Consider the following 288,358-nt stretch of genomic DNA (forward strand, 5'->3'; position numbering starts at 1 on the left):
ATGGTATTTATGTCTGTACTTTGCTTGTCAGTAAATGTGAGTATCCTTTCATTTATTTGAAAGGTTTTCTTAAATGCACTCTCTCTGTCAATCAACACTTGATTTCTTTCCTTCACACTACAATGATTTAACAAAATAAATAGTTCATTCTCATTTATATAATTTGAAGATGACAAATGTATCACAAATTTAAACAAATTCAAGAGAACACTATGAGAATTTAGAGAATGTATTAAAAGGATGTTTGTTCTGCATTTTCCTAAAGGAAGAAACAATTACACTGAGCACCACAGATGTTGAGAAGACAAATTGTTACGCACTACCCTTTTTGGTCTGATGCAAAAATTGTGTCAAACAATCTGAAGCCACATTTTTGAACCTTGTTCCTATTTTCACAAATTGATATAGAACTTGGAAAATAAAGTAAGAACTAAAGACTTGCATTCATATAACGACTTTCATGGCATTAAGATATCAGAAAACATTTCACAATCAATGAGGCATTGTGGATGTAGGTTTGCTTGCTGAGCTGAAAGGTTCATTTCCAGATATTTCGTCACCATACTAGGTAACCTTTTCAGTGGGTCTCCAGGTGAAGCACTGCTGATGATTCCTGCTTTCTATTTATATGTTTGGGTTTCTTTGGATTGGTGATGTCATTTCCTGTAGTGTGTAATTTCCTGTTCTTTTTCTCAGAGGGTGATAGATGGGGTCTACCTCGGTGTGTTTCTTGATAGAGTTCCGGTTGGAATGCCATGCTTCTAGGAATTCTCGTGCATGTCTCTGTTTGGCTTGTCCCAAGGTGGATGTGTTGTCACAGTCGAAGTGATGTCCTTCCTTATTTGCATGTAAGGATATGAGTGAAAGAGGGTCATGTTGTTTTGTGACTAGTTGATGTTCATGTATCCTGGTGGCTAGTTTTCTGCCTGTTTGACCAATGCACTGCTTGTTACAGTACTTGCACGGTATTTTGTAAATGACATTAGTTTTGCTTTTCTGTATAGGGTCTTTCAAGTTCATTAGCTGCTGTTTAGTGTGTTGGTGGGTTTGTGGGCTACCATGATGCCAAGGGGTCTGAGTAGTCTGGCAGTCATTTCCGAGATGTTTTTGATGTAGGGGAGAGTGGCTAGGGTTTCTGCATGTGTTTTGTCTGCTTGTTTGGGTTTGTCACTAAGAAATCGGCAGACTATGTTCATTGGGTACCCATTCTTGTTGAATACTCAGTATAGGTGATTTTCCTCTGCCCCGCGTAGTTCCTCTGTGCTGCAGTGTGTGTTGGCTCATTGAAATAATGTTCTGATGCAGCTTCATTTGTGTGTGTTGGGATGCTTGCTTCTGTAGTTCAATATTTGGTCCGTATGTGTTGTTTTCCTGTCGACACTGGTTTGAAGTTCCCCATTGGCTGTTTGCTCTACTGTGACATCTAGGAATGGCAGTTTGTTGTTGTTTTCTTCCTCTTTAGTGAATTTTATGCCAGTAAGGGGATTATTGATGGTCTTGAAGGTTTCCTTTAATTTTTTTCATTTAGTGATGAAACACTAGCGTTGTGAAGTAGGAAATATTGCAATTCATTTGTGCTCTGATATACCCTTCAAACAGCAGTGATGTAATGGCCTACATAATCTGTTCAGGTTAATTTAGATTCAGTGATATAGTTTGTTCATGAAGTGCATATTGCTTGAAACTTCGAAAATATAAAGAAAGCTGGTGGAAATTTTAAGTGGTGGTATTGAAGAATTATTTAATCAGCAAAACAAGCTCAATTAGAGAAAACACCAATTCACACATAATTCAAACAAGTATTATAATCAGTGCACTTGTTATCATGTGTAAGAAATATTTTGTCCACCAGTTTAGCAGAGATGTTCATCCAATTTTATTATTTATTTATATTTTATTATTTCATGAAATATGGGCATGACTAGTATGGTTAGTGAGGCTGAGCCTACAATTACTGAGACTAGTTTGCAATTCCAGAATTATAGTGGGATTTGAACTCATGATAAAACTAAGAAAATTCACCACCAAGACATTGCATTATATGACCCTTGTTGTTGAAACCCTCATTTATGTCAATATTATTTTAGGGCTTGATTATTCCAACACTCTCCTGGCTGGTCTCCACATTGTAAAGTCTGTAGACTTGAGATCATCCAAAATACGGCTGCCCTTGTCTCAACTCACAGCAAGATCCATTCTCTCCTGCAACCTTCTACTCACTGATTGGTTCACAGTCAAGCAGTAATTTGGTTTTAAAACGATCGTCCTTATTTTCAAATCCCAAAATAGCCCCTCTTAGTCTCTCTAATCTGCTCTAGCCCCATAATCTGCCAAAGACATCGATGGTAATTCTGGCCTCTCACGCCCCTTATTTTCAATTGCTCCACCATTGGAGCATCTCAACTCTGGAATAGTTCCCCAAAAATCTTTGCTGTCCTTGCCTTCTTTAAAATGGTCCCGAAAATATCTCTCCCGCATAGGTTTTGATCAATTTACCTAATATCTCCTCGTATGATTCAACATATTCTGCTTTAGGCGAAGCCTTTGGGAGATAGTATTTATTCTGTTCCAGGCACTACTCAAGGGGCACCTTGTTGTTTGCAAAGTTCTGTGTTCCAGATGGACATGGTGAGACTGAGGCTGAATGATCCTGCAACTACTGCCAATGCATATGTAGATCCTAAACTGGAAGGGGGGTAATTTAGTGGAAGGAGCACCTCCCGATTTGCCCTGCTCCCCTGCAAGTCCTTGCCTGTAGGTAGGGAGGCCAGCTCGGGAACCCGCCCCCTTGCAGAGCAGGCGCACGCGCGCTGGGATGCAGGATGAGTGCTTGCTGCCCGGGTTGGAGGGCACTCGAAGCAATGGCAATGTTCTGAGAGCCAGGCACTAGGAAAAGGAGGGGGGAACGGCGCCGGATCGGAGACACACACACACACACACTCCAGCCCTGCAAAGTCACGTTTTGTGGGGAACAGGTAAAAAATGCAAACAATAAAAAGTAAAGCAGCTGCTCTCGGGCCCCGAGGCGAGGAGCTGGCTGGATGGAGGGGGAGCGAGCTTCGGTGTGCGGCGACCGAAGCGCAATCTCCAGGGGATCCCTGGGCAGGACGCCCGCATCCACAGCCTGGGAAATGTGGGCATTGTTTGTCTTTCACAAGTTTTCCCAGCCTCAGATGAAAACTGATAACGTGTCAGACTTTACTGGTAACCTTAAATGTCGATACTTGCACTCTTGTTTGTAAATTACATATACTCACTTGTATACAATATGGACAGAGCGTAAGGTGGTGTCCTTGGTGCCGAAACAACAGGAACAAGCCTAAAGGTGAAATAGCGGTCATTTGGTTTTGCTGCGCTATGTATGGAGCTTGGATTGGATTTAAATGGCCCGTTTGCAGATCGATAGTTTCCGGCCATCACTTGTTCAGTGGGAATTTCAGCACCTTGGACAGATACATCTGCGTTCGAGTTCGTTTGTTATGCAATCGGCTACTGTTGCATGCACTTCCCTCTTATAGACTTCTCAAATTGCGTGCAAACTATGGAGATAAACAGTGATCGTCTAACTGTAATGGCAAAACAGGAGTAAGGTTTCATGCACTATGGGAGATATGCCAATCATTTCTGCAAACTAACAGTTGAGCCTGAAGTATAGATACTTTGGAAATTCCCTGATGGTTTACACGGGATGATCCAGAGGGGAAGCGGTGCGCCTGTTATCTCCACTTTGAAGAAAATTTTAAACACCTTGGGGAATTATTTATAATTTAGTTTACCCTTCAAAATGTTGGTCAAACTTTAATGTTACAATACAAATAATCTTGGCTACAGTATCCAATTTTTGTTATATAAGCAAGGTGGAGAAATACTGTATTGCTTTAAAAAAATCCAAAGACATGCTGTTACATGTTGCCAGAGTATTTTAAGAAAATCAGAACAATGTATGTATTGGACTGCATTTTTAAGTGTTGCCATATCTCAACTTTCTCATGAGTTATACTGGATTAGTGGTGCTGGAAGAGCACAGCAGTTCAGGCAGCATCCAACGAGCAGCATCCAACGAGCAGATGCTGCCTGAACTGCTGTGCTCTTCCAGCACCACTAATCCAGTATTTGGTTTTCAGCATCTGCAGTCATTGTTTTTACCTTTTCCCATGAGTTAGCTGGGCTCTTCTGAAGAATTTGTTTTTAAGTATTAACAATGGCTTAACCTTTGATGTATTCAATAAGTATTTAATAAGTCTGTGACAATAACATGCAGCTATCACTATAAATTAACGACCTTGTCACAAAGTGCTACACCAGGTGACAATCTGATTATGTTGTTGAAGGGGTTAAGACAAGAGGATGAAGGAAAAACCCAACAGACCAAAATTATTTGTTGGGAAGTGTGAAAATTAGGTGAAGGGGAGATGTCTGAAGCTGAAATGGCAGGGTTGTATGGTGGGGGTGGGGTGGGGGGTGCAAAATAGGCCAATGTCAGAACAGTTAAGGGTCAAAATAGCTGAAGTGTTTCAACAATAGATGGGCATTTCAAATTAAATATGTTGGGGAATGATGAACAAATGCAGAACTAGTAAGAACAAAGATGAAAGAGTGCAAACAATGGACCTTTAGGAGTGTTGCACATTACAGAGGTAAGTAGTGGAGAAAATGGTAATGAAACAGGATGAAGGTGTTAATGAAGATCTCTGTAACTGTAAAACTAAAGGGAGCTCAGAGGAATGGATGACTGCAGAGGTTGGAAGGAGCTGGTCTTTGTGGTAGGGCTTGAAAGTCTAGTTTGTTTCAAATCATTGCCAGGTTCAATCTACAAGAGATAGAAACAATAATTAGTTTGCAGATGTTTTGACAGAAACTAAACAAATTTCAATCTTACTCACATTAAGATAATCACTGGAATTTTTTGCTTATCCATTACATGGTGTCTGCTAAGTACAGAAATAGTTGGGAAGTGAAGGACTGTTGCAGAGAGGTGGAGTTGGTGTCATTATCACAAGTAAATATTGATCTTGCACCCACAAAATTATGTCACTCAATCAGAATAGAGTCATAGAGTCATAGAGATGTACAGCATGGAAATAGACCCGTCGGTCCAACTCATTCATGCCGACCAGATATCCCAACTCAATCCTCAGGAAACTATCAATGGTGTTTGGACAATTCTGTTGTTCATTCATTGAGTTCCCAATAGTAAATGCATTGTGACAGGGAAATGGCAAGAACAAGCAGGCCAGGTGAATTGGCCATGCTAAATTGCCGGTAGTGTTAGGTGAAGAGCTAAATGTAGGTGTATGGGTGGGTTGTGCTTCGGCGGGTTGGTGTGGACGTGTGGACTTGTTGGGCTGAAGGGCCTGTTTCCACACTGTAAGCAATCTAATCTAATCTAATCTAATGTCTTGATATATAATATGAAAAGGTCGAAGGATCAATACCGCAGATCATTGGAGAAAAGGAGGAGGAGAGGGGACCTAATTGAGGTGTACAAGATAATGAGAGCCATAGATAGAGTCAATAGCTAGATACTATTTCCCAATGACTAACACGAGGGGTCATAGTTTTAAGCTGGTTGGAGGAAAGTATAGAGGGGATGTCAGAGGCGGGTTCTTTACACAGAGAGTTGTGAGAGCATGGAATGCGTTGCCAGCAGCAGTTGTGGAGGCAGGGTCATTGGGGACATTTAAGAGACTCCTGGACATGCATATGGTCACAGAAATTTGAGGGTGTATACATGAGGATCAATGGTCGGCACAACATCGTGGGCTGAAAGGCCTGTTCTGTGCTGTACTGTTCTTTGTTCTATGTTCTATCATTTATAATGTACATTCTAGTAATAAGCTACAAAATGGTACTGGTGAAACCCTGGGGGCAATGGTGCAATCTGATTCCCTATTCGTACAGGCTGGGAAAAGGGGATATCAATAGTTGAAATTTGTTGCAACATAATATTTAGCTAACAGTAAAGTCTTATTTATTGATGATATTCTACAATGGCAATAGAAAGGCAATGTGACTCAATTTCCTGGTTTGAAATCTGGTACCGTTTACTCACGTTGTTTTGTGAGCACGCAACTCTCTGTGGAGTTTTTAAAATTACTATTCGCTCATCGAATGTGGCATGGCTGGTTAGGCATTAATTGGCTATCCATAAGAAGGTGGTGGTGAGCTGCCTTCTTGGAACTACTGCAGTCCACTGGGTATAGGTAAACATGTTGTTAACAAGGGAGTTCTAGGATTTTGACCCATTGATGGTGAAGACACAGAGGTATAATTTCAAGGCAAGATGATCTCTTAGAGGCAAACTTGCAGGTGATGGCATTCCCATTTCTCTGTGGCCTTTGTCCTTCGATGTCATATGGGTCACAGGTTTGAAAAACATTGTCTAAGAAGCCTTGATGAGTTATTGCAGTGCACCTTATAGATGGTACACGCTGCTGCCACTGTTCTTAACTGGTGGCTGGATTGAATGCTTAAGTTGTTAAGTGGGATACCAATCAAGCAGGCTGCTTTTTCCTGTGTTGCGTCAAACACCTTGAGTGTTGTGGGAGGTGCACTCATCCAGACAAGAGAGTATTCCATCACAATCCTAACTTGAGCTTTGGAGACAGTGGACATACTTTGAGGAGTCAGGAAGTGAGTTGCTTGCTGTAGAATTCTCAGCCCATTGCTTGCTGTTGTGGCTACAGTAGGTTTATGGCTGGAACAGTTGGAGATGGTCGTTGCCTGGTACTTGTGTGGTACAGTTGTTACTTGCCATTTATTAGCCCAAGTCTGAATGTTGTCCAGGTCTTCCCGCATTTGGATATGGACCGCTTTAGTTGTCTGAGGAGTGATACTGAATATTGATAATTGCACAGTGAACATCCCACATCTGACCTTATGATGAAGGGAAGTTCATTGATAAATCAGCTGCAGAACTCCTGACAATATCAAGTGATGTCCTGTAGCTGGAATAATTCACTTTCAATAACCACAACCATCTTCCTTTGTGCAAAGTATGGCTGCACCTTTGGACAGCCCAATATTTTTTACACAAATGTATGACTTTTAAAGAGGTGTCGCTGTTGTGTAGATAAATATGGTTACCTAATGTGTGCACAACATGGCTGTAAAAATAATAAATTAGTAACTGATCAGCCATCTGTTTTTAGTGGTATTTGTTAGGGCCGAACTGTTAGCAAGAATGCCAAACAGAAACCTATACTCTTCAAATACTACATAGAATTGTTATGTTTACCTGAACAGTCAAAAGCAAACCATATTACAGTACTCCTTCAAAATTGCAATAAAGGTATCAGTCTAAATGAACTCATGACCCAGATGGTGAGTCACTGATATTTTGTTACAATGTCAAATTTAACATAAAACTATTACAACGGCAACACAGTTTAGCAATAATTCCTATAAAGTTCCACTGATTCATTACCTCCTGTTGCAAAGTTGCTTAGCCAGACAAAATGACTTTGCACCTTTTCACCCACAGCGAGTCTAATCTTTCTTTATCAACAGATTTAAAAAGAAACTTGCTTCCTGGACTAGAAAGCGCACATTGCACATCCATTTCATATTGTGTGTGCACAATTTGCAATGTTTGCTGTTTTTGAGACTTTTTTGTAGATAAAGGTAGAAACATAGAAATAGAAGTAGCTTATTCAGCCCGACAAGCCTATTATGTCATTAAGTTCAATCGTGGCTTATTTGCATCTGACCTTCATTTGTCCATCTTGGCTGTCTAATCTCTAAAACCGTTGCTGAATAAAATCTATCAACTTTTGTTCTTAAATGCTTATTTGATCTTATGTAAGTAGGTCTTTAGGGAAGAATTCCAGATTTCTATAACCATCCACATGAAAAGGGAGTTCTTGTCAGAATCACTGAACAACCCTTTCGACCAGACCCTTCCATTAGAGAAAAAATCCATTTCTATCTACTCTGCCTCATTGCCGCCTTTAATCATCATAAATTATTGCAAATGCAAATGCAAAACAGAATTTATTTCCAAGACTGAATAAATTTATGGTGTCTCACTGTCTTGTGAGTTGGCAAATTCTGTATGACTAGGTTGTCGAGAGTGATAACAAATGATTGTTTCACCATTTGTAATGTTTCAGAATGCTGGCTTGAACTGATGAAAAGAAAGTTTACTCACTCTGCTGTCTATAATAACTGATGTTAAAAGCACTTTAAACAGTCTCAGTCCAGTTTTGATGGATTTTGCCCAATTCACTAAAGTAATGATAATTAAGCCAGAATGTGTAACATCACTCAAAAAGTAAAAGGATGGCTGCTGTGGGGAATAGATAAGGATCACACTGGGCATTTGAGCTACAAGGTTAAACCTACAGCATTGAGATAAATCACTTGAAGTTTCACCTTATATTCTGTCCATTGCCTGTGCCAAGAGATGCAAAACTATGGGTTCTCATGTTGAAGAAGTGTAGATACAATGTCATTTGTTAAACAGAAAAAATAACTAGACAGTTAATTTCATTTGGATATTCCATCTCCAAACAGCAATAATTTATATTTAAATGGTTCCTTTAATATAGAAAGGCTCCATACAATTGGTAAAATATAAAGGAAAAATAATTGGAGAGCCAAAGGAAAGGAAGATGAGAAAGATTGGTAAATGATTGAAGTAGATTTTAACAAAGGTCTTAAAATGAAGAGAGGAAAGTAGATAATTAGAAAATTTCTTTCTTTCTTGCTAATTGCTTCAACAGCTGTAACCTTGTACGAGAACAGAGGAAGAAAGGTCTGTGTCTCTGAGAGCACCATATCTTTTATATTATATGTGCTAAATGATCATGTTAATGTTAAAATGTCCAAATTTAATTCCACTTGACCAAGTGATCAAAAATGGACAACTTTGTATTCATCATTCTATCTCAAGAATACACTTAATTCTTGGTCATTCAGACTAGGTATTTCTAAATAGAAAATTATTTCTACCTCCTACGGTGAGGAGTCCAACACTAGAGGATGTAGGTTTAAGATGAGAGGGGAAAGATTTAAGAAGGACCTGAAGAGTAACCTTTTCATGCAAGGGGTGGTGCATAAATGGAACGAGCTGCCAGAGGAAGTGGTGGAGTCTAGTAAAATTACAATATTTAAAGGGTGTCTGGCTGGTTATATACAAATGAGACTAGGTCAGATTGGAATGTCTGGTCTGCATGGACAAGTTGGACCAAAGAGTTTGTTTCTGTGCTATATGACTCTATGACTAGATTAAAGTGCATATTAACTATGCAGTGTGCCTTTTGCTTCAAATTAATAGGCATTGGAATAAAATTATATCTAAGATTCTTACTTTTACAATAACCTTATCTAGTCTTAAATCAAAATAAAACCTTTGTGACATATCCTGAATGGCATTGCAATTACCTTTCATATACTGCTGGAGGTTCTGCTTTTTTATTGCCATAAGTAACAGGAAAATCTTTGTTAAGTAAACCTATATCTTTATGAGAAGCATCTACATGTTACTGGGATAGTTTACTTCCTGTAGGGACAAATTAAATGGTTGACAGACAGAGTTAAACAAAAGATTATTTATTCACAAATCATTAACTCATGATGGTAAATTACCATGAGTCAAAGTATTAAATGCAAAGCACAAGTAATTAACTCTGATCTTCCATCATATAAACATATGGATAGCATTCTATGATTGTCATAGTTACGTGAGCAAAAACTGAGAATTATATTGTTGTGTTTTAAAACAGGTTACTTTGTCAATAATAGTAGCATGTAGCCTATCTTCTAGAGTTGCAATGCGGTTGTAGAATTAGACCTGCTAAATATAACTTCAGATTGTTAAACTTTTCAGAATAGATGTATTGTGTTACCCTTTCCTTTATCAAACTTCAGTCTTTTGTGATTTACAGGCTGGAATGCAGTTGTAAACGATGAGTTTATGTGCAGAGATCTGCCAGTCGGAGAACTCTAACTATAATGCAGATGGGTTACATCAACGTTATGGAGTCCGATCATATCTGCATAAGTTCTATGAAGACTGTACGGCATCTATCTGGGAGCATGAGGATGATTTTCAGATTAAGAGGTCTCCAAGCAGGTGGCATTCTGTTGTCTGGAAGGTATGTCATAAGACAATAAGATAAATCAGTAGAAATAGACCATTGGGCCAATCGAGTCCATAATGCCATTCAATGAGACCATGGCTGATCTGATAATCCTCAATACCTTCTCCCATAATCCTTGATTCCCTCAATGTTTGGAAATCAGTCTATCTCAGGCTTGGATATACTCAATGACCCAACTACTGTAGCCCTCTACAGTAAAGAATTCAACTGGTTTACTATTCATTTAAAAAAAAAATCCTCATCCTTTTTGTATTAAATGAGCAACGCTTACTCTGAGATTATGCCCTTGTATTTCCACAAGCAACATCTCAATACCTACCCTGTCAAACTCCTAAGAATCTTATATGTTTCAATAAGGCCTCTGCTAATTCTTCTAAAATTCAATGAGGACAAGACTGAAATACCAAACCTCTCCTCATAAGAAAATTCTTCCACACCCAAGATCAGCCCTTCCCTGGATTGCTTCCAATGCCAGTATATCTTTCCTTCATCAAGAGGCCAAACATTTTCACAGTATTCCAGCTGTGGTCTAACTTGTATTGTTTTAGCAACTTTTTATATTCCATTCCCTTTGAAATAAAGACCATCATTCCATTTGTCTTCCCTATTACCCACTGAAGCTGAATGCTAGCTTTTTGTGATTCATGCACTAGGACCCCCTAACTTTCTGTGCCATTGTTTCTGCAGTCTTTCTCTATTTAAATAATAATCATCTAAGTGGCACAGTGGCTCAGTAGTGAGTACTACTGCCTCACAGCACCAGAGACCCAGGTTCAATTCCTGCCTCAGGTGACTGTCTGTGCAGAGTTTGCACATTCTCCCTGTGTCTGTGTGTGTTTCCTCCCACAATCCAAAGACGTGCAGGCCAGGTGAATTAGCCATGTTAAATTGTACAAAATATAGGATAGGGATTGGGTCTGGGTGAGTTACTCTTCAGAGGGTTGGTGTAGACTTGTTGGGCTGAAGGGCCTGTTTCCATACTGTAGGGAATCTAATCTCTTCTGTTCTTCCTTCAAAGTGCATAACCTCACACATGCCCACACTGTGTGTAATGTTGTTCTCAATGTTTCTTCAATTTTTAAGTGCAATGGCTCAGAAAATTTTGGAAGTTCATAGGACCTACTAATAGTTATTGATAATAATGTGAAGAAGTACATGTGTTCTGAGCTACTGCATATTATTGGAAAATTTCCATGGTTAATTCTTCCAAAACTGGGAAAGAAATCACCACCTCACTATAGGCTTTCCATTTGTGTCATTAAGTTGCTGAGTGTATGCTGCTAAAATGAATAACAGTTGTTTACAGCTGGTAAGTCATGTCATAAGCATCTTGTCAATTATGTGATTTAGGATCCTGACATATCACACAATCTTGGAGGTCCAGCAAGGGAACAGTGAAAGTATGAAGTCACACTCCTCTAGGTCATAAATTGTTACAGCTGGTTTTTAAAAATTATAGTTTATTTTCTCACTTTTCCTTATGGCCTTTTTCTCTCCAAATCCAATATTGTTGCCGCTCCCTTTATTGGATGATCATTAGGATTCAAATAATATGGAGAAAGTGAGGACTGCAGAAAATAATATGCAAAGATATAGGGAGAAAGCAGGCGATGACTCTCAGTAATGATGTTCCCTAACAAGCTAGCACAGGCATGATGGGCCAAATTGCTACCATTTGTGTCATAACTTCTTAATTCTGTCTTTTTTCTCTTTCTATCTCCAACTTGATTATAACTCACCTCATTTTCATCCCCATTGTTTCCTGCGTCTTTTCCTATCCTTAAATGCAATTCCTTAAAGAGCATTGGATCCAATGATCAGGACATTCCAAGCACCTTTTGGCATCACTGAATCATTATCAATTCAAATTTGCCACAAATTATGGTTTAAAAATTAAACTGATGGGTCAGGTTAAAAAAGAAATCACTATGAGATGTGTTGCTTTGTCAGTCTCTGGGCAAAACAGAATATTTCTGCGTTAAAATGTTAAATGCAAGTGCACTTCCTATTCAGAAGCTTTTAATTCTGATTGTCTCTGTTTTCTCTGAGGTATTGCTTTGTGATTTGTGCTCTTACTGGTATTGTCGGTATGATACCTTCATTTTCCATTTCTAAGCACCATAGTCTTATGTATTTGTTTTCTGCATGACACAGTTACTTGGCTATAATGGTACAACATCAATGCACTGTATAAAATATTGGATTGAATATATGATGTTAATCTGGGAACTTACTTGATCAATTTGCCATTATATAGTTGAACAACTATATTTAGGGCAGAAACCCAATGGTAAATGATCCACATTTCATGTCAGGAATTGTGTAATATTTTCAAGGATCAGAAACATTGCAATGGTTAGTTTCCTTGAACAGGGAAAACAATTCATTTCCAAAGGTGCCAACACATTAAGGCAGCACACACATTTCACTAATATTTGAATATGCCCAATAAAGATGTAAATTAGTATGATCTCATGAATACATGAGAGCCTTTATTGTTTACAATAGGCCAGCTTGCCCTTTTAAGCCACATTCACAACATTAATTGACACTATTATAACGACATAGTAATTTATTTAGCATGCTGTCACTTCGTGCTCAATTCTGGAACTGGCAACATTTTTGGTTGTAACTGCAAACTGTCTTGCTGAATTGGTGAAGCATAAATTTGCTGTACAATGTCTTATTGTGATTTTGCAGATTGGACTTACATCTGGGACTACCATACTTCTTATAGGATTGGCACTGATTGCAGCTGGCTACCTGGTACCACCAAAGATTGAAGCATTTGGAGAGGAGAATGAAGATTTTCTGGTAGTGGATGGTCATGCTGTCCAATTCAATGTGGCATTGGACACATGTAAGTTGGCAGGGGCCATCCTCTTTTGCATTGGTGGGATGATAATAGCTGCTTGCCTTCTAATGTCCACCTTTGCCACGAGTTACTCCAAGGAAGAGAAATACCTTCAGCAGAAGTTCAAAGAGAGAATTGCAGAAACCCAGGCTTCCTTCCAGCCTGTCACTAAGATACCAACTCCAGGTGAACACAAAATCCCCATCACTTTATCTAAAGTACATAACATACAGCCCACCTTGGAGACCTAAAATGCAAATATTAGCCCAGTGTAAAGTATCTATACCAGCTCAAATCTTTTTAAATGTTTTATCATATTTTTATAGAGGTTTCAAAGAGGTAGCGTATGTGCTCAACCCCTAAATTTCAGATTTATGCCTTCATTCAGTAAATCATGCAGGAATCTCATGAGAGATTTCATATCAATTGTACATTCACCAACATCATTCCAACATTCACCAGATTCAGAATACAGATGCAAGCTCCAACTTGCAAAGTAGTTTGTTTATGAGTCTAATGTGAAATGGCTTTTATGTGTATTTGAAATGAATTAAATAAAGTATGACTAATGATGTAACTGAAATTCTATATGTATCTTTGATTCTTCATTTTATGTGTATTATTTTCTAATTATTAATCAGCCCACAGAATTCTAGAGTTGATTAAGAAGTAAAATCACTTCAGTGATCTAAAACTAAAATATATTTATTTTTGCCTTTATTGCAGGGAAGTGGAAGGTTATCAGGATAGGTGGGAATCCAGATTTAAAATTACAGTCAGATCAGTCTTGATCTTTTGAATGGTGGAACATGCTTGCGGGACTGGATGCCCTACTCCTGGTCCTTATTCCTATGTTTGTATGAATGAATTATGACTGGGAGCTGGGGAGAGCTGGTTAGCTCACTGGGTTAAACTTAGGATCTGGATTTTAATATTATTTCTCTACTATTTGTAAAGGAAATCATAATCCTATTCTTGGGATATGGGTGTGAAAGACCAACTTTGGATTTGCTTTAAGTCCAAACAAGATCAGCTAAGTGAAAATATCAATTGATGCAGAGGTGCTTTTCACATGTAATGACTAATCCACACGATTGGAGAGGAGTAGAGGGAGCGGTACACTGAATCTGACTGCATCATGCTTTACTTTCACAAGCTTGATGCTGACACAGTGCCAAAAATGCAAAAGTACTGCACTTAGATTCAGAGTGGCTCAGACTTAGCCATTCTGAGCCTAAAGTGACAACTGGTAATTATGTGGTGTCTTTAATGTATTGAGTGTCTCAAAGTGCTTCACAGGAATGTTATAAAACCAAGGATATCTTAGAGACTATCAGAACAAGGACTATAAAAATAGTCTGCTGCATGAGTGTCCATTGAGGCTGAAGAACAAATGTGTTTATTTAGCTTAGTGGGATTTATTGTGATTTTTTCATGCAATTAATTTGCTCCAAGGAATACAATTTAAGATGCAATTCCAAAGCTTCCTGAGTGTCATATAATGTGCACAGTGAACACAATCCCAAGAAAATACTGTAAAAGAGTGCAGCAATGTACTTTACCCACAGCACTAAGGGCCCTACACGTGCAATGCAGCAGGACACTCTTTGGCCTTTCATGCCTTTGTCAGACCTTTCTGAAAGTAATCAACACTCATTCCTTTGCCTTGTTCTCTCTCCCTATAATCCTGTTCGCAAGCGCTCTGGCAATGGAAGGGCAGTTTTTAATTTTACCAACCCACTGTCCTCAGCAAAAAGAAACAAAAACAGCATTGATTCACTTTATTTTTAATATAGAAATGTAAAGTAAAATATAATACAACATCTCTAAAGTCCTGGCCAACAAAATATTGATAAAGTATTCATATGCAAGGACATATTTTACAATGATAGCAGTTTCTAAGTCTTCACTAGGGTGTTATTTACACAGTTTCAAAGGTAACTCAATGATCCATGTGCTTTCAGTTCAAGGTGTCTGATGTAGACAAATTAATATAAACAGTATGTGCAAATAAATGAATCTGTTTTCCCTCATGTTAAATCAGCTGTCAAATTGACAAAGTGTCTCTAGGCTCTTTTACAGGTCATCAACGGCCACACTCAAGACCTCAACTAAGGGTCTAAACGAAAACAAAAGGTATTGCACCAGTAGAGGTTGTTATTTTCTCTGATGAATAATCCATTGTAACAAAGAGATGCTTATCCACTGGCAAAACACTTGAAATCCATTCTGCCCAAGGTTCACTCTCGCCATGGGGATCAAAGGTCTGGGTTATAAGTAGAACCAGAACGAGTAAGTGACATTTTACATTTTCACCAAATGGGAAAAAAAAATCATCAGTCACAGACAGGTATACACTGTAGTCATAGAAAAAAAAAGAATTGTGATAAAAAGTGTAATAGTTTTGAACATAAACATAAAAATCAGATAGCCATGATTACATGTGTAATGTTTAAGAGTCAAAAGTGAAATGATCCAGTTCAACTCAAAGCTTCTCTGGCTGCGTGCAGGACAAATCCGAACACCAACCCCTCAACTTCTGGAACTGTGCCAAAACCCAGGAAAGTGCATGCACCATTAACTCCAGATCCCAGCATGCACAGCACAATGCTGCCTAAATTGTGGAACTAACTCTCATATGGAAATGACAATATCTACTGTAGGAAGTCACTGGATATTCTCCCCCAATTTTCATTTTTAGATATAATGTTAAAATTGTTGCTGGGTAAAAGAAAGAACACATCTTTACTGTGGTACTGAGACACTCTGACCACAGAATATGTTTGCATATCCCCTATTCCCACCACTCTTGAGGAGGTAAGTTCCTGCTTATGTATTCTGTTGACCTCTGCATGACATGCCGTAAACGTCAATGCAAAAGGCTTCAAAGAACTGAGTGGCTTGACTTCCTATTTCTTGTGTTTTTATGTTAGTTATAGTAACTGTTCACTAATTAATAACCTAAGGTCAATAAACAGGGAATAAATTATCCTATAAATGTCTATGTATCTGGCAAATAGATTATACATTTATTTTGCTATATCTATAGTATTTCATTGTAAGGGTATGCAATACAATCAAGGCTACACTGTGACTAAAAGCATGGAAAAGTTATCTTCCACCTCCTGTTAGCTATTAACAACGTAGTGGGAAGGTTTTGCAATTGTCAGGGAATGTGTAATCACAGCAACTTGAGCAGATATCATAATTTCCATCAGCTCTTTGTGGGTCTTTGCTTAGAAGCATGGGAACTCAGAATACATGGTCAGCAGACTGAGGTTCTGTGTATTGCCAAGGGGTGTGGAAAGACTGAAATCTCTACAGGAGAATGCAGAAAAATGTATTGCTTTTTAAAATTAAATTCTCTCAGACATTTGGATTGAAAACCTGAAGACTAATCTGCTGACCATACCTCAGATCAAGTGGGTGATATCAGTGCACAGCGAGCACATGTGGTTCAAACTGCACCAGAAAGAGACCGTTTTATCTAACATGTATGTGGTGATTCTTTCAAAGAACTTATCAAATAGTCATCACTTCCCTGCCTCATTCCTTTCCAAACAGAACAGTGGGCTCTAAGACTAATGTTTTAAACTGAAATAAGGGAAACTATGTGGACATGTAAACTGAGCTAGCTAAAGTGAACTGGCATGCTTGGCTAAAGGATGGATCAGTACAGAAACAGTGGCAGATAATTACGGGGATATATCAAAATGCTTATAATAAGTTTACTCTTACTATAAGGAAGGAATTACCAGCTGAAGTTAACTAAAGGTGTTAGGGAAAGCATCAAACTTGAGGCAAAAGCAAATAACTGGAAAGATGAATGGCAGGTCAGATGGTTGTTCAGATCATACCATTTGGCAGAAAATCACTGAAAGGTTAGGAGGAAGAGATTAGAGGATGAGTGGAAGTTTGCTAATAATGTAAAATGGGTAACAAGAGCCTTGACATGTATTTAAAAGGAAAAGACAAATAAAGAGAATGCTGGTCTTCTAAAGATTGTGAATTACAAATTATTCTAGTAATAGCTGGAAAGCAGGAGGCAGAAAGGAGAAAAGAATCGACTTAAGTTACAATCACAAATCCTCTGTTCACAGAATAAATAAACTTGATGAATTTTCTCTGAGGAGAAGGCAGGCATGTATCAGATGTTGCTTCATAAACTGATGGAGCTGGACACTGACAAGTCACCAGGTCCACAAGAACTCCAGTGTCAGGCCCTAAAAAAGGTGGCTAATGAGCTATTAGACATGTAATGTTAATTTTCCAAAATACTTTGATTCAGGAAAGGTCCTATCAGGCTGGAAAGTAACATATTTAACCCCATTAGTTAGGAAGGGAGGGAAGCAGAAAACAGGAAACTATAGCCTGGGTTAGCTTGACGTGATTTATGGGAAAGGTGTTAGAATCGATTATTAGATGAAATAGAACTGTGCACTTAGAAAAACTCAAGGTAAATTGGGGAGTCAGCCTTGTTTTATCAAAGGGAAATCATCTTTAAATAATGTATTGGAGTTCTTTCAAATGAATAACATATACTGTCGATGAAGGAGAACCTGTAGATGTACTGTATATGCAGTTCTAGAAGTTAGGTCATAACGCACCGTATTGAAGGTTAGTGTAGAAAACAGAATCTCTTGGCACATGGGACAACATATTAGCAGCCATAGAAGTCCAGCTAGTTGAGACGATAAAAGCATAAATGGGTCTCTGATTAGAAAAAAGTGATAACGACGCACAGTTGTTTGTGCTGGGGTCTCAATTTCCTACAACTTACACAAATGCCTTAAAGGGGAACAAAACCGTGGTAGCTAAATTCACTGACAACATCAAAATAGGTAGAAAAGTATATTGTAAAGAAGAGATAAAGGAATTGCAGACAGATATAGACAGTTTGACTGAATGGGTAAATATCAGGCAGTTGAAGTATAACATGGAAAAATGTGGAGTTGTTCACTTTGACAGGAAAAAAGAAAAATGTAGAGTATTACATAAACAGAGTGAATGCAAAATTCTGATGTGAAGGAGGCTTACGGTGTTCTAGTTCACAGGTCACAAAAAGTTAGTAAGTAGGTACAGCACATAATCAAAAAAGCTAATGGAATGCTATGTGCATACTTAAGGAAGGAAGCAAATGCATTGGAGAAAGTTCAGAGAAGGATTACTTGATAACTTGAAGGAGTAAGTTGTCTTAGGAGGTTAAATTGGACAGACTTGGCTTTGTTTTCACTCGAATTAAGAAGAGTGAGAGGTGATGATTGAAGTACACAAGATCTGAATTGTCTTGACAAGGTGAACGTAGAAAAGAAGTTTCCCCTTGTGGATCAGTGCAGAACTGAAAGGCACAGTGTTAAAATTAGGGTGTCATCGTTTTAGAAAAGGAGAAATTTCATCTCTCAAAGGCATGAACTGTATCTCAGAAGGTGGTAGAGGTAGGATCATTAAATATTTGTACGGCAGAGGTAGATAGATTCTTATTCGGCAAGAGAATCAAGGATTAAGGGGTTGATAGGGATATGGAATTTGGAACACTAACAGATCATCCAATGGTGTTATTGAATAGCGGAGCAAGCCTGAGGGGCTGAATGGACCATGATTTTGCAAGTTGGTGTGCTCATTTTCAGTTAATTTCTCCCTTGATAGTTATTATTCAATCTCCTTCTGACACCATTTTCAGACAGTACATTTCAGATCATAACAAAATGTAACTTTAAAATTCTTCCACCATCCTTGTGGTTGTTCATCCATTATATTAATGGGTGGATAATTAATTGGGGGGGGGGTCTTGAACTGAAACTCACTGTTAGCACAGGGACTCAAAAAGTTTTGTCTTTTAATACTACTTCCTTCCTCTCAGTGCTATCTCTGATACTACAATTCATTTATTCCCTGGCCCTAGCTTTATTGTACTGCACATTGAGATTAGTTCAGATACTACACTCTGTATACGTCTGAATACACCCTGCCTCTTGGGCCCCCAATCCCAATTGTGCTAAATATATAAGGTGAGAGAAATGCAATAAATTAGTGCACAGGTAGCTGCAGGATTCAAAATAATATATGGCTTTATGGGCATGTGTTGGTCTTAAGACCAGTAAATAATCTAACATTTTGTCACAATGATCTAAGATATCAAAGCTGACATAACAGCCAGTCATCTTTATATAGAATCAAAGAATATTATTGAACCAAGGGGGTCTTAATGAAGCTCTCTTTCTTATACAGTATGTTTATCTTAATAATAATCATTCATGTTTTGCCTTTGATATAAAAAGGCTGGATATTTTAAAGTCTCGCACACTGGCACTCAACATTTTGAGACTACCTTTCAGTCCCCAATAATTACAACTGTTGCAGGTGAAACCCCTCTACAAGGCTATAGCAGCTCCACCAGCACTTACCCTTATTTAGTATAATTCTAATAAATGCAGGTGGGCTGTGGGAGCAACTATGGTTTAAATTGTTCAAAACCGTCAGCTAATATTTCAGCTCGGCAATCAATATTGTTATTCTGCATGTTAATCAGAAACTTTTGGTTCCTTTCATTTCCTCTGAGTTTTAACCATGGCCGTCAAGACATTTCATTGGTAATCAAGAGCCTCATGAAACTTTAAAGCTCACTCATATGTTGCTGGGTAAAAGTAATTAAATGTGCACTTGACAAGCTGTAATAATTTTCTAAAAATGGGATATTGCTGCAAAACAAAATCATTCCAATCATACCAAAATCAATTACTTTATATCTAATATCATTTTCCAAAGCCAATGATATCTGTAAGAATTCACAGCAAGTATACCTGTGGCCCAGCTGTTCATGAAGCTAAATGGAAATATCCTAACCAAATGTTCGCTGGGTTAGAGTTCCAGGCTCAAAGTACTTGCTTGTTTCAATTTACAGGCTCTGATTAGCAATAGACTTTTTGTTAGTTTTTGAGTGGACCTCTCACAAGCAGGCTATCTAAACTACATGAAAAAAAGTACACAGAGGCAAACTTTGGCCAAATTTCACCATTACAGATTTCTAAGTCCACGTTTACAATGAAAGCTGTCTATGTAAATGGATCTTGCATCAATTATACCCTTCCCCATTGAAGCCATATTATTAGCACTTTGGGAAGAGAAGATGCAATTATAGAGAGGGTTCCAATAGGAATGTGAATGTTGGAGCTTATTGTGGAAACATATGACTTTAGAAACAGTATTACATTATGGTTAGGTGGCCTGTTCAAATTATTCCCTAGCCTTCACCCATAAAGTATTGTATTTAATCACAAGCAAGCACTTTGACCAATTATAGGACAACCCCAACAGCTAAGGAAACATTTTTGCCCGACAATTGTTCACTATTGAAGCTAGAGGTGGCACCATAACAATAAGATAAAATGAGATGACAAAATAAAAGGATAAGGAATTGTGCTATAGTTGCTAACTTGTAAGGGCACCAAGATTCACTGAGCCAAGACAGCATGTCCAGTCGCTGACTGAATGGTTTCATTTCCATCACCTTCGAGTGGACTTGCTAATATTTCTTCCAGATGGTCAACATCCTGTTTAAAGCAGAAACAAAAGAAAGAGCACAAGAATCAAAAGTTATAGATACATTTTTGTCTGCGGTGATACTGTCAAATGCAGCACAAATGATACAATAGGATATAATGTCGCAATTAATGCATAATTAAGTTATATATAAGCACTGTATGTACTAAGTTACAAGTATACATATACTATACCACATAATTAATCATCTCTGTCCTAATTTAAATGCAAATGTACTTTAGAATAAATTCATGGAGATTGCATGTCTCTCTGGCTCCAATCCGTGCGCTAACATACAGAAATATACATTTTATCTTAAAAATTGCACTTAGAGTAATTTAACAAAAGCACAAAGTGAGCATGTGCCACTGTGTAAATATTGAATTAAGGTTTGAGTGAGAAAATAAAGGGTGAATTTTAATAAAAAGGATAAAGGCCTTGAATCTAAACTGTAAGATAGATGTGAAAAGATGGAATACATTAGCCTGAAATTACTTATTTTACTATTTAAGCCTCTGTTAAGCGAAAGATAGAATTCTAGATTAATGCATTATATAGTTGATTGCCAGTATTCCACAGCACACCTTTAAGGTCACAGATTCCTTCAAACTCATTTCCCTCAACATAATCAAAACCAATTTGTAAAATATCAACAAACATCGAGAATAAATACAATACAGCTGCTGAGAGGTCTTGTCTAGGTAACTGGACGAGAATCATAGAATCCTTACAGTGTGTAAGCAGCCCATTTGGCCCATCAAGTCGACACTGCCCCTCCAAAGAGCAGCCCACCCAGACCCATCCCCCTACCCTGTATTTCCTATCCCTAATCCACTTAGCCTGCACACCCCTGGACACTATGGGCAGCTTAGCATAGCTAATCAATTTAAGCTGCAAAACTTTGGACTGTGGGAGAAAACCAGAGTAAACCCATGCAGATACAAGGAGGACGTGCAAACTCTACACAGACAGTTGCCCAAGGGTGGGATTGAACCTGGGTCCCTGGGACTGTGAGGCAGCAATGCTACTGTGCTGTCCCCAACTAATGTTGATGTCTTGTATACCCTGCCCTTAACAAATCTTTAACTTCCTTATTGGGCTACCTAGTTGCTTGTGGGCAAGTAGTCATGCCAATTCTAAGCTCACATGATAGTTAGGACTGAGTGATTGTACCAGCAACTGATCTAAGCTCTACAGTCCTGCCACAACCAGTTGTGATAGTGGTGGACAATTAAATAACTCACAGGAGGAGGAAGGTCCATCATCAATGATGGGGGAGCCCCATGCATCGACAAAAAATGCATGGCTAAGTCTTTTGTACACATCGTCAGCCCGAAGTGTCAAGTGGATAATCCATCTCAATCTCCTTCAAACGTCCCCAGTATCACAGATACTAATCTTCAGTCAATTTGATTTACTCCATGACCTCTCAAAAAGTGGCTTGAAGCACTGTTTACTGACAATGGGCCCTGACAACTTTCCAGCAATGGTGCAATCTGTGCTCAAGAACGAGCCACGTCCTTTACAGCTTAACTCTATCTGGATTTGTGAAAAACATGCTTAGGTATGACCAGTCCATTAAAAGCAGGGCAAAACCAATCAAGTCTACTCTTAATCGTCAGCGAAATGATACAAGGGCTCATCAACAGTGGCACTTGCTCAACAATCACCCACTCACTGACACTCACTTTGGGTTCTGACAAAGCCACTCAGCTCCTGACCTCATTACAGCCTTGGTCCATTGACCAGGAAGTTGAACTTCGAGGTGAGTGACTGACATCAAGGCAGAAGTTGACTGAGTGTGGCATCAAGGAACCCTCATCTAAATGCAATCAATGAAAATCTGGACAAAACTCTTCAATGGTTGAAGTCATACTCAGCATCAAGAAAGATGGCTGTGACAGTGGAGGTCAGTTCTAGGACATTACTACAGGAATTCCTGAGGGCAACCATCTTCAGCGGTTTCCTCAATTAACATCTCTCCATAACAAAGTCAGAAATGGGGATATTTGCTGATGATTGCAGAATGCTCAGAACCATTCAGAATCTCAGAGGAGTTGGTGTCCATAAGTAGCAAGACCTGGATAACATTCAGGCTTGGGCTGATAAGTGACAAATAACATTTGTCCCATACAAATGCCAGAGAACGACCATGTCCGACAATAGAGAGTCTAACCATATCCCCTTTTCAAGAGCATTAAAATATCTGAATGCCCTACTAGCAATGTCACGATGGTTGCCATTGACCAAAAGCTGAACTGGACTAGCATTTAGTTACTGTGGCTACAAGAACATGTCAGAGGCTTGGAACCCTGCAGCAAGTAATCCAGCTCAATGTCTATCCACAACACACAGATACTCTCCACTTGCCTGGATGAGTAACAACTTCAAAATACTCAAGATGCTTGATACTATCCAGAAGAAAGCAACCCACTTGATTGGCACCACCTTTAACATCTACTCACTTCACTATTGAAGTTCATTGGCAGCATTGCACACTGCAACTCACCCAGGCTCATTTGGCATAACCTGCCCAAACATCTTCATACTCTATCACCTAGGACAAGACTAGGCAATGCCTAATTTTGAAAATGCTATATAAATGCAATCTTTCTTTGACGCCATCAGCCAATTTAACAATGCTGCAAGCATTACCAGCCTCCAAATGTGCCATTTTCACTTTAATCAAAGAACTAAAAGAAAGCAATTAACAGAGTATAGACAAAAATCGAGTATAAAGTGAGGTAGAATTACATGTACATAAAGGAGATTAAAACCAGCTTCAAACAAAACAAAACAACACTAAAGCTTTAAACAGCAAAAATAACACCACAGTAAGATGCAGGGCACGATATCTAATCTCAGGGAGCAGAGAAACATTAAAAACTGGAACACAGAAATCAATGAAACAGCTCAGTTGATTGATTGGATTTCTTACTTAAATGCACAAAATCCTTCAGTTCTTTCACAGTTCAGCAACCTCTTTCCTTTAAAGTAAAATTGAGCTGCTTAATATAATTAAGTAAGAGGAAAGTACTCACTAATTAAAAAATAATTGAAATACTATATTTAGATTACTTTTATGATATCCTTCTGCCTCACTGTCATTTCCTTTATGTTTATTGCATTACTAAGGAGCTTATAATTTGTAAAAGACTGGTGATTAGACAACTAAATGGAAGTGATGCGAATGAAGATATTGATTTAACGACTACTATTGTTGATCTCAACCAGTTTGTTGGGGATAAGGCTTTTTATTCATTGTGGATTATTCTGTTAGATGCTGTTGAGTTCAAGGTCAGAAACTGCTCTCACCAAGGCAGGTAATCTTTTGAATTTGAGTTCAGCTTTTTCTCTGTACTTTTTCTGATTAACTAAAGTCGGTCTAGCATATTAATCATGGATGAAGGTTTATATGTGGTCCTAACATTTAACAATTAATCAGAATTAATCAGAAAGGTCATGACAGGAATCAACTTAGAGCAGTATCAATTCTAACTAAAGGTGCACTGTCATAAGTCACTCTCTAGGGAACTAATGTATTAATTAGTTTTATTCTGAATCTACTGGAGACCATGCATTGTGACATGTCCGACTGGTTAATGGTTGCCTTTTCCAATGTATACCTCATAACTTAGTTTAAATTTAAAGTGACCAGATTTTCAAAAGTCATAGCTGGGACACATTGAGACCGCTTCAGAAGGCCAGCTTCTGTGACATACAGAACAACCAATAGCAGGAATCTAGGAGTGCACAATAGTCCCCAGAATACTTCCAAACAATGTCAGTAAACTTATTAGAAAAAATGGTTGAATATGCCCCTTGATTTGGATCTTATTATTTAGCTGTTTGTCATGACAGGTGTTTCTGATGTGGCTTTGAGATTGGTCCTTACAGGTGTCAATCACTTTCACATCCCCACTTCTGACCATATGATGGAGGGGAGGTCATTGATGAAACAGCTGAAGATGATTGGGCCTAAGACGCTATCCTGAGGAACTCCTGCAGAGATGTCCTGGACCTGAGATGACTGACCTCCAACAACCACAACTATCTGCTTTTGTGCCAGGTTGTGACTCCAATCAGTGGACAGCATGCTCTCTGACATCCATTGATTCCAGTTTTGCTCATGCTCCTTAATACCATGGCCTGAACGTCAATGGCTGTCAGTCTCACCTCACCTCTGGAATTCAGCTCCTTTGTCCATGTTTGAACCAAGGCTGTACTGATGTCAGGATCTGAGTGGTCCTGGTGGAACCAAAATTGAGCAGGTTATTGCTGAGCACGTGCTGCTTGATTGCACTGTTGTGGACACCTTCCATCACTTTCCTGATGGGGTGGTAATTGGTTAGACTGGATTTGTCCTGCTTTTTGTGTATAGGACATACCTGGGCAATCTTTCAAATTATCTGGTAGCTGCCACTGTTATAATTGTATTGAAGAGCTTGGCTAGGGGAGTGTCAGGTTATAGAGCACAAGTCATCAGTACTATGGCTGGAATGTTGCCAGGACCCATTGCCTTTGTACTATCCGGAGTCTCAACCCATTTCTTGATATCACGTGGAGTGAATCGTATTGGCTGAAGACTGGCACTTGTGATGCAAAGGACCACTGGAGGAGGCTGAACTGAATCATCATCTTGGCACTGCTGGCTGAAGATAGCTGTGAATACTTCAGCCTTATCTCTTGCACTGATGTCGTGGGCTCTTCCATCCTTATCCACCACCATTTACAACTGGATGTGACAGGAATGCAGAGTTTAGGTCTGATCCATTGGCTGTGAATTTGCTTAGCTCTGTCTATCCCTTGCTACATATGTTGTTTGGCATGCACCTTATCCTGTTTGGTAGCTTCACCAGGTTGACATCACATTTTTAGGTATGCCTGGTGCTACTCCTGGCATGCCTTCCTGCACTCTCCATTGAACCAAGGTTGATCCTCTGGCTTGATGGTAATGACTGATTGGATGATATGCCAGGCTATAAGGTTTCAAATTGCGCTGGAGTATAATTCACCTGCTTTTAATGGTCCACAGTGCCACAGGAATGCCCGGATTTGAGTCGCTAGATCTACTCGAAGTCTGTTCCATTTAGCACAGTGATAGTGTTATGCATGGAGGTTATTCTCAATGTGAAGGTGGGACTTTGTCTCTATAAGGACTGTGCAGTGGTCACACTTATCAATCCTGTTATAGACAGATGCATCATCAGCTGCCAGATTGATAAGGTTGAGGTCAAGCATGTTTTCCCTCTCATTTCCACCATCACCTACTGCGGACTCCATCTAACAGCTATGTCTTTTAGAACCCAACCAGCTCGATTTGACTCTGATTTCTCTCCACAGTCGCTGCCAGACCTGCTGAGCTTTTCCAGCAATTTTTGTTTTTGTGTGTGAGGTATTTTGAGGAGTTTGCCAGTTAAAAATGAGGCACAAGGTTAAGGGGAATGGAGAACAAGTGAGAGACCCTGATGCTCTACAAAAAGGCAAGGAGCTGACAGAAATCTATGAAAGAGGGAAAAGCTGCAAACCAAGACATTTGTACTGGTCAGTTGCCCAGCCACTGTTGGTGGTGGACCTTGAAATTCCTCACTCTTCCTCCAAGCGCTTCCTCAGAGTGTTATTCAACATGGAGGATTCCTGATTCATTAGCCAAGGGAGGTTGGTATGTGGTAATCAGCAGGAGATTTCCTTGCCCATGTTTAACCTGATATCATGACACTTCATGGAATTCAGAGTCAATGTTGAGGATCCCAGGGTAGATCCCTTTCAACTGTATACCACTGTGCCTCTACCTTTGTTGGGACTGTCCTGCCAGTGAGACGGGACATCTCCAGGGATATGATGTTAGTGTCTGAGACGTAACCATTAGTATGAATTCATACTTTGCAGACAATGTCAGGCCGTTGCTTGGTCCTTGAGACAGCTCTCCCAATTTTGGCACTACATTAGTAAGAGGGACTTTGCAGAGTCAACAGAGCTGTTTCTGCTGCTGTCTTACCTGATGCCGAGGTCGATAGAAGGTGGTCCATCCAATTTCATTTCTTGTTGAAACTTTATACTGATTAATACAAGAGAATGGCTTGTTAGGCCATTTCAGAACGACAGTTGAGAGTTATCCACATTACTGTGGGTCTAAAGTCACAAGTAGGCGAGACCAGGTGAGGACAACAGATTTCCTTCCCTGAAGGACATTAGTGAATCAGGAGGCTCTTTATGACAATCTACAATGGTCATCAGATTCTTAATTCCAGCTTTTTTTAAATCTTCCATGGTGGGAGTCAAACCAAAAGATTTGCTGAGTTTCTGGATTAATAGTTGCATGATAATACTGCTAGGCCACCACTATCCCTAACGTGCATTCTGACTCCCAGCTGTACTGTAGCACAAGGTAATTTTGAGGAGAGGCCTGTTCTGAGGAAGGGTCACTCGGCCTGAAACGTTGACTCTGATTTCTCTCTACAGTCACTGCCAGACCTGCTCAGCTTTTCCAGCAATTTTTGTTTTTGTGTGTGAGGTATTTTGAGGGGTTTGCCAGTTAAAAATGAGTCACAAGGTTAAGGGGAGTGGAGAACAAGTGAGAGACCCTGATGCTCTACAAAAAGGCAAGTAGTTGACAGAAATCTATGACATGCTTCATGAAAGAGGGAAAAGCTGCAAACCAAGACATTTGTACTACTTTGAACAAATTGTTAGAGAAATAGCATATTTAATGAAAAGTCAGGACCGTCTTTCAAACATTCAAATTAGGAGGTGGAGTCAGCAATTTGGTGCCTTGAGTCTGTTCCACAAATTGATAAGACCATGACTGATGGGACAGTGGTCCCTGTTTCCCAGTCTTTGCCCTGTATATTTTGACTTTCTTGTTAAGTTTGCATTGAAAATATATCAGCCTGTCTCCATTACTCTCTGGGGAAAAAAGCACAACTGATAACTAAACAAAAATTCTCTTTAGCTTCAGAAAACCCATTCTTGTATCTCAGGTAACAGCAAACATCCTTTCAGTGTCTACTCAGTCAAGTTACCTTAGGATATTAAATGTTTCAGTATGATCATCTCTTTTTCTTCTAAGCTCCAATGGTTTAGAGGCCCAAGCTGCTCAATCTTTCTTTCTAAGGCAACTTCTTTATCCCTAGAGTCAACCAAGTGAACCTTCTCTGCATGCCTCTAATGCAATTATATCCTTTCTTTGATAAGGAGACTAAAACTACACAGGGCTCTAGATGTGGCCTCACTAACTCTATACAACTGGACCAAGGCATCCCTGTCTTTATATTTCAATCCCTTGCAATGATTGACATGGTCCATTTGCCTTCCTATCACCTGCTCTTTCTGCGTACCAACCTTTTGTGATTCAAGTGAACAAAGACAGCTGGATCATTCTATACCTGAAGCGGACACAATACATCTCCATTGAAATTATAAGCCACTTTTCTGTTCTTCCTACAGGAAGAAGAGTTCAAAAAGATTGACAAAAATGGCTCCAGGGATGAGAAATGTCAGTTATGAGGATAGACTGCAGAGGTTGGCATTGTTTCCCTTGAAGAAAAGACTAATAGGAGATCACATAGATGTTTTCACAATCTTGCGAGGTCTGGACAAAATAGAGAGAAACTGTTCTTACTCGTAAAAGTATCAGGACTGAGACAGCACAAACTTAAAGGAATTTTGCAAACATAGCAAATGCAGCATGAGAAAAAAATGGCATTTGGAATGCACTACCTGGAGGTGTGGCAGAAACAGGGTCAACTAAGGCATTCAAGTTGGCACTGGCTGATTATTTAAATAGAAACAAGGTACAAGGTAGAGGGAAAAGGGCAGGTGAACGGCACTACGTCTTATTGCTTACTGGACAGCTAGTGCAGGCATGATGGACTGAATGGCCTCCTTGTGCTCTGTAACAATTCTGTGAATTCAATTTGAAAATGGTGGGATTAAGTTCCATATCCATGCGACATTGCGAGAATAGCTGACACAATAGAAGAACACTCACTTGTACCACCTGGTGAGTTACCAAATTTTTGATAATCCCCAAATTTTCGACCATCATCATTAGTTTTCATCATAAATTCCATGGTGGACAAGCTGGCCCTGGAACCTACTGTCCCACTCTCTCACTCTTAAAACCCTGCAATATGTTTCCTGTTCAAATATTTATCCAATTTCAGTATAAATGCTGCAACGAACATGCTTCCTGGTCTTTTACAAACGTATCCTGGCATAATATGCAACCTAGAAAGCAATTCTGTCTCAGGTGTCAGGCAACTTTTACTTTTATTACAGGGAAACAAAACAGGGGATGGTAAGTTAATGGCCTATTTTGCAGTTTATCGCATTTCCTTTCTGAGAAAAAAAGACATTGCAAAGTGTAAGCTGGGCTGCTGATTCATTTTGCCCACATTTGCCCTTCAACATCCTGGGCAATAATATTGACCAGAGATTGTGCAGGACCAGCCAAGGAAATACCAAAACTACAAGAGGATGTCAGAAGCGGGGAATTCTGGGGCAAGTAACTCATGAACTCCCCAAAGCCTATTCAGCATCGATAAAGTACAAGCCTAGATAAAATACAGCTCCAACAACACTCAAGAGGCTTGACACCAGCCAGGCCAAAGCAGCCAATTTGAGCAACATGTCATGCATCAACTTAAACATTCACTTCCTTTACCACAAGATTCAGTGGAACACCCTATCAAACTTCCTTCGATAGCACCTTCCAAACCTCTGTCACCTGGAAAAACAAGGACAGAGGACCTATTGGGAAATTATGACTACAAGTTCCCATTCTAGTCACTCTCCAACCTGAGTGGAAGTATATAATTCACCATTGGTAGATAATATCCTGGAACTGCCTCTCCAACAAGACCATTGGTATATTTACATCACATGGAATGCAATGGTTCAAGGTGGCAATTCACCATCATCTTCTCAAGGTCAACTGGGGTTTCCTGAATAAGTACAGCCTTTGGTAGTGATGGATACAAATTAAAAAAAACATAATCCCTGTTATGTAAATATGGAGGATGGAAATTCATATAATTCTAATTTGTTGACTTCATCAAATTGTGGAAATCAACTGATTTTTATTTTGTAAACTGTACAATGCCCATACTGAAGAAAATTTCCAGTAATATAGCATAGCAAAGGAGATGATTACTTTCCACAAGATGGGCAAGATTTCAGTGCACAAAGAAGTAATTTATATTTATATGGAACCTTTAACCATCTTCAATGTCATAGAATCCCGACAGTGTGGAAACAGGTCCTTTGGCCCAACAAGTCCACACTGACCCTCTGAAGAGTAAACCACTCAGATATATTCCCCTGCCTATTATCCTATACTTGCCCCTAACTAATGCACCTAACCTACACATCCCTGAACACTATGGACAATTTAGCATGGCCAATTCACCTAACCTGCACATTTTTGGACTATGGGAGGAAACCGGAGCACCCGGAGGAAACCCATGCAGATACGGGGAGAATGTGCAAACTCCACACAGATGGTCGCCCGAGACTGGAATTGAACCCGGGTCTCTGGCGCTGTAAGGCAGCAGTGCTAACCACTGAGCCACCGTGCGACCCCTGAAGTAATGTCCTAAAGCATTTCACAGCTAGTGAATTATTGTTGAAGTTTTATCACAGCTGTATAAGTTAAACTTCCATATAGTTCTGAAACACAAATAGCAGGTGTTACATTTCTAGTTTATCTACTATGCTGGTATTAGTTGAGGGCTGAATGTTGCCCAGATCACTGAGAAAAATCTCTCCCTCTCTCTTGAATAGTGCCCCGGGATGTTTCACCTCTGAGGGTTATAGCACAAAACAGAAATATCAAAAGCTCATTACCTTGCTAAGTTCTTCTGTGGTCATCACTTCATTCTCTTTGTCAACCTCTTCCAGTGGGGTTTCTCCATCTGCAAAATGGTCTTCCAATTCCTGATCTAAGCCATTTTGTTGAAATTTGTCTTGCTTATGATGAAAATATTTATCTTCTTGCACCTCTTCCATTTGATCAACATCTTGCTCCTCTTCTTCCACAGGGTCAGAAATGTCCTCTGTTACATGATGATCAATTTCACTTTCTTCACCCATTATCTTTTCTTTATAAGGAAAATCACTCTGACAAAAAGATTTATCTTCTTCATTCTCTTCCACTTGATCAATATCTTCTACCTCTTCTTCTGCAAGGTCAGCAATTTCTTCTTCTTCCTGATGATCAATTTTAATTTCATCACCTGTTGTCTGTTCGTCATGAGGAAGATCATTCTGATTAAGAGATTCATATTCTTCATTCACCTCTGTTTGATCTTCCACCTCTTCTTCTGCAAGATCAGTCATTTCTTCTTCTATTTGATGATCAAATTCACCTTCTTCACTCATTACCTGTTCTTTATAAGGAAGATTATTCTCCTCTGTTTGATCTTCCACCTCTTCTTCTGCAAGGTCAGTAATTTCTTCTTCTTCCTGATGATCAATTTCATTTTCATTACATGTTGTCTGTAAATTATGAGGAAGATTATTCGGATTTGCCTCTGTTTGATCTTCTACCTCTTCTTCTGCAAGGTCAGTAATTTCATCTATCTGCTGATCAACTTCACTTTTTTTACTCTGTGAAATCTTAAGGATTTCATCCTCATTAAATGAATCATTGCAAGTTCCTTGCTCCATATTTTGAGAATTTTCATGTCCTTCATGACTACTTTGTTCATTACAAGGCTCTGATAGATCTTCCTCCTCATCAACAGTCTCTGCGGGTCTCTGAGCAAAATAAGAGAGAAATCAGAGAAAATATACATGACAAGCCAAAATATTTCACCAGCATTTCTGGGCAGCAATGCAAGAGGAAAAATAATTTTCTAATCAAATCAAAGTACAATTGCAGATAGCGTTACACCAGAAATCAGGGGTGCAAAAGGAAGTTAACCAAAGACATGGCCTCAGCTTTCAAAACCTCAGGACTGATTCATGGGCTGAGAGTAATGCCTTCAGAGGAGGTCTTCAGCACAATGGTATGTACACTGTAGATATTAGAACATTGATGGATGATCTCAATGAAATATATACAATTATTTGAGGGTTTGACAAAGTAAGATGCTAAGTTACAATTTTCCCAACCTGCATCTAGGATGTTATTTCTTGGGGCAAGTGCACTGGGTCAACCCAGCACCCTCATCTTAGCCTCACGGCCATATCCCTCTGTGCTGCTGGCTCTCTGAGGAATTACCTGCTGTATTCAGCCTGCAGTGACAGGCTCCACCATGGCTATTGTCTGCCTTAGTCACCTTAGATCAAACAGAGGAGAATGAAGAAAAATATTTCAATCAGAACTACCTTCCTCATAAAGATCAGATGAGGAGTAAAGAAAGTGAAATTGATCAGCGGGTGGATGAAATTGCTGACCTTGCAGAGTTAAAAATCACACAACACCAGGTTATAGTCCAACAGGTTTATTCAGAAGCACTAGCTTTTGGGGCGCTTTTCCTTCATCTGGTGGCTATGGAGCAGGACCATAAGACACAGTCTTTATAGCAAAATAATCTTTACTCTCAGAAGTACTCACTCACCAACCCTACCTAGATGCTCACAGCATCCCTGCTTTGCATTACCTTTTCACATTTGCCCTTCAGAAACAATATGAGGCTCATATTATTTCTGCCTTGTTTTTTCCGTTTAGTACAAACACAAAGGAAGAAAGCTTATCATGTTGTCAGCAGGCCTCAGTAAAGTCAGTGGGGGATAGTCTTCAGTCAAATGGTCCCGACACAGTAAGTCAAGGGCAGCCTGGGCATCAATCTAGAGGCTGGGACATGGTCAGTCAGCCACTCAGGGCAGTCAGACGTTCTCCACAGAACAGGGTGAGGAACTGTATGTTGGGCAGCCCACTATCCATCCAAACAAAACAGAAAGTGTTGGAAAAGCTCAGCAGGTCTGACAGCACCTGTGGAGGGAAATCAGAGTCAACATTTTGTATCCAGTCACCCTTCCTCAGAACTGTATCCGTCCATGTCTGGATGCCACGTTGAGAGTTGTTTTCCTCCTGTAATGAGGAAGATGCAGGTATTATGGGAGATGAACAAAGGTGGGACAGCTGTTACCTTTGGTAGATATGAGGCAGTGTCCCTGGCAAGCAAGTGGGAACTTCGCAGAGGACATCTGAGGTTGGGGTGAGGGACAGCAAGTGAAGATGTTGCAGGTATTGGTGAGAGCGGTTGATCATGAGCCTTGGTGGGAGTTGGGTGCAGTAGCAGAGATAGAGTGAGTGTGAGGAATCAGAGAGAAGATAGCAGCACAAATGCTGGAAGAGTGGAGAAGGTCACTGATATTCTTCCTGTAGACAGCCGATACTGCTTTGACATGGGTGCCAACCTTGGGCCAGTCTGGTGTCCTGGCATCCAATTCCGTGGCAAGAGAAGTCCCACTTCTGCACAGCCCCTCAGCAGAACTTCCAGGTCCCTGCCCACACTGCAGGCTCCAAATTTACTTTGTCCACCACATCTCGGGAAAGCGTCAGGAACCAGACATAGCAATGCTGGACTGACATGCTTGTCCAGGCTTTTAAAGATAGTGCATGTGCAAATAATATAGAATGCCTGTGGATTCAGGATGTCTGCTAAGCAGCATTTACTTCTCAGAATATGGGCAGGAATCAGATGTGAGGGAAACCGTGGAGTGGGGTAGATTTTTAATGACAAGAAAACTCATCAGGCCACATGGCGGACATTCTCCAAAAAACTCGACACAAATCAAACTGAGTAAAAAAAAATTGAAGATTCAGCCCTGCGTGTTGAAGTCATGGATTAAGAGGTTCTTCTGTTGTAATCCAGATAGTATTGTTCAAAGCAGCACAAAAAGTCAGAAATTGCATCATCCCCAAAGTTACAAATGTTTGTGTTTTCTCTGAATCAATTTTAAATTAACTACAATCAGTCCCTGTCCACAAAACAGAATGCACTCCCCAGATAAATCAGCATTGTTAGTTCCTTCCATCTGCACTGGTTCAAGAAGGGTCTTCACGTTACACTTGTTTTCTTAGGCCCAGAGGCAGAAAGCAGGCAATTTTCAACAATTGCACAAAAAATATGTAATTTAATAAAAAGCTAAACTATAGGACAACTGTGAAACTGTTCAACAACTCTGCATATTTCTTCAAAGTAATTTTCAGTGATTTTTAGTTCAGGTTGCTCACAGTTGGACGTTAATCCTTATTTCTGGTGTTAAATCTATTTTCAACTGTATTCATAAAACTGCGGGTTACATCCTTAAATACACCAGGGAATAATTGTTCATAGAAAGACAAAGAAAGACGTTCTTGTTCACTTCCCAGTTGAGTTGGTTTGCTAAGAGTTTACATTTGTGACTGTAAAATAATTTTAGCATAAATTTGAGGCATAGTCTCTCCAGATTGTGGAACTTGTCCACAGTTCCTCAATTTCACTTAAACGTGAAACTCAATCCCACATTTTTCCTTCTTCTCCCTGATGCTAAAGATCAGTCTTCCCTGTTTTCTAGGCTCAACATCATTTTTGTTACATGGATGTGAAACACTATGGGATTTTCTTTTCTTTATAAAAACACTATTAAATTATCATCAGGCATTGAACATCACAATTTTGTCTCAGTTACAGAAGCTGCACATAGTATTAATGGTCATTTATTTGTTATTTTTATACATATTCATAAAGGACATGTCGAGATGCAATTCTTTTCTCACAAATAGTCGTGGCTTATCATCCAACTCAACAGCCTAATCCTGCTTTCTCCCCATAACCTTTGATCCCATTTTCCTCCAAGTGCTTTATCTAGCCGCCTCTTGAATACATTCAATGTTTTGTCATCAACTGCTTCCTGTGGTAATGAATTCCACAGGCTCATCACTCTTTGGGTGAAAAAATGTCTCCTCATCTCAGTCCTAAATGGTCCATCTTGAATTCTCAGACTGTGACCCCTGGTTCTGGATGCACTTACCATTGGGATCATCCTTCCTGCATCTACCCTGTCTAGTCATACAGTCATAGAGATATACAGCATGGAAACAGACCCTTCAGTCCAACCTGTCCACGCAGACCAGATATCCCAACCCAATCTAGTCCCACCTGCCAGCACCCGGCCCACATCCCTCCAAACCCTTCTTATTCATATACCCATCCAAATGCCTCTTAAATGTTGCAATTGTACCAGCCTCCACCACATCCTCTGGCAGCTCATTCCATACACGTACCACCCTCTGCGTGAAAAAGTTGTACCTTAGGTCTCTTTTATATCTTTCCCCTCTCACCGGTCCAATCTGAATTTTAAAAGCCTCTGTTAGATCCCTCCTCACTCGTTTGAACTCCAGAGAAAACAATCCTATCCTAGTCAATCTCTCCTCATAACATCAGTCCCCCATCCCCAGCATTAGCCTGGTAAACCTTTGCTGCACTCCCTCGAGAGCAAGAGCATCCTTCCTCAGAAAAGGAAACAAAAACTGCCCACAATATTCCAGGCGAGGCCTCACCAAGGCTCTGTATAACTGCAACAACACATCCCTGCTCCTTACTCAAAACCTCTCAAAGTGAAGGCCAATATACTATTTGCCTTGTTTACTGCCTGCTGCACCTGCATACCTACCTTCAGTGACTGGTGCACTAGGGCACCCAGGTCCTGCTGCATACACTCTTCTCTCAATTTACAGCCATTCAAGTCATAGCCTGCCTTCTTGCTTTTGTTTTCAAAATGAATAACCTTGCATTTATCGAAATTATACTGCATCTGCCATTGATTTGCCCACTCACCCAACCTGTCCAGATCATGCTGGAGGATCTCTGCAGCCTCATCACAGGTCACCCTCCCACCCAACTTGGTATCATCTGCAAACTTTGAGAGCTGTTACATTTTGTTCCCTCATTCAAATAATTAAAATTTAATATATTGTTTCACATTCATTGCATGAAGCATTGCCAGTTAAATTGCTTGGAGGAATTTTATTGTTGGTTTGACTGGGAAAGTGCAGGCGTCTGCAAGAAAAAGATCAATGATAATAGAGTTCTCAGAGGGAAGGGAATCCATAGCACTATTTGAACGCCAGTACTGACATTACACGAGATTACTAGTTCAGTCCGCTTTCATACAAGTATCGAAACTATCACTTTTACAACACCGTAGCTGTACAAAACACAATCTGAATAATTTGCACTGTCACACCAATCATACCACTTTCTTTCTTAAATTTTGCATTCTTCGTGCTGCAATTTTCCATTTGTTACACAGCAGCTTTTCAATTTTGGATTGGAGAGAAGAGTGTGGTGTAATATCTCTAAGTTTATGCAATCTGCAACATTTTCATCTGAGCAATATTTTTCAGATTTAATGCATGTAGCATTACATTGATTACTTAAATTACTCAATTACTTTCCCTTTGAACATTTCATCAAGGGAATATTCAAAGCATAAACTTGCCCACACTGCACAACAGTAAACTAATTAGCACTTCATAGTCAACTGAAATCAACCCACAAAGAAACAGAATGTAGCATAAATCTATATACTTTACTTCTTTACCAAATTAAGACTGCACATCTGAACAGCAGATTAGTTTTTAAAAAGACAGCAAGATTGAGAAACATTATGGCAACTAATATGAATCAATTTCCATTCCACTGGCTATAAATAAAACCAAGTAGAGAGTGGAATCTTACAGAGGTCTGACTGATATTGGCTCTGGTGAAATTTGTGGCAGATTCAAGCGAGATGTCCAGTGAGACCTGTCTCAATGTCTGGAGGAATTCACTGCATCGTTTATGCATTTGCCAAGTGGTGAGGTGAATTTCTCATTATGCAGCGATGAGTTGCTCATTAAGGTGCACTTTTTTCTTAAGTGCTTTATTAGTGCCACAACTCACCTTATTAATATTCAGCTTTCTACCTCACGAAACCTGCCAAACAAGTCAGCTGTTGAGAATTTTTGACATGGAAGTCAGAGTTAGTACCTGGCAACTTCAACTAACCCCTTGTAGCAAAGTGCCTCAATGTTGCACAGCAACAAACATCTCAGGGCATAATCCAAGCAGCACCAACTGCAACTACCCCTCATCCATGGACAGTGACATTCAGAACTTGCACATGTCTATGTCCATTTTGATGTCTCTCCAATTTACTTGGAGGCCATCTCAGAAGTATAGATTGGCATCGCAGCATACAAAGGCAACTAGCATTGGAAAATTTACACACAGGGACAGACATCCAGCTCATGGATTGGACCATTTGGGGGCTGCTTGCTTGCTCTCCTGGAGCTTGCTCACTGAGTGCCTAACTACATAATCACAGCATTCATACATTCCTGACAATGCCTGTTAGCACACTAGTGCTTCAGCCAAAGCCAAAGTCATATTGACGTGCTCTTTTGTGCAGACACATACACAGGCTGCTTGCCAGTACGGATCTGTCTGTCCTGTGTGTTGGCGGTTGGGACATCTTGCTTTACATCACACAAACACATCAATCAAACAACTTTAGCATGTGCCAGCTGCCTGCGTGGCAAGCACACTGCACATTTATTCAACCAAATCGCCATGTTGAAAAGTAGTGTGGCTAGTCCTCAGTTCAGTCAAGCCTCTGTTGGTCAGTCCACACACAATCCAGGGACTTTACTGTAGTTAATCATCCACTTGGGATACTCACGATCAGGAGATTGGTTCAATTGCAGTCAGAGGAATTCACTACAGTCAGTCCTGTAGGGCCAACACCAGCAGTCAGGATGATCACCTATCACCAGTCCAGGTGCAGGTACAAAGACAAAGGGGTTTGGTCAGTTATGTCTATGGTCTGCCTGTTAAAGTCAGACAGAGATCTGGGGTGCATGCAATGCTGGATGTCTGAGTGTTGATCATTAAGGAAGGGGCAAGGGGATCCTGTAGGGGCAGTGAGGGGATGGCTGCTGAAAGGGCTGGGGAGGTTGGGTTGGTCAGGGTGGAGAAGCCAAAGTATTCGTAGAGTTGGGAAATGAGTATTGACTGGGCAAACTGAAGGTAAATGTGGGCATGGTTATTTGGAAAAGCTTGAGAGGGCATGGTACGCTTTCGGAGGGGTCACTGGCAGTGATCATCATCGTGATCTGCGCACAGAGAGCATAGAGGAACAAAGAGGGCATCGTTAAGATGTCAGGCAGCACCGTGGCTCAGTGGTTAGCTCTGCTGCCTCACAGTGCCAGGGACCTGGGTTCAATTCCCGTCTCGCTTGACTGTCTGTGTGTAGTTTGCACATTCTCCCCGTGTCTGTGTGGGTTTCCGCCGGGTGCTCCAGTTTCCACCCACAATCCAAAAGATGTGCAGGTTAGGTGAATTGGCCGTGCTAAATTGCCCATAGTGTAAGGTGCATGAGTCAGGGGTAAATACAGGGTAGGGGAATGGGTCTGGGTAAGTTACTCTTTGGAGGGTCAGTGTGGACTTGTTGAGCAAAATGGCCTGTTTCCATACTGTAGAGAATCTAATCTAATCTAATGCCAGCATTTGGGGCAGTTTAAGGCAAAGTTCAATGTGTCAGGTCTCCACATGGTGGAGAATAAGTGGAAATGGATTGTTGAGGCCGTGCAAGGTAAAGGGTACATGGCAGTTCTGGGTGGGGTTACTTGGTGACTAGATGGAACTTGGTGCTAAGAGTCTCCTCCATAAGATACAATCCTTGTTATCACTTGCTGTTCTCAAGATGGGAAATGCAGATGGAAAACAGCTGGGACAAGCCCAAGGTGGACAGAATCAGTGTCAGTTTGATGGGTGAAAGCACAAGCTCCACATCTGCTTGGACATTGAAGGGGCAAACACATGAAGCAGGCATTTGCAAACTCCAGCAACATTTCACTTGTAATGATTTCATTGCCCATTTGCAGTTCACACAGAGTAAACATGCTTAGGTTCTGAACACTGGTCAAAAGATGCTTTTCAACATGTATTAGTACTCACAAATTGAACAGTAGCACCTCAATGATGCTGAAGATAATATCAATGATGTAAAAAAATGCCAGTAGGGCCAAAGGCAACCCATTACTTGTGCAACTTTCAATGGTGCTGTGGAAGGCGAAGACCATTCACTCATCGTTGGTTCTATCAGTTTAACAATAGTTAACAATAGCTCATGACGCAGAGTGTTGGATTGTCCTTGGAGAAGGACATCCTCCTTGACTTGAGTGAGGCCTACTGACAATTTCCCTCCTTTGTGTCTGTGCCAAATAGTGAGGGAGGACAGAAGTTGCATGAACCTCATATCTCTCTGAGATGTAGCACTGTTGTGTAGAATTTCCTGTAAGTGGATTGGAGATGTGCCATGAGAACACATAGAGGCTGGCACGTATCAGAAATCAACGTATGTGGAGGTGGGAAGTGTGTCACCTGAGATGTTGGTTCCCTGGGTCCAACACAGGTTGCTTGGAGCAGGTGCAAGCTCCATCTGCCAAGCGCTCGCTCTGCTTTCCACATCAAATTTCCTCAAATTCCAGCTTATCTGGTAACTTCGAGAAAGCTGAATGTTATGAGGTGAATTTCACCATCAATAAGGCATTCAACAAATAATAATCTCCCTTAACAGGTACCTTGCTGCTGTCTGGTGAGAAACTTGCTCACTGAAGTTGAAAAGCATAAAACATGCCACAAGGTGCTCTGATGCCATGATAGGTCTCAGCTGACTTCTCATTCACTTCTGCTAAAATTCCACCATAGCCCACATCATCATCCAGACCCCTGTAACATTCTACCCTTTCTTCCACAAATGGAAATAAAGTATAGATGAATAAGTCACTCACTCCTAACTATTTCATTTGCTACTGGAAAACACAAACTGCTGTCATTGTGCCCAACTGTGTATTCAAATAATTTGTAAGCATTTGCTTCCACTATCCTGAACAGAAGATCATTTGGATATTAATCATAATCTCTACTTTGTCTCTCCTTGCATCAAGCCTCAGCTTGTTTTAACCAGCTTATGCCTACTTGCCATTGCCCTGCCACCATTGTTTCATCCAATCAGAATTAATCCTTTCTGGTTAATATATCATCAATCACAGTCTTTTAAAGGCAAAGACTGTAAACCTTTCGAAGTTGCCCTCACATCTCTATGATGAGCTTCATTATCTTTAGCAGCACCATAGAGTCATAGAGATGTATAGCGTTGAATCAGACACTTTGGTGATAATTTGTTCAGTGGTATTCTTGTTTTGCTAATTCCTTCACAAATGATTGATCCTGTTGACCCTCTTTAACTTTGAGATTTCTTTTAGCTTAGAAAGTTTGGTAAAACCCTGGGGAGAGCACAAAGGAGATCCAATACAGCAATACCAGGAATGAGAGATTTTAGATACAGGGTAAGATTAGAGAAATTAAGCTTATTTTCCATGGAGCAGAGAAGATTATGAGGTAACCTTATTGAGGTGTTCAAAGTTATGAACAACTTTGACAGGGTAAAGAAGGAAATTCTGGTTCTACTAGTTGGTATGTCAGTAACGAAGGATCACAATTTCAAGATTGTCCAGCAGAGAGCTAGGAGCGAAATGAGGAGAAACTTTATCACTCAAAGAGTGATAGGATTTGGAATGCACTATTTGGGAGATTGACAGAGGTGGATTCCAAGTGAGATTTCCAAAGAGATCATATATTTGAAAGTGATGATTTCGAGGACTACAGAGAAAGGGCTGAAGAACAGGGCTAGCTGGTTAGCTCTTTCAGGGGTCAGTACAGACCAGTGGATCGAATGGCCCCCTCTGTACTGTGATATTCTATGATTCTATGATTCATTATCAATAAATTTCACAAATTTGCTTTGTAATTGTGAAACAATAAGATCACATCGATCAAAAATAGAAAAAGACTCATACCATTCCTTGGCGCTTCACTCACGTCTGAGGGGAAATTGCGGTCTTTGAAGAAGGAGGCCATCTGGGTTGCTCTCCACCGCATCTCCTCCACTTTCCACTCCTCCACCCCTGAACCCCGCCTCTCCAATTGCCACCAGGATAGAACCCCACTGGTCCTCACCTACCACCCCACCAACCTCCAGATACATCGTATCATCCTTCGTCATTTCTGCCACCTCCAAACAGACCCCACCACCAAGGGACCGCAATTTCCCCTCAGACGTGGTTGACGATGCTCTCCACCGCATCTCCTCCACTTCCCGCGCCTCTGCCCTTGAATCCCGCCCCTCCAATCGCCACCAGGACCATCGTATCATCCTTCGTCATTTCCGACACCTCCAAACAGACCCACCACCAAGGATATATTTCCCTCCCCTCACCTATCAGCGTTCCAGAAAGACCATTCCTTCCGGGACTCCCTCGTCAGGTCCACACCCCCCACCAACCCAACCTCCACTCCCAGCATTTTCCCCTGCAACTGCAAGAAATGCAAAACTTGCACCCACACCTCCCCCCTTACTTCCCTCCAAGGCCTCAAGGGATCCTTCCATATCCATCACAAATTCACTTGCACCTCCACACACATCATTTGCTGCATCCGCTGCACCCGATGTGGCCTCCTCTACATTGGGGAGACAGGCCGCCTACTTGCGGAACGTTTCAGACAACACCTCTGGGACACCCGGACCAACCAACCCAACCGCCCCGTGGCTGAACACTTTAACTCCCCCTCCCACTCCACCAAGGACATGCAGGTCCTTGGCCTACTCCATCACCAGACGATGGCAACACGATGCCTGGAGAAAGAGCGACTCATCTTCCACCTAGGAACCCTCCAACCACAAGGGATGAATGCAGATTTCTCCAGCTTCCTCATTTCCCCTCCCCCCACCTTATCTCAGTCCCAACCCTCAGACTCAGCACTGCCTTCTTGACCTGCAATCTTCTTCCCGACGTCCCCGCCCCCACCCCCTCTCCAGCCTATCACCCTCACCTTAACCTCCTTCCAGGTAAAAGCAATGACTGCAGATGCTGAAAACCAAATACTGGATTAGTGGTGCTGGAAGAGCACAGCAGTTCAGGCAGCATCCAACGAGCAGCGAAATCGACGTTTCGGGCAAAAGCCCTTCATCAGGAATAAAGGCAGTGAGCCTGAAGCGTGGAGAGATAAGCTAGAGGAGGGTGGGGGTGGGGAGAAAGTAACATAGAGTACAATGGGTGAGTGGGGGAGGAGATGAAGGTGATAGGTCAAGGAGGAGAGGGTGGAGTGGATAGGTGGAAAAGAAGATAGGCAGGTCGGACAAGTCCGGACAAGTCAAGGAGACAGTTACTGAGCTGGAAGTTTGAAACTAGGATGAGGTGGGGGAAGGGGAAATGAGGAAGCTGTTGAAGTCCACATTGATGCCCTAGGGTTGAAGTGTTCCGAGGCGGAAGATGAGGCGTTCTTCCTCCAGGCGTCTGGTGGTGAGGGAGCAGCGGTGAAGGAGGCCCAGGACCTCCATGTCCTCGGCAGAGTGGGAGGGGGAGTTGAAATGTTGGGCCACGGGGCGGTTTGGTTGATTGGTGCGGGTGTCTCGGAGATGTTCCCTAAAGTGCTCTGCTAGGAGGTGCCCAGTCTCCCCAATGTAGAGGAGACCACATCGGGAGCAACGGATACAATAAATGATATTAGTGGATGTGCAGGTGAAACTTTGATGGATGTGGAAGGCTCCTTTAGGGCCTTGAATAGAGGTGAGGGAGGAGGTGTGGGCACAGGTTTTACAGTTCCTGCGGTGGCAGGGCAAAGTGCCAGAATGGGAGGGTGGGTTGTAGGGGGGTGTGGACCTGACCAGGTAGCCACGGAGGGAACGGTCTTTACGGAAGGCGGAAAGGGGTGGGGAGGGAAATATATCCCTGGTGGTGGGGTCTTTTTGGAGGTGGCGGAAATGTCGGCGGATGATTTGGTTTATGCGAAGGTTTGTAGAGTGGAAGGTGAGCACCAGGGGCGTTCTGTCCTTGTTACGGTTGGTGGGGTCTGAGGGCGGAGGTGCGGGATAGAACACACCAGATGGCCTCCTTCTTTAGAGACCGCAATTTCCCTTCCCACGTGGTTAAAGATGCCCTCCAACGCATCTCGTCCACATCCCGCACCTCCGCCCTCAGACCCCACCCCTCCAACCGTAACAAGGACAGAACGCCCCTGGTGCTCACCTTCCACCCTACCAACCTTCGCATCAACCAAATCATCCGCTGACATTTCCGCCACCTCCAAAAAGACCCCACCACCAGGGATATATTTCCCTCCCCACCCCTTTCCGCCTTCCACAAAAACCGTTCCCTCTGTGACTACCTGGTCAGGTCCACACCCCCATACGACCCACCCTCCCATTCTGGCACTTTCCCCTGCCACCGCAGGAACTGTAAAACCTGTGCCCACATCTCCTCCCTCACCTCTATCCAAGGCCCTAAAGGAGCCTTCCACATCCATCAAAGTTTCACCTGCACATCCACTAATATCATTTATTGTATCCGTTGCTCCCGATGTGGTCTCCTCTACATTGGGGAGACTGGGCGCCTCCTAGCAGAACGCTTTAGGGAACACCTCCGAGACACCCGCACCAATCAACCAAACCGCCCCGTGGCTCAACATTTCAACTCCCCCTCCCACTCTGCTGAGGAAATGGAGGTCCTGGGCCTCCTTCACCGCCGCTCCCTCACCACCAGACGCCTGGAGGAAGAACGCCTCATCTTCCGCCTTGGAACACTTCAACCCCAGGGCATCAATGTGGACTTCAACAGCTTCCTCATTTCCCCTTCCCCCACCTCATCCTAGTTTCAAACTTCCAGCTCAGTAACTATCTCCTTGACTTGTCCGGACTTGTCCGACCTGCCTATCTTCTTTTCCACCTATCCACTCCACCCTCTCCTCCTTGGCCTATCACCTTCATCTCCTCCCCCACTCACCCATTGTACTCTATGTTACTTTCTCCCCACCCCCACCCTCCTCTGGCTTATCTCTCCACGCTTCAGGCTCACTGCCTTTATTCCTGATGAAGGGCTTTTGCCCGAAACATCGATTTCGTTGCTCGTTGGATGCTGCCTGAACTGCTGTGCTTTTCCAGCACCACTAATCCAGTATTAACCTCCTTCCACCTATCGCATTCCCAACGCCCCTCCCCCAAGTCCTTCCTCCCTACCTTTTATCTTAGCCTGCTTGGCACACCTTCCTCATTCCTGAAGACGGGCTTATGCCCAAAACGCCGATTCTCCTCCTCCTTGGATGCTGCCTGACCTGCTGCGCTTTTCCAGCAACACATTTTCAGCTCTGATCTCCAGCATCTGCAGTCCTCACTTTCTCCTAATCACTCAAGGTACTCTCTCTCGCATGTTGGATTAAAATAATTCATAGCTCTAGAAATGCTCTCACATTTATTACTAATCCCCCTCAAATGCACAGGTCAAACTCACATGCGACTAGTTCAAAGTCCAAACTCTAATATAAATGAAATGACTAAAACTCACAAGCTTTACGTCACAGTATAAAAACAGCCTTTCCTTTCTTTCATTGACTATATGGCTTAGAAAGAGTAAGACAGAAGACTTGGATGTATGGATGCTGTAAAAGTAATGAAAATTCTGTTACACATATAGATTTTACACTAATTAGGGATCCTCTATACTTTCAAAATTAAGCTGTCCCACTGATGTACAAGTTTTTAAAAGTTTTATTAATATTAAAAATATATCTGAGAAAATATAAAAAAGGTTATTTGCAATGTAGAATTACATGGAAAACAGGCAAATATTCTTACAACGGAATATGTAGAACAGAACACAATTATCAAAAAAAGTTAATTATCCATGAAGTTAAGACTTTTTATCCTGCTATGCCTTCTGTTTCAAATAATCCAATTTATCTCACATTCCTTGTTCCTTATCTGGAGATCAGAGTCTTCGGACAAGGAGCAAATTAATCCAGAGCATGTACAACAAACTGTTTAATTATATGTACTTTTCTTAAGTAGAAGAGCCAGGAGGGGACATAAGAAGTCATTGGCAGATAAGATGAGGCTTTCTATAGATATACCGGGAATAAGAGAATGACGAGAGTAAGATTAGGGCCAATCAAGCATAGTAGTGGGAAGTTGTGCATAGAGTCAGAAGAGATAGGGAAAGTGCGAAATGAATACTTTTCATCAGTATTCACACTAGAAAAAGACAATGTGGTTGGGGGGTATACTGAGGCACAGGCTACTAAACTAGATGAGATTGAGATGCATAAGAAGAAGGTATTAGCAATTCTAGAAAGTGTAAAAACAGATAAGTCCACTGAGCTGGATGGGATTTATTCTAGGATTCTCTGGGAAGCCAGGGAGAAGATTGCCAAGACTTTGGCTTTGACCTTTATGTCATCGTTGCCTGCAGGAGTAGTGCCAGATGACTGGAGCAGAGCAAATGTTGTTCCCTTGTTCAAGAAGGGGAGTAGTGACAACCCTGGAAATAAAAGACCTGTGAGCCTTACTTTGGTTGTGGGCAAAGTATTGGAAAGTATTATAAGAGATAGGATTTATAATCATCTAGAAAGGAATAAGTTGATTAGCATTAGTTTTTTGAAAGATAGGTCATGCCTCACAAACCTTATTGAGTTCTTTGAGAAGGTGACCAAACAGGTGGATGAGGGTAAAGCTGTTGATGTGGTGTATATGGATTTCATAAGGCGTTTGATAAGGTTCCCCACGGTAGGCTACTGCACAAAATATGAAGGTACGGGATTGAGGGTGACTTAGGTGTTCGGATCAGAAATTGGTTAGCTGGAAGAAGACAGAAGGTAGTGGTTTATGGGAAATATTCATCCTGGAGTTAACATAGAACATAGAACAATACAGCGCAGTACAGGCCCTTTGGCCCTCGATGTTGCGCCGATCAAAGCCCACCTAACCTACACTAGACCACTATCCTCCATATGCCTATCCAATGCCTGTTTAAATGCCCATAAAGAGGGAGAGTCCACCACTGCTACTGGCAGGGCATTCCATGAACTCACGACTCGCTGAGTAAAGAATCTACCCCTAACATCTGTCCTATACCTACCACACCTTAATTTAAAGCTATGCCCCCTCGTAATAGCTGACTCCATACGTGGAAAAAGGTTCTCATGGTCAACCCTATCTAAACCCCTAATCATCTTGTACACCTCTATCAAGTCACCCCTAAACCTTCTTTTCTCCAATGAAAACAGCCCCAAGTGCCTCAGCCTTTCCTCATATGATCTTCCTACCATACCAGGCAACATCCTGGTAAACCTCCTCTGCACCCGTTCCAGTGCCTCCACATCCTTCCTATAGTATGGCGACCAAAACTGCACACAATACTCCAGATGCCGCCGCACCAGAGTCTTGTACAACTGCAACATGACCTCAGGACTCCGGAACTCAATTCCTCTACCAATAAAAGCCAGTACGCCATATGCCTTCTTCACCGCACTATTTACCTGATTGGCAACTTTGAGAGATCTGTGTACATGGATACCAAGATCCGTCTGCTCATCCACACTACCAAGTATCCAACCATTAGCCCATACCCCATTTTTTTGTTACTCATACCAAAGTGAATCACCTCACACTTACCCACATTGAACTCCATTTGCCACCTTTCTGCCCAGCTCTGCAGCTTATCTATATCCCACTGTAACCTGACACATCCTTCCTCACTGTCAACAACTCCACCGACTTTCGTATCATCCGTAAACTTGCGCACCCAACCTGCTAGCCCCTCCTCCAGGTCATTTATAAAAATGACAAACAGCAATGGTCCCAAAACAGATCCTTGTGGAACTCCAATAGTAACTGCATTCCAAGATGAACCTTTACCATCAACTACTACCCTCTGTCTTCTTCCATCCAGCCAATTCCTAATCCAAACCTCCAACTCACCGTCAATGCCATACCTCCATATTTTTTGCAGTAGCCTACCATGGGGAACCTTATCAAATGGCTTACTAAAATCCATATACACCACACCTACCACTTTACCCTTAGTCATCTTCTCAAAGAATTCAATAAGGTTTGTGAGGCACGACCTGCCCTTCACAAAACAATGCTGACTATCCTTGATCACATTATTCCTATCCAGATGTTCATAAATCCTATCCCTTACAATTCTCTCTAAGACTTTGCCCACAACAGAAGTGAGACACACCGGCCTATAGTTAGTAGGGTTATCCCTACTCCCCTAGGGAGTTGAGTTACTAGGACCTGTTTTGGGTCCACTGGTGTTTGTCATTTTTATAAAAGACCTGGATGAGGGCATAAAAGGATGGCTTAGTAAATTTGCAGATGACACTAAGGTTGGTAGAGTTGTTGATAGTGATGAAGGATGTTGTAGATTACAGAGGGACATAGATAAGTTGCAGAGCTGGGCTGAGAGGGTTCAGAGGGTATTTACGAGGATGTTGCCTGGTATGGAGGGAAGGTCTTACGAGGAAAGGCTGAGGGACTTGAGGTCGTTCTCATGAGAGGCAAGAAGGTTGAGAGGTGACTTAATTGAGGCATACAAGGTAATCAGAGGATAAGATATGTTGGACAGTGAGAGCCTTTTTCCTCAGATGGCGATGGCTAGCACGAGGGGAAATAGCTTTCAATTGAGGGGTGATAGATATTGGAAGATGTCAGAGGTAGTTTCTTTACTCAGAGAATAGCAGGGGCGTGGAATGCACTGCCTGCTACTGCACCAACCAACCCCACTGCCCCATGGCCGAACACTTCAACTCCCCTCCCACTCTGCCAAGGACATGCAGGTCCTGGGCCTCCACCATTGCCACTCCCTAACCACCTGCGTCTGGAGGAAGAACGCATCATCTTCTGCCTCGGGACCACCTAACCCCATGGCATCAATGTGGATTTCACCAGTTTCCTCATTTCCCCTCCCCCCACCTTATCCCAGGTCCAACCCTACAACGGCACTGCCCTCATGACCTGTCCTACCTGTCCATCTTCCTTCCCACCTATCTGCTCCACTCTCCCCTCTGACCTTTCACCATTAACCCCACCTCTAGCACTCTCAGCTACCTTCCACCAGACCCTCCCCCCTCCCATTTACCTCTCCACCCCTGAGGCTCATAGCCTCATTCCTGATGAAGGGCTTTGCCTGAAAGATCGATTCTCCAGCTCCTCGGATGCTGCCTGACCTGCTGTGCTTTTCTAGCACCACGTTCTCTACTCCAATCTCCAGCATCTGCAGTCCTCAATTCTGCCTACAACAGTAGTAGACTAGCCAACTTTACAGGCATTTAAATGGTCATTGGATAGGCATATGGACAAGAATGTAATACTGTAGGATAGATGAGCTTCAGAGTGGTTCCACAGGTCGGCGCAACATTGAGGGCCGAAGGGCCTGCATTGCGCTGTAATGTTCTATGTTCTGTAAGTGCTTCCTCCAAGATCATGTTTTGCAACCTACTGTCTATCAGCTATTAGGTGTTATTGCTCTAAGGTGTTTGATTCACCTTCATAGCTTAACTATAATAGTCTACACTGTCAGTTTATCATTGAATACTTCGATTACACTGTCAGTGTTCTTTCAAACCAATGCATTCACTTTACCCTTATTGTACAAACCGATATTATATTTGTAATTGTGGTTGCTTGCATCTTTGTTGGGATTGCAATCATGTTTTATTTTAAATCTTGCAGTAATTTAATTTACATAGCTCCTCTATGGTGATATGGTCGTCATTTTAAAATGTGCAGCAAAATAAATAACAAGTGATTTAAGACAGTGACATTAATACGTGTTAAGGCTTTGTGCCAACACTTCCTTCCTGAAATGAAAGCCCTTAAAAGTTGTAGTATTCCTGACTCCTTCAAAGTGGCTATAGAATGAATTTCTTCAGTGGTCATTAGTTGGTCAGTCAAAGGCCTCAGTTGATACTGGACAGGAAAGTTCAGCCATTTCATCCCTGGACCTAACTTTGGTGAACCCAGGAAAAGGCAGGGTGTTCATATATCATTCCATACTCCTCTCAACCGGAATAAATGTACCTCCTCCCCCATCCTCCAAATATACTGTGAAAGGCGGCAATAAACTCTCCCCTATATTTCTCTTTTCATTCATTGACCACATAGTTCACCTTGCTGGAAAGCAAATAAATCAGCCATATTAAACAAAATGCTTAGCTGGAATAACATCCTTCTGACTTTAAATGAAGTAAATGGATGAGGTGCATATAGTGGGGGATTTCTGAAAATCAAGTGAATCTAATTAGGAGGTAAAGAAGCAACATTTTTGAATCTTCTTTTGCACTTCAGCTGGATGAAATATCTTGCTAGTTCTCCCTTTGCCTTATTTTATGAATATCACTGTACAAACTCCACATCATGTGTTTGCAAGATTTGAATCTCTATGAATTTGGCGTTCCAAATGGACTCTCTGACCTTGGAGCCTAGATTACAGGAAACACAATGCCGATGTGAGTGCTCAATATTAGCTTGCCTATTCACCAGACAGATGTTTGACAGAGTGACCAGATGCCCTGGACCCATCTGTTTCCCAGGTAAGTGGCCCCTTCTTGAAAGTGTGGTGTGGAGAGTGAAGGAGATCATATCCATCATGAATTGCCAGAGGGAGAATTCTCCTGAGCTTGAGTTAATCAGAAATGAATTATCGTAGTGAAGGACAGTTTCACTGTACATCAAGAGTAGAAGTCAATACAGAAAGAAAACTTCTTCTCATGTAAACCTTCCACCAACAGCGAGGTTATGGAGTACAAAATTAAAATGTCATTGCCAATTCTTAGCAGGTTAACATTTTAAACTTTCATTTATTTCCTCCTCAACCTAACAGTACTGACCTCTTGTCGAGCCGTGATTCCTCTGGTCCCTCTCAATGTTAATGTTCTGGCTTTCATCCAGACAGTGAAACTTTCTGTTTGAATTGCACTAAAGTTATTTCCATCTGTTTCACTGCACCAAAGTGGTCCTAACTAAAGTGTCAAACATTGTGTGGCTGTGATCAGGGTGCAGTCTCCACCTTGCCTTCCTTAACCCCATGCAGATTTCAATGTGACCCTTTGCAACATTTTTCGCCAGTGGAACTGCCCAGTTTTGTTACAGTCATAGAGATGTACGGCATGGAAACAGACCCTTCAGTCCAACTCATCCATGCCTTCCAGATATCCTAACCTAACCAAGTCCCATTTGCCAGCATTTGGCCCAAATCCGTCTAAACCCTTCCTATTGATATACCCACCCAGATGCCTTTTAAATACCATAATAGTACCTGCCTCCACCACTTCCTCTGGCAGGTCATTGCATACATGCACCCTTGGTGTGAAAATGTTGTCCCTGAGATACCTTTTAAATCTTGCCCCTCTCACCTTAAACCTATGCGGTTTGGTTTTGGACTTCCCCTCCACAGGAAAAGAACTATCCATGCCCCTCATAATTTTATAAACTTCTATAAGGTCACCCCTCAGCCTCTAATGCTCCAGGGATAAAAGTCCCAGTCTATTCAACCTCCCCCTATAGTTCAAACTTTCCAATCCTGGCAACATCCTTGTAAATCTTTTCTGAACCCTTTCAAGTTTCACAACAGCTTTCCTATAACAGGGAGACCAGAACTGCACACACAGTATTCCAATAGTGGCCTAACCAATGTCCAATATCAATACAGCTATAACATGACCTCCCTACTCCTATACTCAATACTCTGACCAATAAAGGAAAGCATACCAAATGCTTTCTTCACTATCCTATCCACCTGTGACTCCACTTTCAAGAAACCATGAGTCTGCACTCCAAGGTGTCTTTGTTTAGAAACATTCCCTAGGACTTTACCATTAAGTCCTGCCCTGACTTGCCTTTCCAAACTCAGCACCTCCCAAATATCCAAATTAAACTCCATCTAATCAAGATCCTGTTGTACTCTGAAGTAACCTTCTTCGCTGTCCACTACACCTCCAATTTTGATGTCATTTGCAAACTTACTAATCATACCTCATATGTTCACATCCAAATCATTTATATAAATGACAAAAAACAGTGGACCCAGAACCAATCCTTGTGGCACACCACTGGTCACAGGCCTCCAATCTGAAAAGCAACCCTCCACGACCACCCTCTGTCTTCTACCTTTGAGCCCGTTCCGTATCCAAATAGCTAGTTCTCCTTCTATTCCATGTGACCTAAACTTGCGAACCAATCGACCATGAAAAACCTTGTCATATGCCTTACTGAAGTCCATATAGATCACATCCACCACTCTGCCCTCATCAATCCTCTTTGTTACTTCTTCAGAAAACTCAATCAAATTCCGGAGCCACAATTTCCCATGCACAAAGCCATGTTGACTATCCCGAATCAGTCCTTGCCTTTCCAAATACATGTACATCCTGTCCCTCAGGATTCCCTCCAACAACTTGCCCACGACTGACATCAAGCTTACTGGTCTATAGTTCCCTGGCTTTTCCTTACCACATTTCTTAAATAGTGGCACCACGTTAGACAACCTCCAGTCTCACCTGTGGCTATCGATGATACAAATATCTCAGCAAGGGGTCCAGAAATCACTTCCTTAGTTTCTCACGGAGTTCTAGAATACACCTGATCAAGTCTCATGGATTTATCCACTTTTATGCATTTTAAGACATCTAGCACTCCTCCTCTGGACGTATTTCAAGATGTCGCTATTAATTTTTGAACTGACTTCACTTGAATCCACTCTTAGCTGCCCAAACATTGCCAAAGCACCTACAACAATTAGCACCTCTTCTCATTCCCAGTGACCTCAAGTTGATTCCCAGTGATCTATCCTTGGCTTCTCCTCTTACTCACTTATATGCCATTTCATGACATTATCTGTAGGCACAAGGTCAGCATTCACCCACTTTTACAATGCACTTTCTCTTTCAAGCATCACTATCCTTTTGGTGTTAAGATTGCTGATAACATCCAAACTTGGAATAAACAAAATCATCCAATAAAGGACTAAATACATTGTCTTCACCTCCTGTCAGAAACACATGTACCATCACAGTGAACCCACCTCCCTCAACTAGCACTGACTCAAATTGAATCCCAGGGTTCAAACTTACTGGAAGTCAAGTTTTATGGAAAGTTTCCCTCTACAAGTCACGGTAAGTTTTCTCATGCTGCTATTCCAAACTCTTCTCATTAACTCAGTACCATACTCTTGCGACATACCATTTCTCTGATGCTAGCCCGATTCTCCCACTCACCAGAGAAGGAAGTCCACGCCACAACCACAATATCTCAGGATCCCTGAGCTCAGCACCATATTTAAAAGACTGCTGTGCTCCTGGTTAAGTGTTGGCAGTCTGGAGATGCCCTGCACAGCTTGAGATATTTGACCCAGACACAGCAGACAAAGGGAAATTGTCCCTCCCACGTTGCAGGAGAAAGTGAGGACTGCAGATGCTGGAGATCAGAGCTTAAACATGTGTTGCTGGAAAAGCGCAGCAGGTCAGGCAGCATCAAAGGATCAGAAGAATCGACGTTTCGGGCATAAGCCCTTCTTCAGGAATGAGGAGGGTGTGCCAAGCAGGCTAAGGTAAAAGGTAGGGAGGAGGGACATGGGGGAGGGACGTTGGGAATACGATAGGTTGAAGGAGGTCAAGGTGAGGGTGATAGGCTGGAGAGGGGGTGGGCGTGGAGAGGTCGGGAAGAAGATTGCAGGTCAAGAAGGCGATGCTGAGTCTGAGGGTTGGGACTGAGAAAAGGTGGGGGGAGGGGAAATGAGAAAGCTGGAGAAACCTGCATTCATCCCTTGTGGTTGGAGAGTTCCTAGGCGGAAGATGAAGTGCTCTTCCTCCAGGCATCGTGTTGCCATGGCCTGGCGATGGAGGAGGCCAAGGACCTGCATGTCCTTGGTGGAGTGGGAGGGGGAGTTGAAGTGTTCAGCCACGGGGCGGTTGGGTTGGTTGGTCCGGGTGTCCCTGAGGTGTTCTCTGAAATGTTCCGCAAGTAGGCGGCCTGTCTCCCCAATGTAGAGGAGGCCACATCGGGTGCAGTGGATGCAGTAAGTGATGTGTGTGGAGGTGCAGGTGAATTTCTGACGGATATGGAAGGATCCCTTGGGGCCTTGGAGGGAAGTGAGGGGGGAGGTGTGGGCACAAGTTTTGCATTTCTTGCGGTTGCAGGGGAAGGTGCCGGGAATAGAGGTTGGGTTGGTGGGGGGTGTGGATCTGACGAGGGAGTCGCGGAGTGAGTGGTCTTTCCGGAACGTTGATAGGGGTGGGGAGGGAAATATATCCTTGGTGGTGGGCTCCACCAAGGATATATTTCCCTCCCCACGTCGATTCTTCTGATCCTTTGATGCTGCCTGACCTGCTGCGCTTTTCCAGCAACACATTTTTAACCTTCCACATTGCAGACAGGCAACTGGTAGAGAAGACAGCCATCCTCTTCTACAGTACTGGGACAGGAGGTCATGACACCTCATCCTGCCAGCCCACTCTATGGTGGCCCCCTGGGTCAGTGTGGTCTCCAGATTAAGATAAATATGCAGCAATGCGCTAAGAAGGTCCATGACATACCTCACTCTTCCAGGGTAGGTGCTGTCATCTTCTCTCTGTCCATTCTCAGTCTCTATCAGCTGCGAGGCTGCCTCCCACAAAGACTCATGCTCTACCACTCTGAAAATTAGATGCAATCTCTTCCCTCACTCACATGCAACTTGACCTTACCACACTACTAACTCTGCATGGCCTCTGCGCTGCTTACTAATTCACTTGGAACACTGCACCACCTTTCTCCCACCTGCACCAGCACTACCACCCACACTCATCTCACTCCATCCCTCCCTTTCTCACATTCCAGGATAAAAATGACCCATAATAGGGCCAAAAGAGTCACAATGTTCGATATGTGACAACTCGCTTCCTATTGGGAAAAGGATGTCGGCCCTCAGCCACCAAGAACCAGGACCAGGATCAGTCCTTTGGAGACAGAGGAAAATTGATTCCATCTATACTTCGTACTGCTTCAGGAAAGCAACCAACATGATCAACGACCCTTCCCAGCCCACTCTCTTCCACGCTCTTCTGTTAGGCTTAAGATAAAAACGTTTGAATACACATGAACAGATTCAAAAACAGCTTCTTCCCTGCTATTATCAGATTTTTGAACAAACCCCTCAAAAGTTAATGTTGACCTCGATCTCTGCAACTTCTCTGCTGCTGTAATACTGCTTTCTACACACTGTTCTGCTACCTGATCCACTTTGTCTGGTACAATCTGCCTGTAGAGCACGCAAAACAACACTTTTGACTGTATTTCAGTATATCTGGCAACAATAAATCCAATCAAACAAAGTAAGAAGTATTGTCAATTGCTGTGCTACTCTCCCATTACTCCTACCATGAATGCATTCTTAAAATGCCACAATTTCTACCCCTGGTCTACAAGGCACTCTCCTTCTGTGACTACCTGGTCAGGTCCACGCCCCCCCTACAACCCACCCTCCCATCCTGGCACCTTCCCCTGCCACCGCAGGAATTGCAAAACCTGCGCCCACACCTCCTCCCTCACCTCCATCCAAGGCCCTAAAGGAGCCTTCCACATCCATCAAAGTTTTACTTGCACATCGACTAATATCAGTTATTGTATCCATTGCTCCCGAAGTGGTCTCCTCTACACTGGGGAGACTGGACGCCTCCTAGCAGAGCGCTTTAGGGAACATCTCCGAGACACCCGCACCAATCAACCACACCGCCCTGTGGCCCAACATTTCAACTCCCCCTCCCACTCTGCCGAGGACATGGAGGTCCTGGGCCTCCTTCACAGCCGCTTCCTCACCACCCGACGCCTGGAGGAGGAACGCCTCATCTTCCGCCTCAGAACACTTCAACCCCAGGACATCAATGTGGGTTTCAACGGTTTCCTCATTTCCCCTTCCCCCACCTCACCCCAGTTCCAAACTTCCAGCTCAGCAGTGTCCCCGTGACTTGTCCTACCTGCCTATCTTCTTTTCCACCTATCCACTCCACTCTCCCATCTTTATCCCCTCCCCTACTCACCTATTGTACTCTATGCTACTTTCTCCCCACCCCCAACGTCCTCTCATTTATCTCTCCACCCTTCAGGCTCTCTGCCTTTATTCCTGATGAAGGGCTTTTGCCCAAAACGTCGATTTTACTGCTCCTCAGATGCTGCCTGAACTGCTGTGCTTTTCCATCACCTCTCTAATCTAGACTCATTTTTTTGTCTCCTACAAGTACACCTCTGTGGTCAAGGCAGTGGCTCCAAACAACATTCACTCATCCAAATCTGACGACAGGAGCACTAATGCCTCGGTGGATGGACAGGCATGGCTGACACAGACACACTGACACAAACACACACGCACACACTCAGATACCAACACCTCAGTAGGAACATTAGCCAGGTGAGAGCGAGGATCACCACAGCATGTCTGGGTCTTCTAGCACAATGTCCTCAGGCTCTCCCAACCAAAACTCCACAGCCAACAGGCTCTGCTGCACAGTAGACTCCCTTTGCCCCTGCTGCAGTGCCCGGGACTGCCAAAATGTAGTAAAAAAGAAGGTAGAAGGGCACATGTGACACAGGAGCAATACATCATCAATACATTTGTAAATATATATTCACTTTGTTCATCAGCTGTGTGAGCAAATGTCATTCTAGTTGCAACTATAACACTGAAGGTATGCAGCCTATCTTTATGCTACACAATATCTTATGGGTGAAGTGAATAGCTCCTGTGTCATGTGCAGGTTACGGGGAGTGTGGAAGGTGATTACTACTTTGTCAACCACAATCAATTTTTCCAAACATCAAAATGTTGATTGTGCATCACAGCCATGAGTGGATTGATTCCTGATGCTGCTTCATGTGCTCAAAAGTGATTCGGGGCAAGCATTTGGACTGCACATAGGAGGTTAATGCCTAAGGTTCACAAAGCATGTAATGCTCTCAGGTGTGTTTCACCTTCAGTATGTGGGTGTCTATGTCATGCTGTTCCCTTTCGAAGAGCCTCACAGCACTCGAATTTGAAACCCGCTCCCTCACTGAATGAAGCACTTACCCTACCCACTTCAGTGTGGTCAATGGCATTGTCAACTCCATTATGCATTTGTTATTTACTGCAAATTGGAAGAAAACAGCAGTCACTCCTCTGATTAGTCTCAGAGTAGGAATCTTACCCTTGATGAACCCCCAAACACATACATTCCCACGTTCTCTTCTTGGTAAGTCTCCTAGTCAACCCAATCAGCTTTGAACTTCCCAAAGTCAACCCAATCAGCTTTGAACTTCCCAAATCAGCCTGCCTATCTAGATCTTCAATTTCCTACTTTAACCCCCTCTTCCCACAAGTCCCCCAGCCCCAGGAATGTCATGTAAACATGCCAAACTTAGCACTGTCCCTCCATGGAAGCCCAGGCTGCTGAGTGTCAATGATAACACCTCCCATTACTCCTTTTGCTTCAACACTCTATATTCTTCCCCCTTTATATACTGAGCTACCTGCCTTTATGAATGAATTCCTCTCTGTATCCACCATGCTACCTCCAGTGCCCACATTTAAGTTTCCCAGCTTCTCTCCCACAGCAAAGGCCCCAATAAAGCTCTATATAATCTTTAGCGGACAATGCCTAGGACTGATTACACCCCACTTAGCAAATGGCTTCGATGGGCAGGCCTGATTGATATGTCCAGACCTCAAATTGATAATCTATACAGCTTTCTGATTGTCTTACTATGATTTCCCACAGTGATGGCACTGGATCCAAAGGTCTGAACATGACCCCTTCCCTAGGCTGAGGAAGTATGAACCCACCAACACCAATGACCTTAAGCAGCCGACCTACCATGGCCAGGATCCTGGACTGTCCTTGACTCACTGTGCCAGGAGTCGTTGCCTGAAGGATGTCTCCTTAGACCTGACTGAAGGCTACTCCCCTTAAAGATGTCACACTCAATTGATGCAAAAGCATTGTGTTTAGCATGCACAGAGTCCGCACATGGTGCAGGTGTGAGATTGATGCTGCATGTATTGTAGCTACATGTCCACTCCAGTGACTGGTAACTGCTGACAACCATGATTAGCTGCCAGGCTTTGTGTTTGCATAAAATAGCGAGATGAGACAGAGGTATGGGGACAAAGCGCAAACATGCAAGGCAAGGAAGGGTTGCTATAAACATCAAATTAGGCACAAAGCAAGTGAGCAAGCAAATGAGGAGCCCTGAGATGCAACCATGAACTTGGTGCCCCTGTCCCTGTTGTGGAAAGTGTCCTTGCAGCAGCAGTCCAATAAAAGATGCCGGTGAGCTCCAAAGTGCAGCTTTGAAGTGCAGAACTGTACTGAAAGTGGATCAGTGACATGTCATGATAATGCAATGAGGCTGGTTTGTGTTTAATGCCAATGTCCATGGATATGGGATGAATGCAGGTGCTTCCCATGTCTCAAGATATCAGTGCCAGTGTCCAAGGTGGAGATCTGGAGGACTAAATGGTGGGGTCACCAGGTAACCACTCTGACTTACATGTCGGGAATTCACTGTGTCTAGTTTCTATCTACTAGGTGGATGAATAGAAAACTGTATATGAATGCAACAAGATTTTGTAGTAATGTAGGTGATAAGATGAGAGCAATGACGCTTGGAATTGGGCCTCTCACTGCTCATGAGTAAGAATCTTGTTGCCCAACACTTGGTTGGAAAATGGGAATTTCTTTTTTTTGTTCTCAACATTGAGAAGGTCTTGCTGAACATCACACATGATTTTCCCAAACGTTTTTGCCACGGCACACATCATTTGGGGGCTAAGGAAGATTTCACACACAATGATTGCTTCCCTAGAATCCAGGTTGACCCTGAAGTGAGTTTCCAATCCTACACTCTCAGCTGTAAACACTGCCTGCCTCCAGCTGTGGGGCATCATGCATCTTGGCAAACATTAGCCCATTTCACATTAAATACCTCCTTGGTGCTTTTGTCATCTCAGGACTCAATTAGCTGGAATTTTGACATTGAGATGGGTATTGGGAGTCAGGAATTTTCCCAACCATCTTCCAAACTGAAAGAATCCAATAACTCTTTTTTTTTCCTGGGGTGATAAATAGGTCAGAGGCAGCAATGGGGTGACTGGTGAGATTGGCAGCTTGGGAGGCCCACCTCCATGTACTGGCACATCAACCCAGTTGTATGCATGCTTTGTATGCACCTACAGCTGTCACTCCATGCCCCTTGATATCTCCCATGCCACTTCAATTCCACTACCACTCACTGAGTATATATTAGGTACACAAACACAACTATACAAAGGCATTTTCATCAACTTCACGCCACTTAGTCTTGTACAAATACACATACAAGCAGTGGAAAACTATTTCAAAGGGAGATTAGGTGATCCCAAAGTAATAAAGGTGTCAATCAAAATACCATTCCCCTTTGAGCAAGCAGGTACCTGCCAGCTGAGTTTATTAGTCACTTTTGAACATGAGACAAGCATTCATAACAAGATCATCTGGCAACTGTATCAACCAAAGCAGGCTGAAGGGAGCTGGAGAACCTGTTGGAACATGACAAAGGACAGACCAAGGAAAACAACTGGGTAATTTGAAGATAAGGAACACATAAACAAGACATTTATCTGACAAGGACAAGATTTTCACGCAGAGGGTGGTACGTATATGGAATGAGCTGCCAGAGGATGTGATGGAGGCTGGTACAATTGGAACATTTAAGAGGCATTTGGATGGGTATATAAATAGGAAGGGTTTGGAGGGATATGGGCAGGGTGCTGGCAGGTGGGACTAGATTGGGTTGGGATATCTGGTCGGCATGGACAGGTTGGACCAAAGGGTCTGTTTCCATGTTGTACATCTCTATGACTCTATATCGAGGGTAGGCATAGATAAAACAAAGGCTTAATTTTAATACCTACAAAATGGCAAGTCTTAGATCAGGTTGAGTGTTAAAAACTCAAATCCAAATTTGGCCTACCACATCCAGGTTTAATAGAGGTAACACTGGAGGACAGACAGCCAACATGCTCAGAAGGATGTAGGTTGAACACTTAAATATTATAAGCAGACTGGAAGCCATATCTTTAACACGTTTATCAGGCTTAAATCAAGTAGACTAGGAAAAGAACCTAAACTATCACTCCACTATGAGCTGTTCAGTAAAGGTAGAAATGCTTCTCACCAGCACAACAAGGTATCTTATCCCTTGCAACTTCCAGCTCTATCAACCCAGATGTATGCATGCTTTATATGCAGCTTAAGCTATTACCCCATGCCCTTCCCAGGTCAGCAATCAAATGCCCACTCTACCCCACCCAGGGTAAGGGATCAGAACCTTTCAGAATTCTTCCCCTTCCTCTCCCTTAGGGTCAGTGATCAGATTTGCACATTCCCACCAACACAACAGGAGGTTCCTTGTCTGCTCCTGCACCTTCATAGAGTCCATAGAGTTTATACAGCACAGAAAAAGATCCTTCAGCTCATCATGCCTGCGCCAGTTATCAAGCATCAATCTGTTCTAATCCCATTTTCCAGCTTTGGGCCCATAACCTTGTATGCTATGGAGTTACTCATGGTTATCCAGAATGATCCCTACCTGACAGAGACCAAAGACTTCAATCTGGCTGTTTTCCAAGCAAGGGAGGGAAGGAAAGAACAAAAACTGACACACACATGATTCCACAGAATTTGGGAAACCCAAAATACTAAATTTCCCAACTCAGACTCCTTCCCCCCACTCCCCCTACCCAGTCTACCTACTTAGGAGGTCCTTTCCTATGAATATTAAGACCAAAGCCAATTAATTTATTGCAATGAATTTGTTATTAATGATCAGTGCTCTGTGTATACATTATAATGTATTACAGTTTATATTGTAATTTTTCAGATTACATTGTATTCTAGTATCTAATATGATTTTATTGGAGCAGTTATTCGTGACTATGTTTTCTTTCTTCATTGTCATTTTCACATCATGACTTGATCGGCTTTACAAAACTGGCTAGTGAATATCTGATCTGCCACCCAGATACCATATTCTTGTAAATCTAGCACTGATTGCTTTCAGCTACAAATATTAGCTACTGATCTTGACTTTCATTAGTTGCACCAGATTCCTATTCTGCCTGTGAGTTCAAGGTGCACTGTTCACATTTGAACTACACAGTGACCAACACCTCTTATGTCTTATTTTATCATTTTGACATTGCTAATAATCCACTGAAAGCATTGCAGTAGAGCTTTAAAAGGTTTTTCTAACAGATTTAGAATCAGCTTAATGATTGTAGAAACTAAAGAATCCCATTCATAATTTTAAAAAACGAAGTGATTTTCCTTCTCAATTTTCCCCTCCTTTTATAGGGAGAGGGGAAGATGAAGTGGAGGATTGGAAGGAAATAACAAACAGTGTGGTTCTACAGACCACTAACAGCCCTCCAAGTAGTCCACATACATGAGCTCAGCAATGGAAGTTAACAGCTATAATCAAGCTCAATCCCATCAAGTGCAGCTTAATGTTCAACAATAGTACAGCAATACTGAACAGGAACTACAGCTAATTCTTCTTTATCCTAATCCAAGGTTAACTTTAGCACTTCAATTATTATCCTGTTCAAGAGCAGTAACACAATACTGGACAGGGATCAAATTTAGAAATATGGTCTGCATGGCTCAACAACATTCTGTACACCTGCTTTCCTGATTAACCATTTGTAAGATCATCACTTCTTGCAAATGTGAAATTTCACTTACATGGCTGCAAGTAGGTATCAGAATCACTGTGGACTGCTGATTTGTAAGTTTTTTTCTGCTTGTGACTGTGAAAATTATTCCTTTTGCTCCCCTAATTTTCTTTAATTGTTGATGAGGACATTGCATGCATTTGTTGTGCATCCCTCATTGGCCTTGAGAAGGTGGAAATGAGTGTATTCCATTTCAGTCTCATGTTGGGTGTTCATGGATAAATAGGAGTTTTGTTCTTTTGTTACTGCATTATCTTACTTCGAAGGTCAAAAGTCATGTTAATATATAACTTGCCTCTATAAGAAGCAGTTAAAGGTGGTTATACAGGACCAGACAATCGGAAACAATGGTTCCTCCAAGACCATTAATCCTGTGTGGACAAGCCACTGCAGAGCGCGGCAATTCAACAGACTGACCAGCCATCTATTGGTATTCGATGCTGCTCTATTAGTCACGATATGAACAAATCCTTGGCACACTCCATTAAGGCCACAGTGGGTCATCGCACTAAGTCAAGCAAATGCTTTATATTATTACAAAGTTTGATCAAAAATGTTGCTTTAAGTTTTGTGTGACCAACAAACATAGAATTACAGCATTGCCATAGTCTCTGACATTCTTGAGACAGCCATAGCTCGTGTCAGTAGGGATTTAATTAATGCCTTTTAGGTAGTTAGTTTTTCTTTGTTTCTTTTTCCATCCAACTGTGATTGTGAAGGCAGTTTTGTGATGTGAAGTCATGCCCACTGGGAAGCAGAATTAGACTGCCAGAACTTATTTCACTTAGTACCTTAACAGCCATTGGAGAACAGGAGATTTTAAGCCCATCTGTCTTGGCTTGATTTAAAGCCAGTTCCCAGGGGTAAACGAATAGCACTCTAACAGCGTGTTACCCACTGCCCTGGAGACTTGCTTTTGTTTAATGCCATCATGATATAACTACTCACTTTGAGATACCTACTTGCAGCCATGTAAGTGAAAAAACAAGAAGGACGTTGTTCTGGAAATATGTTTCAATAAAGCGCTTTGACTTTGTTTCAATTTTACCTGTGCAAGCTATAAAACAATTGCCAGTTCATTGATGCTGCTATTGTTGCACATTTCCCTGAAAAACATTGAATTAATATTTAGATTTCCCAGTGTTGTGTTTAGCTTTGCAAGACTTAAGAGTGTTAATCCTATGCAGCTCAATGTATCACATTGAATTGCAAGCACTCGCCAATCAAAAAACTGCTCAAACACTAGAATGCTGATCATATATTGTATCTACAAACCACCTGAAAACACTAAAATAACATCACTCCCTTTCAATTGTTCTGGTTTAAGTTTCATGTTTTTCATATTCTTCAAATGCTACATTGTCTGAATTTTACAAGAAAGGGTGATGAAAAGATTTAATAGTTCTATACAAAGACTAGTGAGTGGACAGAATAGCTCACCCCTCCCTCTGCCAACCCTGCAATACAGAGAATAGGGGCTATTTCAGCAAATCCAAGAGAAAGCCAGGTAAGTATCTAGAACAAAATCTGATATGAGTGCCCTGAGAGCTATTGTGGAAGATGGTGTTCTTGAAACTAGACAGGTAAAGGTCACAATGCATTTATTGCTCTAATATATCATAGCAGGATACAAACAATGCAGTATCTCAAACAGAGAGATGTATTACCTGGCCATTTCTTTTTAAATGACCAGTTACAGCTATTAACTCAAAGTTTTTTTTTGCTCAATTCTAGTCAATTTCTATTCATATATTTGAACAGTTTTGTATATTCGTTAAATGTAATCATCTATTTGTTGTTCCTGAAGTCAGGGATAAAGTGATCAGTTAGGTCATGCAGATGTATTTACTCACCATTTAAACAAAGGTTACAGAGCATAATAACAATGAATTAGATTAAGAGAATCAACAAAGCAGCTATACAGAATGAAACTTTTCGCTGCTCCATCTAACTCCCTCAATTTTATGCTTTCAGCACAGAACTGGAGGTATAGTTTATTCATGCTTTGGTGCCCATCCTGTAGAACCAGCCCAAACTGAAACTGGGACTGGCACTGCAGTTTCATCTCTAAGCCAAATGCCATCCTGACTTGGAACTATTTTGCCATTGCTTCAGTTTGCCTTAGTTGGGTCAAAATCCTGGAAGTCCTTTTCTAACAGCTCTGGGGGTATACCTACTCTTTATGGACCTGCAGCAGTCCAAGAAGCTCATCAACACCTTCCCTAGGGATAGGCAAGAAACCACTGGCACCTACAGCACACAAATGAATGAGAAAAGACAATCTCTGTTTGAGGTTAACAATGATGGTTGGTGCAGAAACTGGAAGAAATTCAAATCAATACAATGGGAGTTTGTATTCAAGTATAGTGTTAGCACAGGACAGAGAAGAATACGGAACCTTGAAGTTTAATCTTGATATTAGAGAGCAGAGTGAAAATAAAGCCACCAATACCTTGTTTTAAAAGGAACACTTTAAACAGTTGTACTGGTTTATTGTTGTATCTTTATTAAAAAATTATCCCCCAAAATTAATGAGAGAAGTAATCATTTCTGGATCATGTTCACCTTGGATCAAGATTTATAGAACACTAAGACATGAACAGCGCAGTTAAAAGTAGTTTGATTCATCCCACATCACAGACAACATAGACTGAAAGTCAATGAGGAATAATTCAATTTCAGAACTTTGGTTCTATTTATACCCAAACATTTACTTCATATTGAGTACTCATAAAGCAACTACTCCCTGGAGGTATCGGTCACTTTGTACTGAAGAATCTTCCGTAAATTTTATCATTAATTACAGATTACAGATTACAGATTACTTACAGTGTGGAAACAGGCCCTTCGGCCCAACAAGTCCACACTGACCCGCCGAAGCGCAACCCACCCAGACCCATTCCCCTACATTTACCCCTTCACCTAACACTACAGGAAATTTAGCATGGCCAGTTCACCTAACAATTAATGTTAATCAGCTTTTCTTTCTGTGAACAAGTTAAGCCAATGAATTGAATTCTGTGACCCTGTCTTCGTCAAGAACCTTCTCTTATAATTTTAAAGCACGTTGTAGGCAAAAAGGAAGACTATGCAATAATTTGGAAGTGAGTAGCTATGAGCAACTCATGGATGCATTGGTGTTGACCCTATTACGTGTGTTCACACTTCCATTCAATTTGAAAACCAATGTTACTTTGAATTGAGAGAAGTTGCTCACTATTTGTATTGGCTACACGACATGCCAGCAGAGCTCAGTGGGAACATTCTCAGCTCTGTGGCAGAAGATTGTGCATTCAGGCCCTATCCAAGGGACTAGGCACATGGGGGACACTGATTCCCAGTGGAGTACTGTTCTGCCAACTTGTGCAGGCAACAGAGATCCCAGTCACTGGCTGGAGGGTTGATGAGAGCTGCGTGCCATCAAGAAGTGCCAGTCAGGCACTTGACAGGTCAATCAGGTGCCCAGGGAATATGCCCTGCCAACTACAAGTTGCCAGTCAATCGGAGTCTATTGATTCAACGGAACAATTGCTTCTACAACAGAAACAGTAGCTTTTTCTAATATGAGGTGCCCACCTGAGGCTTTGGATTGAAATGACATGAAGGCACAGATGATTGTTGTTGGCGATGGGGTGGAGAGACTTGACAACAAGGGTAGAGGATGGTAACTCTCACATTTTCTGAAATCAGGATTCTTCAATCAGGCACCGAGTGCCTTGAACAAGAGAGTTTCCCTTCTCAAATGTCTCCTCACACATCCCAGGAACATACTAACCATCCCACATGGGTTTGTCTGCTGTACTTTTTGCACAACGAGTCTCTGTGCAACACTGGATGAATAGCAGCAGTGGTGGGTTGAAGGTCTTAAGTCATTGCCACTTACAGGGGCTTAATTGGCAATGGGGCAGGAAGGCTGTCCACAGGTTTAATCAGCATCCAAGTAGCTTCGAAATCTACTTGGATGCTGCCTGAACTGCCGTGTTCTTCCAGCACCACTAATCCAGAATCTGGTTTCCAGCATCTGCAGTCATTGTTTTTACACAGGTTTAATCAGGCTGTAGGCAGGTGGACAGAGGGGTCCCCACGACTGCCAATGGTCTGCTGGATTGAATGCCCTCTCTGTCAACAAAGTCACTCTTGTGGAGGGCACAAGATTCCATCTGCTGTCTCTTAGGTGAGCTGTTATACTGGAACCCTGCTTGCCCTCCCAAAGGGCATTAAAAAAACCCTCATATCCCTTGTGACTACATTAAAGAAAATTAGTGGGACTTCCAGGAATGTCATGGTATTTTGACAACTGACATTCTTAAAATAGACTACTATAGTGGGAGGCATTATCATACTGCTGTTTATAGGAGCTTGCTGTACACAAATTCTGTTGCACCTTGGATGTTACAACAGAGATTTTATATTTCTTAAATGGCTGTAATGTGCATAGAGTCATAGAATCATACAAGACGGAAACAAATCTTTTAATCCAACACGTCCATGCTGACCAAGTTTCCCAATTTAAACTAGTCCTACTTGCCCGTGTATGGCCCATATCCCTCTCAAACCTTTCCTATTCATGTACCTATCCAAATGTCTTTTAAATGTTGTAACTGTACAGGCATCTTCCACTTCCCTTACAGTTCATTCCATGTATGAACCACCGTGTGTGTGAAAAAGTTGTCCCTCTGTACCTTTTTAAATCTTTCTTCTCTCATCTTAAAAATATGCCCTCTAGTTTTTAACTCCCCTACCCTCGGGAAAAGGCCTTTGCTATTCACCTTATCTATGCCCACCATGTTTAATAATATAAATCTTTTCTGAACCCTCTCCAGTTTAATAATATCCTTCCTACAGTAGGGTGACCAAAACAGACACAGCACCCCAAAAGTAGCCTAACCAATATCTTGTACAATCACAACAGGATGTCCCAACTCCTATATTCAATGAAGCAATGAAGGCGAGCGTGCTAAACTCCTTCGTCACAAAATAGTGAAAAGTGCTAATAAATGTAAATTTTATTTCCTAATCCATATTATTAAGTCACCCACAAATAAGTTTTGAAGGTTTATTTCATGCTAACCTGATCAATGGGCAGCTCCACCTGTGTTTGATTATCTTCTTGAACTTCTGTTGCACCCATGGTCTCGGTCCTTTCCTCATAAGCTTTAAACACACAGCCTTCAGGGTAAAAGAAAGTGAAAATAGCTGAAATTAAACTGGAGCCAGAGAATGGACAATGATGCAACAGTGGCTACCTGTGGTGTAAGGCAAGAACTGCACCTCAATTCCAGTAACAGATGAAAAACACTTCACAGGAATACATGATCACCAGTTTCATCATGTTGAATGAACTTGAGTAAAAAGAAGATTTTTTTTAAGATGTCGTAATTGAGACAAATGTGTACATTTCCAACTCAGATGCTCACTTTCCAAACAGAACACAGTTGTTATTTATTATTTGAAAATTTATGGGTCAGCGAGTATGGAAAAATACAGTATAAAACTGATCCAACCAATAATGATCACAACACCAGGCTATCATTACTTGGATACACACTGAACATAAATAGTGAAAATGGGCAATACACAGCATTGACAGTCAAAATTGGAAACTCTTTCACTTTTGCTGCAACTGCATCTTTGCGTTGGGGCCACTCTCCATATTTGCTTGCCTTTACTTGTTTCCCACTGTGGCTTTCTTTACTTCTCTCACTTTTAATCATTGTTGTCACTATGATCACAAAGTTTGATTGTACAGTGCTGTATTTTGGTGGCACAGGTGCCATTTCATTCTAAAACACACACACACACACACACACACACACACACACACACACACACACACACACACACACACACACACACACACACACACACACACACACACACACCCTCTTGTCTAGCCCTGCTGGATACCATTACAGCAAGGACATTAAGCACAAGTAAAGGAAGAGTTTTGTTTAACTTGTTCTCACATGTGGTACACTGACAGAATGCAGTTAATCGTCAATCACATTGCTGTAGATCTGGAATCACAAGTCGGCCAGACCAAGTAAGGATGGCAGTTTCCTTCCCTAAAGAACATTAGTGAACCTTTATTATTTGAAGGGGTTTTTCAATCGACAACAGTTTCATGGTCATCATTAGACTCTTAATTCCAGACATTTTGCCATGGTGAGATCAAATCCAGGTCTCCAGAACATTACCTGTAACTCTGGATTAGCAGTCTAGCAATAATACTATCACCTCCCCAGTGCACTAGATGTACACAGCATAGAAAGATCACGGTGTGTAATGGTAAGTTGATGTCATTGCTGAACAATCCAGCTAAGGTCCTCTCCTAATTTCACAAGGCTTAACATGGAGTCAGCAGCAGAAAAGATTTACCTGCACTGCCAGTTATATGGATTATTAACTATTTTCAGATTAATCACTGATTTCAGTAAGAGTCATAGAGTCTTATGGCACAGAAACATAACCTGCCAAGCAGGTTTTCCAAACTAAACTAGTCCCATTTGCCTGTATTTGGCCAATATCCTTCTTACACCTTTCCTATTCATGTATCTGTCCAAATATCTTTCAAATATTGTAACTATACCCTCCCCTACCACTTCCTCTGGCAGTTCACTCTATATCCAGAGGAACCTTGATTATCCAGCATTCAATTTTGGAATTTGAAATTTTGGATTATCCAAACAAGATCGCAAGGTTCTGATGCATGGCTAACTATGTTATCCGACATCAATTATCTGGCATTCAATTAACCTAACAAAATTCTCCCCGCCCGTGACCTTCAGATAATCGAGGTTCCTCTGCATGCACTACCCTCTGTGTGGAAAACATTGCCCCTCCTATCCTTTTTAAATCTTTCCCCCTCTCACCTAAAACCTACGCCCTCTAGTTTTGAACTCCCCTACCTTCGGGAAAAGACCTTTGCTATTCACCTTATACATGCCTCTCATGATTTTATAAACTTCTATAAGGTCACCCCTCAATCTCCTAAGCTCCAGAGAAAAATGTACCAGCCTATCCAGCCTCTGCCTATAACTCAAATCCTCCTCTCCAATAACATACTTTTCTGCACCTTTTGCAATTTAATAACATCCTTCCTGTAGCAGGGTAACCAGAACTGTACGCAGTACTCCAACAGTGGCCTCACCAATGTTCTGTACAGCCATAATATGACATCCCAATTTTTAAACTCAGTGCTCTGATCTATGAAGGCACCTGTAACAGACACCTTTTTCAACATCCTGTATAACTGTGATCTAACTTAACTAACCAGTCTACCATGCAGAACCTTCTCAAAGATTGACATAGACAACATCTACCTCTCTGTCCTCATCTATCCTCTTGGTCACATCCTCAAAAAACTCAATCAAGTTTGTGAGACAGGATTTCCCATGCACAAAGCTTTGCTGACTATCCTTAATCAGTCTTGCCTCTCCAAATGCACATAGTCCTTGTCTCTCAGAATCCCCACCACTGACATCAGACTCACACATCTGTAGTTCCCAGACTTCTCCTTACAGCTTTCTTAAATAAACGTACAACATCAGCCACTCTCCAGTTCTCCGGCACCTCACCTGCCATACAGTCATACAGATGTATGCACAGAAACAGACCCTTCAGTCCAACTCATCTATGCTGACCACATATTTCCCAACCTAATTTAGTCTCACTTGCCAGCACCCTGACCATATCCCTTTAAACTCTTCCTATACATATACCCATCCAGATGCCTTTTAAATGTTGCAATTGTACCAGCCTCCACCACTTCCGCTGGCAGCTCATTCCACACATGATGATAAAAATATCTCTCCTAGGGGCCTCACAATTTCTTCCCTAGCTTCCCATTATGTCCTGCAATACAATTGATCAGGTGCCAGGGATTTATCTATCTTTATGTATTGTAAGATGTCCAACACCTCTTCTTCTGTAATGTGAACTGTTTTCAAGACATCACTGTTCATGTGTCCAAGTTCCGTAGCTTCCATGCCTTTCTCCACAGAAAATAGTGATGCACAATATATTTATTATCTGACCCTTCTCCTGTGGTTCCACACATTGACAGCTTTGTTGATCCTTCTCTCCCTAGTTGCTCTTTTACCTTTAATGTACTTGTGGAATTTCATTGGATTCTCCTTAACCTCATCAGCCAAATCTAACTCATGTCCCCTTTATGCCTTCCTGATTTCCCTCTTAAGTCTCCTTGGGTGATGTGAGGGGTCTTTATTCCAATATGATATTTATTGTGGCTCAGCATAAAATTTAAATCATATCCTTTCATTCATCATTCGTTCTTTGTTTCTGTTTAGTATTATATCTCAATGAAGAATAGACATAATTGTTCCAATTACCTAAAAATCTATTTTGTGCTTTTTAATGCATCATAGCCTTGCTTTTATAGATGACAAAATATTTGCCAGTTTGCAATCCTAGCCACCTCAATTCATGCAAATCAATTCTATCAAAATATTACTTGATGACAATGATAAACTAGAAATTGATTACCTTTACTTCCTCAGGGATTTCCCCACAAGATCAACAAGACCGACAGGCAAATATGAAAAAAGACCTACCAAAACCTTGTGAATTGTTTTCTATTTCTATTTAAAAACTCCCATTGAATGATATCCTCATAGAATTAGGAATTGTTGACCCTAGTTGTCCAACTGTAATAACAGCTATAAGCATAGTTAAACTTGGGAACTGAAGAAGTTGCTAATTCTAAATCACTGACTCCCTAATTTTTCTACATGCTGTGTTGTTGAGTTCCTCACAGGTAGCAATCTTTCAAAGTGAATGAATTGTCTAAAACTTTCCATTCTATGTTCTGGTATCACTTTTAGAAGTACCAGTAAAAGTCAAGCATTCTTGCTGAAACATAAATGATTTTTTATGGTAAAATCATACCCACACTGACCAACCTCTCCAGACCTGGAAAATTAAATTTTATCTTTGTATAATGCCAAATAATGTGATAAGCCTCTATAATTTTGAATAAATGTTTTAAAAGAATTCATTACATTTGATTATATAATAAGTTAAGCACCAATCTTTATTTCTCCTCTCCTGATTTGCTGTCTCTGAACGTCCTTCATTGAGACTGGCTACCTACCCACCTGGATGGTATCACTGCTGCTTGACATCTGAAGATCCCTTTGACTTAGTGCCTAGTCCAAACTATCATTAGGAAATGGAAAATCCATGCAATAATGATTGCTAGATCTCTGTAGGCAATTTTCTTCATAGTCAGCAGTGAGCACTATGGCTTTTTGTAGCAACCTCAAAATCTGGGTCAATATACTGGGTAAGAATGATGTAATAGAATATACTGGGTAAACACCAGGATGATTTTTCTTCCATTGGCAGTTTAGAACCAAATGAACTAGATACAGAATTTTGGGCAAGTTAACCACAAAAAAAGCTCCCCGAATATTTTCCCATGTTCTAAGCAACATCTAATCACAAAAGCTGAGAGCACTACCCAATTAAAAGTTCTAAGAATAACTTAACATTTTTGTGCTTACTCTCTTGAGAGTTTCTGTAAGCTTTTCATATATATTTATGGGTTGTAGCTACCACTGGCCAGACCAGCATCTATTGCTCATCCCTAATTGCCCAGAGGGCACTCACAAGCCAAGCACATTGCTGTGGGTCTGGAGTTACATGTAGGCCAGACCTGGTAAGGATGGCAGCTTCCTCCCCTAAAGGACATTAATGATCTAGATGGGTTTTTCCTGATAATTGAAAACAGTTTCATGATCACCATTAACTTGTTAATTCCAGATTTTTTTATTGAATGATTCAATCCCGTAGTGCAATTTGAACCTGGCTCCCCTGAACGTTATCTGAGTCACCAGATTAATAATCTAATGACCATATCACTAGGCCAATGCCTCCCCCTCAGATTTGAAGAGTTTTACTGTTTATACTGCTCTAGTGATGTGGGACATTTCAAAGTCTTGATTCTCAATTCAAGGGTTCTGCTCAGATCCTTTACTCCCAGATACTGGTGTGGTGGTTTATATCCAAGCTGACTCATAGCATTACAATGCAAATAGGCAGAGAAAGCCACAAGTGGAATAAGCTGCTCAAAGAAGGGAAAGGGTAAAAGAGCTTTTAGCATGAGCTCCGATCTGCCCAGGTCTTCAAGGAACAATTCTCCAATAGTAACCTCAGAGAGGAACAATGCAACAGATGTCTCCATTTTCCCATGGAGGAACTCAATGAAACCTATCATCTGTTGCAGTCAGAATGGCACCTCAGAGCAGAGCATTGCCAGTGGTTGTGAAGGTGACTAGGGTCATGATCATTTACACAGCTGTCTCTTCCCAGGCTTGAGTAGATGATATTTGCAATTATCCAGTTTGTTATCCAGCTCAGCATAAGGAAGGAGATCGCAGAAGCTCTATACTGCAAAACAGATAATTACAATTATTCCTTTCTCAGCAGAAAGAAGTAGACAACTTCTTTCACTTTGATTGCAGAGACTGCAAGCATTTTCAACATGATTGCAAAGCAAGCAAACATCTTCATATTGATTGCACAGTGATGAAACATCTTTACCTCAATTACAAAAAGACAAGCATCTTCACTTTGATTACAGAGTGAGCAAGGATCTGCACTTCAATTGCAGAATGAATAAACATCTTCACTTCATCTGCAGAGCAAGGAAACACCCTTAGCACAATTACAGGGTGAGCAAGAATCTTCACCTCAATTACAGAAGGCATCAGCATCTTTAGGGCAGCATGGTGGCTGAGTGGTTAGCACTGCTGCCTCACAGTGCCAGGGTCCCAGGTTCAATTCTACCCTCGGGTGTCTGTGTGAGTTTCCTCCAGGCACTCCGGTTTCCTCAAACAGTCCAAAGATGTGCAGCTGAGGCGAATTAGCCATGGAAAATACAGGGTTACCAGGGAGACTATGGATTGGATCTGGGTGGGATGGTCTTCAAAGGATTGGTGTGGGCTTGATGGGCCAAATGGCCTGCTTCCATATTGTAGGAATTCTATCACAATTGCAAAGCAAGTAGGCTTCCCTGTGGTGCAAGGTATATTGACTACATACAAGTCACTTTGCAGATAGTGGATTTAAATTCTAAGGTCCCCTAAAACCAGAAAAGATTCCACTCCTTCAATCATACATGATCATACTCAATACATCATGCAGATCAATGCCTGGAGTCACATTAGCAGTCATGATCGCTTCATTCCACAGTTCCACCTCTATTTGGACAAACAAGAGGGTATTCATTGGGTGCTGACCACCTGGCCATGATTCAGGCTTCAGAGTGGTCCTTTACATGCTGCAAAAGATTGTCACCATGAGGACTATATCAATGCATATGGCAAGCAGCTGAAGATGAACAGCAAGACAAAGCAAACACAACAGGAGGAATAAGATGAAGGTGGTGTGAGGAAGGGAGGAGGAGAAAGTGGGAAAGCAACAAATCCCCTTTCTGGCTGGCCTCTCTGTAGCAGTGCCAGTGAATGCAATTTCAATTTCCTGTCCAACAACCAACCTACACTTTAACTCCTTGTTGTCACTGACCATTACAGCATCTCCTGGCCAGAATGTTAAAGTAAAGCCACCAAATCCCAATGTGATCTAATCACCCTTGTGCATTTCCTCAGTGCCAACTTTCCATGTACGTTGTGTGACTTGGTGCTCCTTTTCAATGCAACCCCAGTGGCTGCAACATGGTCCAACACAACTGACATCCAGCAGAACGTAATAGCAGATGGCCTTGCAGGATGCCTTCAAGTAGTGGTGGCAGCCTGGACTGGCTGGTTGAGAGGGCACAGCAAAGGCATTCGTGCAGTAGTGATGGTGGGTGGGTGTTTATTATCATCTTGAGGGAGAACAGCAGGTCAGCACAGTGCTTCAGCAATCCCAGCCAAGTTCTGGAAGATGGGTTACTGGACCATTGTGAGAGCCTACCAGCCCCTTTGAATGCTGGTATCTACAGCTACTTTGGCAATAGTTTGAGATAACAATGCAGCAGGCTAAACTTGGGTCATACCTGTCCGAGCTTCCACTGCAGTACCCAGATATGACCTGGTTTCTGCCTTTAAGTAGTCTAGCTTAGCTTTTAAGTGATGTTAACCTTGCAGACCTTGAACCTCAGACCAGAGGATGCAGCCACTCAACGGTGCATTTAGTGTTGGCTGCAGGCAGCTATCATGTTAATTAGCAGGCAGTATGATGTTTGCGCATCAGAAGGAACAGACTTCACAATCTCTCCACCATCGCTGGGTCTATTGAATTTGTTCACTAAATTTCTAGAATTGCTTGTAAATTCTATTCCTCTGATAAGGAATTATGTAGAAAGAATAGCTAATCTAATATTAGGAGAAAGTGAGGACTGCAGATGCTGGAGATCAGAGCTTAAAAATGTGTCGCTGGAAAAGCGCAGCAGGTCAGGCAGCGTCAAAGGAGAAGGAGAATCGACGTTTCGGGCATAGGCCAGGAGGGCTTATGCCCAAAACGTCGATTCTCCTTCTCCTTTGATGCTGCCTGACCTGCTGTGCTTTTCCAGCGACACATTTTTAAGCTAATCTAATATTGCCTGGTTTACACTATCGCTCAAAATCAAAACTGTCCCATGCTGTTTGAATTGAAGATTATGAACAATTCGATGCTTAGTGAATGAAGTGTTATTGAAGGTAACAAAGTCGCAGATACAAAGTCAAAAATGCCCCTGTTGTCTCTATATGTGAGCTACTTTAGGCTGAGGTGGTGTTGTAGTGGCAATGTCACTGAACTAGTAATTCAAAGCTCCAGGCTAACATTCTGGGAACATAGTTTCAAGTCCCACTATGGCAGTTGTAACATTTTAATTTAAGAAATCTGGAGTTAAAAGCTTGTCTAATGTGTTTTATATAGCCATTGATGGTTTTGTAAAGAACCATCTGGTTCACAAATGTTGTTTTAGCGAAGGAAAATGGCCAGCATTCCCTGATCTGGCCCAAATGTGACTCCATGCCCACAGCTACGTGGTCAACCCTTAACTACCCTCCAAAATGGTCTAGAAAGCCATTTATGGCTCAGGATGGACAATCAATGTTAGTCTTGGCAGTTCTATCCACATCTCATGCAGGAAAAGAAAGTAAGAGAAGAATGCAAGAGGTAATTCTGCAATCTTGCACACTGAGCAAATTGCCCTGAGCAAATGAAGGGCAGGTCATAGCATAAGGGATAAAGAATAAAAAAGAAAGCGATCCAAGCTTTTACAACCATAAAGGTATGTGAAGAGTACTCACAATGTGTTCATGCTCAGAAGGAAAAGAGCAAGGCAGCACTCAAAGCAGAGAAAAATTGCAAGTAAATTGTACTCGCGTTGAGATCTTGTTGACCCTGTGGGTGTACAAAATTGCATTTACTTCATTGTCCATGGCTCAAAATGTTTTACAGATTAGTAACTCTGTGTTCTGACCCTTTCCTATTGTTGGTCATGTCTATCCAAAGAGCCAGTGCATTAACATCGTAGCAACATGGGATACAAAAGATATAATTAAAATTTAATTTCAACAGCCACACCAAATTTGGCACAACTCCCACTCTACCATCACGTACCTGCACAGAAGCAATCAGTAGCATTTAATTATTCTTGCCCCCAAAAGTAACCTTAGTCTGATTGGTCAGGAGTTTTCCAAATGGCCCTGACTTCAACCATTTTAATTTTCGTACACCAGCTGCTTTATTTTCTTTTCTCTAAAGAATTTCAAAATACAATTAAAGTGGGAAACCATTGTTGATGTAACCTCTGCACTCTGGAACTAAGTTGTCCCAAATATCAACCCTCAGTTTCACTTTCCCGGTCTTTCACTTCCAGAAATCCTTGCTCCAGATGCAGTCAATGAGAAGTGGACTTCACTGTCGCCTGATAAGAACCACCCTCATTCTCAAAACATTCTGATTGTGGGTACCAGTGTTTAAAAGCAAGGGCAGTATCTTTATATTTTTCCATTATTTTTAACTCTATATATTTGCGGCCTGAACTTGGCAAAGTACTATTTCAGAAAGCAAAGACTGCTGGAGGATTGCTGCATGCTGTTGAAAGTAAATAACCTAACTCTCATTGCAGGCGCTGTTGACAAGCTGTTGGTTCAAACAGGAGTATGAGAAGGTGCAGACAGGATGGAGCCAAGGGTGTGTACAAGTGGAGACTTAACTGGCAATAAATAGCTGATTCATCTAAGAACTATTGACCAGTTGTCAATGACAAAGGCCTTCTGCCTACCCACAACTACATGACTGGTTCTCAGGTAACTGAACAGCTTGGAGCTAGGAACAAGATAGGGAGAAGCCATCAGATCTCCACTAATTCAGGAGCTGTGTCTGGTTTCTGCAGCAAAACTGACTCTAAACCTGAAATAAAAGGTTTATTCTTCCTTCAGCAGTTGCTACATGATGTACTTATAATGAGTAAGTCAGAGAGCTTTTATAAGTGTGGATCAGCCATCATGTGCCTCTTACAAACTAGTGAAAGCATCCACAAAAGGAAGACCAAAAAGCAGTACTCTGATTAGGACAAGAATCATCTTAGCAGAACCTGTGATCAAAGGACACTGACCCACTTTCCTACTTTTCCCTCCGTCCATAGCACCCATGCATTTTTTCCTGTCTGTGCCTGCCAATTAGAGTGATGCACACACGTGTAAGGGGGCGTTTATAATGGAGTTTGACTTTTAACTAGCAGTTTATAACTGTTTACCTGCAGCTAGATTCTAATTACTTGTAATAAACAGCAATTCTTAATCTATACAGAAATCTGGCCAATGCTTTCTGTCAAGTTGGGTCTGAAAATCAGGTAAATTGGGGAGTTCTGCATTTTCTTTCAGATCTTTAACTTTTGTGACAATTCCAGTGTTAGTGGGGCCTGATTGTCAACATGATACCTGAGGGAGGGGGAGGCACCGCAGAATTTACAAGGGCTTTAACTGTGATGCCAATAAAGTGATATAAAGTGAAACCATGGTGAACCCAGAGTCTGAGGTGTCACAGTGCCCTCATCTTGCTCCTACAAAGCATCCCTCGCAATTGCCTCAGAGGAGGTGGCTGCAGGCTGCTGAACTCTCCAGATACTCAAACTGCATTTCTCCTCTGCATTTCTGTAGGGAGCGCTATTGTAGACAAGGGCTCTAGCTTAGGGCCTGGGGTGCTGGAAGAAAAGGCTACTTTCAGAATCTTCACCTTCCTCACTAATTGCCACATCTCCAGATTGGCCTTCAGGTGGGTTAGCTGAGACTGGCTGTGGCAATGGAGCATTTGGACCATCAATGCAAATGTTCTATCAAGGGAAAGCAACTCCTGCTGCATGCCATGGATGTCAGTGCTCCTACTCTGAGCAGACTGCTCTCAGGTATTGAGTGAGCCCTTCAAGTTTTGCAGGAGGTTGCACTGCTCTTGTATCCACTCCCGTGTCTCTCCATGAGGTTAACTATTCTCTCATGTCTGGAGCTCATTTCGTTGAGCTTGCAAGATAAGGTTCAATACCACCATGGACTCCTCCATTCACAATGTAAGAATTCACAAGGCCTCATTTGTTCATATATCTGCTGATGCTCCAATTACTGTGCTGCATTAGGTGGTCCCTGAGGCCCCACCTCCTTGTCTACTAGAGATTCAACATGACCTTTGTCCTTCCTTCAGGAAAGACTGTGGACAATATGTGTAAAGACCATGTTCTTTTTTAAAATTTCTGTGCTTTTAAAAACTGTGGAGTGAAATGAGAAAGAAATATTAATGAGTAGTGTTTTATAATTGCTTCCATATACCTAGGGTGTAAGTACTTGTAATAAATAGTGATTCCTGTTCAGTCCAGTAACCTGGTCCATGTTTTCTATTAATCTGGGTTCAAAAGGCAAGTAAACTAGGAATCTTTGTGTTCCGTATAAATGTTAGCAAGTTTTAAGAAGATTTGTAGCTCAGGTCGATGATAAGTCTGCAAGTTAGCTCACTGAGCTTGAAGGTTTGTTTTCAGACATTCCGTAACCATACTAGGCTCTCCGTTAACTGTACGTTCAACTGTCATGTTGAGGAATGGGAGTCTGTTGTCATTCTCCTCCTCTTTTGTGAATTTTATGCCTGTCAGGATATTAATGATGGTGTATCTTTCCTCTAATTTGTTCTGTTTTGTGATGACGAAGGTGTCATCTATGTAACGGACCCAAAGTTTGGGTTGGATAGATAAGAGGGCAGCTTGTTCAAGTGTTTATGGTAGAAGAGGAGGAGAATGACAACAGACTCTCATCCCTAGACATGACAGATGAATGTACAGTTAACAGAGAGCTTCAAACTAGCGCCTACAGAAAAACAATACACACGGACCAAATACTTAACTTCAGAAGCAATCACCCTAACACCCACAAACGGAGCTGCATTAAAACATTATTTCAATGAGCTACATCACACTGCAGCAGCCAAGAACTACAAAAAAGCAGAAGAAAAATATCTATACAACGATTTTAAGAAAAACGGGTACCCGACAAACATAATCTGTTGATTCCTCAGAAACAATCCCAAACAAGCAGACACAACGCAACCAAAAACTATAGTCACATTACCTTACATCAAAGACATATCAGAAATGACGTCCAGACTACCCAGACCAATTGGCATCATGTTAGCTCAGAAACCTACCAACTTCCTTAAAGAGCGACTAATGAGCCTAAAGAATTCATTAGATACCACCAGCAAAACTAATGTCATTTACAAGATACCATGCAAGAACTGTGGGACACTACATCGGATAAACTAGCAGGAAACTTGCCACCAGAATACATGAACACTAACTGTCCACCAAAAGACACAACTCATTCTCACTAGTTTCCATACATATAGGCAAAGAAGGACACCATTTTGACTGGGACAACATACCCATCCCAGGACAGGTGAAACAAGACACACACGAGAATTCTTACAGGCATGGCATTCTAACCAGAACTCCATCAATAAACACATCGACTTAGATCCTATCTACCTTCACTTGGGAAAAAAGAACCGGAAATGACATCAGTCACCTTAAGAAACCAAGACCTATAAATAGAGAGGCGGGACATACCACCAACACTTCACCAGAGACTCTCACTGATGATGTTACCTAGTATGGTGACAAAATATCTGAAAACAAACCTTCAAGCTTAGCGAGGTAACTTACAGACTTTATAAATGTTTTAGTGACAACACTGGGAATAGTGGGACTCGCTTTAGGGCGTACATTACAATTCACTGGGGCAGTATGTCTCTACTCCTGCCCTCCAGTGCAGTACCATACTCTGTCACCGACTACACATGCACACTACATTCTTCCAATGTGCCAACACTGAGGTGGTAGAGTGTGAACTAGTCAGATGTGACACTGCCACCTCAGGTATTCCTCCTTCTTCATGATGCCCGAGAAAAAGAGAGAGGCATCAAGATCTGCATGCACTACAAAATGAAATGCAGGCTTTTATGTTGATGAAGCTATGTTCGAGGTCACTCCAGACTGCATGGAAGGACAGTTGAGACTGCAATCATGCACAGAATAGGGTCAGACCTTCCCCCTGCTGCACCACAAAACTGCCCTTCAATCTGACCATTTGTTTTGAGATGCAAGTGCAAAATTAAGTATAAAGGTGTGCAAAAACTGCATAAACTAGTAAAAACCATGAAGTACACTTGAACTGTCAACAACATACGTAAAATGTATGAAGAAAAATTGCCAAAATAAATACCCGTCAAACGTGTCATGCAAAACTGTCATAAGCTATTTTCAAAGGGAGATATCTTTACATTTTTAAATGCAATGTCTAGAAGGTTAAAAAAAAACTGTTTGCTATTTCACTCTGTCTGATTATATACACCAGAGAGGTTCTATCACTGGATTAGTGCTGCCTGACTGATTTTACAACTATACATTATGACAGGTACAAGAGTGTAGTGCTGGAAAAGCACAGCAGATCAGGCAGCATCCGAGGAGCAGAGGAATCGGCATTTCAGGCAGAAGCCCTTCTTCAGGAATGAGGCTTGTGGGTTTGGGCTGAGAGATAAATAAGAGGGGGTGGAGTTTGGGGAAAGGTAGCTGAGAAAGCAATAGGTGGGTGAAGGTGAGGGAGAAGGTGATAGGTCAGAGGGGGGAGTGATGGACAGGTCCGGAGGACAGTGTCGAGTTGGAGGCTTGGGCCTGGGAATAATGTGGAGAAGGGGAGATGAGGAAGTTGTTGAAATACACCATATTTATCCCATGTGGTTGCAGGATCTCAAGGCAGCATATGAGGCCACAGGTGGTAACAGTTTGGCAGTGGAGGAGGCCCAGAACCTGCATGTCCTTGACAGAGTGGGAGGGGAGTTGAAGTGTTCAGTCATGGGGCAATGGGGTTGGTTGGTGCGGTTGTCCCAGAGACTTTTTCTCAAATGATCCGCAAGAAGGCCTCCTGTCTCCCCGATGTAGAGGAGACTAACCGAGTGCAACAGATGCAGAAGATGACAGGTAAATTTCTGACGGATGTGGAGGGATTGGTTGGGGCTGTGGAAGGAAGTGAGGGGAGTGGAATGGGCACAGATTTTGCGCTTCCTGCAGTGGCAGGGAAAGGTGCCAGGAGGGGGGTGTGGGCTGGTGGGGGGTGTGGATCTGATGAGGGAGTCATGGAGGGAATGGTCTTTGCGGAACTGTGATAGCGGTGGAGAGGGAAATTTTTCTCTGGTGGTCGAGTCCGTTTGGAGGTGGTGGAAGTGGCAGAGGATGATGTGTTGTATGCGGAGGTTGGTGGGGTGAAAGGTGAGAAACAGGGAGGGTTCTGTCCATTATGACAGTAGGATGCCTGTCTTTCACAATTTGATTGCCAGATATAAGTGGTTATAAACTCTTTGAAGTTAGATTATGATTTACCCAAACACTGAATTCCAATGCTTCTTGTTCTATGAGATTAAGCATTCAAATGAAATGTTTGTTACTTGAAGGCATTATGTAGTTGAATGAATGCAAATACAGTAATTGGATTTTTATGAATGTGTTTTTTTTCTCCAAATGTAGCGCTTTGCAGCATAAACTGAAACTTTATTTTATTTTGTTTCCGCCTGTGTCCTGAACTCTATCCACGGTGGATATTGGGTGAGTTGGCTTGAAAGGTGCAAAGGCAAAGGGTAAGAGGTAGGGGGAATGGGTTGGCATGTGAGGCTATGGATACAGAGTGTAAGCTGGAATGTGTTGGCATGAGGGTTAGGTTAGGTGATTATTGGGATGAGGGCTGTTTTATCTTCTTGAATAGATTTCAACAGAGTGCTGATGTACGGAGAGAAGGCTTTTACTAAGCCTGCCTTCACATCCAGCATCCTCCACTTGTGTTTCTGGGTCACCCGGCCTGACTTCCAGGGAAATAGGTCACTCCAAATTGAAAACCCAAGCTTCTGGGGCACCTCGTCCCAGGTTCAGTTTGAGGAGCCAGGAAATGGCTGACTCCTGATTTGGGAATGAAATTCAAGCTTCATTTCTCTCAAAAGCTGTTGAACTTTGGCATGCATCACTGGCCTTGCCAGATTCTCAAAATTGTTCTCTGATAAACTTTTAATGACTTCAAGTATTAAACACTGAATGGATGCCTTATGAATTTTGAGTTTAGAGCAGTCTACAGCTTTTAAATCATGCACAGTGAAGAATTACTCCGTGTGTAGCAATTCTGTTCTAAACCAAACTTCAATTACAGAGACTTATTGTAGCACACATGCTAATATATGGATGCTTGACACTTCAACTTTTTTTTAAAACAAATTTTGCATATGAAGAAAAATTATTCCAATAATACTCCTCTGAATATTTTATCTAAACCATTCATCTTTATTAGCTTGCATCAAAAGCACTGAAGCATATTTTGCAAAGATAATGTAACTACAAACATTTTCAAAGTAGTTTAACAGAATGATCCAGCATAAAGTACTAAAATCAAAATACATTTTAAAATAAATCCTTCAGCACATTAAATGTCACATATGTCTGTAAGGAGAGTACTTATAGAAGTTACATTCTGCTGAATCAATCTCTTAATTTGCACATCCTAATTCCATTCAAGAAAGCCTTGTCTTTGAATTGCAGCAATCTGACAGATGAACGTGCTCTCACAATGCCCTTGGGCCAGGGTTTGTGCCAGTGACAACAAAGGAGCAATGATATACATATCCAAGTAAGAATGGTGCCTGATTTGGAGGCTGATCCACCATAAGCTGAACTCCTTACGAAGAGCCTGCCCAATACCAATCCTCAGCCTGTGTGCACGTATTCCTACATTAACACCAGCTTCACTGTTTTCTTCCAAACCATCATAATTGATTTGCCAGAAGGTGAATGACAATAAGCATAGAATTTTTAAAGAACGTTTAAATCACTCATCGATCATAAAGACCATTGTATGAATTTAGCATTTGCTAAAAATAAGGAAATCGGAAACGTTGGAAAATCATTGTTCAGTTTCGGGCTGAAAGAGGGAAGACACAGTCACAGGAAGGATTTCAAAATAACGTTTTACCAAACATAATCAAAGACAGCTGAGTAAGCAGGTTGATGGAAAGGTAAACAGCATATCCCCTATCCAGTACTCTTGAGTTATAAATAAATAAAGTTACACTCCTTGTGTCACAGTTATGTAATTTAAATTAAATAAATCTACATGTTTCATATGAGCAAACTGGTTTACATTTTTCATTATGAAGGCAGGTGCTTAGCTCTCCAAATTTCAAGTTATAATCTGGACCTTTTTCCTTAACCTTTCCTCATATATGTATCCTTGATGGATGCACAGGAGTTAGCTAGATGTGGTCATTGGAAGACATCTTAAATTCTTGTTAACAATTTTCCTTCAAGAAAAGAGAGTCAGATGAGATTCATAATGTTCAGCCAACCTGCTATCATCCATTTTGCACTGCAAACCAATCACCCCTTGTCCTCAGCTATTGCAATGATATTTATTCAGACAGGAATATAGTTTCACCAAAGCCACACATATCCAACGGTTACCAGTTCACAGGGAAAAAGTCACATTGTACATAAAATCACAGAATATTTACAGCACAGGAAGAGGCCATTTTGCCCATCATGTATGCACCAGCTGTATGAGTATTTTGCATCGTGCACACTGTTGCCCTCCAAATAGTCAGCAAATGCCCTCATGAATGCCTCAATTGCCTCAACCACACTTCACAGCTCTGCATTCTAGACCCACGCAACTCAGTATGTAAAATATTTGTTCCCCACATCACATTTGCTACATTTACAAAACTATAAATCTGTGTCCACTCATTCTTGTCCTTTTACAAGTGGGAACAGTATCTCTATATCTAATCTATCCAGATATCTCATGATTTTGAAAAGTTCTATCAGACCTCCTTGTCTATATGCTAATTAAGTTCTACACTGTCCTCCTTACATTTTACAATGTTTCTAAATTTCATACCAACTGCAAACAATGAAATTGTCCCTGAAGACCAAGATCTAGATCATTAACATATAAGGAAAAGAGTCCAAACTGAAAAATATTATTGCCCGTATATTGCTCAAGGTTTCCTATTATTCCCTGTTTCCTGCTATTCAGCCAATTTCAAAAGCACATTGCTATTATCCCTTATATTCAATTATCTATAATTTTCCTCACAATTCTCTTAGGTGGCACTGTCTTGAACCGATTTGGAAGTCCATGTGCATTAAATCGGCAGACTTGTCTTTATCAGCTCTCTCTGTTACCTCTTGAAAAATCTCCACCACACTAGTGAGATAGGAATTTCTCATGCTGACTCTTCCAAATCAACACAAACCTTTCCATGTGATTATTAATTCACTCCCGAATAACTTGTTCTGGAAGCTTGCCACCAATGAAGTTAAACTGACTGGTCCATAATTGCTGGGCTTATCCTCACAACCTTTTTTGAACAAGCTCATAATGCCTGGAATTCTCCAGAGTTCTGGTACATCCACTGAGTCGAGGGAAGATTGAAAGCTTATATCCTGCAATTTCAACTCTGACTTCCTTCAATGTCTTGGATCCATCTCATCTGGTCCCAGTGCTTTATCAATTTTAAGTATTAATGACTTATCCAACGCTTCCTCCATATCAATCCTGAACCCTTCTAGTGACTGTCACTGTATACCATCTACCTTGTCAGTAAAGATAGAAGCAAAGTATTCATTTAATATATCTGTCATACCGTTTGCCTCCATGTATAAATCCTCTTTTTGATCCCTATTTGCCCTTTTCCTTCTTTTTAATTCAAGATTTTATTACCGATAAGTTTACAGAAGAATTTGGGATTCACCTTTATGTTGACTGCCAGATTTTGCTCACAATCCCTCTTGACTTCTCTAACATGCTTTCTCACTCATTGCTAGACCTTCTACATTCCTCTTGGTTTTCAAATTATTTTCTGCCTAACACCTGTCAAAGGCATACTTTATTTTCTTTACTTTATAACTACTCTTTTTCCCCAAGGTGCTCTAGAATTGTTTATCCTTCTTTTCTCTTTCAACGAATGCCTTCCTTCTACCTTTCCTTCTCTGATGTTTATAGGGTTTGAGAGGAATTAGAATCTAATTGTTAATTATGGACCTTTGCTACATAAACAACCCCTAATTGATGAGAGTTGCTCGCTCAAACCTGGCAACAAGCACCAGTTTGAAACAAAGTACTTTTCAAAATTCCTGGATAATGCGGTCCATTAATATTTCAGCACAATGTATAATTTATGTAATCCAACATAGATCTAGTTCTCTGCCTGTTTAATATCACCCATAGCAGTGCCAAATGGTGCTTCGAGGACTGGGCTGGCAAATGCACAGCAGTGATCATCCCAATAGCTTGTCAATCAGAGACAGGATAAACACCAATTTCCCATTCCCCCTGCAGTGATTGTAACGAGGTTAGCCAGATACACCTCACAGAATATTGTGATAGTTAATCTGGTTAATCACAGAGGAGAAAGTAGGGGCTGCAGATGTTGGAGATCTGAGTCAAGAGTGTGGTGCTAGAAAAGCACAGCAGGTCAGGCAGTATCCGACGAGCAGGAGAATCGATGTCTTCGGTATAAGATCACAAAGGCAGAGGTGCCAAAATGTCTGGAAATGTCTTTTGTAACAATGGCAGGAGAGTTCGTTTTTTTCTAACTTGTTTTCGTTGTAGCAGGCACAGAAGCTGCTGCAGTGCAAAAAAGGTTCCATGTGTCAGCAGATGACCCCTGGCTGACCCTTCTCTCTGAAATCTCTCCTGCCTTTAAGAATCTGTTTGAATTTATCTTTTGCCGAGGGGTGTGTTTATGGGATGTTATGGGAATAGGAACAGCTCCATAGTTAAATTGCTGTATCGAGTTGGTTAAGTTTTCCAATAGTTAAATTATTCTAAATTCTGTTTTCTTTTGTTCATGTTTCAACTGTAGTATTTAAACAAATTCTGTTTTGCTTAAAGCCAAGTGGTTTGATCTGCTGCATCACACCTGGAATATCCACTTCACAGCTGCCTTTAAAATAAAAAGTAGTTAGTGTCTAGACTACCTTCTTAAAACTTTTTGAGCGGGGTCTGTCGATTTAAACAAGGAGTTCCCACTGATACATGCTGTCCAGCTGAATGCTAAGACAGCAAAACTTTTTTCCCTAACCCCATGTCGGGAGAAGGAAACAAAAGAAAGGGGTCTGGGGCTATTCGAGCCTAGAAAATTGGGCAGCATGGTGGCTCAGCTGCCTCACAGTGCCAGGGATCCTGGTTCGATTCCCACCTCAGACAACTATCTGTGTAAAGTTTGGACACTCTCCCCATGTCTGCGTGGGTTTCCTCCAGGTGGTCTGGTTTCCTCCCACAATCCAGAGGATGTGCAGGTTATGTGAATTTGCCATGATAAATTACCCATAGTATTAGAGGCATTAGTCAGGAGTAAATATAGGGGGTAAGGAAATGTAGGTTGCTCTTTGGAGGGTGGGTGTGCAACATGTTTGACCAAAGGGCCTGTTTCCATACTGTAAAGTATCTAATCTAATCTAAAAGGTTGATGGAAAAAGGGAATGGGGAGAGGGAGAAACTTAGAGGAAAGGGAGAGAGAGAAGGATGGGAAGAAGTGAAATCAGGGAAGAGGAAAAGAGAAAGAGAGAATAGCAGGGAAATGGAGGGAGAGATGGGGAGAGAGAGTAAAGAAGGGGGTAAGGGAAGAGAGGAAGAAGGGGATGGTGAAGAGACATAAATGTGGAGATGTAGAGAGGCAGGAAAAGCACAATGTGGAAATGAAAAGGGAAGACAAGGAAGAGGGCCATCAATATGCACAAGCAAAACCTCATAACTGTTTCATGTGTGGCATGTGCTAAATGCATTTTAATGCTTACATCCTGAAGTCACTTTGGTAACAGGTCTTTTGCACTCAGTAAAAACATGGGACACAGGTAGTTGATGGCCTTGTGGGATACCATATTTTCTTTGACATCTAAAAAGCCTGAAAAGTTAAATGTTTTCTTGCACAAATTAAACTCATATTTTTACATGTGCTTACAGCTGAAGAAAAGGTCTTTTTTTTCCAAATGCATAGTAGTGAATGACTTCAAATACTGTAGTAGTTTTAATGTTGTCATTGAAATCTTTAATCACGACTGACTGCATGACGCTTTTTTAATGATCAGGCTACTTTAAAAAAAAACCCTGGAATTAATGAAAGATAACTTGTGTCTGTAACATAAGCAAAGTTCATCTAACAACAAGAATAGACTTACAGACTCAGATTATGACTGTTCAGTTGATAAATGGAACTAAATAAAGACTGCAATGAAGTCTTCAATGGTTCAATGAAGAGAGCATGCCTGTTGCAACACCAGACATACCCAAAAATGTGGCTGAAGGCACTGGATACTACAAAGGCTGTGTGCCTTGACAACATTTTGTCATTAATACTGAAGACATATATTCAGGAAATTGCTGCACTACTTGCCCAGCTGTTCCACTGCACCGACGATGTGGAAAAGTTGTCCAGATATGTCCTTTACACAATAAGCAAGACAAATCCAACCCAATCAATTGCTGTCCCATCAATCTACCCTCAATCATAATAAGACCATAAGTCATTGAAACAAAAATCGTCCATATAGATCACATCGACTGCTCTGCCCTGATTTTTTTATAACGTGAGTTTGCACAAGAATGTAACCATGGAGTCATAGCGGAACTGACTGTATATCTCTACTTAGATAACAGGGCCAAAATTGCTCACATTATTCCAGCGCTGGTCTGTCGCAAGCCAACATTCTACTTGCCTTCCCTGTTTCCCATTAAATTGCCCATTGACCTTTATTACCATGCAATGAGATCAGGGCTGATAATCCTCAATTTTACTTTGTCACATAACCCCCAATTCCCTTACTGATTAAAAATCTGTCTATTTCAGCCTTGAATATACTTAACAACCTTACCTCCACAGCCCTCTGCAATAAGGAATGTCCACAGATTTCCTATAATCCGAGACAAGTAATTCCTCGTAATTTCATGACCCCCCACTCTAAGATTGTGCCCTCTGATCCTAGTCTCTCCCACTGAAGGAAACAACCTTTAAGCCTCGACTCCATCAAGCAGCCTAAGAATCCTGAATATTTCAATAAAGTCATGTGGCATTCTTCTATTTTCAAACATGTACAGCCCAATCTACTCAACCTCTCCTCATAAGATAGCCCCTCCAAACTTGGTATCAGCGTAGTGAATCTTCTCTGGACTGCCTCCACTGACAGTAGGCAGGTCATTCTGTTATAGCGTGTGTTTCGTTAATGTGAATTTGCTATATTGGGGACACCGTTTCTACAGCGCGAACATTTAAAACATGTGTTGGCTGTAACGCGATTACAACACCAAAGCTTTAAGCACTGTTTCTAGAGTCATAGAGATGTACAGCACGGAAACAGACCCTTCGGTCCAACCCGTCCACGCTAACCAGATATCCCAATCCAATCTAGTCCCACCTGCCAGCACCCGGCCCATATCCCTCCAAACCCTTCCTATTCATATACCCATCCAAATGCCTCTTAAATGTTGCAATTATACCAGCCTCCACCACATCCTCTGGCAGCTCATTCCATACAGGTACCACCTTCTGTGTGAAAAAGTTGCACCTTAGGTCTCTTTTATATCTTTCCCCTCTCACCCCAATCCTATGCCCTCTAGTTCTGGACTCCCCGATCCCAGGGAAAAGACTTTGCCTATTTACCCTATCCATGTCCCTCATAATTTTGTAAACTTCTATAAGGTCACCCCTCAGCCTCCGACGCTCCAGAGAAAAACAGCCCCAGCCTGTTCAGCCTCTCCCTGTAGTTCAGATCCTCCAACCCTGGCAACATCTTTGTAAATCTTTTCTGAACCCTTTCAAGTTTCACAACATCTTTCCGATAGGAAGGAGACCAGAATTGCACGCAATATTCCAACAGTGGCCTAACCAATGTCCTGTACAGCCGCAACATGACCTCCCAACTCCTGTATTCAATACTCTGAACAATAAAGGAAACCATACCAAGCGCCTTCTTCACTATCCTATCTCCCTGCGACTCCACTTTCAATGAGCTATGAACCTGCACTCCAAGGTCTCTTTGTTCAGCAACACTCTCTAGGACCTTTCCATTAAGTGTATAAGTCCTGCTAAGATTTGCTTTCCCAAAATGCAGCACCTCGCATTTATCTGAATTAAACTCCATTTGCCACTTCTCAGCCCATTGGCCCATCTGGTCCAGATTCTGTTATAATCTGAGGTAACCCTCTTCGCTGTCCACTACACCTCCAATTTTGGTGTCATCTGCAAACTTACTAACTGTACCTCTTATGCTCACATCCAAATCATTTATGTAAATGACAAAAAGTAGAGGGCCCAGCACCGATCCTTGTGGCACTCCACTGGTCACAGGCCTCCAGTCTGAAAAACAACCCTCCACCACCACCCTCTGTCTTCTACCTTTGAGCCAGTTCTGTATCCAAATGGCTAGTTTTCCCTGTATTCCATGAGATCTAACCTTGCTAATCAGTCTCCCATGGGGAACCTTGTCGAACACCTTACTGAAGTCCATATAGATCACATCTATTGCTCGGCCCTGATTTTTTTATAACGTGGGTTTGCACAAGAATGCAACCATGGAGTCATAGCGGAACTGACTGTATATCTCTCTTTAGATAACAGGGTCAAAATTGCTCACATTATTCCAGCGCTAGTCTGTCGCAAGCCAACATTCTACTTGCCTTCCCTGTTTCCCATTAAATTGCCCATTGACCTTTACTACCGTCATGGAGAGTGATAGGAGCAGATGGTATGGGCAAGCATTTAATTGGGGGAGGGGGAATTACAATGCTATTTTTCAGAGCAAAAATTGAGAACAGATGTTCTCAAGGAAATGCACGACAGAAATGTGGAGGCTGTTTAGGGAGCACTTAATGTGGGTGCTGGATAGGTTCACCCCATTGAGGCAAGGAAGGGATGGTAGGGTGAAGGGACCTGGGATGACATGAGACTTGGAACATCTAGTCAGCAGGAAGAAGGAAGCTTATTAAGAGTGAGGAAGCAAGGATTGGACAGGGCTCTAGAGGTTACAAGGTAGCCAGGAAGGAACTGAAGAATGGACTTAGGAGAGCTACAAGGTCGCATGAAAAACCCTTGGCAGGTAGGATTAAGGAAAACCCTAAAGTGTTCTCCACTTAGGTAAGGAACAAGAGGATGGCCAGAGAGAGGGCAGAGTTAAGGGATCAGGGATAATGGAGGAAACTTGTGCCTGGAGTTGGAGGAAGTAGAGAAGGTCCTTAATGAATATTCTGCTTCTGATTCACTACTGAGAGGAATCCAGTAATGCTATTGAAGCTTAACTACCTGGGCTGCTGCGCTAACATCATTGCAAATTGAAATGAACCTGTTTGATCTTACATATATAGCATCAGTCACTGTCCTGATGTATTTGTGAGTGCATGACTGAGCGATCTCATACAGGTCACTCATCACTCCATGTAAATGCAACATGGAGCCTGAGCAAAGCCTGGTTTAATGAGGATCATAGGAAAACCTTTGGCTGGCTGGTGTCATTTGTGGTACAAAGATAGTTAGTTGTTATTGCTGGAGGTCAGATATCTCAGCTCCAGGATATCTCTGCAGGAGTTCCTCAGGGGACTGTCCTTGGTCCAAATTTTTTCAGCTCCTTCATCAATGACCTTCCCTCCATCGTAATGGCAGAAAAGTGATGTTTGTTTATGATTGGGAAATGTTCAGCACCATTTGTAACTCTGCAAATACTGAAGCAGTCCATGTTTAGATGCAGCAAGACCTGGAAAATATCCAAGCTTGGACTGAAAAGTGACAAATGACATTCACACCAAACAAATGCCAGGCAATGGTCATCCACGATGAGAGAAAACCTCACCATCATCCCTTGCTATTCAATTGAGTTATCGTTAGTGAATCCCTGAGCAATTGACCAGAAACTGAATTGGACTTGCAATATAAATACTGTAGAGACAAGAGCATGTTAGAGGCTAGGAATCTTGTAGCATGTAACCTATCTCCTTACTCCCAAAGCCTGCCCACTATCTACAGGGCACACGTCAGGTGTTTGGAATACTCCCCACTTGCCTGGATGAATGCAATTCCAACAACACTCAAGAAGCTTAACAACATTCACTCAATTGGCACTGCATCCACAAACATTTACTCCCTCCACCACCATGCAGTAACATTCGTGTGTACCATCTACAAGATGCATTGCAGAAATTCACAAAGAATCCTTCAACAGGACCTTCCAAACCCATGACTCTAACGTCTAGAAGATCAAGGGCAGTGGGTATATGGGAACACCACCACCTGAAAACCCCCTCCAAGCCACTCACCATTCTGCCTTAGAAATGTTTTGCCATTCCTTTAATGTCACTGATTCAATATCCTAGAACTCACTCTGTAATGGTAGTGTGCGTCTATGACCTGCAGTGGTTCAAAAAGGCAGCTCACCACCACCATTCCCAAAGGAAACTAGAGATTTGCGATAAGTGCTGGCCCGGTCAGTGTCACATCTCATGAATGAATAAAACAAAACATGGCAACTTTCATTTCATTCCCTGTGAATCTGTTTTTGATGTGACTTAAAGCAAAGCAAACACTATCAAAATTCCCTCAGAGTTATAGAGCCACTTCTATTAAAATACTACTTGATTTTAACTTGGGGAGAAAAATGACTATGACTTGATTTGAGGGAAAAAATGAGTTGCTTACAACTCTACAAATACAGCAATTCTTGGCTCACTCCGAAGCCACAGAAAAGCGAATGTAGAAAATGCAGTGGCTAAAACTTTTATCACATTTGTACAGCAGTGGATGCATCTCTCAAGTTAGGATTGAGGCCAAATCAAGGAGGTTTTCTGTCTTTGACCTCAGGGTGAACACACAGTTCAGTGCTTATTACTAACACTTATTGCTGTTCAAATCAATACAATTTATAGCCATCATAAGAAATGTAATTGTATTTTATAGGGGATAATTTTATGGAAAGATTGGATGGAAGCAAAGGGGGACATAAATATATACAGCACTTTTTGTACTCTCAAGATGTCCTAAAATGCTTTTCTGAAGTGGACTTTTGAACGATTGTCAGTGCTGCAATGTATGAAATACAGCAGCCAATTTTGAGAACAATAAGGTGCCAAAAATAGCAATGTGCCATCAATGATATCTCAAACTGAATTTAATAATGTGCCCCAGTGCACATCACAGGATCCTTAGCTTAATATCTACTGCAAAAGAGGAGTTCAGGCTGTTTCAATTTTTAGAATAGCTCATGACTTTCATTCAATCATGAAAAAGTAGTTTCATGCCTTAAAAAAAACAAAATCAAAGAAACAGTTTCTTGGGCAAACATGAAGATGATGTTAGGGTCTGATAGTTTGAGAGGAACAGATCACCTTTGCCAGCAATTATATTACAACAAGTAGTTCAAGGAGATAACCATGGTTACACCTGTCCATCAGACACCACAGTTCACAATTTATATTCTCCCAATATCCTAAGCAACAATTCACTTGACACATAAGCAATGCAATTAAATTCACAAACTCCCCTAAAGTACATTAACATGAAAGTTTATTTGTGCCATGATTATTGTGTTTATAGCATTAGTGTTTGGCCAAAACAAGGCAATTCTGTTGAAACTCATTTTTGATTAACTCCTACGCAACCACAGGAACAGAAAATGAGGAGAATTCTCCACAATGCCACTGAGTTGTGCTACAAAGTTAGTATATCAAGTGCAGAGTAAACCCTGGGTCAATCTGTGGCCATATACCAAGTTGTTAAAAAGTAAGAGATATTGTCAACACCTTATTCAGGCACGTTATGATACCTCTCTGGAACAAGTGGGATTTTAACCGAGGTCTTTGGCCCAAAATTGGCAATATAACCTTACTTGCATCTGTCTTACATTACTGCATTCACCTTATATTAACATGCTTTATTAGCATGCCTTCCTCATTTCCGGGAAAAACACATGAAATCTTAAGTAAAAATGTCCATAAGATTATTCTGAAATCAGTTTTGGAGATTTTAAAATTTGCAAAGTGCTGCATTTGTAAAATGAAGTAATTCTGTAATGGTGGAAAATCATAGTGAGGCATGATTTTATAAGAAAACAGGTACACTCAGTGCAGTGAATTGCAAACCAGATACTGATAGGGAACAAAGAAATAACATTACAGCATATTCGAGAAAAGACAATAATGATATTAGCCATTTAACAAATATGATGAGAACAATTCTACAGTAGGGTCAGAAAGGCAATAATTCAATAACCTACAGGAAATACAGCATGATGATACTCTTTGGGAACCAATCCAAGCTACAATGATCCACAAGCTTTTTAAAGAAATCAGAAACATAATTAAACATTTATGTGGTGTGCATTGGTCTCTAGTATCCCATTCAAAGGCAAAGAAGCAGAAATATACGTGCAGTGAACTGAAAGATCCAAGCTTCCCTAATGATTGTAGTTGATCTTGGTCTAGACTGTAACTTTAGGAACTAGGTATTTTTATCTACTGGCTAACCAATCACTGTATGGAAATAATTAATATTGCTGAGCCCAGATTTTGAGTCTTATTTTGCCCTTGATATTTGTTTATTAAAATGAATAGGTTAACACTAGTTATAAATATAAAGTAAATGGAAAACAAGGACTACAACGCTTACTTCAGAATTGCTGTAAACTATGCCCGCTCTTGAAGAAAGAACGAGGCATTGAAACCTATCACCCCTCCATTTTGTAACTGGTTTGCTGCATTATTCCTGTATACTCTGTTTCTGTTTCAATTTCTAACATCTTGGTTAGACATCTTAACATATGGCAATCTGATATTACCTGTTAAGTGCAGCAGTCGATAATGATGAGTGACTGATTCATGGGATGGAATTTTCCTATATTCAGTTAATGGATTTTGTTGAGTGAGCTTCATTGTGCCTGGCCGGCCATGGCTTGTAGCATCTTTTCCCGTTCAATCATTCACTCTTCACCTCATCAATTATGCTCCTGGGCTCTTGAGCATCTTTCTTTCGCACAGCTCAAGGAGTGGATGAGCCTGCTTCTGCAGAACACTTCCAGCAGTCACCCCTCTGAAAGTACCACTTCAGATGCTGCAAGGCAGAAATGACCCCTCAATGATTGTTATCATTGAAACCAGAGGACAGCTCTGGGAAGTCTTCCCATTTTGTGGTCAGGGATCTGGCAGTGCTGGTGTGGAGATGAGGGCAGTCTTTTTGCCTGCACACTGACACTGGAGGCCATATTGCCTGAATAGGCCAGCCTTGACCCAACTTGCAGCCGGGGCAGTTCTGTGCCTGGGTGAAGCAGAATACCCAGCAGTATATGAAGGACAATGATCTTCTGTGCTCTGCAAGAGTAAGTGCCACCATCAACTCTCACATTCACCAGGCCATCACTCACTAAAACTCTGTGAATGCACTCATGTCTCCCCAAGAACGATGGACTGCTGCCACACAGACATGCCCACCCTCTTGATTGTTCAGTGCTCACCATCATAACAAGCAGCCTGCCTCTGCTTTAAGATAAAACAATGCAAGCCTCACAGGTTGACAGCTGTTAATTGAACACAGAAGACTAAGAAACCAATGGGAGCCATACTGAGGCTGGTAGCCTATTAGTCAGTGCTGAAGTCAGTGAGTGTGCACTAAGGAAGCAATGTGAAGTTGGCAGACTCTGTCAGTTTCCATGTAAGCATAAAGTGTATGAACATTAAGAAAGCAAGCAAAGAGCCAAAATATGCATCCTGTTTAGATGCATAAGAGGTGTGTGTGCCCCTGCATGGAAAGCCACCTGGCATGAGCATGCAAGACATAAGTGTCCCTGAGATCCAATATAAAGTGTGGAAGAGCTGCTATGGGATGCGAGTTGGCCCAAGAGCAGGCATGGTGCTGTTGTGAGGCTGATGGTTTGCTGACACTGACTTGAGCGGGTGAAGGGTCAGTCATAATGTTGGCTATAGAGAATGCAGTGATATTGTGAAGGAGGAATGGACGATGGCTCAGACCGGATTTGGCAAGGCATAGCTACCAGGTATCTGCTCTGATTTACAAGCCGGGAATTTGTGCCATCTCGTTTCTCAGGGCAAGAGAGGAGGATTAAAAGTGGTGTACAAATGAAGCAAGTTAGAGGGCTTTAATGAGATGCAAATGAATAGAAATAAGATAGTCATTGCTGAATGGCAAGACTCTGAAGTTGCCATTTAAGGCTTAATGAGAAAAATTGGAAAGGAAATGGATGAGATTTAGACCTTTTTATTCCCACCTTTCTTGCCAGTGCTCACATCAGATCAGGGAAAGAAAAATTCCAAACCTAGAGTCATCCAAAACTTTATTAATACAGAGAGGTTGGAGCTACAGGAGGCTTCACACTTAGAAACAGTGTGGTGGGCTAAAGGAGATAAAGGTAGGGTGGTCAGGTGTCAGGGAAATAAGTAAAAAGGATATGAAGGCTTTTCCTCATTTTCGTTAAATCAGAAATGGGTTATGGAAGGCCCAAATATTCTGGTCTCTGGATACAACAGACGAAGTTTCCAACTGAAGGTGAGGTAGGACCATGCAGAACCACACAATGAGATCCAAGATGGCAGCAGAATAGGATATTCCCTCCAGACCTTGTCCACTCCATCCATTTCTTTTCTTTCTTTCCCTTTCTCATTTTTTTTTCTCTCATCTCTTTCTCCTTCTGCCAGTGGCCCATAGCAGAGTGGTAACGGCCAGGGAACAGGAATGGGAGCCAACCAGCCTGCAGTGAAGTGGGGATGGCCAGTGGCCCAGAATGAAATGGGGACAGCGGTTAGCAGGCCAGCAAAGATGGCAACTGGTTGGGAACTGGTGGAGCCCAGGGTTTAGATCAGAGTGGTGCTGGAAAAGCACAGCAGGTCAGGCAACATCCGAGGTGCAGGAAAATCGACGTTTCAGGCAAAAGCCCTTCATCAGGAATAGAGGCAGGAAGCCTCCAGGGTGGAGAGATAAATGGGGGGTGGGGGGGGGGGGGGGGGTGTTGTTGATGCAACTTTCTTACAGGAGACACATCTACTTGATAAAGAACACTTAAAGCTACAACAGGGTGAATTTGATCAGACCTTTTTCTCATCTTTCAGTTCAAAAAGTAGTGGAGTAGCCATTGTCATTTGGAAGAACCTTCCTTTCCAAATGTTAAGCCAGATAAAAGATGAGTCTGGATGGTATATACTGACCAAAGCCCTAATACACGGAGAGGAATATGGAATTTTGAATCTTTATTTCTCCCTGGTGCACCCCTTTAAATTTGTAACTGAAGCGTTCTCTAAGTTGATGGCTTTTGGGGCCACCATACAATTATAGGAGGAGATTTTAACTGTATTATGGACCCAGAGACAGATAGGATACCTAAGAGCACTACGGGTATATCTCTGAGATCTAGACAACTGGTGGATCTGAATAAGGAGCTAGGGATAGTAGACATATGGAGGTGCCTTTACCCCCAGGGTAGAGACTTTAATTTCTACTCTAACCCACACAAGTGCCATACCAGAATTGATAATGTTTTTTGTCCCCTCGACCTTTTTGAATTCCATACTCTCTTATAAAATAGGCAATATAGCTATTTCTGATCATGCCGCAGTAGATATGGAAGTGAAGACTAGGGATGATGGGGTAGGCCTCCGACTTTGGCGAAAGGATCCCTTCTTATTGAAGGATAGCAAATTTATAAAGTATTTTTCGCAAAACCTTCTGGGAAATTAATTCAGGTACGGCCACAAACCCGTCGATGATGTGGGAGACCACTAAGGCATATGCGCAAGGTTTGGTCATCTCATATTCTGCGACCTGGAAAAGACAAAAGGGAGAACAACACTGCCTGCTTGAAGCTCACTTGAAGGCAGCTGAGATAGCGTATGTTGATAGGCCCTCTATTACTAAGCTGCAAAGGATCACAGAGCTTAGGGCAGCCTTGAATACCACACTTACCCAAACAGCAAAGAGGGAAATATTATTCGCAAAGCAGAGATTATTTGGTGACAAGCCTGGCAGATATCTAGCGTACCTTGCTGGGAAAAAACAGGCTCCTCAAGCCATTACGTCCATTAGAGAAAGTGCTGGTAACTTGACTTGTGATCGTAAAAAGATCAATATAGCCTTTAGAAAGTTCTATTTTGAACTGTATAAATTGCAGGACTGATAGAACTAAAAAGGTAGAGCGAAAGAGTGATAGAGATGTACAGCATGGAAACAGACCCTTCGGTCCAACCTGTCCATGCGGACCAGATATCCCAACCCAATCTAGTCCCACCTGCCAGCGCCCAGCCCAAATCTCTCCAAACTCTTCCTATTCATATACCCATCCAAGTGCCTTTTTAATGTTGCAATTGTACCAGCCTCCACCACATCCTCTGGCAGCTCATTCCATACACATACCACCTTCTGCGTGAAAAAGTTGCCCCTTAGGTCTCTTTTATATCTTTCCCTTCTCACCCTAAACCTATGTCCTCTAGTTCTGGACGCCCCGATCCCAGGCAAAAGACTTTGCCAATTTACTCTATCCATGCCCCTCATAATTTTGTAAACTTCTATAAGGTCACCCCTCAGCCTCCGACGCTTCAAGGAAAACAGCCCCAGCCTGTTCAGCCTCTTCCTGTAGCTCAGATCCTCCAACCCTGGCAACATCCTTGTAAATCTTTTCTGAACCCTTTCAAGTTTCACAACAACTTTCCTATAGGTTATTATTTTCGGTTATTATTTACTTCTTTTTTATTTATTTAGTTTTATATTGGTGTTTATACTTGTTTGCATTACTTCTGTAATTTTGTAAAAAAACTTTAAAATTTTCTTTTTTCAATAAAAATACCTAAATAAAAAAAGTAAAGGAATTAGATCAGCTGTAATTTTGTAAATGCGTTTCAAATAATTACTTTCGTATTGACACTTCCTTCAAAACGTTCTCTCTACACTCCTGAACTGAGAGACTTGACCCAGTCACATTATGAATACATAATGGAACATGTCCTCTCGTGTCATTTCATTGTCAAATCAGTCCATATTGTGGTAAAGAGGTGTTGATTGATTATACATTTTCCAAGCACCCTTGTGAATCGGGCGCAACTGAAAGATATTTATCAGACCGGCAACATTGTAATAATTTATGAGATAATTGCCAATACTCAGCTAGATACCTCTGATCAGGTAACCCTGAGACTTACAGAGTCGGTGCCTATCATGCAGGATGGAAAATTATGTTGACTTTACGTAAACACCAGATCAACTTCTTGTGAAAGGAAGCATTAAAATATGTTGTTGAATTGACAAATGGCTGGTGCGAAGAGTCATTCGACCTCTGTAATTGCAAAAAGGGACAAATGAGACCTGATCAGAGGAACAGTAGAAGTAGATGTCTCGTATTTACATGATCCTTGGAATCTCAGAGTCAGGAGGATTCTGATCAATGGATATGTCACTGAACATTCTAGAAGATTGGAAGAAAACATTTTGAAAAGGGAAATCAGAGACATCAAGAGTGACAACTAAAACCCACTATTGGAAAGAGGAGGCCCTGAGATCAGAACTCAGGAAAGGCTGCAACTTGGAGCAAATCTGGCCAATTCATCAAACATGGATACTATTAAACATGATGCTTAATGGTGCAGCACGCAGCAACCTAGAGTAGTAAGTTGAATACAAAGTTGTTAAGATATTAATGAGATGTTATAAGTGATTGAAATACTAATAAAGATTAAGTTGTTCTAGTCTCTAGCTTGAGTGTCCTTTTGTCCAGCACATTAATTGCTGCCTTCGTCCAAGGTTCAACAGATTTGACTCCACTGTTAATTATCCAATAGTAGCAAGAGTATCTTCAGTAATGGCTTCCTTTCCCACCCATACACCATTGCCCAAGGGCATCTCCAACGGGGTCCATTCTTAACCCAGTATTTTCCTCATTTTCTCTTACTTCTTTAAACAGATGATGAAGTCATTTCAACATACACATCAATGACATCTAGCGCTCCACCAGTTTTCAGGCTATTCGTATGATATTCAGCTTTGAATGAGTTAAAACATTCACCACATAAACAACAGTCAGACTAAATCCATAACTTTCAGTTCCTACCACAAACTCCACACTTTTGCCACTGAATCAGATCTGACACTTTGTGCTTAAAATGGGTTTTTTGAAAACTTGAGCATCTGTTCGATCTCAAAATAAGATGCAAACTCATAACTGATTCATCACAAATGTCGTTAACTTTCAATTTTTTATTATCCCACCTGCACACTATTTCAGTCTATCACCAAAACCTTCATTCATGTTTTTTTTTCAGTTTCCAATTGATTTTCGTCTGACTACTATCCCATCTCCAACCTCCATAAACTTCAGCTCATCCAAGAATTTCGTACTTGTATCCTATTCACAATATCCCCTTCCTCACTGAATCACATAGTCCTCAGTCTTTCAATACCTCAAAACTGATATCTAGTCATTCTTCAAAGCTTGACCTTCACAGTATTCACCTAATCCTCCTCTCTCCCTAAACTTTCCAGCCTCATGGCTTCCTCACTGTTCTTTCTCCACCATTGGTAGCCTTGTCTTCAGCCATATGTGATCCCTGTCTTGTTAAATCCTCCCAATCTTTCTTCTCCTGCAGGACTCTCTGAAAAATCTTGTTTTTGACCAAGCTTTTGGTCAGCCCATAAGACCATAAGACATAGGAGTGGAACTAAGGACATTCGGCCCATCGAGTCCACTCCGCCATTCAATCATGGCTGCTGGGCACTTCAACTCCACTTACCCGCATTCTCCCCGTAGCCCTTAATTCCCCGAGACAACAAGAATCTATCAATCTCTGCCTTGAAGACATTTAGCGTCCCGGCCTCCACTGCACTCTGCGGCAAAGAATTCCACAGGCCCACCACTCTCTGGCTGAAGAAATGTCTCCGCATTTCTGTTCTGAAATGACCCCCTCTAATTCTAAGGCTGTGTCCACGGGTCCTAGTCTCCTCACCTAACGGAAACAATTTCCTAGCATCCAGCCTTTCCAAGCCATGTATTATCTTGTACGTCTCTATTAAGTCTCCCATTAATCTTCTAAACTCCAATAAATACAATCCCAGGATCCTCAGCTGTTCCTCATATGTTAGACCTACCATTCCAGGGATCATCCGTGTGAATCTCCGCTGGACACGTTCCAGTGCCAGTATGTCCTTCCTGAGGTGTGGGGACCAAAACTGGACACAGTACTCCAAATAGGGCCTTACCAGAGCTTTATAAATTCTCAGTAGCACTACGGTGTTTTTATATTCCAACCCTCTTGAGATAAGTGACAACATTGCATTCGCTTTCTTAATCACAGACTCAACCTGCATGTTGACCTTTAGAGAATCCTCGACTAGCACTCCCAGATCCCTTTGTACTTTGGCTTTACAAATTTTCTCACCGTTTAGAAAGTAGTCTGTGCTTTTATTCTTTTTGCCAAAGTGCAAGACCTCGCATTTGTTCACGTTGAATTCCATCAGCCATTTCCTGGACCACTCTCCCAAACTGTCTAGATCCTTCTGCAGCCTCCCCACTTCCTCAGTACTACCTGCCTGTCCACCTAACTTCGTATCATCGGCAAACTTCACTAGAATGCCCCCAGTCCCTTCATCCAGATCATTAATATATAATGCGAACAGCTGTGGCCACAACACTGAACCCTGCGGGACACCGCTCATCACCGGCTGCCATTCTGAAAAAGAACCTTTTATCCCAACTCTGCCTTCTGTCAGACAGCCAATCCTCAATCCATCCCAGTAGCTCACCTCGAACACCATGGGTCCTCACCTTACTCAGCAGCCTCCCGTGTGGCACCTTATCAAAGGCCTTTTGGAAGTCTAGTAGACCACATCCACTGGGTTTCCCTGGTCTAACCTACTTGTCACCTCTTCAAAGAATACCAACAGGTTTGTCAGGCATGGCCTCCCCTTAGTAAATCCATGTTGACTTGTTCTAATCAGACTCTGCTCTTCTAAGAATTTAGAAATCTCATCCTTAATGATGGATTCTAGAATTTTACCAACAACAGAGGTTAGGCTAATTGGCCTACATTGGCCCCTATTTGGCTAATTGGCCCCTATTGCTTTGGCTAACATGGACCTTTCTTCAAGGCTCAGGATTTTAAAAATAATATATTGCACTATTTAGTCAATATATAAACAGAAGCTCTCTCTCTTTTTATATAAAATCAAGTTGTTATATTAGAAGCTAAAAGAAGTAAACCACAACATCTTCTTCACCCGTTAACCAGCTGGACAGCATAATTTGTCCATCTTCTTTCATAGTCCCCATGTTTTGACTCTGTTCTACACAATGAGATCTTATTCAAATGCATTCACATTTTACTTTACCCTCATGCTTCCCACTCAATTCCCACACAGGTAATCATTCTATGCTCTTCCACCATTTTTCCACTTGAAAGAAAGAGCAGAACCGACCCCTTGGGCCATGGCAAGTCAGTTGGGAAGATGTGGTGAGATTGGCACAATTGAGATTCTCGACGTTAAGAAAAAGTAGTCAGATTCTGCAATCAAGTTTTGAATGCAAAATGAGAATCTCAATGTTGAGTAGCAAGAGGCCTATTTGCATGCATTAGCATCCATTAATATTTAACCTTGCCTCATTAGCATTCAATTTCCCATTCTCCAATGGGTCAGAGAAGAAGTAGGTGGGGACACACCCTGGCATGAAAGCCACAGTGACCAACCACACAACTATGCCAGCTACTGCAGCAGGATTGATTACCTGAAGGGGTGGATGGCCATCCTTTCCTAGTGGCTGTCAAGATGATAGTTACACTAAACGTATATGCCAGTGGCTGCGTTGAAGGATCCATTGGGGACCTAAGTGGGATCTCACAATCCTCACCTACAGTGTTCTAAGGCTATTTCCAATGTAATTTGTGCTAGATCAAGCTATTTTATTTCATTTCCCCTTGGTAAGATTAGTGTTGTTGCAATGGCAGTTGACTGCCAATAGCTGGCTTTCCCAGTTGCAGAGTGCACCAAATCACCTGCCTTAAACTAAGTGAGGAAACAATGCAGCCCATTCTTCCACTGTGGCCCATTATGGAGCGGACAACAGGCCTGATAATGGATGAGGTTCTGATGCTTGGATAGGTCTGGGGACACCTTGCAATATTTCCCAGACAGAACACATAACCCTAGCATTCTGCATTCTGTACTCTAGAGCAGGCAAAGAAGGGATGTGATGGACACTGAAGAGCTGACAGAGTGGCAGCAGGTTTCTGAGGATGAACATAGATCAGTACAGCACGGTACAGGCCCTTCAACCCTTGATGTTGTGCCAACCTTGTATCCTACTCTATTATCAGTCTAACCTACATACCCTTCATTGTATTATCTTCCATGTACCTATCCAAGAATCACTTAAATGTCCCTAATGTATCTAACTCTACTACAACTGTTGGCATTGCATTCCACCCACCCACACTCTCTGTGTAAAGAGCATATGTCTGACCACTCCCTTAAACCTTTCTCCAATTATCTTAAAATTATGATCCCTTGTGATAGACATTCCTGCCATGGGAAGAAGTCTCTGGCTATCCACTGGATATATGCCTCTCAACATCTTGTATACCTCTATCAAGTTATCTTTTGCTCCAATGAGAAAAGCCTCAGCTCCCTCACTCTTTCTTCATTAGACATGCCCTCCATCCAGACAGCATCCTGGTAAATCTCCTCTGCACCCTCTCTAAAGCTTCCACATCGTTCCTATAATGAGGCGACCAGAACTGAACACAATATTCCAAGTGTGGTCTAAGCAGGACTCTGTAGAGCTGCCTTCTAGCTTCCAACCTAACTCCCTATATTCTCTTTTCAGATCCTAATCCCTTTCTCTACCTATGTCATTGGCACTGATGTGTCCCGTGACTTCCAGCTGCTCTCCCTCCCCCTTAAGAATCTTGTAAATTCCATGAGGATAATGAGCATGCTGGTGTGCTGCAGTGTTAGATGTAACAAGCCAGACAGGGCTGAATTCACATCTCGTCCCAGTGGCTGTGAGCTAGATGCAGGGATCATCCATTCACTGTATATTTATTGTTGCCCAAAAGTCAAGCAAGCTCTGTCTGTTCCCAAATGCAAATGAAGTTTTTCTTTGTCTTTGTTTTTGCTGTCATTGCATGTCTTCAACTGTTTACAGGCTTTCTATTATTTGACAGCACCATATTGAACAAGATGATGTTATACTACACTAGGAATTAAGGAATGAGTACTGATCCCTTTGATGGGATTCTTGGGTGGGACAATTATAAAGGATGGATAAGCTGTGCAGCTTGATCCTTATAGCTGCAGTTACAATGATTGTTGATCGGATACGCAATGATATAAAATAACATACATTTCTGAATGTAAGCTTGCATTTGCAATGATGCGTTCACCATCCTCACTTATTTGCCCTCAGAAACTGTTCCTTTTTTCTTCCCCTCCCACTATGCGCACTGTGAAAGACAGCTCCTGGTTAGCAGCCCTTGACCTGGTGCTTGACTGGGATTTAAATATAGTGCCAGGAATCTCAGGTGGTGTGTCATTGGTGAATAGTTATGCCATTGCTGAGCAAGTGGGATAGCACACAAATGTGGTGCATAGCTGAAATAACTGCCCAGAGGTCAGTATCCTGTCACCAAGTCACCCTTTATTTAAATGTACAGAGTACATATGCACTGACCAGCCAGCTCACAGGTAGTCCATAGAACAAGGAGACTCTCTGAATCCCCTGTCAGTCAGCCAGGACTCCCTGATTGGGCCAGACCCAATCAGAGATTGCATAGTCAACAAGATCCACCTGGCGCTTGTTCCAATCACAATAGCTAATGAAGCAAGCTGCACAGAATAGCGTGAAACCCTCCCAAAGCTACCCAAAATTGATACTTAGCTGATTTCTGATAAAATTCAGTTTCCTGAGACAGCTGTGGCACAGGGCGAAACGTCATGTGACAATATGCAAACATAGGAGATGTCAAACCATTGTTAGTTGGCTGTTATCAATATTGACCGGTGGGGAGCAGTTCGTGTTGCACATCCCTATTTTGTCAGGCAGAGTTGCGCTTTTTGTACATCTCAGTTTTCATCACTGTTGATGGCTATTCCACCATTTGTCTAGATCTTGAAAACAGGAATTCCTCCCTTAAATCTCTCTGCCTCTCTACCACTCACACCTCCTGTAAGATGTTCCTTAAAATCTACCTCCCAACTCTCCTACATAGTGTCTTCAGATATTCTATACAATTAAGGCACTACTTAAAATGTTGTGAGTAAGATTGTTGCTGCAAAACAAGTCAAAAATCAATTGTGTAACCTTGTGCTACAAACAACAAATCAGTCACTGAAAATGTAGATTCAGGAACAATCTTTTAATGCTTTTTTGCTTAGAGCAAAAATTTCAAATGCCATGGTTTGTACGACATAATAAAATAGGAATTAAAACGTACAGCCCGGCAGTTTAAGACGAACCAGCACAAGATTTTTTTAAAATCATAATCTTTATTTCCCTCCTTTTGTAAGAAGCAGTTACTGCACATGCAATTATGGAAAACACAGCTTATGCTTCCAAACTTCCACAAAACCTAACCCACATTATGGCAACAAGCTCTTAATCCAGGGTTTCATTGGTATCGTTGCACACCAGGTTTATGTTAATGAAGTGGACACAAAAGAAGTGCTCCATTTGCGGAGCTGTGACAAATAAGAAACATCTGTGCGCACAAAACGATCATTGTGGCATAAGGTCAAATTATATAGCATGGTGCATAATTATGACACATACACGCAGTAGTTGCAGAAGCTTCAGACAGTATGAAAAGTGTAATTTATTACCTCTGACAGATATTAATTGCACTGCATTGAATCTTTTGAGGGTGGGGGTGGGGAGGTGTATTCCTGATAAAATAACAGAATGGCAATGCCTTTAACGCTTTCACATGAAGGATCCATTTCTGACAATAAGGTTGTGCAGCAGAAAGCAATTTCTTAAGGCAAGCATCCATTTTTAAATTCCTAAATTGCTACCATGACACAACAGGGGAGCAAATCAGAACTTGCCTCCTGAGAGCTGAAGCCTGACTGGCCTCTGCAGCCATTGACTAATTAAGAATGCTACAGTTATATTCCTGTGGGGCCCAACTCGGGTTAAGGCCGCACTGACTGCTACTCTGTGGTCCTCTGAGATTTGAGTTATAGACTGAATAGGGCAGGCTCTCTTTCTCTAGCCAATGCCAATCTGTGACAAATGGGTTGTCACTGTTCTGGCACAAGTTGTGCATTCACTGTCAGCTTCCAGAAAAGGACAGCCGCCCGGTTATTTTGCTAATCGATGAAGCTTCCTGACCTCTTCCTGTTTTCTATTAAAGTGTCAACAATCCTGCAATTTTATTGGAGTTCATTGTGTTTACATTTTTCTCTGCTTAGACACGAGTGAAATTAGCAAAGCAAATTTTCCAAGTTGAAATACTGCAGAAAATATAGCTGAAACTCCTATTAAAACTGTACGCCTTTTCAAAAGAGAGCTATTTCAATACCATTAAAGAATTACCAAAACATAGCCAGTAGGAATAATTACACATAAAGTACTGTGAAAAATTCATCAACACCAATTTCTATGGCGTGCATCAGCAACACAGTTTAAATCTCCTATGGCCATTATCTCAACAAGACAGAGCAGCAACTCTGCAGCGGTTTTATTGAGTTGTCTTTTAGAGCACACATGAGATTAGGTTCCTGATCTAGCCATGCAGAACACGTGCAGTGCCCTAATTCTTTTTTTTTGTGAAAGATCTGACACACTTGGTTAAAATTTTACAACTGAAATCCCCATGTGAATAATAACAAATGCTGTTCAAGTTTGCAGATGTTCAACCCAAACCTGAGAAAAGAAAATCTTCTGCTTAATTTCTCCTGAGGGCCAATGAGATATCTTCTCTGCCTGTCATTTATGAACAGATTCTTTTCTTGGTGTTCCTGCCATTTCGTCTTTCTGCCCTCCCCCATATGGAGGTCTGATAAGCAGACGTGACTGCAGCACATTTCTGTAGTTAATAATCCTCACTGCTATCAGCCTGACTTCAGTTTAAATACATTTGCTTGGGTTTCTTTATGGAGACTGAAGCCATTATCGCCTGCTTTGCTCAGCAGATATAGGTTCACTCTGATTGTGGCTCATTCTGAGACATTTAAACACAAATGGAACCACAATCAGTGCTGCCACAGCTAAACTAGAGACAATATAAGGGATTTCACGGAGTTAAAACATGAATCCTTTAATTAAGGGACATAACAGTGGCTCAGTGGTCACAACTGCTACCTTAGAGAGTCAGGGAATAGGGTTCAATCCCACCCTTGGGTGACTGTCTATGTGGAGTTTGTGAGCGCTTCCTCTGAGTGCTCCAGTTTCCTTGCACAGTCCAAAGATGTATAGGTTAGGTGGATTGCCCCTGATAAATTGCCCACAGTGTCCAGAGGTGTATAGGTTAGGCGGATTAGTCAGGGGAAATGCAGGGTTACAGGGACAGAGTGGATGGAAGTGCGATGCTGTGTGGAGGGATGGTGTGGACTCGACAGGCTGAATGGCCTGCTTCCCCACTGTTGGGATTCCAAGATATAAATTTCACTCACCTTTCGGGACATAGTAGACTTTCTGGTGCAAAGCCAATGAATCGAACTGATCTCCTTTAACGTAGCTGGTGGCAGCATGATTGAAGAAATACATATTTCTCCACGGCTTTTACTAACAATTCTTGAATCAATCATCTCCAGTTTCACTTGAGCTGGTGTTCATTATACTTTGATAGCATACAAGCAAAGTGCTATTTTGCTACAGTATGGGAGCAAACCAATTACGTGGAAGATTGCATAGGTACATCCTGTGCACAAAGATCAAGACAAATCCAAAGTGACAAATTACCAGCCCATCCATATATTGTCAATCAACAGTGAAATGATGGAAGCAATGCTGTTGTTGGCAAAGTTCTCAAGCGGCACATGCAAAGGAATAACTTGCTCACTAACATTTAGGTTGGAATACATCAAAGTCCCATTTGGCTGCTGATCTCATTACAGTCCTAGTTCAAACATGGGTATGAATTGAGTCAATGCAAATCCAGGATGAGGGGGTGGGGGAATTCTCTGTGGTTGGGGTCATACTTAACATAAAGAAAAGTGCTTGTGGGGTTTGGAGGTCATCTTATCTCACCTCTAGGATATCACTGCAGAAGATCCACAAGCTAGTTCCTGGCCCAATCTTCTCCATTTACTTCATCAATGGCCTTCCCTTCATCAGAAGGTCAGAAGTGGACATGTTCACTGATAATTACATAACAGTCAAGACCATTTGCTACTCTACAGATACTGTGGCAGTTCATGTCCAGATACAGCAAGACCCGGACAATATATGGGCTTGGACCCTGAAGTAATATTCACTCTACAGGAATGTCATGCAATGATCATCTCCATCAAAGGAGAATCCAACCAACACCCCTTGATATTTAACAGTATAACCATCACTGAATCCTCCAGTGTAAACCTCTTGGCAATGGATTACTATTGAACAGAAGCTGAACTGGACCAGTCATATAAATATGGTGCCTTACAAAAGAGAGTCAGAAGTTAGGAATTCTACAGGGACTAACTTTTCACCTGTTTCCCCAATGGCTGTTCACTATCTACAAGGCACAAGAGAAGAGTGTGATTGAATAGTCCCCAGTTGCCTGGATAAATGCAGCTCAAGAAGCTTGCCACCATCAATGATAAAGAAGGCTGTTTGACTAGAACCCTATCCGCCACCTTCAATATTCACCAGCACACAATATATTCAGGGTGTACTTTTTTAAGCTGTCCTGCAGTAACTCACCAAATCTCCTCCAATGGCACGTTCAAATCCATAACTTCTACCATCTTGAAGGGCAAGGAGAGGAAATGCACGGGAACACTATTGCTGTTCATATTTCTCAGTGATAGAAATCGAATAGTAGGGAACTGCTGTCAAAATATTCACGGCAAGGTGCTGGAGTGCATTTATACACCAGACATATTGAGGCAGTTGGGGAGGGACTGTAAATGGAACAGACTGTCAAGCAACCTATTTAGACCCTGCATGTTATTTGCCATATCATGGCATGATTTAAATTCTGCAGATGGTGGAGTGTCTATCAGATGTCAGGAATGTGGATCCCATTTCAGAGTGCCAAGTCTCTGCTTCCAGTAGCCATTGTATTTATTTGGTTGATTCAGTTCAGATTCTAGTCAATGATGACTTCCAAGGTATTGTTGGTATAGAACCCATGGGACCTGGGGAAGATCCTCAATGGTCATTACCTGATACTTTTGAGTCAATACCATTAACTGCTCATGCTTAAATATTATGCAAGTCTTCTGTAGGTTGGCATGAGTCATATCATCATTGGAAGAATTGTGAATGAAGCTAAACACAGTGCAATCATCAGTGCAAAGAACATTTCCTGCCTAATGACAGATGAAGGTTCATTGATGAAGCCAGTTAAACAATTTTGACTTTGCTCCATCATAATGTTTTTACTTAAGTTTCATTGCTTTGCATTTTTCTTCTTTTCTGCATTCACATAACAGTTGCCCTTTCATTCCCCTATCTTTCTCTCTCCAACACACACTTCAAATCCCCATTTTTCGCATGCCACCCCAGACCTTTTACCATACATAAAATCTTCCACTTACACACAAATAAAGTGTTATTCATAGATTAAAAAACATGATGTAAGGCAAAAGCACACCACTTGCAGCATTTAAGCAGTGAGAGATGAAAAGAAGCTGGAGGATGAAAAGAAGCTGGAATTCTCAGAGGCAGAGTTGGCGAGTTACGTAGGGAATGAGTTGATTGGGTGGTATTCTTTTTCAGTGAGAGATGATGGAAATGCTGCCACAGAACCATAATGAAGTTCAGGTAAGATCACCTGCTGCACTTTTTTTGATGGCTATAGAAAGGATGAAGTGTCTTTTCTGTTTGTTATTAGGGGTAAAGTGTTCTCTTTATTATTTTTTGTTGCAGAGCCTGGGCAAGATTTGGAAACAGAACCTTGTACAGTACCATCAACCCTCTGTCAGGCTGACAGATTGAATTGGGTGGGGGGCAGGATCCCCTAAATCTGCTGCACACTCAGTTGCAAGAGTTATGAAGGTAAAAACAATGACTGCAGATGCTGAAAACCAAATACTGGATTAGTGGTGCTGGAAGAGCACAGCAGTTCAGGCAGCACTCTTCCAGCACCACTAATCCTGCAAGAGTTATGAGTCCTGCTTTCATGCAATGGGACTGCACTCCAATGTCTTTACATCTCCTGAGGCAGATCCACAACCAAAGTGCCATAGAAAATGGCACTTTCACAATGTAATGTCAATCTATTTTCATTACTTTGCTTTCTGTTATATGGAGGTTTCCAAAGACACAGGTCAAAATTCCATAGCTGTACAAACGTTGTTGTTAGGTGTGCGCTCAGATAAAAACACCCCTAACATTACACAATAATGGTTGAGAATGCACAGCTGATCCCACTCAATATGAATTGCGCCTTATCAGCAGCTATTGCCAATCAATGTATCACTACAGTTCACATCAGAATAACTCACCAATTTTCTCAAACTAGAGGGGTTCAAGTTGAAATGCAATAATCTACTCTGTTTGTGAAATAGTTGGGAAACTAAGGCAGCAGGGTGATTAGCGCTCATGAGACTTCATTACTAGGATCAATCAGTCCACCTTATAATCCCTAGTGCAATACATGCAGACATCAATACAGTTGTAGAATTAATACTTAAATGAATTAGACTATTAATGCTTCAAATTTTTCAATATGCAAGCAATGTGTAGCAAATATAAATCTTTGCACATTTAGTACACACATGGTTCAAATATTTTTTGATCACGCTAAAAAACTGAAATAGAAAAACGTCCAACATCAAAAGATAATAGAGGTTTTAAATCCTTTTCCCTCCCTGCAGAGAAAGTTCACCACATAGCTGACATCAGTTCCAAAGGAAGTAATGTATGTTAGTTTAATTTCTAGTCTTAGATGCTGATCAGCCAGCATCCAGGATAGGAAGTACAGCAGCAGTTGGGTACACAGCATGGAGGCAACCTATAATGATTTCTTGGCTTACACACCTCCTGATCAGCATGTAAGATCAGAAACGCTTCAGTTCCACGTTATTCCCTATGGAGTCATTCACATATGGTCCTTGCATGGGGGTATTGAGAGCATTCCTGGTTCCTCATGATAAAACAATCCAGAATCCAAATGCTAAGCTCACAATTTAGGAAAGCAGAACAAGATTAAAACAGCACTGTTCACAGCTACCAGCAGTACATTCTTTATGGATTATATTGTCTCCGTGAGCTTTCTAACTGAGAAGCAACTGGCTTGAGGTGATCCATGTCACTTTGCCCTGTGCTTGATCTATCTCTGCGACATTCGCATACACAGACTTCCCAACTCCTACCTAGGATTCCAAATTTGTCCATTGTTTGCATTAATGGATCCCAGATAATAAAGTCAGAGGAGTCGGGGAATCAAAAATTATTACACTATGCCTTCCTGAACAATACAAGAGAAATGCTTATACATATTGGCAACAAAACCTCTGTTCTCCATTAATAATTAAGGTACATTGCTTTTTACAGCTTTAAGCTTATTTGCTCTTACCTCAGGAAGTTCAGATTGTCTATTATGCATCATTTAGTTCATGTAGATTTATAACAGTATAATGCAAATCTAGGCATTACAAATCCCTATCCTCCTACCAAAGTAGTATTCCCAATACATAAATATTTGCACCAGTGAAATCTCTTTCATGCCAAATTTATAGAATCAATTGAAATTCTTTCAGCATTGGTCTTACCTTTAGTACAGCAGATGGATAACATTGCTGTTTTAATTTGCTGATGAACTTAAATAAATTAAAATTAAAGCAACTACACAACCATTTCCCATATTTCTAAAACAAATCAACTTAAAAATTGCATTATGACGCCTCAAGATCTCAAAACAAAATCATTTATTTTTGAAAAGCAAATTAAGTAATTATAGTGTAACTTTAAAATATCCAACAATTCTCAGGCTGAATGTGGCTTCATATTATGTGTTCTTTTTCTGTCACCATTGGCCAACTCGTAAGAAGGTCTTGTGGCAATGTGCTGCTCTCTCTATCTGGGTTGAAAGTTCACCTTTCCTGAAAACTGTCATAACATTTCCAAACAGGTTGATTAAATTCATTTTTATTTTGGACAACTTGTAACAATGTTCAGGATTAATGGTTCCTGATCCATTTAGCAGCTAAACATACCATAACGATCTCACTGATTGACCTCCTAACAGGCTTCAAGAACATTAGGCTTTTTTTGATCACCTAACACAAGGGGTCAGCATCACTGCACAGCTCTTTGCTATGCTGTTTCCAGGTCTTGAATATTTCCTTTGATTCAATGATCAGAATTAACCATAAAAATCAAGGTGCACCCTGACCACAATGGAATGCCTTCACACTCAGACTGTCTCTTCTTGAGCTAAATCAATCCAGTTTATGACATAAATGCACACCCCATCATCTTTCTGATATGGAAAAGCTTTCCATTTACAGCTATATTAAGTTGAATCTGCTCTAGTTCTGCACTTGCGAAGGTGGTTTCAATTCTTCAATAATTTCTCCACTGCTTTATCAAACTCTACTGACCTCCTCAGTCCAGTATCATTTATAAATCTGAATAATTAACTCACATATCTGAATCCAGCTGATTTACATAGTTCAGAACAAGAGGAGGGACAATAACACTCTTCTCTGAGCTGGTAGCTGCCAATTTTGCTCCCTTTCAACGATGACGCTATTTTACCATTTACTCTGAAAACCTGATAGGACTGTGGTTACTCAAGTTTTGTTTCATTGGCTTACTTTAAAATTCAGGCCTTCACTATTAAGGTAGAAGGTTTCAAATCCAGGAGAGAGGCTATCAGTTGATGAAAGGGGCACAAAAGACTCAGAGAGACTCCTATTGCACTAATATATATTCTTAGCTTTCTCATCTGCGACAAGAATATTGAGGGTCAGCAATTATTAAAATTTCAACACTGGTTAGCTACTATTGTGTGGAGTAAAGAACCAAGGAAACATTGCTGTTTAATGTAGAGATAATGTGGAGATGCTGGTGTTGGACTGGGTGGACAAAGTCAGAAGTATTAGAAAAGAGAAAAGAAACAAGTTCACACCGACCCACAACCCACCCATACCCCTAACCTAACACTACGAGCAAATTAGTATGGCCAATTCACCTAACCTGCACATCTTTGGACTGTGGGAGGAATCCAGAGCTCCTGGAGGAAACCCACACAGACAACGTGCAAACTCCACACAGTCAGTTGCCTGAGGCGGGAATTGAACCCAGGTCTCTGGCGCTGTGGGGCAGCAGTGCTAACCACTGTGCTACCATGCCACCCATAACATGAGGTCACACAACACTAGGTTATGGTCCAACAGGTTTACTTGAAATCACAAGCTTTCAGAGCGCTGCTTCTTCAACAGATGAAGTCACTTCACCTGACGAAGGAGCAGCGCTCCGATAGCTTGTGATTTCAAATAAACCTTTTGGATGAAAACCTAGTGTCATGTGACTTCTGACCTAAGGTAGAGATGAATGCAACTAAAAGCTAAATTAAGAACTTTGAAACTTTGAAAATAAACTTCAACAATTTTGAAATAAAACAAGCAACAGCTTTCATGTGAATGTGAATAGAATTAGGAATTATGGGCATACAGTCACTAAAAACATATAAACCATTAAGGGTTGAAATCTTTCAATCACCTTGTTTCCCTGAGCTATACTCCCAACGTGCAGTGGTTACCATGGATGTGACCATATGTTTGATATAGACATATGAGCAAACTCATATGGGCCATTATAACATGCAAATTCTCAGTCAAGTAGCTCTGAAGATTCAATCAGCTTACTCAGGAAATACCAAAGTACATCTTTTAAATTAATAATGAAAATGTTATAGATATAAAAATTGGTTATGTGGTATATGACAAGTTATGATTTCTGAACAAGAGAGTGCTTGGACAAAGATATAAACAGCCCCATATCAAGGCCAGTCATTTTGGCTTCGCAGTTTTAGCAAAAAGCTAGTCACGAGTAAAAATGATCCAAAAGAGCTTGAAATATATTCCAGGATACTATTCACAATGCCAGAAAGGGGCCACTGAACAGAATTTTCCCAGGGATGGATTGGCAAGAAAGTTCAGAAAATCATATCAGGTGGGCAGTGAGGACTGTCTCGATTCAGAAACTAAGAAGTTCACTTTTCAACTAAGCGTTGAACGCCGAGATCAGATTTGCACCATTGAAACCTATTTGCATGAATTTGCATGTATTTGCTTCTCATTATCATTAACCACTCCTCACTTATAAGTGTATTTCTATTCTCTGTCCTGTCAGATAGAAATTAGATGGCAATTATGTTGACATGAAAGTCAGAGCAACTTGCCTGGCAATTCCAGCTTGCTCTTGCAGAACTTCATCCTGTATACAAGGCACAATCATCTCAAGGCATGCTCTACAGGCAACGGCTGTCCACACAAACCTGGCATCAGACACTTACCAGTATTTACAAATGTGAGATTGCATTTACAATGAAGCATTATCATGTGCTATCAGAAAGGTTTTTACAATAATTTCCCTCTCACAATGAGACTCTCTACCTGCCTGTCGGCCCTGGAGTTTTTTCAAACAACCCAAGGGCATTTGCATCTACAGAAGCCAGACATACGGAGGGATCTACCCAGAGGCAGGTGCACCCTCCTTGGTGTGAACTCCTGCAGGGTCAAGAGTGGCAAACAGGGTGGAGGTAGCTGACCCAGCCAACTCTGGAGTGTCCTGGGAGGAGATAGCTGGGGTTTGGGGGGGGGAGGGGGGGAGGTGAGGGGGCTGGGGGGGCTGTTGGGCAGCCTACATATGGTGCATCCTCCAGTGGTGTTTCGCCCAACCTGTCTCCTTCTGAGCAAGGGACACCCAGACCCTCATCTCCCTGCCATTTCCCATTGGAGAGCTGTACAGTAGATCCAGCGGCCATTGACAGCATTGAACCTAGCACATCAACACTTCCATGAAGGCAGGCAGACATTCAGATGCCAGAGGCAACATGGTACAAAAGGCACTGAGGCAGTCCTGTAACCTTTCTGTCAGTTTTCCCACTGTCTGTCTCTGACAAACCTGCTTGCTGCCCCTGTGTCTGCTTGGGCATTTTGATGAAGTTGTTGTGGTTCTGTTTGCCGAGCTGGGAATTTGTGTTGCAGATGTTTCGTCCCCTGTCTAGGTGACATCCTCAGTGCTTGGGAGCCTCCTATGAAGCGCTTCTGTGATCTTTCCTCCAGCATTTGTAGTGGTTTGAATCTGCCGCTTCCGGTTGTCAGTTCCAGCTGTCCGTTGCAGTGGTCGGTATATTGGGTCCAGGTCGATGTGCTTATTGATTGAATCTGTGGATGAGTGCCATGCCTCTAGGAATTCACTGGCTGTTCTCTGTTTGGCTTGTCCTATAATAGTAGTGTTGTCCCAGTCGAACTCGTGTTGCTTGTCAGTTGCATGTGTCACAGCCTGGAGGCAGCCTTGATGGTCCATCCTCTGAGGGTTCTGTGATTTCTTCTCAGAGGTGGAGGAAGAGGTGTCCTGTGCTGCTGGCATATTGGACTTTGAGACTGTGTTGATGCTACTAGTGCCTGCAGGAGACGGGGGAGAGAAAGTATTGCCAACAAGGGGCAGAAGGTGAAGTGAGGTGAATTGGATTGAATTTATTGTCACGTGTACCGAGGCAAAGTGAAAAGTTTTGTCTTGTGAGTAATACAGGCAGATCACATAGTTAAGTAGCATAAATAAGTAAATAATAGGTAAACTGTGGCAAAAAAAAAGGTACAGGTGAATGTTAAGAGGTTGTGAGTCCATTCAGTATTCTAACAACAGTAGGATAGAAATTCTTACGAAACCGGCTGGTGTATGTGTTGATCCACATTGATCCACAGTGGCAGTAATGGGAGAACAGCACAGCAACAGCAAATGCTTCTTACTTGTTGGTGGGACACAGACGTTTTTGTGTGGGTAGTTTCCATCCTCACTGGCCAACACCTCTCCTTGTAAGGAATGAGAAGCAAAATATCAGGTGTCCACTACGCATCTTGCCAGCCTATTATGAATTATTTTCTCCTCCTGGAGGGAAGAGACTGTGTAAAAAGTGGGTGACACAACTGTTAACATTGGTGGAGGTGGGAGAAAGGTGATGAAATGTCCTGTCTGAGTGGGAAAACAGTGCAGACTCCATGCAGGTATACTGGTCTAAGGGCATGAGGTAGATGAGAGCAAGTTGGGGAAGATATTGCAGGCAAGGGTGAGATGGGTAAACCGTGAGCATTGGAAGCAGAGGGAAGATGGTGGCACTTAACTAGGCACAGCAGGGAAGATCATTGACTGCTGAGCCTTTATCCAAACCATAGAGCCCACGCCAAGCTCAAACCAGCATGGCAGTGTTTGGTGTTGTGGTCCCCTCTGCTGGTCCTTGAGGAACAGGTCAACCTTCTTCTGCATTACTCCATCTACCAGGACCAGTGGGTCCCTGCCTACTAAGTGGGATGCCAATTTTCCCTGCCTATCATGTCAGAGGCAAATAAAACACAATGTGCTGTAGCTGTGGAGTGCCAGAAATGAACCAGGTGCAGAACTGCCTTTATACATGGCGCCTGCACCAGGTATTCCAGATGACCCAGCAGTGGGCAGTGGGAAACATGACAAGTGGGATGTCATAAGAGCATGGTGTTCAGACAATGAGACAAGTTTGGGAAAATAGTACAAGAAAATACACTCATCCTTAAAGACAGAAACCCTCCAAGAATCTCACCAAAAAAAAGGTAAATTTAGTTATTCCTTTTCAAACCTAGTGCTAGCCAGTTTAAACAAACAAAAGATTCCAAAATACCAAGGCCTCTAGCAGTTCATAAATCCAATTTGTTGGCTGAAAGATTGGAGAAAAAGAGGAGAACACAACAACAGATCTTGTAACAACATAGTTCACTTGTAGTGCCTGACTATTGAAATGAAACCTTACATTCAGACATACTTTATGAAAGTTTTCTGCTCTATTCCAGGTAAAACAATCGTTTTGGTATTTATACCAATTAAATGTGGCACAGTGGTTAGCACTGCTGCCTCACAGCGTCAGAGACCGGGGTTCAATTCCCGCCTCAGGCGACTGACTGTGTGGAGTTTGCACATTCTCCCCATGCCTGCATAGGTTTCCTCCCACAGTCCAAAAATGTGCAGGTTAGGTGAATTGGCCAAGCTAAATTGCCCGTAGTATTAGGTGTAGGGGAATGGGTTTGGGTGGGTGCGCTTCAGCAGATCGGTGTGGACTTGTTGGGCTGAAGGGCCTGTTTCCACACTGTAAGTAATCTAATCTAAATGACTCCCGAGCTGATGAAGAATGTCGATTGACTAATATTACAGGTGATTTAGAGGTGTTCAAATTTGGTAGGGAGTTGACAAAGTAAGTAAGGAGAAATTTACTGGATGGATGGCCAGAAATCAGAGGACACTGTTTGCAGGTAATTAGGAAAAGAACCAGGGGTGAAACAAGAAGACTTTGTTTAAACTATCTTGTGTTGTTCTGATCTAGAATGCATTGTTTCAAAGGGTTGTCAAAGGGGATGTAACAGGAACGCTCAAGAGGAAATTGGCTGCATACTTGAAAAGGTAACATTTGGAGGGCTACAAGAAAGAGGGGAGTGGGATTAAGTTGGTCACTGCTTTCAATTTGGCAGGTTCAGCCTTTTGGTCTGCTTCGGCATCATAAAATTCTACCTTTCTATGAAGAAGCGACGATATTGAATTTTATTCAATGTTTGGAAAATAGTATGAATGAACAAGAAACAATCACTATAAGTAACACTTCGGTGATTCTGTGAAACTTTCATATAATCCTATTAGAGCACACAGATTTAAAGTGAATTGCAAATATAGCAAATGTGTTGTGAGAGTTTTTTTCACACAATGAGTGGTTCAGCTCTGGAATGCACTGCCTGTGGTGTGGTGGAGGGTACGGGAAAAAGCCAGGTTAATGGCAGAAAGTCAGAATGCCAGCTTTAGAGTCAGTGCAGATAAAATGGGCCAAATTGTCCCCTTCAGTTCTCTAGCAATAATGCGATTCTGTGAAATATCTACTGTATCAATGCTTCACAAATGAATACATGACCATACTCCAGGCCAAGCTAAAATTGGCTGGGAAATCTTTAACACAAGAAAGAAGTCAAAATAAAAAATGACTCAAGGTACTAAACGATTGAGTGTATTAAGAGTCTACGATCAAGTATTCAGGCATGGTGAGTCCAAAACATACTGAGGGTTCTGCAGGATTCCTGCCCCATAAAAAGTCCTGAATAGAAAATTCTGCAGGATAAGTAACCTTCACATCAGATTCCAGGAATGTGCTTGCTGGGCATGGAACTTTGCGAAGTGAGCTTAAACATATGAAAACTAACTTCAATTATTTGAAGGTGCACCTGAACCTGAACCAAGATCAATATATTCCGAATCTTAAGTAATTGGGTAATGAAATTTATATAACCAAACAGGAGCAGCAGAGTGGATTAAAACAGTGTGTCTAGATTTGCACACTTCAGACCAGTGTTGCAGCTATGTTGGAATGGTCCCTTATGGCTGCAGTCTAAAGAATGTAGTTCTGATGCTCTCACACGTAATGAGACATGAATCAGAAAAATCACAGGTCAGTTCACAAACATTTCAAGGGAAGAAAAGGCTTAAAAGTGTTCTGTAGGATAATACCAATGCTTATTTAAGGAATGTTAAATCCATGTCTGATAGTACATTTTTAAAGCAAGAGATCTTGCCTCACAAATCTTCATGGAATTCTTTCAGAACAGTAAGCAAGGATTATATAATCCACTTTCCTTAAAACATTTCATAACACTGATTTAATCAGAAAAGCTAAAAAGGTAGTAGAATTGGCTGGAAATTAAACCAGCTGGATTTAATCTCGACTTAACACAAGAAAGCAGAAGTGATGATAAACCATAACGAGATGCAAAAAAAATGAGGAATGGACCATTTAATGTGAATTGAAATAGACTGTCGAACATTGGTTAGGGCTAATGTCACAACTTATTATGAGGCAACTGCAGGTCTGCAATGATCTTGTCCAAGACAATTTAATAATGGGTGGAAGAACGGTATCATTTTAATTCAATGACATTCTTAATAAACCAATTTATGATATTGTACATGAGACACTCAGAGGCCTTCCTACGGTCTGTAAAGGAGATGTAGTTGCATCCTAAAATTAGAAAGTAATTCTGAAAACTTGAGAATATAGTTTCCATTGCTCACTATATTTAGCATAACTAGATATGAGCACTAAACAGCCTCACATCTATGTATTCAACTTCATTTTAGAATTATAAAGTAATTACAGCACAGAATGAGGCAATTTGACATTTAGTGCCTTTGCCCGTCCCTGCAAAGGCAAAGTCCCACTCACCAGCACCTTCCCCCCTTTTCTTCTTCCCAAACCTTAGAAGGTATTGAACACATACTTGGCATGGAAACTTTGAAGACTGTGAGGAAAGAGCAAGACTAGCTTGTCGTTGTTTTCGACTTATGCAAGCATGATGGGCTGAATGTCCTCCTTCTGTCTGATATGATTCTGTGAAAATATAAGCCCGGATTTCTCCACAGCACAGAAGTTCATGTTTCAAAATGCTTACCAGAGGACTCCGTTTCTGATTAAACTAAGAATTTAACAAAAAGCGCAGGGCAGCATTCTCCTTTTCAAAATTTATAATACAATAAGTGCAGTTAAATATATTAGTTATGACATGTAACATTTTAATAAAATGAAAGGAGTACAATTGCCTTCCATGAAGAAAGTTAAAATGCTTTTGGCAGATGGAAGATGAGAGTGGGTTTCCCATTGCATTCTCCCCACAAAATTGAATAATCAATATAAATAAATGTCACTATTACCAGTGGCAGGTATTACCTGACCTGTTTGCCTACATGTACACCTCTTCTCTCCCACAGTGACAAAACTCGTTGCCTTTCACATAGCATCCGACTAAACATACTAGCAACCCTGAGGCACACATCCAGATCACAAAAGTTGGCAGCCAGACTTTCACTGCACAAATTAGCAGGCTTCCTTGTCCATTCCTGTTTTAAAAGTATTCTTCCCAACCCTTTCCACTGCCCTCCAAGATTTTTATAAGGTGTTTATATAGATTTATCAAATGAGACTGACAACTGCGGACCGTTCAATCTGCCTCACTGACACCTTATCATATCCACATTCCATCAGAGGTCTCTTTCACCCCCATCCAGCAGCTGAAGAGAAGCACACAAACTGATTATGGGTTATTCACACAACAGAGGGAATTAAATATTAAAGCTTTGCAGTAGCACAGTGGTCTCCCAAACAAACCATCCCAGCTGTTTTCACTTCAGTACTCTGTCAGACACAGCCTCAGCCATTGATTGAAAACACATTTTCAGGCAACAGCAATAGACTGTGCGCCCAGGGTGCCTGCCATCTGTCTTGGTCAATTCTGCAACTCGGCTGCAAGGTCAGGAGTGCGAGGTGATGCAAGGATAGGCTGACCTTGGCTGTACCATGGTCACCTCAAATACAATAATCACTAGAGCAAATGATGTTGGAAGCAGATTTTAAAAGAAATGATAAAAATGCTAAACATTCAGACAAGGAAAGAAAGGTGAATGTTCTAGTCAATCATAAATGTTAACTCCTAGTTGGTCATTTTCAGAATATTATTTATAGTTGCTTGCAGATGTACAATCCCAGTTGTCTCCAATATATATAACAGTTCTTTACTGCCATCTTCAGAAAAGTCTTGATACTACAATTTTAAAGGAACCCATTAGAATTTTAAAGCACAAAAGATGGCCATTTGGTCCAAAACATCTGTGCTAGTTGTTACTGCTTACTCAATATTCTTTTCAATTTTTTTCTTAAATATTTACTATTTATCATTACATACATCCTGCTTCGACCATTGTTTCTGATAGGACATTCAAAATTTAAAAATAAAATTCTCCTAAAACCTTCCTTCACTAAACAGAATTTAATGAGAAAAAGTGCTTGAGTTGGATAAGCAATTGGTTTTGTTTTCATCGGTGAAATGTGATTATTAACAGTAATGGTTTGTGTTGAGACTAGTTAATATTGAAATTCTGCCAGTACCTCTGGTGTTCATACCATGACAAAGATGATAGAGGAAATTATCCATAAGTTTGTAAATTATACAATGACTTAGAACAATGGTCTAACCTTGAAAAGATTACTCTAACCAGGTTGAGATGCAATGGGGAAATCAATCTGCATACACCCTGTTCACATTATTTTGAAAGACTCCGTTTTCCAAAGTCACATTAAGTCATGGCCTCCTCTACCCTCTCAAATGGACATTAATGATCTAGTAATTTCCTCCTATTTCAACCCGTAAGGAAGTATTTCTGGTGTCCTGACCAACAGCTACCCCCAAACAAGATTAAAGCCAGAAAATCTGCGTTTGTGGGATCTTGCTGTACATAGATCGGCAATTGCATTTCCTATATTACTTGTCCTCTATATGCCTGAGATGTCCTGAAGCCATGAATGGCACAACATAACTGTAAGTTCCAAGAGATATTTCATTTCATCAAATGTTATATTTCATTTCAGCACAAGTCGTTTAATGCCAGCCATCTTTACAACAAACGTATCCTCATCTTTCCTGAAAATTGTCACAATTGCAGCAATAAACTAAAGTTCAAGATATGGACAATCAGCTAACTTGTGTATATTCAAGTCTGCATTACATGGTAGAGAAACAGAGTAAATGAGGGAGTTAGAGATATAGGAAAGGCAAACAAACCAACAACTTGCAAATAGCAGTTTGAACTGAAAATGTATGAAGAGTACTGCACAAAAGAGAACCAAAATGACCACTGAGACTTTGCTAGAGCAAGAGTGAGAGAGATAAGAAGATTGTGTTGTGTTAAATGAAGAATTGTTTTTAAAGGCAGGAAATTCTTTACAGCCAACTAAGTGCATGTAAAGAATAATTCCTGATGTAACGTAAAAAAACAAGGTGTCACCTTGTGCACAGTGAGCTCTCTCAAACAATAATATGATGATCCATCTGTTTTTACTATTTTGATTGAGGGAAAAATATTGGTCAGATACCTGAGGTAATCATCGTGCTCTTCTGTGAATTAGGGCCCAGAATCTTTTAACATCTACATAAAAGGCAAACGAGCTCTTGGTTTAACGTTTCATCAAAAGGACAACAACTTCAGCAGTTCAACACTCCCTCACTCCTGCACTGGAATATTAGTCTTGATTATTTGTATTCAAGTCCTGAATTTCAAAGGGTGGGGTTAAGGTGAGGTGAGGTTCTTCCACAGTAGTAGAACAGAAGGAAACAAGTGAATATGAAATGAGGAGAAACAGAAGACCTGCAACTGAAGCTTGGATATCAATTTTATTCTTCGTGTTGATTAGATTTCAAACTAAAGACTTATGGGAGGAAGACTATCCAGAAAGTAAAAAAAAACACTCAAAGATAAAATATAAAGAAACTACAAAAACCGAGAATGGTTTGGACTTTGCAATAATTGTATTCTTGTCACATTAAGTGTTCACTGTAACTACTCCTCAGAAACTAAAAGCAACTTCTGGAGTCCACACAGCCACAGTTAAACGTGTAAATCCAGATGTTGCTGTGCATTATTCAACACTGCTCCAGAAGTATACCATTGAAGACTTCCCAGAATGTTCCATCGGGTCAGACCAACCAGAAGCACTGCAACAGTGGTTTAGAGTCAACAAGGTGTGGCCCCAGAAACACTCAACATTGAGTTTGAATCCTGTGGTGCCTGATAGGACCAGTTCAAACATGAGCAAAGAAGCCTCCTGATTTCTGACTACTGCTCACCCTCAGCTGATGATTCAGTATCCACACTGAACAACACTTAGAGGAGGCACTGAGGATGCCAAGTAAACAGAGTGTACTCTGGATGGGAATCTTCAATGTCCATTATCAAGAGTAGCTAGTTAGCATCAGTACTAATTTGCGTGGCTGAACTCTGAAAGTTGTTTCTGCCAGATTGTGTCTACAGCAGATGATGAAAGTACCACATGATGGGAAAAACCTACTCAACATCATCCACATCAATCTAGCAGTCACAGATGAATCTAATTACCAGAGTATCCGTAGGAGTAATCATGATCATTGGGAAGACAAAGTTCAGTTTTCAGAGAAAGAGAGAAGACTCTCTACCTTGTGCAGTAATACCATTTTACAAAAGAGTAGACCCATCAGCTCTGAACTGATCGTGCATGAGGTGCTATTGGCCAGCAACTGCATAAAAAGACTTGTTCCAACACACAGAGTGTAATCTCACTCCGAACTATCATTAACATCGAACTATGGGACCAGCACTGGTTCAATGTGGAGTGCAGCAGAGATGTCTAGAGCAGTATCAGGCATTCTAAAAATGAGATGTCAATCTAATGAGGTCACACACAGGATGACATGTATGTAAAACAGTAGAAGCAGCATACAATGACTGAGTTAAGTGATCCCATAACCAACAGATTTGATCAAATTTCTGCAGTCCGATAACATCCAGTTGAGAATTAAAGTAGATTGTTAAACCACTAACAACAAGAGGGAGTGGTCTCTGTGGAATGCTGATAGGAGTGGGGAGGGAAGTATATCTCTGGTGGTAGGGTTTGATTGTAGGTGGGTGGAAACGGTGGAGGATATTATTAAGTGGGGTGGAAGATGAGGATCTGCGGGTTCTATGCTTGTTGCAGTTGGAGGGGTAGAGTTCATGGAGGAAAGTGCGAGTATTGGAGGAGATGTGCTGGAGGGCATTTTGATCATGTGGGAAGGGAAATTACAGTCCTTGAAATAGGAGGCCGTCTGGGATGTCCTGGGGAGGAATTGGTTCTCCTGGGAGCAGATGTGGCGGAGTTGGAGGAATTGGGAGTAAGGGATTGCGTTTTTACAGGGGGTGGGGGTGGGAGGATGTGTTGTCCAGGTAGCTGTGGCTTACAGTGGGTTTGAAGTAGGTGTCTATGTTGAGTTGGTCACTGGAGATGGCGGGGTCCAGTCAGGGGAGGGAGGTTTTTGAAATGGTCCAGTCGAACTTGAGGTCAGGGTGGAAGGTGTTTGTGAAGTTGCAGTCCTCCTCATGGGAGCATGAGGTGGCGCTGATACAGTCATCGATGTAGCGGGGGAAAAGATGGGGGATGGTGCCAGTGTAACTGCAGAAGATGGACTCTTCCACATACCCGGAGACGCAGGCATAGCTGCGCCAATGCGGGTGCCCATGAGTACCCCTTTGGTCTGAAGGAAGTGGGAGGATTTGAAAGAGAAGTTGTTGAGGATGAGGACCAGTTCCGCCAATCAAATGAATGTATTGGTGGAGGGGGATTGGTTGGGTCAGTGGGAGAGGAAGATACGGAGGACTTGGAGGCCTTTGTCATGGCAGATGGACATGTAGAGGGACTGGATGTCCATGGTGCAGATGAGGTGTTCAGGGGCGGGGAAACAACAGTCATGGAGGATGTGGAGGGCGGGGTTGGTGTCCCAAATGTATATGTGGGGAGTTCCTGGACCATGGGGGACAGGACAGTGTCAAGATATGAGGAGATAGGTTTGGTGGGGCAGGAACAGGCCGAGACGATGGGTCAACCAGGGCAGTCGGGTTTGTGAATTTTAAGTACAAGAATCAACTGAGTGCGGTGGCCAGCAGCCTCATGTATTGGAGAAGACGTCTTCCAGAACTAGTCACATCCCAAGCCAAGCTGTTCCAGTACAGTCACAATTCTGGCATCTACCCAAATAATGAAGAAAATTGTGCACAAAAGGCATGATAAATCCAACCCAACCAATTACCATGCCAGCAGACTACTCTGAATCATCAATAAAGTGTTGGAATGGGGCAACTGGCAATATTATCAAGCAGCATTTACATAGCAATAACCTGCTTACTGATGCTTAGTTTGGGTTGTTCCAAACCATTTATCTCCAGATCTCAGCACAGTCCTGGACAATACAATCCTCCAGACATGAGAGACTGATTAACCTTTAAGTTAATGTAACATTTGATTGAGTGTGACATTGAGGAGCCCTACTGAAGCTGAAGTGAATGGAAATGAAGAGAAAAAAAAAATTCCTCTGGTTGGAGTCATACTTGATATAACGGAAGATTACGGGACACCCATTTCAACCCCAGGCAGTGTCCTATGCCAAACCATAAATCCTCCCACTTCCTTTAGCTGCTTCATCAATGAACTTCCCAACAACCTAAACTCGGAAGTGAGGACATTCACTGATGACAGAGTGCTCAATGCAATTCATAACTCCACAGAAACTGTATATGCAGCTAGACCTGGACAACATTCAAGTTCAGCTAAGAAAGAGCAAATAACATGCCCAGCACACAATGATATGGGTTTCCCTTTTCCTATTGCACTGTGTTGAATGAGGGGTAGCTGAATGTTTTAATAATGAACTGAGTTCATAGTAACTGTGAAACCGGCTGACTGGCCCTGAACGAGTGATGTACGCTTGTTGAATATCAAATTTCACCACTATTGTAAGAAATGCCAATGTAAACATTTTATACAAGCTAGAAATGATAGTTTAGTTCTACCTTAATCCCATGTGCATGCAACAAAAATTTATTTCACTCTCTGTAAAAGTTAAGGCAAATTGAAGGCAAAGGAATTCAATGGTTTTCAATTTCTGAGTTTGATGACTGTATGAAATATTGCAATGTGATTGGCTGTTTACTCTGCTTGATGACAGCAAGCCTGGAGATTAGTTAGATTGCGGGGGAGCATCACATTCAAACTGCCAATAGGAAAAAGTAAGTCCACACTACTAGGTTGCTAGGTCTGTATGGACAGCTTTCTTTGAAGTTAGCAGCAACATTCATCGCTTCACCTCTGATTATGAAGTACAGCCCAATGAATTGGATGTAAGGTAGTCTTGTGATGCAGTTGGTAGTGTCCCTGCCTCTGATCCAGAGGTTCTGGGTTTAAGTCCCCCTCTAGGTCATGGAGGGTTTGTTCATGATGTGGACAGACAGATTGAGCATCAACTTGCACATTTTCCCAACATACACCAGTGGCAGGTGGTAAGAGAGGGTGCTGCTCCTGGTCAACAATATGATGTTAAAGATTTGGAGCCTATACCATCACAATTCACAGCTACAGCTTGAAACATGCATATAGAAGTGCATGTTGTTAAAGCAACTCAAATCCTTTGGCATGGGAAGGGCAGGAGGAGGCTGTTATTTCAGTTGATTGAATGACTGGGTGTGCATCACATTAATGCCAACAATACTGGATTCAATCCCAATTCTGGAGCTGCCACCTTGCAGGTGGTAGGAGATCATGCTGCTGTAGGGTTGGACCTGCCTTTAGCAGGAAGGTGACAACCGAGATATATCACAGATGGAGATGATTCTTGTTTGGCAGATGGGATTCATTGTCTGCCCCAACACAATTTACCTCCATCATGTACATTACTGCTTCAGTGACTGTGACTTAATTTGATTGACAAAAGTGGCTGTGGTAAACAGATATTAATCGGTAGAGGCACTGATAAATTTCTGAGACCCTCTTCAAATGTTGTGACAAAATTCTGTAGACAACATAATGTAAAAGAAAAGAATAACTTACCATTCTCCTGAGTAAGTTTTGGGTTTCCAATATCCTCCTTAACGTTCCTCACTTTGATGGGTTTTGCATGGAACACTGATTCTTCTCCAGTTGTAATTTGTTCCTTCTTTCCTTTCCTTTTTGCTGGCTGTGGTGAATTCATTGGATATGCTTCACTTGTGGTCCCTGTTGAACGAACTTGGCGATCTCCCTGTTAATTTAGCAAACCCCAGTGAGATCAATAGTCATTTGTGGATCTGCACTAGTTTTTCAATAAAAAAATTCTCTACAAGCGTGCAAATTATTAAAGGCTTTCTTCTGTATGGGCTGAGGGAAATTTATTGCCAGGAAACACCAGGTAATAGGCATTTTTAAGCAGACCCAAGCAACTCACAGACTTGCTACTCAGCTGTTGGGTATTGCCTGAAATCAAGAAAATGTAAGCTCAGTAAAAATAATGATAATGGAATATAATTCCAGGGCCCAAATATTGGAGTATAAGACCTCCTTATAACGATTAAAGGTAATTCTGTTAAAGGTAAATCTGTTCAGTGACTGTTTAAAGTGACATATATTTTTTATTTGAGATAGCCTTCACCTGCTAATTCATGTTTGAATCCCTTAATTCTAAATTATTTTAAACAGTAAAAGTTTGGAAAAGTTTATCTTGTACAGCTGTTCTCTTTCCATTGGTGTTGTGAGAATTCCTTTGTTATTGAAGAACATTACTGGAGTTTACAAGAATTGTAAGAATATTTTAAAATGAGGATCAATTCAATTTATTAAGCTATTGATAAATTTGGAACCACAATGCAAGGTGAAATGCCAAAGATTTTTAGGTATTAAATAACATGCTTGGAAATATATCTACCTAGCTACCTTCATAGAGTTCAGCCTGTGTTCTATAGCCTGTAACATTGTCCAATGAATGGAGTCATCTTTCTACTTGAAGTCTAGCTACACAAAAAAAACACTTTAATGAAGACACGTTGCCTTTTATTGCTCTTCACAAAGTACATTTTATATACAGGACAGAAACAAACCATTCTCTCCAACTGGCTCAGACTTCAAAAAACTCTCTGTTCCTCTGAGTGCAGCTTTATGTAACCCCTCTCCCTTTGCTTCACCATAGGTGGCAGTAATAGATACAATAAAGTAACTTGGCACGCCACAAGAGAGGCTGGTTAAGAGCCAACCACACTGGACTGGCACAGAAGTCACATATGTACCAGACCAGACCATGTTTCTTTCTCTGAAGGGCATATGTGAACCAGTTGGGATTAAATGATAAAATGATTAAACAGCGTGGAGGTCGTGTCCCAGTGTGAAGTGTCCAGGTATTCCAGTGGCCCACCAGGCAATCTCATTCAGGAGTGATGCTCTCGGCCTGGCATGGCAGTCTTCATTGGTGGAAGCTTCAGGCCCAGTATTCCAGCGGCCCAGCTTGGTGGTCTCACCTCAGCTGTGTCTTCAGGATATTCCATGATTCCTTAATTGGCTTTTCCTGAGCCCAGGAGCCATTAACTAAACTGTGATGAACTTTGGTGCCTTCTGTCATTGATGTAGGTGCTTTGGTGGGACGACTTATAAAACTTTTCACTGCATTTTTCATGTAAAAGCATACATGACAATAAAGTTCTATTCTATTCTATTCTAAACTGATGTACCTAGGCTTACTTCTATTAGTGTCAGCTTTGTATAATAAGTTTATACAACAAGATCACATTAAACTAAGATTGTCAAATTGCTGTGATGGAATTTGAGCGCGTGATCTCTGGATGTTAGTTTGTCTATGACTCATTCACACCAGAAATAGGAGTGACTCAGGCATTGATTTTTTTTTTCAAGGGCTGAGTATTTCCGAATGTTAATTTGCTTCAATCACATGAAGCCTCTTCATTGAAGATGACATATATCCAGCCTTTTAGCAGCTTTTCTGTGCAACTCACATTGCAAATCAAAATCTTAACTGATTTGTTAAACAACCACTTTTCCTGATCTATACAGAAGGTTGGTTTTCTGCTTTGAATCTTACCTGAATATGACCAAAAAACAAAGGCAAGCTGGCTTTATTTTCACACCTGCTACTTTACATGTGAAGAAATAAATCCCCATTTTCAATTACATTCCCATTTTAAACATATAGTGATTGCTTCAGGGAGGTTATGAGATTATTGCTAAAATGTGAAGGTGCTGGTTTTGGACTTGGGTGGACAAAGTCAGAAATCACACAACACCAGACTATAGTCCAACAGGTGTATTTGAAATCACAAGCTTTCAGAGCACCCCTGGTTTCACCTGACGAAGGAGCAGCATTCTGAAAGCTTGTGATTTCAAATAAACCTGTTGGACTATAATCTGGTGTTGTGTGACTTCTGAAATTATTGATAAAATAGACTTCCCAACAAACCAGCACTGGTCAGGCTAGTTTTTCATCATCGTTAGTCAATTTGAATTCCCACAGTGACAAATACAGTGAAAAGTTTTATAAGTCATCCCACTATAGCACCTACATCAATGACAGAAATCACACGTAATTTTAATTTCTTTATTATTCAGACAAAGTTCATCACAGTTTAGTTAATGGCTCCTGGGCTCAGAGAAAGCCAATTAAGGAATGATGGAATATCCTGTAGTCACATGGAAATGTAGAACTGGCTACAAATTTACAAATAATGAAATCAGCTTAGAATAATTTCCCAGTTACAAATTCCATTCAGCATAACTTAATCAAACAGAGATTGTGGCATAAAAATAAACTACAAAACCCTGAAAGTCATGACTTAATTGTTCAGGATCCTGCACTGAAAACATTACATTTTTGACTGAAATACATCCTCTCGCTAGTTCCCAGTTGGAGGTTGGTTAGCTAGGTTGGATGAACAGTTGGTTTGTGATGCAGAGTAATAGAAACAGTGAGGGCTCAATTTCCATGCCAACTGAGGTTACCATTAGGCTCTCTCCTTCTCAATCTCTCCCCTTGTCTGAAGTCATAGAGTCACAGAGATGTACAGCACAGAAACAAACTCTTCAGTCCAACTCCTCCATGTTGACCATATATCCGAACCTAATCTAGTCCCATTTGCCAGCCCTTGGCCCATATCTCTCTAAACCCTTCCTATTTGTATACCCATCCAGATGCCTTTTAAATGTTGTAATTGTACCAGCCTCCGACACTTCCTGTAGCAGCTCGTCCATATATGCACTACCCTCTGCGTGAAAAAGTTGCCCTTTAGGTCCCTTCTACATTTTTCCTCTCTCTCTCTAAACCTATGCTCTCTAGTTCTGGACTCTCTCTCACTCCAGGGAAAGGACCTTGTCTATTTACCCTATCCATGCCCTTCATTATTTTATAAACCTCTATAAGATTACCCCTCAGCCTCCAATGCTGTGGGAAAACAGCCCCAGCCTATTCAGCTGCTCCCAATAGCTCAAATCCTCCAGCCCTGGCAACATCCTTGCAAATCTTCTCTGAACCCTTTCAAGTTTCACAACATCTTTCCAATAGGAAGGAGACTAGAATTGTACACAATATTCCAAAAGTGGCCTGACCAATGTCCTTTTTGTGACCCTTAGGTTAAACCACCACTTAGTTATCTCTTCCTAATAAGAGAGCAGCTGGACGATCCATTAGGACGACAGCAACTAGTTTCTAGTGCTCACAAAAGATTAAGGTCGGATTTTTGAACTGCTAGAGTAATCATACAATAAATCAAGATCCTTTTTTCCATGTAGTATAAGCATGCTCATTTTACATGTGTATGCGTGCATAACTAATATAACAGAATATTTTTATATTGCCATCATAGTATTTTATAGCTTTGCAAACTGATAATAAGCCAATCAACCCTTATAAATTACTCCCTTATAAGCCACTCCTTCCACACACCTATGCAATCCCCTTAATGCCACCACCTAAATTGTTTTATAACCCATGCTCACAAATGGGGAAGTTTGATTAGCCCCAGATAATGAGCCTTAGGTCACATCACAACTAAGACACTGCCACAGGATGAGACAACATTGGGAAGCTGGGATAGATTTGGACCAATGCAAGTGGACTGGGTCATTAGGAATCTGGTTGTCATAGGCAGGGCAAAAAGGGCAGGTGTGCAGAGATTGGGAATTCTGTGTGAACTGCTTATCTCTTTCTTATTTATTCTTGTTGCTGCTGCCTAGGGCAGCAAGCACTAGCAAACCAAAGCTGCAGCAGGGATCTCAACCAGGTGTCTGATCATTTGTACAAAAGTTATCGAATGACTGCTTTACCTCTGGGGAAAGAGCAACGCTCATTTCTATGAAAGATGGTGCCTTACAGCCTTACTTCAAACACGGACAAAACAGCTGAACCCAGAGCTGAGGTGCGAGTGATTGCTCTTGTTATCAAGGCTCCAACAAGTCCACACCGACCCACCGAAGCGTAATCCACCCAGTGCCACTCCCCTACATTTACCCCTTCACGAAACACTACGGGCAATTTAGCACGGCCAATTCACCTAACCTGCACATTTTTGGACTGTGGGGCAGCACGGTGGTTAGCACTGCTGCCTCACAGCGCCAGAGACCAGGGTTCAATTCCTGCCTCAGGCGACTGTCTGTGTGGAGTTTGCACGTTCTCCCCATGTCTGCGTGGGTTTTCTCCAGGTGCTCCGGTTTCCTCCCACAGTCCAAAAGTGTGCGGGTTAGGTAAATTGGCCATGCTAAATTGCCCGTAGTGTTAGGTGAAGGGTTAAATGTAGGGGGAATGGGTCTGGGTGGATTGCGCTTCGGTGAGTCGGTGTGGACTTGTTGGGCCGAAGGGTCTGTTTCCATACTGTAAGTAATCTAATCTAATCTAATATTCATTCGAAGCGCTAGCAAAATTGGAGTCAATGGAGTCAGTGGGATAACTCACCAATAGTTGGAGTCAGACCTAGTGCAAGGTAAGATGGTTGTGGTTTTTGGAGGTCAGTCATCTCAGCTTCAGGATAGCACTGCAGGAGCTGCTCAGGGTAGGGGTTTTAGCCCAAATATCTGCAGCTGCTTCAACAATTACCTTCCCTCCGTCATAAGGTCAGAAATGGGTTGTTCATTGTTAATTAGACAATGTCCAACACCATTCATAACTCCTCAGAAATTGAAGAGGTCCATGTCAAATGCAGCAAGTCTTAGACAAATCCTAGCTTGGGCTGACAAGTGGCAAGTGATAATTGTGCCACACAAATGTCAGTCAATGACCATCTCCAACAAAAGAGAATCTAATTATCACCCCTTGACCTTTAATGGCATCAACATCACTGAATCCTCCACTATCAACATCCTGAGGCTACCACTAATCTGGACTAGTCATATCAGTACTGTGCCTACAAGAGCAGGTCAGAGGCAAGGAATCTGTGGCAAGTTACTCACCTCCTGACTCTCCAAAGCCTGTCCACTCTCTATAAGGCACAACTCAGGAATTAGATTGAATACTCCCTATTTCCCTTTACGGGTACAGCTCCAGCAACACTCGAGAAGCTTGACATCATTTAGGACAAAGCAACCCATTTGATTGGCACTACATCTACAGATATCCAGTCCCTCCACCACTGACACTCAGTAGCAGCAGAGTGTACCCGACTAGATGCACTGCAGAAATTCACCAAGCATCCTTCAATAGCATCTCCTAAAGCTATGATCACTTCCATTAGAGGGATAAGGATAGCAGACACATGGGAACACCACCACCCGTGAGTATTCCTCCAAGCTTCTGATCACACAGACTGGGAAATATACACAGTCGCTCCTTCCCCATGGCTTGGTGAAAATCCTGGAACTCACTCCCTAATGGCATTGTGGATACACCCATACCACATGTACAGCTGCAATTCAAGAAGGCAGCTGAACAGCTCACCAGCACCTTCCCAATGGTGACTAGGAATAAGCAATAAATGTTGGACCTGACGTGCTGTGCTTTTCCAGCTCCACTCTAATCTAAACTCTGGTTTCCAGCATCTGCAGTCACTTTTGCCAAATAAATAATGGACCAGCCAGCAGTGCCAATGGGTCTGGGTGGATATCCCAATAAAAGTACAATTGCTTTAGAGCCCATCTTGAGGTCAAAGAGGAAGTACTCTTATTGTTAAAGCTAACTCCTTTTCTGAGATTAATCATTCCATAGGTCATCCACCCCCAACCCTGTGTTCTCTGTACAAGTGCCCATCTGTGCCCTACACTGGAATGCTCCCCAGCTGACTGGAGGTTAAGCCTATCAATTGGGCTAATTTCTGGACCCTCTTCCTGCCAATAAACAAAAGTCACAAAATGTGGAATAAAATCTCTCCTATCAAAAAATTATGTTAACACAAACCTGAAGTTTAAACTGTGGCAATAAAAATGCAGTAAAATGTGGGACATCTGTATTTCCTGTCTGAAACCTAAACCCCAGTGTGAAAATGGTTTTAGGTTTGATGTTAACATTAGAGAAAAATTGTTATGCTGAAACATTTGTACCATTGATCTCGAAATAACTCCTAAAAACAAATCAGGATGAATTTCTTGAATGCCATGAAAGAATGTACATAGTCGTAATAAACCATTCATATGGAAGGACTTTTATTATGTTTGGAATGTAATCAAAGTGCTTAATACACAAATTAAGTATGTGGCAATCCTTTAGATATAAGCTAGACTGCACTTCAGAAGAACCTCATTGGCTGTGAAGCACTTCTGCGAGATCCCAAAGCACTAAAAAATACTAAATGAGTACAAGTTCTTCATCTCAATCAAAGAAAGATTAATAATGACAGGGAAAGGAGTAGAAAGGACATCTTTTATTAAGCTTGCCATTTTGAATTTGAAGACAGCAGATTCTGTTTGGTTGTATTTGGGCTGGATCTTTACACTTGTGCATTGCAGGCTGGGAATGTTGACTGGAAAATAGTCTATTAAGAACAGAAAATCTCGGTCAGAAAGGCAGAGGTTTGCATTGTGTGCTCCATGCTATGAATGCAGAAGTGGAAAATCTCACTTTAACTTGAAAATTTTAAAAGAAGTTTAGGTTTGAAAATTCTGACAGAGTTCCTTTTAGTATGCAATCGAATTTCAAGTCATTTTATTTTCAAATTCCTACATTTAGCTGGTGGCACTGATTTTTAGGTTTCTGCACTAAAAGGAGGTTCTGTTTTGAACTTGTTTAAAAGACTCTTACAATGAGCATTTGGTTACTTTTGCCAAAATGTATTTCAGATCAAAAGATCTAAATGCCTATAAATCTGTTCAGCCCAGAAATTCAGCAGAAAATAGTGATGGATTGCTTGACTGGGTGCCTGCTGAGTTGGCTTAAGTCAATAAATGCAGCCAGTTAAGTAACACATACTGTGATTGCTGAAGTGCACCATGTAACAGGAAACATTCTTTCTTGCATCAGTTCTTGTGGAGCCTGTATGTAATGTTTTTTTTTAAATAATGAAACGCTTTATTTGAATGTGCTCTTTATCCAGAGAACACAGTGTCCCCATGAAAACTTGAATATTCACAGGTCTCCTCATTAATGTAAATAAAAGGTTTTATTTCATTACAAACATTAGAAATCATTCCATCCTTTAAAATTCTGTTTGTCTTATCCAGAGATTACTAGTCTCTGGGTGAGGCGCAGAGTGTATGATTCATAAGGAATCACAACTGCCTGGGACAGGCTTGGTGGAACATTAGCTCTTTTCCCTTTTATCATTTTCACATGTTTAACTATGCAGTAAATCTTTCGTGCTAAAGCCTGGTCAGAAAATCCAACTCTACATATAACTTTTTTTTTGTCCTGTGCAGTTTTATTGACCCACACTTCAAGGCTTCATGCATGCCAACCCTAGAAAAACAATAAATATGACCAACTATTTTGGGAAATCTGACTCTGCTCTCAAAACTTCTAAATTCAAAGGATATGGTCTTACAGTTAAAAGCAGACCTTCATGTTGAAAATAGATTAAGGATTGGGTTCAGTTGAGAATTGTGATAAATTAGCGACATGTTCCCTCATACATCACAGTGAAATCATGGCAGATTGTGCTTACACTTTTGAAAGTCTTCTCAAATCTGATGAATGGAGTCAATGATTGTCACAGTGATGCCTTGACACACCTGTCACAGACTCAGTCTAGTAGCTATGCCATCTAGGACTCAACCAGTATATTCCTGACCATCCCTTTTACCTGGAGAAGTTTGTTCACCATACTAAGGCTGACATATTATCCTCAGCTGCAACTACCATCTGGCTCCTATAATTTAAAAATGCTATTTTGTTTTTCTCTTGTAATTATTAGCATTCAATTCCACCTGCCAGCCCAATCCTTTCATGTCTGGGGTCAGATTACCATTCTCATCTTTATTTCTTTGTGGCTTTTTCCCCTGCGTCCCAAGACCAACCCCAAATCAATTTGCAGTGATGCTGTTCCACATGCTGCTACAGGACGTGACCAAACTCCCTCACTTGGGGGAAAGGGTTTGCTGATGGTTGTGTGGTGGTGGGGATTTGCACTAATGCAAGCTGTGGATAGAAATTGCTGATGTCTAAAATGGAGCAGTTTTAGACTGGTGTGGACTGGCAGACCGACAAGTGAAGTGGGATCATTACAGAGTCAGTGTTGTCCATTGGTTCATGTCAACAAAACATAGGAAATTGGATTCTTCAAACATGGGTATCTTGATGCTGGATCTGGAGGAATAGACAAGTGTGTTAAGAGTTAATCAGAGCTATAGCAGAAATCCTGTGGATATTTTGATTAATGAGTGAATTTTTTACTTTGATATTTCTGGATTTCTTTCATAAGTCAGTTCCAGCTCTGTCTTTCAATACTAACTCTGTACCTAGGCTTTGTTTCAGAAAGCTCAAACATGACAAGTGAGCCTGAATCCCTAATTAAATGTGTTCATTTAACTAAATCAGCATTTAATTAGAATTTGACAGTCAAATGTAAAGAAGGGGTTCATACAAATGGTTTTTGACTGAGTGCACTAAGAAGGAAGTGTATTATTGTTAGAAGATAAGAATTTTGAGACCTGGCAAACAACTTGGAGGATGTCTTTGCAATTAAATAAAGCAAAAACCTTATATAGTGTTCTTCAAAACCTCAGGACATGCCAAAGTCCTTTGCAGCCAATTAATTACATTTCTAATGTAGCAAATGCAGTAGACAATTTGCTTGCAAAATTCCATGACCAAAAATGAGATAAATAACAGAATTTTTAATGATGGTTGTTGATCGGTAATTATTGGCTAGGACACCATTGATATCTCAGCTTCTCAACTTTAGAATGGAATGAACAGATCGTAACTGTGTTCGCAAGAATAATGACCAAACTTTGGTTTAAAATCTCATCTGAAGGATGGCAGAGGTAGGAACCACCTACCACTGCTGACTATGGTAAATTTGCTTGCATGCCTTGATGTCACAATCGATCAAATGTTGCCTTGTTATCAAGGCCAGTGCCTCACTTCACTTCTGCAATTCCAAGTTAACCTAGCGAATTACTATTCCAGTTTACTCTCAGTCATCAGCAAATTATTGCAAATGACATCAATAGTGTATAAAATACTACTCGACAATAACATGGTCACCATTGCTTAATTTTCTTTTATTATTCATTTGTAGGATGTGGGCACCCCTAGTTGCCCTTGAGAAGGTGGTGGTGAGCTGTTTTCTTGAACTGCTGCAATCCACTTGCTGTGGGTTGTCCCACAATGCCATAAGGAAGGGAAATTCAGGACTTTGCCCCAGTGACAGTAAAGGAACAGCAATATACTTTGGAGTATGATGAGTGGATTGGAGGCGAACATAAAGGTGGTGGTGTTCCCATCTATTGAGAGGGACAAGGGCAATAAATATAAGTGGTCATGGCTTTGGTAGGTCCTGTCTAATTTCTGTGAATTTCTGCAGTGTGTCTTGTAGATCATGCACACTGCTGCTACTACTGAGCATCAGTAGTGGAGACAGTGGATGTTGTGCCAATCAAACAGACTGTTTTTTTCCTGATGGCATCAAGCTTCTTGAGTACTGTTGGAGTTGTACATATCCAGGCAAGTGGGGAGTATTCCATCACATTCCTGATTTGTGCCCTGTAGATGGTGAACAGGCTTTGGGGAGTCAGGAGGTGAGTTACTCCCCACAGTATTCCGAGCCTCTGATTTTTTCTTGTAGCCACAGTGTTTATGTGGAGAGTCTAGTTGAGTTTCTGGTCAATGGTAACCCCCACTATGTTGATAGTGGAAGATTCAGTGATCATAACAACATTTAATGTTGAGGGGTGGTGGTTAAATTGTCTCTTACTAGTGATGGTCATAGCCTGACATTTGTGTGGCACGAATGTTACTCGCCAGCTCAAGCCTGGATATTGTCCAGATTCTGTCACATTTGAATATGGACCATTTCAGTATCTGAGGAGTTGCGAATGATGTCGAACAATGTGCAATCATCAGTGAACGTCTCCACTTCTGACCTTATGAAGGAGGGGATGTCATTGATGAAATAGCTGAAGATGGTTGGACCTAGGATACTACCCTGAGGAACTCTTGCAGAGATGTCCTGAAGCTGAGATAACTGACCTCCAACAACCACAACCAACTTCCGATATGCCAGCTTTGACTCCAACTAGCAGACCGTTCACTTCCTGATGCCCATTGACTCCATTTTTGCTAAGGCTCCTTGATACCACACTCAGTTGACATCAAGGATGCATTCAAGTACTGTAAGTCTCACCTCACCTCTGGAATTCAGCTTGTTTGTCCATGTTTGAAATAAATCTGTGATGAGTTCAGCAATTCAGTGACCCTGGTGGAACCCAAACGGGGCAACACTGGGCAGGTTATTGCTGAGCAGCTCTGCTTAATTGCACTGTTGATGACACTGCCCATCACTTTGCTAATGATCACGAGTAGACTGGCGGGATGGTAAGTGGCTGGGTTGGATTTTTTCTGCTTTGTGTAATTTTCCTGGGCAAATTCCACATTGTCAGGTAGATGCCGGTGTTGTAAATGGACTGGAAGAGCTTGACTAGGGGAGTGGCAAGTTCTGGAGCACACGTCTTCACTACTGCTACTGGAATATTGCCAGGACCCATTGCCTTTGCAGTATCCGGTCTCCAGTTGTTTCTTGACATCTCATGGAGTGAATCAAATTGGCTGAAGACTGGCACCAGTGATGCTGGAGACAAGTCGAGGAGGTCGAGATGGCTTATCTACTTGGCACTGGTGGCTAAAGATTGCTGTGAATACTTTGGCACCTTTTCTTTTGCACTGAAACCTTGGGCTCTTCCATTATTGTGAATGGGGATATTTGTGGAGCCTCCTTCTCCAGTGAGTTATTTGATTATTCAGCACCATTCATGACTGAATGTGGAAGCACTGAAGAGCTTAGATCCAATCCATTGATTGTGGAATCACTTAGCTCTGTCTATCACTTGCTGCTTATGCTGTTTAGCATGTAAGTAGTCCTGTTTTGGTAGCTTCACCAGGCTGACACCTCAGTTTCAGGTAAGCCTGGTGTTGCACTTGGCAAGCCCTCCTGCACTGTCCATTGAACCCTCATTGATCCCCCTGGCTTGGTGGTAATGGTTGAGTGGACAATATGCCGGACTACATTGTTACAGATTGTGGAGTAACATTCTGCTGCTATTGATGGCCCATATCATCTCATGGATGCCCAGTCTTGAGTTGCTGGATGTGTTCATAGTCTGAGTCATTTAGTTTGGTGATTGTGCCACACAATACAATACAGTAGAGTATTCTCAATGTGAAGGTGGGAATTGTCTCCACAAGGACTATGCAGTGGTCACTTTTATTGACACTGTAATGGATGACGAGTCTGCAGCCAGCAGATTGATAAGAACAAATTACTGAAGATGCTGGAATCTGTACTGAAAACAAAATGCTGGAAATCACAGTGAATCAGGCAGCATCCATGGAGAGAGAGAGAGCAAGCTAATTGTGAATAATATCACTAGGTTATTGCCACCCTCCTTTTTTCAATTAGAACATTTGTCTGCTGACCACAATAACAGCATTGATTCAAACATGTTCAAAAGAAGCAAATTCCAGACAAACGTGTGTCCAAGTGGCACCCAAGGAAAGCTCTCCACTTCTCTAGCTTGGAGCACAAAGGAAGATGGTAGTGCCTACTGAATGCTGATAATCTAAGCTCCAAATCATTGTTGCAGGAGGTCCTCAGGAGAGTGACATCGGCTCAACCATCACCAGCAGCTTCATTATTCATCTTCCTTCCTAAATCAAGTCAAAAAATGGGGATTTGTTCCAATCACAACTCCTCCTAATGTAAAAGTTCATGTCCACATGCTGCTTCAACTGGACAACGTTCAAGTTGGGCTGAAAAGTGGTGAGTCGTTTTTTTAGGTAGAGAAGTTGCTAGAAGCGATTAATAAACATGTTAACTCACAGCACTTAAAAAAGGTAATCAAGGTAATCAAGTAGAGTCAACATAAGAGCATAAGGTCTAGAAGCAGGAGTAGGCAATTCAACCTCACAAGCTTGCTCTGCCAGTCAATACAATTATGCCTGATCGCATCTCGGTCTTAATTACACTTGCCTGCCCACTCCCCATAACCCTCGAACCATCTGTCTCCTCCTTAAATTTACTTAATGTTCCAGCACATTCAAACCTTTGACAGAAGTAACTTCTCCTCAACTCGGTTTAAATTTGATACCCTTATCCTAAATCTATGACCTTTCAGTGTAGACTTTCCCAGAAGAGGAAACATTCAGTGTACATCTTTGTCAATCCCCTTAAGCATCTTATATACTTCAATTAGATGTATCATACTTCTAAATTTCAAAGAATATAAAACTAAATTGCTCAAACTCCCTTCATAAGAAAAACCCCTCATCTATCAAATCAATTTAGTGAACTTCCTCTGAACTACCTCCAATACAACAATATCCCTCCTCAAGTAAGGTGACCAAAACACTACACAATATTCAAGGTGCCTTCTCAGTAATGCCTTATACAGTTGCAACTTCACCCACTTTAATATCCTTTAGCATTAAGTAATGAAATTCCATTCACCTTCCCTGTTTCCTGCTATACCTGCTTACTGATTGTTATTTGTGTACAGAGACATCTAGATCCCAGTGAATTGAAGTAGTCTGAAGTTTCTCTCCATTTAGATAATAATAACTGCCTTTCTATTCTTACCACCAAAATGGATAACCTCACATTAATCCATGTTAAACCCCATCTGCCAAATTTTGCCCCCTTCACCTAAGCTGTCCACATCTATTTCTAAATTTCTTATTTCCTTATTGCAACTTACTTTCCTATCGATTTTAGAGTCACCTGTAAACTTTGCTATATTACGTGCCATCCCTGCATCCGAGTCATTCATATCGATTGGAAATAGTTGGGTCTGGAGGTCCAAATGTTATGGCACTCCACTTGTTGCACCTTGCCAACCAGAAAAACACCAATTTAACCAGACTCTGTTGGTCTATCCAACCTAACAAACTATCCCTAACCCCATGGGATCTTAATTTGTATATCAACACTTTGCATGGCACTTTATCAAATACCTTCTGCAAATCCAGATAGACTAATTTTACAGGACACTCATTATTTACTTTGCTTGTTACATCTTGGAAGAACTGTAGCAAAATTAATCAAACACAATCTACCCTTCATAAAACCATGCTGACTGATGGATTGTGGTTTGTCTTGCCAAATGTCCCATTATTACTTCCATAATAATGGATTCTAAATTTCCCAACAGCAAATTTGCTTCCTAGTTCCTTTTTTGAATAAGGGCATTATATTAGCACTTTTCCAATCCTGTCCATCCCTAAACCATGTTTCTGTAATAGCTATGATATCCCAGTCCCATATTCCCTACTATGTCCTAAGTTCATCTGCATTACCTGTCAGGCCTAGGTCTCTTGCGTTGAAGTAAATGCAGTTTAAAATATCAGTCTTACTTGGTTCTCTGCCAAACTCTTGACTGCCTTAATTATTTGACTTGCTACTCATTATCTACTTTAGCGGTCACAGTCTTTTCTCACAAATGCTTCGGTTCCCAACAGCAGCTCCCCCTTATTTGTTTAAAGCCTCCCAAGTAGCACTAGCAAACCTGCAAAACTTGTAAAAGAAAAACAGCAATCACTGTCCCAAGGAAGTGAATAATCCAGCAGAGCGCTTAAAAAAACCTCAAAACCGAGAGGAGTTCTCACAACCACGATCCTCACCCATCCACCAGAGTCAGAGTTTGTGTAACAGACATGGTTGGATGAGGTAGCTCTTATGCCCAGCAGCCACCCTTGTATTTGACCCCTGGAATGAAGCAGGAACAGGAGAGCTGACAAAGGTAGGCACCATCACAGCTTGAGGGTACCTCACGCAACTAAGATGACTCGCAATGATCACAACTGATTTTGACTCCTCTTGGAAAGTCAAGACATTTCCCACATAGCAAATAGTGGACACCAGAGGGCAACAGCATCATGTAACACAAACACTGATGTCTTGTAACTGAGGATTCACACTGCTGGAGCCATGAGATCAGCTTGTTAGTTTGTCACAAGGACTCCAGCTTTCAGCCACAATTAAATAATAATTCCTTTCTGCAGTTTCTGGGCTCCTTGAGAAGTTCAATACTCAAATGGGATCCATCAGAAGCTTAGCTATGTCCAAAAGATTACACTATTGTTAATTAAGTTCACTAAAAAAAAGGAAATTATGTCAGATTAACAGATCTGCAGAATAAAAAGGTGCCAATAAATTCTAATGGCAAAATGCTGATAACTTTAATGTAATTAATAAATGCCACAGAGATTACACCAACCAAGTTATTTTGCATTTCCAAATACAGTTGATCAAAAGGTCTGTGTACACTACCCAGAGACAAAGAGGTCCATGTCGTCCTCGATATTGGCCTTCATACCCTCATCATAATAAAGTCAGAGTGGGACAACAGTTTGTCAGTGAGGATCAGAGAGGAGTGGTGAGAAATCAGGCTATCTACAGAATTGCAGTGGCCACTAATGTAGGTCCAGAACTTACATCAGGGACAGAGTGGCCTAGATGGCCTATACTCACAGGACATTGAGGGATGTGGACAGAAGCAGGGAGCTGAGAACTAGAACAAACAATGTAATGCACAAAACACCAGTGTGTTTCAGTACTCTCAAAAACAGCCAGAATGCTGAATGGAAACAGACCAGCATCGAGTATTGGCACAAAGAGTAGGAGATGTAAGCCATTTGGCCCACTGAGCCTGTGCTGCCATTCAACATGACCTTGGCTGACCCTCTATCTCAACACAATAGTCACAGTCTCTCCCCATACACCTTGACACATTTAGACTCTGAAAGTCTATTTGTTTATTAAACCATATTCAGTGACGTTGTCTGCATAGAACACTGTGATAGAGAATTCCACAGGTTCACCACCCTTAGTCAATTAAATTCTACTCATCTCAATTCAGAAGAGCCTACTGCATATACTGAGACCATGACTCCAGGCAGTGAAAGAAACCACCCCTGTATTCCATCTGTCCAGCCCTGCCAGAATTGTAAAGGTTTCAATGAGATTCTCTTGGCCCAGTAGTCTCATCCCCTCCACATATGACAAACTTGCAATTGCAGAAATCAGTCTGGTGAACCTTCACTGCACTTCCTTGCTATATCTTTTCTTTGAAAATTGCGCACAACACTCTCCAGGTGTGGTCTCACAAAGGCTTTGTACAGTTGCAGCAAGACTTCCCTCCTCCTATGCTCAAAACCCGTTTGTAATGAAGGCTGACATACCATTTGGCTTCCTAACTGCTTGTTGGATCTGCACGCTTGCTTTCGATGACCAATGTACAAGGACCCCAGGCTCTTTTGTAGATCAAGCCATTCACTTAAATAATACTCTGCCATTAAGCTAAACTTATGCAGTTGACAAGAGAATCCCCAAAGTGAACATATGGCTCCCAGTACTGACAGTCATATGGCAATTCAACAGGCCTTCTAGAACATGTGCAAAACATTAGATTGGTCACGTCAGCAAGTTAAGATCCCAGTCACAATACAAATTTCCCAATGTTCCCAAATTAATCATGATCACAATGAATGGTAGGCACTGGCTCACGGAGCTAATTAATCTGCTCCACGTTTTAACTCAATGCTGACTGCAATAGTCTATACAACATATAAAAGCATCTCCAGCAATTTAGTCCATAATAGGCCATGTCCAACATAACCAGTATTAGACAACAGCAGGGTCCACTGCCTGCAGCACAAGTTGTTGGTGCAGTTTGCCCACCACAAAACTTCCCAGGATTTCTGGACTAGTTCCCATGATTTTGGGCATCCTCACAACACTAATCTAAGACTTTCCCATGGATATACTGAGTAAAAAAAAAGTTCTAGAAAATATATAATTTTTCAATCTTGGCCCATTATGTTCCATGCATTATTATAGCAAGAATATGCAATTATTCCAATTTGGAATTTTAGGAACTTGAATTTCAAAATGGCACAAAATCATGCTGCATGATCCAACCAGACCATGCCAACCATAATCCCAAACTAAACTAGTCCCACCAACCTGCTCTTGGCCTATATCTCTCCAAATCTTTCCTATTCATGTATTCATCCAAATATCAACATTGTAATTGTACCCGCATCTACCACTCCCTCGTGAAGTTCATTTCAAACACGCATCACCCTCTGTATAAAAAAATTTGTCTCCCATGTCTTTTTTAAAATCTCTCTCCTCTTACCTTAAAAATGTGCCCCATAGCCTTGAAATCCCCACCCGAGGGAAAAAACAACTGCAATTCACCTTATCTATAAAATCATAAAACAACTTCAACCTCCTATGCTCCAGTGATAAAAGTTGCAGCCTATCCAGCCTCTCCTTATAACTCAAACCCTCCATTTCCAGCAACATGCTAATAAATCTGTTCTGTACCCTCTCCAGCTTAAAATGCTTCAATTCAGAAAGATTTTCAGAATTGAGCGTCCTTTTCTGATACAACAATTTTAAAGGAGACATGGTTCGGACTTTTGAACAAGAATTTTATTAATGGAAATAGTTTATTTCATGGGCAGCAGTAGAAAACAACTCCAACATTTGCTGAGGCTCCAGAAAGACTGAAGAACAAACAAAAAACATGATAATTTGAGTTCATATTGCCTGGAAGAAACACTATTTCTCCTTTTCAATTTAATCCTCGCCCAAATACTGATGTAGATCCTGTTTTGAAAGAACTGAATTGGAGCTGTAAAAGGTTGCTTCTGCGAGGACATACCCACTCTATCACAAGGGTACATTTGAACTAGGAGCTGGTTTCAGGCAGATGAAAAGTCAAGCTCTCCTTGGTAGCATTAATTTGAGGCCTAGTCTATTTTTTGCTTTGGGTCTCAATTACACCCTGTTATTCATGTATCTACCTGAAACAAATATAAAGAGTGAAGAATATGACCTTCCAGAAATGTAAGATCATAAAATCTGGTCACACCAACTCCATGGACAGGACTTCAAACTGTGGAATATGAATAGCTAGACCTCATTATAACATGAAAAAATTAAGATATACAGGCATGAAGGGGTAAAGTGTAACCTCGCAGATGGGTGACACCACTGAACTTTAACTCATTAAGAGATATCACTAAAAAATGGTAAAGAAGGAATATTCACACATACATTAATGGGGATTGCACAGTTTTCTGTTATGGAACAACATTATGTCCATTCAGTCCTGTCTCGATGAAATATGCTAGTATAAAGGGGTGCTTTTTGAACACGATGACAACAGGAAATGTATTTGTGTTAACAATCACCATTAAAGGATGACAACATTGAATCATGGTCACTGCAGTTGGGAGAAGAATGGAAACTGGACATCCCTAGATCCAGGCCCACACAACCAACACCAGCAATCACATGTTGCTTATGTAATTGTATGTTTCAGTCAGATTGTAGAGCAGTTTGCACTGAGGTCATTTTTAAGCTGCAGTCAAATTATGGTGGCAATTCATGTGGGTTTTAGTCAACCTTGTCTTTATTTTGAGTTGTGGAATTTCTGCAAAATTCCAGACAAGTCACAGGAGGATGAGTACTAGAGAGGGATTTTTGAACAAATCAATAAACAAACGAATCGGAGTTTGAAGCAACTGCCTGTCATTGCACCTTATTCTCGTAATTGGTGAATTCTAAGTAGTGCACATGCATAAGCAGGAGTGGAAACCCTTACAAGAGGCAGTCAGCCAGCTACGCCTGGGCTGTTCAGCATCTACCAGCTTGCAGTGGCAGAGTGGTTTTAGGAGGGTCTCACAGGTTAAAAAGAGGAAGAGCCTAAAGCAGCAAAGATTCAAGTTTCCTTGTGTCCCCCGATGAGCACTTTCCTTGCATATTCTTGAGGTTTTGCATTTTCTTGTGCTGCTCATTAACATAAGTTTCCTCTGCTAAATATTTCAAAACTCTGGAAAATGCCTAGTAGGGAACCTCTTATCACATAACGGAAGTACAATTCTGGGAATCTTTCTTAGTAACATACAATTTGAAGATTTTAAAATATTATGTCATTGTAAAACTAGGAATCCTAAAATTGTACATCATATTCAAGCTCTGGCCATATCAATCGTTTGTTTCAAGTTGAAACAACATCAGAAACAAAAACAGAGATTGCTGGAAAACCTCAGCTGGTCTGGCAGCATCTATGGAGAGAAATCAGAGTTAACTTTTCAGGTTCAGTGACCTCCCTCAGATTTTGTCAGAGAGAGAAGCAAAACTTCTTCAAGGTCAGCATACTTGAAGAGATATAGTGGTCAGGTAAATACTGAATAAGAAGCAAAAGAACTGTGGATGCTGGTCTGAGGAAGGGTTGCTGAACCCGAAACGTTAACTCTGATTTCACTTCACAGACACTGCCAGACCTGCTGAGCCTTTCCAAAAACATTCTGTTATTTGTTTCTGATTTCCAGCATCCACAGTTGTTTTAGCTTGTAACAATTTCCTTTTAACTGTAATCAACTGTACATCCAATGAATGTCACTAGATTAGATTACTTACAGTGTGGAAACAGGCCCTTCGGCCCAACAAGTCCACACCGACCCACCGAAGCGCAACCCACCCATTCCCTAAATTTACCCCTTTTACCTAACACTACAGGCAATTTAGCATGGCCAATTCGCCTGACCTGCACATCTTTGGACTGTGGGAGGAAACCCACACAGACACGGGGAGAACGTGCAAACTCCACACAGTCAGTCGCCTGAGTCAGGAATTGAACCCAGGTCTCTGGCGCTGTGAGGCAGCAGTGCTAGCCACTGTGCCACCGTGCGATTAATCCATTATGTTCACATATAGATCAAGGCCTTATGACAAGATTCTCTGTCGAGACTCAAGTGACATCAATTAGAGGTCTTGTTCATAACAATCATTGAACTTAAACTTAAACGTAAAGAGAGAAGACAAACTATGATTAAGTTTCTCGACTCTAGAGAGAACAAGGATAAATTTAATTGAGGTGCTTAAATAGGAAATAGGTTTTGATGAAGTAAATATAGAAAAATATTTCCATCCATAAAGAAGCTCAGTAAACAGGGGAATGATTTATGCTCAGAATTAATCAATCAAAAGATGACATGAGATGAGGTGTTTCCTGTGCAATGAGATTTTATAATCAAGAGTGCACTGCCCGAAAAGGTGGAGAAAGTACATTGAATAAAGGAGTAGGACATATTAAATAAAATCATGTAGAATATACAACACAAAAACAGGCCAGTAAGTCCAATTAGTCGTAAGAGTAAATAATTATGTTGATGGGTTAGATGAAGAAGCGTAGGTAAGGTTTGTGTGGAGTTTTTTTCTAAAGTTATTCATTTTTGTGGGATGTGGGCATCACTGGCTGACCAGCATTTATTGCCCATTCCTGCTTGACCTTCAAGGGTGGGGAGAAAAGGAAAGTCCTGTATTTCATATTTTTCCAATAAATATATCCTCAGTTAGTTTATTTCCATCTTCTCTAGTTCCTCTATATTGTTTTTATAAAATGTCAAAACTGGAACCAGCACTTTGCAATTCTTTCACATATTTGTCCACATTCCTTGATACTGTTCAGTACTAGCATATTTTTTACTAAAGTATTTCCATTCTTATTAACTATAATCCAAATAGCTCATGGTAATTTCCTGTACCGTTGCTTTATTCAAGTGTTACTGTTCAATTGTTGATTAAATCTGCCTCCCTCTTACAAATTTGACTACTCGAGTCCTGCTACATATTTTTAATCAGGATTGTTCAATTCTCAATCCTGTGTTAGCTTTAAGCTGCATCTGTTCATTAAATTTAAACCAAATATTTTTCTTACACTTAAACTGTGTTTCCTTGGGTATGATGCAAGTAGACCACTTACTGAGATGTAAAATTCCTTAATACGAAACAACCTGTCTTCAAAGTAAGTATTGCTTTTAGGGGATTAACTAAATCATAAAGAAGCAACCAGGAACTGTTTCATCCATGTAAAGTTCAGGTTTGCTTTTAGAAATATACAGTACAACTCTTTGGCCCAGCGACTCTACACTGACAAAAAGCTACTCTAAATCTCCACCGGTACCATTTTCCAGCTCTTGGCCAATAGCCTTGAATGTTACAACATTCTAATTACTCTTTAAAAGGTTGAGGGGCATTCAGATTCCCACCATCCTCTGGATGAAAAAAAAACTTTCTCCAGTCAACCTCCTACTTTTTGCCTTAAAATTATGGTCCCTTTTTAATGACACTGAAATTTGTTTAGGTAATTTCAGCTCAATCAGAATGAATTTATAAATTTATCTTTGATTTGAATGTCACTTTTAATGAAGGCTACAGTAACTCCAATCTTTGGAAGTGACACATTTTAAAGAGACAACAGTAACACCAATACCCAGCATGCAACAAGGATTCATGAAATGTTATTATCTAAAAATGTCGACTCTAAAGCAGAACAATGTACAATTGTAAGTCTGATTGGTATTCTAATATCATGGTTTAAGGAGAGGGAAGATATAGCTTTAATTTGCTTTTGGAGCTCAGAGTGGTGCCTGCAAATGTGTTTGTTTATATTCATTTAATTGAGGTTTTAAAACATTGAAGTGAATAGTTCAATACATTGGAGAAAAAGAGAGCATAGAGACAAACAAAAACTGCTGTTTCCTAGCAATAGGAGTCCAATATTATAGAAAGACAGGACTATCCAGAAGATGAAACAATTTTGCAGGTTTCAGTCAGATACAAGGAGGTCCTTAGCAGCAGAAATGCTTTTGCTTTGGAGACTACAATTAATCAGGGTTGAGGTTAAAAAAAAGTCTTGATTTGCTTTAACATATAATACCAGAAGCAGAAAGTTTTAGAAAACGCAAGTTTGAGGACCTATGTTAAATAATATTTAGTGAATATAGAATTTTGCCAAAAAACAAAATACTGATTACAGCCATGTCAATTAAAATGGAATTTTAATATTTAATTTCAGAAGACCATTGAAATTGCACCAAGGTTTGAGTGTCTGTACGGTTGTTGAGAGTAAAAGGGTTACCAAGTATTTTTGATAGTTGTAATAAGACCATTTGGAATAGTTTGTGTACTGTGTAATATAGTTTACATCATATGAAAGAAAAACCAATGCTCCTTTGTTAAAAGTATAGTGAAAGCCACTTGCAAAAACGGTCATTGACTGTCCATCATGGTAAACACACATTAAAAGTAAAAAGACTTACGGTCTATCAAGCCGTTCTTTAGTTTTGGATCTGACTTGTCAAAAATTACTATCACAAGGACCATAACAAAATCGTCTAGGGCAATAATGGGAACATTACCCAGAAACAAATATTTTAGAATGACTCCAACAGCAAAGTTATTTCAAGGTTGTAATTTCATCTTCAGCTATCTAAACTTTAAGATAAGAAAATAAGAACTAAGAATTGGAGTGAGGCATTGGGCTCTTTGAGCCTGGTCTACCATTCAATACAGCCTAAATAAATTGTTGACCTCACTCTGCCCTCTTGCATCATACCCTAAATCACTGAATTCTTTCAATATCAGTCTTCTGTTTTAGGTCCTGACCATTAAATGCTAGTGTAAATCTCTTAATTCAACTTAATTAAAATGTCACAAGTTGGTGAAACCTCAGATGATGACTGCACTCCAGTCTTCTGCTCAGCAAATGGTTGAGGCAATGTAACAACGCAAGTTTGCTTTTATCCCACAGAGCTCACTATGAAACATAGCTCACTACCATCATTCCCATGTATTGCTAATATCTAGTTTCAGAACTGCATTGAGGTTAACCACTCGACCTTTCAGTCACAGTCACCCTGTGCCTTCGGAAATCCAACTAAAGAGACAGAAATAATAAATTGGAAAACAACCATGCAGTTACTCCCAGTGCATGATTACAATTCCCATTTAATATCTTTCAGTAAAATGACAAAGTAGTACATTTATAGCATCATTAACACAGCAACTCACGTGTTCCTTACTCTTCTTAGATCCAGGAATTGGAGGAAGTGAAGCAGCCTTTGATCTAAGACAGAAACCAGAGATTAATGTTTAGACCTTTGCATCACTTTATTACATAGAAATTACAGCTGAGATCATTCTGCCCACCATGTTCATGTGTTCATGCAATATTAACATGAGCCCTAATAGCTCAGGCAGTAGAGCATCAGATTTTTAGTCAGACGGTCCAGGGTTCAACTCCCTGTTCAGGTTCAGGTTTAAAAACTCACGTAAATTATACAAACCCTAAGCAAGCAATTCGGGCTGTAATTAAAATGACTAAGATAGATAGGTTCTTGATTAGTAAGGGGATCAAGTGTTGTGGGAGAATGGGGCTGAGAAACACGTCAGCTATGATTAAATTTTGTTCCTATATCTTATGGTTTTCTGGAATGAAGTTTCCAATTGTAAGGTCATTATCCTGCTCTTTCCTTGTATGTTATCATTGGTTCTTTACAAATAATTAACAAATGTCCTCTAAAATAGTTAGAATCTTCAGGCTCCATATTTGGCAATGCCCCATTCCGACTGCCAGAGGGTACATTCCCTAAGACCTGAGCAGAGGACTGAGGTGGTTCATATTTCAACAGAACTTGAGGTAATTGAAGCTTTGCTCATATTGGGTTCAGAACCTCAAAGTTTCCCATGTGCCACTTCACAGTGACAGCAATCTCTAGCAATGCATGCTTAGACTTAAGTGGTGGTCTCCGACAGTGACTTCACTCTGCTGTCTTCTCTCCTCATTCTCAGCCCCTGAAATGACACTGAGGTCAATAAAGTGCAGGGCAGCCTTGCCTCATTCATTGTCCTCCTGCTCTCTTCCATCATAATACTTCTCCTGGAATGAGTTCAAAGCTTTTGAATAAAGTTCAATGTTTTTCAAGGCAACCACAGTCATTGCTGTGGTTGTGTGTCTAACTGAATCTCTCACTTTATCTGATCTGTCTATTTTCAACCTTAGTTTCTAATTGGGCAGGAATCTTTACTCTATACCAGTTTAGAGCATTTTGCTCATTGCCATATTTCACACTCATTCTGAGCTTCATCGGGATGCATACAGTCTCCTGCCCTACATTACCTTTCCTTTATGCTGTTGCCTCACCCCCTCAGCCAAAGATAGCAGGGTCATATTGTGCAGACTTGACTTGCCATTCAGTGCAGACACAAAGCTAGGAAGCTTGTTACAGTTACAATTGTCAACAGACTTCAGTCAAATCAAGGGGGATAGCTTTCAGTCAAGGGCAGCCTCCAATACCAGTCCAAGGCCTGCTTGGAGTAGTCAGAGTCGCAATCCTCTCTACATAAGGTGTTAGGAGCCAAGGCTAGAGCAGCCCGAATCTTTCTGCCTAGATTTCTTCCTAGAATGAAGGAGGTCAGTATTATAGGAAATGGAAGTGGGTGGCACATGGGTGCAGATGGGGAGACAGCCCAACCAAATTATTGACTTTCACCCGCCATTGCTGTGCATTTGTTCAGATGTCTGAAACTGGACCAACCTGAGTGATAGCCTTAGACCAGATTGGCAGGGTCTGGTACCATGGTGTCCTCTGTTAGTCCTAGGGAAAGGCAAGTCCTGTTTCTCCATCACCCATCCAACAGCATTTCCAAATCACTTCCTACAATGTAGGATGCAAATTTCCCCCTGTCTGCCAAATCCTGGGCAAACAGCAAGAAATGTGCAGTGTAGCTCCAGGCTGACAGTACTTGTACTGGTGCAGGACTGACTTTTCATGATAGCATGAGCACAAAGGATGCTGGTCTTTTGGCAGGTATCCACTGACTGGAGAGTTGCTCTGGGAATGAGGATAGAGTCAGAAGCCAGTGACGCCATAGGGGCAGGGTAGGCAGTTAATGAAGCACATTTGGTAAGATACAGTGAGAAATCCCATTGGGTCTTACAGCAAAAGTTGCTCAAAAACAAAATCAACATAACTCGCATTTAGCCAACACACTTACTCTTCAGCCCTTCGAGTTTATGGACACATCAGCGCAAATAAAACAACTATGTTGGAGTATACAGAACGCAAGCCATTTTGCAGACCAAATCTATTTTAAAGAAAAGTTGAGACAAAAACACCTCTTCCAACCAGCAAGTTATAGTGGACAGCAAGCATAAACTTCTTGCAATATTATGTATTCAAAATATCAAATTTATTTTGGTGCAATTGAAGAATCCTGAATGGATTACATTAAATAGCAAATATTCATAAAAGATTGTAAATTCATTCTCAATTGCCCAAGAATCAACAAAAACAAACAATATTTTAGAATTCTTAAGACTGAAGCTTGCATGGTAGTATTGGTTAATTTGGACAAATGGAACTTGTTATATTATACCTCTAGATATATTTAATCCTGAAATAATTTTGTTAGACTGAAAACTCCTTAGGGATGTAGAATTTGGAGGCATTTCATTGCAGGACCCAGTCAATAGCTAGCTATGCTGCCAGAAATCCTTTAATGATCCGAAGTCTCTCTTACTTGAGCTTTCAGGCTAACAATAAGCTTCACTGGATAGGTCCACCTTGCCAGAGGCAAAGACAATGGAACCGTTGCCAGAACATTATCAAACATATGGTGAGCAGATCAGCCTGCTTCTATCTCAAAGAATTAAATTAACTCTTATAGAATAAAATAATGCAGAACAGAAGGAGGCTATTTAACCTGTTATGTTCCCACTAGCCCAGTCTCTCTTGCTTCCCATTTGGACATTAATATTCTCATATTTTCCTTTTTATAGGACATTCTCTCACCCACTGGTGCCTTCCAGCGTTCAAAGTATCTGATGCTATATTTAAAGGCCAATCACGTGCTCCTTTGAACTGTATGACGTGCGGCTCAAAAGTCAGCCTCTTGAGAACACTGTCCATGGTAGTGAAGATTTGGAGATGCCGGTCTATCACCTGATGAAGGAGCATCGCTCCAAAAGCTAGTGTGCTTCCAATTAAACCTGTTGGACTATAACCTGGTGTTGTATGATTTTTAACATGAAAGCATGCCAGCTCACCTGCAGTACACAATAGGCAGCGTTCATTCAGGGAGGTTAAAACAGTACTCTCCTAAAGTGGTCTTGGCATGATAGCACGGAGTGATTGTTCTGTCCCCCCCATCACAACTTCCTCCTTTAATGGCAGCAGACCAGCCAGGATGGTGGATTGCGCAGTGGGTGGCTTGCACAAGCTTCTGCAACCCTTTTCTGTCCATTGCTGAATTGCTTACTTCATACCTGAGAGATCATGAGGTAGCAGTATAATGCTAGGTGTTAAAAATGATAGTGCCAAGCCAGATCATTAAGGGTTAATTGGCATGACAACAAACAATTGAGGAAATTGAAAAAATTACATGGAAAGCAGGTCTGGTACAATAAACCACCTGTCTCGGCTGGAAGGTAATTGCACTGACCTTGGCAGGGTGCTGAGAAACAGACTGTTGTGCAGTTATCACAGACACCTGGAGTTATTTTTTCACAATGGAACACCTGAACAAGTACCAAAAGTACTAAAAAAAAGGTGATGCAGCACGTAATATTAAATTCAGATTATTATTAATAACGGGGACTTTGTCCCACTCATTGGACTATTCCCCTTTGGATTGGGGTTGGCAAGACCAGGGACATGGATCTTCTCCATTGAGTTGGGGTTTGTGAAGCCAATGCCATGGAATCTAAAATAGAGATCCAAGTGTCACTATCACCAAAGTCCCCAACAGTTAGAAGATAATGTGCATCCACATGTGTGCGTGTAGTTTATGCGAATAGATTCACTCATATATTCAGTTTACATATGTCTGTATTATATATAAAATAGATTAAGCTAATAAGTTGGCTTCATATTAAAGTGCACATGGCTTTTTGTACAAATTTTGATCAGATCCACTAGGTACGTTTAGCCTCACCATATCAGCAATCAGCAGTCAAGCAAAAACAGTTTGGGATTCAGGAGCTCAAGATATCTCACTTTTGAGTACTGTTCATGATTAAAAACATTATTGTCATCAACTAGTTATGTCACATGTCTGGGATGGGAACTCCATCTAACATTTCTCTGCTCAGTTCAAAAGTATCTCCAAATCAGCAGTTAATAGAACTTTTTTTTTAATGTCACAGTCTCAAATTCTTGTTCCCACAATCAATTTCTGAATTATTTGTCCATCATAAAATCTTTGGAAATGTTGGAAAAAAGAACTTTGAAAAATAGTTAGCAAAAAACTGCAAATATGGAACTTATATGGCCAAATGGTTTTGATTGTAGCTCTTTAACAGATGAAGAAGCACAGGATTTCCAATCCTCACTGCCCACCCCTAGCCTAGTACCTTTTCACGTTGTGATCCTCTTTCTGAAAATTAACCCAAATCCAGAGTACTTGAATGTGAAACTGTCCAGCCCACAACCTATTAAGGTTAGCCCTGCACAATTTTGCCCAAAAATTTGCCTGTGGTTTTATGCCATTGTCAGGGTGGCACAGTGGCTCAGTGGTTAACACTGTTACCTCACAGAGACCTGGGTTCAATTCCAGCCTCGGGTGATTGTGCAAACTCCCTACACATTCTCCCAGTGTCTGCGTGGCATTCCTTCAGATGCTGTGGTTTCCTCCCACAGTCCAAAGATGTACAGGTTAGGTGGATTAGCCATGCTAAATTGCCCATAGTGTCGAGGGATGTGCAGACTATATGGATTAGCCATGCAAAATGCAGGATTATTGGGTCAGGGTGGGATTCTCTTTGAAGGGTCTGTGTGGACTTGATGGGCTGAATGGCCTGCTTCCATACTGCAGGGATTCGATGGTTATGAATATAAGTACTGGACAAAACCAATTTTCTTTCAGGACAAAATATATGTTATTTCCTGATAATTCTGCCTTTGTTAATACAATGCGTCATGGGCCTCTTAAAACCAGGATTTATTATTCCATCTGATAGATGAAAAATCATTTATGCTAAATTGCTATGAGTGGAAACAAAGAATAAAGAAAATCATAGCACAGTAACAGACCCTTCAGCCCTCCAAGCCTGCACTGATCCAGATCCTCTATCTAAATCCGTCACCTATTTTCTAAGCTAATTCCTTTGCTTCTTGCCCAATCATGTATCTATCTAGATACATCTTAAATGACGCTATCATGCTCACTTCTACCACCTCCACTGGCAACGCTTTCCAGGTATCCACCATTCTCTGCATGAAGAACTTTCCACATATATATCCCCTAAACTGTCCCCCTCTCACTTTGATCTCGTGAACCCTAGTAATGGAGTCCTCCCTCTGGGAAAAAGCTTCTTGCTATCCACCCTGTTGATACCACTCAAGATTTTGTAGACCTCAATCCTGTTCCCCCTCACCTTCCATCTTTCTAAGAAATATAATCCTAATCTATTCAACCTCTCTTTATAGCTAGAGCCCTCCATACCAGGCAACATCCTGGTGAACCTCCTCTGCACCCTTTCCAAAGCATGCACACCTTTCTGGTAATGTGGCAACCAGAACTGTACACAGTATTCCAAACATGGCCGAACTAAAGTCCTATAACAATGATAACCTGACCAGCCAACTCTTGTACTCAGTACCTGGTCTGGTGAAGCTTGCCGTATGCCTTCTTGACCAGACCTGATTTGCCACCTTCAGGAAACAATGGACCTGAACACCCAGATCTCTGTATACATCAATTTTCTCCAGGACTTTTCAATTTACTGTATAGTTCGCTCTTGAATTGGATCATCCAAAATGCATCACCTCACATTTGCCTGGATTGAACTCCATCTAACATTTCTCTGCCCAACTCTCCAATCTATCTATATTCTGCTGTATTCTCTGATAGTCATCTTGACTATCTGCTACTCCACTAATCTCAGTGTCATCTGCAAACTTGCTAATCAGACCACCTATACCTTCATCCAAATCATTTATGTATATCACAAACAACAGTCGTCCCAGCACAGATCCCTGTGGAACATCACTGGTCACAGGTCTCCATTTTGAGAAACTGCCTTCCACTACTACTGTCTCCTGTTGCCCAGCCAGCTCTCTATCCATCTAGCTAGAACACTCTGGACCCCATGCGACTTCACTTCCTCCATCAGCCTACCATGGGGAACATTATCAAACTCCTTACTGAAGCCCATGAATATGACATCTACAGCCCTTCCCTAATCAATCAACTTTGTCACTTCTTCAAACAATTCTATTAAGTTAGTAAGACATGACGTTCCCTGCACAAAACCATGTTGCCTATCATTAATAAGCCCATTTTCTTCCAAATGGAAATGAATCTTATCCCTCAGTATCTTCTCCAGCAGTTTGGCTACCACTGACGTTAGGCTTACCAGTCTATAATTACCTGGATTATCCCTGCCACCCTTCTTAAACAGGGGACAACTTTAGCAATTCTCCAGTCCTCAGGGACCTCACCCATGTTCAAGGATGCTGTAAAGATATCTGTTAAGATCCCAGCTATTTCCCCTCTTGCTTCCCTCAGTAACTGGGACAGATCCCATCCAGACTTGAGGACTTGTCCACTTTCACGGCTTTTAGAATACCCAACACTTCTTCCCTCCTTATGCATTGACCTAGGGTAATTAAACATCTATCCCTAACCTCAACATCCATCATGTCTCTCTCCTCGGTAAATACCGATGCAAAGTACTCATTAAGAATCTCACCCATTTTCTCTGACGCCACGCATAACTTTTCTCCTTTGTCCTTGAGTGGGCCAACCCTTTCTCCAGTTACATTCTTGCTCCTTATATTATGAATAAAAGGCTTTGGGATTTTTCCTTAACCATGTTTGCTAAAGAAATCTCATGACCCCGTTTAGTCCTCTTAATTCCTCATTTCAGATTGGTTCTACATTCCCAATATTCTTCCAAAGCTTTGTCTGTCTTCAGTAGCCTAGAAAGTGTGTATGCTTCCTTTTTCTTCTGAGCTGGTCTCACAATTTCACCTGTCATCCATGTTTCCCTAATCTTACCATTTCTATCTCTCATTTTCACAGGAACAGATCTCTGCTGAACTCTCTTTAAAAGCCGCCCACATATCAAATATGAGCTGCTCCCAATCTATATTCCCCCGCTCCTGCCGAATTTTGCTATCATTGGCCTTCCCCCCAAATTTAGCACTCATCCTTTAGGACCACTCTCATCTTTGTCCATGAGTATTCTAAAACTTACGGAGTTGTGATCACTATTCCCAAAGTAATCCCCTACTGAAACTTCAACCACCTGGCCGGGCTCATTCCCCAACCCCAGGTCCAGTATGGCCCCTTCCCGAGTTGGACTATTTACACACTGCTCTATAAAACCCTCCTGGATATTCCTTACAAATTCTGCTCCATCTAAACCTGCAACACTAAGTGAATCTCAGTCAATGTTGGGAAAATTAAAATCTTCCATCACCACCACCCTGTTGCTCCTACATCTTTCCATAACCTGTCTATATATTTGTACCTCTATCTCACGTTCGATGTTGGGAGGCCTGTAGTACAGCCCCAACATTGTTACCACATCTATCTATTTCTGAGCTCTGCCCATATTGCCTCACTGCTCAAGTCCTCCCTCGTGCCCTCCTTCAACACAGTTGTGATATCCTCTTTGTTCAGAAATGCAACTCCTCCGCCCCTTTACCTCCCCTGCTATCCCATCTGAAGCATCAACATCCTGAGATATTTAGTTGCCAGTCACGCCCTTCCCTCAACCAAGTCTCAGTAATAGTAATAACATCATACTCCCAGGTACTAATCCAAGCCTCAAGTTCATCTGCCTTACCTGCTGCACCTCTTGCATTAAAATAAATGTGCCTCAGACCACCTGTCCCTTTGCATTTATCATCTGCTCCCTGCCTACTCTTCCCCTTAGTCACGCTGACTTCATTATCTAGTTCCCTACAGGCTTTAGTTACTACCTTCTTACTGTCCACTAACCTCCCCATTTGGTTCCCATCCTCCTGCCACATTAGTTTAAACCCTCCCCAACAGCGTTAGCAAAAGCACCCCCAAGGACATTGGTTCCAGTCCAGCCCAGGTGTAAACCGTCCAATTTATAATAGTCCCACCTCCCCAAGAACTGGTTGCAATGTCCCAAAAATCTAAAGTCCTCCCTCCTGCATCATCTCTTAAACCACTCATTCATGCTGCCTCTTCTTTCATTTCTACTCTGACGAGCACATGTCACTGGGAGCAATCCTGAGATTACTACCTCTGAGGTCCTACTTTTTAAACTTTCCTCCTAACTTCCTTAATTCTGCTTGTAGGACCTCATCCCATTTTTTACCTACATCACTGGCGCCTATGTGTACCATGACGGCTGTTTGTTCACCTCCACCTTGAGAATGTCCTGTAGCCAATCTCAGACATCCCTGGCCCATGGACTTGGGAGGCAGCATACTATTTAGGAGTCCTGTTTTTGACAAGAGAACTGCCAACTACTCCCCTTACAATTGAATCTACTATGACTATAGCCCTTCCACTCTATTTCCCGCCCTTCTGTACAGCAGAGCCAGCCATGGCACCATGAATCTGGTTACTGCTGCCTTCCCTGGTGAGCCATCTCCCCCAACAGTAACCAAAATGGTATACCGTATCACCGCAGGGGACACCTGCACTGCCTTCCATGACAGAGGAACCCCCTTCCTTGTTACTTTCCTATTTAGGTGCAAAAGCGATTCTATCTCAATTGCCCTGGTCTTTCTGACTTGGATCCAGTGCCTAATATTTTGTCACATTATTTTAAGATATTTATGATGACCCCAACAACTGCACCATAAGAACTAGCTTACAATTAAATTCGGTTAATAACACTTACGTGGATAGAAATTCAGGTAATTTCATAACAGGATGGAAAGCTTAAAAATGTAGTCAAACAGGGCTAACCTTACCCATTAGATCTTCCTCGGCATGGTTTACTGAAAATCAGTTCACCATAGGGTAATTTCTTAAATTTATCTCTGCCCACTGCAACGTAATATCCACCGTTCTCAAGCTCTGTGCCATCATTGATGCACCTTCCATCTAATGTATGAAGCCTAGAAGAAACACAAAATCATCATAGTAAAATAAAGTATGACTAAGACTCTGATTTTGCATAACAGTCAACCCGTTCGAAACTTGGCAATCACTGATAATTAAATAAATATAATAATCATTATGTTTTAATGAGCATTTGGGATTACAGATGCAACACACAGAATGCGTAATATCAGCTTCATTATTCAGCTGCTTTATGTTCAGTTAGCTTGCTATGTTAGCATTAAAAAAAAATCAGCAGTGACAGAATTCTGAAGAAGATTGATTAAAATGCACTCACAACCCATAAATTAACTTTACTGTCAGCTATTAAAAGCTTGTTCAAAAATGTGACAATTTTCAGAAATCTGGTGCACATAGACTTAGCATTCTGTAGGGTCTTTATGTTTTCTTAATACTTATTCATGAATAGGAGAACAACTAGAACATTTACCAGACACACAACAGTCACAGACTAGGAGAGCAACCCACATACCTTACCAATTATTGCCTGCATATAATCTTAAATCATGAGATAAGACACACACTGTGCACAATCCTCATATATTTCACGTTATAAAAGATGGTAGCATCCAAGTGCTCAGGTCAATGAGTAACATAAAACACATTCGCGTTGCAGTATTCTAGTCCCAAAGTGAAATTGTTAAGATAATAAAGTTATGGAGTTATGAACGGAACAGTAAAACCTTAGAATCCCAGCGGGAATCAATATAACCATCAACTTTGTGTCAGCATTTCTGTAATATTGCACAAATAGAATGTTTTGTTTACAAAATACTTGTGATTTTTACAACAGACAAATAGATCGGTCTCGATGGCCCTGTTCCTTAAACTGAAACCAGGTTTATGGATGCATCGTGTCAGATTATGAGGAGTACAATAGCTCCAAATCACTAAAATACTGTGGATTCTGGAAATCTGAAATAAAAAGAGAAAACTGCTTTCGAACCTTAGCAGGTCTGGCAGTATGTGTGGAAAAAGAAAAGAAAGAGTTAACATTGAGACTACAGTACCACACCAAAGAAGAGTGACACTGGAGTCAAAACATTATCTCTTTCCATAGATGCTGCCGAACCTGCTGTGTTTCTCCAGCTCTTTGTGCTTAGCGACATCAGTTAGTTTTCATTGTAAGAAATGAAAACTAATGGCTGAAGCAAAAAAAAGCTTTCCATTTGCATGTAAACTCTGAGCCACATTAAATTTCAGTTGGCTCATGGTTAACCAGTGTTAACTGCTTCAGTAATGGAGTTTGAAGTGTGCAAGAGCTCTCCCCATGGGCTAGTTTTCCACCTCCAACTGTGGATTCCTCTTCAGAGTTGGAGGCAGAGCTAGGGTGGAGGTGGGTAGCCAGCCCTGGTCTCTTTGGGATGGGGGTTCACTGGGTATCGCTGATGATTGCATAAGAGAAGAGAAGCAATTAAGTGTCCAAGATTAAAGCTAACAGAGGTTAATCATGACTTAGCATTGGTGGTAATGGGACAGCAGCGCAGCACAGCACAGCAAATGGAACAGAACGGCAGTGGGACAATACCACCTGGCCCATACACCCTCAGGCAAAAGTAAGGACTGCAGATACTGGAAACCAGAGTTTAGATCAGAGTGGTGCTGGAAAAGCACAGCAGGTCAGGCAGCATCTGAGGAGCAGGAAAATTGGTATTTCAGGCAAAAGCCCTTCATCAGGAATACTGACCTGCTGTGCTTTTCCAGCACCACTCTGATCTAAACCCATACACCCTCAGTCACTGCCACAAACATTAGCTCGGCCTTCTTCAGGGTGAACCCACAGAAAGCAATTGGCCCAGATACATTCCCTGACCATGCACTCGGATCCAACTTGTGTGAGTATTTGCAGACATCTTCAACTTCTCCTTACCGCAATCTGAAGTCCACACTTGCTTTGAGAAGACCACTATGATCCCAATGCCAAATTAAAATCATACAGCGTGTCTCAATGACTACTGCCCAGTGACTCTGACATCCATAATTACAAACTGCTTCGAGACATTGGTCACAGTTCACATCAATTCCAGCCTATCATCTTGTCTAGATCCTTTGCCGTTCAACTCCCAACACATTAGGTCCATGGCATACGGTATCTACCTGGCCCTACATTCATCCTTGGAACAGCTGGACAACAAGGATACCAATGTCGGGCTCCTACTTACTAACTACAGTTCTGTTCTCAAATGCCAAATTCCAAACAAATTCCTCATCTTCAAACTCTGTTCCTCGACCCCTGCAACTGGATTGTCACTTTCCTGACCAACAGACTGCAGTGAGTAAGGGTAGGCAACCACACCTTCTTCACAATAATCAAAGACACTGGTGCCCTGCAAGGCTGCGTACTCATCCTGTTACTAACTCCTAATATACACACATTTGTGTGGCCAAATTCCACACTAACTCCATTTACAAGTTTGCTGACAACACCACCATTGTATGTCAGATGCTAAACAGGAAGGAGACTGAGTGCTTAATGGCACAGCGTAAAGACAATCATCTCTTTATCAATGTCAGAAAAATGAAGGAGCTGATCATTAGTTACAGGAAATAGATTGGAGGGTACACCCCTGTCTGTATCAATGGTGCTGAGGTGGAGATGGCCGAGGTGAGAGCATGAAGTTCCTAGGAGTGATGATCATCCAATAGTCTGTCCAGAGACTTTTTCTTCCAGCAAAGAGAACCATGTGCATTGTATACGATGGAACTGTTCAGGAGAGGTGTCAGTAATGATGCAGAAGCAGGCTAAGTTGTGAGGTTACCCCAGGTGAGTGAGTCAAAAGCACAGAGGTCAGGGGTTCGCAGTTTGGGAGGATGAGGTGGGTAATAGCTATTGAATGAACACGATGCATACAATAGTGAGAGTTGTACACCATCAACCGCGGTGCAAGGCTTATGTGTTTGCAGAGTTAGAGTGATTGGTCACCCTGTAAACGTGAGGCAGCAGACGGATGATACTGGCACTTACTCCTACCACATTGGCATGCCTTGTATTTCACCTGGGACGTTGAATGGTCATTGTGGCCCAGTCTGGCTGAGCCAGGTGGCAGCACCTTCTTTGCCAGTTCACTGCCCTCTTTTTCACCACCCCATCCACCAGTACCTCCAGACCCTTGTCAATGAAGTGAGGAGCTATTTCACTCTCTAAATAACAGTGCAGGACATCAGTGTGAAGGGCGGTTCCTGGCTGAGAGTGTCCGAAGTGCTGCACAGCCGAGCTTGAAATACTGTGCCAGTGGAGTGAAACTTGTAAAGTCCTAACAGCAATGAGCAATCCTACTTCTGCAGAACAATTCCACGAGGTGTGTACCAAAGAACTGTTTGCATAATTGATACAATGTTGAGCAAAGAATACATGAAAAAAGTCATCATAGGTAAGAGTTGACCAGGTGCCATAAATCCCACTCAAAAAAAAATTGCCAAAAGTTAGCTATCTTCAGCCCATTGATTTTGTTCCCAAATGAAGTGGCAACAATTGAGGCTAAAAAAAGTCTGACTCATCAGACAAACAAAACAGCATGATTCCACATCACTAACTGAACCCCCCAAATATGCTCCATTTACCAAAGCCCCTAGCGTCAGTATATTCAATGATTATTACAGATGGAACTTACTTTCTTACAGCTCCAGTTCGAAGGCTCACTTTCTCAGTGATGCTGGAAAGGACCTGTTCCCACTCGCCCAGTATTCTCTTCGGAATCAGCAACCGAGTAGCAGGACTTAAGAAGTCTCCATTTGAGAACACACTATGATTAAAAAACAGCAATGTATAAGAATGAAAACAGATACTCGGAACATTTAAACAAAAGGAGAAAATGTCAGTATTACGTCTTTACACAACAAAATTTAGGCCTAACTTTCACAGCTCAGTAACCCAAAATTCACTATTTTGTTTTCTCTGAAGACTGCCTGTTGTCTGCTCAGGGTACATGGCTCAGGTGATAAGTAAATCAGATTGTGGTAGCAATGGATTAGGGAGATCACAGGCATGGAGTTTTACTGGAAAACTTGTGGTGCCTGGAGGAAACACTTTCATTCCTCTTAGCCCACAAGCTGTGCTATAAAGGCATTTACCTTCTGGATTCCACCCTTCTGTCTCTCTTAAAGTGCCAGGTTTCCTGAGGCTTGGGAGACCTGGCCAATTCTGATCAACAATAATTGCTGTTTAAAATGAAGGCACACAGCCTTATTAAAACATGCAAATGACCAGCTCATCACTTCCCAATTTGCCTCCATGAAAATCAGAAGGGGGCTCCTCCTTCAAAGTTTAACCTTTTAAACTTCAAAAGTGAAAACATTAACTAGAGACGATAAGAAATAGGAACAGGAGTAGGCCATTTGGCCACTTTCTGGATTAGTGGTGCTGGAAGAGCACAGCAGTTCAGGCAGCATCCAAGTAGCTTCGAAATCGACGTTTTGAGCAAAAGCCCTTCATCAGGAATAAAGGCAGTGAGCCTGAAGCATGGAGCGATAAGCTAGAGGAGGGTGGGGTGGGGAGAAAGTAGCATAGAGTACAATGGGTGAGTGGGGGAGGGGATGAAGGTGATAGGTCAAGGAGGAGAGGGTGGAGTGGATGGGCGGCACGGTGGCACAGTGGTTAGCACTGCTGCCTCACAGCGCCAGAGACCCGGGTTCAATTCCTGCCTCAGGCGACTGACTGTGTGGAGTTTGCACGTTCTCCCCGTGTCTGCGTGGGTTTCCTCCAGGTACTCCGGTTTCCTCCCACAGTCCAAAGATGTGCAGGTCAGGTGAATTGGCCATGCTAAATTGCCCATAGTGTTAGGTAAGGGGTAGATGTAGATGTAGATGTGGGGGTATGGGTGGGTTACGCTTCGGCGGGGCGGTGTGCACTTGTTGGGCCGAAGGGCCTGTTTCCACACTGTAAGTAATCTAATCTAATCTGTAAAATAGGTAGGATTTGGCCACTTGAGCCTGCTCCACCATTCAATAGGATCATGGTTGATCCAATAGTCCTGCCTTTCCCTATAACGCTTGATTCTCTGACTGATTAAGAATCTACCTTAAACTTAAATATACACCAGGACTCTGCCTCCACAGCTCTCTGTGGCAAGGAGTTCCAAAAACTCTCAACCCTCAGGTGCAATTCCTCCTCATCTCAGTCTTAAATTGGCAACTCCTTATTGTGAGCCTGTGCTTTCAGGCCTTGATGTGGATGTCTGCACCCATGTGTGTCACATGTATGTGGTAATAAAATGCCCATTTACTGAATGCAGAAAGAAATAATCCCATTTCATAAATGTGCTGTTTACTTGCCCAGTGGCATGTAGGCTCTTAACTGCATATAGATGCAGCAGTGGGAATTTTCTGTGGGAGCGGTGAATGCACACAAGTGAATGTGGTCAACAGGTTGGAAAAAAAAGTCCTATTGTAAAGAGGCGGTGACCTGGTAACAGCGTGGAACTTAGCTGATCACAGATCACTGGGTTTCATGTGACCCAAAACAAATCCTGCATGCTTATGTAACATAGATTTCCATTAGATTAATGGGACATCACATCAGAAGCTTTCAGCTGGTGAAGTCAATACAAAATGCAGAATGAACATGGAGTTTTGAAGAGGCTTTGCACTGCAGTAGCAGTGGTAACCTAACAAAGTCATTGGAGTATTCACAAAAAACGTAGAAGAGGATAAAAGCAAAAATAAAGTTTTAAAGGGCTGGATAAATTTCAACTTCGAGTGAAATTAATTGAACCAATCAGATTTCACAAAGTCACAGAGAACCCTGGAGCAGCTAAAGGGATAAGGAGTTTAAAAATGGTGGGTTTGTGCAATGCACATGATAACGTTTCACAAGAAGGACAACATATGAGTATTTTCCATGGAGGTAGATAATGAAGTGAGAGGTAATTCTGAACCAAAATCTCTCTCTGTGACATTTCCTCCACTGAGGGTCCATTATTAACCACAGGTAGATACTTCCCACTCAATTTTTCCCAAATCCAGCATGATTTATATTACCCCAAGTGTAACAGGGGGCATTGCAGTCAATGGGACATAGAACATAGAACATAGAACAATACAGCACAGAACAGGCCCTTCGGCCCACGATGTTGTGCCGAACTTCTATCCTAGATTAAGCACCCATCCATGTACCTATCCAAATGCCGCTTAAAGGTCGCCAATGAATCTGACTCTACCACTCCCACAGGCAGCGCATTCCATGCCCCCACCCCTATACCTTCCACCCTTCACCTTAAATTTATGTCCCCTTGTAACACTCTGTTGTACCCGGGGAAAAAGTTTCTGACTGTCTACTCTATCTATTCCTCTGATCATCTTATAAACCTCTATCAAGTCACCCCTCATCCTTCGCCATTCCAACGAGAAAAGGCCGAGAACTATCAACCTATCCTCGTACGACCTACTCTCCATTCCAGGCAACATCCTGGTAAATCTTCTCTGCACCCTCTCCAAAGCTTCCACATCTTTCCTAAAGTGAGGCGACCAGAACTGCACACAGTACTCCAAATGTGGCCTAACCAAAGTCCTGTACAGCTGCAACATCACTTCACGACTCTTGAATTCAATCCCTCTGCTAATGAACGATAATACTCCATAGGCCTTCTTACAAACTCTATCCACCTGAGTGGCAACCTTCAAAGATCTATGTACATAGACCCCAAGATCCCTCTGTTCCTCCACCTGACCAAGAACCCTACCATTAACCCTGTATTCCGCATTCTTATTTGTTCTTCCAAAATGGACAACCTCACACTTGGCAGGGTTGAACTCCATCTGCCACTCCTCAGCCCAGCTCTGCATCATATCTAAGTCCCTCTGCAGCCGACAACAGCCCTCCTCACTGTCCACGACTCCACCTATCTTTGTATCATCTGCAAATTTACTGACCCACCCTTCGACTCCCTCATCTAAGTCATTAATAAAAATTACAAACAGCAGAGGACCCAGAACTGATCCCTGCGGAACTCCACTTGTAACTGGACTCCATGCTGAATATTTACCATCTACCACCACTCTCTGACTTCGACCGGTTAGCCAGTTTTCTATCCAATTGGCCAAATTTCCCTCTATCCCATGCCTCCTGACTTTCCGCATGTCACACCTCACTAGGATTAGTGTGCTGAGAAATCAAACATTCCTGAAGTCATCACAACAGTCTAAGATTTTATCAAAGTATGCAAAAATCTCCAATTTACAAGTTTGTTTACGCCCAGGTGAACAGAAAGCACAGATTCCACCGATAGGTAAGCAAATACGAATTGTTGACATATAACTCTCTTATTTAAACTGTAGTCTTCTTACAAATCCCCTACCCCCAATACATAGGCACACACACACAGAGGCAAAAGAGTTAGAGTGGAGTGGTGAGAAGAAACTGGAAAGGCACTTTGAAGGCTCCTGTCCACAAAATTTGCTGAGATGATCTTTTTGTTTGCCAAGACTTGCTTTATTTAGTCCCTCTTCTCCAGGTACTTTTCACTTTCTTGTAAGATGTACAAAAGGAGTCGTTCACAGATCATAGATTCTCTGACTCATTAGTTAAAAGCAATAACTTGCAGCGACTGGCAAGAAAAAATAAACTGGCTTTTTACAAGCTTCAGGTATTTTTTATTGCAGAGCGACACTTCACCTTTACCTTCAGGAGTTCCGAGGGCTTTTCACAATATCATTTAGAACATAGAACATTACAGTGCAGTACAGGCCCTTCAGCCCTCGATGTTGCACCGCCTTGAGAAACTAATCTGAAGCTTATCTGACCTACACTATTCCATTCTTGTCCATATGCCTACCCAATGACCATTTAAATGCCAATAAAGTTGGCGAGTCGACAACTGTTGCAGGCAGTGCGTTCCACGCTCCTGCTATTCTCTGAGTAAACAAACTACCTCTGACATCTGTCCTATATCTATGACCCCTCAATTTGAAGCTATGCCCCCTCGTGCTATCCATCGCCATCTCAGGAAAAAGACTCCCTGTCCACCCAATCTAACCCTCTGATTGTCTTCTATGTCTCAATTAAGTCACCTGTCAACCTCCTTCTCTCCAACAAAAACAGCCTCAAGTCCCTCAACCTTTCCTCGTAAGACCTTCCCTCCATACCAGACAACATCCTAGTAAATCTCCTCTGAACCCTTTCCAAAGCTTCCAGGTCCTTCCTAGAATGCAGTGACTAGAACTGCACGTAATACTCCAATTGCGGCTGCACCAGAGTTTTGTTCAGCTGCAGCACAACCTCATGGTACCAAAACTCAATCCCTCTACAAATAAAGCTAACACACCGTATGCCTTCTTAACAGCCCTATCAACCTGGATGGCAACTTTGAGGGATCTATATACATGGTCACCGAGATTTTGCTGCTCATCTACACTACCAAGAATCTTACCATTCTCCCAGTAATCTGCATTCCTGTTACTCCTTCCAAAATGAATCACCTCACACTTTTCCACATTGGTGGGTGGCACGGTGGCACAGTGGTTAGCACTGCTGCCTCACAGCGCCAGAGACCCGGGTTCAATTCCCGCCTCAGGCGACTGACTGTGTGGAGTTTGCACGTTCTCTCCGTGTCTGCGTGGGTTTCCTCCAGGTACTCCGGTTTCCTCCCACAGTCCAAAGATGTGCTGGTCAGGTGAATTGGCCATGCTAAATTGCCCGTAGTGTTAGGTAAGGGGCAGATGTAGATGTAGATGTAGGGGTATGGGTGGGTTACGCTTCGGCGGGGCGGTGTGGACTTGTTGGGCCGAAGGGCCTGTTTCCACACTGTAAGTAATCTAATCTAAACTCCATTTTCCACCTCTCAGCCCAGCTCTGCAGCTGTTGTATATCCCTCTGTAACCTACAACATTCTTTGGCACTATCCACAAGTCTACCAACTTCAGTGTGCAGTTTACATCACCCAGGAAGTAAACACATAGTTGGTGGAAGGTCACCACTCCATAACCCAAATTAGCTATTTTTTGCTGAACAAATCTCATTTTTTTATACAACTGCATGTGCCAGCCTACCCACAATTCTTCATTGGTTGAACAAAGTGTCAGTGTAAATGCCGCATACAATATGTTTCAGTAACTGGCTTTTAAGTAGTACAACAATTCCTTCCACAATCCTTGGTCTTAAACCAATCCATTCCTCATTTCAGTCCACTATCAAAAGTGGAGAAAAATAAAAAAGATACAAACTGAAGACTAGGCACCGCATACAACTGCAATGAGCTCATATTAGCCATTTTGCACCATTGCTCAAGATGAATTTATACCCATATATACCCAAGTAAACTCTCAATTCAGTCATTTGGTGCAAATCATCTGTTCAAATTTAAATTTTAATCACTAAAAAAATCTTCCTTGCTCATGTTATCTAATTCAATTGATTGGATAACTCCAGCCTTAAACAGAATAACCAAAATGTCTGTAGCTGATAAAAATATGTAGAAGGTTAACACCTTTCTCTTTTCAATTGAGTTTTTCAAATGAGTAGGGTGGAATGGTGACTCAGCGGTTAGCACTGCTGCCTCACAATGCCAAGGTCCCAGGTTTGATTCTAGCCTCGGGCGACTGTCTGTCTGGAGTTTGCACATTCTCCCCCTGTGTGCGTGGGTTTCCTCCGGGTGCTCCAGTTTCCTCCCACAGTCCAAAAATGTGCAGGTCAGGTGAATTGGCCATGCTAAAATGCCCCATAGTGTTAGGTACATTAGTCCGAGGGAAGTGGATCTGGGTGTGTTACTCTTCGGAGGGTCAGCGTGAACTGGTTGGGTCGAAGGGCCTGTTTCCACACTGTAGGAAATCTAAAAAAATATTGTTTGGGAGGAGGTAAAAAGGATTATTCATTAAATGGTAGAATGAGCAGGTGTCATCATCTATCTTTGACTTAAAGTAGTGACAGTAATTTCACTGCCGTTATCATGTTTACTTCCATTGTTAAACAAAAAAACAGGAAGTGGCCAATTCAGTAGCCTAGCATCTGTTATATGATTCAATTAAATCATGATTGATCTGCACCTCAATCTATCATGTGTTTTCATACTTCGATAAGAAAATTCCTCTATTTGATTTGACTTATTGTCACACATACCCGAGTACAGTGAAAAGCTTTGTTTGTGAGCAATACTGGCAGATCATTGTAAGCAAGGATATATAGAGTAAAGGGTGCTAAGAGGGAGGCATGCAGGTTACACTGCACAGAAGCTGTGCAAAACAAAATCAACATTAACAAGATCAACATTATTTGAAGTTAGAGAACCCATTCATCTGTCTAACAATGACAGGGAAGCTGTTCTTGAACCTGTTCACACATATTCAAGCTTCTGTATCTTCTGCCTGATGGAAGAGGTTGTAGGTGAAGTTGGAGGGAGGGGTCTTTGAGGAAGTTGGCAGCCTTTCCGCAGCAATGAGTAATGTAAATAGAGTCCATGGATGGGAGTTGGCTTCTGTGATGGTTTGGGCTGTGCACACAACCTTCTGTAGGTTCTTACAGTCCTGGGCAGAGCATTACCACACCAGGCCATTATACACTCACCTTTCAATCGGTGCATCCGTAAAAGTTGGCAAGGGTTGTTCATGGCATGCCAAATTTCCTGAGCTGCCTGAGGAAGCAGAGGCATTGTCCTGCCTTCTTGACAATCATCTCTACATGGGAAGTTCAGGACAGATTGTTGGTTCTCATCACGCCTGGGGACTTGACTCTGTCAACCTCTGCTCTGTTGATGTAGATGGGGGGGGGGGGGTGTTCTCCTCTTCTCTGTCTGAAATCAATGATCAGTTCCTTTGTTTTGCCAAGATTGAGAAAGAGGTTGTTTTCATTGCACCATGTCACCAAACTTTCTACCTCCTTTCTGTATTTTGACTTATCATTGCTTGATATCCATTCTACTAGGTTGGTGTCGTCAGCAACCTTGGCGATGGTGCTCATTCAGAATTTGGCAACACAGTCATGGGTGTGCAGGGGAACAACAGCAGGGAGCTGAGAACACATTGTTGGGGGGAGGTGGTTCCAGTGTTGAGGGTTGCTGTGGTGAAGGAGCAATTATCTACCTTCGCTAATAGCAGTCTGTGGATCAGGAAGCTGAGGATCCAGTTGCTGAAAATGGAGCAGAGACGCAGGGCTCAGACATTTGAGATTATTCTGAGGGGATAATAGTGTTGAAGGCGAAGCTGTAGTCAGTCAGAAGTCTAACATAGGTGTCCTTGTTGTCCAGATGTTCCAGGGATGAGTGCAGGGCCAGGGAAATGGCATCCACTGTGGACCTGTTATGTCAGTTGGCAAATCGTAGGGGGAATTGCAGCAGGTTGGCATCACTCTTCCAAAATTCTCAGCTGAGCTAATTTTGTGTGCAAGGAGTTTCCAGATTTCTACTATTCTTTACACGAAGAACAACCCTGAATTTCACCAATCCAATCTTAAAATAGTGCTCCATTTTTCTGGACTCCTGCATCAGAGAAAATAACTTTTCTCCAACTAACCAATGAAAGCCTTTAAAACCATTTTAAGCATTTCTAACTTGATCTCTATTTCACTTCTCTATGCAAAAGAATACAAGCAATCTAATACAACCTGACTTTTTGTTCAACCCTTAGAGCTCAGCTTTTGATGCAGTGCTCTCCCAGAGCAATGAACTAAATTTATATAATCAGAATTGAGGAGAGGAGAGGATACTTCTAATATAAATCAGTGACTCATTCTGCACTGGAGGAACACGAGACTGAAGTCACTGTAAAACTCCAATTGTCCCCAGAGTTAATATTGGGATTGAATATTTGGATAATTGCAGGTTTAGGAATATCAAAAATGTAGCCCAACCATGATCTAAGTTTTTGATACGAGGTTACAGAATCCCTACAGTATGGAAGCAGGCCATTCAACTCATCTAGTCCACACCAACCCTCTGAAGAGCATACCACCCAGACCCACCTCCCTACCCTATACCAGTAACATTGCATTTCCCATGGCTCATCCACATAGCCTGCACATCCCTAGATACAATGGGCAATTTAGCATGGCCAATCCACCTAACCTGTACATCTTTGGACTGTGGGAGGAAACCGGAGCACCCAGAGGGAACTCATGCAGACACAGGCAAAATGTGCAAACTCCACACAGACAGACAGTCACCCAAAGGTGGAATCGAACCCACGTGCTTGGCACTCTAGGTAACAGTGCTAACCATTGAGTCACCATGCCTTCCCTTAGATACATATATCTCTGAAGCAACACAAACACAAAACAGTAATGTCTTGCAAAGCACTTTCCAAATCATAACTAGCTCAAAATTGCTCAGCAATTTAGGTAAACAAATACAATAAATTGTGGCAATTTGGAACTGGATGTCACATCCAGTGCTCATACTAAGCTAATGCGACAAATGACAGTATAGTGAAAACATCAGATGTGTTTGGCACTGTCGATCCATCTGTACATGGTTAGTCCGCAGAGCATGATAATTGTATGCAGCATTATTCCTACTGAATTGATTACTCTAAACCAGTCTTGGTTCTGTACTCACCAAATAATGCACGGCTCTTGAGTCAGCTTTCGAAATCGCGCTGATGCTATTATCCGGCTGTGAGCAACTGGCTTGATCTGAACAAAGAAAATGTGGATTTCATCTGTCACATTGGTTCTTGATTCAGGACTTTCAGCTAAACGCTGAGACATTTACAATTCTTAAAATTTGACTATAAATTGGTGTAAAATGTGTTGAAATGTGTTTTAATCCTTGGAACCTGTACAGAATCTTATATTCTTAATATACAACCTACTTGCAGCTGAGACCTATATGCCCTGTTCTCCATTAATATTCCAAAAATCTCCCTAGAATAAATGCAGCAATCATTGGGGTGGGGAAGAGCACTTTGACACCAGAGCAGATGGAATGTGAATTACACAAGTAAAAAATAACCAGGAAACAGTTGTATGAGCATGGATACCAGCCTGAAAAACTGGGTAAAAGAATTAGTTTGTGTAATATATATATGAACAGAACAGGTTTACAATTCTATTACAATGAACTGATACACAAGGTTTCTTTCTCTCAATATATATGCACAATCATGTGGCCTTAGAAATTTAGGTGGTAAAGGGGTGTGTGAGTGTGCATGCGTGTGTGAATTTTTGTGAGGCTCAAGGCACCCCTAATATAGAATCTCAACTTCATCATCATGAAATTGGCTAGTTACAAAGAGAGGTCAGCTCACATGCAGACTGCTTGGAGATTACAGTCAACAGCTCCAAAAAGAGAACAATATAGAAGGAAGGATAACAGAAAACAAGTAATAGGCATGTGGAAGACTGGTCTTGAGATGATTATAGAAAAGAACAGCCTTGCAGTAAGAATTTCAAGCAGGTGTTAGATACTTTGCATATGTAAATATGTGGCCCCAAAACCTGTTTCAGGCCGAGGTACAGCACCCCGACGTTTTGGCTTGAGCCTTAATGGCAGGAAATAGACTTCCAGTATAGAGCTTCAGCTTCCTGCTGAAGAACATTTAACAGCCAAATTTCTAGGTTACAATCTCTAAGGGAGGATAAACAAAATCATACCACTTAGTTCTGCAATCAAATGATTGAAAATGCAATCACTGTCAAAAATATTACATAATTGACATTAATTTACTGCCATCACAATTATGACTTTATAATACCTAAGCCACTCGAGATTGGGATGTTGAATTGCTCACATATACAATTGTTTTGAAACCTGAAGGCACTCTAATCATTTTTTTTACTTACAAGACTCCATTTAATTAGCCAATAATAGTAGGGGTGGGCACATTGTCATAAAATCAGCCAAAGGACACATTCAGTATTGAATCAGCATTCTATTAGCAACAAGTGAAAACAACCCTTTTCCAGAATGATGACAGCAATCACTTTCTGCCAGGTTAGATTATGTTAAATATTGTATGTTGTATTTATGTATTTAGGATCTGTGAATAATAGTCTTGGTTCATTCACCTACAGTGCCCCCACCTCCAAAGTAATACATACACAATTCACCCTTTATTATCTATTAGAGTGGATGTTTTCATGCTTCAGTTAGTTAGTCACAAATACACAGTTTAAAAGCGTTTTACTTTAAATGTGGTGTTTTACTTCAACTGGTTTCCCAAAACAGAAGAACGACCTTAATTTGTAAATGAGTAATGGTTGAAGACATTGGAATTTGAAAATGACTGATCAATATAGCAACCAACAATCAGCCATGAGCAACAAGCAGCCATTGGCAAGGTTTTAAGAAGTTCAGAAATTCTCCTTACAACTGCAAAGTTTGTGAGGTTTGTAGCTCAGGTTGAGGTTTAGGGTGTAGGTTTGTTCGTTGAGCTGTAGGTTTTGGATATCAAACCTAAAGCTCAGCGAGCAAACCTACACTCTAAATCTCCTTTCAACTCTTTATCTGTGGGAAATGGATCCATAAACAACAGCTACTGTCAATTACGGCAATTCATTGGGTCATTTTGGATCAATGACCCAAATTAATAATGTCCTTATTCGAGAAACTTGGTTAATTCATAGACCAAAGGAACTGGGCGATAGGTCCAGGCTTTGGCATTCCTCTGCAAAATAAACTTTTGTTCTGAAAAGGGCCTGATAATGAAAGGCTGAGGATGTCATCATAACAAATGTTCAAATTGCCCAAATCAAACCCTCCATCATCTGAGAAAGGTGTTTTTCTCCATTATTCTTTTATGGGATGGAAGTGTCACTACAAGACCAGCAGTTATTCTAACCCTGATTACCCTCTAGGTGGTGGTGGTGAGCTGTCCTTTTGAAACACTGCATTCTTGTGGGAAAATCTTCTTGAAACTTCAGCAGTCCGGGACATTTGGCCTCGGACCTTCAGGTGACCATTCTCCAAGGCAGATTTTGGGACAGGCAACAATGCAAAGTGGCCAAGCAGAGGTTGATAGCCAAGTTCAGTACCCATGAGGATGGCCTCAACTAGGACCTTGGATTCATGTCACATTACAGGTGACTCCACTATACTATACACTCTCACACACATGCACACGCACATTCCTACGGACCCACACACTCACGCAGAGCCTCTGTCAAACACAAGCTCTCTCTCATATGCTCACACATACACTCCCCATATTCACACCCACACATGCACCCTCTCACAGACTTATATTCCATTACACTCACACATAGACACTCAAACCCCAACACACACCACCTATATGCATATACTCAAATCAGTCTCCCCTGCACACACACACACATTATATATATACGTTTGTGGGGTGAATTTGTACTTGCAGAATTACATTTTATTTAGCTCAAAAGCTGCATAAATCCATGTAAGATTCTGTAAATGCCACTTTACAAATTGAATCAGTCTGACCTAACATTTGGACACAGACAAACTTTAACCTCACACCTTCAATGCATTATCTGAGCTGAGATGACACCTATTGTTAAAGCTAACTTGAAAATGCAACTTTAAAAAAAAGTTCTGGGATTTACATATGAAGGAACCAAAACTAACATGGTCATTGTAAAAAATGAAAGACTTAAGCTAAATTTGTTTAATATTACATTCCATGACACTGCAATCCTATTGCTATAAATTTTGTGTGTTATGATTCTGCTCCACAACCACCTGATGAAGGAGCGGTGCTCCAAAAGCTAGTGCTTCCAAATAAACCTGTTGAACTTTAACCTGATGATGTGTGATTTTTAACTTTGTGGGAAAAGGTACCCTTACAGAACCAAATTGGGATAGTCTGTGTGACTATTATTGGCAGCAATTAGGCCCAAAAACACAGCAGACTCTCTTTGCTAAACATCAACAGAGAAAAAAAAATATGTATATTGAGTTAAAATGCAAGGAGTCTAGTTTAACCTATTCAGTGTAGTTGTACTTAACCTTTGCAAAGTTATTTGGACCAGAAATCTCGCTGAACATTGCAAGATTTATTTGAACTTTGTTGCCAGAGATTGGTTGGCACACACAGCCCAACCCAGCCCACATCTGACAGTGTTCCTCTCCCTTTCCGCACCCAGGAGTACACCTAGAAGCCATCGCCACCCCAGAATCTATCTGGAGACAGTGGAGGCACCTCTTGCAGCTCACTAGTGAGCTCAGCAGCACCCCAGACCCTACTGCCACCTCCAGCTGGCAGGATGCCAACCATGTGCAAACTCAGCAGCACCCTGTTCCTCCACTAAGGCTGCTAGCAAGGCTGGTGGGGGTATTCCGACATGGACTTTCTGCTGCCCAGACCCAGCAGAAAGAAGGAAATAATTTGCAGGTACGAGCACTTTTCAGCCAGGCTGTACACAAACCTCCAGAAAACAAGATACATAACAACATCAAGACAATTTCTTGTATGATCAGTATTAACTGTAAAATAGCATTTCGTGTTTCTTACGTCTGTTCCAATAGTTTCTATTGGTGCCATATGTCTATGCCAGAACCCTTGAGCTAGGATTCAAATTAAAATACAGATTCCTAGACCAAGTCACTAAAGTTAAAGAGCTTCAAGGATAAAGACCATAGCTCCAGGTGTGCAAGATTTTTAAGTAGGCTGATGAGCAGCAACATGGATGGTCAGTCGTGCAGTAAATTATGATCTGCTGCTTTCAGATCTCATAACCAATAAATGAAAAGAACAAGAATTCTTCATAAACTATTTCTAGCATGACTGTACAAATCTTTTTCTTTGAACACTAAACATGAAAATAAAGCTTGAAGAACATCCCGAAATGGTCCCCAACTCCAAACCATCTTTGTAAGTTGTGAATAATTGCGGTACCAACACAGATCCCTGAGGCACACCATCGTCACTGATTGCCAACCAGAATAGCATTCATTCATCCCCACTCTTTGCTTCCTGTTGGTTAACCAATCCTCTATCCACGCTAATACATCACATGCATCTTTATCTCATGCAGCGGCTTTTTTTGCAGCACCGAGATTCATAGAATCATAGAGGTGTTTAGCATCAGAAACAGACCCTTCGGTCCAACCTGTCCATGCCGACCAGATATCCCAATGCAATCTAGTCCCACCTGCCAGCACCCAGCCCGTATCCCTCAAACCCTTCCTATTCATATATCCAACCAGATGCCTTTTAAATGCAGCAGTTGTACCAGCCTCCACCACTTCCTCTGGCAGTTCATTCCATACACACACAACCCTCTGTGTGAAAAGGTTGCCCCTTAGGTCCCTTTTATATCTTTCCTCTCTCACCCTAAACCTATGCCCTCTAGTTCTGGACTGCCCAACCTAGGAAAAAGACTTTGTCTATTTACCCTATCCATGCCCCTCATAATTTTATAAACTTCTACAAGGCCACCCCTTAGCCTCAAATGCTCCAGGGAAAACAGCCCCAGCCTATTCAACTTCTCCCTACAGCTCAAATCCTCCAACCCTGGCAACATACTTGTAGACCTTTTCTGAACCCTTTCAAATTTCACAACATCTTTCCGAGAGGAAGGAGACCAGAATTGCATGCATTATTCCAACAGCGACCTAACCAATGTCCTGTACAGCCGCAACATGGCCTCCCAACTCCTGTACTCAGTACTCTGACCAATAAAAGAAAACATACCAAACACCTTCTTCACTATCCTATCTACCTGCGACTCCACTTTCAAGGAGCTATGAACCTGCACTCCAAGGTCTCTTTGTTCAGCAACACTCCCTAGAACCTTACCATTAAGTGTATAAGACCTGCTAAGATTTGATTTCCCAAAATGCAGCACCTCACATTTATCTGAAATAAACTCCATCTGCCACTTCTCAGCCCATTGGCCCATCTGGTCCAGATCCTGTTGTATTCTGAGGTAACCTTCTTCATTGTCCACTACATCTCCAATTTTGGTGTCATCTGCAAACTTACTAAGTATACCTCTTATGCTCGCATCCAAATCATTTATATAAATGATGAAAAGTAGTATAGCCAGCATCAATCCTTGTGGCACTCCACTGGTCACAGGCTTCCAGCCTGAAAAACAACCCTCCACCATCACCCTCTGTCTTCTACCTTTGAGCCAGTTCTGTATCCAAATGGCTACTTGTCCCTGTATTCCCCGAGATCTAACCTTGCTAACCTTGCTAACTAGTTTCCCATGGGGAACCTTATCGAACACCTTACTGAAGTCCATTTAGATCACATCTACCACTCTGCCCTCATCAATCCTCTTTGTTACCTTGTCAAATGTCTTTTGGAAATCTAGATACACCAAATCTACTGGGTCCCCAATGTCCATTGTGTTCATAATGTCTTCATGGAATTCCAGTAGATTAGTTAAGCATGACCTGCCCCTTGTGAACCCATGCTGCATCTGCCCAAAGGGACAATTTCTATCTAGATGCCTTGCTCTTACTTCCTTGATAATAGACTCAAGCATTTTCCCCACTACAGAAGTTAAGCTGATCAATCTATAACTCCCCATCTTTTGTCTACCTCCCTTTTTAAACAGCAGCGTCACATTTGCTGTTTTCCAATCTGCTGGAACTGCCCCAGAGTCCAGTGAATTTTGGAAGATTACCACAAGTACATTTGCTATTTTTCCCGCCAACTCTTTCAGTACCCTGGGATGCATTCCATCAGGGCCAGGAGACATGTCTACCCTTTGCTCCATTAGTTTGCCCAGTACTAACTACCTCTTTTGTGATAATGATTGTTTCCAGGCCCTCACCTACCTTTGTCTCTTTGTCAATTACTGGCATGTAAGTCATGCCTTCTTTTGTGAAGACTGACACAAAATACCTAATGAATGCCTCAGCCATTCCTTCATATCCCATAATTAAATCCCCCTTCTCATCCTCTAAAGGACCAATGTTTACTTTAGCCACTCTTTTTTATTTTATATATTAATAGGAACTTTTGCTACCTGTCTTTACATTGTGCTGGTTTTTTTCTCATGTTCTATCTTACTTTTCTTTACAGGTCTTTTTGTGGCTTTCTGTTGACCTTTAAAATTTTCCCAATCTTCTAGTTTCATGCTAATCTTGGCCACTTTGTCTGCCTTCTCTTTCAATTCAATAGCTTCCTTTATTTCCTTAGACTGCCATGGCAGATTTCCCCTTTTCCTACAATCCTTCCTTTTCACCGGAATATACTTTTGCTAAGCACTTTGAAAAATTGCTTTGAAAGTCCTCCACTGCCCATCAACTGTCTGACCATAAAGTCTTTGCTTCCAGTCTACCTTAGCCAACACCTCTCCTATTGTAGTCTCCCTCAGATTGACAGGGTTGTTAAAAAGGCATACAGTGTTTTGGCCTTTATTAATAGAGGGATTGAGTTCCGGAACCAGGAGGTTACACTGCAGCTGTACAAAGCTCTGGTACGGTCACACTTGGAGTATTGTGTACAGTTCTGGTCACCGCATTATAAGAAGGATGTGGAAGCTTTGGAAAGAGTGCAGAGGAGATTTACTAGGATGTTGCCTGGTATGGAAGGAATGTCTTACGAGGAAAGGCTGAGGGCCTTGAGGCTGTTCTCATTAGAGAGAAGAAGGTTGAGAGGTGACTTAATAGAGACATACAAAATAATCAGAGGGTTAGATAGGGTGGACAGGGATGGCAAACACGAAGAGACACAACTTTAAAGTGAGGGGAGATAGGTATAAGACAGATGTCAGAGGTAGTTTCTTTACTCAGAGAGTAATAAAGTTATGGAATGCTTTGCCTGCAACGGTAGTAGATTCGCCAAGTTTAAATGCATTTAAGTCGTCATTGGGCAGGCATATGGACGTACATGGAATAGTGTAGGTGGGATGGGCTTCAGATTAGTATGACAGGGCGGCGCAACATCGAGGGCCGAAGGGCCTGTACTGCGCTGTAATGTTCTATGTTCTATGTTCTATTTAAAGACAGGATCCTGGTACCTGATTTTATCTTTGCACTTTCCATCTGTATTCTAAATTTAATCATACTGTGATCGCTCCTTCCAAGAGGATCCCTAACCAAGAGGTCATTAATTATTACTGTATCATTACACAGGACCAAATCTATGACAGCTTGCTTCCTTGTCAGTTCCGTTACATACTGTTCAAGAAAACTCGCAGATGTACTCAACAAACCCCCTCCTCAAGGCTACCCTGACCGAGCTGGTTTGACCAATCCATGTGTAGGTTAAAGTCCCCCATGATATTAGCTATACCATTTTTACAGGCATTTGCCCTCCCCAGTGTGATGATATTATATGGTGGCCTATAGACTGCGCCTATCAGTTACTTTTTCTTCTTGGAATTTCTAATTTCCACCCAAATGGATACAACCATTTTCTCCATAGAATCCATATCATTTCTCACCATCTCCCTGTCTGTCCTTCCGAATACTCTGATACCGTTGGATATTTAACCCCCAGTAGTGGCCATCCTGTAACCATGTCTCTGTAATGGATACTAAATCATTTTCATTCAAGATGATTTGTCCCGTTAATTCATCTACCTTGTTACAAATGCTAGGACCATTCAGGTAAAGTGCCCTCATGCTAATTTTTGTACTCTTTTTATGAATACCAACATTTCCATTGATAATATCTCCTGAGTTATCCTTTTTTTTAATAGTCTGCCTTGTAATCAAACCCTCCTGCACACATGCTAACTTGCTGCTTATCTTTTTAATTACCACCATACTTCTGTAGTTTTCTCCTTCTCTTCCACCTGATTCATTAGTTTAAAGTCCTTGTGACCACCCTATTTATCCTTTTCACTAGAACACTGGTTCCAGATCGGTTCAGGTAGAGACTGTCCCACCAGGGCAGATCCCTCCTGTTCCAAAATTGATGCCAATGCCCCATGAAATGGAACCCCTCTTTCCCACACCACCCGCTTAGCCGTGTGTTTACTTCCCTAATTTTTGTAGCCCTAAGCCAATTTGCGTGTGGTTTGGCCAGTAATCCAATTTGCACGTGGCTGGGCTAGTAATCTGGAGATTTTTACCCTTGAGAACCTGTTCATTAATATCATTCCTAGTGCTTGGTAATCCCCAAACAGATCCTCCTTCCTCATCTTGCCTATGTTGTTTGGACCACAACAATTGGATCCTCGCCCTCCTGCTCTAAATTCTTTTAAACCGTTCAGAGATGTCTTGCACCTCGGCCTCAGGCAGGCAACACACTGTATGGGGCTCATGATCCTGCTTAAAAGAATATTATCTATCCCCTAAACTACCACTTGTCTTTTTGCTTCCCCATCTTGAATGGCCTCTGCACCATGGTGCTGTGGTCAGCTGGCTCACCCTCCCTGCAGCCCTTTTCCTCATCCACACTGGGAGCAAGTACATCACACCTGTTGGACAAGGTCAAGAGCTGGGGCTCCCCCAATCCTGAACACAGGGTCCCCCTATCTGCCTCACTTGCAGTCACACCCTGCTGTTCCTGATCACTGAGCAAATTCGAAGTATTTAATCTACCAGATGTAATCTCCCCCTGAAACAAAGCATCCATGTAACTAATGTTTGGGAATAACTTGTTCCATTTTATAAACTATGTTCTGTTTGTCGAAGCAAGATTCTAACTAGTGAATGGGAAGTTGCCATTAAAGAGGGATTATTACTTGCAATGGTTTTATTAACTGTAGATCTCACCTCATTAGTATTAAGCTTTCTACAAAACCATTATCTGTGAGCAATGCTAGATGCTGAGAATTCTGGACATGAAAGTCAGATCTGTAACTGATCGCTTCAGCTCAGCATTTTCTTTGAAGGGCCTCTGATTTGGGCACTATATACCACTATCTCAGGGCATGTTCTGTCACACACACACACACACACACACACACACACACACACACCTCAGTTGATTAGAGTTCCTGTCAAAAAGAAGGCTAAGGATTGACAAGTTAAACTAAGAGCTAAGTCAAAAAGAAAAAGGATGCATACATAAGGTGTAGGAAACCAAAGACAAACAGGGCCTTCCAAAAAAAAACAAAAAAGCAGGGAAGAACCTACACTAGGAGTTAGGAGGGCTATAATAGGCAGGGTGCTGGATGTTGTCTACATGTACTTTAGCAGTATTGTGACAAGGTCCCTCATGGCAGGCTGATACACAAGGTGAAGTCACATGGGATCCAAAGTGAACTATTAAAATGCATACTGAACTGGCTTGGTCATAGAAGGTAGTGGGGAAAGGATACTTTCTTGACTGGAGATCGTGACCAGTGGTATTCTACAGAAGAGAATGTAGTGGTCTGACTGGCTTGTAGGTTTGCAGATGACACAAAGATTGGTGGAGCTATGGATAGTGGGGAAGAATGCCAGAGGATACAACAGGATATAAATAGGCTGGAAACAGGGCAAAAAAATGGCAGATGGAATTTAATCCAGATAAAGGTGAGGCAATATATTTTGGAAGGTCCAATGCAGTAGGGAAATATATAGTAAATGACAGAACCTTTAAAATCATTAACATACAAAGGGATCTAAAAGCACAGGCCCACAGTTCTCTAAAAGTGGCAACATAAATGGATAAGGTGGTCAAAAACATTGATGCTGTGGACCTTTTCTGTTGATAAACTCTGCAGGTCAGTGATAAGACACTCTCAAAACAACAAGGATGCAGTTTGTAGTTCTACAGCTAGTGGACACCAGCAATGCAGGAGAATCCCAACACCCAGAGATGCTTGCTTCTCCTAGTCACGGGAAAGGACATGAAGAGTTGTTCTCTGACGAAAATGGCATCAGTTACATCCTACATGCTTTTGTGGATAGAACGTTAGGAGATGCTACACAAGTCCCCAGTGCTTCCTGGAGCATGATTAACTCTCAGATGTGTAAGCCAATAATTTGTGGGGAATGTTGGAAATAGAACAACAGTAACATTACTCTAAAGTTTTCACTGCAATCAGAATGAAGCATCAAGTTATGCCTGACAGGGTATGCTTTGGAGGTTTCATAAAGAGGCCAATATCACACCTCCATAAGGAGCTCTGTGCTATATAATCTTATCCAGATGTTGGTTACAGAACAGAAGTACTAATGCTACATTGAAGGAGTGAAGTTCAGGCACTTACCCAACATTATAACACCCTTCCCAAAAAAGCCACCTTGAACATCACAGAACATGTCCTCTCAGACTTGCAGTTAGGTACATTTATGTGGCAACTCTGAATTATTGTCTTCTAAAGTCAAGTATAAGAAGTGATAAAAAGAATGGAAAATCCAGTTTCAACTTGTAAATTAGTTATCTGACATGGCGGGGGCCCTCTGATACCAGGTATGCAACAGACATATTTGGTGGAGGTCATAAAACATTCACTATTATATAAAAGAATGAACAGACAATTAAATTTAATTTGCTTCCAGATGGGTGACATTACTGAATCAGTGGATCTGTGATTAATGTAACTGCCCCTAGCAGAGTCTCACACTGAAAGAATTATATTTCATCCCAAAGAGAAAAACAGTATTTATTCTGCCGACTCCGCACGCGGTAGCAGCCAATTTCTTCCATATTGCAATTGTAATTTGGTTTGAAGGTGGTGTGGTTTCGACTGCGTCCTTGTGAGTGATACTACTCTGATGAGACTAACCCCATCCCTCATTATCCCTTTTGTGTTACTGCCAGTGTCCTGAAGATGTTTCAGATACCCTCGTGTCCATTCGTTCCCTCTATGTAACTGCTAATGTCCCCAGTTTATCCCCCGAGCTCATGGCCTTTGGATTACCAAGTCCTTGTTGGTCCTCATGATGAGGTCAGAGGGATTTTAGCTTGTGGGAATCTCCACTCCTGCAGTTTCCCATCCTCCCTCCGTGGTCTCCGAGAGCCCAACCTTCTATCTTGAATATCCTCTTTGGTCATCCATGACCCAATCTCAGACTTCAGCTTCTTACTTCTCCCAGGACTCCATGGAGTGCCCCTGTTAAGACCCATGACTGTTAAAACACCTAGCACTGACTGTGGCCCACTTCTTGCCTGAATCAGGGAGGACAGCCCTGACACCCCAGACAGCTCCCTGACTGATGTAACTAATCTCTGGACTGGTCGCACTTGACCTGCAGGACTGACCATAGCCCAATCCCTGGTCTACGAGAACAATGATCTGGTCAGACAAAGTGCCACATAGGATCTGTCAGGGATCAAAAGAGACCTTTGTTATCGGAATCCCCTTTCACTTGAAATGCTGGTGCTCTTTGACTTTCAACCCAGCCATTTGGATGAAACATATACAGTGTGCTTGCTGCATAAATTGCAGGGACATGGTTCAGGTGTGTACATTGACGTAGCATTAAAATGCACAGCAACATGTCCACCCCCTTTACTGATCAAGTTGTCTGCTTCGCCTTCTGGATTAATAGCAGTGTAAACCACAGAGAGGAGCAGTCTGTAAGTCAGGACTGAACAACCTGTGCATTATAAAAGAATGCTTGGTGTAAATGGAATGAGTATGAAGAAAGTATGCTAAGAACTAGAAGGTGCTCCCTGTGTATCCCCACTCAGAAAGTAACCTGGCAGAATCATGCAAGTAATTAGTGTCCCTGAGGTACAAGGTGAAGTCCTGAAGTGGTGGATTGGTCTGCAGGAGCGATGGTCTAAAAGCAGCCATGATGGCATGGTAAGGCTGGTGGCTTGATGATGCTCACTTGCATGGACCAAAAGGTGGAAGAAGACAGTGTCCATGAAACATGCAGTGAAATGATGGTGAAGATGGAGTTGAATGAAAGCCTGGAAGTAGCAAACTTCTGCCATAGGTAACCACTCTGATTCTCATGTTCGGAATTGATGCTGTTTAGCTTCTCAAGAAAGGAGGGGAGCTGCATAGATAGGAGACAAAATTGACTAATAGAGTAATGCAAATGCTTAGAAATAAGGTAGTTACTGGTATATTTAGCGACATTCATCCATCCATTTAAACCCTTAAGGGAAAGTTGAAATTTTTTCTTCAATCTTATTTGTTTTTAAATTTCTCACTAGATTTTCCCAGCTTTCTAACCACTGTCCACACTACTCAAAGTATTAGATAATTCCACCCATTGTTACAACCCAGACAGGCTACCAAACACACTGCACAAATGGATACTGAAAAGTGGATTTTAGCACAAGCCCCACTCAAGAGGCTTCAGTGAAAGATTTAAGACAGAAAATACCAACACAGTAACACAGTAGATTTGGGCACGCCACAACCTGAGCCAGGCACGAGTTGGCAAAAGAGATGGGCAGATAGCAAGAACAACAGACTACAAGGCTTGCATATGTCAACAGGAACAAGGGACCAGCTGTTCTTTTGACAGTTCTGTTTTCAGACTACCACCTCCCTCATGTTCCCATGTCTCCTCCTTTCTCTAATACGCCCCCCCGCTCCCACCATCCCACTTGCATCTGCCATATTCATTCTCCTAGTATCTGTTATGTACAAATTCAAGGAGCCATTAGCAAGTCCAACAAGACTTTGAAATGATTCGGACTAACAACACCAGCTCTAAACAATTTCCTTCGGAAAAGGAAACTAACCTTAATTAACTACATGCATTCATAATTTCACTTTCCAAAGTTGATATCTACTTTATATGTCTTGAACTTGTATAAGTAAATACACAGGCATTAAAAAGCTAAAAATCCAAGTAACAAGATAATAGATACTAATTAAACAATATTTGCCCCTCCCCTTCAAGCTGTGTAAGCACCTTCTACTAAGCTAAGTAGAGTAGTCACTGGAGCTCAACCAAGTAATTACAAGATCACCTGGAAAAACAGATGTCTGTTTCGGATATCTATTGCAAAAATCAAGGGAGATTTTAATGGTCACATAGGTGGAAGGAATCAAACTAGTGAAACAGTCTGGAGGATGAGTTAATAGAGTGCATTCCTTAGAACAATGTCTTTTAAAACCAGTCAAGGAACAGCAACTTTGGGAGCTGGAGAAGTGTAACAAATTTCGAGTAATTAATGACCTCAGTAAAAATTCTCTAGGTAAGAATTAGCATGATAAATTGACCACTTAGTTACAGCATGAGAAATTTGTTTGAAATGAGTGCTTTAAACTTAAGTAAAGGCAATTACGAATCCATTAAGACGATGACTAAATCAGAATTAGGAAATTGGTGCAATGGTAAGATGGTAAAGAAACAGTGGCAGATACTTAGTAAATACAGAAGATCCTCAATTATCTGGCATTCAATTATGCGAATATTGGATTATCTGGTAAGATTGCAAGGTCCCGATGCTTGGCTAAACTATGTTATCAAGCATTCGATTAACCAATCGAAATACTCCCCACCTGGGCCCTTCGAGGTTCTGTTGTATCTCACAAGTCAAACAGATATTCCATTGTGTAAAAGTGCTACAAGAAAGATGCAAACAATCTATGCTGAAGGATAGTATTAAATTGAAAGAAAAGATGCATGTTCATGTAAAGATTAGTTGTAGTTTGGAAGATTATGAAGATTTAAAGAAGGTGGGCATTTGGAGTATGAGACAAAACTAGCAAATTAGAACAGATGGTAAAATCTTCTATAAGTATATAAAAAAGACAAAAATTAAGTTTAGGTCATTTAAAGGATAATACTGAGAATTAATCAGGTTGATTCGGGAGAAGAGTGAAAGTGAAAGTGCGAGGATGATTCAGGAGAAGAGTGAAAGTAATAGGGTGGTTGTTATGGGGGACTTTAACTTTCCTGATATTGACTGGGAAAGCTATAGCTCAAGTTCGTTAGATGGGTCGGTGTTTGTCCAATGTATGCAGGAGGGTTTCCTGACACAATACGTAGACAGGCCAACAAGAGGTGAGGCCATACTGGATTTGGCTCTGGGTAACAAACCACGCCAGGTGTTAGAATTGGAGGTAGGTGAGCACTTTGGGGACAGTGACCACAATTCGGTGACTTTTACTCTAGTGATGGAGAGGGATAAGTGTGCACTGCAGGGCAAGAGTTATAACTGGGGGCAGGGAAATTATGATGCCATGAGGCACGACTTAGGATGTGTGGCTTGGAAAAGTAGGCTTCAAGGCAAGGGCGCAATTGATATGTGGACCTTGTTCAAGGAGCAACTATTGAGTGTCCTTGATAAGTATGTACCTGTCAGGCAGGGAGGAAAAGGTCGTGTGAGGGAGCCGTGGTTTAATAAGGAATTGGAATCCCTTGTTAAAGGGAAGAGGGTGGCCTATGTAAAGATGAGGCATGAAGGTTCAATTGGGGCGATTGAGAGTTATAAGGTAGCCAGGAAGGATCTGAAGAGAGAGCTAAGAGCAGCAAGGAGGGGACATGAAAAGTCCTTAGTTGGTAGGATTAGGGAAACCCAAAGGCTTTCTATAGGTATGTCAGGAATAAAAGAATGACTAGGGTAGGAATAGGTCCAGTCAAGGATAGTAGTGGGAAGTTGCGTCTGGAGGCTGAAGAGATTGGGGAGACACTGAATGAATACTTTTCATCAGTATTCACTCAGGAACAGGACATTGTTGCCAATGTGAATACGGAGTCACAATTAATTATAATGGACGGCTTTGAGGTATGTAGGGAAGAGGTGTTGGAAATTCTGGAAAGGGTGAAAATAGATAAGTCCCCTGGGCCTGATGGCATTTACCCTAGGATTCTCTGGGAAGCAAGGGAGGAGATTGCAGAGCCATTGGCCTTGATTTTTATGTCCTCGTTGTCTACAGGAATAGTGCCAGAAGACTGGAGGATAGCAAATGTGGTGCCCTTGTTCAAGAAGGGGAGTAGGGATAACCCTAGTAACTATAGGCCAGTGAGCCTCACTTGTGTTGTGGGCAAAGTCTTAGAGAGAATTGTAAGGGATAGGATTTATGAACATCTGGATAGGAATAATGTGATCAAGGATAGTCGGCATGGTTTTGTGAAGGGCAGATCGTGCCTCACAAACCTTATTGAATTCTTTGAGAAGGTGACTAAGGAGGTGGATAAGGGTAAAGTGGTAGATGTAGTGTATATGGATTTTAGTAAGGCGTTTGATAAGGTTCCCCATGGTAGGCTACTGCAAAAAATACGGAGGTATGGCATTGAGGGTAAGTTGGAGGTTTGGATTAGGAATTGGCTGGCTGGAAGAAGACAGAGGGTAGTAGTTGATGGTAAAGATTCATCTTGGAGTGCAGTTACTAGCGGTGTTCCGCAAGGATCTGTTTTGGGACCATTGCTGTTTGTCATTTTTATAAATGACCTGGAGGAGGGGCTAGAAGATTGGGTGAGCAAGTTTGCGGATGATACAAAAGTCGGTGGAGTTGTTGACAGTGAGGAAGGATGTGTCAGGTTACAGCGGGATATAGAAAAGCTGCAGAGCTGGGCAGAAAGGTGGCAAATGGAGTTCAATGTGGGTAAGTGTGAGGCGATTCACTTTGGTGTGAGTAACAAAAAGATGGGGTACTGGGCTAATGGTCGGATACTTGGTAGTGTGGATGAGCAGAGGGATCTTGGTGTCCATGTTCACAGATCTCTGAAAGTTGTCACCCAGGTAAATAGTGCGGTGAAGAAGGCATATGGGGTACTGGCTTTTATTGGTAGAGGAATTGAGTTCCGGAGTTCTGAGGTCATGTTGCAGTTGTACAAGACTCTGGTGCGGCGGCATCTGGAGTATTGTGTGCAGTTTTGGTCGCCATACTATAGGAAGGATGTGGAGGTATTGGAACGGGTGCAGAAGAGGTTTACCAGGATGTTGCCTGGTATGGGAGGAAGATCATATGAGGAAAGGCTGAGGCACTTGGGGTTGTTTTCATTGGAGAAAAGAAGATTTAGGGGTGACTTGATAGAGGTGTACAAGATGATTAGGGGTTTAGATAAGGTTGACCATGAGAACCTTTTTCCACGTATGGAGTCATCTATTATGAAGGGGCATAGCTTTAAATTAAGGGGTGGTAGGTATAGGACAGATGTTAGGGGTAGATTCTTTACTCAGCGAGTCGTGAATTCATGGAATGCCCTGCCAGTGGCAGTGGTGGACTCTCCCTCTTTATGGGCATTTAAACGGGCATTGGATAGGCATATGGAGGATAGTGGACTAGTGTAGGTTAGGTGGGCTTGGATTGACGCAACATCAAGGGCCAAAGGGCCTGTACTGTACTGTATTTTTCTATGTAATCATGGAAAGCAAGGAAATCACTGGTGAAAAAGTACAAGAAAAACCAACAGGTAATTGGGTCCAACGGCTGGCAAGTCCCTTGAACCAACAGCCAGCAACAGAAGATCATAAAGGAAGTAGCTCCAGAGATAATAGATTAATTGATTGCAATCTTCGAAAATTCCCTTGATTCCGGGAAAGTCTCATTGGGTTGAAGACTACAAAAATACTACAATATAGGACAGCGACTAAAAATAGGACATTATAAGCTAGTTATTCTAACACCTATAATTGGGAAAAATACTGGAATTCATTATGGAGGAGAAAGTACCAGGACATTTTAAAAAATTATAATGCAATCAAACAAACTCTATTTTGTTTTGGGAAAGCAACATGGTGTTTGAGGATGTGGATAAAAGGGAACTTTAGATTTGGTGTATAGGATTGCCAAAAAGCATTCAATATGGTGCAACATAAAAGGTTATCACAAGCTAAGAGTTCATGGTGTTCAGGGTGATATATTAGTATGCATTTAAAAAAAGGCTAGTTAGAAGACAGAATAAATAGATAATTTTCAGGTTGGCAAACTGTAACTCATAGAATGCTGCAGGAATCAGTGCTGAGGATTCAGTTATTTAAAAATTGTGGAAAACTGTACAGCAGTCAAGTTTGCTGATGCTATAAAATTAGCAGGAAAGCAGGTTACATGGGGAATATTAAGAGTTTGCAAAAGGGATATAAAGAAGTTACGTGACTAGGCAAACATCTGGTCGAGGACATACAAGATGGGAAAATGTAAAACTATCCACTTCAGCATGAAGATTAGAAAAGCAAATTAGTTAAATGGAGAGATGCTGCAGTACACTGTTATCTCGGTGTGCTTGAACATGCAATCATAAAATGTTAGCATGCAGATACAGCATCTAATTAGAAAAAACACATGGAATTTTGGCCTTATTTGTAAGGGGAATGGAATATTAGATGTCCTGCTGCAGCTACACAGAGCATTAATGACACCACACCTGGTGTAAGACTACATGCAGGTTTAATCTCTTAACTTAAGGATGAATATTTTTGCATTACAGACAGTTCAGAAAAAGTTAAGACACAAAAAAGTAGGCTACTCGGCCCCTTGAGTCTGTTTTGCCATTCTATATGATCATGGCTGATTTGATATTCCTTGTATCCACTTCCCTATAACCCTTGACTCCCTTCCTGATCAAGAATCAAACTTAACCTGAAATATACACAAGAACTCTGCTCAACAGCTCTCAATGGCAAGGACTTCCAAAGACTCTCAACCCTCAGAGAAGATATTCCTCATTTCAGTCTTAAATTGGTACCTATGCCCTCTGAAACTATGCCCTCTGGTCCTCGACTCTCCCATGAAGGGAAACATCCTCTCAGCATTTATCTTGTCAACATCCATAGGAACCCTCCATGTTTCGATGAGATCACCTTTCAGTCTTCTAAATTTCAATGAGTAGAGTCCATACCTGCTGAGCTTTGGCTCATAAGACAATCCCTTTATACTAGAAATCACCCTAGTGAACCTTCTTTGTACCACCTCCAATGAAATAATAATCTTCCTTAATTAAGGGGACCAAATCTGCTCACACTACTCTGGATGTGGTCTCACCAGTACTTTGTGTAGTTGCAGTCAAGACTTCACCACTCTATATTCCAACCTCATTAAAATAAGGGCCAATATTCCATTAGCCTTCCTGATTACCTATTGCATGCTAGCTTTCTGTGGTTCATGTACAAGTACTCAGAAGGCCCTTAGTATCGCAGCTTTCTGCAACTTTTCTCCATTTAAAGGTTCACAGTGAGTTGCTGCAATGCAACTTCAGTACTAAGTCTCCTTCAACAACACTTTCCAAACATGTGAATTCTACCACCTAGGAGGGGGAGGAGGGCAGACACAAACACCACCATCTGCAAGATACGCCCAAGCCACATACCACCCTCACATGGGAACCACATTGCTATCCCTTCACCATGACAGGGTCAAAATCCTGAAATTCCCATCTAACAGCTTTGTGCGTACATTTACATCCCCATGGATTGTAGTAAGTCAAGGTGGCAGATCACCACAATGTTTTCAAGGGCAATTCAGAAGAGGCAATACATGCTAGTGTAGCCAGCAATATCCACATGCCATAGGCTAATATTTAAGACAGTTTACTATACTGATTCCTGAAATGAGAATATGATCTTTTGAGGAAACATTAAGCAAGTTGGGCCTATACTGGTGTTTAAATGACCTTATTGAAATTTAAGATTCTGAGGGACCTTGACATTTTGGGAAAATATTTCCTCTCAGAAGAATCTGGAACTAGGGAGATCAGTTTAAAAATAATGGGTCTCCCATTTAAGATGCATATGAGGAGGAATCTTCTCTCAGACTTGTTAAGTTTAGGATTCTCTTCCTGGGAGCAGTGGAGGTTGATTATTTTATATATTCAAGGCGGAGTTAGGGTTTTTTTTTATACCAGCAATTGAGTTGGAGAATATGGGGAAAACAGGAAGAAAAAGAAACTGTAAAGGCCACAACAGATCAACGATGGATTTTAATCCACTACAGAACCAGTTTCAATGGCTAAATGGCCTATTGCCTGCTTCGATCTGTTGTTTTGTCTTTATGTTATTTCCATGTATTCTGTTGAAGAAGTTGTCAGATGGCCATCTTATGAATAATTGGCTGAACCCCAAGAATGACCCTCCACTAAGTTCAATAGGCAATGCTTGTAAAGCATGAAGGCGAGTGCAAGATTTATTTGATTGCTATATCTCTGATAGGTTACTTGATGCTTACATGCTTATTTGGAGAAGAAAAGAGTTTTATGAAATTGATGAATGGTTGCAATTGCGAAAAACAAAAGACAATACATTTCAATGGAAACGCTGAAAGATGCCTCTGAGCTAGGGTTCTGAACTGTTCACAATTCCTCTAATAGTAGCAAGGTTCTGAAACACATTACTATTCAAAAGCCCCAACTCCATCAAAATTGCAAGGTTGTTTGAAATGCTACACTCACATCTGAATCAGCAAGAGGAAGAATGCTAGGAACAGGCTAACCAATCTGCAGCCTTATTCTTTACCAATAAAATCTGCCCAAAGAAAAGAGAACAGGGTGGAAATTTCAGATGAGGCCCACCACCATTTTCAAAGCCTCCAAACTCAGCAAATACCAAACCAAAGTCTGCATTGAAACATTATAGAAAAGGAGAAAATTTTGATAACACTGAGCACATTTGCAGAAATTTTGATAACAAAGGAAGGATGCAAATTGATTTTAAGCCTATGTTTTAAAATTTCTTGGCCTTTACCACTGTAGAACAGATGGGAAATCAAGATAATGGTACTTCTCCACATTTTCCCAGAGAATACAATGCCAATTCATGCAGTGAATGCTTATTCATTGAATTCATTCAAGCAAAAACTGGACCAGAGAACAGATTGTACCAAGGGAAACATACTCATCAAATAGCATTAAAATCAGAGGTCATAGAGGTCTTTTGGACTAATTTTGATTATTAAGGGAATCAGAGAGGAGTTTAAGATTTAGCCGAGGTTTTTAAAGTCAGGTCTTTACCTCTGTGCAATTTAATCTCTAAAGTTAGTAGGGAAGTGTACATTTCACGTATTTTGCATTGCAATAAATCACAATTATACGGTTCAAGACCTGGCCAGTAGGTCCTTTCCTGCCAACTCTTCTCAAATTACCTCTCCCTTATTTCTAGCCCCACCCTCCACATAACATTTTAGCTCATGTGATCAATATCAAAGGGTGGCAGATAAATGATAATTATGCAGAACAGAAAACAAAATGTAAACAAAATACAGTATATTTAATATATGACAAATTAATGTTTTATACCCATGTTCACTGAGACTTGCACTTTCTAACATTGTAATTCTACCACCACACTGGGAGACATAATTGAGTGTAATTCTGTAATGAAAAGGACATGATTGAGAGTTTTTTTAAAATTAACGTTTAATCCACTGTTTCAGCAGAGGGATGCTAGCTAGGTTTTTTTCAACAGATCAGGAATCTTTGAAATATTATAATTTGTCAGAACGATTGCAATCCTTTAAAAAAAACTTTACATAGCTTTACAGCAAATATGGTCTTAAAATGTAGTAACAGCTCTCAATAGGACACAAGGCATTAATCCACAGAGTGATTTTTTGGTTTTAAGATGAAAGATAGAGAGTCCAGAAACCACATAAATATTTATTTGGTTGGACAGAACTAGAGTATTGCTAAAAAGCGATATATTTTGTTGTAACTTTTCATCTTATACTCATCAGGACAATTCACAAGAGCACCAATCCAAGAGAAACCCAGTATTCTTTTATCAGCCATATGAAAATACATGGTGGGTAGCATTTATTAAATCTTGTTAAACATTTAAATGACTGAAAATCATATTAATATCAAAACTCCAATAGTCAGATGTTGAAAGGTGGAACGCTGAGGCCAATTATTACTTACTAGCTCGGAATTGAAAATATTATACAATGTATACTTTGCACACTTTTCAGTTTATTCTTACATATATGATCAGTTAGTTCTAAATTAAAATTCTTCATCCAAATACAATTAACAGCCAAGCAATATATTATTGTCAACTAAAACTGTATCTATTTTCTAATAAATCAGACATTGACTATTGGTTCAATTTCCAAGCAGTCAGCAGTATAATGGATAAAATTATGATCCTTACAAAAACAACTATATGGTCGAAATTTGTCAAGAGTTAACTTTGAGGGAATAGTCATAACTTTTGTATTTAACCAGAAAGTGTTCAACTCTGACAACCCAATTTCATGCTAATGTGTTAAAATATCTAATTTGGGAGTCAACCTCTGATGCTTGAAGGTCTGATGCAGTATATGTCACAACACTGAATTAGACTGGTCAAAGTCCTCTGAGGTCCAGACTCCAGACAATGTCGAATTAGCCAACCTCAGCAAGAGATAGTAAGCAGCAGGATGCTGCAATTGCAATTAGCAATTAGACTCAGGTGGAGATCTTGTAAATTAATTTAGGGCAGATGCTCTAGAAAAAGAGCATGGATCTGTATTGTTATCAGTCTGTAAGCTATAAGTCCCCTGAAGAAGGATCACTGGGCCAGAAATGTTAACTCTGATTTCTCTCCATTGACCTGTTGAGTTTGTCCAACAATTATTTTAGCCCATTCTGGGGAATATATTAGAAGTTACCTTGAACAAGGGGACCATGAAATATTCAAATTGAGTACATCATACCAAGAGGGAGTCAGCATAAAATTGAGGGAGGGAGATCTTAATTAGCAAATGTATTGGAATTTGTAACCAGAACTTCTAAACATAGCATCCCACAGTTATTCATCCAGACTTTTATTGTTGTGCTGCACAAGGTAAGAATGCATTGAGTCTTTGAGGTGGACTGCAAACCACTCAGTTACAGAAGGCAGAACATCATATAAATCAGTGCTTATGATACTACAATTTACAATATTTAAAAATTATTTGCAGCCTTAAAGTAATAGCAAAACTAGCTACATTCACAAAATACTTCAATTTGAAGTGGTTTCAATCAATGAGTGAGAGGTAACACAAATGCTAGGGAATCTGAGTAAGTTTGAAAGAAAGGGCAATGAGTGGAAAATGGTATTGCTTTTGGGAAAATTATAAAATAATGAAACTAGGAAAAGAAAAATAAACAGTTCAACTAGTAATGTGGTGCCTAACGTAGGATGGGGATCTGTCAACATTGATGAATGGGACCCTGCGTAGTGTGAGCCTTAATTTGAATACACCCTGGCAAGGGCAAGTCATTGTGGATTTATGGGAGATTTTTGATGAGCAAATATACTGGCATTCTTCAGGGAAGCGACAACTTGAAATTCTGTAGGTGTGCTAGATTTAGATTTTTATTTTAACCAAAGCTTTTTGTGCTGTGCTGCAGAAGGTAAGAAATCGTAGGAGTGAGGAAAAATAATGATATACAGGCATTAACTTTGCATGGTCAAAAAGAGTATAAATTCTGTAAGGTGATTAGTCTCTACAAAACACTGATGTGAACTTGAAAATTATCCACATATAGAGTCATAGAGATGTACAGCATGGAAACAGACCCTTTGGTCCAACCTGTCCATGCCGACCAGATATCCCAAACCCAATGTGGTCCCACCTGCCAGCACCCAGCTCATATCCCTCCAAACCCTTCCTATTCATATACCCATCCAAATACCTCTTAAATGTTGCAATTGTACCAGCCTCCACCACATTCTCTGGCAGATCATTCCATACACGTAACACCCTCTTCATGAAAAAGTTGCCCTTTAGGTCTCTTTTATATCTTTCCCCTCTCACCCTAAACCTATGCCCTCTAGTTCTGGACTCCCTGAACCCAAGGAAAAGACTTTGTCTACTTATCCTATCCATGCCCCTCAATTTTGTAAACCTCTATAAGGTCACCCCTCAGCCTCCGACGCTCCAGGGAAAACAGCCCCAGCCTGTTAAGCCTCTCCCTATAGCTCAGATCCTCCAACCCTGGCAACATCCTTGTAATGATTATTTCTAGAAATCAAGGGACATGAAGGAGTTATCACTGAGTAAGACAACAGGACCATCAACAACGGGTGACTGTGACATGAGTTTAAATATAATTGCAATTGTATTATCACTTGATACCACCCTGATTCTGAAGTGAACAGTTGAGAGCAAAGAGTCATGATGTGGGTCAGGGCATAGTTGACAACAGCACACAATAGGGGATCACAGCAGAAAAGGTAAATGAGGAAAAACAGGTTCACCAATCACCTACATTTGAATAGAGCCTTTAAAGAAGTAAAACATGCCATAAGGAAGAATTAGGGAAGATAATATAAAGATAGGGGGGAAAAAGCAGATTAAAAGGAGGAAAGAGAGGTTGAGAAGCAGACACTTGGATGGAAATTGCAAATATTAGGGCCTTAGCAACAGAAGGCTCAGTCAGTAATGGTGAGACAATTTAAAATAAAACTGAGATGTGCTAGGAGGCCAGAATGGAGTGAATGCAGGCATCTGAAGGGGTGTAGGCATTCTGTTGTCTTTTTATTCATTTGTAAGATGTGGTAGTTGCTGTCTGGCCAGCATTGATTGCCTATCCCTAGCTGCCCTTGAGAAGGTAGTGGTAAGCTGCTGCCCATTTGCTGTGGCCTTCGAGAGGGAGTTCCAGGATCTTGACTGAGCGACGGTGGAGGAATGACTATATATTTCCAAATCAGGATGTTGAACTTGCTTGGAGGGGAATTGACAGGTGATGGTGTTTCCATGCATCTGCTGCCCTTATCCGCCTACATTCACATGGTTGTGTGTTTGGAAGTTACCTTCTTAGGTGAATTTCTGCAATGCATCTTGTAGGTACTAGCAGCACTGAGTATTGGTCAAGGAGGAAGTGGATGCTTGCGAATGTGGGGCCAGTGAAGCAGGATGCTTTGTCCTGGATGGTTGGATATTGTTGGAGCTGCATCCATCCAGGCAAGTGGGAAGTATCCCATCACATTCCTAACTTGTGCTTTATCGATGATGGATAGGGTCTGGAGAGTCAGGAGGCGAGTTACTCACCATAGCATTCCTAGCCCATGACTTGCTCTAGTAGTCACTGTATTAATACGGTGAATTCAGTGGAGTTATAGTCAATGGTCACCCCTAAGATATTGATAATGGAGGAATTCAGTGATGGTAACACCATTGAATGTCAAGGAATCAAGGTTTGTGTAAAGATTTGTAGCCCAGTGCGGATTGCAGTTGTTGTGGGTATGTTCGCTGAGCTGGGAATTTGGATTGTAGACATTCTGCAGATGCCTAGCAGACAGACAACACAACAAGGAAATTCCACGTCCCAACACACTGACGACTCTACCTTAAATAAAAAAACTCCTTGCAACTGACAGCTAGACTTCTCCAACCACTCAGATTCATGATAGCCCATAAACCAACAGCCACGCTCAACCAAAAACTCACCAGAACAAATGACCCAATATCCATGATGTGCAAGACAAACATGATGTACAAGATTCCATGCAGGGACTGCAGGAAACATTATATAGAATAAACAGGCAGACAACTAGCGATCCGTATTTATGAACATCAACCAGCCACTAAACACCACGATCAGCCGTCCCTAGTATATCACCTTAAAAATGTTTCCCCTAGTCTTGGAACTCCCCCATCCTAGGGAAAAGACAACAACCATTAAGTCTATCTATACCCTCACTATTTTATCTCCAAGGCTGAAGATCTTCTATATCTACCAGTGTAAGTGCTCTCCCAAGTATTTGAAATAATTTTACTCACGTGGCTATGGCAGAGACCTTTTCTTCTGGCATCAGTAGAAAAGATTTAGTAGAAAAGTTTTTCACCTTCGTGAATACAGCCCTGCTTTAAGAATCTCTCCCTTTGTATGTAGGTTTACTACATTGTAGAATGACAGGCTGCTTGAAAATGATCTATTTTGCCAGGGCAGTGGCACTGTCCGCCAACTGCTAGACATGCCTCAGATTCATGCGGGCTTGTTCCGGCCAGACCAGAGATCTTTTTAAAGTTGACAGGTGGCACGCTTCTCCCCCTTTTGGCTGGCTGGGGTTTTCCAGTGGTTCTCTTTTGTAACCTACAAACTCAATTAGCTATTTGTGTTCTTTTATGAGTCTTCACTTGTTTTTTCAGTGACTATCCAGCTATTTCCCAAGTTCTGTAGAAGCAAACTGCAGATGCTGGAATCTGTACTGAAAACAAAAAAATGCTGGAGTACACAGCAGATCACCAGATGACTCACCTCAACTCAAAACTTTAGCTTGCTTTCTGTCCATGGTCGCTGGCTGACCCACTGTGATCTCCAGCATTTTTTGTTTTCAGTACACTTTCCCAAGTTCTATTTGAATGGAATAGGATTCATTCTATATGATTAAAATCACTTTCTCCAAGGCTAAATTTTGCCTAGCCTGCAAAACATCCAAAAGTGACTCATGTGCAACTCCCAACTACAATCCAGTAGCAAATCAACTCTGCCTTCAAACCTTCAAAAGCAGACTTCTCTAACAACCCATTTATGCCTGACCTGATCTTTGCTTATGTCCTACTAAACTCCATTAATCCAATAATTAAATTTCAATGAAAGCTGAAATATATAGGTCAAAATATTCATTGTATCTCTTCATATATAACTGTCGCCTCAACGTCATCTTGGTAATAGATCCTCAACAATGGTTAGGGCCACAGCATAAAGCAATATACTGACCTGGTCCTTCCTTGTTCAAGCCTGAAGCTGAAAGCCATCTGAGTGAGTGTTTAATTCCAATTGTCTCCTTTCCTGAGCCTACACTGGACCTTTCATTGCTTCTGAATGTTGCCAAGAGTAGTAGATTGGATTCTATGCTTCCGATTCCTGGAACTGTTTCTACAACTGCTACTGTGCCTGCCCCATTGTACGTAGCTCTAGATATTTGTTCACTGCTGTCAAGTCCCCGGATCTATTTGTTTCTTTAGTCCATTTATTTGTTTTGCTGCTGCTGTCACTCCCGTGATAGTCGCACATTTCTGAATCTTTGACATCCTTCAGTTCTTCATCACCTTTAAGTTCTCTTTGCTTCAGGCTTCAACTAATTCTTTTTGTTTATTCCATCACGTTTTGCTGCAGTGACCGTGGTTTAGGACGGTTCAGTCTCCCAAAAGTATGCTACTCATGTCCATGATCTGTTCATGTGCAGATAGATCTTTAGTTCCTTCCATTTCTTCCTCTCTGCTCACACGGCTCTGACTTAATTGCTACGTCAGTGTGTATACCTCTGAAGTTTGCCTCATCACTCAACAGTAGGGATGGAAGAGATTACAAAGAGGGGGTGGGAAAAGGGAAAAGGGATTTTTAGGCAAGGATAAGGCTTTTAAAAAGAAATTAAGGCACTGCCAGTGAGCACAGAGGTGATTAGTGAATGCTCAGGGGTTAGGATAGAGGCAGCAGTTTTGAAATGAGCTCAAGTTTATGTCGTCCAGGAGATAGGAGGCTGGATAGGAGAGTATTGAAATGGTCAAGTCCAGAGGTTACAAAGGCATGAAAGAAAATTTCCGCATCAGATGAGCTAAGGCAAAAGCAGAAATAGGCAAAAGTATGATGGTGTAAGAAGGCAGTCTTAGTAATAGTACATGTAGATGGTCAAAAGCTTGCATCCAGAAACCAAGTTTAAAAACAAACAGACAGAGTTTCAGATAGCAAGGGACTGTAATGGCATTAATGGTTAGGAATGCAGCTTGTGGTGGGTCCAAAGACAATGGTTTCAACTTCCCCATTAAATAATTGGGGGCATTTCTGCTCATCATATTTATGATGAGCATGACAATTAAGAAATATTGGAGGGATGGAAAGAATTGCTGGTACAGTAAGCGTCACAGTACAGAATATTTGCCAATGATGTTGTTAAGGGGAAACATGCAAATGACAAGTAGGATGGGACCAAGGAAAGATCCTTGGGAAACACTGGAATTATTCAACCAGATACAGTAAGAGATGGCTCAGCAGGTATTCATTAGCTACAACTGGATAAATAAGATCTTCTGTGGATGAGGGATGGATTTTTATAGTATTTGTGCATAGATGGCTCAGAGTTTAAGAGATTGGCCGGTTGTGGAATTTTTGTGGAAGCGCATAAATTTTTGTATGGAGGAGCTGGATTTCAGATTGTTTTAAAATGCTTTCAAGGGTTGAAAGTTTAATTAGCAAGGCCAGAATTTGTTTCCCATCACACACTGGTCTGAAGAAGATGTCAGCTAGCTGCAATACTCTGTGTGGTGTAGGTATAACCTGTCGTTAGGAAAGGAATTCCAGAAACGTCATGTCTGTTGCACATTAAAAATGCAATTTATTTTTCAGAGGGCAGAAAGCAATTCTGTATGTATTCATAGTGATTCTGTCAAACCTGAAAGGATTTCTTTTGCATGTGGCTATGGCAGAAACTGCTTTTATATCTGATTTCAGCTCTCCATAAATTCAGATACAGTATGTAAGTAGTTTTTATTTTGGAAGAGCCAACTTACAGATCTTTCTACTGTGTTTATTTTGACATAATTACAAATTTCACCCCTCAGCATAACAATCTTTGTTTAAAGTTTATCTCCAATTTCCTCAAAATACAATTTTACCTTCATAAATATGCACATGTACTGTTTCTACATACTTTCTGTGAATAAAAACAAATGAGAGTCTGAGCAAATTATTTCCATTTAGTATCCTAGAAATGCTCAGGACAAGGATGATCTCAACTTTCTGCAGGGTCCTAGAGCAGCTGGCTCTTGCTGACCCAAAGGAAACCCCCAATTTTTAAAAAAATGCCATATCGGACCCTTCCTCGTCATTTCTGTTGTTCCTGACAGCTTTTGTCTGTCACAATTCCTCCATTCAGGACTTAAGTTAACACAGCAAATAGGGCCCTCATGCTCCTATCCTGATCACAGCTTAATCTGGATATTTAAAGACGACATTGTGGCTTGCAGCTGACTATTCTTGGCATTTGTAGATTTAAAAATTACAGCCAGCCAGATCAGTGTTAAAAAAAAGTGTTAAAAACAACTTGGAGGTATCAAGAGTACAAACCATTTTAAACAAATCTAAATATTTCAGAATAGGGTGAATTCTGGAATCAATTTGGAATCGGCTGATTGGTCCGTGTTCAAACAGTCCACAGGTACCTTGGACGAGTACGCCACCACCATCACAGACTTTATCAGCAAGTGTGTGGAGGTCTGCACACAGAGGAAGTCAATCCAGGTGTTCCCCAACAGGAAACCGTGGATGAATCAGGACATGCAGAACTTGCTAAAAACCAGGCATGAGGCCTTCAGATCAGGAGATCCACTCAAATATAAATAATCCAAGTATGACCTTCACAGAGCCATTAAGACAAACTAGAGACCCAGAGACACTCGGTGACTATGGCAAGGACGAAATGACACCACAGGTTCTAAAAACAGACAGTGCAAGATAGCAGATGATGACATATCCCTCCTAGATCATCTCAATACTTTCTATCAGACAGGAGTTGGCAAGTACAGACTGAAAGCAAGTGTTCACTTTCAGCAGAATTTCAGCAGAGAGGTAACACCTGTTCCAAATAATCCTGACAAACCTATCCCAACACTCACTGAAGAGGTCAGATCAGTTTTCCTTTGTGTGAATCCAACGAAAGTGATGGGACCAGACGGAGTACCAGACTGTGCACTCAGAGGTCTTCTCAGATATCTCCAACCTCTCCCTGAAGCAGGCCACTGTCCCTGTCTGTTTCAAGAGGACCAACATCATCCCTGTGCCTAAGAAGGCTCATGCAGCATGTCTCAATGACTACCACCCAGTGGCCCTAACTTCAGTGGTTATGAAGTGCTTTGAAAGGCTGGTCATGGCATTAATCAACTCCAGCCTCCCCACTACTCTAGACCCACTCCAAGTTGCCTGTCGGACCAACAGATCCATGTCAGATGCCATATCACTTGCCCTTCATTCCTCCCTAGATCTTGACGCCAAGAACAGCTACATAAGAATCCTACTCATTGATTACAGTTCAGCCTTCAACACTACTATCCCTTCGAGACTGATTACTAAACTTAGTGATCTCGGACTCAGCCCCACTCTCTGCAACCGGATCCTCATTTCCTGACCCGCAGGCCACAATCAGCAAAGTCTGGGGACAATATATCATCGTCATTAACACTCAACACTGGAACCCCCACCCCAGGGGTGCAGACACAGCCCCTTACTGTACTCACTGTTGTAATGGAAAATTAACAAAATTAACATTTACTGTGAAATCTGAAAGAGAATACAACTTTGGTGATGACACCACTGTTGCACTCCACTCCACTTCCTGAAGTCAATGACCAGTTCCTTTGTTTTGCTGGCATTGGAGAGATTGTTGTCTTTACACCATGTTGCTAAGTGCTTAAACCTTTCCTGTACTCTGTCTCATCATTGTTTGAAAACTGGCCTACAACAGTCGTGTCATCAGCAAACTTGTAAATGGAGATGGAGTGGAATTTGGCCACACAGTAGTTCCTCCAGATTGTGAACACTGGACTGACCCACATGGATGCTATAGTCCAGGCTGACAGTGTTTGGCATAAGGGGTTTAAATATGATGATAAATGCCAGAAGGTTTCTGCACCTTTGAGCAGTATACCACTGCTGGGTGCAAAATAGAGCAATTGCAGCACCACAATTACTAAGGTAAGCAGCATAAAATTGAGAGAGAAAACTCATTTGGACTAATGGAGGGAAACTCTCCATTACCTTCTCCAAAACTGATGGGGCTGTTCTTTTTTCCTAAAAGCTGCAATGTCTTAATGTCTGAAGCTTTACATATTAAAAAACTACCCATTCTCTGGAACATCCTAATAAACTAACACTGCAAAATTCAGTGTTTTACTGTCTTCCCAAACATGGTGACCAAAATTGTACATTATTCTTCAACTGTGAGTGCAGAACAAATTCAACACCATTATCCTACCTACAGATCCAAAATCATTGATTATTTTGCCTTTTGGATGGTCTCACCTTTTGGCATTATCATCTTTTTAATGGTTAGCATATTTGCACACCAAGATTTCCTCTGCTGCATTGACAATCCTGGCATTGAAAGAGCTACTTCTTTTACTTAACATTCCCAAGATGTAATGCAAACATTTCAATATTGCCATTCCTAATGTCCTTGCAGTTGTTTGCAATTTGTGAAACACAACCAAATTCGATTTTGAGTCAGATTTTGCTGTGGAATTAACAGAAACAACTATATTCACTGTTAAGTGTAAATTGAACAGCAACTTCCACTAAGCTTGTGCACAGTTCATCATAGATTAATCAGGAAGTTTCGGTCTAAAGATTTTTCTGATCCTCCAGCAGCTGTGTGACTTTTGAAAAGATTCCGCATGGAAATACATGGAATAGCGTGAAGTTGTTGCACTTGTGTAATACGTATCCATCCAACTCACTACAAGATTTAAGAAATCAGATACCTTGGAAGTTTCAATGTTAATGAAAAAGTGTATAAGGTATGAGCAGGTCGAGAAAGAGTTATGTTTAGGGTTGCATGACAAAGGCTCAGCTAGCATGACTTTGACCAGATAAGAACTTGCAGTAAACAATGAGGTGCTGGAGGCAAGGGTAGTGGTTTAACAAGATGAAGAACATCTATTGTGCAATGCCAGTTAATGGGATGAAGGACATCTATTGTGTAATGCCAGATGGCTTAATCTTTACTGTTAATGCTTGCTGATTGTAATGGTCATCCAATCAATAGAGATGTTGACTTATTTGGATGCTGCTCCCTGTAAGTGACTATATAATTCCTTAAGAATCTGCTGTTTGAGAGAAGACTGAGAGCTCACATCCTTGTGTACATGGGCAATTGCTCTCTCTCCAGGGCTCGGAATGAAGATGAAGAAGGTAGAGCCATACTGTGTCTCTGAGTGTTTGCTTCGACTGATATGGAAATAGGGCGACACTAAGGCATATACTTAAAATTCCACATGCAAACCATACAATATATGAAGAGGTGCTCCCAAGAAATTACAAAAACTCTAAAGGGAACTAGTAGTACTTTGGCATTTGATCAGAGCTGAAAAGCTGCAAGGGTCTCTTCTACAGATAAAGATGAATGGCAGCAGAAGCAGAGGTCAACCTAAGCAAAGAGAGATAATGTGCATCACAGCAGTGGTTGCAGATGAGCTGCAGTGTGGGATGGTGCAAGGGAGATGAGAGTTAGCAGATCTCCTAGCATGAGTTGACACCAGCAGGACAAAACAAGGATAAATTTCAAATTATGTTTCGCAATCCTTTACTAAAATGTTAAAATTAAGTATGGAGTATCATTTCTTCAGATACTAAAAGTTATTATTAGAGATTTAAAACAAATAACTTTAAACTTTTTCTTTCTGCGTTCTATATCTCTCTTTTGATCTTTTTCCCTGTCTTTACTTTTGATTTCTATATCTTGCTTTGACATTGAATTAACATTCCTAACTGAACACCAGAATGGCTCCTAATTCAATACATTCCAATGCAAAATTCCGTGAACAAATAAAGTGTGTATGCGTGAACGTAAAGAATAGCTATGCCAAATAAAATACAGAGCCTTCCAATTGTGCTAAAACCAGATATACACTAAATAACATTCTCTTTATTCTGGGCAACAAGAATTGATCAGGTGGGGTGTTATGGGTAACCCTTGATATCTGGCAGACAATTGTTTAAAATGTCTTGCCTTCGACTGGATTGTTCCTTACCTAAAATTGGTGACTGTCCGATTTCCTTAAATCCTGCTGCTTCATCTGCTGCTGTTGCAAGCAGATGATGACCCTAGCCTTCCACATGAATTCCCCATGTGATTAAACATGAAAACATTTTTAAATCAAGAAAGCAAGCAACAAGCATAGTTTTGTTGGGATGTGAAGGCCTTAGAAACACTGATGTACCAACCTTTCAATACCTCCAATTATTTTTCATGTTCACTTCATGGAAGCATATTGAGGTTTTTATTGACACTACAATAGATAGCCAAATCTCAAAGTTACCACATATTTTTAGTGAACCCACTTTTACCATAAAGAGACAGAAGACAATTCCACCTGTTTAAATTTGCTTACTTTGCCCACAAAAGTAAGGATTGGTTAACTCTGTGCAAGTTCATCTGGAGCCAGACTCCATTCTAGGAGAATTAGAATTAGCTTTGTTGTCATATGTACTCACAATCATAGTGACATGTTTACAAGTCGCTATTTACGGCACCATCTTAGGTACAAAACTCCTGGCTACAGATTCTTAAATACAAATTCTTAGGAAGAAAATCAAAAAGGAGAAATGAAATAAAAAACTACAATTTTTAAACCCAACTGCAACCAAGAAATCAGCTACTGAAATTGGAGCTTGCTGTCCATCCAAAAGGGAATAATGTGAAATGGGAGTACCTTAATTGCTCATCTTAATTGACTTTATGGCAGCCATATGAGTCACTCAAAGAGATTATTCGGTCTATTGAGTCCACGTGATCATCAAGCACCTATCTATCCTGGTCTCATTTCCTAGTACTTGGCCTTTAACCTTGTACTTTAAGTGTTCATTTAAATAGTTCTTAAACATTGTGATGCTTCCTGCTGCTACCAGCTTTTCAGACTGGTAATCCCAGAAACCCTCTGTGGTGATTGTAACAAGGCCAGTCAGGCACGGTGGCACAGTGGTTAGCACTGCTGCCTCACAGCGCCAGAGACCCGGGTTCAATTCCCGCCACAAGCGACTCTCAGTGTGGAGTTTGTACATTCCCCCCGTCTCTGGTGAGATCACACTTGGAATATTGTGTCCAGTTCTGGTTGCCCTACTATAGGAAAGGTACAGAGGCTTTGGAGAGGAGTTTTACCAGGACACTGCCTCGACTGGGTTTGCGTGGGTTTCCTCCGGGTGCTCCGGTTTCCTCCCACAATCCAAAAATGTGCAGGTTGGGTGAATTGGCCATGCTAAATTGCCAGTAGTGTTAGGTGAAGGGGTAAATGTAGGGGAATGGGTCTGGGGCAGGCCGGTGTGGACTTGTTGGGCCGAAGGGCCTGTTTCCACACTGTAAGTAATCTAATCTAATCATAGAATATGAATTCCCTGATTGGGGCTATTAACCTGGTCCGATCAGGGAGCTGGCTGTCAGATATAAACAGGCGTGCCAAAGGTTCTGCTGACTGAGAGCTGACTCTGAGGAAACTGGACCAGAGTCGAGCCCATTTACTATGCCCATGTAAATAAAGAGTGACTCTGTGGAGTTATTTGACCGCATAGAGTTATCTGCACATCGAGTCAATGTCGAAAAAGAATTCAGTCAAATTTAATAGACTGGGTCTCCCCTTTACAAAGCCATTATGGCTATTAATAATTGCCTCTCCAAATGGGGATAAATTCTATCCTTCAAAATTATTTCAAACGGTTTCGCTACCACTAATATTAGTCTGAGTGGCCCATTGTTCTTTGGTTATCCCTACCATCCGTTGTGAGTAATGGTACCACGTGAGTGGTGTTCTGGTCCCCTGGCATCTCTCCTATGCTCAGAGTGGATTTGAAAATTAATGTCAGCCTATTCAGTGTCTGCCTCTAACTCAAACCCTCCATTCTCAGCAACATCCTTCTAAATCTTTTCTACATCTTGTCAAGTTTAACAACATCTTTCCTATAGAAGGGCAACCTGAATTGTACACAGTATTCAAAAGAGACCTCCCCAATGTCCTGTCCAGCCATGATATGATGACCCAGCTCCTATGCAGAATGTCCTGACCAATGAAGACAAGTGTGCCAAATGCCTTCTTCACCACTCTGTCTACCTGTGTCTCCACTTTCAAGGAACTATGCACCTGCACCCAGCAGTCTCTTTGTTTGGAAACACTTCCCAGGGCTCCACCATTAACTGTATAAGCTCTGCACTGATTTACCTGACCAAAACATAACACCTCACATTTATCTAAATCTAATTCCATCTGCCACATATATTAACAAATGCAGTAACGTGTTGTAATGTGCTATCTATGCCGCATATGTGCCCTCAACAGGTTGTCTTCTTTCTTTCCCTCTTAGAACATAGAAACGTACAGCACAGAACAGGCCCTTTGGCCCACAATGTTGTGCTGAGGGTTAATCATAATGTGAAATATAGTAACTTAACCTATGCACCCCTCAACTCACTGCTATCCATGCGCATGTCCAGCAGTTGTTTAAATGTCCCCAATGACTCTGCTTCCACCACCACTGCTGGCAACGTATGCATTCACAACTCTCTGCGTAAAGAACCTACCTCTGACATCTCCTTTATACCTTGCTCCTAATATCTTCAAACGATGACTCCTCGTACCAGTCAATCCTGCCCTGGGGAAAGGTCTCTGGCTATTGACTCTATCTATTCCACTCATTATCTTGTATACCTCAATCAGCTCTCCTCTCTTTCTCCTTCTCTCCAGAGAGAAAAGTCCAAGCTTAGTCAACTTTTCTTCATAAGGCAAGCTCTCCAGTCTAGGCAGTGTCCTGGTAAAACTTCTCTCCTAAGCCTCTGTATCTTTCCTATAGTAGGGCGACCAGAACTGGACACAATATTCCAAGTGTGGTCTCATCAGAGACTTGTAAAGTTGTAGCTCTTAAACTCAATCCCCCTGTTAATGAACGCCAAAACACTATATGCTTTCTTAACAACCCTATTCACTTGGGTGGCAACTTTGCGGGATCTATATACTTGCACTCCCAGATCCCTCTGTTCCTACACACTGCTAAGAATCCTGTCTTTAATCCTATATTCAGCATTTGAGTCTGACCTTATAAAATGCATCGCTTCGCATTTATCCAGGTTGAACTCAATCTGCCATTTCTCAGCCCAGCTGTGAATCCTGTCTATGTCGCATTGCAGCCTGCAATAGCCCTTGATACTATCAACGGCACATCCAATCTTTGTGTCATCTGCAAATTTACTAACCGCACCCCTCAATCAAGTCATTTATAAAAACTATAAAGAGCAGAGGCCCAAGAACAGAGCCCTGCGGGACCCTACTCAACACTGACCTCCAGGCAGAACACTTTCCATCTACAACCACTCTCTGCATTCTGTCAGCCAGCCAATTCTGAATCCAGATCGCCAATTCTCCCTGTATCCCATACTTCCTGACTTTATGAATAAGCCTACCATGGGGAACCTTATCAAATGTCTTGCTGAAGTCCACATACACCACATCCACTGCTCGACCTTCATCAACCTGTCTTGTCACTTCCTCAAAGAACTCAATAAGAATTGTGAGGTATGACCTGCCCCTCACAAAGCCATGCTGACTGCCTTTAATCAGGCTATGCTTTGCCAAATAGTCATAAATCCTGTCCCTCAGAATTCTTTCCAAAACTTTGCTGACCACAGACGTAAGACTGACTGGTCTGTAATTGCCAGGGATTTCCCTATGACCCTTCTTGAAAAGAGGAACAACATTCGCCTCCTTCCATTCCTCCGGTACGACCCCTGTGGAGAGTGAGGAGGCAAATATCCTCGCCAGTGGCTTAGCAACCTCCTTTCTCACTTCCCGGAGCAGCCGAGGATAAATCTGATCTGGCCCTGGGGACTTATCAATCTTAATGTTTTCCAAAATTTCCAGCACATCAACTTCATCAATCTTGATCTGGTCAAGCCTGTATCCCAGTTCCTGAAAATTTTCATTCACAACAAGGTCCCTTTCCTTGGTGAAAACCGAAGTAAAAAACTCATTTAGGGCTTCCCTTTTCTGCTCAGACTCCACGCAAAAGTTCCCTACGCTATCCCTGATCAGCTCTATCTTCTCCCTGATCATTCTCTTGTTCCTCACGTATGAGTAAAATGCCTTTGGGTTCTCCCTAATCCTTCCTGCCAAGCCTTTTTCGTGCTCCCCCCCAGCTCTCCTCAGTCCATTTCTGAGCTCCTTTCTGGCAAGCCTGTAATCGTCTAAAGCTGTGCTAGATCCTTGCTACCTCCACCTTATGTAAGCTGCCTTCTTCCTTTTGATGAGAAGCTCCTCTGTTCTCGTCATCCAAGGTTCCTAAATCTTACCCCTTCTTACCTGTCTCAGAGGAACAAATTTGTGCATCACTCGCAACAACTGCTCCTTAAATAGTCTCCACATGTCTGCTGTGCCCTTTCTGTGGAACAATTGCTTCCAGTCTGTACTTCCCAACTCCTATCTAATAGCGTCATAATTTCCTTTTCCCCAATGAAATACCTTCCATCGGGAACTGCTCCTTGCCCTCTCCAAGGCTATGGTAAATGTGAGGCAGTCACCAAAGTGTTCTCCCACCACGAGATCTGACACCTGTCCTGGCTCGTTGCCGAGCACCAAATCCAAAATGGCCCTCCCCTCGTCGGTCTGTCTTCATACTGAGTAAGGAAACCCTCCTGAACACCTGACAAAAACAGCTCCATCCAAACCATCTGCACTTAGGAGGTTCCAGTCGATATTGGTATTAGATCTCACCCACTTAAAAACTTGCCAGCAGTCCTTCGCTCCTCCCTTGCACCCCTCAGCCTTATTAGATCTCAGTACAGTCCCAGGTTGTGTAGCTGGGTAAGAGAGGCTGCCATATGGTGGGGTCCATTGGCATTGCAATTTCAGTTGAATAGCATTTGTATTGCTCCCTATCCAAAGGGAATCACTATATTACACAAAGTCCCATTCATGAAAGCCAACACAATACATTCAAATCCTCTGAAGTTCCTAATCTCTCCCAAAAACAAAAATTTGTACTCATAGCCCACATTGAAAATGGCTAATCCTTTCATAATGTCTTGGAGCTGCCAATAAAATTGTAACTTATAAATGAGAATGCAACCAACTATTAATTACGTCACAATGAATATACTTAGCAAACAGCTTTTAAAATTCCTAGAATAGTTCCTTTTCATCTCAAACACAGGCATACTTCCAAATAAGGTAAAAGTGAGGACTGCAGATGCTGGAAATCAGAGTCTAGATTAGAGTGATGTTGGAAAAGCACAGGAAAATCTACATTTCGGGCAAAAGCCCTTCATCAGGACTTACAAATAGTACAATAATCATACAATAATCATACTTCCAAATAAACCTGTTGGACTATAATCCGATGTTGTGTGATTTTTAAATTTGTCCACCCCAATCCTACACTGGCACCTCCACTTCATACTTTTTTTTGTAATTGGTAAATTAACGTCTATTTAAGTAACATGACAGTTTGATAGATTGTATCCAAATTTCAAGAACTTTTCCAAATCTCTCTAAAGTGTTGTTCCTCCTACACTGCAGGATGAGGTGGGAAGTCACTTTTTTTTATGAAACCTTAAGTTATCTCGAGAATGTGACTTAATAGAAGTTCTGGGATTTACATATTAATGAACGAAAATCCACAACCCATTCTAAAAGATAAAGACTTAACAGCAATCTAGGTTTGTTCAATATATAATTTCAGGTGCATGACACTGTGGTCTGTTGCTATAAATTCTGTGTCTTAGAATCCTGTTCCACAGCTATCTGATGAAGGAGCAGTGCTTTGAAAGCTAGTGCTTCTAAATAAACCTGTTGAACTGTTGTGAGATTTTTAACTTTGCCCACCCCAGTCCAACACAGGCACCTCCATATCATACGTTTTTTGGTAATTGGCAAATGAACATCTGTTTAACTAATATGACAGTTTGACAAATCGTATCCAAATTTCAAGAACTTTTCCAAACCCCTCTAAAGATTTGTTCCTCCTACACTGCAGGGTTACGTCTTTGTTCCAGTGAAAATAAAGAGCTAAACTGTATTTTCAGTAACGATATGGTGGGGTCCGTGTCTTGCCAACGCAAAACTCTGTGGACTTACGTTGCTGTCAATGAAGTGTGTTCCAAAGTGTTAGCCAGTGCTGGAAAAGGAGGGCAGAGAAAAATGCAGATAATTGTGTACATGCTCAGATTTGTGTGTTGGGAATTGCCACTGTCTAGGTTCCAACATTCTCTGGGAGAAGAGCAAACTACATGTAAATGAATAGAGATTAAGTAAAAATGTAAAATTGATGTATGCAAATGGACCCCTCACCTCTCACCAGCAAGATTGTTATCTAGCCATTAAGACGATTGAGTGGAAAAATCAGCTATTTGTCTTGATGTCAATAATCTGATTTTTGTTCTTGCCATATTTTCCCAACCAACTCGCTATGGTTCGTGCTATTCAAGGCCTTAGAAAACTTAGTCCATGGCTTCTTTTACTTATCGGCACAGCAGTGCACCCATCTACTTTGTGCTATCCACATCAGTGTCTTTTACACGTTTGAAAGACTAGGTTTTGCATACACATGGACAAGGCTGAAAAGTGCTGAAGAAATGCAAGTCCTTCTTATTTTAAAAAAGCAATTCTCAGACGTTGTAATATTTTATACTAGCAATCCACAATTTGTCTTATTTCTTCAAAGGACGAGGACTAGATATGGTGATAGCACTTGTTTATATGTCTACACAAATAATGTGGCAGTAAATATACTGAAGAATGCAAAACAACAGGTCTTAAATTGTAAAAAGAAAAATCATGAGCTTAATCCTCTCCTCAGCACTTTAAATGTTCTAAAACTGACATCCTTTGGGAGACAGGAAGTGCCAAAATACATTTCTTACAATGGAAGATTTAACTTTGCCAAATAAAATGGACCCAAAAGCTTCCAATAGTCAGGAAAAGTTTTGGGTTATGGTCAGGTCATTACACTGCATGCACATCATCTGACATTTGTATTCACTATTGATGGTTCTAAAGGAAATGTAGCCTTCCTGTCCCCAGCTTTTTTGAGTGGTTGGATGGGTTTTGGAAGAAGTATGAAAACCACCAGGAAAAGTTGGAGATAGCCTGCTTAGGAGTCAGGAGTATCTGCTATGCACGTTGTAAATGTTTTCACAGCTTCATCAGATGCAACAAGTCATAGTTCTTAGTGCAATGATTGACCTGCAAAGAAAAATTAGCTGTTAAATTGTGCAAGTGTTGAGGTACATTCAAGTATTTTTCTCATTGGAAAAAGTGCTGTGATGCATTCAAAACTGAAGAAAAAGAAACAATGTGTGTGAAATGTGGAATGAAGTGATTTAAAGTTTCAAGATTAGAGAACTGGAAAAAAAAAGAGTCTCTCCGGCTTTAACTTAGAATGAAAAAAAACAACTTGGACTGCTTTAATTGAGAAGCTATCTGGTGTTGTTTGCAAAATCTTGCTATCTTCATTCCAGATTCAATAATTTCAATTGTTTTCAGTTGCAAGGATCTTCCTGACAGCTCAGGCCATCGTGAATGTTTGGCTGAGTGTCAAACGCTACAGAAACACATATAGAGTCATAGAGATGTACAGCATGGAAACAGACCCTCCAGTCCAACCTGTCCATGCTGACCAGATATCCGAACCCAATCTAGTCCACCTGCCAGCACCCGGCCCATATCCCTCCAAACCCTTCCTATTCATATAACCATCCAAATGTCTCTTAAATATTGCAATTGTACCAGCCTCCACCACATCCTCTGGCAGCTCATTCCATACACGTACCAGCCTTTGCGTGAAAAAGTTGCCCCTTAGGTCTCTTTTATATCTTTCCCCTCTCACCCTAAACCTATGCCCTCTAGTTCTGGACTCCCCCAACTCAGGGAAAAGACTTTGTCTATTTATCCTATCCATGCCCCTCATAATTTTTTAAACCTCCATAAGGTCACCCCTCAGCCTCCAATGCTCCAGGGAAAACAGCCCCAGCCTCTTCAACCTCTCCTTATAGCTCAAATCCTTCAACCCTGGCAACATCCTTGTAAATCTTTTTTGAACCCTTTCAAGTTTCATAACATCTTTCCGATAGGAAGGAGACCATTATTCCAACAGTGGCCTAACCAATATCCTGTACAGCTGCAATATGACCTCCCAACTTCTGTACTCAATACTCTGACCAATAAAGGAAAGCATACCAAACGCCTTCTTCACTATCCTATCTACCTGCAACTCCACTTTCAAGGAGCTATGAACCTGCACTCCAAGGTCTCTTTGTTCAGCAACACTCCCTAGGACCTTACCATTAAGTTTATAAGTCCTGCTAAGATTTGCTTTCCCAAAATGCAGCACCTCACATTTATCTGAATTAAACTCCATCTGCCACTTCTCAGCCCATTGGCCCATCTGGTCAAGATCCTGTTGTAATCTGAGGTAGCCTTCTTTGCTGTCCACTACACCTCCAATTTTGGTGTCATCTGCAAACCTACTAACTGTACCTCTTATGGTCGCATCCAAATCATTTATGTAAATGACAAAAAGTAGAGGGCCCAGCACTCCTTGTAGCACTCCACTGGTCACAGGCCTCCAGTCTGAAAAACAGCCCTCCACCACCACCCTCTGTCTTATACCTTTGAGCCAGTTCTGTATCCAAATGGCTAGTTCTCCCTGTATTCCATGAGATCTAACCTTGTTAATCAGTCTCCCATGGGGAATCTTGTCGAACGCCTTACTGAAGTCCATATAAATCACATCTACTGCTCTGCCCTCAATCTTCTTTGTTACTTCTTCAAAAAACTCAATCAAGTTTGTGAGACATGATTTCCCACGCACAAAGCTATGTTGACTATCCCTAATCGGTCCTTGCCTTTCCAAATACATGTACATCCTGTCCCTCAGGATTCCCTCCAACAACTTGCCCACCACTGAGGTCAGGCTCACCGGTCTATAGCTCCCTGGCTTGTCTTTACTGCCCTTCTTAAACAGTGGCACCACATTTGCCAACCTCCAGTCTTCCAGCACCTCACCTGTGACTATCGATGATACAAAAGGCAAGCAATTACTTCTCTAGCTTTCCACAGAGTTCTCGGGTACACCTGATCAGGTCCGAGGGATTTATCCACCTTTAACCGTTTCAAGACATCCAGCACTTCCTCCTCTGTAATCTGTCAAAAGGGGCTTATTGTCAGATTAATTGGCTATTTTAAATGAAGGTATTAAATGATTAGCTGTCACTTGACATGAATACCGAATAGATATTTTATTTTTATAACTGAGTGACCATCTCAGGGATTCAAATATGTTTCAATGGCTCTAGTGATAGTTTGCTCTTCCACCCCACCCACCCCCACCACCCCCATCCAGTTTGACTGGTTGAGCTTTTTATTCAGAGCACTATCAGATTGTGAGAATTTTTGTTTTTAAATCATACCTATTTCAAACATTTTCAGTTGTTACTATTTCACTCCTTAGGCCTCTATACAGTGAATATTGGGTGAGTGGTCATGGAAAATAGACTAGGAGAAAGTAAGGACTACAGATGTTGGAGATCAGAGTCAAGAGTGTGGTGATGGAAAAGCACAGCAAGTCAGGCAGCATCTGAGGTGCCCTTCCTGATGAAGGGCTTATGCCTGAAACGTCGATTCTCCTGCTCCTTGGATGTTGCCTGACCTGCTGTGCTTTTCCAGCATCACATTCTCGACATGAAAAATACATTGCAAATATGAGAGGGCGTGGCATCTTAACCTGAGTGCCTCAGCACCTGCATTCCTCGAAATGCTGCCTGAAGAGCCAGTGAACCCATCCACATCCCCACATGCAAAAGTACGGTGAGTATAGTGGAGGGGAAATGGCCCAATTTATTCTTCCTGTTGCCATCATAAAATTTGTATTTTGAACCTGTTGTTTAATCATCAAATACCAGATTTATTCACAGAATTTCTTTTTCACTAACAAGAGGAAATGGATGACTGACTGCTTAAAAATGCAAGTTTCAGGCAAAGTTATACTTTTTTTTCAAAAACACATGGTTATTAAATGGAGGTATCATTTCAAAATAGTGCCTTGAAATACTTTAGATATTCTCCATGAAGCATTTCATTACCTGCATTTATTCCCTGCATTGCAAAACATACTGGAAAACCAGGCAACAAGCAAACTCCTGCAGTAAAAATCCATTAGTATGCACAGCAACCCAAGCCTTTTGTTATGTCACTCTGTTTAATCGTTAATCATTCAATTCTAATTACCACCCAGATTTCAAATGCACACTTGAATGAATACAGAGTCTTTAAGTTAAGGAAAGTCTTTTGTGCATAAAAAGCAACAGTAAACAAAATGGACAAATGGAGGGCGCAATTTGAAGAGACATTGAAAACCTTAGAACTAAGTTGGCTAAAATCCTAGTAAAAAAATGGTTCAGCAGAGAATGGATGGTGTACACAGAATTTAAGATACAGAAGTTGGGAACAGATTAGTTGCAGACAATTGTATAGCAAGAGGTTCAGGAAAAAGTTTACGAAGTTTTTTTTGTTAAAATGTCATGTACTCCGTCCTATTGAGGCTAGGTCAATTGAGAAAAATTAAACCAGAGATCTCAAAGATTTGTAAGGCAATGATGATAAGTGTGATAGAACCAAACGGATACATGATGTTTAAGATATAGATCAACCTAATTAAATTATAAAATGGACAGTAAGGAGCTAAATGGGTCATTCTTGTTTGGTGTGATTCCAATAACAGAGAGGAACTTGCCTTTAGATTTAGGAAGCTTTAACAGCAGAAGCTTGAAAGAGAAATTAATCTGAAAGTTGGGGTGTCAAAGTAATTTCAAATTATGGATTTTCAATATTTTGTCAAGGCACTCCAAAGAAATACAATAGAATATATACATGGTGTTAGTTTAAAGTTAGAGCAGGAAGAATAACAATCAATCAGTCTGAATTTAAAAACTGTAAGCAATTTCTTACAAATATTTATAACAATTATCAGACTCAGAGTGAGGAATTACAGAGAAGTATGTAGCTCCAATAAAGAGTTAAATACTTCCATACTATGTATTTATTATGCTATGGTGAGCTTTGGCCTGGGTATTTATTTTCAGGCTATTCACTGAGAAAACCAGTAATTATAATTATATTGAATTGGCAGTTTAGGTGTCAACATATTACATATAGCATGCAATCTGCAGACGAAGTCATTTATGTTTGTCATTTGCAAATTAGTACACAAGATTAAGGATGTTACATTGTACACTAATCAGGTGTAGTAGGCTTGGATAAAAAGTAAAGTTTCTTCATCTCTACAAGTGCACTTCATACTACAGCCATGCCTGAATTAGGACTCTTCCCATGTTGAGAACTCCAAATCATTATGGAAGTATCAAAACTCTGGGAGGGGTGAGGGGTGACCTTAGAGTTTTATAAAATCATGAGGGCATGGATAGGTTGAATAGCCAAGGTCTTTTTCCTAGGTGGGTTGGGGGGGGGGGGGGGGGGGGTTAAAACTAGAGGCCATAGGTTTAATGCAAGAGGGGGAAGATTTAAATGATCTGAGCGGTAACTTTCTCATGCAGAGGATAGAGCATGTATGAAACAAGCTGTCAGATGTGGTGGTGGAGGCAGTCTCATTTATGGTTTTTAAAAGGCATTTGGATGGGTACATGAATAGAAAGGATTTAAAGCGATATGGGCCAAATGCTGGCAAATGGGATTATGTCAGTCTGGGATGTCTCATCGACACAGACAAGTTGGACCAAACAATCTGTTTCCATGCTGTTTGACTCTATGACTCATTTAGGTAATAAAGGGATGGCTTTAGTACACCAAACGGAGCTGCATTTTTACCCAGATCCTAGGCATAGAAAGGAGTGTTTAACCTTTGTATCTCCCAGTCCACTAATCACATTTTTATCTCCACATTGTTTCAATATGTCTACCTTTTTTTAAAATTAGTCGATTGTGGCAGTAAGTCCAGTATTGTAATTACAAGATGCTAATAATTCTCAGACTAGTAACTTAGATGCTAACTATTTTGCATCCTAGAAAGACATTCTATGGCACGAAGTAAAATATTTTAAATGTTGCTAAAGGTGCTGTGAGGACTTTAGGATGACATCAGCACAAACAATGAGCATTAAGTTTTATTTTACAAAGGAATTCCTCCTCGAGAGTTTCAATTCAAAGGCATTACATACAAACTTAATATCTCCTGGTTATTGTTATTCAAAGATTGTTTTGAAGTAATTTCATGCCAATCCTTTCCTTTCAATAACAATGCTGAATCATTGATGTCACAAGCTTCGATTTAATAAGCTCAAGGTAAATCGTCTTGCTGCCTGCTAAACCCTCTCAATTACTGGTTTCCTCACGCGAGCAACATGATTTCCCAAACTATTTCTTCTGTCTCATCTAAACATTTAACAGTACATTATCTGAGATTTCTGTTCAAGATCAAACTTGAATCAAGTCTCCATGGATTTGACTACAAGCCTGAGTGTTCCTTTCAAATGCAACTCCTGACGAAACCTGCTCCTCCTGTTTCTGAAAGAACAAGGGCCCGCATTTTCCACTGGCCAGACAGTCATTATGTCAGCACAGTTATGCACAGGGATGGTGTGGCATCTCTATTATAGCACACCTCTAAATAATTGCTGGGAATTCCACTATGTCTGAAACCTCCAAAAGTCTCTACTTAAGTCGAAGGCTTCGGATGGTTCCAATGAAAATAAGTAAGCTGACCCCAGGCTTCCCTTAACTAAGCCAGATCATCCAACAACCGACCCAATCCAGCAACCCTAACCACCCAACACTGTGGCTAAACACAGCCTGATCTGATCAGAACCCCACAAATCCTTGCCAGACCCGACCCAACGCAAGCAATCCCAACCAACACTGGATCCTGTTACTGACCCTGTCCACAACTGCTACCACATCCAGCTCAACTCATAGCCTCTTCCTACCCAGTCAAATCTAAGACAACCTGACAATACCACCCACTGAACAAATCCCATTTCCCACCAAGATCACCCAATTTGTCCCTGAGCTTGTCCCAACTTTTCCCACCCACCTTTCCTACCCCAAACGTTGCATCACTTCTCCTGCTACCTACATTCTCTGCACTTCACACCTTACACATCTAGCATCCTACCATTGGCATCCTTGCCTCTTACTCAGCTGTGACCCAATAGCCACCCCCAGCATCACTCTTATGTTCTTACTGTTTGACAGCATCTGACAGACTGGTTGTTTAGGACCTTTACATTTCAGCATACAGCAGCTGACTGCTATGAAAAGGGGACATGGGATGCTTTCCTCTCATTTCTACATCATGAAAGAACTACTAGAAATGGTGTATGCCTCTGCATTTCTGATACCGACCTGAGTGGAATCTCCTCTCAGTAATGCAGAGCTCCCTTCCTTTAAAAGGAGGCTGGGCTGGGGAGTGGCAATCTTCACAAGACTGCCACTCCTCGGAACATCCAGCCCAAGGCTTTTTAATGTGGTTCAAAAATTTAAGCACTCTAATAAAGTTCCCTCACCACCATTGCCATCCAGCTTGTGTTTTCATTTAAAATTGACAATGTCTAGGAAAATACATTTTGAACACAAAACATTTTGGTTGTCACATTTCTGTGAGCGGGACTCATGGTTATAACATGTTTATGTTTATTAGAAGATTCAGCAGATATTTCAATGAAAAGGCATATTCCTATAGACAGATGGTATCTCATTTTGCAAAAGTAAAAAAAGGGTAAGTTTTTGTTTTTTCTTAAACATCTCTGGAGTGTCGGAGGCTGAGAAGTGACCTTATAGAGGTTTATAAAATCATGAGGGGCATGGATAGGCTAAATAGACAAGGTCTTTTCCTGAGGGTGGGACAGTCCAAAACTAGAGGGCATAGGTTTAGGAGAAAGTTATAATGGGACCTAAGTGGCAAACTTCTTCACATAGAGGGTGGTGCGCATATGGAATGAGCTGCCAAAGTGGTGGAGGCTAGTACAATTGCAACATTTAAGAGGCATTTGGATGGTTATATGAATAGGAAGGGTTTGGAGGGATATGGGCCGGGTGCTGGCAAATGGGACTAGATTGTGTTAGGATATCTGGTCAGCATGGACAAGTTGGACCAAAGGGTCTGTTTCCATGTTGTACATCTCTATGACTCTCCACTTGTATGATGCAGGGATATGTAAATGTCTTACATTTGATTATTTATGTACATGAATAATGAGCCAATAATGAATTCCAGTTAGGAGTGTACCTACCAAGTAGAAATGTTCCAATAAAAGTAGGAATGATGGTGAACGATAGATCAAAAACAATTGTGCAAGACAGGTTTTGAAAATACTTTCAACCAATCGAGTTCTCACAAAGATGAGCAGTTACAATTGGAAATAAAGAAGGTTTGGATTGCTTCAGGCAACTGACTGTGTGGAGTTTGCACATTCTCCCCGTGTCTGCGTGGGTTTCCTCCGGGTGCTCCGGTTTCCTCCCACAGTCCAAAGATGTGCAGGTTAGGTGAATTGGCCATGCTAAATTGCCCGTAGTGTTAGGTAAGGGGTAGATGTAGGGGTATGGGTGGGTTGCGCTTCGGCGGGGCGGTGTGGACTTGTTGGGCCGAAGGGCCTGTTTCCACACTGTAAGTAATCTAATCTAATCTAATCTAAAGTTTAAATTGGAAAGAGCTCAACATTGAAAAATATAGGGAAATATTTAAATTTACTTGCAACCATGATAAAACTTTGGGTGTGTTCCTGTCATAAAGATTACACACCAGAAGTATCAATCCATCCATCATCCCGGTCTGTGCTTGTTGACCTACATTAGCTGCTGGTCACAATGTCTCAATTTTAAAATTCGCCACCTGGTTTACAACTCTTTCCACAGTCTTGCCCCTCCTGATCTCCACAACTTTTTCCGCACAATCCTCTGAAATATCTGCACTCCTAAGTCTGTTCTCTTTTTTACAATAATACATTGACGCAATGTAGGCTTTACTGTCAAGGCCAATTTTTATTGCCCAACACTATGGTGATGGTCAGCTGCCTTGAGACACAGTCTACATGATGTAGAGACACCCACAATGCATTAGGGGAGGAAGTTCCAAGATTTTGACCCAGTGACAGTGAAGGATCAGCAGTATAGTTCTAGAGTCAGGATGGTATATGTTTGAAGCAGAACTTGCAAGTAGTGATGATGTTCTCATGCATCTGCTGCCCTTATCCTTCTAGGTGGTAAAGGGGTTGAGTTTAGAACACATGGTGGCACAATTCTGTATGAAAGACAGTCATCATTCCTGTTAGCATGAGACTCCATGCTAAATCTGTAAAAACTGCATTTTCCAATGTTCTTTTTTTTTGTAAAATAAATATACAAATCCCACAAATTTGCCCAAGGAGTTTCCAACTCACCATCAACCCGTTTACTTCAATATAAAATGCTAAGCCACCTTCTCAAGTTGCGATTAGATGCAGATTCTGCAGTGTTTTTTTTAAAAAAGATTGATTCAAAGTAATTTTGAACTACTTGAGATCTTCACCTAACACAAAGCAAACCTCCATGTAGATTAGGAGGTGTGACATGATTCTGTGCAAAATTGATGATCTTCAGAAAGCTGAATCTGGGTATCAGGTCTGTAGACACACAAGGTTGATTATAGGATCCCTTCCTCTGTAATAATTACACCATGGTTATGAATGTTGAACGGCCTTTTGAGTAATCTTCTCCACAGCCATGTTTTAGAGCAACAAAACAGAACCATTTATTGAAGCTTTCTTCTTTTCCTCAGGTAAACAGAGAACCTGAAACAGCAGTTTTAAACTCTGCACCTTATAGGCTTTACTCACATTTCATAAATAAACCTGCCTCTTATAATAGAAAATTCCTGTTAGCTGAGGGTTTGGGACCTAGCCAGCAATTCTCTGCTATTGCATATCAAGATTCCAGACATTGTTTTTTAGTACTGGTATATTATTTCATGTTTACTGTGACTAGCAGTGATATATAGTTATATTGAATGCTCTGCAGTATTTAATATTTATTGTGAGAAGCCTTTTCCAGTCTATTATGGAGCATTTCAGAAACAGGAACAATAACAGAGGAAAGTAGTATCAGAATCTGTACTGATCTGAAGGAGCAGCCTGTCCTCTAGAGATGGTGCACAATTCAACTTCAGTGAGCAATGGCTTTAAACGGTTTGAAAGGATGGCTGGTATACAACACTAAGCAACTAATTCCTTCTTTATATGCAAGTGATTGTCTTATCTACAAGAACACAGCAGATGATTCACAACATTCAAATCGGCATGGGACTTATAATGCACTACTCCACTTGCACCAGCTCTTACAATGGCTCATGGACATAGAAACCCTACAGCACGGAAAGAGACCATTTCGTCCGTCAAGTCTGCACTGACTCTTCGAAGAGCATCCCACCAATAGCCAGCCTCCCACCCTATCACTATAACCCGACTTTATCGATGGCCAATCCATCTAACCAGCACATCTTTGGACTGTGGGATGAAACCAGAACATGGTGAGAAACTGGAGCACCTGGAGGAAACCCATGCCTACCTGGGGAGAACATGCAAATTCCACAGACAGTCACCCAAAGCTGGATGCAAACTTGGTGTTGTGACCCAGCAGTGCTAACCATACACCACTGTGCCATCTAAGTCAAAACCAATGTTTTTCAAATCTCTCCATGACCTTGTCCTTCCTGCTCCAAACTCTGAGCTATTGATGCTCCTTCTACTCTGGCCTCTTTTATATTGCCATTATAATGATTTCCCAGTAGTAGCTGGCCATCAATTAATTAGGCTCTTAGCTCTTGAAATCCCTCCCTATATTACTTCATCCCACCTATCTCTTTTAAGATCTTCATTAAAAGTCACCTGTTTGACCAGGTTTCTAGCCAATACCTCCTGTGTGGCTCAGTGTGGCTTTGATACATTTGCCCAGATTTTCAGGTCTCCAGATTGTTGGATTAACCATTTGAAATGATAGTAAATGAACACTTAACACTGTTGCAAACACATCAAATTTCATGAACCAACACCTTCCAAACCCACAATCACTACCATGTAGAAGGATAAGAGCAGCAAATGAAGGAGAATACACCGCCTGCAAGTTCTCTTCCAAGCCTCTCATGATCCTGATTTGGAAATATATTGCTGCTCCTTCAGTGTCACTGAATAAAAATTCTGGAATGCCTTCCCTAAATCCTCTCAATCACTCTTAATGTTTCAATTGGATCAACACTTAATCATGCCAATGAACTAAACTAGATATCATTCTGATGAATTTGAGCTACACCATCTTCATGGCCCTTCAGGAGATGGGTCTGAATACCTAAAGTATAGTTTCTCCCAGTACTCAAAATTGAAAATTGCATTATGTATGTTTACTGAATTATTTTGCATTCCCATAGTTCTAAGCCTCTTGCGATTAAGAGAATATTCAAATTTGTTTTTTCTTGGATTTAAACGTAACAGGTAAGGCAGATGAACTCAGGGAGTGGTTAGGAACATGGGACTGGGATATCATTGCAATTACAGAAACATTGCTCAAGGAGAGACAGGACTGGCAGCTTAATGTTCCAGGGCATAGATGCTATAGGAAGGATTGAAAAGGGAGGGGGGTGAATTTGGCAAGACAGAAGGGGATAACATTAAATTGTACTTAGAGAGGATACTCCTGGGAATACTTCTGGTTACCTGTAAGAATAATAATAGAATGGTTATGGTAGGGGATTTTAACCTACCAAACACACTGGGACTGTTATCGTGTCAAGGGCTTGGATGGACAGAAATTTGTTAAGTGTGTACAAGAAAATTCTGATTCAGTATGTGGATGTACCTACTAGAGAAGGTACAAAAGCTTACCTACTCTTGGAAAATAAGGTAGGGCAGGTGACTGAGGTGTCCGTGGGGGAGCACTTTGGGGCCAGTGACCATAATCCTGTTAGTTTTAAAATAGTGATGGAAAAGGATGGACCCAATCTAAAAGTTAAAATGCTAAATTGGAGGAAGGCTAATCTTAATGGTATTAGGCAAGAACTTTCAAAGGTTGAATGGGGGCGGATGTCCACAAGTACAGGGACAGCTGGAAAATAGGAAGCCTTCAAAAATGAGATAATGACAGTCCAGAGACAGCATGTTTCTGATAGGGTGAAGGGCAAAGCCGGTACATGTAGGGAATGCTGGGTGACTAGCGAAATTGAGGTTTTGGTCAAGAATAAGAAGGAAACAAATGTCAGGTAGAGACAGCAGAAATTGAGTGACTTCCATGAAGAGGATAAAAGCAGTAGGAGTATACTTAAGAGGGAAATCAGGAAGGCAAAAATGGGATAGGAGATAGCTTTGGCAAATTGGGTTAAGGAGAATCTAAAGGGATTCCACCAATACATTCGGGAAAAAAGGGTAACTAGGGAGAGAATAGGGCGCCCTAAAGATCAGCAAGGCCCACCTATGTGTGGAGATGCAAGAAATAGGGGAGATATTAAAAAAGTATTTTGCATCAGTGTTTACTGTGGCGAAGGATATGGAAGATAGAGAAAGTGGGGAAATAAACAGCAACATCTAGAAAAATGTCCATATCACAGAGGTGGTGGTGCTGGAGTCTTAAAATGCATAAAGGTGTATGATTCCCCAGGATGTAATCAGGTATACCCCAGAACTCTGTGGGAAGCTAGGGAAGTGATGGCTGAGCCCCTTACAGAGATATTTGCATTATTGGAAGCCACAGGTGAGGTGCCAGAAGACTGGAGGTTAGCTAATGTGGTGCCAGTAATTAAGAAAGGTGGTAAAGAAAAGCCAGGGAAATATAGTCCAGTGAGCCTGACATGGGTGGTGGGCAAATTGTTAGGAGGAATTCTGAGGGACAGGATTTACATGTCTTTGGAAAGGCAAGGACTGATTAGGAATGGTAAACATGGTTTTGTGCATGGGAAATTATGTCTCATGAATTTGAATGAGCTTTTTAAAGTAGTAACAAAGATGATTGATGAGGGCAAGGTGGTGGATGTGATCTATCTGGACTTCAATAAGGTGTTTGACAAGGTTCCTCATGGTAGATTGGTTAGCAAGGTTAGGCCACATGGAATACAGGAGAACTAGCTATTTGGATACAGAAACTTGCTCGAAGGTAGAAGACAGAGGGTGGTGGTGGAAGATTGTTCAGACTGGCGGCCTGTGACCAGTGGTGTGCCACGAAGATCGGTGTTGGGTCCACTGCTTTTTGTTATTTATATAAATGATTTGGAAGTGAACATAGGAGGTATAGTTAGTAAGTTCGCAGGTTACACCAAAATTGGAGGTGTAGTAGCCAGCAAAGGTTACTTCAGAGTACAAGAGGATCTTGATCAAATGCACCAATGGAGTTTGCTATTCTTGATATCTCACATAAAGAGACTTTGGAATGCAGGTTCATGCTTCCTTAAAAGCTATGTCACAGTACATCAGATAGTGAAGAAGGCATTTGGTGTGCTTGCTTTTATTGGTCAGCACATTGAGTAGAGGAGTTGGAACACAATGTAGCTACTATACAAGACATTGGTTAGGCCACTATTGGAATTATGTGAAATCCTGGTCTCCCTGCTATCAGAAGGATGTTGTGAAACTTGAAAGGGTTCAGACAAGATTTACAAGGTTGGAGGGTTTGAGCTATACGGATAGGCTGAATAGACTGGGTCTGTTTTCCCTGGAGTGTCGGAGGCTGAGGGGTGAACTTATAGAGGTTTATAAAATCATGAGGGGCATGGATAGGTTAAATAGACGAGGTCTATTCCCCAGGATGGGGGAGTCCAAAACCAGAGGGCTTAGATTTACGATGAGAAGGGAAAGATACAAAACGTACCTAAGGGGCAACTTTTTCACGCAGAGGGTCGTGCATGTATAAAATGAGCTGCTAGAGGAAGACTAGTACAATTATAACATTTAAAAAGCATCTGGATGGGTATATGAATAGGAAAGGTTCAGAGGGATATGGACCAAATGCTGGCAAATGGCACCAGATGTTACCGTGCTGCATATCGCCACAACTCCATGACTAATTGGATAACTTTCCTCGATTGAATTCGCTGCCAGTTTTCCACACCTAAGATGAATTAGTTTTTTCTGACTTTATTCAATGTTAAATAAAACTCAATGTTTCTTAAGGTTACATCTTTGGCCAGGGGAGATAAAACTAGACTACATTGTAAATAGGCTTTTGTGCCAAGTAGATAAACTTTATCATGTTCTTATTAAGTTTCAGATCTCAAAAAGTCATTACTTCATGTATTCACTCGTCTTTTTCCTTAGTTGCTGACAAATTGCTGTCGATTTTTTGCTTTTGCCTAAATGTTTCTTGTGTTCAATAGTTTTATTTTGCATATATAACTCCAGGTAATTACAGTCATTCCACAAGAGAGATTTTACAGCAGATTTTGCAAGAGTCCCAATTTGCTGTCACACTCTGTCAAACCTCCAGCCTATGACCTACAGTGTATAGCCACTACAACACACAACCTGCAATTTTATAATTGCTATTCAATAGCATGATTTGAAGCTGCTGGTGTTGGACTGGGATGTACAAAGTTAAAAATCACAACACCAGGTTATAGTCCAACAGGTTTAATTGGAAGCACACTAGCTTTCGGAGCGCCGCTCCTTCATCAGGTGATAGTGGAGGGCTCAATCCTAACACACAGAATTTATAGCAAAGATTTACAGTGTGATGTAACTGAAATTATACATTGAAAAATACCTTGATTGTCTGTTGAGTCTTTCATCTGTTCAAATACCATGATAGTTTCACTTCTTTCATGTGTAAATCACAAAACCAATTTTTTTAAAAGTTGCATTCTCAGCTTAGCTGTAACAATGGCTGATAGCTAGACAATATGTTGAAGGTGTTAGCCCCCTGTGTTCTCTGTCTATGCCATGATGTTTAGTTTGATTCTAATTTAAAAAGTGAGATAACAGAGTTTTACAGGAATTCATGCAGTTTTTGAGCAAAGTACAATGTAACTCTGAAAGTACAAATTCACCCCACAAAATATATGTGTGTGAATGTAGGTCTTTGTCTGTCTCTGTGTATGTGTCTGTCTGGGTTGGGGATTGTGAGTGTGAGAGAGAGTGTATGTGTGTGCGTGTGTAGTGAGTGTAAAAGTGTCTTAAGTCTGTGAAGGGGTGCATGTGTGAGTGTGGGAGTGTGTGTGCGTGTCTGGGGTGGGAGGGTTGTGAGTGTTTGTGAGAGAGAATGTATATGTGTGTGCATGAGTGTAGAGTGGTCTAAGTCTCTGAGAGGATGCCTGTGTGAGTGTGGGAGTGTATGTGTCTGTAATGGTGTTCCGACGTGCCACAGCAAGGAACTGTAATGACTTCTTCAGAGGATAGGCACGCGCAGCAACCAACCAGGTACCCTTCGTTGTTAAGTACTTCCCAGGAGCTGAAAAACTACGCCATGTTCTTTGTGACCTGCAACACATTATCAATGAGAATGAGCACCTCACCAAGACCTTCCCCACACCTCCACTACTTGCCTTTAAACAACCGCCAAACCTCAAACAGATCATTGTTCGTAGCAAGCTGCCGGCTCTCAGGACAACTCCATACAACCCTGTCACGGTAGGCGCTGCAAGACGTGTCAGAGTGTGGACATATTAACCACCATTACATGTGGGGACACCTCTCACCTTGTACATGGCAGGCAATCATGTGACTCCGCCAACGTTGTCTATCTTATACATTGCAGGTAAGGATGCCCTGAGGCATGGTACATTGGAGAAACCGAGCAAAGGCTACAACAACGGATGAATTGGCACCGCACAACAATCAATAGACAGGAGGGTTCCCTCCCAGTTGGGGAACACTTCAGTGGTCCAGGACATTCTACCTCGGATCTTCGGGTGACCATCCTCCAAGGCAGACTTCGGGACAGGCAGCAGTGAAAAGTGGCCGAGCAGAGACCGATAGCTGAGTTTGGTACCCATAGGGAGGGCCTCAACCAGGACCTTGGGTTCATGTCACATTACAGGTGACCACCATTGCACTACACACACACACACAGACACTCCTACACACACACATACACACGGACACACATATACACAGACACACACACAGACACTCACACACACTCTTACAGACACACACACTCCAAAACTCACACAGGCACACTCTCAGAGACTTAGACCACTCTACACTCATGCACACACATATACATTCTCTCTCACAGACACTCAACTCCCACCCCAGACACGCACACACTCCCACATTTACACATGCACCCCCGCACAGACTTAAGACACACACACACACACACACACACACACACACACACACATATATTTTGTACGGTGAATTTGTACTTGTAGAGTTACATTGTATTTTGCTCAAAAACTGCATGAATCACATTTTAGATTAGAATCAAACTAAACATCATGGCATCGACAGAGAACACGGGGGCTAACACCTTCAACATATTGTCTAGCTAACAGCCATTGTTACAGCTAACCTGAGAATGCAACTTTTAAAAAAAGGTTTTGTGATTTACACATGAAAGAAGTGAAACTATCATGTTAAAAATCACAACACCAGGTTATAGTCCAACAGATTTAATTGGAGCAAATCATGAAACTATCATGGTATTTGAACAGATGAAAGACTCAACAGACAATCAAGGTATTTTTCAATGTATAATTTCAGTTACATCACACTGTAAATTTTTGCTATAAATTCTGTGTGTTAGGATTGTGTCCTCCACTATCACCTGATGAAGGAGCGGTGCTCTGAAAGCTAGTGTGCTTCCAATTAAACCTGTTGGACTATAACCTGGTGTTGTGTAATTTTTAACTTTATTCAATAGCAGTTTACAACCACACCACAGATTGCAGACATTGTCATCTGTAGCAAGATAGACTGATGTCCCTGAAACAACAGTTCATTAGCGTTTGTAATGTAGATAATTGTTTTGATCCCAATTCTTTGTTGTGATTCTGTTCGCCAAGCTGGGAATTTGTCTTGCAAATGTTTCATCCCCTGTCTACGTGACATCCTCAGTGCTTGGGAGCCTCCTGTGAAGCGCTTCTGTGCTGTTTCTTCCGGCATTTATAGTGGCCTGTCTCTGCCGCTTCCGGTTGACAGTTCGAGCTGTCCGCTGTAGTGGCCGGTATATTGGGTCCAGGTCAATGTGTTTGTTGATAGAGTCTGTGGATGAGTGCCATGCCTCTGGGAATTCCCTGGCTGTTCTCTGTTTGGCTTGCCCTATAATGGTAGTGTTGTCCCAGTCGAATTCATGTTGCTTGTCATCTGTGAGTGTGGCTACTAAGGATAGCTGGTCGTGTCGTTTCGTGGTTAGTTGGTGTTCGTGTATACGGATCGTTAGCTGTCTTCCTGTTTGTCCTATGTAGTGTTTTGTGCAGTCCTTGCATGGGATTTTGTACACTACATTGGTTTTGCTCATGTTGGGTATCGGGTCCTTCGTTCTGGTGAGTTGTTGTCTGAGCGTGGCTGTTGGTTTATGTGCTGTTATGAGTCCTAGTGGTCGCAGTAGTCGGGCTGTCAGTTCAGAAATGCTCCTGATGTATGGTAGTGTGGCTAGTCCTTTGGGTTGCGGCATGTCCTTGTTCCGTTGTCTCTCCCTTAGGCATCTGTTGATGAAATTGCGAGGGTATCCGTTTTTGGCGAATACCTTGTATAGGTGTTCCTCTTCCTCTTTTTGCAGTTCTGGTGTGCTGCAGTGTGTTGTGGCCCTTTTGAATAGTGTCTTGATGCAACTTCGTGAGCAACATGAGCAAAACTAATGTAGTGTACAAAATCCCATGCAAGGACTGCACAAAACACTACATCGGACAAACAGGAAGACAGTTAACGATCCGTGTACATGAACACCAACTAGCCACGAAACGACACGACCAGCTATCCTTAGTAGCCACACTCACAGATGACAAGCAACATGAATTCGACTGGGACAACACTACCATTATAGGGCAAGCCAAACAGAGAACAGCCAGGGAATTCCTAGAGGCATGGCACTCATCCACAGACTCTAGCAACAAACAGATCGACCTGGACCCAATATACCGGCCACTACAGCCGACAGCTCGAACTGACAACCGGAAGCAGCAGAGACAGGCCACTATAAATGCCGGGGAAACAGCACAGAAGCGCTTCACAGGAGGCTCCCAAGCACTGAGGATGTCACCTAGACAGGGGACAAAACGTTTGCAAGACAAATTCCCAGCTCGGCAAACAGAACCACAACAACGAGCACCCGAGCTACAAATCTTCTCCCAAACTTTGATCCCAATTCTTTGTAAATTATCTGCAGGAGTCATTAAATAATGATAAAAGAGAGAGATTTACAAAGAACAAAAGCGTTTTATTCACAGAAATTAACCATATGCTTTAGAGCAAATATTGACTTTTAAAAAAAATTGAATTCAACAATATGTATTTAACGCTAAGTTTAAAATTAACAGTGACAAGTGAAATGCATCAAAAGTAAACTGCAATATATTTTTAGGACATACCTGGACATCCTTTGGTAACGGCTTTTTTTTCTTTATTCCTATCTGAATATAGCTGAAGAGAAAATATGTAATTACTTGACTATCTTCAGTTCCTTGACCAAGATTAATTTTAAAATTCAAAAAACAGCCTCGTATGATCTTTGTAAACATTTGTTTCAAGTTTGTAATTCTTGCCACTCTAGACCATAAGATGACTGATAAGAAATCAAGAAAGCAGAAAAAAATAAAAAGCCAAAGAGTGAAAAAGAGCCTTAATGAACCTTTGCATTTATAATTGTACCTTTACCATAGACAGATATTTCACAGAGACAGAGGCAATATCTTAAAAATGGATTCCTAGCCAAAGGAGGAGGCATTTAGGACAGGTGGACATAATGGTGGTGTCCTTTTAAGGAGAGCCTTAGGAGAATTCCAAAGTCTGGGATTAAGGAGGAAGAAGGCACAGTCAACAATAGTGAGGTTCAGGGAGCAGAAATAATTAGAGAAAGAGAAATCTGGGAGTTGCTAAATTGCAGGACAGACATGATAAAAACAGATTTGAACACAAAGAATGGAATTTTAACTTGAAGAAGGATGGGGTGAGTGGTGCGGGAGGTGATGGCAAACAGCAGGGGCCACTAAACAATCTTGAACAGAACGAGGGAGACGTCAAGAGGATCCTTGCATTGGTTCTCAAAGCAATTAGCAGTTTGAAAGTGCAAATGTAAATGACTTGGCAGCAGATGTGGAAATAAATGAGGATGAAAAGAAAATGAAAAATATGTGTGGTCAGGAATAGAAGACATTGTCAGAAATGATCACATCTCAAATCAAGACAACTGTTATAAACTGGCCACGTATGGCAACGTTAAGGGGAAACTTGTGAATATGTCAATCTTGTACAGGTCTATATATTCAATCCTGCTTTGCAACATGTGGGAAGACTTTGCACAGACAGAGTCAGAGATGTACAGCACAGAAACAGACCCTTCGGTCCAAACCTTCCATGCCAACTAGTCCTCCCAACCCAATCTAGTCCCACCTGCCAGCACCTGGCCCATATCCCTCCAACCCTTCCTATTTATATACCCATCAAATGCCTCTTAAATGTTGCAATCGTACCAGCCTCCACTACATCCTCTGGCAGCTCATTCCATACACGTTCCACCCTCTGCATGAAAACATTACCCCTTAGGTCTCTTTTATCTCTTTCCTCTCTCAGCCTAAACCTATGCCCTCTAGTTCTGGACTCACCCACCCCAGGGAAAAGACTTTGTCTACTTATCCTATCCATGCCTCTCATGATTTTATAAACCTCTATAAGGTCACCCCTCAGCCTCCGACGCTCCAGGGAAAACAGTACCAGCCTGTTCAGCCTCTCCCGATAGCTCAAATTCTCCAACCCTGGCAAAATCCTTGTAAATCTTTCCTAAATCCTTTCAAATTTCCCAACATTGAGGTTTTCACTTTGTAGAAAGCCAAAAAACACACATTGATGCCTCTTGATTTTTATTGAGGAATGATCATAATGTGTGATTATTCTTTGCCATGAAATTAGGTCAAAGACAGAGTTAACCACACTGCCAACATTATTACATTTCCTTAATGTAACATGAACAAGTAGAATGAAGAATTTTCATCTTTCAAAAATGTTCTACCATGCAGAAAAATTAAAATGTAAATCAGTAACCAATAACGATAAACATCAGAGTAGTTTCATCTTAGGAATTCAAAGTTAATTTTGTCCTGAGCAAACCAAAGTCAACAGAACAGCAAAGTGGAAGCTTAGTATTTGAATAATTACCATATCAGATAACAATTCAAATTATGGGATCCAAGATGGTGGTGACCTAGGGGGGTTCGCATTGCTGGGGTCCACGCCACAACATTAGCAGGACAGAGCTAGAACCCATCCCATCCACTTTACTGTGAGCAAAAGAGTAAAAGAGTAAAAGAGCTACAGAACCTGAAATTTTTGCTCACTTTTGTTTTTGCTACAGAGAATGCAGAAGAAAGGAGGGAGTTTGCCCAGTGCCAGGGCTGGGGCTCAATTCAATGAGGTGGACGGCTTGCTTACACACCTGGCCTTGCTTGAGGAGCTCACCAAATCTTGCAAGGTGCTGGGGAAGCAGAATGAAGAAAAAAAATTGCGGAAAAGCTGCCCCCAGTCTCTGTTACACTGCAAACACATGAACAGCAGCTGGAAGACCTGGGGAAAAGGACTGATGAGCTCAAACGTCAGGTCACAGCAGTGAAGCAGAGGCTGCTTCATCCAAGAGTCGGATTGATGCCCTGGAAACACAGGTCCCTGGTTTGCTGGATCTGGTGGATGACCTTGAGAACAGGAGCAGAAGAAACATTCTTTGTGTTGTTGGCATGCCAGAGGGGGCAGAAGGTGAGTGGCCAGTGGAATTCTTTGAGAATTGGTTCCCGGAATTCCTTAGTTTGGAGGCTGAAAAGGGAAGGATAAAGACTGACAGAGTCCACTGGGTTACAGCATGGAGGCTAGAATGGACCAGCACCTTCGCCCAGTCCTGATATGGTTCCATCATTAGAAAGACAAACAGAGAGTCATGGAAGCTCTAGAGCTCAAGGGAAGGATCCGCAGTTGTTGATGTCCAAGGTTTCCAGGGTCGTATTTTCCAAGACCTTTCAGTGGCAGTGATCCGGAAAAGGAGGTCCTATGATGGCATCAAGAAGGGATTGAGAGAGCTTGGGATTCCATACTCTCTAAGAATCCAGGGGTGTTTCAGATTAATTATAATGGATCTGTACATTTATTTGACTCACTACAGAAAGCGAGGAACTTTGTGAACATGCAGACTTAAGCCGAACGTTTGAATAGGCACAGAACAATTGTTCAGGTTTGTCCTTCTGTACAGAGGACCTTGTAGAGTCTCCTTTTGTTGGTAATAAGTTGTGTTAAATTATGCTTGGGACAGATGGAGTATTTACCTTTAATTTCTAAGTTACATTTTACCAAGGGATTGATGACATATTTGCTTTTAACTTACTTGTGTATTTTACTAATCTTGTTTTTTCTTACCTTTTTTTTGCTACTTTATCCTGTGTTGCCTGTGTTTGTAGCACAACCCTAGCTAGTAGGAGTTAAGAGGGTGGTTGGGATGGTTAGTCGTGTTTTGGGAGTGTCCCTATTGAATGGGGGGGGGGGGGGGGGGAGGTAAATTCCTCTAATCAATGCCTTTGGTGCTTTTTTTCTTTTCTGTTTTTGGTGTACATAGTTTTTGCAACTTTTGTAGGTTTGTTGATTGTAGCTGTTTTAGTTTATATAGTTTTTGTATTTTGTGGACTTTCATGTACTGAAGCTCAGCGATTCACAGTTCGAGTTCTTCCTCTCTGGAGTCTAAATGATGCTATAGAAGATTATGGCAAAAAATGTGTTCAAGTGGTGTACCTGGAACATTAAAGGGGAGTCACTCACCAGTCAAGAGGAAGAAGGGAGAGAGTGGATATTGCCTTATTGCCAGAAACACACCTAGATGATGCTGAGCATCTGAAACCCCAACAACCGAGTTTATTTCTGATCCTTCAACACTAGGGGTAGGGGAGTGGCCATACTTGTTGGGAAGAATCTCCCATTTAAGTTGTTAGAATGTATTAAAGACACACACGGGAGATTGGTAATCCTTAAAGCTTTGATAAATGGGGAAGAATACAGGATCTTAAATGTTTATTGTCCCCGGCCTACCCGCCCCCCCCAAGTTCTTGATAGAAGCACTTTCTAAATTGGTTAACCTCCCATCTCATCATATTATCAGAGAGGGGATTTTAATTGTCTAATAGACCCTACGGTAGACAGATTGCTCAAAGACCCCCCAACATCTTCTTCACGATCTAAGCAATTAAGGGATTTGCATGTTGAACTAGGATTGGTAGATGTTTGGAGGCACCTTCACCCTACCAGCAGGGATTTTACATTTTTCTCGAATCCGCACAAATGTCATAACAGGATTGATTTCTTTTGGACTTTCGCAGTGCATTTGGGCTCGGTGGTGTCATGTACAATTGGCAATATCACTATGTGTGATCAGGCTCCACTGTATCTAATGGTCAAGAGTAACAATACTATGGTAGGCACTGGCAGCTGGATCCCTCCATCCTAAGGATAGCAAGTTTACTGAATTCTTTTCTAATGAATTCAGGGGATTTTTTAAAACATTAATTCAGGCTTGGCCATTAATCCAGTCATTCTCTGGAAAGCTGCTAAAGCCTATGCTAGGGAGTTAGTTATTTCCTATTCAGCCAGTTAGAAAAATCAAGAGGGGTGATCAATAATGCTTGCTTGAAACTCGTCTGAAGGCAGCTGAAAAGACAAACTTTCATTGGTCCTCGTTGGCTAAACTGTGGAGGATCACAGTACTTTAGTGCACACTGAACTCCATGCTCACATAGACAGCTAAGAGGGAGCTTACATTTCCAAACAAAGGTTCTTTGAGCATGGGGATAAGCCAGGCAAGTACTTAGCATATCTTGCCAGGAGAAGAAATGCTCCCCAAGCCATTACCTTCATTAGGGAAGATACTGGAAACATAATCCATGATTCTAAAATGATTAACACAGCATTTCAGAAACCTTACTCCGAATTATACCTGTCTGAAAATTGTGAGGATGGATGGGCTAGGATGGAGTCTTTTATTAAGAATTTGGATCTCCTAGGTGTGACCCCTGAGCAAGGGTGTCTCCTTAATGCCCATTGTCAGTTCAACAGGTGCAGGAGGCTGTGAGGCAGCTTCAGAATGGAAAGGTTCCTGATGGACTTCCCAATGTGTTTTATAAGGAATTTACAAGTATCCTGTCAGGACCGATGCTTAGTATATTTAATGACTCACAGAGTCGGGGCCTCCTCCCGCCATCTTTGAGAGGCAAAGATCCTCACTGTAGGGAATCTAATCTAATCTAATCTCTTTTACCCTTAAAAGAGGGAATGCCCCGGAGGACTGTGCTTCCTATAGGCCCATCTCACTCCTGAATGCTGATTTCAAAATTCCAAGACCCTTACACTAAGATTAGAAACTATGCTGCCCTCCATGATGAAGGAGGATCAAACGGGTTTCTTTTTGTTGTTTTTTCTTCCACAGTGAGAGACACAAGGTGAACAAATCTTTATTCAGTTTCCACCACCAGGAAGAAAGGAAACACTGAGTGGCCAGTGACCAGCAGTGCCCTTCACATCAAAGGGCAATGCTGTGTGATCAAACAGTGAAGGGGAGGGCAGGGATCAAATCAAAATAGAGTTGGAGGGGGAAATAATTCACTCCACTCCCTGTGGTGCCCACCTCTCCCTGAACAACTCCAGGGTGTTGGTGGACACCGCGTGCTCCTTCTCCAGAGACACCCGGGCTCTAACGTAACTGCGGAAGAGGGGCAGGCAGTCGGCCCTAACGATCACCTCCACGGCCGGCTGCCTCAAATGGGTTTTATAAAAGGTTGCAGATCATCAAATAATGTCAGGAGGTTACTTAATATAATTCAAGTATGTCAACAACGATCAGTACAGGGATTAGTGATCTCTCTAGATGCAGAGAAGGTATTTGACCAGGTCGAGTGGCCATATCTTTTTTATACTTTAAAGCAGTTTGGCTTGGGCTAGGTCTTTATCAGATGGGTAACGGTTTTGTATAGTGACCCTCTTGCCGTGGTTCTCACTAATGGTGTGCGATCAAGCAATTTCAATATTCTTAGAGGCAGTCGACAGGACTGTCCTCTATCACCACTGCTGATTGAACCATTGGCGGAGGCAATATGTTACAATCCCAATAAATCTGCTCCAGAAGTGGGGACGAAGTCACAAAAGATTGCATTGTATGCAGATGACATTCTTGTCTTTTTATCAAACCCAACAGTTTTGGTGCTTCATCTGATACAATACATTAATTCGTTTGGTGGCTTTTCAGGTTACAAGATCAACGTTGCAAAATCAGAGGCCTTGCCCATGGGTCGTCTCCCGAAAATGCCTGGTCCAGAGGACGAATCTCTATTTCCCTTTAAATGGTTACAGAAGGGCTTTCTCTACTTAGGGATACTCATTACTCCAGCCTTTAAAAAGGCTATTTAAAACCAATTTTGACCACTTATTTGACAGAATCAAACAAGACCTTCAAAAGATGGGAGGTGCATCCAATCTCTTGACTAGATAAGATAGCCCTCATTAAAATGAACATTCTTCCCAGCCTGCTATATCCTACGTGAATGTTTCCTCTTCTTTCTACTAAGCAAACATTTAGAAGGCTGAATGACTGGTTCAGTTCCTTTATCTGGTATCACAAGTGAACCCTTATTAAACTAACTAAACTGCAGTTACCCCACAGACTGCAGGTGTGGACCTCCCAGATCTCAAAAACTATCAGTTAAGCTCATTTTTATCTTACGTGAATGACTGAGCCTGGCCGGACCCTCACTCACTATGGTTAGACATTGAAGCATCTGAAGCAAGATGCCCCCTTATGAGCTTGCTGTTCTTGGACAAAATGAGAACAGTCAAGGAATATTGCCATAGCCCAATAGTTAGTAATACTGTTAAAGCATTGAGGGCAATGCATCAGAGTAAGGGCAATATTGCCAAACATCATTATTTTTTACACCCATAATTGGTATGCCGGGTTTTCAGCAAGGGATGATGGATTCGGGTTTAAACTATGGGCAGCTAGGAGTGAGTCTTGCCTGGGTGACTTACTTGAGGGGGATATATTGATGTCTTTTGAACAGTTGGCTTAGAAATACAAGCTGCCCAGTAGGCACTTCTTCTATTTTTTTCAAATTAGAAATTTCAGTCAAAAAAAAAGACCACACTTCTAACTGATTCTTATAGATCTGACATGGAGAAGAGGGAGCTGAGCGCTGAGAGCACACTTTCTGTCAGCAATCCCTATCACCTATTGGGAGAGGGTCCCTCAGACGAGTGTGAGAGGCTGTGTAAGGTGTGGGAGAGGGAGCTAAATGTTGAGATCTCTTCTGAAGTATGGGAGGATATCTGGGAAAATGCAACAAGGATCTCAATTTGCAACAGGACACATGCCTTGCGATTGAAAATTCTACAAAGGGTCTTAGCTCCAGACTGCCTTTCAAAATTTAAAGTGGGAGTATCTCAAATGTGTCCTAAATGCAAAGTGAGTATAGGTATGCTCACTCACTGTCTCTGGTCCTGCCATAGGCTGCCGGCATACTGGAGCACTGTGGTGGCAAAAGAGAGAGGGTCTTGGGTCAGAGACGGAGTTGGACCCAGTATCTCCTCTTCTTGGCCTTGTTAATCCACTTCCATTAGACGGACACACACAAGAAAAGTGTTTCAGTATCCTCACATTTTTGTACAATAAAGAACATTCTGTTAGCGTGGGTTTCTGAACCCCCCCCCCCCCCCCCCCCCAGGATTGTCGGGCTGGCATAAGCTAGTCATGGAACACATGCCTCTGGACTTTCTTACAGATATGGTGCACCGTAAAACTGAGAATTTTTACAAGACATGGTGGCCCTTTTTCAACTACTTGGATACAGATTTATCTGCCATACTCATAAGGACCTTTATATAGCCACAGAGATTCTGTTTAAGGAGTCTGATATCCAGAGGAGAGGAACTACAAACACATGAATATGTATAAATTTACGGTCTCAATGGTTGAGGGCTATTGCTTTGTTTCATTGAGCTATATTATTATTACTAATACTAGCATGATTTATTCATTAGTTATTAGTTATTGTTATTATTTATGTAATTAGCTGGTTTCTTTGTATTGTTTTGAATTTTGTATTTGTTGTAATATCCAAAAAAATATTTTTTTTCAATAAAAATATATTTTTAAAATAGATGAGAAGGGCTAGGTCTCACACTGTACAGGAGGAAAGCTATAAAAGAACCTCTGGATGTGGCTCGCAGGACGGCAGGGATTGTCGAGAGAAGTGGAACACTTTGAGGCATTGGAAAAGAAGTTTAGACACCAGAGCAGTAGGGGAGAGGCTAACATTGGTTTGTTAGACTGTATCACCAAGCTGAGAGATTCAAATAACAGCAAATGTATGGCAAAAGAAACAGGAAGTGTTGGTAAAACGCAGCAAGTGTGGGAGCATCTGTGGACAGTGAAATCACTTAACATTTGGAGTCCAGCAGTACTCTTAAGAACTAAAGGATTGGAACTGATAAACTGAGTTTCAAAGCTGTGACGTTAAACATTCTATCAAAATAAAACAAGGAAAAGACAGGGTCTTTCCTATGAGTTAGAAGGGCTTTCCAGAGGGAAATATTAAAAGGGAATGATTGTTGTTCAATTTACCAAAAGCAAGAGGGCAGGGGTGGGTAGGGTAGTACAGAAGTTAAAGTGATTAGTCTTCAAAAAGTGCACTGGGCAGGAGTTTTTTTTCTCTTGTTCCCTATTACTTTGATCCTTCCAAATGCTTTGCCATACTGCAGGTACTACTCTGATCATAGCTCGACTACAGTTTTACCTTACTTGCCAGCCAAAGAAAGCATGCATGCATATCTTAGTATCCTAATATAAACCAATTTGCACACAATGGTATCCAAGTGCAACTTAATGGAATGCAGTCAGTGCATTAAGGTTACATTAACGTTAATTTACATTAAGGTTAAACATTAATTCTATAAAATTTCAAAGACAAAAATGCTTCTCATCTGTTGCACCATATTTGAGACAGAAAGATTACAAATGCACCTACAATTGGTTCACATCCAAATTACACTACACAGCTTACATTGATACAAAACTAAAACCAATTTACATCAACGCCATATAACCGATCAATAAAGAACTGGTTCTAAGCCTCAAATATTTCTGAAGAAAAAAATATTTTAGGATGTTTCATTTGAAATATTTCCAGGAAAAGAAAATGTATCAAAATTAATTAATTTTGAAATACAAAGGACAGACAATAATTATATTTATCATCATTCCATTAACAGGTCGATTTCGCCAGATTTTTTGTGGGGAAAAATATACCGAAACATAAAACTTTTCATTCATTTTACAGTTAAGGGAATATAAACTTTTCTTGGCAGTGAGGTTTATTAAATATCATAGCAATGAATAATTTATTCATAATATACGTTAATAGATGCTGGGGATTTGCCTTTCTGTAGCATTCCGTGGAGTGAAAACATTGATTTTGATATACCCACGTATATTATCTTCACATCTGTCAAAGCGGGATACGGTAGACTAAAATCGGAAAAGAATGCATGTTACGAACTCAGAACAAGTGTAACTTTGTAACAATGGTGTCTTCATTAAATATTAATGAATGTACACATTGTACTCATGGGAAAAAATATGAAAAGTTCTTTATAACAATGTAGTTTCTGAATATTCAAAATTCATTTTGCTCTGAAACAATGTAAACAACACAGCAAACGTTTAACGTTTTAAACTGGTCAGGTTATTTAAATCCAGCAACTCTGAGACAGAGTAGACTGCTTTTAAAAATGAGTTAGTACTTAAAACTGGGCTTTCCCTATTTGTATGCTTAAATAACATTTAACATTTTCTGCATTTCTAATAGATGCCAGCTACAGTGCAGGCAGTGACCGGACGAGTGAAGTTCATCACTTTGTGTTTTTGTTTTTGATGTGATTTTACACTTTAACAAAAATAAACTTTATCGGGTCTTTTTCTGCGTGCACCTGGAGTTCTGTAAATAACTGTGTATTTCTGAAAATTTGCCAAATAAACTCATGCTTGCACGCAAAACAGGTTGTTAAAAATTATTTTCAAAATTATGCGGTCACCGAAGACTGTACGATAATTACATGGATGGATGTATAACTATTTAAACATATATGTTTCACCTATAATTTTGTTAATTTGCAGTCATATTTAAATGGCTGTATATAATTTGCATTAATAATAAGATATTATTGATGCTCACTCACTCGAGTTTTTTAAACCTCTCCTGGCCCCCTGCCACGTATTGCTTGCCGGTATCCAATTCCTCCAGCTGGTACACACGGTGACCCTGCTGCGGGGTATAAATGTTGCGGACGGCCCCGAATGGTGCCTCCAAACCGTTGGTCACCTCCTTCAAGAAGGCTTCAAAGGTTGAGATCTGGCGCTCGTTGATCACGAACTTTCGGCCGGCGTAAAAGGGGTCCCCGTTGCGGTAAACCCGCACGCACTTCACCGCGGGCTGCGCCAGGAAAGTCGGCTTAGTCGTTGCCATGACACCAGAGAAATTAAATAAAACGAATTGTTTACATCTAAATAAAGTAAACTTTTACATTTGGAATTGAGTAGCCCGCCTCCAAATTCCTCGGGTTGCCTTGAGTCAACACACCGTTGGATGGCAACTGTAGCCACTGCAGGTAGCAGCTTTAAACTGTAACATGCTGCCGTATCCCGGGAAACTGTGTATGCGTTCCATGGTTTCTAAGGCAACTGTCAGATGGGCGGGGCACGAACCAGGCGCACGTGTGTTTGAGAACTGGCTCCGCCCCTCACCCGAGACCACGCCCATTCACAGTGGGGTCACGCCCACACCCTAGGCCCCGCCTCCGCGTCTATCTCGCCCCTTTCGGCCACGCCCCCAGCCTTGTGACTCAGATGGCAGCTGCTGAGTTCCATTGTGTGTGAGGGCCCTTGTGGGTGCAGTGGTCATGTCCCCATTTCTCGAACTCCCCCTCCCACCCCGTCAAGGGCATGCAGGTGCTGGGCCTCCTCCATTGCCAAACCCCAATCACCCGACAGTTGGAGGAGGAACACCTCATCTTCCGCCTTGGGACCCTCCAACAACACAAGATTAATGTGGCCTTCACCCGTTTCCTCATTTCCTGTCCCCAGATCCAACATTCTAACTCGGCACCACCCTAATGATTTGTCCTACCTGTTCATCTTCCTTCCCACCTATCCATTCCACCATCCTCTCTGACCTATTACCATTACCCCCACCTTCATCTACCTATCACACTCTCAGCTACCTCCTCACCAGACCCTCCCCCTCCCATTTATCTCTCTACCTCTGTGTTTCACAAGCCTCATTCCTGATGAAGGGCTTATGCCCAAAACATTGATTCTCCTGCTCATCGGATTCTGCCTGACCTACTGTGCTTCCCCAGCACCACATAGCACTACCCTATTCCTGACCACACTCTCGGTGCCGATCTCCAGTATCTGCAGTCCTCACTTTCTCCTGGTTCAAGTCCCACCTGCTCCAAGGATGTATTAATAACATCTCTGAACAGGTTGATTAGGAAAATGTTTACTTGTATCTTGCATCCGGAAACCATCTGCCTTAAGTATCTCAAATAGGAAACAGTACTGTGTTAGCCTGCTAAGGTCTACATGGTGCAGTGCCACGAACTTTTTAGAGTTCCTCTGCTCATCTTTAAACTATCATCAGCAATCTTGCTATTCAAGGATTGGTTCTACTCAAGGGCATGTGGTCCTGCATTGGACCTCCTTGTGACTAGACAGACTGATTCTTAGTCATAGATCTTCATGTACAAGACCAAAGGCAGGATGTCCCACCAAGTACAGATCGTTCTGTTATAATGTGTGTTTCTTAAGGTGAATTCGCTATCACGCAATTTCTATAGTGCAAACCTTTAAAGCATGTATTGGTTATAACATGGATTAAACAGTACTGCTATGGTGTGATTTTCTTATAACACGAGATTGCATGAGAATGGAACTACCACGTTATAGCAGAACTGAGTGTCATGGAATCCTGAGAACAGGATTTGCTTCCTGTTCTTTTTGTCTCTGCTACCACTCTGCTTCATTGTGACGATATTTGGATTCAAAATATGATACAACTTAGATTCATAGAGTCATAGAGAATGAACAGCATGGAAACAGACCTTTCAGTCCAACCTGTCCATGCGGACCAGATATCCCAACCCAATCTAGTCCCATCTACCAGCACCTGGCCCATATCCCTCCAAACCTGTCCTGTTCATATACCCATCCAAATGCCTCTTAAATGTTGCAATTGTACCAGCCTCCACCACTTCCTCTGGCAGTTCATTCCATACACGTACCACCCTCTGTGTGAAAATGTTGCCCCTTAGGTCTCTTTTATATCTTTCCAGTATCACCTAAACCTATGCCCTCTAGTTCTGGACTCACCCACCCCAGGGAAAAGACTTTGTCTACTTATCCTATCCATGCCTCTCATGATTTTATAAACCTCTATAAGGTCACCCCTCAGCCTCCAATGCTCCAGGTAAAACAGCCCCAGACTATTCATCCTCTCCCTATAGCTCAAATCATCCAACCCTGGCAACATCCTTGTAAATCTTTTCTGAACCCTTTCAAGTTTCACAACATCTTTCCGATAGGAAGGAGACCAGAATTGCATGCAATATTCCAACAGTGGCCTAACCAATGTCCTGTACAGCCGCAACATGACCTCCCAAATCCTGTACTCAATACTCTGACCAATAAAGGAAAGCATACCAAACGCCTTCTTCACTATCCTATCTACCTACGACTCCACTTTCAAGGAGCTATGAACCTGCACTCCAAGGTCTCTTTGTTCAGCAATACTGTTTAGGACCTTACCATTAAGTGTATAAGTCCTGCTAAGATTTGCTTCCCAAAATGCAGCACCTCGCATTCATCTGAATTAAACTCTATCTGCCACTTCTCAGCCCATTGGCCCATCTGGTCAAGATCCTGTTGTAATCTGAGGTAACCCTCTTCACTGTCCACTACACCTCCAGTTTTGGTGTCTGGGTCATTAATGTCATTTAGAGAAGGAAATTGCTTTCTTTACCTGGTCTGGCCTCCTTGTGACTCCAGACCCGCAGCAATGTGGTTGACTTTTAAAGACCCTCTGGGTAGTTAGGGATGGGCACTAAATGTTAACCTAGCCAATTATGAATAAAAGAAACTCTTTTGTGTCCTTACTCAGTCTCCTCTGCTCCATGGAAATCAGGGGGATGCAAAGGCTTAATGGCTATCGCTGAACAATTAATCACAGATCCTGGTAATGATCTGGGAAGTCAGGTTCAAATAAATGTTGGCCCACATCCTGTGAATGAATAAAAAAAACTCCAGTCTATTTAATCTCTCAACATAAATAAAACTCTCCAGCACAAACAATGTCCTGGTAAATCTCCTCTGCAACGTCTCTAGTCATATCACATCCCTCCTATCATGTGGATTTCGGAACTGTACACAATACTGTAGCTGTGACCCAACCAATAATTTATAAAGTTACAGCATAACCTCCCTGCTCTTAAACTCTATGATGCACCTAATAAAAGCACATACCCATTTACCTTCTTAGCCACTAAACTAGACTGATGGACATGCACGCGAAGGTCCCTGTGATCCTCAATGCTTCCTAGGTTCTACCAATCAACACATATTCCCTTGCCTGCCCACGTGCAACACCACACACTTGTCTGGATTGAATTCCAATTAGCACTGATCAGACCTTCTCACCAGCTCATCTACATCCTCGTGTAACCTAAGGCTATCCACCTTGCTATTTATCACCCCACCAATTTTAATGTCATTTCACAAACTTACTGATTGACCCTATATTCAAATCTAAATCATCTACATATGTCACAAAAATCAAGGGCCTCAGCTTCCTGTCACAAAAACACCCCATGGACTTTTAGGTGGCTTAGTGGTTAGCACTGCTGCCTCACAGCACCAGGATCCTGGGTTCAATTCCAGCCTGGGGTGACTGTCTGTGTGGAGTTTACACATCCTCCTCGTGTCTGTGTGGGTTTCCTCCAACAGTCTAAAGATATGCAGGTTAGACGTATTGGCCATGTTAAATTACCCATAGTGTTAGGTGAATTAGTCAGAGGGAAATGGGTCTGGATGGGTTACTCTTCAGAGAGTCAGTATGGACTTGTCCACACTGTAGGAACCCAATCTAATTTCAAAATTTGCAGCCAACACAAAATTTTAAAGCATTGAGGAGGATAGTGATAGAATTCATAAGGACACTAACAACCTATTGGAATGTGTAAACACATTTCAAATGAAATGTAATGCACAGAAGTATAAACTGATAGCTTTTGGAAGAACAAGGAGAGTTGATGTACAATAAGGGATACAATGCTAAAGAGGGTAGAGAAACTGAAAGATCTGGGCATATGTGCACAAAAGTGGCAGCCACTTTGAGAAAGAGATCAAAATGATATAACTGTTTCTGAACTTTATAAACAAATTAACAATGGAACATTATGGAATAAGGACTGAGATTTATGCTGGTAAGACTTAAGACTTAAATTCACTAATTTCGTTTGTGAAATATCTAAAATTGATTGATCATGGACACGACTGTGATTTGTTATTTGTGCGACCCCCACTTGCTGACTTGCAGCCACTATCTCCAACTGCCTGACCTGTGTGTCATAGGCAGGCTGGCTCCACTGAGCTGGTGTCTTCTGCTCACGGTAGAGGCTACACTACCGGCAGCAAAATGGCAGAGAGACTGCAAAATTATCCTGAGTTGGAGACTTAACTATTTTAATTTATGCCTGGCTGCCTACTTGGAGTATACAGATAACCTACTTCTGAAAATTCCCTGGCAGTGAGAATGTGATGGAAAAAACATAGAACATAGAACATAGAACATAGAACAATACAGCACAGAACAGGCCCTTCGGCCCACGATGTTGTGCCGAACTTCTATCCTAGATTAAGCACCCATCCATGTACCTATCCAAATGCCGCTTAAAGGTCGCCAATGAATCTGACTCTACCACTCCCACGGGCAGCGCATTCCATGCCCCCACCACTCTCTGGGTGAAGAACCCACCCCTGACATCTCCCCTATACCTTCCACCCTTCACCTTAAATTTATGTCCCCTTGTAACACTCTGTTGTACCCGGGGAAAAAGTTTCTGACTGTCTACTCTATCTATTCCTCTGATCATCTTATAAACCTCTATCAAGTCACCCCTCATCCTTCGCCGTTCCAACGAGAAAAGGCCGAGAACTCTCAACCTATCCTCGTATGACCTACTCTCCATTCCAGGCAACATCCTGGTAAATCTTCTCTGCACCCTCTCCAAAGCTTCCACATCTTTCCTAAAGTGAGGCGACCAGAACTGCACACAGTACTCCAAATGTGGCCTAACCAAAGTCCTGTACAGCTGCAACATCACCTCACGACTCTTGAATTCAATCCCTCTGCTAATGAACGATAATACTCCATAGGCCTTCTTACAAACTCTATCCACCTGAGTGGCAACCTTCAAAGATCTATGTACATAGACCCCAAGATCCCTCTGTTCCTCCACCTGACCAAGAACCCTACCATTAACCCTGTATTCCGCATTCTTATTTGTTCTTCCAAAATGGACAACTTCACACTTGGCAGGGTTGAACTCCATCTGCCACTCCTCAGCCCAGCTCTGCATCATATCTAAGTCCCTCTGCAGCCGACAACAGCCCTCCTCACTGTCCACAACTCCACCTATCTTTGTATCATCTGCAAATTTACTGACCCACCCTTCGACTCCCTCATCTAAGTCATTAATAAAAATTACAAACAGCAGAGGGCCCAGAACTGATCCCTGCGGAACTCCACTTGTAACTGGACTCCATGCTGAATATTTACCATCTACCACCACTCTCTGACTTCGACCGGTTAGCCAGTTTTCTATCCAATTGGCCAAATTTCCCTCTATCCCATGCCTCCTGACTTTCCGCATAAGCCTACCATGGGGAACCTTATCAAATGCCTTACTAAAATCCATGTACACTACATCCACTGCTCTACCCTCATCCACATGCTTGGTCACCTCCTCGAAGAATTCAATAAGACTTGTAAGGCAAGACCTACCCTTCACAAATCCGTGCTGGCTGTCCCTAATCAAGCAGTGCCGTTCCAGATACTCGTAAATCCTATCCCTCAGTACCCTTTCCATTACTTTGCCTACCACAGAAGTAAGACTAACTGGCCTGTAATTCCCGGGGTTATCCCTATTCCCTTTTTTGAACAGGGGCACAACATTCGCTACTCTCCAGTCCCCTGGTACCACCCCCGTTGCCAGTGAAGACGAGAAGATCATTGCCAACGGTACTGCAATTTCCTCTCTTGCTTCCCACATAATCCTAGGATATATCCCGTCAGGCCCGGGGGACTTGTCTATCCTCAAGTTGTTCAAAATGTCCAACACATCTTCCTTCCTAACAGATATCTCTTCTAGCTTATCAGTCCGTTTCACACTCTCCTCTTCAACAATACAGTCCCTCTCGTTCGTAAATACTGAAGAGAAGTACTTGTTCAAGACCTCTCCTATCTCTTCCGACTCAATACACAGTCTCCCACCACTGTCCTTGATCGGACCTACCCTCGTTCTCGTCATTCTCAGGTTTCTCACATACGCATAGAATGCCTTGGGGTTATCCTTGATCCTATCCGCCAGGGATTTTTCATGCCCTCTCTTAGCTCTCCTAATCCCTTTCTTCAGGTCCCTTCTGGCTATCCTGTATCCCTCCACTGCTCTGTCTGAACCTTGTTTCCTCAACCTTATGTAAGCCTCCTTCTTCCTCTTTACTAGACATTCAACCTCCCTCGTCAACCAAGGCTCCCTCACACGACCATTTCTTTCCTGCCTGATCGGTACATACATATCAAGGACACGTCGTATCTGCTCCTTGAAAAAGTCCCACATTTCCACCACATCCTTCCCTGACAGCCTATGCTCCCAACGTATGCTCCTCAAATCCTGTCTTACAGCATCGTAATTTCCCTTCCCCCAATTGTAAAAACTTCCTTGTTGTGTGCACCTATCCCTCTCCATAACCAAGGTGAAAGTGACAGAATTGTGGTCGCCATCACCAAAATGTTCACCCACTAACAAGCCCACCACTTGTCCCGGTTCGTTACCGAGTACCAAATCCAATATGGCCTCCCCTCTGGTTGGACAATCTACATACTGCGTTAGAAAAGCTTCCTGGACACACTGCACAAACACCGCCCCATCCAATCTACTTGATCTAAAGAGCTTCCAATCAATATTTGGGAAGTTGAAGTCGCCCATGACTACGACCCCGTGGCTTCTGCACCTTTCCAAAATCTGTTTCCCAATCTGTTTCTCCACATCTTTGCTGCTATTGGGGGGCCTATAATAAACACCCAACAAGGTGACTGCACCTTTCCTATTTCTGACTTCAGCCCATACTACCTCCAGAGGCAGATCTCCCTCAAACTTCCTTTCTGCAGCCGTTATACCATTTCTAATTAGCAATGCCACCCCCCCTCCTTTTTTACCACCCTCCCTAATCTTACTGAAACATCTGTAACCAGGAACCTCCAACAGCCATTCCTGTCCCTCATCTATCCATGTTTCCGTGATGGCTACAACATCGTAGTCCCAGGTACCGATCCATGCCTTAAGTTCACCCACCTTATTTCTGATACTCCTTGCATTGAAGTATACGCACTTGAGCCCATCTCTGTGTCCGTAAGTAGTCCCTGTCAGTGCTACCTTCTCCACAGCCTCCCTACAGTCTTGGACATCCTGACACACAGCTAGCTTACTTGCTGGACTACAAGTCCGGATCCCATCCCCCTGCCAAATTAGTTTAAACCCCCCCGAAGAGTGCTAGCAAACCTACCCCCCAGGATATTGGTGCCCTTCTGGTTCAGGTGCAACCCGTCCTGTTTATACAGGTCCCACCTTCCCCAGAATGCAGTCCAATTGTCCAAATATCTGAAGCCCTCCCTCCTACACCATCCTTGCAGCCACGTGTTCAACTGCACTCTCTCCCTATTCTTTGCCTCTCTGTCACGTGGCACCGGCAACAACCCAGAGATGACGACTCTGTCTGTCCTAGCTTTTAGCTTCCAGCCTAACTCCTTGAGCTCTTGAATGACCTCCCCGCCCCTCTTCCTACCTATGTCGTTGGTGCCAATGTGTACCACGACTTCTGGCTGCACACCCTCCCCCTTAAGGATTCTGAAGACACGGTCCGAGACGTCTCGGACCCTAGCACCCGGGAGGCAACAAACCATCCGAGAGTCTCGCCCATGTCCACAGAACCGCCTGTCCGTCCCTCTAACTAGAGAGTCCCCTATAACTAGCGCTCTCTTCTTCTCCCCCTTTCCCTTCTGAATCTCAGAGCCACAGACCCCTTCACTGCAGCTTACACCTGCAAGGCTGTCCCCCCCAACAGTTTCCAAAGCTGCATACTTATTTTTTAGGGGAACGACTACAGGGGAACCCTGCACTGCCTGTTTCTTCCCCTTCCCACCTCTAACTGTTACCCAGCTACCTCTGTTCTCTGGCGTAACTATGTCCCTGTAGCTTCTATCGATCACCCTCTCAGCCTCTCTAATAATCCTCAGCTCATCCAGTTCCAGTTCCAGTTCCCTAACTCGTTCGGTGAGGATCAGGATCTGACTGCATTTCCTGCACACGAAGTCGGCAGGAGTATCGGTGGTCACCCCTACCTCAAACATCCTGCAGGAGGAACATTCCACCGCCTGTGCTGCCATGACTGTACACTGTCTCCAAAAACAAGAACACTGAGTCAATAACCTGTGGACTTTAAAGTTAGGTTAGAGGAGGAGGGTGGGAGGGAGGCCCTACGAAAGTAGGACCTGGGGTCTAGAACACACCCACTCAAATACTAATCACTTACCTTCCCGCCCAGCTATGCGCTCCAACCTCACTTCCGCTGCCCGCTACAGGTAAGTAATTTTGAAACAAACTGTCTTACCTTAGCTGTAGTCTCCCGGGTTCGTTTTTCCTCGGCCGCTGCTCCCACTCAAACATCTCATTGTTTTTCCAGCATCCCTTTCCCACCTCAATTTGCACTTATCCAGCACTGGACCAGGCAGTTGTATGATCCAATGTTGTCTCCTGACAGTAACCCACACTTACTCTTCTTTCTTGGGAATTGTTGATACAGACAGTAGGGCAGATAACAGCATACACACACACTACACATTTACAAAGAGAGATGCTTAGTGGCACACTAGCAACTTGATGTGATAGAGAAAATAAAAGGTTTATTCCACTTCAGCTCTGACCTGTAATGCAAGACAACAACAATAAGTGTCCATGGAAGTTATAAAATGGTATAGGGCAAGAGATGTGGCCCAAATTATTACATATGTGGATACATGTTTTGGGAAGACAGGAAGATATCTTCATTCTTCCTGACTGCAACTAAGATTCAGCAGGAATGATCATAGACTGTGTCCTGCCCTGGCAAATGTTGTTGCCAGTCCTACTCATCCGTTTTCTCCATGCTCGGGAAAATGGGTTTGTTATGTGTCGAAGATATGTAATATGCATTAGATGCAGTAAATGCTTGAGACACCATTGAGGTTATATAGCAATAACTCCAACATTCATGATTTTATTGATTGATACTCTTGTCTAAGTATTTGGAAAGAATATTACATTATGATATTAGTCACCATGTATTACGTTACTTTATCACTGTTCAACTCCTGTCTTAGAGTTATAAACTCGTTGAGATACACAGCATGGAAACAGACACTTCAGTCCAACTTGTCCATACCGACCAGATATCTCAACCCAATCTAGTCTCATTTGCCAGCACCCGGCTCATATCCCTCCAAACCCTTCCTGTTCATATATCCATCCAGATGCCTTTTAAATGTTGCAATTGTACGAGCCTCCACCACTTCCTCTGGCAGCTCATTCCATACACATACCACCCTCTGCAAGAAACAGTTGCCCCTTAGATCTCTTTAATATCTTTCCCCTCTCACCTTAAACCTATGCCCTCTAGTTCTGGACTCCTGCACCCCTGGTGAGAGACTTTGTCTATTTATCCTATCCATGCCCCTCATGATTTTATAAACCTCCATAAGGTCACCCCTCAGCCTCCGACACTCGAGGGACATCAGCCCCAGCCTATTCAACCTCTCCCTATAGCTCAAATCCTTCAATCCTGGCAACATCCTTGTAAATCTTTTCTGAACCCTTTCAAGTTTCACAACATCCTTCCAATAGGAGGGAGACCAGAATTGCAAGCAATATTCCAAAAGTGGCCTAATCGCTGTCCTTAATAGCCACATGATTGACATTGGTTAGCATTCCGATGTGTCCCAATAAAATGATATTTATATTTTAATTTTCAGAAAAAAGAGCCATTTAAAATCTTCACAGACAGAACATGAATAACATATAATAAAGCTGTTATACTACTCTAGTTGAGATATTGCAACAATGGCAATGTGATTAATTCCATGCATAAAGCTCTGGTCTGAATATAATATTGTTAATATCATCACTGCTTTTGTCAGCAAATCTCAGAAATGTTGGCAGACAATAGGTTGTGCTATAATTATTTCAAGCATAAAATTAAACTTACTTTATTTAAATTCATTTAAGGTGTATTAATGCTAAAAAAAAACCTCAATTTTAAGTAATAACTAATTGGAATTTGAGATCAAATATACAATGATATTTTTGATAAAGTTATGTTCTCAGACTTTATTCTGAATGGCAGAGTATTGACATAAATGAAATTTTGATTCACCATTACATTAATACTCTTAATTGACTGGCTATATGATTAAAAAAGAATAAATAAGCCTCTTTTAAAGATATTTTAATTTTGAGGGGGAAGTTTGCATGTGAGGCACAAATTTTTATGGCTTCTTTGACGTCAAAGTTTTCTACTGGTCGTGCAATTGCGAAAATGTGCTCAAATTGCCTTGTAGATGATTAGTTTTGTAAACTTATTTGTCTAAATTTGCATTTAGATTGGTCTAACCATGAAGTCTGCCATGAAAGCCTCTTGTAGCACAATGGTAGTATCTCTTCCTCTGAGCCAGGACACCCGGTATAAGTCTTTTTCTTTTTTTTCTTCTTTTTTTTCTCAGAGTGAACAGGATGTCTGACACTCCAATTCTTTTTTTCCTTTTTCCGCTTTCTTTTTTCCACCCACACCACTGCCTAACTGCGGGAGAGCTTATTTTTTTCCCCCATATTGTGTGTGTGTAGGTGTGCGACACAGTGAGAGACACAAGGTGAACAAATCTTTATTCAGTTTCCACCACCAGGAAGCAAAGAAACACCCGAGTGGCCTGTGACAAGCAGTGCCCTTCTCATCAAAGGGCAATGCTGTGTGATCAAACAGTGAAGGGGAGGGTAGGGATTAAATCAAAATAGAGTTGGACGGGGAAATAGTGCACTCCACTCCCTGTGGTGCCCACCTCTCCCTGAACAACTCCAGGGTGTTGGTGGACACCACGTGCTCCTTCTCCAGAGAGACCCAGCTCTAACGTAACTGCAGAAGAGGGCAGGCAGTCGGCCCTAACGACCCCCTCCACAGCCCGCTTGCTCGACCTATTTATGGCCAGTTTGGCCAGGCCAAGAAGCAGACCCACGAGGAGGTCTTCAAGCCTGCCCTCCCCCCTCCATACCGAAGATCAGGAGCGTGGGACTGAAGTGCAACCAAAAGCAGAGGAGGTTTTTAAGAAAATCAAAAAGGGAGTGCAAACGCCCACACCCAATATATACATGGTCCACGGACTCCACAGCGCCACAGAACAAGCAGTTGGGCTGGGAGTCCGTGAACCACCACAATCTGCGGTTGCAGGGTACCGCTGCGTGCAGCACCCTCCACCCCAGATCCCCGAGAGAAAGGGGGACCGGCATCAGTCTTATCTGCTCCAGAGGTGTAATAATATGTTAACAAGTTGATTCGGGAAAATCTCTAAAGTCCTTTGTGAATCAATGGTGGCTCCAATCATAATTAATTATCAACTGGAACATGGCCAGTAGGGCCTTAAAATTACAGCATTATATTAATTTAAATTGCTGATTTGTTCAGTTGTTGCAATTTAAATGTAGGTCAATCAGAAATTTCAATTAATTGCTGATCTCTGTACCAAGGTGGCTTATTATGAATTCATTCAAATGGTATGTAATTATACCATCAGAATATAAGATGGTATAAACAGACCCCTGATTAAAGCTTCAGTGATTGTTGATCACCGCAGCTGCAGGCTATTAATGATGGATTGATGTGGCCACAGAGTTTGGGTTGTTGTGGTGCATTAGACGGGTCCCTATCATTGATCTAGGAGGTCCAGGTTTGAGTCCCACCTCTCCAGAGGTGTGTCATGACATCGCTGAGTCGGTTGATCAGAAAATATCTGTGGCTACAGAATAAGGATTCTAGTAGTGTAGTGGTAGTGACCCTACCATTGAGCCAAGAGCCCAGATTCAGGTCCAACTTGGTCCAGAAAATATGTATGGTGACAGATTCCTTTACACATTAAATTCTGGATACAATGTTACATAGAAACATGGAAGATAGGAGTAGGATGAGGCCATTCAGATATTTGAGCTTGCTCCACCATTCATCATGGTCATGGCTGATCGTCCAACTCAATAGCCGAATCCTGCTTTCTCCACATAACTTTTTGATCCCACCTGCTGTACCTAGCCACCTCTTGAATACATTCAATGTTTTGGCATCAACTACTTCCTGTGGTAATGAATTCCACAGGCTCATTACTCTTTGTCTCTTCATCTCCATCCTAATGGTCCACCCTGACCCCTGGTTCTGGACACACCCACCACCTGGAACATCCTCCCTGCATCTACCCTGTCTAGTCCAGTATGAATTTTATAAGTCTTTATGAGACCCTCCTGACTCATCTGAACTCCAGTGAAAACAATCCTATCCTAGTCAATCTCTCCTCATACATCAGTCCCGCCATCCCCAGAGTCAGCCGGGTGAACCTTCACTGCACTCCCTCAAGAGCAGAGCATCCTTCCTCAGAAAAGGAGACCAAAACTGCACATAATATTTTGAGTGTGGCCTCAGCAAAGCCTGCATAACTGCAACAACACATCCCTTCTCTGAACCTCTCGCAATGAAGACCAACATACAATTTGCCTTCTTTACCGCCTGCTGCACCTGCATACCTACCTTCAGTGACTGCTGCACAAGGACACCCAGGTCCCGCTGCACACTTGCCTCTCCCAATATACAGCCATTCTTATCGTAACCTGCCTTCTTGTGCTTACTTCTAAAGTGAATGACCTTGCTGTGAGGACACCTCAGATTTGGTTGGCAGTGATCTGCCAACCTGAATTGGAGGCACAGCTAGTTTTGTGGACAGAAAATGCTTTTGCACATTGCCTTTTCTAATCATTCTGTTCAGAAAAGGTACAACAAATCTATGGAGCTGGTGAGACTTGAACCCAGGTCTCCTGGCTGAGATGTAGGGATACTACCTATCCATCATGAGAACCCTGATGTTGTCTTTTGATATATCCAAAAATGTTCTTAGACACCAAATCTCTTGTGGCATGTTGCCTTTTGAATATTTTCTAATACTGATTGTAGTTTTCAGCATTATTCATTGTTCCTCAGACATGGAAGCAGTCTATGTCCATATGCAGCAAGACCTGGGTGGCAATTGAGCTTGGGATGATAAGTGGCAAGTAACATTCATGCCACGCAAGAGCCAGGCAATGGATATTTTCAACAAGGTAGGATCTAACCATTTCCACTTGACAGGCAATAGCATTACCATCAATAACTTCCCCATTACCAACATCGTGAGGGATATTATTGATAACCATTGGACCAGCATTATAAACATAGTGACTGCAAGAACTCATTCACTGTACGTGAGCCAGAATCCTGGAATTCCGGATCTACCCCGCATGGACTTCAGACAATTGTAAAAAAAGCAACCCACCACCTATCTCGTCAAAGGCAGTTAAGGACGGGCAACAAAGGCTGACCTTGCCAACAAAGCCCACAACTTTTGACAGAACTTTTAGAAATCACATTATGACTACACTTCAGAAGTTCGTCTTGGACTGTACATTGGGAAGTTGTTGAGCTGATGAAGGTTACAGAAATGGAAGTTTTCTTCACATGTATGCAAATTACTTTTTAATCTTAAAAATAAAACAAGTCTATCAGCCAGTGAAACTTTACAGATCATTTCCTATATCATGTTTGTGATTTTGTTGACTCTGACACAACATTCTGCAAAGACAATACAACTGCGCATGCGGATATATCGGGCCGGCTCGGCCGCGCTTGCGCACATTGATATACGTCAGTTTCCGGGGTTGATTCTATGTATCTAATAGAATTGTTACACTTGTCACAGGATACATTCTAATTTAGAGTTCTGCCTGGATTTTTTTGAACCTCATTGTTGCTTTGTATTTTCTGTGATGTAGTAATAAGTCTTCCGGACAGCTGGTTTTTATTCGTATTTGCGAAAGTTACTTTAGGAGGTCACTTTTAATTTAAACACTTTGCGGCTGTTGCTGTTTTCTTCCGGGAGAGAACTTTCTGTCCTTCTTGCTGAAGCGATCACTTATTGGGTCTCAGTTATTCTTTGGCTGTGAGGGAATTCACATAAGGATTAAATGGAGATCTATGGTTTATCCAGGTGTTTGCTACGTTCTTTCAAAGAGCGAGTCACTCTCAAATCCGGTCTCATTAATTTTTCATCTTTCAAATACGGTTCCACGTGTAGGATTTCAAATCAGTGTGTGTATAAAACACGAACATCTGCACTACAGTGCGGATTGGAAATCCATCCCCAACAGGTCAGCTCAAGCAGGCACAGTGAGTATGCATTTCGGATGCCCAGATTTATTGAAGCTGTATTTGCACTCTAATTCGTCATAACAGTGAAAGTTGAACACGTACACTTTGACTAGACTAAATAATTGATGGGTTTTGGAAGTGAAGACACTTGCCATGGAGTTCTACATTAGCCAGAGAGAGAGAGAGAGAGAGAGAGAGAGAGAGAGAGAGGTTGAAACCAGAACAATGTTAAAAGAGGAAGAAGGGGAAAGTGATCAACTGAAACAGCATTGATTGGAAAATAAGTTGGTGATTAGTCAATCTTTGATTAGAGGTTGCACGTCTCCTTGAACTTCCTTCTTGCTTTTCCCTCTTCATAATCTAACTTGGTTCAAACTCAGCTGTCCCTTCGTAAAACCAAACTCCCCATTGTGGGTAGTCCACTGCACTCTTCCCAGCTGATGAGGTCAAAGTCAATCTTCTCCAAGTAGCTTTCAGGGTATTTTTGAAAAGTTTCCCTTGGCTGCCTTGTGATGTTTGACCCATGGTGAATTGGGAGTAGCTTATGCACTATGTAAGGCAATTATTTGGTATGCTGATGTAGCAGCTTGCCCTGTCCAGTTGCTGCATGAGTATTCCGCACTTGACCTTTTCAAAGAAACTTATCAAGGCTGCATGTGGATGATGATAAGGCAAGCATCTTCCTGTAGCCAAAACAGCCTCTCAAAATCTCCAAGCATTATTGGGCTGTAGGCTACCTCCTGGAGGCAGTTGATCATTGAGTAACGAGATGTTTGCGTCCGGCATGATAGACTTGAAGATCCTACACATTATCAAGTGAGTGGGCTCCTTTCGGAAGCTGCTCAGATGACTGTTCACTAGCCGTTACCTAAGGACATGCACAAAAGTTGCAGTCTACTAACCTCCTGACATTTCTGCTCCTGTGAAACATGGTGTCATATCGCTTACATATGAGAAAGCTGGAGACTTATCATAGGTGCTGCCTGTGGAGAATCTGCCATGTCATCTGGATGGGTTGCCATCAAAACCAACACAAGCATCCCCTAGGAGATGACCACAAACTTTATACCATGATGGTATGTTTTATTCTTGTTACTGTTCTGAAAAAATGCATTGTTTTCTGATAACTATAAATCTGATAAGAGATTAGATTAGATTACTTACAGTGTGGAAACAGGCCCTTTGGCCCAACCAGTCCACACTGACCCTCTGAAAAGTAACCCATCCAGACCCATTTCCCTCTGACTAATGCACCTAACACTAAGGGCAATTTAGCATGGCCAATTCACCTGAGTCGCACATCTTGGGACTGTGGGAGGGAACCGGAGCACCCGGAGGAAACACATGCAGAAACTGGGAGAATGTGCAAACTCCACACAGAAGGTCACCAGAGGCTGGAATTGAACTTCTGAATCTTGGAATGATTCGCATAGAATAGAGCAACACAGAACAAGGCCATTTGGTGCTATGAAAATGTCACAATTTGACTGCTCTTTCTTCCCCACATCCTCAAACTTTTTTCAATTTCAAATTTCCAGCTGATTACATGTATTTTAAAAAATTTACTAATGGGTTGTGGGCATTGCTGGCTGGCTGGCATTTATTACCTGTCTCTAGTTGCCCTCAAAGGTGACGGTAAGCTGCCCTCTTGAACCGCTGCAGTCCACATATTGTGGATTGACCCACAATGCCATTAAGGAGGGAAAGCCAGGATTTTGGCCCACTGACAGTGGATGAACGGCAATTTATTTCCAAGTCAGGATGAGGAATGGCTTGAGGGAAACTTGCAGGTGGTGGTGTTTCCATCTTTCTCGTGCCCTTGTTCTTCTAGAAGAAAATGGTCTTGGGTTTGGAAGGTGCTCTCCAAGGATCTTTGCTGAATTTCTGCAGTGCAACTTGTAGATGATACAGACAGCTGCTGAGTGTTGGTGAGGAGGGAGTGGACGTTTAAGTATATAGTGCCAATCAAGTGAGCTGCTTTGACTTGGATGGTGTCAAGTTTCTTGAACGTTGTTGGAGCTGCAGTCATCCAGGCAAGTGAGGTGTATTCCATCACACTCCTTTTTTGTGCTTTGGAAACGGTGGACAGACTTTGAGGAGTCAAGAAGTGAGCTCCTTGCTGCAATATTCCTAGAACCTGATCTGCTGTTGTAGCCACTGTATTTATGTGGCAGGTCCAGTGAGTTCCTGGTCGATGGCAACCCCCTGCCCCAGGATGTTGATAGTGGAGGATTCAGTGATGGTAATACCCTTGAATGTCAAAGGATGGTGATTAGATTGTCTCTTATTGGAGGTGATCACTGTGTGGCATCAATATTACTTGCCGCTTGTCAGCCCAAGACTGGTTATTGTCCAGATCTTGTTGCATTCGAACGTGGACTGTTTCAGTGTCTGAGGTGCTGAATATTGTGCACTCATGACCGAACATTCCCACGTCTGAACTTATGATGGAGAGAAGGTCATTGAAGCAGCTGAGGATAGTTAGGGCTAGGACACTGCCCTGAGGACGTCCTGCAGCTGAGATGACTGATCCCCTACAACCTCGACCATCTTCCTATGTGCCAGGTATGAATCTGACCAGGAGAGAGTTTATCTCCTTATACCCATTGGTTACAGTTTTGCGAGGATTTCGTGATGCCACACTTGATCAAATGCAACCTTGATGTCAAGGGTTGTCGCTCTTGCCTCACATCTGGAATTCAGCTCTTTTGTCTATGTTTGAACCAAAGCTGTAATGAGCTCAGGAGCTGAGTGGTCCTTGCAGAACCCAAACTTTGCATCGCTCAGCAGGTTATTGCTGAAAAGTTGCTGCTTCAGAACACTGATGACACCTCAATCACTTTACTGATAGTCTGAGAGTCAACTGTGGAGAGGACGTACCTGGGCGATTTTCCACACTGTCGAAGACATGCCAGTGTTGTAACTGTATTGGTAGAGCTTGGCTAGGAAAGCAACACGTTCTGAAGCACAAGTCTTCAGTACTGTTGTTTGAATGTTGTCAAGGCTCATAGCCTTTACAGCATACAATATTGAATCTGCTGCTTCCATTCTCCAGACAATGCTTTTCATAATGTATCATTTTTGAGGAAAAATGATGGCCCTTTCACCTATCGTTAGCACATGGATTGTATACCAATCTCTTCTGTGTTCCCATTGGCTTTGCTTTGGTGCATCCTCATCATTCGTTTCTCTTGCTCCACCTCTCCCTTTGTCAATAGCACAAAATAAACAATTTTCCAGCCTCCATCTGTTCCAAAGAAAGGTTCTTGGACTTAAAACATTAACTGTGTTTCTCCCTCAACATGTACTGTCAGACCTGTTGAGTTTTTCCAGCACTTTGTTTTTATTGCAATGTACTACTATTTCAGCATGACATCTTCTGTAAGAAAGCCTATTTAAGTATAAGAACCAAACATCTGTTTTGTCAGCCCAACTACCTTTTTGAAAAAGACAAGGAAATTGGAATTATTGAAGATCTGATGTTGACTTCACTGCAAGAACTGATACTTGCTGAGCCTATAATTAAATAAATGGGACAAGTTGCTTTGTTTAAAGAATAGACCAAGGGGTATAAAAATTAGGAGATGTTGGAAGAGGAAGGCTTTGAAAGCTGGTGGGTACTGGTATTGGTTGAAGTAATAAGTCAAACAGATTTAAAGAAGAAATGTTAGGACATTATGGGGATGATGCACCTATAGCTTTGCGGTGAAACAGTCACTTGTTTTCCATTATTGGTACGTTGAACTTAAAAAGTAAGCATGGCTGAATTTAGGAACAGGATAGACCGTTTCACCTTCTGCTGTTCAGCTAAGTCATGACTGAAATGATAGTGTGTCACTGCTTACTCATCAAATGTGACAGCTCCATAGTAAATATTGAATCAAGCTAGAGTTATTTACCCTCTTACTAGTTTATTGGGATAGTTTATCTCTGCACCACACATTTTCAGTAACTTGTGCTCCATTTGATATCATCTCCACGCATGTGGTGTGTAACGTGTCTTAGTTGTTGCAAGGCTGTATTCTGCACCACCTGCCATGCTAGGATGGATGTAATTTAACATTAGATATAGAAATAAATAATTAGCTTTCATGCATTTTCATGATCTTTAATGTTTCAAAACATTTCACAATGCATGAAATACACTTTTTCAAATATGCTCAGTATTAGGATGTAAAATGACATGGCAGCCAATTTGCACACAGATTAAGTGAACAAGTAAATTTTTAGTGATGCTGAAAACCAATGGGATTGCACTAGAAAATCTGAACCTTTGTTTCAGATTTAAACAGCCCTACGTGTCTCAGCCCAAGCATCTAACTTAATCCCTCCCCTCAGAAGGATCCCAGTCTTGCTGTTCCTATTTTCTGCACCAAATTTGATTTTTAATGACTTATGGGTAATTTTGTGTGAGCCTCACCTGTGCTAAATAACTTTTTGATTCTATGTTTTGTAGCAAACCAACATGTAGGTTGTACTGTTCTATATGAAAAGCAAGTCTTTAATATTTACATCTTTTCACTTTCTTCAGCAATTGGTTGGCGGTATTACAGTATAGATTCCTCTCAAACTACACTCGTCAGTGTGGTTCCAGTATTTTCTATAGTAAGTACAAATCTGTTTTTTTTTAAGTCACAGAAAATATTCAGGTACCACATAAAGAATTTTTTTTTTAACAGATGAGATATGATAGTGCTGGGAACGTAAGCTTCTTTGGTAAGTTGGCTTTCAACCATTTTATGTTTTCCAAATATGTTTGGTGTCAGGAGAAATTAATTTATAAAATTGATACAAATAGTGTTAATCTCAATCTCCTTGTGATGCCAATCACTCATTGCACAGACATCTTCTGAATTGCTTGTCTTATGTATATCTTCAGTGACCCATTTAGATTAGATTCCCTACAGTGTGGAAACAGGCCCTTCAGCCCAACCAGTCCACACCGACCCTCTGAAGAGTAACCCACCCAGACCCATTTCCCTCTGACTAATGCACCTAACACTAAGGGCAATTTGGCATGGCCGATTCACCTGACCTGCACATCTTTGGACTGTGGAAGGAAACCAGAGCGCCTGGAGGAAACCCACGCAGACACTGGGAGAATGTGCAAACTCCACACAGACAGTTGCCGGAGATGGGAATTAAACCCGGATCCCTGGTGCTGTGAGGCAGCAGTGCTAACCACTGTGCCACCTTGCCCATTTGCAAGAAACAAGCAGGTAGTTCTCATTTAATTTTAAATCCTTCTATCATTTTAGATCAGGCATGCAATCTGGTGTGTTTCAACAATACCTTGCATTTATATAACACTTTAATGTAGAATAATGTCCCTTGCTGCTTTGCAGATACATAATTTGGTATGAAATAAAAACAAACTCAATATTAGGATGGTTGGAAAATCTAAACATTAGATGGATTTTAAGGAAGAGAGTGGAGGAATTTATAGAGAACTCCAAAAAGAGAGTATTTCATGCAGAAAAGTTGACTGTCTCCCATTGAATGTTCAACTACACTTTGAATTTCTTAAAGTCTATCAATTTAATTTTCATAAACAACAGGCATTGGGCCACCAGGGGTGACCGGTCATGGCCCTAAGCCATGTTACAAATTCTGTCCTCTTACATCTGATTAAATGTTGGTATTCCATGTTTTTGCAGAGCTGATTCCATAGACAGCCGATCAGAGCCTCAATCTGTTAAGGCATGCGTGCAAAGAGTCAGTGTAACATATTGCAATTCATGTTATTGCTGCTGAATATTTAATTTGGCAAGTGCTTTAGCTGGCAGAATGAGTCTGCTTATAATTAAATACAGTGGCACCACCTCTAGCGTAAGAAAAGGGAGATACATTTGTTTTTTCTGAAAAGAAGTTTAGGTGATAAACGTTCTCAATTTATTACATAAACTGATTCAATGAAGACATGGCTTTTCTCGTCATAGAACGAAAGAAGACAGAACTGTACCAGGAACTTGGTCTTCAGGCTCGAGATTTAAGATTTCAACATTTAACGAGCATTAATACAAGGAATAATTGTATCATCCTAAGAATGGAGGTAAGAAGGCTCTTCAGTTGTGCTTCTAGATGATTCAGTGTTGAAAATGTCTTTCTTTCATTGCATTCTGAGGGTAAGCATAACAGAAGCATGACTTGCATTTCGAACCCATTCCTAGTTACTCTAGAAGAAGTGAACATTTTTACTTGAACTGCTGTAGTACATATAGTGAAGGCACTCCCACAATGCTGTTAGGGAGTTCCATGATTTTGGAACAGTGAAAATGAAGGAATGGCAATGTATGTCCAAATCAGGGTGATACATGACTTGAAGGTCATGGTGTTTCCATTTGTCTCTGTCCCTCGAAGAGGGAAAGACCCATTGGGACTGGAAGGAGTGTGCATCCGGTTAATGTCATTGTGCAACTGACTGGAAGAATAGAATTAAAAACAGTTGTGTACTGGGAAAACTCCAGCTTAGCAGCAGCTCTGGAGGAAAAAACTATAGAGTTAACATTTTAATGTTCTGGAAAAATAGTCAAAAAGGGAAAGGAAAATTGTTAATTGTTAATAAATTGTAAATAGTTAATAAAGGAACATATGTGTGGCAGTGAGTAATGCTGTAAGTGTGATAGATCATGATGTGGAATCAATTTGGTGGAAATAAGGAATATAAGGGGAAAATGTCAAGTGGAATTTGTCTATTGGCCTGTGAAGAATTGCTTCACTGTAGGACAAAGTATAAATCTAAAAACAATGCAGGTGTAAGTAGGACATTAGTCATGGATGATTTTAATCTGCATATTGACTGGACAAATCAAATGGCAAGGGTAACAAGGAAGACAAATCTCCAGAGAGCATCAAGGATTGCTCTTCTTAAAGCAGTACATTGCAGAGCCCGCCCAGGAGCAAACTATATTAGATCTCGTAATATAGGAATTCTCAAAGTTATGGATCTTCTATGGGTTAGTGATCACAATATGGTAGAATTTCAAATTCAGTTTGAGGGAGAACTCTTCGGGTCTCAAATCAGTGTTCTCATCTTAAATAGGAGTAATTACAGAATAAATGATTATCTAAAGTTGGCTGAGAAGATAGACTAAGATGAACACTGGCAGTCATTTAAGCAGATAGTTCATAAAACTTTTATGCCAGTCAAAAAGAAGGACTCTGTGAAAAGGGTGAACATTTATGGTTAACAAAAACAGTTGAGGAGCGTGTCCAATCAAAAACAATGGCATACAAAGTGGCGAAAACTAGTGGTAGGCCAGAGGACTGATAACTTTTCAGTCTCCCACTGCTGGTTCCTGAAAAGCTAATAAAAAAGAACAGAAAATTAATTGTGAAAGTCAATTGGCAAGAATCACAAAATCAAAAAGCAAGAACTTCGGTGTATGTTTATAAAGACAAGTAGCAGCTAAAATGGGAGGGACCCTTAGCGGCATCACTTTGCATAATTCACAGTGAAGGACACAATAAGCATCCCAAAAATATCATGGAGGAAAGATCTTGTAACAGGGACAAGGGACAGAGTATTCACAACATTCCCAAATCTAGAGCTCCAGGGAACAACACACACAGCTTCAATCCAAGTCAAGCTAGTGTTTCACTCCAATCAATCAGTTAGTCTTTCTACCAGCTTCTGTTCTTTCTCGCTCTGTCTCTCCCCTTGAATCCTTTGGTCAGTGAATTTACAGAAGAATGTTTTTTCTCTCTCACATGCATATCTTCCAACTTTCTTACTGTGTCCATTTCAGCTTTTGTTTTCCTAGTCTATAAGGGGAATGAGACATTCACATTCCAGAATAATCAAGGTGATGGAGCTGAGCTTCAAAAGTTCAAATCTGCTCAGTATGATATACTTGAAAACACAGCAGGATCATTCTATTGCATGCATATTCCACTTAGCTTATTAAATTAAAAGTTCTTTTCCTATTGAGTATGAGTTTTGTTAAGAGTCTTCGATATAACTAGAAATTTGGATATCTGACATCCAACTGTGAAATATGCACAATCTTCCAGTACCTGAGGAGGAGGTACTGCCACTCATTCCACAAGTGAACAAATGTTATCTTATTTACACCAGTCCATTGACACTGAGAACAGATGTCTCCGATTCTTCTGAACAAATGGCACTCCACCGCCCACCGTGGTCAGGCACTTTCCTGCATATCCAGTAGCAAATGTGTCACATGTAAGGCTACAAGCTTTCTCAAGATATGTGTAAACTGACCAAAGTGTCCACACAATCAGTGCTACATTGATGGAATGAAATACTGACAGTAAACCACTGTGAATGGCACCTCCCCTTCAAATGTTTCACATCACAGGATTTGTCCTTGCATACTTGAGGTTTAGTGTGCAAATAAAGCAGCTCTGAATTGCTGTCTTCCACTGATCACTATGAATGAATTCAGTAAGGTCATGCCCAGGTGTCACTTTTGCATTAGCTTCTGATTATATTAGCTGACGTAACAAGGAGCCAATGGCTGTGAACAGTGCAATGGTCATTGGATGAGGCTGTAATTGGTAAACTATGTTCTTGGACAATAAATGACCTGCTAATTAATCACAATTAGATTGCAGATAGGCGGAGTGGAAGTATGACATATCCAGTGCATTTAGCAGGGCCTTGCATGAAAGCCATTTCCCTCTGTTCCCAAAAGAAATAAAGGTGTCCTCTGGACAATTAGGGATGGACAATGAATGCTGGTCTAGCCAGTGATGCCTACATCCTGTGAATGATTTTTTTTAAAAAGAGGAAAGGTAACTTACACTCCCCACTACACGTGAGGTTACAGCCTATATTTTTGTAACTGAGCCATTGACTTCACGTCGAAGATGGCAAGGTTTCAACTTCATGCCTTTGTAAGTGACTTCCATAATCTGCCTGAGCCTCAGGATGATTCTCCCTGCTCCCTCTCACTCCCACCCAAAAAAAATCCTTGATGTTCCCTTTTGTGTTGTCTCTGGAGGCCTTCCAGCTTTCCCTGCCCCACTCCTCCCAAGGTCCTGGAGCTCATATCCTCTCCTATGCTGTAAAATCCCTCCCGTCTATCTTGAATTACCACCTTTCACTGCAATCATTCACTCAGTAACCCGAGTCACAGGTTTAACTAAGCACAGTGTGAGTGGCTGCTAAGAAGTGAAGCCAAGAGCAATAAGACACACCCTGTTTTGACACATTAGACATGTATGTTTGCTCCATACACAAACCATCCTGGCAGAAGCATGTCAGTCTTCGGTGTCCCTGAACTCCAAGGTGAAGTCCTGAAGGGCTGAAATGGTGTGAGAATTGGATTGCGAGCAACCAGTGTTGACACGATGATGCTGGTGTTATGCTGATTACAACTTGTATAGATGAAGTGAGCTTAATGCCTCGTGCAAAAGATGGAATAAATTCTGAAATGGTTTTTGACTCAAATAAATATTAGAAATTAAACTTTAAATTTGTTTATATGCACATATTTAGTCAGTGTTATCCTTGCTAACAATGTTAAAGGAAGAGTTGTGCATTTTGTTCTCTTTTTGACAGATAATAAAGGCTGTAATTACTCCAGAGCATCTTCTTATCCTTGATTATCGACAGTCAAATCTGGAGCAGTGGCTTTTGAAGGATCTGGCATTGCAATTAGCTGGAGAAGGTCAACTTGTCACATACTCTTTGCCTTTTGAATTCAGAGCCATAGAAGCAATACTTCAGCACAGGGTTAGTGAAGTGAAAAGTATTTATGTTACAGAAGCTTCAAAATTGATTGCTTTGAAATTAGTGTTCCTAAAAATGGAAACTCGTGTCGTTGGGCCAATAAAGTGTTTGAGAAATTGATTTGTTTCACTACATTATCTAGCTTTGTGTAGAGCTAGGTACCTTTCTCCAACTACATAGTTAAATTTTTGGAAATTAATTATTTGCCCCCCTCAGCTTTGCAGTAAAGTTTTGTCCTTGATGGGTATATTTCATTCACTTATGGTATCATAGCCACAACTGAAATTTAGTTACAAATTCTTCTTGCAGGTCAGTTACTGAATGCAATATATGATGTTTTTATGTGGATATTCACTGATAGTTAGATAAACATAAGTGACTGATTTCCTTTTGCGTTCCTTTCCTGTCAAGCCATCATAGATTTGCTTATAGTGACCTTAAACTATGGGAGATTTGATAGTAAGGGTATTAAAGCCATGCTCTGGATTAGAGGTGCTGGAAAAGCACAGCAGTTCAGGCAGCATCCGAGGAGCAGGAAAATCGACATTTCAGGCAAAAGCCCTTCATTCCTGTATTCCTGATGTAGGGCTTTTGCCCGAAACGTTGATTTTCCTGCTCCTTGGATGCTGCCTGAACTACTGTGCTTTTCCAGCACCACTAATCCAGAATCTGGTTTCCAGCATCTGCAGTCATTGTTTTACCTATTAAAGCCATGCAGACTGTTTTCCACTCACTGGTTAATGTAAATATCTGTTCTTCTTACAAAAAAAGTCCCACCTCAAATCAAATTCTTCCCACTTGATTATCTGTAAACATTTAACTTTAAATTCAAATGTACTGAGAGATGATAAATAAGTTATCGAGGGAAGTGGTAAAAAGAATATTTACCTCTCGTTATGCTAAATTTTGTTCGAATTCTAGAATAACTATTTGTACAGACAGATAACAATCCTTGTGTTAGGTTCTGATTAATGGAATGATTATTTGTCCTCCCTAATGTTATAACATGATTTCTAAGCTGTCAGTTCTGAAAATCTAAGTATAATCAAATTCTGAAAGCTTTCTTAGTACAAGACTTTGTAATGTTAAAGGCTAATTACAGGCAGCTTTACTGAAGAGTTGAGTGTGTGGTGCTGGACAAGCACAGCAGGTGATGCAGTATCCGAGGAGCAGGAGAATCCATGCTTCAGTCCTGATGAAGATATTAGGCCCAAAACATCGATTCTCCTGCTCCTCGGATGCTGCCTGACCTGCTGTGCTTTTCCAGCACCACACTCTCGACTCTGATCTCCAGCATCTGCAGTCCTCACTTTCTCCCAGCCCTTCTTAAGATCTTTGTTGATCTCAAAATATATCTTAAAGTAACCACGTGGAAATGGCAGAACCAGGGAATTCAAATTTTCAATTTTTGAGTGAAAATCTGTCAAATGAAATTCGTTACAGCCAATTGCAAGAGTGCAGCAAAATGGGAGGATTCTATCAATCCCATGGATCATTCCTCCTTTACTAGTGACAAAGCCCAGGAATATCATCCCTTGATGTGCTGCTGAATGACAGGCTCTTGGCCTCATTCTGTGTATCCTAGTCTGGGAAAAAAAGCTGAGAAAAAAATCAAAATTAATTTGTATATCAGAATTTGTGGCCTTGAACAAACAAGGTATTTTAATTATATCCTCACCTCCACGAACAAATATGCTCCTGTCCTTCAGAACATATGACTGAATTTACCATAAATTTACCATAAACCATAAACAATGTCACACTTTATTTATCAAAAAAAGTGGTATATCTAGTATGTTTCACATTTCTTTTGTCTATCCTGCCAAATATTACCAAATTTTGATTTCACTGTTGTAGAAAAAACATAAATAATCAAATACAATTAATTGCAGCAGCAAAAATTATTTTCAACTCTGATCTGTAGCATTGATATATATTCAAACATTGGATTAATATATTTAGTGTATATTTTGCAGTAATTAGACCTTATGTCATGAAAGAGCTTGGTTTTATTTGAGCAGTGAAGCAATATTATACATATTACATGACATACTATCTTCCTTATACACACTGTTGAGCTTACCATGCAACCTGACAAAGGAGCCGCGCTGCGAAAGCTTGTCGTTCCAAATAAGCCTGTTCGACTATATTCTGATGTCGTGTGATTTTTTTGAACATATCATGAGCAACAGTACAACGGATGCAATAAGAGAAACCTTAACTTTTAACTCTGGCCCTCCTTTAATACCATTCAAGTATGAATATTTTCCTTTCATACATCAGAAGTCACCTTTCTTATTCAATTCCCTGGTTGTGATTGATTACCTTAACCCATTTATACAAGATGACTGGATATACTGATTCTAGTTGGCACTTTTAGAACTGTCCAACCAAGGACAGTTCTATGTTCTAATTCACTGTCTCCTACAACAATCCAACTTCGTCTCCGTTTACATTTTTGAGGAAATGTATTCTTAAGATTTTGCGTATTGTTTTAAATCTCTAAAGACAATAGAAATTCTTTGTGTAGAGTGTGCTCTCGTTTCTGAAAATTACCTCTTTTGTCTCCAGATTAACTTTCTACAATCAAAACTAAATGAGTTACAGCCTCAGATATTAGAGACATTAGAAGCTCTTGTGGATCACAAACAGCTTTCAATTGATCGAAGCAATCTGCATGTGTTACTTCAAGCGAGTAAAAAGTAAGACTTAAACCAATCACTATCCGAATAATTCATGAATGCAGCACTTTCCAAACACTTTCTTCACACTTAGATAGTGTTTCCTATGATATAAAGGTTATAAGTACAGCACACAAGATTAAGAATTTATCTTTTACTGAATTGTCCTACACTGGAAGGGTCCCACCCATTCTCTTATCACCTATAAAGGATGTCTAGGTTCAGATTTACTCAAATCACATCCAGCTCTACTTCGCTGACGCCACTTACATAACCTTTGTCTTTAAATTGTAACACTGCTTTTCCAATATCCTCCGCTTTCCGAACGTTGGCTTTAAGCCAACCTGCTTTTACAACAGACCTACTTTAGTACCTGTTTTCACTAAACATAAGAGGATTTGTGCTTTTACGAGAAAACACGCGCAGTGAGAGTGGCGCCACCAAGTGCCTTCCCTGGGAACTACACTCAGCTTCTCAGCATCAAACCGCCATAGATTTGAACAGTGTCTGTGAACATCTGTGCTTTATCTCGATTTATTTTGTGCATCTGTTAGCAAGTTGTGGCCTAAGGTATCCTGTACCTCTCACCACCCCAGCCTCTGACGGCCTTTACTATATGTTAGTGTTAGTTTAGGTTTTGTGTGTTATTTGGTATGATTTGGTAGGCTTTTTTTTGGTCTGGGAATGTTCAAAGATTTTACCCATTTAAATTAATAGTTATTGCTTCTTCGCTTTGTGCCATTTCGGCTTATGAATGGTTTCATCGGAACCTTCTGCTTTTGGATAGCAGAGGACACCTGTATTCAGTGCTGAATGAACAGAAATATTTTCCAACCAAATTTTGCTTTTGCTTTCTATCCCTGCTGCAAATGCCATAGTCCAAACCACCCATTATCCCTTTCTCGGCGACTGTCTGAGGATTAACCAGACTTGTTGCAATCTTTGTGTCGTATTTGACTTTGGAATAAGCTTCCACTATATCACTAATATTGAATTTTCATTCTTGTTGTCAAACCCTTCCATGGCCTCCCACCTTCAATAGTTAGTTATGAAATAGTTGCAAAATCGCTATCCAGCATTCCCACTCCTAAACAAAGGAGAAGCTATCCCTCCAAAATCTTCCAGCTCTACAACCCTTCAGGAATCTCCAAACATTCTCCAATTTTGCCTGTTGTGAATTCCTGAATACAAGTAGCTCCAGGGCTGATGATGCCTTCAACTCTGCAGGGCCTCCCTTTCTTTTAAGACAAGCCTTCAAGACTATCTCTTGGAGCACACCTTTGGTCACCTTTCCCAAATCTCTTTTAAGTGATGCGTTGTCAACTTTTTGTTTGCTAATGTTTCTATGAAAAGTCAACTATGCATGTTTTACTATAGTAAAGACGCAATTATAAATGCAAGTTGTTTTTGTTCGAAATACCATATGTATTTCAGGGCAAAAGAGCCTATTTGTTATCTGGGAATAAATTAATTTACAAAAAACAATGTAATGCAAGAAACAGTTCCATATTATTTGAATTACATAAATATTTCACAGTATTTTCTGAATCTAAGCAATCCAGTTTCAAACTTCAGAGTCATTTAACTGAATCTTGAATTAGCGAGTTTGAGAAGGTTTGTACCTCACGTTGAGGTTCTGGATGTAGGTTTGCTTGCTGAGTTGGAAGGTTCGCTTTCAGCTTTCCAAACCTTCCAGCTCAGCGGGCAAACCTACATCCTAAATCTTGAATGAATGTAGCGTCACGCTTCAACATTACCCTTCTCTGCTGTGATGTGAAAATACTGTTGTCAAAGTGAACTAAATAGATGGCCGAGAGCTTATATTTATCTCCAATTGAAAGTCCATTCGATCAAACAATTTAGAGATCTCTCACCGTAAATATGCGCCATTGGATTACTGAAAGTACAGTTGTAAACCCAAACTAACCGTGTTGTGAAGCATAGTTTAACTGGTATAGAAACAACCTATTCACCTGAGAGTCTTGCAGATCAAAGCGTTGTCCATTGTCTGCCAAGTAAGGTCCTTGTGTGACCTTGGTGAAACTTTGTCTCTGCCATTTTTGTTACTGCAGAAGCTGTCTGAACTGATGCATTTTCTGCTTTTATTTCCGATTATTGTTTCAATATTAGTGTTTATTTTCTGATGATCTGGCCTGCATCTTTACATTGTCTGTTGTCCATAAATAAACTGTTTACTGGAAAAGGATTCACAGTTTGATTGATAACATTCAAAAAGTACTGGAGGTTTAGAACAGAATGTAGCTGCATGTTTCAGACTACAAAGTTTGGTTAGGTGTTTAATAATAATAATGAAGAAAACTAGCCTGCAGCAAGACACTAACGGGCTGGTCAGGAAGGCAGGTAAGTCACAAATGGAGTTAAATCTGGAAATGTGTGATGTAATTCATTTGGGGAAGGCTAACAAAGTCTTATGGGAAATACATAATAATGGGTAGAATGCTGAGAAATGTAGAGGAACAGAGGAAAATTGGGAGTGCATATTCACAGACTCTGGAAGTAGCTGGACTGGTAAATTTGGGTGTTGGGGGGGGGGGGTGGTCACAAAGACATACAGATGCTTTCTTAGCCAAGTAATCAAAAAGTTGATAGGGTAAAGGTAAAATCACCATAGTCTTACCAAACCATAGGGCTGCTCTATCATTAGAGAGGTGACTTGTGATGAGTTTAAGATGAGAGGAGTGGTTGAGAAGTAAAGTTCTTAATCATAACCTCATCTGGAGTGAGAATTGAACCCCTCCTTTTGGCATCAGTCTGCATAAATCAGCCATCCAAACATCTGAGCTAACTGATCCCCTTAAGAGCAGGAAGGCTATGCTGGAGCTATGCAAACATTATTTGAGCCACGTCTTTAGTTCTATGTGGAGTTCTGGTTATTGCAGTATTGAAAAAATGTGATTACACTAAAGAGGGTATAAAGAAAACTTAAAAGGATGTTGCTTTCACCAGACTGTTTTAGTAATGAGGGAAGAGTCGATAAGCTAGAATTATCTTCTATAGAACAAAGGAGGCTGAGGGCAGACCTAAATGAAGGGCATGAAATCAGGACAAATATAGATAGAGTGGGTAGCAATGTCTCATTTGGTTGAAGGATCCAAAACAAAGGGTATATATTTAGGGTAAGGATGAGGAAGTTCAGAGGGGATTTTAGGGGAATTGTTTTAATGGTGAAGGTGGTAGGAATCTGGAATTCACTGTCTAAAAGAATGGTAGAGTCACTTGGGTACTTGAAGGGAGTTAACCTACAAAATTATGGACCTAAAGTGGGAACTGAGAGTAAGTTGGAAGATTTCTTATCGCCATTATTGTCATAAAAGGCTGAAAATCCTCTGTGTTTCATGTTCACTTGATATTTTTCTGTTCTGAGGAACCCCCACAGCAATACTCTGGGACTGAAATGATTTGCTTTTAACAAACGTAATTATTTTTTCTTCTTCTAGTTATGACTCCAACCAGCAGGGAGTTTTCCCCTTCTCATTGACTTAGACCTCTTGATGCCATACTCTGTAAAATGCTGTGTTCATGCTAAGGGTGATCACTGTCACCTCACCTCTTGAGTGTAGCTGATTTGCCCATATTTGGACCAAGACTATAACAAGGTCAGGAGCTGAGTGACCCTAGTGCAACATTTAGAGAAGGTTTTATTATTTTTGTTGTTGTTGTGCAGTATGACTCTCCGACTCTAATTGTGGCACAATATTCCACAATAGAGGAAGGAAAAACAAAGGCAGGATTTGGAATTTAGGATAGGGTGAGTACAGTAACTGTATTTGCATCATACATATAGATTGCTTAAGTATTTATCTTTGTATATGTCAGTTGCTACTGTTTGTACCTCTATGCGATGTGCTAAGTTGCACTGTAGTACATGCGCTGGTAGCAGTGTGCATCCACAACGTAATTTTTGCATGAGCAGTTTCCTTTGTAAATTCCAATGTTGATATTTGACATGAGGTGGAATATAGGAGCAAGAGTAGGCCATTTGGCCCCTTAAGCCTTCTCTGTTATTCAACACCAATGCTGTTTACCTGAGCTGTCCCTATATCCCTTGATGTCATCAGTATTTCCAAATCTATCAGTCCCTGTCTTACTATACTCCAATCCCTAATGTTTATAAATTGAACACTTTTAATGTAAGGATATGTTAAATGTTTACTAAATATGTAAAATGCAACGTAATTAAATGCAAAGATTTTTATCTATTTTATTTCATAGCTTATCTGAATTGGAGACGGATATAAAGGTCTTCAAGGAGACACTACTGGAGATTCTAGATGAAGAGAAACAGATAGAAGAGCTTTGTCTCAGCAAGTGGAGTGAGCAACATGTTTGGTTTGTGTACAGTTTTACCTATTCTTACCTGCGTTAATCGTCTCAAGTACTCCATGTTGGCTTAAATCATCAACACACTTTCTTGCGTGGAATACAATCTAAATTCAACAAATGAAGATGTAAAGCTGGCAAATGATGCAAATATGTTTATCATCAGATGCAAATAGTATTTCCCCACAGAACCAATTCCTAACTTAGAATAAATCAAGAGAGAGGTAAATAATATGCAAGTGCTCAAGTTCTGACAAATTATAGAAACTGGGAGTAGGCTCAAAAAAAAATCTGGAAGAGCTCAGCAGGTCAGGTAGCATCTGCAGAGAGAAATCAGAGTTAATGTTTTGGGTCCATTGACCCTTCCTCAGAACTTCTGAGGAGTCACTCGACCGGAAACGTTAACGCTGATTTCTCTGTACAGATGCTGCCAGACCTCAGTTTTTCCAGCAATTTCAGTTTCTGATTTATAGCATCTGCAGTTCTTTTGGTTTTTATTTCGTAGGAGTAGGCCATTCTGATCTTCGAGTGTTCTACATCGTTCAATATGATCATGGCTGATTCTTTATCTCAATGCCATATTCCCACTTCTTCATCGTACTCCTTGATGCCTTTAAAATCTTTTTTAAAAATCACTATCTTTCTTGAATATGTTCACTAACAACTTCCACAGCCTTCTGTGATAGAAAGTTCCATAGGTTCAATACTGTTTGAGTGAAGATATATGTTCTCATCTCAGGCCTAAATGGTTTGTGTCCCCTCTTCCTAAATTTCCCCTACCTGGAACAAGATCCTTTTTATACTAGTCTGTCCAGCCCTGTTAGAGTTTTTACATGTTTCAATCAAATTCCACCCCCCCCCCCCACCCTTATCCTTTGAACTCAAGTGAATACAGGCCCTGTCAAAACACGCTCTCCTAATTGGACAGTTCTGCCACCCTCAGAATCAACCAAGTGAACCTCCCTTTATAATAGCTATAGGTTGGGAGACCAAAACTGAACACAGTTTTCCAGGTGTGGCTTCACCAAGGCCATTGCAGAAAGACTTCCCTATTTCTGAACTCAAATCTTCTTGCAATGTACCACTTGTCTTCCTAATTGCTTGCTGCACTGCCTGTCTAGGAGAAAGTGAGGACTGCAGATGCTGGGGATCAGAGCTTAAAAGTGTGTTGCTGGAAAAGCGCAGCAGGTCAGGCAGCATCTAAGGAAAAGGAGAATCGACGTTTCGGGCATAAGCTCTTCTTCAGGAATGAGAAGGGTGTGCCAAGCAGGCTCAGATAAAAGGTAGGGAGGAGGGGTGTTGGGAATACGATAGGTGGAAGGCAGTTAAGGTGAGGGTGATAGGCCGGAGAGAGGGTGGGGGCGGAGAGGTTGGGAAGATGATTGCAGGTCAAGAAGGTGGTGCTGAGTCTGAGGGTTGGGACTGAGAAAAGGTGGGGGAAGGGGCAATGAGGAAGCTGGAGAAATCTGTATTCATCCCTTGTGGTTGGAGGGTTCCTAGGCAGAAGATGAGTCGCTCTTCCTCCAGGCGTCGTGTTGCCATGGCCTGGTGATGGAGGAGGCCAAGGACCTGCATGTCCTTGGTGGAGTGGGAGGGGGAGTTAAAGTGTTCAGCCAAGGGGCGGTTGGGTTGGTTGGTGTGGGTGTCCCAGAGGTGTTGTCTGAAACGTTCTGCAAGTAGGCGGCCTGTCTCCCCAATGTAGAGGAGGCCACATCGGGTGCAGCGGATGCAGTAAATAGCCTGCTCCACCATTCATTAAAATCATGGCTGATCTATCTATCATTTCAGCTTCTCCCACCTTCAATATCCCCATAACCCTTAATTCCCCCACCATGCAAAAACCCCATCCAATTGTATCTTAAATATATATAATGAAGCTGCCTCTACTACTTCCTTGGGCAGAGATTTTTATTGATTCACTACTCTCTGGGAAAAGCATTCCTCCTCATCTCTGTCCAAAATTTACTACCCCCCCCACCTCCCCCAACGGCCCCCCTGCAATCTTGAGACCTGCCTCTATCTTATCTATTCCTTTCATAATTTTAAATGTTTCCATAAGACTCCCTCTCATTCTTCTAAATTCAAGCAAGTACAGTCCCAGGTGGCCCAACCTCTCCTCAGAGGGTAACCTCCTCATCTCTGGAATCAACCTGGTGAACCTCCTCTGCACTGCCTCCAAAGCCATTCTATCCTTCCTCACATAAAGAGACCAAAACTGCGCACAATATTCCAGGTGCGGCCTTGCCAACGCCTTGTACAATTGCAGCAGAACTTCTCTGCTCTTAAATTTAATACCGCTAGCAACAAAAGCCAATGTTCTGTTTGCCTTCCTGATTACCTGTTGCGTCTGCAAATCAACTGTTAGCGATTCATGTACAAGCACTCCTAAGTCCCTTTGCACAACACCATGCTGTAATCTTTCACCATTTAAATAATACTCTGATTTTACTTCCATAGTAGGTAACCTCACATTTACCAACATTGTACTTCATCTACCAGACCCTTGCCCACTCACTATCCTCTCTAAATCTCTCTGCAGACCCTCCACATCCTCTGCACAGTTTGCCTTTCCGCTCAATTTAGAGTCATCAGCAAACTTGGATTCATTACACTCTGTCTCCTCTTCCAACATATATATATATATGAACAGATGCTGGCCCAACACCGACCCCTATGGCACCCCGCTCACCACTGACCTCCAACCAAAGAAATACTCATTTATCCCAAATCCCTGCTTTCTATTGGCTAACCAGTTCTCTATCCATGCTAGTACATTCCCTGCAATCCCATCCATTCTTATCTTATGGACGATTTGTATGGCACCATATCGAACACCTTCTGGAAATCCAAGTGTACAATATCCACCTGTTCCCCTCCATCCACCAGGCTTGTTACATCCTCAAAGAAGGGAAACATCTCAGCGTTTCCCTGTCCAAAGTCTTTTAAGAATTATATATGTTTCAATGAGAGTACCTCACTTTTCTAAACTCCAGTGTGTAGAGCCTTTGCTCATAAGATGATACCTCCTCAGCAAAGATCTTGGGCCTATATTTGTCTTTTTCTGTTTGGTTAGTTAATAGGAGCTTTAATGGACAATTCCTGTGCTCCCTGCAATGTTACTCTATTACTCTCTTTTTCTGGTCTTGAACAAACATTTTTGTCCTCATTTGCTGGATTCAACAATGTTCTGGACTCTCAGGCATGTTGCTTTTTCTGACAATTTTATATCTGTCCTAAAGAGAAGTGACCACAGAAATATTGTAGTATTAAAATTCATCAACTTGTACTGTTTGATGTGAGTTGCTGATACTTGTTTTTCAGTGACCAGAGTATTATGGGAATTAATCCTGCTGAAGAAATGGAACTGCTTCTTGAAAGCTATTACCGACAGGCTGAAGATTTGGCTAATTCAGCACGCGAGTTGAAAGTGTTAATAGATGATTCTGAGAGCATCATATTTATCAACTTAGACAGGTTTGTTACTGTTAGCAATCCTCTTATAATGCCATGATTTATGAATGAAGCAAGACACTATTGTTTATTTAACTGATTGACTTAATTTATCGATCTTTTAATCAGTGCAATTCAGTAAGTTGATACTTAAAGTAATGGTTGCATTTCTGAAAATCACAACATTTAAATGAAATAACTTTAAGTGAAAGACAGTTCCCATTGAGTTACTGTTAAAATGTAAATAAGCTCCAAAGGACATTTATTACCCAAAAAAAATCATTAAAACATTATACCCTGTACGTTGAAATACTATATTCCTGTTTTCCTACATTAGTAAATGAAGTAACTTAGTTTTAAAACTATAAAAGTATAACTTTCTAGTTATAGCACATTCTATTCACCACTAATCTTGCTTTCCACTCCCTGATCCTTCTTGTTGCTGCAGATTGTTCCCTTTCTGGTGTATGACCTCTAACCCTTTCCTGAACCTGAGAGAGTGAAGCCTGAGGTTCTGTTACTCAAGGCCTATAGCAAAGAATCTTTACTCATCAAACACCTGGTTGAGCCCTTGCTAGCTCCTGACCAGCTTGTAGCTGCTACTTGATAGTATCTTCTCGAATAGCTTTGCCATCTCTGATTGTTGTCCATCACCATTTTGAGGATCCTCTCAGACACTGGTGGGACTGCTGTTATTGGCTGTCTTCAGGACCTTGTCCTCTCTGCCTGTCCACCTAGCTGTTAAGATGTTAGGCTCAGTGATGAGTGGTGGCAGTCTGATATCTATAAAAATAGATATCAGACACCGTCTTTGGTCAGGAACAAACAATGGCTCAAGCAAGTGGTTGGGGAGCCTGTAAAGGCATCGTGACACCGATGTCAGGCTGCAGTCACAGAGGGTTGGGAAGCAGAACAGGACATGAGGCATGGGGAGTGGTCTCCAATCAGAGAGAAGGGAAGACTGTGCCAAAATGGCACCAATCATGTCAAATAAACAATGTTAAAAATAAATCTGCTTGACAAGATTGCAGGTCCAAATGACACAATGCTGTTAAAGCAAAATAACTTTAAATGGAGCTGCATAATACAAGGGTTGGCACAGGACATGCATTAACATTGCATTTTCTTACTGATTTAGGTTCTAAACTGACACTTTAATTCGTTAATGAGAACTGTTCAATGCACCAAATTTGTTAATAGGAAATTGAAATTCAAAAATTCACCATTTCACAAAAATTTGGATGACATTTTCAATTCAGTTTTAAACAAATTTAAGTCTTTGACAATGTTATGGGGAAAATCACCAGTTTTGGAGTCAGAGTTGGGGTTTAATGACCGAGATAATTGCACAAGGAAATACCGGAGCTCCGGGGAGAGAAAGATACCAACAGCACAGAGGTCAGCTGTGACCTGGAGCACGTGTCGAGAAATATTAAACATCTTGTGTTAAATAGGTTAGTGATGAGGTTATTGTCTTTGTACATGGTTTGTTTATAGTAATCGTCACAGAATCAGTGACTGTTTCAATACAGTCTTTGTTAGCCCCAGCACAGCCTTGGTTAATTTCCGTGCGGTCATTGTCAGTTCCAGTATAAACAATGTCAGTTTCAATGCTTGCACAGAAATCCATTGCTGTAGTACTGGGCGCTAGTTGCTCTTCCTGAGAAGGGTGATTACTGCAGCCCTGGCCATTAACATTTCGTATTGAGTCCATATCAAGTTGTTAGCATTCCTATCAAAGGTGTTGGCTGGACCCAGACACTTCAGCCGGCAGTGTTCATTATTCGTGTATTCTCTTCCTCCACCTGCCTTAAACTCATCAAGTACATTGTGCAAGCATTCTGACGGCCTCAGGGAGTGTCTGTATTAGCTCTGCTGTCTCTCTCCATGTTGTGATCCAGCGGCCATCTTATGTGTAAAGTTGGCCAACTGATGGCTCAGCGGCCATTTTGCGTGTCCATGTGCCTAGTGTTACCCTGCCCCATGCCATCTCCCTTTTCAACGGAATTTACGATATTTTGAATTTTTAACATTTTAGCTAAAATATTGGAATTTGTTTGTGTTTGAACATAAAATGGATCACCAATTAGGAAATAGGTGCTTGCAATCTGCTTTCCTCCTTAAATGTGATGAGTTAAAAGCACCAAATGATGCTACATCAGTTTTTAGATACTACTTCAGCAATTATTTGATGTGGAAATGAGACAAGTGTCCAAAGAAAGTGAAAGCTGTTATTTTATGCTGTTTGTTGAAGTTTTAACAATCATTTTCCATAATATGAGGAGTGGTTGATAATATGCTTGTATTGTCATGCATACCTGAAAGGGAAAAATATGTAGATTAAGGAAAAAAAACAAGAAAGTAAGATATAATTGGATAACACTTTCAAAGAGCTGACACAAGGACGATAGACCAAGTGGGCTTTTTTTTTTAATGATTTATACAAATCTAGTCCTTTAATAAGTAATAGGGCAAGAGTAGGCCATCTGGCCTTCCGAGCATCCTCCGCCATGCAATAATATCATGGCTGATCTTATCATGGCCTCAGCTCCACTTACCCACCCTCTCACCATAAGTTTCAATTCCTTTACTGTTCAAAAAATTGTTTATCTTAGCTTTAAAAACATTCAATGAGGAAGCCTCAACTACTTCACTGGAGAGGGAATTCCAGAGATTCACAACCCTCTTGTTCCTCTTGAGGAAGTTCTTCCTCAATTCAGTCCTAAACCTGCTCCCCCTAATTTTGAGGCTTTGCCCTCTTGTCCTAGTTTTGCCTGCTGGTGAAAACATCCTCTCTACTTCTAACTTAACTATTCCCTTCATAATTTTATATCTTTCTATCAGACTCCCCTCCCCCCCCCCCCCCCCCCACCACCACCGCCCCCCAATTCTTCTAAATTCCAATGAATATAATCCCAGTCTACTCAGTCTCTCCTCATAAGCCAAAGCCCTCAATTCCAGAAGCAACCTAGTGAACCTCCTCTGTACCCCCTCTAGTGCCAGTACATCCTTTCTCAAGTAAGGAGACCAAAACTGCACACAGTTGACCTCATCAACACCCTATACAGCTGCAACAGGACTAGCCTGCTTTTAAACTCTATCTGTTTAGCAATGGTGGACAAAATTCCATTTGCGGTCTTAATTACTTGTTGCATTTGCAAAACAACCTTCTGCGATTCATGCACCAGGACACCCTGGTCCCTCTGCACAGCAGCAATGCTGCAAGGCTTTATCATTCAAATAATAGTCCTACCAAAATGGATGACTTCACATTTATTCACATTATACTCCATCTCTCAGATGTTTGCCAGCTCATTTAAAACTGTGTGTGTCTCTCTGCAAAGTTTCACAGTCCTCTGCACAATTTGCTGTACACTCATCTCAGTGCTATCCACAAACTTTGGCACACTACACAGTTCCCAGCTCCAAATCCTCTCTGTAAGTTGTGAATAATTGTGGCTCCAGCACATCACTAGACACTGAAAAGCACTCATTTATCCCCACTCTTTGCTTCCTGTTGGCTAACCGATCCTGTATCCATGCTAATACATTACCCATAATGCCATTTTATCACTGTGAACTATAAGAAGCAGCATTTAATTATTATTGACCATCTTTGAAACTAAAAAAAATGAACCTGTGCAATTGGCCTAGATGATTCTTTTGTAGAAATGCACCAAATTTTCACTTGGAGATATTGGTCTGTTTAATGTGTGCAAAAATCTTCTGTATCCATTTATGCTCTGTAAGCCAGTAATTATGACTCAGCATATTGTGCTGTTCCACTACAAGTTGCATTTGATTCTGCCAAAGTATAAGGACTTTGGTATATTTCTTGGTATATTTCAATAGATCATGCCAAACAGTTTAAGATTAACTGAATAGCTGTTTCAGTCAATTTTAGTCAGAGAGAGAGAGAGAGACACAATCACTTTATGCTGAAGTACCACTTTTTAGCTGGTTCCAAGCAGCTGGGACAAGGGACAGCCTGTGGGAAATGGGGCTCTGCCCAGAGCTGCTAGACCGATGGAATTGTGCCAGTGATTAGATGCTGGAGTACAACCTTGTGAAGCCCACTGGGAGGTAGGCTCAGGAGAAGAGATCGGGAGGTGACCAATTATTGTGAACACTATGACTGACTGTGAAACTGGGACATGCCTGCATTTAGATGTTGAAGTATATCCTGGGCAAAAGATTTGGGTTGTAGTCTCAGAAATAAGTCATCTCAGCTGGAAAAGAGAACAGAAAATACTGGATATAAGAGTTCTGGGAAATTCAAATGCACCACAAGCTGAGTGAAGGTCGCTGTCTGTAAAAGAGTTGAAATTAATATACCATAAGTTAGTGCTAGAGTGCAGCCTTGAGAATCCAGGGAGCACTGACCCAGGACAAGAAATTGAACCGCCAGGAGGTAAGAAGACTTTGAGGTAGTCCAAGTCAAAGTGGCTTTTGAGGAAATCAATTTTGATATCTTCAAAAGTGAAGATTTTATATTTCTTATGAAGGAGACAATGTTTTAGTGTGGTTTTATGAACAACAGTATCACTGATCTCCGGGTGGGTTGCTGGGACATTCATGGCATCTGTCTTGACTGCTTCTGCTATTTGATATGCTCTGTGAGGAATTCAACCATAGTTTATTTGTTAGTCCATATTTGCCTCATGTTAATTCTGGATGTTAGAGTATAAGTGGTATATACGAACTGTGGCTTTATCTCTTCTAAGTACCTGTGATTCAAACTTTCTTTACTTTAAACACAGGTGTTATTGGTTCTGAAACATAAAAACATAAATTTAGTGATTTTGTTTAAGTTTGTAGCAATTCCTTATATCTTGAAGTGTCTGTAATGTAATGCGATAAACAATTGGAATAACCTAACAATTTTGTTGCAAAGAAGGTATTTTGGGAGAATCCAGAAATCCATTGATTTAAATATTGTACAGATTAATAATCAGTTGAAAGTGATATATAGACAAATTCTATATGGCACAATAGTGCTTACTATTGGCCGAATCTGTCAACTGCTTTTATCCATATTTTAAAATTCAAATTTGTAGTTTGAATCCCATGCTCAATAACCGATCTTCCCTTTGGACTCAGAGTATTGAATATAAGAGTTGCGAGGTCATGTTTTGGCTGTGTAGGACGTTGGTTAGGCCACTTTTGGAATATTGCGGGCAATTCTGGTCTCCTTCCTATCAAGTTGTGAAACTTGAAAGGGTTCAGGAAAGATTTACAAGGATGTTGCCAGGGTTGCAGGATTTGAGCTACAGGGAGAGGTTGAATAGGCTGGGACTGTTTTCCCTGGAGCATAGGGGTTTATAAAATCATGAGGGGCATGGATAGGATAAATAGACAAGGTCTTTTTCCTGGGTTGGGACAGTCCAAAACGAGAGGGCAGAACTTTAGGGTGAGAGGGAAAAGACATAAAAGGGACCAACAGGGCAAGTTTTTCACGCAGAGGGTGGTGCTTATATGAATTGAGCTGCCAGAGGAAGTGGTGGAGGCTGGTACAACTGCTGCATTTAAAAGGCATCTTGGTGGGTATATGAATAGGAAGGGTTTGGAGGGATATGGGCCAAATACTGGCAAATGGGACTAGATTAGTTTAGGATATCTGGTCGGCATGGAGGAGTTGGACTAAAGGGTCTGCTTCCGTGCTGTATATCTCTATAACTCTGTCTACGGTCCTTTATCAATATTCAACATGTGCTTTTGGAGGAAACAGTCAGATAGCATTGTTTGGAATGATTCTCAATATCTGTACATTTACCTCCAGGCTTATTGTAATCTGCTGTGTGTTTCTTCCCTGCAACAGAGATTTTTTTTTCTCATGCTATGACCCGTCACCTCTTTTGTCACATCTCTCATGAAATCTGGAAAGTTATGTGCATTCCCTTACTTGGAGTTAAAATGTGCAGTTTGCTTGTTTTGGAGATTTACCTTTTCTCACTTTTTATGCTTAAAACTTTTCCATTCCTTTGCCTCTTACTATCCAGTAGTTCAATCCCTGTTGAACTCCACAAATGAGTTCATTCCTGATGAAGGGCTTTTGCCCGAAACGTCGATTTTCCTGCTTCTCGGATGCTGCCTGACCTGCTGTGCATTTCCAGCACCACTCTAATCTTGACTCTGATCTCCAACATCTGCAGTCCTCACTTTCGCCTAATCCCTTGCCTCTAGCCTTTTCTGCATTGCACTGTCTTTACCTCACCAACGTTGACTGTTCAGCTAAATAGATTCTGTGCTCTGGAATTTGCTCCCTAATTCTTCCTTTATGATTTTCAAATATCTATCCTAATACTTGAGCACCCATAGCTTCCTATCTCTCCTCCTCGATTCTTTTTCACTGTCTGCTTCAGGGATGTGCCTACTCTATAGGTGCTATGTAAATGCATTTTTAGAAACAATTAGCTGCTGCAGTACTCTTAGAAATTAGGATGGTAGGGTGTAGGTATTTTCTGAACAACCTGTTCTGCAAATGGTATCCCACACATCTGGAAGAAGGTGAAACTTGAACACATGCCTCCTGGCTTGGAGTCAGGGACATTATCATTGTGCTGTGCTCTCTGATTAATTTCAGGTGGGGTTCCTCTACTCTTAAGCCTAAAGCCTGAACTGGTTTTCCCTAGATGTTAAAATTGTGTCTAACTTGATTAAAAAATAACTACCTATTTAAAGGGGTTTTCTTTATTCAGTAACTACCAACCTGATTCTAGCTTGGCATGCACGAAGGATCATTTGCTCTCTCTGATAAATTTGTGGCTAGAAAATTACTAACGACTTTGACAATTTCATAAAGAATGTAGCGTAGGAGAAATGATGTGTCTATCCATGTGTTCTTTTGGGCTCAATTATTCTCATTTAAGATTTTTTTGCACAGTTGTTTGAAAAAGCATAAATGATGTTTGTGTGTAAATTTCAAAATATTGCATGTTAAATTAAAAGTTTAAAATTGAAAGGAGTTACAATAGACTTGAGACCATTGTGTAGTTTTCCTGGAGAACATGGGAATGCATCTTATGGGAATCAGTTGTGTGTTCACTAATTGCTATTGGTTTTCTGCAGCCACCGTAATGTGATGATGCGTTTGAATCTTCAGTTGACAATGGGAACGTTTTCAGTTTCCCTCTTTGGAATTCTGGGAGTTGCCTTTGGTATGAATTTGGAATCCTCCTTTGAAGAGGTGAGAACTATTTAATGTGTAGGCCTGTTAGCTAACAACACCAAATAGAGGGGCTCCTAATGCCATTACTTTGCCAGTCTGCATTCCTTGGAAACAGTAATTGGCAGACTTTGCTCTAGGTCATCAGTTGCTTGAGGACCATCTGTTTCTGCAGCGTCACTTGGTTACCAATGAGAAGTTAGAAGTGGATTAGATTGGAACAGTTGGAGCTGAAGGTTGAGTGTGGGTCTAGTTTGGGTGACTGCAATGTGAAATGCTGGGCAGCACGGTGACTCAGTGGTTAGCTCTGCTGCCTCTCAGCACCGGGGACTGAGTTTGATTTCACCTTCTGATGACTGTCTGTGTGGAGTTTTGCCAGGTTACCTATGTCGGCATGGGCTTCCCACTCTGGTTTCCTCCCATGATCCAAAAGATGTGTATATTAGGTGGACTGGCCATGGTAAATTGCCCATAGTTTCCAGGGATGTGTCGGCTAGGTGGATTAGCCATGGAATATGCCAGATTATGGGTTAAGGGTAGCAGGGTGGGTCTGGGTCGGGTGGACTTGATGTGGAATGACCTGCTTCCACACTGTAGGGATTCTGTGATATGGCCTTGCCACTTTTGCCGTGGTGGATACAATATAGAAAGATGCAAACTACTTAATGATTTTAATATTCCGTAAACATTTTGCCTCTGCAACTCTGTTTTCTCAGCTTCCCTCCATTGACCTCTAGCGGTGACCCTTGGTAGGGATGAAATCCTAATAATGGAGACAAAGCAATTGTTAAAGCTTCTTCTAGCATTACATTGGAAAGCAGTTGGTAGAGAAAAGATAAGACCTGTTAAAAATACTAATACTGTAAAGGACACCAAATAGAAAATATGTATACTGAATGATTTGTGCTTTGGATATTTGTAATTGAAGATTCAACAATATTTTCTTCCTCAGCATCTAAAGAATTGTAGAATCTTACAGCATTGAATAAGACCTTTTGACCTTTCCTTCTCTTCTTTGCTTCTTGGAGATGAAAGAGTTGGAAAGTGACAGTGATGGCACGAAAATATGTGGTCTACAGTCTTCAGCATCTTGCTTCACATTCCCACCACCAATCAAAATGCATGTGTCTTCCTTCTTCACTTATTAATCCCTTATATCTCATCACTTCTTCTAATTCCTTCTAGGCCTTACACCTCTTCTACAATGCCTTTGCACTATCTATGGGTAACTCTCTTTGCCATCTCTTGCTTCTTTGTTGCTTCCTGTTTTATTTACTCCTCTGCCCATGGGCGGCACGGTGGCTTAGTGGTTAGCACTGCTGCCTCACAACGCAGGGGACCCGGGTTCAATTCCCATCTCAGGCAATCTATCTGTGTGGAGTGCTCCGGTTTCCTCCCACAATCACAAAGATGTGCAGGTTAGATGAATTGGCCATGCTAAATTGCCCGTAGTGGTAGGTGCATTAGTCAGGGTGAATATAGGGGAGTGGGTCTGGGTGGGTTGCTCTTCGGAGGGTCGGTGTGGACTTGTTGGGCCGAAGGGCCTGTTTCCACACTGTAGGGAATCTAATCTAATCTACTGTCTCCCAATTCACTTGACTCATCAGCTAGATCTATTTCAGTATCCTGTACCTAGGTCTCTTCCTTAACCTATGCAAAGCATAAAACATCCTAAACAGTTAAACTCTTCGTTTTTGCAATTTTTCTTATGTTTTGAGCCTGGTATAGATGCTTTAGCAGTAAAATCTATTGCCTACCAGCTTGTGCTTAGTCCCACAGTGTGCTGCTGGAAAAGTACAACAGGTCAGACAGCATCTAAGGAGCAGATGAATCGACATTTTGGGCGTAAGCCCTTCATCAGTACAAGGAGCAGTGGAATAGAGTTTTGGCCATAAGCCCTTCATCCTTATTCTCCTGCTCCTCGGATGCTGCCTGACTGGCTGTGCTTTTCCAACTCCACACACTCAACTCTGATCTCCAGCATCTGCAGTCCTCACTTTCTCCATGTGCTTACTCCAACTCCTATTACATAAACACACTGTGACGGTCTGGTGTCTTTCTATTGTGTATGTCTTCACTCACTCTAAAGCCTTCACATCCTTTCTATAATGTGGTTTCCTAAATTGGACGCAATAATCCAGATAAGACTGATCCTGTGTTTTAAAACCTTGATCTTCATCTTGTTTTTGCGTTCATAGAATCATAGAGATGTACAGCATGGAAATGGACCCTTCGGTCCAACCCGTCTATGCCGACCAGATATCCCAACCCAATCTAGTCCCACCTGCCAGCACCCGGCCCATATCCCTCCAAACGCTTCCTATTCATATACCCATCCGGATGTCTCTTAAATGTTGCAATTGTACCAGCCTCCACCACTTCCTCTGGCAGCTCATTCCATACACATATCATCCTCTGTGTGAAAAAGTTGCCCTTTAGGTCTCTTTTATATCTTTCCCCTCTCACCCTAAACCTATGCCCTCTAGTTCTGGACTCCTCGACCCCAGGGCAAAGACTTTGCCTATTTACCCTATCCATGCCCCTCATAATTTTGTAAACCTCTATAAGGTCACCCCTCAGCCTCCGTTGCTCCAGGGAAAACAGCCCCAGCCTCTTCAGCCTCTCCCTATAGCTCAAATCCTCCAACCCTGGCAACATCCTTGTAAATCTTTTTTGGACCCTTTTCAAGTTTCACAACATCTTTCCGATAGGAAGGAGACCAGAATTGCATGCAATATTTCAACAGTGGCCTAACCAATGTCCTGTACAGCTGCAACATGACCTCCCAACTCCTGTACTCAATACTCTGACCAATAAAGTAAAGCATACCAAACGCCTTCTTCACTATCCTATCTACCTGCGAGTCTACTTTCAAGGAGCTATGAACCTGCACTCCAAGGTCTCTTTGTTCAGCAACTCTCCCTAGGACCTTACCATTAAGTGTATAAAACCTGCTAAGATTTGCTTTCCCAAAATGCAGCATCTCGCATTTATCTGAATTAAACTCCATCTGCCACTTCTCAGCCCATTGGCCCATCTGGTCAAGATCCTGTTGTAATCTGAGGTAACCCTCTTCGCTGTCCACTACACCTCCAATTTTGGTGTCATCTGCAAACTTACTAACTGTACCTCTTATGCTCACATCCAAATCATTATGTAAATGACAAAAAGTAGAGGACCCAGCACCGATCCTTGTGGCACTCCACTGGTCACAGGCCTCCAGTCTGAAAAACAACCCTCCACCACCACCCTCTGTCTTCTACCTTCGAGCCAGTTCCAAATCCAAATGGCTAGTTCTCCCTGTTCAATGCCATTACAAGTAAAATCATCCTGTCCTGACACCTTCAACAAATAGATCATAATCATAGGAGCAGAAGCAGGCCAATCAGCCCATCAAGTCTACTCTGCCATTCAGTGAGATCCTGGATAATCTGATAATCAGCTCCTATCTTTTCCCCATAACCCTGATTCCCTTACTGATTTTAAAAAAGGTCTAGCTCAGCCTTGAACATATTTAATGACCCTGCCTATGACTTTCTTCTACACATCCTCACAATTTATCTATGGCTTTACAGGTATAGCTTTCTTTTCTAATAGCTGGACACCCCTTTGAGGCTTCCTTGTTCTGCAGCAAAAACACTGATTCTTACTGCTGTCTGGCCTACTCTTTGTATCATACATGTCTTTAAGATAATTATTATCTTATAAACTCGATTTCTTTTTGCTGTCCTATGATAACATCCTTCTTTTTGCATTTCTCTGTGATTCCTCCTGGCTTCTGCATCTAGCACAATTTTAATAGCTTTATCTGAAGTCAAATCTTCTTTTAGAAGATTTAAAAAGGATGTGAAGGTTTTATAGTAAATGAAGGCATATACAATGGAAAGAGACTGAGCTGTCACTGTGATTATTAATGGGAGTTGGACTAAGCAGAAGCTGGTAGTAAATCTGGCAAAGATTTATTGGTAATTCCAACATCAATCCTGTTCTCATAAATTCTGACGTCAAAGCTTCAAAGTCACAATTTTCCATGAATCTGTGGAAATCATTTACTTACCTATGAATTTCCTGGATGCTGAAGTCTTCTATTAAACCTTGCTCTTTCAAAAGCTTTATATTCTCAGATTAAAGTAATTGTCAAAAGCTTGTAGACTCCATCAAAAGTATGTGCTTTCCTTTAGGTTATGAGCTATAATATCATCAGTCACAAGTCCTTTGAATGCAATTGTTTGTTTTTCTTCAGCTCATGCGTTTAGCTTGGAAGCAATGTACCTAAGGAATGGCTTCTGAAGGGTACTGAAGAGGGGTCACTGAATCCAAAATGTTAACTCAGCAGTTCTGTGGAGTTAAAGCAGAGTTTTTCCAGAAATTTCTGTTTTTGTTTCAGCCATTATCTTATTGAATGATGGAGCAGACTCAAGGGTCCAAAAGACCAATTTATGTTAAGTCATGAGTTCACTTCTTCTCTTCAGTCTGCTACACTGTTCAACAACTTCAGCTACCGACTGGATGTAGGTGGAATTCTTACAGCTGTAAGGTCTTTAAAGCTACAAATATAAATTTTGTCTTTGTTCACTGGAAATCATTGTGTACATTAAAATCAAATTCTTGTTAGACAATAGGTGCAGGAGTAGGCCATTCTGCGCTTCAAGCCTGCACCACCATTCAATATGATCATGTCTGGTCATCCTCAATCAGTATCCTGTTCCTGCCTTATCTCCATAACCCTTGATCCCACTATCCTTGAGAGCTCTATCCAACTCTTTCTTAAATGAATCCAGAGACTGGGCCTCCACTGCCTTCTAGGGCAGAGCATTCCACACACCCACCACTCTCTGGGTGAAGAAGTTTCTCCTCAACTCTGTCCTAAATGGCCTACCCCTTATTTTTGAGCTGTGTCCTCTGGTTCGGTACTCACCCATCAGCGGACACATGTTTCCTGCCTCCAGTGTGTCCAATCCTTTAATAATCTTATACGTCGCAATCAGATCCCCTCTCAGTCTTCTAAACTCAAGGGTATACAAGCCCAGTCGCTCCAATCTTTCAACATAAGATAGTCCCGCCATTCCAGGAATTGACCTTGTGAACCTGCCCTCAATAACCAGAATGTCTTTCCTCAAATTTGGAGACAAGAACTGCACACGATATTCCAGGTGTGGTCTCACCAGGGCCCTGTATAGCTGCAGAAGAACCTCTTTGCTTCTATACTCAATCCGTCTTGTTATGAAGGCCAGCATGCTATTAGCTTTTTTCACTACCTGCTGTACCTGCATGTTTGCCTTCATTGACTGGTGTACAAGAACACCCAGATCTATTTGTACTGCCCCTCTACCTAACTTGACTCCATTTAGGTAGTAATCTGCCTTCCTGTTCTTGCCACCAAAGTGGATAACCATACATTTATCCACATTAAACTGAATCTGCCATGCATCTGTCCACTCACCTAACCTGTCCAGGTCATCCTGTAATCTCCTAACATCCACCTCACATTTCACCCTGCCACCCAGCTTTGTATCATCAGCAAATTTGCTAATGTTACTATTAATACCATCTTTTATATCATTAATATATATTGTAAAAAGCTGCGGTCCCAGTACTGATCCCTGCGGTACCCCACTGGTCACTGCCTGCCATTCCGAAAGGGAGCCGTTTATCACTACTCTTTGTTTCCTGTCAGCCAACCAATTTTCAATCCAAGTCAGTACTTTGCCCCCAGTACCATGCGCCCTAATTTTGCTCACTAATCTCCTATGTGGAACTTTGTCAAAGGCTTTCTGAAAGTCCAGGTACACTACATCCACTGGATCTCCCTTGTCCATCTTCAGAGTTACATCCTCAAAAAATTCCAGAAGATTAGTCAAGCATGATTTCCCCTTCATAAATCCTGTTACTGCTATTCAGATGTGTCATAATTTCATCCTTTATAATTGACTCCAACATCTTTCCCACCACTGAGGTCAGACTAACTGGTCTATAATTTCCTGCTTTCTCTCTCGCTCCTTTCTTAAAAAGTGGTACAACATTAGCTACCCTCCAATCCGCAGGAACTGATCCTGAATCTATCGAACTCTGGAAAATAATCACTAACACATCCACGATTTCTCGAGCCACCTCCTTCAGTACCCTGGGATGTAGACCATCAGGCCCGGGGGACTTATCAGCCTTCAGACCTCAGTCTCTCCAACACCAATTCCTGACAAATCTAAATTCCCTTCAGTTCAGGTCCTTCAGCCACAGTTACCTCTGGGAGATTGCTTGTGTCTTCCCCAGTGAACACAGATCTGAAGTACCCATTTAATTCTTCTGCCATTTCTTTGTTCCCCGTAACATATTACCTGTTTCTGTCTTCAAGGGCCCAATTTTAGTCTTAACCATTTTTTCCCTTTCACATAGCTTTTACTATCCTCCTTTATATTTTTGGCCAGTTTACCTTCGTACCTCATTTTTTCTCTGTGTATTTCCTTCTTCGTAATCCTCTTGTTCTTTAAAAACTTCCCAGTCCTCCATTTTCCCACTTATCTTTGCTATGTTATACTTTTTCTCTTTTGACTTTATATGTTTCTTAACTTCCCTCGTCAGCCATGGCCACCCATGCCTCCTCATAGGATCTTTCTTCCTTTTTGGAATGAACTGATCCTGCATCTTCTGCCTTATTCACAGAAATATCTGCCATTGTTCCTCCACTGTCACCCCTGCTAAGGTATTGCACCACTGAACTTTGGCCAGCTCCTCCCTCATAGCTCCATAGTTCCCTTTATTCAACTGAAATATTGTCACTACCGATTGTACCCTCCCCCTTTCAAATTGCAAATTGAAGCTTAATGTATTATGGTCACTACCTCCTAATGGCTCCTTCACTTCGAGGTCTGTGATCAATTCTGGTTCGTTGCACAATACCAGATCCAGAATTGCCTTCTCCCTGGTAGGCTCCAGCACCAGCTGCTCTAAGAATCCATCTCTGAGGCACTCCACAAAGTCTCTTTCTTGAGGTCCAATACCATCCTGATTCTCCCAGTCTACCTGCATGTTGAAATCCCCCATAACAACTGTAGTAACATCTTTGTGACAGGCCAATTTTAGCTCCTTATTCAACTTACACCCTACATCCATACTACTGTTTGGGGGCCTGTAGATAACTCCCAAGAGGGTCTTTCTACCCTTAGAATTTCTCAGCTCTATCCATACTGACTCGACATCCCCTGATTCTAGGTCCCCCGCGCAAGCGACTGAATATCATCCCTTACCAACATGGCCACCCCACTCCCTCTGCCCGTCAGTCTGTCCTTACGATAGCACGTGTAGCCATGAATATTCATTTCCCAGACCCTGTCCACTTGAAGCCACGTCTCAGTTATTCCCACAATATCGTAGCTGCCAATTTCCAAAAGAGCCTCAAGCTCATCCATCCTAACAGCTCATCAAAAACTGAAGGAATAGCGGAGGCTGGAAATCTGAAAGAAAAGCTGACATTGTTGGAAAATCTCAGCAGGTCGAGCAGCATCTATGAAGAGAAATCACAGTTAATGTCTCAGGTCCAGTGACCCTCCTTCAGAACTGCTGATAGCTGGGAAAATGTTGCTTTTTATTCAGAAGATGGGGAGAAGGTAAAGAGTAAACAATAGGTGGCGATAGAGCCCAAAAAGAGAGAACAACAATTGGACAGATAAATGAGTGGGTAATTGTCATCCTGGAAGAATTAACGGCTGCTAATGGGGTCTATTAGTGGCTAACAATGCACATTGTGTTATAGCAGACTATGTGAAGACATGGAAAAGGTTTCTCAGGCCCTAAAATTGTTGAACTTGATATCAAGTCCAGAAGTCTATAGAATTCCCAGGCAGAAAATAAGATGCTGTTCTTCTAGCTTGCACTGAGCCTTGCTGGAGCATTGCAGTAAGCCTGAGACAGAGATATTACCCAGGGAATGAGGTGGTGTGTTGAAGTGGCAAGCAAGTGGAAGTGCACAATCTTTTTTCATGGACAGGTGTTTTGCGAAGTGGTCACCCAGTCTATGTTTGGAGGATTATGGCTGTTTCCTCCACAATGATCTCCCTTATTTCCCTCAGCTTCTCTCATGTATCCCATCCTGTCCTGATGATGTATCAGTTTTGTGTGCTGGGATGGTTAATGACCTAATCTAAACTATGGGTTAGCCTCCATCACACTAAATGTAATATAGGGAGATCATAACAGTGACTCCTGCCTGGATAAACTTCTTAGTAACCTTTATTCTATCTAGCAGGTAAGAGATTCTCTTTCAAGAGCCATCAACGCTCCCTTTCTTTATCTTTCTCCAAATATCACATCACTGACATCCCACTGTTTCCATACTCAAGGATTTTTCTCTCCAACACACACACATGCATAAAGTCTAATTTTCTTTTATTAGTTCATCAGAAATGAAAGGTGCTGGCAAGCCCAACATTTGGGAGCCATCTCTAATTGCTCTTAAGATTGAAACATTTTTGGTCTCTTAAGGATGTGGGAAGTGGGTAGAAAAGTGAAGTTGAAGTCATGATTGTATTCAGTGGTGGAGCAGGCTACACCTAATATCTCTTATTTACATATCTCTATCAGGGGGTGGTGGTGATTAGCTTTCGTGAGCTGCAGCAGGCCATGTAGTGAAGTACATGTACAATGCTGTTCGGGAGGATATTTTTGTAATTATTATTCATTTTATGGGATGTGATATTCACTGGCTGAGCCAGCATTTATTATCCACCACTTTTTACATTGGTGAGCTGCACAGTCCATTTAATGTAGGGACAGGATTCCAAGATTTTGACCCAGAAACACTGAAGGAACAGTGTCATATGTCCATGCCAGGATGTTGTGTAGCTCGGAGGGGAACTCCCAGATGATGATGCTCCATGTATCTGCTGCCCTTGTCCTTCAAGATGGTAGTGATTATTGATTTGGAAGGGACATTGATGAATTTGTAGAATGCATTCTGAAGTTGTTCCTGTGCATTGAGGCTGTTTGTAGATGTGGTGCCAGTCAAGCAGGTTATGTTGTTCTGGATGACATTCAGTATCTTGAGTATTGGAGCTGAACTCAACCATACACGTATGGAGTATTTCATCATATTCCTGACTTGTGCCTGAAACATGGTGGACTTGCTTCAAGGAATCGGGAGATGAGTTACTCACTATAAGATTGAAAACCTCTGACCTGATCTTGTACTCACTAATTATATGGCTAGTGCAATTCAGTTTTTGGTCACGGTAGCCCCAGGATGTTGTTAGTCAGGGAATCAGCAATAGAAATGCAATTCAATGTTGAGGGTCAATGCTTAATTGCCTGGGTTAGATTTGTGCTCTCTTGTTACGCAGGATATGTAGTCTTCCACATTGTCAGGTGGATGTCACTGTTGTGGTTGCACTGGAACCATTTGGCTAGGGGTGAAGCAACTTCTGAAGCACATGTCCCATGTATTGTTGCCAAAATATTGTCAGGATCCATAGTCTCTGTTGTGTCTGGTACCTTCAGCTCTTTCTTGAATTCACGTGGAGTGAATTAAATTGGCTAAAGACTGGAGCTGAGGAGAATTTCCCAGAGGATTGTGGTATGCTTATCATGATCCATAGTAAACTGAATGCATAACATACATAGTTATAAATTGTATTGTGAGTAGTGCTTATTTTGTTGAAGCCTTTTTTTGTTCAATCAAGTTCATTTAAAAAAAACCAAATTGCTTAGTACAGCTCTATTGGTTAAAACAAGGTGTTTGGACTTCTATTTTATTGTTAGTGGCCCAACAAGATCGTAATACAATGTGTTATGGGATCCCTCTGCCTCAACTCTTCCTTATATTGATGACTGTATTAGAGTTATGTTCTACTCTCACTATGAATTGGAAGGTTTTAATAATTCTGTCATAATTTTAGTGAGTTTCAGTATCTAATGCTTCCCTTCCTTGATTTATGGCTCCATTTCTGATAATAAGCTTTTCACACTGACTTTCCCAGCTACCCTTCCTCAAACCACGTACCATGGAAGGTTGGGAGAATTCTGTTTCGAAGATGCAAACTTCTGTAGCAATATTCATGAGATGTCTTCTACTTTTCTCAACTCAGAACACCTCCCCCCATTTTGGTGATGATGGCTATCATTGGTTTCTGCTACTTTTCCCACAGTTTTGGTCTCCACTGTTCCCTTGCCTCCTAGAACCATTTTCCATTTGATTAGCCTCGCTGTTCATTGAATAGTTTTCTGCCATCTAACACTCCAAAGAGCATCCCACCCAAACACACCCACTACCTGATCTCTGTAACCCTGCATTTACCTTGGCTAATCCACCTAGCTTGCATGTCTCTGGACACTGAGGCTATTTAGCATGGCCAAATGCCAATCAATTAGCACACTCCTTTCATATAATATAAATATTGTTTTCCCTTTACATTAGTATTTTCGCAAATTGTTTTGGTGAATGCATTTTTTTCCAGAGTGTGTAGTTAGGTTCTAGACTGCTCTGCTTAGAATTGTTGTGGAAGCAGATTCAATTGAGGAGAATATTAAATGATTATTTGATTAGAAACACTGTGCAGGGAAAATTGGTAGAAAATCACAATCATTTGATGTGCTAGTGCAGATGGGATGGGCCAAATGGCTTCCTTCTGTGCTAAAATGTTCCTATGATGAAAAGCTTTGATTAAATGTTATGTTTCTGGGCTCTGCTCAAATTCTGTCTCATTAAACAAGTATTTATTTTCAGATCAACAATGTTGTTAACCCCGATCACTTAGATGTTAATGCATTGAATACTAAAAATGAGGTAGAGAGGGAAGACTAATTCTACCACAACAAAGATTACACACTTCATTATTACTTCCAGATCTAAAGATTATTTAATAAAGAAGTGTAGTCAATGGAGAACATCAACAAGGAACTAACTTATCCTTTTTTTGTTTTCAGGACCCCCGCCTTTTCTGGCTAATAACTGGAATAATGTTTCTAGGGAGTGGACTAATGTGGCGACGTTTACTGTCTTTTCTGGGTAGACATCTTGAACCTTCAGCACCACCTCCAGTAGGTTTCACTTCTAGCTTTATAATCTAACAGCACAGAACAGCTCCATCTGTCAGTTTTTTGATTAATTGGCAAAGTTTTTCACAAGCCCCTGCCTTTTCTTCAGTGTCCGGGTTGGAAGAGAGACGCCACCTTTTTCTAATACAGTAGTGGGAGGTGAGGATGGAGCTTTTGAAAGAGTCAAGTTGCAATTTACATTTGTTGAGGATAATCTCTAATGTTTTGTCGTCCTCTGAGGCCCGTGAATGGTAACAACCTTGGGAGCAGAAGCTAATGTGTCAGCACACCAATTGGTATGCACAGAACCTCCCAGCTCCACTGCACAGTTTTCAGGGAATTTTAGTTATGATTCATAGAATCCCAACGGTGCAGAAAGAGACCATTCAGTCCATCGAGTATGCACTGACCCTCCAAAGAGAACCCCACTTCACACCCATCATCTCACAATTCCCATGGCTACCCACACAGTCTGACATGCCTGGACACTCTGGGCAATTTATTATGACCAATCCACTTAACCTTTGGACAGTGGAAAGAAACCAGAGCACCTGAAGGAAACCAATGCAGACACTAGGAGAACGTCCAAACTCCACACAGACAGCCACCCAAGGCTGGAATTGATACTAGGTTAGTGAGTTTTGAGAAGATTTGTAGTTCAGGTTGAGGTTGTGAATGTAGGTTTGCTTGCTGAGCTGTAAGACCTCTTGGGTTCATGGTAGCTCACAAACCCACCAACACACTAAAACAGCAGCTAATGAGCTTGAAAGACCCGTGTACAGACAAATAAACAAACTAATGTCATTTACAAAATACCTTGCAAGAACTGTAACAAACATTATATTGGACAAACAGGCAGAAAACTAGCCACCAGTATACATGAACATCAACTAGCCACAAAAAGACATGACCCTCTCTCAGTAGTATCCTCACATACGGATGAGGAAGGACACCACTTCAACTGGGACAACACATCCATCCTAGAGCAAGCCAAACAGAGACACGCACGAGAATTCCTAGAGGTATGGCATTCCAACCGGAACTCTATCAATAAACATATTGACTTGAATCCCATTTACCACCCCTTGAGAAAAAGAACAGGAAATGGCATCACAGGAAATGACCTTACCAACCCAAGAAAATAAGAACAAACCTTTTGCTCAGCAAGCATACCTACATCCACTGACACTAGGTCCCTGGCATTGTAACGCAGTAGTGCTACCACTGTGGTGATAGTATGGCATTAACAGGTATATTTTGGCTTTTGAGTAGATTAGGATTGTTTTCATTAGAAAGATGGAGATTGAGGGGGGACCTGTTTGAGGTCTACAAACTCCTGAGATGTATAGACGGTGGATAGCAAGAATCTTTTTCAGAGTGGGGGACACAATTACTAGGGGTCACGAGTTCAAAGTGAGAGGGGAAACGTTCAGGGGAGATATTTATAGAAAGTTCTTTTATGCAGAGTATGTTGAGTGCTTGGAATGAGTTGTTCGCGGAGGTGGTAGAAGCAGGCATGATAGCGTCATTTAAGATGTATCTAGACAGATACATGTATGGGCAGGGATACAGACCCTTGGAAGATGGACGGCAGATTAAATACAGAATCTGGATTGACGTGGGCTTGGAGGGCTAAAGGGTCTGTTCCTGTGCTCTAATTTTTTTGTTCTTTGTTTTTTTTTAATGAAGAAAGTTGAGACAGAGGTACCAAGCAAGGTAAAAACAATGACTGCAGATGCTGAAAACCAAATACTGAATTAGTGGTGCTGGAAGAGCACAGCAGTTCAGGCAGCATCCAATGAGCAGCGAAATCGACGTTTCGGGCAAAAGCCCTGAGGTACCAAGCAGTCTGCTCAAAGCCAGTAAACAGCTTGTGAGGCCTTGAGGTCTTTTTTCTTAAAA

At 41.5% G+C, this 288,358-nt stretch overlaps 3 protein-coding genes across 3 annotated transcripts in view; 2 read left to right on the plus strand and 1 right to left on the minus strand.

Moving 5' to 3' along the window:
- Positions 1-2,806: 2,806 nt before the first annotated feature.
- nrsn1 (neurensin 1) lies at positions 2,807-13,540 on the plus strand. Its single transcript, XM_072561000.1, has 3 exons — positions 2,807-2,975; positions 9,888-10,097; positions 12,804-13,540. Exons 2-3 carry the CDS (start codon positions 9,909-9,911, stop codon positions 13,206-13,208), a joined length of 594 nt encoding a protein of 197 aa, XP_072417101.1. The 5' UTR covers positions 2,807-2,975; positions 9,888-9,908; the 3' UTR covers positions 13,209-13,540.
- Positions 13,541-14,781: 1,241 nt separating this feature from the next.
- LOC140465074 (doublecortin domain-containing protein 2-like) lies at positions 14,782-233,904 on the minus strand. The gene is made up of 10 exons (XM_072560919.1): positions 233,481-233,904; positions 223,604-223,655; positions 167,348-167,424; positions 158,483-158,614; positions 154,721-154,867; positions 145,830-145,884; positions 123,406-123,595; positions 65,163-65,260; positions 30,343-31,254; positions 14,782-20,507 (listed from the first exon to the last, which is right to left on the minus strand). Exons 1-10 carry the CDS (start codon positions 233,765-233,767, stop codon positions 20,409-20,411), a joined length of 2,049 nt encoding a protein of 682 aa, XP_072417020.1. The 5' UTR covers positions 233,768-233,904; the 3' UTR covers positions 14,782-20,408.
- A 13,707-nt stretch (positions 233,905-247,611) lies between these two features.
- The window catches only part of mrs2 (magnesium transporter MRS2), a 45,306-nt gene continuing 4,559 nt past the window's right edge, over positions 247,612-288,358 (plus strand). Inside the window, exons 1-10 of the mRNA XM_072560928.1 lie at positions 247,612-248,115; positions 252,629-252,702; positions 252,777-252,813; positions 254,037-254,149; positions 257,624-257,797; positions 260,366-260,496; positions 264,709-264,825; positions 268,138-268,290; positions 275,335-275,452; positions 286,346-286,459. Coding sequence (XP_072417029.1) covers positions 247,914-248,115; positions 252,629-252,702; positions 252,777-252,813; positions 254,037-254,149; positions 257,624-257,797; positions 260,366-260,496; positions 264,709-264,825; positions 268,138-268,290; positions 275,335-275,452; positions 286,346-286,459 — 1,233 coding nt within the window. The 5' untranslated portion in view covers positions 247,612-247,913. The remainder of the gene's footprint in view (positions 248,116-252,628; positions 252,703-252,776; positions 252,814-254,036; positions 254,150-257,623; positions 257,798-260,365; positions 260,497-264,708; positions 264,826-268,137; positions 268,291-275,334; positions 275,453-286,345; positions 286,460-288,358) is intronic.

This window comes from Chiloscyllium punctatum, chromosome 41, assembly GCF_047496795.1.
Source record: "Chiloscyllium punctatum isolate Juve2018m chromosome 41, sChiPun1.3, whole genome shotgun sequence".
Taxonomy (NCBI): Eukaryota; Metazoa; Chordata; class Chondrichthyes; order Orectolobiformes; family Hemiscylliidae; genus Chiloscyllium; species Chiloscyllium punctatum.

Excerpts from the sequence above, each read along its gene's own strand:
- nrsn1 (XM_072561000.1), top strand. The coding sequence starts at position 9,909 with ATGAGTTTATGTGCAGAGATCTGCCAGTCGGAGAACTCTAACTATAAT. Across the intron at positions 10,098-12,803 it reads GGCATTCTGTTGTCTGGAAG|ATTGGACTTACATCTGGGAC; the intron begins GTATGTCATAAG and ends GTGATTTTGCAG.
- LOC140465074 (XM_072560919.1), bottom strand. The coding sequence starts at position 233,767 with ATGGCAACGACTAAGCCGACTTTCCTGGCGCAGCCCGCGGTGAAGTGC. Across the intron at positions 223,656-233,480 it reads GAGAGGTTTAAAAAACTCGA|CTATATTCAGATAGGAATAA; the intron begins GTGAGTGAGCAT and ends TTTTCTCTTCAG. Across the intron at positions 158,615-167,347 it reads CAAGAGCCGTGCATTATTTG|TGTGTTCTCAAATGGAGACT; the intron begins GTGAGTACAGAA and ends TTTTAATCATAG.